Below are 245,936 nucleotides of genomic sequence, written 5' to 3'. Positions count from 1 at the left end.
AGAGTTGCTTGGGGCACCCAAAGGTTAAGTGACTTGTCTGTGGCTGCACAATTAGTATATGTCAGAGGCAGGACTTGAACCCAGGGCTTCTTGAGAGAGAGCATAGGATGGCGGAAAGTGCTGTGGTTTAGGAGTCAGAGGCCTTCGGTTCAATTCCCTTCCCTGTCACTGACTGTGTGACTTTGGGCTAGGCATTTCCTCACCTGTCAAATGAGACTGGACCAGATGACCCCTAAGGTCCTTCAGTAGCTATCAATAATAACAGCTAGAATTCATATAGTGTTTTAAGGTTTGCAAAGTACTTTACAAATATCTCATTTGATCCTCATAATAACCCCAGGAAGTAGGTGCTATTATCATCCCCATTTTACACATGAGGAAACTGAAGCAAACAGGTTAGAGTGATTTGTCCAGGGTTGCACAGCTAAATTAGTGAGACCAGATTTGAACTCAGGTCTTCCTTCTTCTAGGCCCAGGCTCCAACCACTGTGTCACCTAGCTGCCATAATCTTAAAGTTTATCCAGTCCAAGCCCTTCCTTTTACAGATGAGGAAACTGAGGCCCAAGGTCACTCAACTGCTTAGCTGCAGTGCAGCTAAAACCATGACCTAGGTCTACTTGACTCCAAACCTCAGCCCTTTCCTGTCCTGACTCCCAGATCATAGGATCATAGCTGCAGAGCTAGAAGGGCCTTCAGGCACAATCCCATCATAAGAAAACTGAGACCCTGGGAGGCTAGATGACTTGCCTACTGTCACACAAATAGTAACTGTCAAGGAGGAAATTTGAATCCAGATCCAGACCCTCTGAATCTGGATCCAGGGCTCTTTCTACTATGCTACCCTGCATAGAATGGTGGTTCCTTTATCCTACAAAACATCAAGGGATCAGATTGATTTTTTGGGGCCGGGGAAGGTGAGAGAAAGTGAGCCTGGGGAAGCAATGCTTGAGCTTTTAAATAACAAACGACAAAACACCCAAATGTCTTTTCAAGAGTGTTGTTGAGGATTGAGATAGTGCAGTATAACCAACGCTGGATTGGAGCCAGAAAAGGTTGAGTTGGTGTGAACCCTGGTTCTTTCACTGATTCTGTGTAATACCCTGGTCAAGTCACTTCCTCTCTTTGGAAAAGTTGGCTCATCTTTAAAAGGAGGGAGAGGAGGCGGTCTGGTGACTGATGTTCAAGGTCCCTTCAAGCATGGGACTTGGGATGGGGCTCTAACATCCACAAGTCTGCATTTTCTGGGGCATAGAGTCAAATGCCCTGGAACACAGCATGTATATGTTGAACAAAATAGAATTTTATACCATACTATTCTGTGATGCAAAGCTTCATTTTAAAAGTTGTTAATAATGGGTTACAAGGTAAAAGCAGAAAAATGTTCTTTTTCTGCCTGATCCTGCTATTGGGATGTGAGAGCACAAATATTGCTTTTTATCTGCCTTATGAAACAAAGGGCTGTTTCTGCAGAGACAGGCTTTGTACCTGTCCACCCCTCCTTTCCCCAACCAGGCCCCAGGATGTTAAATTCTTGATTAAATTTTAAAAAAAAGTGGTTTCCTTTTTAGTCTTTTTAAACAAATAAACACCAAACAAACCCCTCTTAGAATTATCTGAGAAACATGGCAGCTGTCCCAGGAGTAGACTTGGAACAGGCCATCTAATCTTCCATGTGGATATGAACTGAACTTCAACTGCAAACTGGAATTTTGTGTGAGAGACACACTTAGCACACCGGAACATTTTCTATGGGTGAGCAAGCCCTCTCATCACATGGCTATTGGAAATCTCTTTATGTAAATACCATTTGCCATCCATCTGTGGGGAGAACCAGAGTTACCAAAGCTTCCACTTTCAAGTCATTATTCTTGACCTGAGGAGGAGGCAGAGTGGAGAAGACAGAAGACCACTACATTTGTAGTCTGATTACCTTGACTGCTAACTCTTACTTCAGTGACCTTGGGCAAGTCTCTTCCAATTTCTGGGATTCAGTTTCTGCAGTACATCATATATTTCACTTTTGTCTCAAGGAAGTGAAAAGAGCATTGGGTTTGGAGTTAGAAGACCCATGTTCCAATCTTGGACAAGTCACTTAATTTCTCCAGGCCTCAGTTTCCTTATCTGTAATATGAGGAAGTTGGACTAGATGGCTTCTGAGGTCTCTTCTAGTTCCAGATTTTTAATCTCATCTGACTTATAAAACCCACAGCAAACTAGGAATCTATTTTGATCTTATGTGATGTATTAATGGTCTCTTTAAAGGAGGGAGGGAAATAGGAAAAAAAATTCAACAAACATCTATTAAACACGTACTGTGTGCTGAGCAAATAGGTAGATTCCTCTTTTAGTCACTTAATAGGACATCCAAGGTGCTTCATTGTATTAGATTTTTTAATGAAGATCTGTAATGTAAGACTAAGGCTGGGTGCCATGGGGAAGGGTGGCTATTATTATTGGTTGTTTCTAAGTTCTGGGGCTTGTTTGTTCTTTCCCACTAATAGAATGGAAGCTTCTTGTGGGCAGGACCTCTTTTATTTTTGGCTTTGTGTCCCCAGTGCCTAGTACAATGCTTGGCAAAGAGTAGGTGTTTAATAAATATTTGTTGAATTGAAGACACCTCAGCATCTGCCTTATTTCCAGGACCTTGTCAGTATCTCACTTATCCCTGAAAAGGAGTTTTCCCCACACCCACTTCCTCCCTATCTCCTGCTCCTCCAGATTCAAGGAAAATTACCCAGAAAAGTACAAGTCCTACCTATTGAGCATGAGAAGAATGTCTTAAACTAAACCAAGATTTCAAATATTCTGTACTAAATCATGTCTTTGACATGAAGATGGATGGATTTTCCATTCAGCAGAAAAGTCACTATAAAATCATTGGGGCTGTTGCCATGGATGATTCATGGAGAAATGGGGAGTTCATATTCTTCAGAGCCACATGTCTTCATGATGTTCATTAGAATGGGATTCCCTTAAACTTCACAATCTGGGAGGAAGGGAGAAATTTGACCTGTAGAAATAGAGGCTACATATCATTTCCCTGAGAATTTCTTGCCCCTTTCTATTACCTCTTTAAAAATAGAAAGTATGTCATCATCATCGACAATATTAATCATGATAAAGACAGCATTTGGAGCCTCCAAGACCCGGTTCTGACATCCTGATTTTGAGACTGGGTGCATCACTTAACCTCCAGTGCCCCCAGGCAACTCTGGAAGATGTGGATAGATTTCAGGGCTTCTGTACACATGGATGAGCCAAAAATTTACATATTTTTTTTCACTAACTTCTAACTAAAATGTAGCATTCCTTCAATTATGAATTTAAAAAACTCCATGATTCTGAGGAATCCCATAGGCTTTGCCTGACTTCCAAAGGAGTCCATGGCACCAAAAATGTTAAGAACCTTTGTTGTAAAGTCAACAAGTCAAGTCAAAAACAACAAGGAAAGATGCAAACACAAAGACAGTTCCTGCCCTCATTCTGCCCTTAAAGAATTTATCTGATAATAAGTAAAAGGGGAGCTGAAGATGAGGGAGATATCCACACTAGGGCATGATGGTGAAGTCCAGAGGGTCAGAAGTAGAGCCCTAAAAGGAATGACATGGCCAACTTGGACCCTTCCTCAAAATGGAGGTTCTGGAAACAATTCATCAATGGGAAAGGGGGTTGTAGGGGTAGAAGGATGTTCCAGGGTGAGATGGAAGCTAAGGAATGGTGGTGAAATCAGGATAGGGGGAGTTGTAGTTGCAGAGAGCTGACCTGCACTGGTAGAGGGAATTTCCTCATCTGGAAGTTCCTTATATCAGTAAAGTCCCAGGTCCAGCTCCTATCTCAATAATCATAGTTATGCCTTACTTTTATGTAGCACTTTAAAGTTTGCAAAGCACTGCACATTTGGTATCCGACTTGAGCCTCACAAAAAGCTTGTGAGGTGCTGGCAGCCCTGTTTTACAGAGTCTTGCCAAAATGTCAAAGGTGGAATTTGAGCTGAGGTCTTCCTGATTCTAAATACTGCTCACTCTCCACTATGCTGACTAGAGACTCCTTTTCAGAATAATGTTTGTAAATGCAAAAATAAAAATGCACAGGATTAAGAAGAAAACCGATTATAATTAAGTTGTCAAAATATTATAAGCACAAATTCAAGGACCCCAGGTTAGGAATCCTTTCTAAGGCACAGACTCAGTGAGAAATGTATCAGTGGACAAAGTCCTCATAATGGACACTCCCAACAACTGAACAAAAATGACAAATCGTTTGAGTATAAGTTTTCAAATAAAATGGAAGACAAAACCAAAAATAAAATCAACTCTACTCTCAGCTAAGACTGGGAGCAGCACCTGTTTTTCATAATTTATAGCATCTTCCACAGGTTGTGGGAGTTGATCACCTGAGTGCATCTGTTCCCAGGGGCTCCTTTGTGGTTTCCATGCCTCAGACAATCTTCTCCCAGTTTATCTTCCACTTGATTCAGGGAAACTATGAAGCCCATAGTAGCGGTTTGGGGTATCTGTCTACCCCTTGTGTTAAAAAGCAGAATCCTTTTCCTGTTTGATCTGAGCTTGTTGGGGTTTGGGGCTATATCTGGGAAGGAGTGGTTTCTGTCCAGTACCATGCGTCATCGTTGGTTTGATATGGCCCCACGGATGTTTGGGAAGTGTTTACTGTGATGGAAAGGGATATGTGATCTCTAGCTCAAGTGTTTTAAATTAAAAGCTATTCTTACATCTTCACAAGCTTTGGCTGCTTTTCTTTTCTTTCTAAATAATAATAGGCATTTCAGTTACGTAGTGGCAGCTAGGTTGGGTGATGGAAAGAGTCTGGACCTGGAGTCAGGAAGACCTGAGTTCAAATTTGGACTCAGACATTAACTGGCTGTGTGACCCTGGGTAAGTCACTTAACTTCTGCCTACCTCAGCTTCCTCAACTGTAAAATGAGAACACACAATAACATCTACCTCCCAGAGTTGTTGTGGGTATCAAATGAGACACTATTTTAAAATTGCTTTTCAAACCTTAAAGCACCATGTAAATGCTTTTCTTCTTCTCCTCCTCCTTCTCCTCTTCCTCCTTCTTCTCCTTCTTCTCCTCTTTCTTCCCTTTGTCCTCCTCTTCTTTTCCTCCTCCTCTTTCTTTGCCTCCTTCTCCCTTCCTCCCTCTTCCTCTCCTTTTCCTCCTCTGCTTTCTCTTCACCTTGGGAATGAGAAAGTTGAATGAAATGGCCTCATGTCCTTTCCAGCTCCAAATCTATGCTCCTATGTCACCATGATTAAAACAAAAGATGACAAAGAAATTTTAAAAAAAGAAAATAACAGTCCCTGCCCTCAAGGAACTTATTTTTCTATTGGGGAGGTGACTTCCAATGGCTGCTTTGGAAGTACTCTTTCTGCGGATGGCCATTTATCTTCAGGGGACCTAGTGTTGTCAGCTAAGTCCCCTTTTCTTCTACTCATAATGCAAAGTCAGCCCTTGGTAGGTGGTTACCCTTGTGACCATGAACCTATGGATCCAGAGCCATTGATGTTGATTGAGTTCCATACCAGAGGAGGAGAGCTCTTTCTCAGCGTAATCCTGCTTCTAAGGTCCTTTAGCTCTAGAGTCTGTCTCTATGAAGTTAAAAGTAGCATCAGCAGTTACTGCTGTAAGAAGTGAAGGGTCTCCAGAGGACAATGGCTTCTAAAATTATACTGTTGGGACCTGTTGACATTTCCATTGTGAGACACACTCTTCAGGTCATAGGAATGCTGCTATTAAAAATCTAGCATCAGCCTAGCAGTCACCTGAGTTAAAAAAAAATTTCATTAGAAACAACATTAAATATCATTATAAACAACTATAGTTGTTTAATAACTATTTACATTTAAATTGATTATTTTCAGTGTATAAGTTCTCATCACACTTTCTGTTTTCCCCCTCTGTCTCCATTAGAATTCTGTGTCAATCAATGAATCCATAATCAACCACTATTTACTAAACATATACTGTGTCCCAGACACTATGCTTTTTCCATTCATTATTTTCCATTTTCCTTATATAATTTTGGATTTAAAAATTAATTTAATTGTTCTGATGAACAATTTCTTGTTTTTCCTCTTCCCTCTCCCACTAAGAAAAAAAGAAAACCAAAATATTTGCAGCAAATCTTCAGAATCAAGGAAAACAAACTTCCAAACTGGTCATTTCCCCAAAATGTGTCTCATTCTGTATTTTGAGTCCATTACCTATCTCTCTATCCGAAGATGGGTAATGTGCTTCATCATCAGTCTTTTTGTTGGTCATTGCACCAATTGGTCAACAATCAATGTTATTGTTGTTGCATAGAGTTCATTAACCTTTCAAAGGTATTGTTACAAAGTTGTTATTTTGTAAACTATTCTGATTCTGTTCACTTTACTCTGCATCAGTTCTTAAGTCTTCTCAGGTTTCTCTAAAACCATTCCTTTTTCTTTTTACTTATATCTTACAGCATAGTAGTAACCCACTAATTCACATATTGTGATTTATTCAACCATTCCCCATTTGAATGACACCCCCTTAGTTTTCACTTCTTTGCCACCATGAAAGGAGCTGCCTTCAATGTTTTTATACATATAGGACCTTTTCCTTTTCCTTTGATCTTTTTGGGATCTAAGTCTAGTAGTGGTATCCTGGGTCAAAGGGTTTGCATGGTTTAGTAATTTAGGACAATAGATTTAGAGCTGATTAAAGACAATCTAACCCCACTTCATTTATAGATGAGGAAACTAACAACTAGAGAAGGAAAGTGATTTGTCCAAATGCACACAGGTAGAAAATGACAGGGGCAGAATCATTTCAGGTACTCCATCCTTCCAGTTCTTCTTTTATCATTTTACATTATTTCATAAAATTCTTTCCTGATTTTTCTGTATTTTTCCTCCTTGTTCAGTTTAATTGCTTTATAGAATTTGTCACAATTTATCTAGCAATTCTCCTCTTGTTGGATATTTAGATTGCTTCCAGGTTTTGTTTTTAATTATCATTATTATTTCAATCTTGCAATTATACATAAAGCTGTTTTGAATATCAGTGGACAGATGGCTCTTTCTTTGTTTTGGATAACATGTCCAGGGTATATTCTTTAAATTGGAATTATTGCATCAAAGATGACGATCATTTTTGTAACCTTTAAACAGTTGCCATGAATCAGGATTAAAAAGACATCCAAAAAGACATGTAGATAGCTTCAGTATTTCTCCGAGTGCTCAGGGAGGAAATGAGAAACTGATGTATGATTTCTGATCTAGAAAACTTTTTTTTGTTTACTTTTTAGGAAACTGTTAGCAAGCCAGCTGTTTCTCATGTTCAGTCATTGCTTTCTATAATGTTTCTTAATTAAGCAAATCAAGACTCCAGTCATGTATATGTGCTTTCTGAATCAATAGTTTCTGTTTCATTGGTTGCTCTGCTGCTGATCCAATATTAGACAAGTTTCATGGGAAATTAACAAGTAAAAATAGGAACCTATCTTTCCTTTCCTAACTAGACTTGGTTTTAACCAGTATTTTTGTTGTTGTTGAGTAGGAAATGTCTCATTGAGATCTGTCTACACACCTACATACATACACATATAGATATAGGTATGGGTGTGCATACATACATATCTGTTTCTTATACATATATATGTATATGTGTATATATAATGTTTATATTACACACACACACACACACACACACACACACACTCACACACACACACCAAGGCATTTATTTCAACAATTATTCTTTCCCATTGCTGTCATTATGGGTATACAAACTCATGCAGGAAAATAATAATGTTTCTATTGTGCTTTAATGTTTGCAAAAGACTATGTGGCTTGTCTCATTCAATCTTTTTTGACAATCCTATGAGATTGGAACTGCAGGGACTTATGCCCATTTTACAAGTGAGGAAAACTGAGAATCAGTGAGGTTCAGTAATTTGCCCATGTTCACAAGTTAGGAATCATCAGAAGCTATCAGAGCTTTTTCTATTGGATCCCAATGCTGTTTTCTAATGCTATCAGATTTATATTAGACCCTTTCACCTCTTCTTCTTAAGCCTGATCAATGCCTTATCTCCTCCATTCCCTAACAACTCCTAACTCCCTCCCCCTCTCCAGCAATGGGCCTGATGTTTCAAATTCCTCGTTTAACAATCGCTGCTTCTGGGAGGGAGAGCCTGAAGGAGCGATGGATTGAGCACATTGGTAACAAACTGGATGGAAAGAAGAGGAACAATTGGCTTTCAGTTCTTTTTCCCTCATCCCCTACCCCATGTAGCCTGTCACATTAATATCCTTAACATCCCACTTTTTGGGTTACTCACATGGTGAGATCCAGGCATAACTGATGTACTTAAGAAGGCCCCCACCACACTGGGTAGAACTCTTTCCCCCATGATGGATTTATGAGAGGTCATGGAGAAAAGTCTCAGAGGGTAAGTAGGCATGAATGTGTTTCAATCTGTCTTATTTGGACAGATCTTTTGTAATAACCATTGGCCACTGTCATACTGCCACTTTCCTGCTCAATAGCCTTCAGTGGTTCTCAACTGTATGCTCCTGTCATTTAAAAGTTCTTTATTTATATCACTTTCTAGGTTTGTCTCCTCCTACTGCTCTCTTTGAATTCTCTCCTCCAATCAAATTGGTCTGTTTGCTATTTCCAGAACATGCTTATTGCTCCCCAGTCTCTGTGCCGGTTCCTAAATTCTCCCTGCACTCACCAGCTTTCCCATCTCAAGTTCCACTTTCTTCACCAAGACTTCCCTGACCACCCCAGCTGAAAGGGAGCTTCCCTCACTCCTAGGGGCCCCATAGTCACTCCTCCACTGCTCACTCCTATAGGGAACATTTATTCTTTGTAATGCTGGCTTGTATGTGTGTATGTGTACTTATGCATCCATCAACACTCACATACCCATACACCCACTGCCTATACTATGTTGGCTTTTTTAGGTGTAAATGTCATCTCTCCCTTCTTCCACCCCCCCCCCCAAGTTTTAACCTTTTTAAGGGTATGGTTTCTGTTTGTGCCAAGTACAGTGCTATCTGTACACAATAGGTGCTTAATAAATCCCTATGGATTGACCTTTTCCAGTGATTCTTTCTTTTGCGTGTAGGAGCTTGCTGGCTCACCCAGATCTTGACAGAAGAATTGGCACCCAATTCACACACCAGTTATGTCTGTAGTGATCACCACTGGCCAATGGCAGTCTGACTGGCAGCCTCACAGAGCTCACTCAGCCAAAATGTTGTTATTGCCCTCAATACATAATACATAATGGGTACCCAGTGAGTACTTGTTGGATTGTTGGAGTGGATGTTGGCTGCCATGCTGGACCTCAGAACAAGTCAACACTTTCTTCAAACCAATGTGAAAACAGGAGCTCCCTGAGGACAGGCTGTTTCATTTTTGTATTTCTTTTTATCCCTGGCATCCTGCACAATATCTTGCTCATAGTATGTGCTTAATAAATATCTGTTGACTTGAAGAACAGTAATCCTTTATCATTTAGGCTTCGTTCTAAACTTTTGAAGCTCATTGCATCAAGATTAATTTTTGAAGTTTTGGAAGTGGTCATCCTGATAGGGTATAGAGCTCTGGGCTCTGGAATACCTGAATTCAAATCCAGCTTCAGACACTTACTAAGTGTGTGACCTTAGGCAAGTCACTTAAACTCTTAATTTCTATGTTCTCATTATACAGATGAGGAGGTTAGACTTGACGGCTTCTCTAAGCTCTATAGCTAACATTCTTGAGAGTATTTCTTTTGGAGGCAATCGGGATTAAGTGACTTGCCCAGGGTCACATAGCTAGTAAGTGTCTGAGGCTAGATTCAAACTCAGGGTCCTTCTGATTCCGGGGCTGGTGCCCTGTCCACTGCACCACCTAGCTGCTCCCTTCAAAGGTATTTTCAAATGGATTCTCTGACAGGATGAACTCTGTCCCCTCCCCCCTTGCCCATCTTGATTTCCCTCCTCTAGATGGCATCTGATTGAAAAAGGAATATTTAATAATTAAGTACCAGAGAATCATAAAATTGAGACTGGAAAGAACCTCAGGTGTCATGAGGTCCATCCCCTTCCTTTTAATGAAGAGGAAACTGAGGTCCAGAGAGTTGAAGGAATTCATGGAAGTTAATAAGAAGCAGAGCCAAGATTTGAATCTAGGCCCAAAGACTACAAATCCAACCCATGTACTGTGCCCAAAGTCCCTGTTTTGAACGAAGCAGTTTTACTTCTCCATCTCTTTCATGAGATCTTCAAACACCACTTGAAGCCACAGATAAAGTTTATTTGAAAACATACTTAAAAATCACACAGATATAAATACCATTTAATAATGTCGAAAAAAAGAAGAGGAAGGCATGCCTCTGATAATAGTACAAAAATACTACATTAGCATTAGTGCTTTGCAAATGAATAAATGAAACACATAGATAGAGAAACAGGTCATTTTCTTGTGAGTAATTGTGTCTTAAAGAGCAGTATTCACTTGCCACAGATCTGGGCTCATCTATCTGATCAATGTCACATGAAATGTACAGATGGAAGTTCACCGAGGATGAGGAAGGGGTTGTCTTTAACCCTCCATATTCCTTCAGTAGACTTAGAGATCCCTTAACTGGGGTCCATATTATTGTTAGAAATGGAATGTAAACATTTAGATGTCACTTTTTCTTTGCTATATGTATGGGCAGAAAACCAGAGCTCAAAGCTGGTACAGGAAATATGTTCCCAGCTTCTTGAGCATGAGGGAGAAGCAGCAGAGACAGCAGCATGTCTTTCAAAACTATATATTTGTTGATTAGTCTAGAGAGGCAATATTGATAGATATACAAAATATATTAGAAACATCTTGTTCTTTCTAAATGTGTAATAAATGTTTGTTATAGATAGTAAAAAGGTGCCTAAATTGGACAATTGGTTTTCCAGCCCCCAACCAATGTAAACAAATTCTGGTGATGGAGAATGAAGAGATTTGGGGTTCTATGGAAAAGGGAGACTAGTGGAAGGAAATCAACGACCCTTTGGATTCTTTGTGTTTTCTGGCCATTCTTAATGAGTCCTGTTTCCGTTCCCCAGTATTTGCATGCAATACAAAACTGTGAGGTTATCCATTCAGAGAACACATGAGATCTTAGTGATATGTGCTCCCTGACTTCAATTTCCAAAATGACAAGGTGGGTATGTGTATTCTTTTCTCTCTGAAGAAAGTCAAATGGAAGGAAGAAGAATTTTTTTATATTTGTGATGTAATTTTGTGTACAGATTTCTCTAGATGGTCTATTGAGACTTCGAAATTCTTGCTGAGATTTGGACGAAAAGCCAAGATGGTTGGCTTTTTCTTTCCTCCCTTGGAGAAGCTCCCTAGGAAATAGTCCTAAACCACAGACACTTTTTTCAAAACAACAATTCAATTCCACAAGCATTTATTAAACACTCTGCCAGGCACCATGCTAAGCACTGGGGATAGAAAGAGAAAAATAAAAACAGATCTTGCCCTCAAGAATCCCATATTCTGTTAGGACATAAGAACTCTTCTTATACATGTTTCTTCCCATATGATGTTACATTAAGAAGATAACAAAAGCTTTGTTTAAAGAACCAAAAGATAATTGGTTATGCACCTCCTGTTTTTTCTTAATTTTGTACCTTAATTTTCAATTAAATAGACTTTACTCCATGACAGAAAACTTTAAAAATTAAAAAAATGTTTTTAATCCTTAATTGTGAGGGGGCAACATATTTGGTACTGGGATGCTTACAAGGCTATGATCAACATTGAAATCTTTGAGTTCCCTTATACTGGGCATTACTCTTTCTGTTTAATAGCTGTTTCCTTGCCAGTGCAGGGGGCACACTTGGTGGTGCTTTGTATATATAAAACAGGTAGGAGTTAACATGATGAACAGCGTAGAGAGCCCTTGGAGAATGCCCAGTTTTTCTGGCCCCTCCTGGAATGCACTATTTTCAGACATTCTGACAAAAGGCTGGTCACCAGGGGCTCATAGATACAGTTAATAAGAGCTGACCTTTCTAGAATGTGTAAAGGTTTGCAGAGCACTCAACATACATAAACAGCCCTCTATAGCCACCAGGGCTGGGGAACAGAAGGTGGTGGGACAGCTGCTATAATCCATCTGGAAGATGTCATGGAAATGAAAAGGGCTATTTATCTTGTGATGATTTTCATCTGTGTCCCTCAAACCCCAACCTCTCTACTTGGTGAGGAATTGTATTACCCAGGATGGCCCTGAGAATGCCAGTCTAACAATACATCACCTCTCAGAAGTAGAAATGGACTTAGATATGCCAAGCCTGGAGCATTCTGGAATGTGGCCTTCAGTGAGCTTGGATATCTGATAGCATTCAAGGTCATCAGAGCTTCTGGTTCAAAGTCTGATGTTTCTAGAGGCCATTGTCAGAGGTCTATACATGTTTAAAGACCCTGTGTTCTTGAGGGCCTGACTGGCCCTAGAATCAACACAATGGGAAACCAGATGTGAGGATGACCTGTGAAGGTTAGTGTGAGTGAACCTTTGTGAGACCATCCAAAGGGTATTTTTACATGGAAAGCAAATGTGAAAGAGATGACATGGTGTTTGTACCAATGTCTCCTAATGACCTGGTTTAGGAGTGAGGAAAAAAAATGACCTAACCTAGAAGTTCATGTCATGCACGTTGTAAATTTACATTCAGTTCAGTTAAGTTACCTTGCATGCTTTGGTTAATATGCGAGTAGGTTGGTGTGCAAATACTAATGCATGCAATATTTTGGTACCTGAGGTTATATGCTTTATTGTCAAAAATCCCCTTTGTTAGAAACCATATGTCATTGTCCACCTACGAACGTTCTTTAAAAATAGAGATTATGTATATTTATTAGTTCAAAATGTTAGTTTCATTTTAGCTGGAGTATAAATACTGTGATGAAGGAAACTGGATCATAGTAAATTTAGGACAAGGAAGTGAAATTGAAAATATTTTACAGAGTTGAAATTGTGTATATATAACTGTGCATGCTTGCACACACGTGTTGTGGCTTATAAAATGAAAGGCCTTCTAAGCAAGAGGACATGAGCCCACCTAGCATTCAGAGTACCCTGTTATCCAAAAGGCTCTGGAATCATTAGGATGCATGCCAAGTAGGAGGGAAAATAACTTACACAGAATTCCATCCAGTCCCGTGGTGCTGCCCCCAAGAGGAGGGAATATGCAATTAACATGGAAGGAGAAAGATGAAATCTACTTTGACTCTTCTAAAAAAGTAATCAGTGGGAGGCTGGAGATTCTATGGACCCCATTCTAGCTGGGGCATGGCCAGTCATGATTGTAGTCCAATCTCATTGGACTCATTAGGGAGGGTATGCAAGAAAATCTATCTGGCCCCTTGGGCCACACATGACAACAATCAGTGTGGTGGGGGTTTTCCTTCCAGAGTGGAGGACAGAACCATGCAAAATCCGCTAACTTGATGCACCTTCCAGTGTAGCATGGTTCAGATGTCATCATGCCTGAAGGAAATTCAGGTATTGCCAGTGGACCTTATGAAAAGAGTCCATTAGGAGAAAAAACATTGTTCATAGTCAACTAAAGGAGGACCATGGTTGCCAAGAGTTTATCTTTCTTTCAGGTGCAACAGGAAGTGATCTGGAGAAAAAGGTGAGGTGAATGACTAGAAGAGTGGGGTCTTTATATCTCTTTATTTTTCCTTCTCCTCTTACTCCTACCCTTCCTCTTCATCCTTTTATTCCTTTTCCTATTTCTAGTCTTTCTTTCCTCTTCCTCCTTTCCTTTTACTCCTCCTCTCATTTGCCGTTCCTCTATCTATGCCTGATCTATTTGTCCTTCTTTTCCTCCTTCTTGTCTTTCTCTTGTTCACATTCTTCTTCCTCTTTCTCTTTTTCTTCTTTCTCTTATTCCTCCTCCTATCCTTTCTTCTCTTCTTCCTGTTACTATTCTTTTCTCCCTTTCCTTTTCTCATATTCTTGCTTTTCTCTTATTTCTGTTCCACTCCTATTCTTGCCTTCTTCCTCTTTTTTCTACTCCTATTTTTCCTATTTCTTTTCTTTCTCCTATTCTTACTTCTCTCTTATTCTTGCTCCTTTCCTATTCTTTATTCTCCACTTATTTCTTTTCCTAATCTTTCTACTTTTTCTCCTGTTCCTATTACTTTTTCTCCTTCATTCCTTCTTTTATCCTTGTTCTATTATTTTCTTCTTCCTCTTAGCCCTCTTGGCCCTATTCTTTGTTTTTTTCTTCCTCTTTCCTGATAAATATTATCACAATATTGGCAAATATTTTAAATTGTTAAATACTTTAAAAGAGGCAGAAACAGCTTCCACTCCAACTAGATCTAATTCATTCGATTCAGCACACATTACAAATATTCTCTGCATTTTCTCCTCAAATAACTGACAAATTCAGCACCCGTGAGCAACCACAAGGAACTATTCCACGGTCTGGTAGAAGGATACCACCAAGTAATATCCCTTAGACTAAGGTCCTCTATTATGCTTAGAAACTTAAAGAAATAATTACACAAACACAGGGTCCTCTTTTCAGGGGTCAGACAACTCCAATCTGAAGGATATTCAGGACACAAAACTTGTCTTTTCAAAAACAAAAGATATTTGAATGGCATTCTGCTACTCAACTTGGATCTCATATTAAAGACATTTCTGGTTTAAAAGAAACCTGAACATACATTTTAAAAAGACTATGCATACAGCTAAGCCCATGGGAATGTCTTACACTTAATTTTTGGTTATTCTTGAGATTCTGTAAATATTTGCCTTTGCTACATGAATTATATGGAAAAATAATTTGAACATGTGTCTCTCTCATATATCTGCATCATCATTCGGGATAGCCTAATAGGCGCAGTTCTCTAAAATCCCTGTGTTTTGTAAACATTGGGCAAATTTAGCACAATTAGCCTGGGTGTTAATACAATAGTTAAGCCACTGGTAGGAACAGATCTATCTACTACTGTAAAATGAATGGTTACGCTTACTGATGTCTAGGTTCCCTTGCAGGTCTGAGTCTACAATCTCCAAGTCTATCATCTAAATCCATAATCTCTTCCAGTTTAAAATTATCTTATCTCTGTACCAAAACATTTCAAGACCCTGAAAATTCATCACTACGTCAACTTCCACTAATTTCCACAAATGAAATAAAGCAATAGAAATCCATTCCTCATGGCATTCGTTTGTGGATATGTAGTTCTCAAAGGCTTCCAATGTAGCATGTAGCAATTATTAGGATTTCAATTTTCTCTCAAATTGAAGATTAGTATTACAAGGGGAGTAATTGTGATGGTAGGTTTAAACCATAAACTTTTGGGGGTGCTTAAATAGTCTTTCACTTAAACAACTTGCACACTGTATGGACAGCAATGCTAGATTTGAAGCCAGAGGACCCAGACCCTAGTTTTGCTACTTATGACTCATTGGACATTGGGAAAGTTACTCTATTTGTTTGGGTTACAGTTTTCCCATCTATAAAATGATGGGGACTAGCTGGTTTCTATGGTCCCTTCCAATGTTAACAATCTGTGATTCTACTGCATTATAAAAGGTCTAACTTAGTATGGAGGAAGAGCTTCCTTATAGGATAGATGGATGAACATTGGACTGTGCTAACATGGAAGGTGAGGAAACTTTTTCTGTAGGTGTTAAAAAATGTGCAAATAGATACCCATCTAGATTACATGGTGTGGTTTTCCCTGGAGCAGGCAGATGGACTAGTTTAGGACCAGGCAGTCAAGGTAACAGGTAACTATTGGTTGCTTTCTACCTTTTCTCTTTTATTTCTCTCACTCTCTGTACCTTCTTTTATTCTTTCATAATTCCACTCCTTTTCTATCTTGTCTTCCTTTTCCCCATCCATATAACACCAGCCTGCCATCATATTGCTGTGGTTCTGTGTCTGAAATTTGAAATCACAAGTCAGCTTACTTCCAGGGCATGGTGCCCTTGATGAGATGGCTGCCCTCAATATTTTGCCTTCAGAAAAATGCACGTTGATTTCTATAAAAGGGAACTCTAAGAACTTATAGGTTTCATAGATTTTTAAGCTGGTAGGGGACTTTGGGATCATGTTCTTCAGTGTGCAAGAACTGGTCAACTCTGCCCTTCCCCTCATCAGTGAAAAGAGTGATAAATTTGGAGTTAGGGAATCTGGGTTCAAATCCTAGCTTTGGTCACTTACAATCAGTGTGACCTTGGACAGGTAACTTCTCTGGGCCTTATCTTAAAATGAAGTGGTTAGATTAGATGACTTTTAAATTCTCTTCCAGCTTTATAGCTATGATCCCATGATCTGAAGCTTCATATTCACATTAGATTCTTTTTTCTTCTTCTCAGCCATCTACCCAATCTAAGGTTAGAGAAGCTTGCTGTCTGGGACTGGGGCATGCATTTCTTTTTATTTCTCTATGTTATATTTGGTGTTGGAAGACTTGGGTTTGAATTCCAATTCTGCTATTTACTACAATGCTAACCTGGGTGAATTGCTTCCTCTCAGCCTCACTTCCTTCATATGTATAATGCGGTGGTTAGACAAAATGATCCCATGAACCTCAAGCTGTGGATTTCTTGAATTGTTTTAGGTAGCTCCTTTTGGTGTGATTGGATAACCATGAGTGCATTTGACAGAACTAATAAGGAAAAAGCTACCATAGTTTTAGGGGTTTTTTGGGTGGAGTGGGTGGTGATATGAAGCCAGGGTTGGAGGAAGAGACAAAAAAAAAAAAAACTACAGGAAACATGAATATATGCTGTTCCAGAATATTTGCTCCCAAATAAAACAAAACCAAAAACTTTAATCAGTCAAGCAGTGAATTGAATGCAATAAGACTTTAGGGGAGCTGAGTACATTCTAGGATCATGGAAGCATAGTGTTTCCTAATTAAATGAAACCTCTCCACAGTAAATGAGAAATCTCAGGGACACTTAGGGCACTTGGGCAACTTGCCAAAATAAGGGCCAAGGTCAAGAAATGAACATTCCAAGGTCATCCACTGATTAGGCTGGAAAAGCCTGTGAGCTGTGCGGGCAAGTTGGCACCACAGTCCATTTCAGAATGCATGGTGGGGGCAGGGAGCAGCGCCAGCAGGGCAGAACTGAACCAACACTATTAGTTTTAGTCTAAAAAATGTATTTATCAAGGCTATGCCATTTAAAATATTAATATTAAAATGAACCATTGATACGCAGAGAAGCAGAGCAGATCAATGATGCCATTTAGATAAGATGTTATGAGAAACAGCATGGCATGATGGATAGAGAGTCAGCCTTGGAGTGAGGAAGACCTGGGTTCAAGTTCAATCTCTGATTCATACTGGCTGGGTAACTCTGGGCAGGTCTCTTAACCTCCAAGTACCTCCTAGGCAATTATCTAAGATTCCAAGATGCAGAGCATTTGCCCACCTGCATTGGTGAGAGAAGATTTCTCACCAAGGAATTCTGTACAGTGATGAAATCATAAGTCTGGACCTACACCTACCCCCCCTCCAAACTGCACCCCCAACAAACAATTGGGAGTTCAGCAACAGTGACCCACCCCCTTGATTCTCAGAGCTATGCTTCAGCCAAAGGTACTTGAAGGAATAAAGCTCTGTACATTTGGGTTGTGTAGGTTTTGAAATTATGTCAGTAAGAAAGTCTGTGTTTGAACGGATGCCTCCAGCCTGTTTTGTCTACTTTAAGAAAAACACTTTGTCAAACCCTATACCATGAGAACAGTTGTCAAAAATGACTATTTGGTCCATTGAGTGAACAACTGTGGCTATGTTCTGAAACCTTTCACTCTCAGGTTTAAAAGTGGAGAAACAACCCAAGAGCCTGGCAAGGCATAAATGATGAGATATTAAAGTGCATATGTACAGTTTTACTCCCCCTCAACCCCCACCCCCTATACCACCCTCCTGCCCCTGCCTCAGTCTGGGCTAGGAGCAGAAAAGGAAGAAAAAAAGCCTAGTACAGAAAGCTTGCTTTTGCCTGCAAAGCCAACTCTCTGAAATCAAACAGCAACTGTGAATGCTCCAAAGGAAACCGATCCCAGAGAATGCTGCCTGCCTTTCCCACCTGGCCAACCCACACAGTGTACGTGCCCTGTGGTCCAAGCTGGATTGTGTCCTGGGGAAGAGGCATTGTGGGAAATCCAGTCAGAGAACCAGTCTGTATTCCATGGCCCGAGGCAGTGCTTTCTTCTGTGTGGGTCTGATGGCCTAAAGGGATAGGGCCTTGGACAAATGTCAGCTGCCCTAAAGCTGGCATCTATGGCTTACAACACACTTTTAGTTGGTGAGAGTTGTTCCTCACCCACTGTCCATCTTCTTATTTGGTTTCATTTCTTTCTAGCCTTGCTTTGAATCCAAACTTCACACTATGTACAATGTTTTGTGCTTTTGAACTTGGACGGAAATTGGGCAGCGTTGGGAGGGGTTCCCTTGGGTTTCATGTCTGTGGTCTTTGAAACATCTGATTTCTCCTTTTGAAATTCATAATAAAATTGTTTTTGCAATTTGCATGACATTATAATTATTTTTTCCAGTGGCCTGGGAATGTGGGTGGTGGAATCACGTCTTCTTCATGGATCCAGGTTAAAAGCTCTTAGTAGAACATCCAAGTCCCCAAGGTTAGCTGCCTGAAATAGCTCGGGCTGGTCCATCATGGAGAGAGCAATCCTGAGGGCAGCCCAGATGTTGCCAGAAATGGCTGGATGGGGAACTTGTTGTTGGTTCCGACTCTTTCTTTGCAAACTCAGGGCAGTGAGGAAATTGCTGACTGCCTCCCTAAGGAAGAAGAAAAAACCAGACATTGAAAAAGGTAGCATTTCCCTAATAGATTCATTTTATGTTTTGCAGTCAAAGCTTTTGTTATTGAAGCATGAACTACCTCCCTACAGAGCAATAATTTTCTGCTACTAACATATTGTTCTTTTCCCAATGCGAGTGTAATTATGTTGCAATCAGAAATGTACCTTTGAAAGACTCTTTCCTTGCTACTTGGCATGTGGTATGTGACAGAGGGAGAGTGGTAGAAAAGATTAGGCTCCATCATTATGGATGGGACTGAGTGCTCCTCCCTCTTCATCCACTGCCACTGAAAGTGAAACAGTGTGGAATAGTGGATAGACCACTAGAGCTGGTGTCAGGAAGACCTGAGTTCAAATCTCACTTCAGATATTTATTAGCTGAGTGACCCTGAGCAATTAACTTATGCCTCATACGTAAGTGCCTCATGCCTCTATGCCTCATTTTCCTCACTTGTAAAAGTGTGATTAGAAGACTCTTAAGGTCTCCCCTGCTTTAAAGCTATGATCCCACTAGGCTACAGGGTAGGAAGTGTGACAGTTTTTCACTATTGTCTCTCTGGCACCTAGCCTTACACTAATTAGGTCACCAACAAATGTTTACAAAATTGAATTTTAAAATTTAATGCCACAAATATTTCTAGAGATGGATATGAATATGAGGTTGTCTTTCTGAGCACATGACATCAAGAATTTATACATTTTCTAAAGTCTAACTCCAAATCCCACAGTCCCCAGATCATAGAATTCGACTGTTTCATGTTATAGAAGAGATCTAGAGAGGAGACATGACTTGGCCAAAGTCATCCAAACTAGAAGCAATTCCTTATTTTTAGATCAGGCCAAGAGAACAGGAGTGACATGTCTGTGGACACATGGGAGAATTAGCAGTGAGTTGGGACTGGCAGGATGAGGGTACTTTCCTTCACAATATGATTCTTCTTTTCTTAGTACTGTGAGTCAAGAATTCCAGGATTTCACTCAGATTCAAAGAAACAGAAGAACTCTGGTGGGGAGGGAGGGACATAGAGACCAGCCAATCCATGATGCAGCACAACTTGGCTCCAACATTTTTTTCCAGCCTCATTATGTGATACTACACACTCTACAATCCAGTCAAACTGGCCTTCTCTCTGTTCCTTAAACACAAAACTCTCCATGCCTTTGCATTGATCATCTTCCATGGCTGGAATGCTTTTCTTCTTTTCCTCTGACTCTTAGACTCTACTTTTCTTCATAATTCAGTTCAAGTACCACCTTCTACATGAAGTCTTCCCTGATTCCCCAAACCCCCTGCTGCCAGTGTCCCCTCCTCACTAATGACTACATATTTTGTAACTACCTGTACAGAGATGTGTTGACTCACCTGGTAGGATGCAAGTTCTTCAAGAACAGGGGTCATTCTCTTTTGGTCTCTTTATCCCCTATCCCCATCATTTTACCTGCTTCTCATCCCTTTCCAAAGGCAGAACTCTGAGGCTTCTACTTTGACTTTTACCTATCCAAGAGGTAGAAGGGAGGGGTTGGCTCTAAGCACAATAAATGCATGCTGATTGGTTGCTGGGAGGGGGCTGAGCTCAAGGCCTTAGAGGTACAACCAAAGATCTTAGGGTGCACTAGAGTTTCACTCTTGCTTTTTAGTCTCTTCAAGGTGGGAAAAGTGGCCCAGTGCCTCATCAAGGCCTGTATCACTTCAAAAGCTATATGCTGGTATCATAGGGTATGGGCTGCTGTACCTCCATGGGAAGGGCTAATGCTAATCCATGAATCAAGGAATGCTGGAGCAATTTGCCAGAGCTATGCATATCTAAGGTCTTAGGTACATCCACTCCCTGTCTGTCATTGTAGGTGACACTTACAGTAGAAGCAACGTGTGGACTACCTTTGGACAGGAATGAGAAGCAGTAGTGGACCCACACAACAATTACTATCAAAAAAGACTTGTTGAGATGCTTATCAATGCTTAGGAAAATCCTGCTTCAGTTCAATTCATGTTTCTTAAGTGGTGATTCCCTTTGCTTCCCATGTGTCCCTAGCATGGAGTACTTCTATGTCATTTTTTTCTATGCACCAGTAAAGGGGCCATCTCCTGGCTACTTCTTAAAGAGGCCTATTCACTGAGTGGGCATTACCTCACTCTAAGTGAGCTCCTGAATAGACTTTGGCCTAAAGGGCCCAAGGTCTCCTATTGCATCCTGGGTCATCTCCAGTCATCCTGATGAATATCTGGTCACTGGATCCAGATGGCTCTGGAGGAGAAGTGAGGCTGGTGATCTAGCACAGCCCTCCCTCACTCAAAACAAAGTCAAGCGCAAGTCATGTCATCATTCCTCTGATGGCATGGTCTTCTTTGGCAACAAAGGATGAACACAGCAACACTTTGGGGGCTCTTGTATTTTAAAAAGCAGAGACAATTTCACATACTCAGAGGATCTAAATTCAAATTCTACCTCCAACTCTTAATGCATGTATAACTTTGGTCAAGTAACAACCTCCTTGAACTCTTGCTCCCTCATGTGTAAAATGGGTGGGTTGGACTAGATGGTGTCTGAGGTTTCTTCTAATTATAGCTATATGATCTTACGTGTTGGACATATTCTTTGGGGATATCTGCTTGACTAAACTTGTGGGCAGGATTTTTTCCCCTTAGAGAAGACAAAACTCTGAAAAACTCTATTTCTTAAATATATTTCCTTCATTTCCCCCATTCTCCTACTCCTCCAGGGCATCTACGTGGCATAATGGGTACAGTGTCGGGTATGGAGGCAAGCAGACTCAGCTTCCTGAGTTCAAATCTGGCCTCAGACACTTAGTAGTTGTGTGACCCTGGGCAAGTCATTTAACCCTGCTTGCCTCAGTTTCCTCATCTACAAAATGAACTGGAAAAGGAAGTGACAAACCACTCCATCTTGGCCAAGGAAACCCCAGATTCAGTCATGAAGAGATAGACATGACTATAAACTCCTCTGTGACACTAAAAATTTATTGAATAATATCTCCAGGGAGATAGAGAGAGGTCTGTAGTTACGATACTGGAAAAAAATCTGGACAAAAAGCACAAGCAGTTTTTAGAAATAAGTTTTTAAGAGCAAGCAATAATACTATAACTTCTTAGTTCTTTTTCCATTTACCAGTCTGTCTAGCAGCCCATGGTATCAACCTTTAGACTTAAATATTATCTATCTATCTATCTATCTGTCTGTCTGTCTGTCTGGTCTGTCTGTCTATCTATCTATCTGGCACTTGCTATGAAATATATAGTCTTAGAGAATTGGGTAGTTAAATGGTAAAGTGACTTGTTCAGGGTCACACAGTCAGTAGGTAGAAGTAGAATTCATATCTATGATATGAGACTACCTCTCTATTCACTACATCATGCTCTCTCTCTCTCCCTCTCTCTCTCTCTCTCTGTCATATAACCATACATACACATGTATGTTTTTGGGTCCAGATTTGCAACTTCCTTGGTAAAGAACTTGGTGTGGAAATTCAAATTCAACAGATGATAGTAGAAAACTCATATTCATCTGTAACTTATAATCATAAAGGGTTGCTAAGAGGAAACAGACAAGTAGCTTCTTTGTTGGGGCAATTGTTTTGCATCAGTTAAACCTCTTTAAGAAATCATAATCATCAAAGACAATGTCCTAGCTCTGGTCCATTACTCATTTTTCAAAGTCAACATCTTGTTTAAATGATTTGAGATGGAGTTGCTTTATTCACATGCTTTGTGTTCCTCTTATCTTCATCCATCTAATTGGTTGGGGATCTTAACCTTTGCTCTAACAAATCAATAGCCTGCCTAGATGCAAACAGATGAGTCTGAAACAATGCCCACATTTTAAGATGCTGTTCAGTCTTATTCATGTGCAGTGCTTTCCTACTATCTTCTTTAAGAAAGCATTCATGATATGTAGGGATTGTGTTTTGGAATAGCCTACAAACCTCTAGCCCCTTCCATATTGTAATCCTGAACCATATTATCTGTCAGGGGTTGCAGGGTGGGGAGTGTGTGTGTGTGTGTGTGCATGTGTGTATCAATTACAAAATATATAAAATTAGAAGTTTTTAGTCTTTAAGTAGATACTATAATCTTACACTATGTAGATGATTATCTTGGGTATCCTCTAGGCCGCTACACTGGGAGTTGTTTTGCCCCAGTTGGCAGGGAGGATGAGCATTAGATTTAGCTTTTAACATTGTTTGTTTCCATGAGTTACCTGTAAGCTCCCAGGTTAATGCAGCTAATTCCCAAATTGTATCTGGACCGGATAAAGCCAGGCTGGATTTCCAGAGCTCGAGTATAGGCTTCAACTGCTTCCTCACTGCGGTCTCCATTGGCCAATGTGGCACCAAGGCGGTTCCATAATGAATAATCCTAACAACAAAGTGAGATATTTCTAATTTTGGTATAAGTCAGAATGATGGAGGAAACCATTTTTAAATATTTTCCCCTTAGAATAACGAAGATTCATAAAAGTTTTTCTAGGACTAGTTGTCATGAACTATGATGATATGACACAATGGGATTAAGGAAAATTTTGTGAACCTGCTTCCATTTATTAGCCAGTGTCCATAATTTGACATGCAAAATCTGCATTTCACTGGGAATTTCTTTCAATTAACGTTTCCATTTTATGCATTAAAACATTCCTTTTCTCCCTCTTTTTTTTTAGGGTATAAAATATTAACAGCCAAAGTAATACCTCATAAATACTGACCATCTTAAACTGTTAAATATGTGTGTGGAAGGAGTATGGCCTGGGAAACTTTAATTACTGTAATGCAATTTCATTAATTCAATTCATCTTAATTATCTACTATGTGCTAGGAACTAGAGCTGCAAATCCATCAATAACATTTAGTAAGCACCTACTATGTGCCAGGAACTGGGATTACAAATCTATCAACCAGCATTTATTAAGCAACTATGACATGCCAGGAACTGGGGTACAAATCAGCTAAGTGGTATTTATTTAGTACCTACTATGCACCACTCACTACTCTAGGTACTGGGGATACAAAGACAAAAGTGAAACAGTCCCTGTCTTGGGGGTGGGGAAGTGGGAGATCCAATAAATGAGTTGCACTTGCCTCTGGCCGAACTGTTAAGGCAGCGTTAAATGCATCTATTGCTCGACTGAATTCTCCACTCAGGTGGAATAGCACCCCCAGGCCGGTCTGCAGGTCAGGGTCGATCATCTCTCCATTCTGGTGGGCAGCTTCCAGGTACAGCTCCTTAACTCCTTCTAGGACTGAACTGGAGGGGAGTTAAACACAAATCATAGGGGCCTTCAGAATATTCTTCCTCATCCCACACTGTCCCCAGCCAATGAGGTAATGTTTGTAAAGTGCTTGACAAACTTTAGGCCAGTATATAAACATCAGGTGCTATTATCAGTCACAAGGAAAGGTCTTCTGCCTACATCAGATCCACAAAACTGCCCAGTTTTTTTAGGAGGTGGTGATAAGCTTCACAATCCAAGAACTGAACATTTCAGTCTGCTTTTGGACAGCTCTGCTCATTAGGAAGTTTTTCTTAGCACCAAGCCTAAATTTAGCTCTTTGTACCACTCCTGGTTCTGCCCTCTAGGGTCAAGGAGATGGGTAATCACACACAAAACAATCCTTCATATACTTGAAGACAGTTATCAATATCAGACTAAATTCAGACCAAGTTTAAAAATACCCATTTCATTCAACTGATCCTCCCATGTCAGGGGCTTGGAGAGCTTTACCATGTTGGTTGCCCTCCATTAAACTCTTTTCAGTTTATCAGTGCCTTTCTTTAAATGTGATGCCCAGAACAACGAGATACTACAGTTGTAGTCTGAGCAAGGCAGGGTCAACTAAGACTATTGCTTCCTTATTCTCATTTTCTTCTGATCTTGCAAGAGAACCAGTAGAGCATTCTCCTGTCCATGACAACACCTCACTACTGATAACCAGTCCGTCTTCCTTCCAACGCATAAAATAAAACAAGAATGACATTAAAAAAATCAGAAGCTTGGGGATTTATCTCAATGTTGCGGAAACAGTAGGAAAATTGGCTTCATTAAATTCTAAATCCCCTTAACAAGTGGAATTCAGAAAGTAGTTTGTGCTGCTAAGTTTTCTTTAAAAGATTCTAGATTGTACTCAAAGAGACCACTTGCATTAGATCTCAGAATTTGACCTTCTGGAGATAAGATCAAAAAAGCAGTAGACTTCTCTCCAAGAAAATGAGTGGATGGCATGCAGAATTTAGTCAGTTAAGTTGGAATTCAATTTGTGTTTCAAGAAAATGGGGTCTAGGGCTTTCATTCACATTTGTGAATCAATTTCCTCAAACCACAAATCCACTTAGACTCCTGGGTAATTCTTCAGCATCTGCCTAGGTTAGATTACAGTGGGGGAAAAGGTCACTCTGGAGGAGTAAATGAAAATGCATAGGGGGAATTTTCATCTGTACACAGGATGGCCTTCAAAGAAAAGATATTTTTTTTGGATTTTGGACTCCAAGCAATCTTCCTTCTTTTTTTAAAGCATGATATGTAAACCCTTGCTATTGATACCCTTGAACATTACAAAATATGTGCTCATTTTCACTCAGACATTTTGTTTCACTAAGATAAAGCTCCAAAGATGACATCTTTATGATGACTTTATTTAAAACCATGAGAAGGAATTTGCAGGATTTTTAGCACCAAGTTTCCCCATTCTCCCAGCAGCATTTTGGATTTTGTGAATGATTTATCTCTAAAAAAGCTGAGGTTCCTCAGGGAGATCATTTCGGATTTTGCCACAATTTAACTCATCGTCCATGTAAAAGCTGAGGTGTTGATATTAATTATATTTTGCTTTAGACAAGCTAAAATATCAAAGATTTTGGTTTAAAATATGGTAGGCACACAGATGTCTTTTGAGATTGTTCGTTGTGAATCATGTTTTAAAAACTTTGATTCAATGCAATTTCACCCAGTTAGTATTTATTAAGTATCTGTTGTGTGTTGGGCACTGTGATAGGGGCTGGGGATACAGGGAAAATAATAAAAGTTCCTGCCCTTGAGGAGCTTATATTCTAGTGAGGATGAGCACAGCTAAGCAGAGCCCTGGATTTGGAGAGAGAAGAACCAGGTTCCAGATCTTGCTTCTGTTACTTACTAGCTATGTGACTTTAGGTAAGTCATTTACCTGTCTGCTCTTCAGGTTCCTTATATATAAAATAAGAGGATTGTACTAGAGATAGTCTCTAAGGCCCTTCCAGCTCTGCAGCTGTGACTTATCATAGTCTATGATCTGGAGGTAAATGCAAGATGATTTGAGGAGAGAGCGATCACTAACTTGGAGGTGGCACCTGAGTGGATCTTGGAAATGAAAGATCCTAAGAAATGGAGGCAGAAGTGCATGCAGGGATGGGACACAGCCTATGTAAAGACACGGTGGCAGAAGATGGACCATAGACCAGACCAGTTTGGCTGAAACATAAAGGAGAAATAATGTGAAAGGTCTGGCAAGGAAGGCTGGAGCCATATTGTTTGGAGCCTGAGACAGCAAGCTGGGGAGTTTGTATGTCATCATAGCAGCAATAGGCAGCCACTTAAGATACCCAGAACCGGGATCATGTTTAGAAAGGCTGAGTTCCAATCCAATGGTATCTTATCATTTGCTTTTTTAACTTAGAAGATGCTTTTCTGGAAGGAAACTTTACTAAAACCCATTTTGGAGCAGTCAAGTGGGAAACCTTAACTCAGCTCACATGCAACCTTCTACACGAAACCTTTCTGGCTCTCCCCTTTCCCCTAGCTCCTACTACCCCTCTTCTATCACCTTGTGACAATTTTGTATCTGCCTGTACATGGAGATCTTGTTTTACTGATAGAATGTAAGCACCTGGAGGTCAGGGATTGTTTCAGTTGGGTCATTGGAGCAGACAATTAAGAAATGTTTGTTGATTGACTGCAGGCACTTAGTAATTAGGTAAAACACTGAATAGGATACCTATCAACTGGCGACTTAGACATCCTTCGGGTTGGACCTGGAGACGCCTTTTTGTTCTTCACCAAGTATTTATATTTAGGATTTTGCTTAATCCAATTCTTCAGAGAACTGCAAGCATCTTGTTGATGACCGGTATTGGTGTAACTCACAGCCAAGGCCATTAGAGCCTTCAGGTTGTTGGGTTGTAATTCTAAGCACCTGAGAAAAGACAAAGAAAGTTATTTTATCATTTTTAACAGATAAGAGTCTAGCAATTCTTCTGATAATATACTGGCTTTGTTAACCAATCTGAATTGTACAACTAAGTTTGACAAGCCTTTGGAGGAATTGTGAGTGGGGAGCGGTATAGGAGAAAGAGCCCTGGCTCTTGAGTCAGAGGATCTGATGCTTACTGTCTGTCTGACCTTGGACAAGTCCCTTGATACCTACTTCCCTTCCAATTTTCTTCTCCAACCCCCACGTCCATCCTGAGCCTCTGTTTCCTCATTGGTAGAATGGAGAGAGAAGAGCGGACTAGCTAGCCTCTGGGATTCCCTCTAGCTCTAGAGATAAGCGAGCATAATGGCTAGGGCACTGTACTTAGAGTCAGTAAAACCTGAGTTCGAAGCCTATCTCAATTACTTGCTCCTGTATCACCCTGGGCAAGTCACTTACTTCCTTCATCTTCAGTTTCCTCATCTATAAAATGGGAATAATAATAGCACTTCCGTCATACGATCAAATGCGAGAACACATGTAAAGTGCTTTGCAAACCTTAGAGTGACATAGAAATGCTAGCTACGATGATGATAACGATGATTATATCATCCTACAAACCAGATATACTATTTACCTATATGGAAATTATGACTTTTCTTAGGTTTTTTAAAAGTACACTTAAACTATAACCTTCTTAATTCCAGGTTGGTTTGCCTCACACTAATCTTTTGTGTGTGTGTGTGTGTGTGTGTGTGTGCGTGTGCGTGTGTGTGTGTGTGCGTGTGTGTGTGGCAATCACGGTTAAGTGACTTTCCCAGGGTCACACAGCTAACCTCATGCAATCTTAAAAAAGTTTTAAAAATTGGGAGTGAGTTGGGTTGGAGCATGGCCCTTCCCCCACTGTCATACTTTAGTTTCTGTGTGAGGAAAGGAATATCACCATTCAAATTAGTACCCTGTCACACAGAATCTAAACATACATCTAACCAAATAGAAATACAAGCTTATATCTATTCCTGGACAGTTTCTGCGAGGGAGGCTGGGAAATTCCCATCATGCTAGATGACTAATTAAAGTTGGTAGGAATGTCAAGTCACTGGTGTTCCTCTTTTCTCTCTTTTTTAACCAACATTAGAATTTTATTAATTTATGGAATTCTTAGCAAGGAAACTGCTTTTCCAATGCAGATCAGCACCTGATTGGCAACTTCCATAGCCTCAGAGAGTTACCTGGCAGTAAGGGGAGGTTAACTGATTTTCCTAGGACTCCACAGACAGCAGGTGTCAGAAGAGTGACTTGAACCCTGGGCTTCCTGACTCCAAGGCCAGGTCTCTGTCCAGTTTGCTTTTTATCTATAATAGGCCCACCAATATATGGAGGACTATGTCTGATCGCTCTCTAGGACAATCCTGACCATCTGGAAGCTAGAAAGCATACAAATCATCTTCACAGGACATTTACTTCAGCCTTGGTGCTATGACCAAACAATCCATGGCTACGTAATGGCACCATGATACAAAAGTAAGAATTTTTGTTTCTGGACAAATTCTTTGTTTCTGGATATTATCAGCATCAACAGCTACAAACATTTGTTGGTTCCCAGGGTGGAGGATGGTTGTGTGCTAGGCACTGGGCAGGCAGATCATATTAAGCTAAATCATTAGCGGATTTGGGGATACATTGCTTTGGCTGTGTAGATAACTAACCTAATCGAATGCGTAGATAACCTAATTAGGGGATTCAGTCTGGGGGTTTATGATGAAAGATAAATGCATTAGGAAGAGGGCTGTAAATAGCATAAGGCAAATTTGCCATCTTACCATAAATACTGTATTTATAGATGAGATAATTATACTTCTAAATTCCTAAAAATCAGATCAGAAAAGACCAAAAGGAGCTAGCATTCAGGAAGGAATAAATAGAGTTAAGTGCAAATCATACATGCATACAGACTACAATTTCCACTACCCCTTACAATGTATATAGTATGTGTATATGAGTGACAGTATAGAATAATGAATGAATTGGCTTCAGAATCAGAAAGACCTGGGTTCATGTCCTATCTCTGACACATACTGGATATTTGACCTTGGAGGAATTCACTTGCCTTACCTGGGTCTTGTTACATGAAAGGGTTATACCAGATGACCTGCAAAGTTTCTTCTAGCTCTAAATCTATGATCCTAGGTTTTGAAGTTATAGACCAATTTCTAACCTTCACTGATCCAGGGAATCTCCACACCAGATGTTCTTTCTACCCATGAAACCACAGTCCTGGACACACACATGATTACACAGTATCGCAGGCACAGAGCTAGAAGGGACCTCAGAGGCCATCTGGTCTTAGACCTTCTTTTTACAAATGGGGAAATGGAGGCTCAGGTAGGTTAAGTAACTCATCCAAAGCCACACAGTAAGCGATCATCAGTGGTGGGATTTGAATCCAGGTTCCTGAACTCCAAAACCAGCTTTCTTCTTTAGAGATTCTGGAAGATGGGAACTGAGAGACAAGGGCACATTTTCTCTCTTGGGTCCCTTAGGCTGTCATCACACTGAACCTGTTTTGAGGGAAAGGTCTTCGTAGGGTATAGAAATGTTGCTATTTCCCACAGAGACAGGAACAGGACACTATTTTTGATCTAGCTTTTGGGTGTTAGGTGTAAGCGGTATTTCTACTCTCTAGTAAAAAAAATATAATTAAAGAACACTTGAAACAAATCGAAGAGAAACAGGAAGAATCCATTAGCGAGAGCCTGCGGTGTCCCTGGATTTACACTTAGCTTCATCTACCTCTGGAGGGCGACGATAGCAGCTTGCTCATTTTCGTTCTCTGCTTGAGTTACCCCCAGAAACTGCCAGGCCTGTGAAAACAAAACCTGACGTCAATGTGGCGTGGGGACCCAGAGGAAACCAGCCCTCCAGGGGTGTGAGTGCTGGTTCACTCTGTCCTCAGGGCTACGGGTTGCTGAGGATATTCCAGCAATAAGTGAGAGAGGTCATATCCATTTCTTTAAATTATCCTGTGGCGGAGATTCATGGAATCTTGGAGTTGGCAGGGACCCAGAAAATCAGCCAGTCTGACATTTAACCCACTGCAAGAATGCCCTCCATGTCACAGGTTCCCTAGGGACCTCAGCAGTTAAGTAGTGCTACCAGCCTAGTTTGGAGACAAAGAATGGAAACTGGGACTATTGAGTGAATTGCCCAAAGACATACATTGAGGAAGAATCTGAGGGAAGATTTGCACCCAGGACCTTTGATTTCAGAGCTAGGATGGAGGAGGTTCTGTTCAGGCAGAAGCTTCTGAGTACTTTTTCTTCTGGACCACACTGTCTAAGTGCCATCCCAGTCTCTCTTCAAACACTACTGAGTTGTGTGCCAGGAAGGAATTTACAGATGCCTTCTTTGGTTAAAGAAGGGCTAAACTCAAGGGAAGGCAGAGCCTTAGATACGCACTGGAAGATATAGATACATATTCCATTATATAACAATATAACATATCATTATAAAAATGTATATTTACATATGTGTTATATATACATACTCATACATTTCCTAAAAACACACACACACATATTTTTCTTTTTAGTCCAGACTTAGGATTTTATCAGGGCAACTAGGTGGGCACTGGACCTGGAGTCAGGAAGACATGAGTTCAAATGTGACCTCAGACACTTACTAGCTATGTCATGTGGCCCTGGGCAAGACACTTGATCTTGTTTGCCTTAGTTTTGGCATCTATAAAATGAGCTGGAGAAAAAATGGCAAATCACTCTAGTATCTTTGACAAGAAAACCCCAAATGGCATCAGGAAGATTCAGACGTGACAGAATAATTTTATCAGGGCACGGAGTTCTTAGTATGGAACTAAACTCATTAATGCATATTGGCAATTTAACCTATACACACATGTATGTATAAATGTATGTATATTTGCGTGTATATATATATGTAATATATATATACGTATATGTGGGTGTGTATGTATGTAGTCTAAGAGTGTTGCCTGGGCCACTGGGAGGTTGTGAGTTTGCCGAGCTCACACAGCTAGTAAATGTCAAAGGTTGACTTCACCTCACTGCCTCTCATACATCCTCTTGACTATAGAATCATAGAAATGAATGCAATCCCAGGGAGAGGATTTAGAGTGAGAACGGATCTTAGAGAGATTGTCAAATCTCCTTTTATGGATCATGAAACTGAAGCTCAGTGAGAGGAAATGACTTGGCCATAGTTACTCCCTGGAAGTCAAGTCAACAAGTTAATAAGCATTTATTAAGCACTTACTAAGTGCCAGCGATGCCTCAAGGAGCTTATAAGGAACAGGTCCTTTAACTCCAATATCTAGGATTCAAAAATCATCGAAGTTGGATCTCTCCCTTTTCACATGAGGTAGCCAAGGCCTAGAAATGTAAAATGACTTGCCCAAGGTCATCATATAGTATTATAGAAGCAGCCTCCTCTTCAGGCCTCCTGACTCTCATTCTGGTCATTATAACCTCCCAGAAATTCAAACTGTCTTTGCATTTCTGAAAACTTCAGTTAGGTGCTAGCAAGCGTATAGGAGAAGTACCTGAAATGAGACATTTGGGAGTCAAGGCCACTAAAGGACACAGACTCCACCAACAGTAATAGCAAAACCTTCTGAGTGACAGTAAGATTTTTTTTTTTTGCAGTGGTTTTCCTCCGTATTGGCCCAAGAACAGACTGATAAACATCTCTCCCAACAAAACCAAGGGGAAAACACTTAGATTCCCACTGACGTGTAATTACAACTTTATCTTCCTTTCCCTCACAGGTTATTTATTGTATATGCCAGATGGGCTTGAGCATTGTGAATAAAAACTGCTGAAGAGCGTTTTTTTCCTTCACCAGTCTCCCATCTAGCCTGTCTGTAATTCCCCCTTGTCCTTCCTTTATAAACAGCCTTTACATCTGCTTCCATTTTGGCTTCATGGTACAAATGCATTTGGAAAGCCTCTTAAGTTAAGATGGATGTGTGACCCTCTTCCTTTCTTTAGTGCATTGTGCAAGGCTTGGGATATGTCTATGTCACATGGCTCCCTTGAAAATTGGCTTTCTTGGGATCAGAAATTTAGAGCTAGCAGGGACCTTAGCCCCTCATTTTACAGATGGCTCGCCCAAAGTAAGTGGCAGAGATAGAGTTTGGACTTAGAGCTTCTGATCCCAGAGCCAGCTTTCTTTCCGTTGTGCCCTATTATATACCTGATGGACAGAGCATTGGGCATGAAATTGAGAAACCTCAGTTCTCTTCTGACCCTGCACTTAGGAAGGTCCCTTCATCTCTCTGACCTTCAATTTCCTTATATATAAAATGCAGGGGTTAGGCTAAGTGACCTCACCAGTTTCTTGGAAATGTAGTATAGTCTAACGAATACAGTGTTAGACGAGTCTACATTGGGCTGTATTTTTACACCAGATATTCACTGTATCACTAAATGACTTTGGGCATGTCACTTAACCCTTGTTTGCCTCAGTTTGCTCTCCTATAAAATGAGAACAATAATAGCACCTACCTCACAGGGTTCTGGTTAGGATTGAATGAGATAATGTATGTAAAGGGTTTCATAAACCTTAAAGAGCGGCAAAGAAATGCCAGATGCTATTTATCATTCCAGTTTTAAGGTCTTCAAGGGCTATCAACTTTGCATTATCTATAAGGACTTTGGCTCAGACAATAACCCCCTCTGCTCAGATACTTTAGTCCTCAATTTCATTATTTAGCTTTTTGGGGTGTGTGTATGTGAAGTCAGAATAAAGGCACAGTCACTGTCCATTAGGGATAGCAAGTGGGTATTGGAGGCTGGAAAAACAGAGGTTCAAGACCTTCCTATGACTGACTCAGTGACCTTCCATGAATCACTTTCAGTCCTTAGCGATCTAGGAAGTTTTCTAAGAAAACAAGAAGATAAATGACTAATCTGCATTTGTGGAAGGAGTTTCCATACCAGAAATCCCCCACATTAATAAAATCATAGGGCCACCCTAGTACCCTTCCCTATCAACTCCTTCACTACCAACTGGGTCCTTGGCAAAAGGCACTCCTTTGAGACCTTACCTTTGATCCCTGATGAAATGCTGCCCTTTTATAAGAATGCAGCCAATAGAATGATTTAAAGCATTTTCCATTTCCTTCAGACTTTCAATTCTACCTTCTACAAGAAGTTCTTGGTTCTTTCTGCCTCCATGGAATGGCCAGGACTGAGGGCCGTTCACTTGTGATCGCTCTTTCTTTTTAATCAATTTCAACACAACCGAACTTAGCAGCTCTTGTGCTAGCGCTTTCTGCCCCTTGCATGGCTCTCTAAATGTTTGTAGGAGTATTCTGTGCAGTTGGGTATTTCTCTTATTTATCATAGCACACTGAGAAACACCCCTGACCTTAAAGGCACAAAAAGCCACAACCCTGCGAAGCTGCAGACGCTACAGCAGGGGACCCTCTCTTGGGAGTCAGATCAGGGTCCAACCACACTTCTGTTACTTACTACCTGTGTGACCCTGAGCAAGTCACTTCTCATTAGGTCTCAGTTTCTTCATTTGCAAAATGAGGGAGTTTGTCTCAACAATGACCAAAGTCGCTTCCTACACTAGATCTATTATCCTCCATATAAAAAGTTCATCCTATAGCCTGGGAGCTGAGGCTAGTCTGCTAGGTTGGCAATTTGGATTTTTCCATCGTATTTCCTAATACAACTTTACCCTGACTTAAAAGAAATTTCTGCCTTTGTGCCTTAAAAAGCTCAATGCATCAAAGATCTTCATGACGGCAATCCACTCTTCTGAGAGTAGCACCTGCCCTTCAGCATTCTCACCCTCAGTTCCTTCTTCCCTCCTTTATTCCCTTTCTTTCCTTCCCTTTCTTCCCTTCCCTTCTTCCTCCCTCCTTCCTTCCTCTCTCCCTCCCTCCTTCCTTCTCTCCCTCCCTCCTTCCTTCTCTCCCTCCCTCCCTCCCTCCCTCCCTTCCTTCCTTCCTTCCTTCTTTCCTTCCTTCCTTCCTTCCTTCCTTCCTTCCTTCCTTCCTTCCTTCCTTCCTTCCTTCCTTCCTTCCTCTGGACCTGTAATTTCATTAGTGCAAGGAATTCTGGAGGCAGAATTTCCCTCTATCACTGAAGATCAATACCTACTTTGCAACTGATAGTCTTAGAGAGTGACCTGGGTCAGTGAAAGTTTAAGTGAATTGTCAAAGTTCACTGTGGACCAGTACATGTAAAAGATGGGACTTGAACCTTGGGCTCTTTGATTCCAATGCTAGATCTCTAGCCACTCTACAATAGCTACATTGCCTACAGCTTTTCTCTGGATAGGAGAGGAGATACCTCAGCATCCCCAGGGTCCTGAAGGATAGCTGCCTCCATGAACAGTATAGTGACAGGTAAGTCCCCTTCCTTCAGTCTTTTCAATCCTTCTTCAAAAGCTCCAGGCCAGTCTTTGAAAGGATTTTCTGTGTGAAAGTAGTACCCCTGTGACACACAGAAGAAAGAAGTAAATGATTTATTCATTCATCTAGTCTGAGAAGAGACCTTAATTCTCTGCATGACTCTTTCAATGATGCTAAACTACTCCTGAAGAAGTCTATCTTTTAAGAATTTATTTTACCCCTTTGATGATGTGTGGCTAAGAATTATGGAACATTTCACTCAGAAAACTTAAAACTACATCTGGCTAAAAGGGCAATGGAGAGAGGCATGGCAGGTGTATGTACCAGTAATGTTCTGTATGTAAAAATTACCATGAAAGGCTTCATCAAGTATATGTAAATTGGGCCAGAAAAGAAGGTGGCCTAGACACATTGCAAGAGTGAGGAGTTAACAGAGGAGCAGTCCAAGAATTGTGCTACTTATCAAATAATCAGCTAACATTTCATAAGTGCCTGCTCTGTGTCAGGAACTCTATTAGATACTGGGGTCCAGGAAATAATCAAAACACCAGAGGAGGACTTCAGAACATTGGTTAGGTCCACTGCTAAGATTCCTGAAAACATTACAGGCTTCAAAGGCACTTTAGGATGAACTGCTCATGCTAAAGATATTATGACTTCACTGCAATATCAAAATATGCTTACACTTTTTCCAGAGGATAGGTAACATGGTGGACACTTTAAAAAAATTTGGATCCAAAGTTTTTGGTTCTGTTTTTAAAACATTAACTACAGACCTAGGAATTCATGGGTGGTTTGGTTGACTGTCTGCTTTATTAATTTGTTTCCTGGGAGTTCCTATTAAGGGAATAATTTCTGAGGATTCCCCTTTGTCTTTTAATTTTTTTTTAAGGCACAGACAGAACACTTTGACAAGATCATCTCTGCGACCTACACAAGGTCAAATTGAGGAATGCAGTCCCTACGTCACTTGCCTCCCATTCCCAACCATCCCTTTTCCTAAGTAACTCTCCTTCCGGGAGCCACCAGCACACTATCTTGCAGGCAGGGCCTGCCTGACTGATGGGGCTTGGGGAATGAGGACAAAAGGACTGTGGAGCTATCTTTATTGTCTGATAAGCAAGACTGAAAAGGAACTCAGGGCTCAGAGATCAGCCAGAAGACAGGCTGGTCATACTTTGGCTGCCCTAGTGTCTGTCAGTCAAACAGAAATGAAACAAACAAGGTGAATTCTGGTGAGGGCTTTCATCATGAGTGGGAATGCTTTTTGTGGGCTTTTCCAAGAAAACAACAGTCACAACAACAACAGCATTTCCTTTAGCTCAACTTCCTATGCTGGTTTCCTGTTTAACTCTAGACTTTTCTCCAAAATAATGGTGATAGCTTAGGGCACTGACATGTGACATCTTTTTAGAAGGCTTTTCTGATCCCCATCACACTCCCTTCAATTTACGGTTTAAGGACACATATTCAGGCTGCATTTCCCACTAGAATGCCTAGCTTCTTAAAGCAAAATCTATGCTGGTTTTGTCGTGGGTGTCAGTACAAAGCCTGGTGCTTAAGATATGCTTATTGAATTGAATTGATGTGTACTATAAAGGATGAGAAACAAGGAAGTTACCTTCTCACTAGCTGAAATTGTCACTTGATTTTGGGCTTCTTGGTTCTCAGATATCCAGTTTCTTCGAGCCATTTCTTCCCATTCTGCTTGCATCTTATCCCAAAACTCTGTGTCTGACTAGGAGATAGAGAAGATAGAGACATATTTAAGGAGTTACTGGAATAGGTTGTTGATTTACCAGCAAATGTTTTTCCTTTAACCCATCCTTGTCAGGCACATCTCTTCTGAGATTGTGTGTCCCTCCATCCGCCCCTTTCACTGTGCCCTGATTGTGTCCAATTCTGTTAACATACTGCCCTTACTATTTGATCTGTGCCTTTCCCTAGAAATTGCTTCATTTTGTACTAAATTTTCTAGGTATGTGTTATTTTCCCCCTAATAGAGGCCATGCGCTCTTTTCATTTTGTTTTTGTCTTCTCAGTCTCTAGCACAGTACTTGACATGGAAGAGGTGCTTTATAAGAGTTTGTTGAGATAAAAATTGCAAACTTGTTGAACAAAGTTGAATTGTCATCCTGGAGCTGGGCAGGATGCTCCACTGAGGCTACTTGCATTGTTCCCAAGATAGAGGAGCATCCTGGTGGGTTGTTAACATGATGGCTGCTTCTATTACTATTGTTGTTATCAGTGGTAATAGTAATAATAATATTTAGCATTTACATAATGCCTTAAGCTTTTCAAAGCACTTTATGCATATCATCTCATTTTGATCATTACAATAATCCTGTGAAATTGGTATTATTGAGTTTTATGGACAAAGAAATGGAATCTCAAAGAGACTTAGGGACTTGTCCTTGGTCATACTGGTATCAGAGAAGCAGGATTCAAATCTAAGTCCTTCTGATTCTAAGTCCAACTGGATGGCTATTATATTTGACTTCTAATGTCCATTTTAATTAATAGGAAGTGATCCACTACTCAAAGGTCAAGGATTCCATGGAATCTTATTTCTGGGGAGCAAGAAAGGCAGCTGTTGAACAGTTGCTGGCCTAGAGGAGCATGGGAACAGATTTTTAGAGCTGGCAGGGGTATTAGAGACCATATAGTCCAACTCCTCCATTTTACGTGTATAGGAATTAAGACTTAATGAAAGTAAATGACCAGCATGGAGTTTCATGGCCATGAAGTGGAAAGGAAGGCCTTGAACTCAGGTAGCCTTTCAGTGGTAGAGGGAGGTCTTAGATGTTAGCTCTAGGTGGAGTTTTGGAAAGGGACCCCATACCCCAAACTGTCCCTAGATCTAATTGCCTTGATCCAAGGTCCCAAGTAACTTAGCAAAGGGAGGAAAATCAATACCAAACAATTGTTAGTTAGTACTAAAACAAAGAAAAAGAAAGGATTCCTGAATTGGTTGATAGATTGGCCCAAAGTTCCTGACAACTCTGTGATTTAAATATATGCCAGCTGCTTATCAACTGTATCCCTTTGCCACCACCAAGGCAAAGTCAGTAGGATTGTGCTTTGCTTCTGCTTCTGTCTTTCCTTCATCCCATTCTTGGGCAGCACTTTGCCTTGATACTCATTTTAATCTGATTTAATTTCTATAAAACTGTCCAGGGAAACATATGTGCTTTGCTCTAGGCCACTTGCAGGTCCTGCCCTCAGTCCCCCATTAGCCATACAACATCCTACTTTGCAGTGAGAACCTCCACTCACTGGCAGCCTGCAGGGCTAACAATCCTTTTCATGTAGAAGGAAGAATCAAAACTATTGCTAGGATACTGGCCCTTAAGGCAAACAGCATGAAAAGCTCCTTAAAATCAACTTAAAAAAACAAGTTCCGTTAAGTGTGAGGCAGGAGAAGAGAGACTGCAGAGTTAAGGCACAACGTCCTGTGGGGAAGGGAGGAGAGATTCCTGGATACCCAAGTCTTGTAGCTAGGGAGGCCACAGCTGGGAGAGGGAGCAGGAAATTGTCCAGCTGGGGCAGAATGGCTGGGCTGGGGGAGGGGCGGGTGAAGTCAACCATCTGGTACCTTTCTGTTTATTCCGATTTTAACGTAATTGTTACTGCAAATACCTTCTATATACACCCTCCCTGATATTCTCAGTGGCTGGTGCCCTCTCTGCCCTGCAGAACTTACCTGGTAGCCATTTTACACGTTTTGCATATATTTATTTAATTACTTATTTTCTCCCCATGAATAAAAGCTCCTTGAGAGCAGGGAATACTCGTTTTTTCTTTGTATTTCTGGTACTAAAAAATATAAATATGTGTGTATATATATATATAATTTACAAATGCTTAATAGACCTCAGTGCTGTCCAGGCCCCCCCAGACTTCAGCACTCTGGAACAAAACTCCCAATGCCTCCCCTTAGTTCTAATCTGGGAAGAGTTTATTGTAATAATCGAAGTTTGAATCCCAAAGGACTTACGATAAAGCATGTTCTCTGCCTCCAGAGAAAGAACTGATATTGTTTGAATACAGACTGAAGGATTTCCTTCCCTTCTTCCTTCCTTCCTTCCTTCCTTCCTTCCTTCCTTCCTTCCTTCCTTCCTTCCTTCCTTCCTTCCTTCCTTCCTTCCTTCCTTCCTTTCCTCTCTCCCTTCCTTTTTTCTTCCTTCCTTTCTTTTTCAAGTCTTCTTGTACAAAATAACTAATGTGGAAATGTTTCATAAGACTGCACATGTATAACCTATATCAGATTCCTTACTATCTCATAGAAGAGGATAAGAAGGGAGGGATAGAATTTAGAACTCAAATCTTAAAAAAAAAAACCCCACAACAAATGTTAAGAAATTATTTTAACTTGTAATTGGGGAGAAATAAAATATAAAAAATAACAGGTCTGGAGATGTTCATAGATCCCCAAGAGATCCTCAAAATAATGTATTGTCTGAGATCACTTTCCATTTACTCTGTAGCTATTTTATAGGAACCTATTGATTTGAATGCTGTTTCCTCATTAAAATGTAAGCTCCTTGAGGATAGGGACCATTTTTTTAACTGTCAATCCCCAGTGCTTGGGAGAGTTAGCGCTGTGTAAATGCCTGTTGCAGGACTGATTGAATCAAATCTAAAAAACAATGAAAAAACTCCCTTGCCTCACAGTACAGAGCTTTGATGTTATTTGGAGAACATTTAGAGTTAGTACTCTGTCTCTGAAACTTAAACTATGAAATGAGGAAAAATCAGAAAAAATAGGTAGAATTGGGCATTTTTGATACTACATTAACACCCTCCCACCCCCACATACACACACAAAGTCATAGAACCAAATGGAGCATCTTTTCTTGTCTGCTAAAATAAAAATGCACCAGAAGCTCCAAAAGTCCATCAATGGATTTTGCAATATTTACTGACTTTGAAGAGGCGGCTGCTGGTTAATTTCAAGTAGCTCACATTCTAAGATAGTTGCCTTTCAGCTGCGAGATGCTTTCTTACTTACAGCAAGTCAGACCCCTTCAGGATGGGAGCTCTCTTTGAAGGATTCATAGTCTGGTGTACATACAGGCCCAAGAGAGGACATGTTCACTTTTACATCTGCTGAAAACAAGAGCAGTTGCCTCTCCAAAGTAACCTGGAGAGCATACTGGAGGCTTACCTGAGGCAGGCTGTCAAGCTGCTCCATGAATCAGCCCCATCAGTATTTACTTTTAGCTCTTAAAGTGAGCTACCTTTCACTAATTAAAGTTCGTTGCACAGCTTTCATCTAATTACAGCTGCTTACTCTTACTGCAATCAATTTCAATCCTGTTTTGGAATCTAGACTCCATTCATGGGGGCCCAATCAGCACACACTTCTATTTTTAGTCAATTTCAGAGAAAGCTGAGCATATTTGAATATTTTTTAAAAAAAATTCCAGACATGACTGAAAGGAGTTATTTATTGATTCTTTTTGGTTGTTCTAAGAAACCTCATAGGTCTCTTTGACATTTTCTCTATAGGGGACAAATAGTTCAATTTTTTAGAAACTTATTAAGAGACAAACACTTTCATTAGTTAACTTTAAATTTGTTCCTGCTAACTGCCTCATTCTGCTCCTCCATTGACCTAAGCCATCCCCTTCCTTAGTTCAAATCTCGTCTCCTTCTTGAAACCTTTCCTTGTTCTAATAAATATTGGAACAAACAACTAAGTAACAAAAGCTTTGCATTCAGTAAGTATTTAATAAATGTGCATTGTTGGTGATGATGAATTTTATCCATCATCTGCTCATCCCAATTCCTCTTGTAATAAAACAAAAAAAATAGGAGGGCAGTAGTGGGCACAAACACGAACTGTGGAACATCTCACTACATTGTTTGAGAGCCAGTGTTTAACCAGTGCCTATTCATTGTGCCAGGGTTCTCCTTTCTGTTTTATGGTCTGTGGTCACTGGATGCCTTGGATCATTTTATCAGATCCCCAGATTAAAAGAGGGTTGAATTTAAAGATGAGAGCACAAAAATTGTATTAATCTTTGGCATGTTTTTCTGATTGTGCCTGGTTGATTTGGGTTGATTTGTCCCTCGCCAACGCAGCCATCTTTGTTGTGTTGGAAAACCACCCTTGAGAGACAGTTTGCTATGGTGGAATAAGAGCTGGGTTTGGATTCCCAAGTCACCTTGTTTATATCTTGCCTCTGATTTATTAGCTGTGTGACCCTGGAAAATTCACTGAATCTTTCTGAGTTTCAGTTCCTTAACTTGCAAAATGGAGATAATAATGTCAGCAGTACTTATCCCAGGTTTATAGTTGTGAGGATCAAAGGAAGTCATGTATATTTGCTGTACAAGCTTTTAAGAGCTATATAAGATATTATTATTATAATAATTGTTAATTGTTATTATATAGCTCCCCAAAAGTCAGGTCATATGCAAGGCAAAGCCATTTAAGGCAAACTAGTACAAGATCATAGATATGGAATTGGAAGGAACCTCCGAGTTCATCCAGCTAAACACCTTCCTTCTACAGATGAAGAAAGTGAGGCCTTGAGAAGTTAATTTACCTAAAATCATCCAGGTAGTAAATGTTATAGGTGGATTTGAATCTAGATCCTCTAATTTCAAATACAATATTCTTTTCTTTGTACCATCAGGTCCCCTCACTACCACATAGTTAGTTATTTTAATTGCCTGTGTGACTTTGGTCAAGTTACTGCAATTCTCTGGGGTTTCACCTCCTTATCTGCAAAATGAGGTCTAGAGGATCATAGCTTTGGTATTGGAAGTTTAGAGACCAATCCCCCTCATTTTACTGATGAAGACACCAGGGCCCAGAGAAGTTATATGGATTACCTAAAGGCACACAGCCATTAGTTGGGAAAGGTGGGATTCAACCCCAGATCATCTGATTCCAAATCCACTGCTTGCTTCTTTACATTGTGCTGTAAAGTCCTTTCTAGCTTTAAATCCTATGATCTAACCACTGGGAACACTTGCTATTTGTAGATAAGGTCTCTGTCTCGAAGGAGAATTTGGACTTTTTTGGGTGGTGGTTATTAAGTCTGATTAAAATACATCTAAGAAAGAACTCTTCATTCTCTTCATTTCTGCTGCTTAGTTGCATTTCCTGTTTCCTTATGTACCAGCGTATGTGTGTGTGTGTGTGTGTGTGTGTGTGTGTGTGTGTGAGAGAGAGAGAGAGAGAGAGAGAGAGAGAGAGAGAGAGAGAGAGAGAGAGAGAGAGAGAGAATGAAAAACATGATTGAAAGACACACAGAGAAAGAAATATGCCAGTAACAAAACTGGAGTGGGAGATCACATTTATATAAAAATCTCATTCTGCAGTGGTTTGGTTTCCCTAGCAGTTCTGGGAGGCTCAGGGGAAGTGGGCAAGACAAGTCAAGTTTTTGCATTTCAGCACTCAAGGATGCCCTCATGGTGTCCCTGATGCCTGGAAGAAAAAAGAATTTGAGGGGAGAAGGTACACTCTCAGATTCTAGGTTGAGGGACCAATGGGCAGCAGAGGTACTTGAGGCTGAAGGTTTCTCATGCTGCCTCCTAGCATGCCTGTATGAGCAACTGCTTATTCATGGTCTGAACTATTCCTGGCTCTTTCATCCCCAGAGATCTTGAGTAAGCCATTTAATGTGGTGATACTTTGGGTATAAGAAGGAAATACAGCTCTTTGGCTGCTTGTGTTGGCAAAAAGCTAAAGCATATTTTGAGATGGATTTGTGACACTTAATGATATCTCGCATTTACATAGGACTTTGAAGTTTGCAGAATGCTTTTTTTATTTGAGTCTCAAAATCAGTTAGTGCAGGTATTATCATTTCTAATTTACAGATGAGGAAACTGAGGCTCAGAGAGATGAAGTGACTTGACCAACGCCAGAGTCAGGAAGTGTAAGTGACAGGATTTGAACCCACTCCTTGTCTCCATATTAAGCAGTCTTTCTACTACACTACATTACCTCTCAAGTTTTTCCTTTGTACAGATGAGTTCCTGTACTACTTATTGTTGCAAACACCATTTTCAAGAGACTTTCAACTCTCTCTTTGCAATTAAGATGGATTTCCTGATTTAAGCCTGTATTCTAACTGGATCACAGTATGTGACTTTATTAGTTTCTATCAACTATTTTGCTATGCTATTTTGGAAATGGATTTGCATCTTTTTTCGTATGATACATTGATTAAGATAATTAAACCATGAGAAATCAGGAATGAGCTTGGAGATATGAAGAGTGACCTTAGCTGCCATTTAGCCCAATGTTAGTTTTTTTTTGAGCTTGGGTTTTCGTATTTTGTACCGGGAACACTCATGGGTCTGATCCGACTGCAGATGGACACAGAAGCTCTGGCTTACTTAGAGTCTGACATGGGCTAGTTTGCCCCTCCTTAGAGAGCCTGTGTGTCTTCTGCTCTTGGGGCTCACTGTATCGCTACTGAACTTAGTGTAGACAACTGATAGATTTAATTCCCTTTAGTTCAGAACTCCTGAGCTCAAGCAATCCACACTTTACTTTGCTAGTAGTAGCGAATACAGGCATGGACCATCACAGCTGGATCATACATGCTTTTAGAGAATTTTCCTGGAAATACCTTAGTTATTTTCCCTCATTCTTTAGAGGACAAAGCAGAAAATAAAATTCTCTAGAGCCATGCCTGCAGAATTCAAGTACTAAGGAAATCAAGGCACAGAGAATAAGGATGAAAGTTCTAAAAATAATTTGTCAGTATTTTACCTTTTGGAAGCATTTTCCTCTTATTCATTGATCACATTCTCTGACTCAGAAATTAAAGAATGGAAGTGGAGACATGCAAATCCATTAGGATTATAATATTCAAAGGGAGGTCAGCATGACAAACTCAACCCATCTTTAAGGCTGGGATGCCAGAGTCTATATTAGAAGATGGTAATATGCCAGCTCTTGGAGGCAGCTAGGTGGCTCAGTAGATGGACCACTGGACCAAGTCAGGAAGGCCTATGTTCATATCCAGCCTTAGATATTCTTTAGTTGTGTGACTGTGGAAAAGTCACTTGGCCTCTGTTTGCTTTAATCCACTGAAGAATGAAATGGCAAACCAGTCTAATACCATTGCCAAGAAAATCTCAATGGGGTCATGAAGAGTCAGACATGACTGAACAACAATATGCCAGCTCTCTTTTGGGTGACTCATTCTCTTTTTGACTGAGCTATCTTTGGTTAACATGCCGTGGTGTTTTAGGTGCAAAACATTAAAAAAAACACAACTAATTCCCAAACATATCCCATCTGAATGAGCCAAGAACATGTTTTAGATCTAGGATAAACACTCTGTGCTCTGTGTTCTCTGACTCCTAAAACAAAATAATACAAAATGAATTTAATAATTAGTTCTTGATCTTTATTCTGTCTTGGTCAGGCCATTTATGGAATATTGTATTTAGTTCTGGGCACCATATTTAAGGAAGGATATTGACAAGCCAGAGAGCACTGATAGGAGGGCAATCAGGATTACGAAGGGCCTGGAGTGCATGCCATATGAGGACCAACTGAAGGAACTAGGCATGATCTGACTGAAGAGAATACTTGGTAGGGGGCATGGTCTTGAAAGGCCTCTTTGGCCCCAAAGGACAGAAGTAGGAACAGTGGGTAGAAGTTTCATAGGCAGACTGTGAATCAATATCAGGAAAAAGTTCCTCATAATTAGAACAACCAAGACTGGAGCAGACTGTTCTCTGGGGTGGTGGGGCCCCCTTTATTGAGGGCAGTTAACCTCAACAAGTTTGACCACTTGTTGAGGATATTGCAGGGAGAATCTCAGTCAGGTGCAGGTAGACCTAGATAGTCCTGGTTTCTTCCAGTCCTAAGATGCTGTGATTCTGTGACTTGTTGATAATGCTAATGGGGCACCAAAAATTACCTCTCTTTTCACTTCACACCTCTCCTATGTCACTATTATGTCCTAATGTATTTTATTTGATACCATTTGTATGCTTTTTTATTTCATTGCCTCTATCATGCTGTAGGCTCCTTGAAGGCTGATAAATCTTATTCATCTTACCATCTCTGAGAACCTAGACTGGCATCTTGCACATTATTGGCACTCTATAAATGACTGTTATATCAGTCAACATATTGGTATTGTCAATGGAGAGCTAACCTTCAACTCAGGAATGCCTGGGTTCAAATCACTATGTTGACCTTGGGACAATCATTCAACTTCTCAGTGCTTCCAATAGCACTTTGAGACATTTTTTGGGTATATACTTTTCAGTCTGAATTGACCGAGTGAGTTTCCTCATTAGAAGTTCTTTAATCACAGATCCAATCCAAAAGCAATACTGAATGGAGTTTCCCCCAAATTTACTATATCATAAACTTTGAACTCAAAGGGACTTCTGAGAGACCATCTAATCCAATGCCTATACTCTAATGAGGAGATGAGAAAATTAAGGATCATAGAGCTTATGTGATTTACTTAGGTCATACAGCTAGTAAATTGTCAGAGGTGGAATTTGATCTCATATCTCCCAACTCTATTCTATCTATATTTCTCAAAGTTATAAACTTTAATCAGCATCACCGTTCCTTTTCCTAAGTCTAAATGGAACAATTGTGAGAAATTCAAAAGAAAATCCCAGCATGGTTGTAATATAGACCCTCTTGCTAAACGAATTCCTTAAATGTCCCCTCAGAGAAAGCACAGCTTGAAAATGAGTAATAAGAGCAATAATAGTAATCTTTCTGGCTCCTGCTTCTCTCCACAATCTCCAGCTTCCTTTGGGACAGAGTCACTCATATCTTTAATCAAACTGGACAGGCAGGCAGGTGGCTGGAAGGTTCATGGAAAGAATATCCAGCAACTTGTGCTCAGTGTTATGCCTGCAGATTAACAGCATTGAAGAAAGATAGAAGACTATGGAAAGAGGAATAAAGAACAGACCTAGATACAAGAATAATGAAATTGAAGATCTGAGAAGATTTGGAGACAGGGGACCAAAGAGTAATTTCTTCAAGAGAAAATCTAAGATTGTTCTCTATCCCCATCTCCCATCCTACCTCCACCTTGTTGGCAAAGTGACTGGTTGAGTGAAAGAATGAATAATGGTTCATAAAGAATGGAAGAATAAAATCTGGTGGCCCATATGGAATCAGGCTCATTTGAAAGCACTGATTGACCTTTGTGACTCTGTAAAAGACATTTTCTTATGAGCTTAGGTTTGTAGTAATATGAAATGTCTGAGTCAAATCACTGAAATGCTTCTCCTCCTCTTCCTCTTCCTCCTCCTTCCTTTTCTTTGAATTTTTTTTTTTGGATTGAGATGTTTTTAAAAATATTGAGGAACTGACAGCACTAGCACCTTGGACAGAGCATGCCATCTCAGACTGGGCTTGGGTATTGCTGATAAAGACTGGACAGCTTGTATTTTCTATCATAGAATCTTGTGTAGAGTAACAACGCTGACATTAACTGACATGTATACTTAAAAGTTTTCACAATGCTTACATAGCAGTATCAATTTGCATCTCACAACAACCCTGTCACTATAAGAATTATGAGGAAACTGAAGCTTAATTATTCAATCAAGCATTTATTAAGCATCTACTATGTGATATATATGTATATATAGATACACACACACACACACACACACACACATATATATGTGTTCATGTACAAAATACATACTGGTTAAGTAGCTTGCCCAAGTACACACAGCTAGTCTGTGACAATATAGATGCTTAACAAATGCCCATGTTTGAATTTAATTGAATGGAATAAATGGACCTTCAGAGGAAATTCTATTTCCTCCTGGGTGCTCAACCTGCATTTAGGCTAGCTATATCAGGTGATCAATGGTGTTTGGCTAGAGCTAGGTTATCTCTCACCTGGACTTGTATAATAGATTCCTAATTAGTTTCCCTGCTGCAAAGTCTTTCCCTTCTCCAATCCATCCACCACACAGTTTCAAAATTGATACTCCTAAGCCACAAGTCTGACCATGTCACTTTTTCACTCAGGATTCCCTAGTGACTCCCTCTTGTCTCTGAGATAAGATACAGATTCCTTTCTTTGGCATTTAGATCCCTTCCCAATCTGGCTGCAGCTTGTCCTTCAAGGATTATTACACATTACTCCCCATCACACACTTTAAATTCAGCCAAACTGACCTACTTGCTCTTCCCTGTATTCAATACTCCATCATGTCTGTGCCTGGAATATTCTCCCTCTTCACCTCAACCTTTTAAAATCCCTACTGACTTTTCCAGCTCAGATGAAGTACTGTCTCCTACAAAAGGCATGTCTTTATTCTCTCAGTGGTTATTACCTCCTAAAATAACTTTTTTGTATATATTTCTTTATCTGTATACATGCTCTCTTTCCAATAGAATGAAAACTCTGAATCAGGGACTGGTAAGTTTTTGCCTTTGTATCCATACTACTCAGCACAGTATCTGGCACATAGTTGATATTTAATTAAAGTTTGTGCTTAGAAGACACAAATCTGGTTTTGTTTGTGCTGACAGTGGACAATAATAACTGCTTATTCACAGATGCTTATCCACAAATGTATCAGATTTCAGGACACAAATAACATCCACCTGGAATGAACATCATGAAAGGATTTCAAAAGTACTTTTCATCAGCTGGGGTGGGGGTGGATCGCCTGAGAAGGCTTCTCATCTAGGAGTCATTTGAGTGAGAACTGCCTTGAAAGAGCTTACATTCTATTAGGACAACATGTATACAGATAAAGAAATTCATCCCAAAGGAAAGTCATATTAGGGGTTAATAACTATTGAGACAATACATGATCTCACTCTTCTTGGAATAACAAACATAATAAATTCCTTGATAAAAATCCATCATAAGAGTCAAAATCTTTTGTGAATGATGTGGAGATATATGAAGTGGTGTCAAATTCAAATACAAACATTGCCACTAAACCATATGCAAGGTTCCCCCACAGGGAGTATATCAACTTAGAAAAAATTCTTTGGGAGTGTTGCTACCTATGGATTGCATATTTAACCCTCTGGCCTAGATGATCACAAGGTTAGGTGGATTTGAAACTGGTTGAATAATCACACCCAAACTATGGTTCAAAATTCATGTCTGACATTTACTAGCTATGGGACCATGGATAAGTAATTCAGTTTACCTGTAAGAGTCTGATCCTCATCTTTAAAGTAGGAATGATAAGATCCCAAAAGTGGGCTTTGTAACATTGTTGTGAGATGAAAATATTTGTGAGTTTCTTGGCAAACTTTAAAATACTGCATATAAATTCTAGTTGCTGTTATTACTATCATCATCTTCATCATCACTATTATATCCATTTGCATAGAGGAGTGGAATACCCCAATGATCTGTCCTTGGTTCTGAAATGTTTAAAATTTTTAAAAATGACTTTGATGATGACATAGATCACTTGCTTATCAAATTTGCAGATGACATATATGGAAAGGATAATTAACATATAGATAACAAATTCAGGATCCATTTCTCCAAAAGTTAGAACATTATCTTGGATCTATTAAAATAAAATTTAATTAGAATAAATGTAAAGTTATACACTGAGATTCAAAATATCAGCTTCCAAAGTAAAAGATGGGGAAGGTATGGCTAATCAACAAATCATCTGAAGAGAATTTGGGAGGTTTAGTCACCTGAAAGTCACAAATGAATCAATAATGCAAAAATGGGAACCAAAAAAACTAATTCAGCATTAGATTACATTCATCATTTTTTTCAGTTGTGTCTGACTCTTCATGACCCCTTGGTGTCATTAACTCTGTTTGTCTCAGTTTCCTCACCTATAAAATGAGCTGGAGAAAGAAATGGTAAGCCACTTAAGTATCTTGCCAAACAGACAAAATCTAAGATTTTGGTGGGGATGAGGTGGAAATAATGGTCAGAGTAGAAAAGCTAAGGCGTAGAGTGGTCTGGGAAGTATATGATTTGTTTAAGGATATGGGTTTGTTTGGTCTGAAGAAGAGAAGACCCAGATTAATTCTCTTCAAGTATTTCAAAGGCTTTGAGGCAGAAGAGATATTAGCCTTGCTCTGTTTGGTCCCAGAGGACATTAACAGGACTGATGGGTGGAAAATGCAAAGTAATAAATTTAATTTTGAGGCCTAGAAAAATTGGCTAGTGATTAAAATTATCTAAAAGTAGAATAGCTTGACTCAGGAGGGCACTATCTTTCTTTCTTAAAGTTTTTCTTTTTACTGGTCTTCAAGGAAAGGCTGGATGACTCTGTCAGGATGTTATAGAGGGAATTTATGTTCAGGCGTGGAATACACTAGATGACTGCTGAGGTTTCTCTGATTTTGAGAGTCTGAGCCTCTGTGAAAGGGGATCTATGAACTTAAACCCTGATATGAACAGTCACATGGATTCCCAGTAGTTAGGAACCTTCATGCCTTCTATCATATTTAGCAACAGCATTGAATAGTAGAGAAAATAGAGATACATAGCTGCTTTTTTTAATGGGTCACTGTTACAAGTGTTTGCCTGGGCACAGGGTAAAGTTCAGGTTGGTGCTGAAAAACTTTTTATGTGACTATCCTGGGATCGACAATGGGGGGCTGAGAATTTTCCAGGGATGGTATGTCCTCCTGTGATCTTTTATACTCAGAGAAGCTTATCTCTAATTAGTCAGCAGGGCTCTTTGCACAGCCCATTTTTTCTGAGAATCAATGGCACAGGATGTTTTTTGTGTGGTCTGGGGAAAAGAGAGAAATAGAACTTGGGGGAAGATGAACAGCTCTTTAGGAGAATACAAATCCTACGTTCCCTTTAGCTTTATAACACTCCAAACCTATTACTCTAAGACCTGAGATTTCCAAGATGAGTATTCTCTCCACTGAAGCAGATTTCAATCCTTCTATTGTTTCACAAATGGCCTTTGTGGGTTACTGCTGCTGAAAAATTCAATACTTCCTGGCTAAGGTGAGGAGCTTTCTTGAACTTAGTGAGGCCACTCCTTAGATGACAGACATAACCAGGGCTGTGCCAATGGTTTTTTCTATCTAGGAGCCATCAGAGTCTATGTTACATTGGAATAGTCTCTGAGCATCATAGAATTACAAACTCTCTGAGTTGCAGGGTACCGTGGAAAGTGTCTAGTTCAGGGGAGGAAAACCTGCAACCTTGAGATCACATTGGCCCCCTAGGTTCTAAAGTGCGGCCCTCTGACTGAATCCAAACAGATTTGTTCTGTGAAGTTTGGATTAAAGAGCTGCACTTGAGGACCTAGAAGGCCACATGTGGCCTTGAGGCCACAGGTTCCCCACCCCTGGTCTATTCCAACCCAAACCTGTATAAGAGTCTCCTCAACAGTGTAACCAACAAGACAAGTGGTCATCCAGCCTTTTCTTGCAGACCTCCAGTTAGGGGAAACCAGCACTTTCCAAGGCAGCCCATTGCACTATTATATAGCTCTGTTAGTAAGTTTGTCCCAAAATTTACTAATAAAAAAGTTTGCCTTTTTGCTACTTCCATGCATTGTTAGTGATTCTGCCCTTTGGTGCCAAGTAGGATTAGGGGAAAGGGAATGAACCTTTGATTTCCTTGGCACAGGAAACTCTTTGGTGAGGAAACAACTTCTTCCAATGAAAACTGGCATCTTTTCTGCAACTTCTAGTCTTAAAGTACTTCTTGCAGCACTGACTTCCCCTGGACCTTACAGCCAAGATGTGTCAGGGGCAGGACTTGAACTCAGATCTTCCTGTCTTCCAGGATAGCACTATTCACTACACCATGCCAAGTAGGATGTGCCTAATCCTTTTTCTCACATGACATCTCTTTAAATATTTGAAGCCACTACATGGGTGTGCCCACACTCTTCCACTCCCCTTGCCAAGTTTTCTTTTCTTTAGGCTAAACAGTTCTGATTCCTTCATCCATGAACTCCAGGCCTTGCCCCAATTTGGTTGTCTCTTCAGGACACTCCTTAGTGGAAGAGTCTTATAATATTAACTGACAAGTAACTTTAAAAGGAGATACTTGAAAAAGAACTGACCTCAATATAAAGTTACTAATTGGCTTATTGGAAAATTCTAGCTGGATGGATAACAGCTTTATTTTAGGGCCCTATTTTCCAAGTAATAATAACTGACAATGGCTTTACAAAGACCTTTATGTATCTTATCTTAATTTGAGTCTCATAACAAATGTCCTGTGAGGGAGACAAGTACTAGCTGTATAATATTATCTTCATTTTTCAGATGAGAAAACTGAGGTTCAGAAAGTTTAAGTCACTTTCTTCAAGCCACAATGTTCATTATAATAAAGGCAAGTTTTGAATGTGGGACACCATCACTTCAAGTCCAGCACTGTATCCAGGACACCAGAGAGTATCTCTAATCCAAACTTAAGCATAACAAATGCCTCAGAAACCCCTGCAGTATCTATACTTATATGCTACTTTGAATTGGGGTAACAAAATGCTCATAGATAAGTACATGCAAAATATATGGAAAATAAATGCAAAATAATTTTTTGGGGGACCAAGTAATAATTAGGGGAATCTCGAAAGGTATTTTGTAGGAGATCTTTAGACTCTTTAACTAACTGGTTGAAGGAACTTGGGAACTGAGCCCTGGAGGGAGCAAGTATTCCCAAGATGGAGTGAGGAGAGGGCAAGGGGAGTAGCTTGTACAAGAGAATTGAGATGGAAGATAGAAAGTTGCATACAAGGAACAATAAGTAGCCTGGATTAGCTAGAATATAGAATTCTTGAGAGGAGTCATAAGTAATCTGCCTGTGAAGATAGATTAGAGCTAAATCATAAAAGGTTTTAGTTGCCAAACAAAAGAATCTGTATTTTTCCCTAGAAGTTATAGGGAACTATTAAAGTTTCTTGAGGATGGGAGTGACATAGTCAGTCCTGTATTATAGGAGCACCAATATTCTCTTGGCTGACTTAACAGTTACAATGATTGATGAAATGGAAATTTGGGTGAACACACAGCTTTGATGCATTTTGTATTATTATGAGTCTTAGCAAGAGAAAAAGTTGAAGCTGCTTTCTCTGGCATCAAAACAAAGTAGGCGGACTCAGCCACAGAGAAAAGGTTCTGAATAGAAGCCAGGAACACAGCAACCCAGAGCCTGGGGACTGTGCCTGAAGTAGAAAGGAAAAGGTGGTTATGTTACCTTGGGATTAATATTTGACTTGTTCATGCTATTTGAGCAACTAGGTAGCTTCCAAAAACACCCACAAATGTCTTTATTTAATTCTTGATAACTAAAAAATTATCTTAGGTTCTACTCTATTCCTTGATTTATTGACTTCCCCCAATGTTAATTTGGAGAGGATTGGAAAATGACTTTCTTAGCCAAAGCTTGCAGGCACTAGAAATGCCCACCCTCAAACAGCTGCATCTGCCACCTGATACCCAGAAGCAAAATAGAGAAAGGAAGAAGAGGCAAAACAAAACTTGGAAGCTGAATGCCCTGCCAAGGAAGTGGCATGGTGTCAGTTAAGTCAACAAACATTTATTAAGCACATACTAGGTACTGTGGTGGGTGAAAGTTAAAATGACTGAGGAAAATAAAGGTTTGATCTTCCAAGCAATGCATGCTAATTGCCTAATAATTCAGGACCAGACCCCTTCCTCAGTTTAGGGCTGGGTCCCAAATACAGGGGAGACAGACTTTTATACATTAAGACAATTAATCAAATAAGGCCAATTAGTTAAAAGGAAATAATATATTAGGTAATCTGATTTCTAATTTGATGAAAGATTAGGGACTTTCTAAGTTGAGAGGGGAAGAGTGAACAGGGGCAATTCTCTGAATTCAGAAAAAGAGGTGTCCCACTCTCCAAGTATCTGGAAACAAGGGAACATGGAAACAATAATTGATCAGCAAGGGGCCAGTTTTCAGATAACACATATGGGTTGACTGAGATGTACAATTGTAAGAAAACTCCTTGCATCAGTCTTTGGATCTGAAGGGTTTCTGGTCAGCATAACCTAGGTCCTTGGTTAAGGATCTCTAAGTAGCATTCAGGGATGGTCTAGCTTCCTGGCCACATACATTTTCCTTTCAATTCCTACAAATGAAAAAAGTTTTCTCACAGGACACAAGTTGGATTAGACCTATAATTGAATGAAAATTTAGCTAGCTCCAGAATGGAGTCACAAAACAGTGTCGCTGTGGTTCACTCAGTTCCCACAATGAACCACTTGCTGTCTGAATCGCCTCAGTTCCCTAAGTAATAGACACTGTTTCATCTCCCCATTAGAATTTAAGCTTCTTGATGTCAGGGACTGTTTCAGCTTTTTCCATGTGTCCCTAACACTTAGCAGAGTCAGTTAGCAATCATATATTAATGGTTTACTATATGCTTAGATGTTGGGTATGCAAAAGGCTGGCACCAAAAAAATTTCATCATTCTTATTCCTCAGTTCAAGATAACCTACACAAAGCATTGTAGAAGAATTTACACTTTTCTATATTTCTGGTTTCAATTATCTGACTACAGAGGCAAGAAGAGCTAAAAATAAAAAAAAGATCTGTGCTTGTAAGCATTCTCAGTACCCTTACATGATTAGGCACAGCTATGAAATGAATGCTATCTGATTTCTGTCAAAAACCTAGGTAACACATTAAAAAATAAATTAGTGGATGTAAAATGATAAGTTACAGATGAGTTTGATCCGCATTAATGAAGGAGGGGAGTTTCCACACAGGAAGTTCTCTTCAACTGATGAAATCATAGACCAGAGAAACAAGCAAACACAATGAATATTTTTGTTTTCATTAAGTGGGCATTTTTTGGGGTGGAATTCTTGTGGGGAATGGCAGATTGTTCACATTGAAGTATATTTTCAAAGTAGCTATAATCCAAAGGCATATTAAACATTGCATATTATCTCTCTCTCTCTCTCTCTCTCTGTGATTTTCAGGTTTGTTTACTCAGCTCTTGGGGCAGCTAAGTGGTACAGTGAATGGAGTAGTGGACTTGGAGTTGGGAAGACCTGAGTTCAAATCTAACCTTAGACACTGACTAGTTATATGACCCTGGGCAAGTCACTTAACTCTATTTGCCTCAGTTTCCTGTTTTTTGTTTATTCCTTATTTGTAAAATAAGCTAGTGTAGTGAAATGGTAAACCATTCCAGTATCTCTGCCAAGAAACCCCAAGGGGGGTCATGAAGAGTCTGAAATGACTGAACAACAATATCCAGCTCTCACTTTGCTCCAGAAATCCAGTCCTGAATCAACTTCCTACCAGCTATTTCCAATTTGATATCCTGTAAACCTCAAATTCAACATGTCTAAAACAGAATTTGTTGTCTACCCTCCAGAATCCACCTCTTTCTATCACTTTCCTATTTCTGTTGAAGGCATCACCATCCTTCCAGTTACTCTGGACTCAGGCATAAATGATCTAGGAATCATCCACAACTCTTCTCTTTTCTTTCTCTCCCATAGTCAACCAATTACCAAATATTGGAGATTCTGCTTCCCTAACAACTCTCTCTCTCTCTCTCTCTCTCTCTCTCTCTCTCTCTCTCTCTCTCTCTCTCTCTCTCTCTCTCTCTCTCTCTCTCTTCCTCTTCTTCTCCCTTCCCCTCCCCTCCTCTCCTCTTCCTTTTCTCCCTTCCTTCTTCTCTCCCCCTTCCCTCTCTCTTTTTCCCTCTCCCTCTTCTAAAGGGCAAGCACTATTCTATACATTTCTAGTGTTTTAACATAGTCAACAAGCAGCTAGGTGGCAAAGTGGTCAGAGGACTGGTCCTGGAATCAGGAAGACTCATCTTCCTGAGTTCATATTAGGTCTCAGACACTAACTAGCTGTGTGACCCTGGGCAAGTCACTTAACTCTGTTTGCCTCAGTTTCTTCATGTGTAAAATGAGCTGGAGAAGGAAATGGCAAACCACTCCATTATCTCTGCCAACAAAACCCCAAATGGCGTCAGAAAGAGTTGGGTCAACTGAACAACAACTATTATGTGTCAGATGCTGGGGATACAAAGAAACTCAGGATCTCTGCTCCCAAGGGGCTAACATTGTAATGGGGACAGAAGATGAAAATAATGATGTACATACAAGATAGATGCAGTACAAGGAGAAAGTAATCTCAGAGGTAAAGTGCCCAGCACAAAGAAATCACTCAAAAATGTTTGTTGATTGATAATAGAAAGTGCTCTGGTCCATTTAAAATGAATAAAAACCTTTCAAGATTAGTTTCCACACTTATTGAACATGAAGTTATTTTTGGAAAAGTGAGCATTGTATTTCATGTGGGTGATGTTTGAACAGCTGTTTGTGTGTCTTTCTCTCCCCATGTGTCATCTGAGTTGATATGGTCTGAGATTGTAGGCAAGAAACATTGCTGGCTAGCAAATGTACACTGTGTCCAGTAGGCTTCCATGACAACAGCCCACTTGATACCCCCCAGAGCTGTGGCAGCTGTTCTAGGATGACTTCCCTGGCAGCAGGAGAGCTTGGCTGCTTCAAGGCTCCCCCCAACCCAGGAGCCCAGAAGAAGGGAACCCTCCCTGGTATTGGCCAGAAGATAAAGCAGAAGATAATAGGAAGGTTTTGGTTATTCAATCATGTTTGCCTCTTTGTGGACCCATTTGGTTTTTTCTTGCAAAGATACTGGAGTGGTCTGCCTTTTCCCTTGCCAGCTCATTTTACAGATGAGGAAACTGAGGTAAACAGAATGAAGTGACTTGCTAAGTGTCTGAGGGCAGATTTGAACTCAGGTCTTTCTGACTCTAGGTCTAGGATTCTATCTACTATACCACCTAGCTGCCCCAAGATTTTGGGGTCAGAGTTAAATCGCAGCTCTGCTACTCACAACCTGTATGACCTTGGGCAAGTAATTTCTGTTTCTTGACCTCAGTTTCCTTATTTGTAATATGAAGAAGTTGGACCAGATAGTCTACAGTCCTTTGCAAATGTATGTCCCTTAATTGTCTATGCCTTAGCTACTTCTTTATCTTCGAGGCTTATGTCCTCCAATTAGATTGGTTTGTCTAGATTCCTGCTTCTTCTGTCTGTTGATCACTTCCAAGGCCTTCTCCAGTTTAGCTCTTTATTTTGGGTAAAGTAATTTACCCAAATTCACCCCTAATTTAGCCACTACCTGCAGGGATTTCAGTATTCTTATTTATGATTCTGCCTAACACATGGGTATTTCAGTTTATCAGTGTTTTCAGCTCCTATGGTCTTCCTCTCCCCTTTACATTAAACCTTAAGGCTGACCATTGGGCCACATTCCTCTGCCTTCAAGTTTCAAAATTCTGATATTGCTGTAGCTGAAGTAGACTCCTGTCCTATCTGGTACACCAACTCATGCTTCTTGCCTTTTTGTTCCAACATTCCTTCCTGTTCTTCTTATCTATAACCCTTGTTCTGGGTTCACATCCCTCCCACTACCCATCATCCGGAGGCTGTCCCTTGTCCTTTAATCCTTTGTCCTCTTATCTTTTCTCTGTTCACATTCATTCATTCTTTTGTTCAATCATTCCACGAATATTTATTAAGTGACTGCTGTGTGCCAGACACCTTTAGCTAGATGCTAGAGACACAAAAACAAAAATGAAAAAGTGCCTATCCTTAAGTTGCCTACACTTTATTGGTCAGAAACAAAATGAATAAGAACAAAAATAGATTCCTCCATTGTTGCTCTCTCTCCCTCTTATCCTCAGTATTTCTTGTTATTGATGCCATCTTCTCTGCTTATAAATATTCTCAAGTCTTTCCTATTTTTTTTAAAGCCCTTCCCCTAATCCTGTCACTTGCTGAAGCTACTGGGAGACATTATGGTTTAATAGATGGAGAGCTGGACCTGCAGTCTGGATAAGCCTGAGTTCAAATCCTGCCTAACATCCTTATTATCTATGGGACTATAAATGAGACAATCTGCACCTCACTTTATTTATCTGTAAAATGAGAGGGGGTAGACTTAGTGGACCTAAGGACAATCTGAGCTCTAGATCTATGGGTCCGTGATCATCCTATGTCTTTTCTCTTCCTCACTGCTGAACCTTTTGAAGGAATATGCTTCCTAGACATTTAACTAGCTATGTGACCTTGGGCTAAACTTTCTGGCTTCAGTTTCCAAATCTGTAAAATGAAGGGGTTGAACAAGGTAATTTTGAAGTTCCCTTTCAGCTTCATCTCTGTGATCATTTGAGCCTATGATTCTTTTCAGTCTAGTTTTGTTTCCCATTAATCTCCTGAAATAGTTCTCTCCTAAGTCCACATTGATATTCCATTGGACAAGTCCAAATGGTTTCCACTCAGTCCTCACCTTCTTCTGCACTATTTGACCTTGTTGACTTTTCATGCCACACTCTTATCTCTTGTCATTATCTTGACACTTGTCTCTCCTGGGTGTGGAGGCAGAATGACAGCAATTCTGGCTCTGCCACTTAATCTTTATCTGATCTTGGGCAAATCACTTCTCTTAGCCTCAGTTTCCTCATCTGTGAAATGGGGATGGGGCTAGACTTGGTTTCTAAAATCTCTTCATCCTCTTTATCTATGATCCTATGATCATCCTCTTTGCCTGACTACTTCTCCATCTCCTTCAAGTCAATAGTCAATTAACAAATATTAATTATATACTGCTTTAAGTATTTATACGTTATCTCTTTAGATGCTAATGTGATTTGATTTACTAGACCCTTACTATACACCAGTCACTATATTAAGTGATGGAGATTTTAAAAAAGAGTAAGAACAGTCCCTAACTTCAAGAAGCATTCAGCCTAATGGGGACACACCATGTAAACAATTAGGTAGATATAAGATATATACAGAGGAATGAGAACTCTGAAAGAAGAAAGGGCAGCTCAGTGGCACAGCGGATAGAGTACTGGGTTTGGAGTCAGGAAGACTTGAGTTCAAATCTGATCTCAGAGACTCCCTAGCTGTGTCACCCTGGGCAGGTCACGTAGCTTCTCTTTTCCTATAATATGCAAACAATGATAACTACTACCTCCCAGGGCTGATGTAAGGATCAGTTGAGATAGTACTGTGAAGCACTTAGCATGACATTTTGTACACGGTAAGTGCTACGTACAAGATTCTAATGATTGGAGGAATGGGAAAAAGGCCTCCAAGAAGGGATAGAATTTGCTCTGATTCTTGAAGGAGGTCAGAGAAACTAAAGGAGGTAAGGGCAAGGAACATCCAAGTGTGGGGGAAATGTGTTGAGTTAGGAGATGGGGCTTACTAGGGCTTCTCCCGCTGAAAACTATCTTGCCTCTCTCAAATTCTCTTTTTGGATTTCTCCTCTGCCCCATCCCATTCTGCCTTGTATCTGACCTATTTATCTAAGAGCTCCTTGAGGGCATAGATGATACTTTTTTCATATTTGTATCCCCAGCACCAAGCATGCATAACTTTATGAATTATTGATGTCTTCAATAACTCCACCTCTGCCAGATTCTCTAATTTGTGCTTGTTCTTTGGATTAGGAATCAACCTCCTCATTTCTAGGCCAGGCCTATCTTTCTAGGGAGGAAAGATAAGCGGAGCAGAGTTTCCTTTATGCTTTTAACCTGTTTCCTCATCTCATCTAGGTTTTAGAGATGATGTACGTGTCTAGTACTTAGAAATATGGGGCAAGAGAGGTCTTATCCCAGTCTCTTTTCTATTGTCTCTGTCAGTCTCACCCAGGATAAATGTGAACAAATGTCTATCAGCTGTGAAACTCACCCGCAGGATCACTTATTTGGAAAAAAAAATCTCTTTATTTAAAGGAAGTATTTCTCTCTCTTTTGCTCTCCCTCTCTCCTCCTTTTCCCCTCTCCCTCTCCTCCTTCCTCCCTCATTTCCTTCCTTCCCTTGAAAATCTTAAAGCAAATATTTAATTTCCTCCTTCCTCCCTCCCTCCTCCCTCTCTTCCTTCCTTCCTTCCTTCCTTCCTTCCTTCCTTCCTTCCTTCCTTCCTTCCTTCCTTCCTTCCTTCCTTCCTTCCTTCCTTCCTTCCTTCCTTCCTTCCTTCCTTCCTTCCTTCTCTCATAGAAATAGCAATCTTTATTATTGGATACAACAATGGGAAAGTATGTAGGGGCTAACTTCCTTCTCTAACTTCTGTGTCCACAAATCTTGGATTGAACGATAGTGTTAAAATCCCACAATTAAAAGGACAGTTATTAAGGGTTTTTTTGTTCTTTTGCAGCAAAGGCTTAAGATTTATTTTTAAAAAAGGATATTTAGAAGCTGAGGAACATTGCTGACTTAAGAAAATTGGAAAGGTCAAGTGCTGGTCTCAGCTCTACTGTAGTGACACTTGGATAATTAAAAAGTCATTCTCCTGGATAATTATAGTAGCCACATTTTAACTAAATATTGGGAGAAAATGACCCCAAACATGCTATATTTGCCTTCGGGCCAGTTCCCTGCAGCTGTAAAAGGGATTGGATTATAGGAAGTACCAAAAAAAAAAAAAAACCAAAACCAAACCCTCAAAACCAAACCCAACATACTACTTTCCATTAAGAATAATGAGAATCTTAAGGAATTTCAAACTGAACCCAAGTGAGATGAGACCTAGGGTGGGGTGTGCAGTTGTGTGAATGAATAGGAGACAGATCGCAGAAATGTTGTGGAGATAGAATCAAGACTTGAAAACTGATTGAATATGGGCGGGGGGTGTCAGGTGAGGAACAATGACGAGTCCAGAATAATTTATGGGTTGTGAATGTTTTTTAGGAACTCAAAAGCTTTCTTGGATGTACAAAATTTGTCTCCTCACAGGTACCTGCATGTAGGTCCCATGTATCTTTTACAGACTAAGATCTGGTTGAGTTAAGCAAACTCACTGATGCTGTGATGGGACTGAAAAAAAATTAAATGAATATTTTTCTTAAAAGGCACATTAAACAATATTGTGGTACTTCACAGTGGATAGTAAGCAGGCTAAGACATAGCTCTGACTCTGACCTCTGCCATATTTAGCTATGTGACTTGGGGCAAGTAATCTAACGTCTCTGAACCATTCTGTCAGGCTTCTAAATCACTGAAATCTAAATTGTAGATTTCCTAAACCAAGGAGTTCTGGATTCCATCCCTACCGCACCCCCAAAAAGGGAAAAACTGTGACCTAAAATCTTTTCCATATTTTAAAAAATAGTGTAGATTGTAATCTTCTTGAGGGTAGGGGATGTTTTTGTTATTCTTTGCATTCCCAGAATTTAGAATAGTACCTGGATCATAGTGCATACTTTCTAAATGCTTCTTAAATGAATAAAGCTGGAGGATCAATTCATCCCTCTTTTCTTTCCTTCCTCATTTATTTTTTGCTACTCAGTCACATAGCCTTAGAGTTGCATTGAAAATGAAAATCCTGATGACAATAGCCAAGCAGCAGACAAGTTTATAATGACAGTATAGCACCTCAAGTGAACCATTGCTATGACTAGAAGGTTTTCTTGACCATTCTGACCTAGCACAGTACCTGGCACCTAGTAGGTACTTAATAAATGCTTGTAAGTTGATTGTTCAAGAAGCTACAATGGGTTGCCATTGCTACTAGGATAAAGTACAAATTCCTCCATTTGATATTTAAAGCCTTCACAAACTGACTCTAGTCTAGCCTTTCTGGCTACTTACATATTGCTTTCCATGACAAATCCTATACTTCGGATATACCAGTCTTCATACTATTTTCTATGCATGACAGTCTGTCAAGTGCTTTCATGCCTTTGTACAAATTTCCTTCCACCCAGAACGCTTTCCATTGAGCATCTCTTTGGATCCCCCGAGTTGGCAGTACGTCCTGTAATTACTTTGTATCGACTGGTTTTGCATATATCTTATATTTACTTACTCTCATTCATGCTGTTTTTCTTTAGTAGAACATAAGTTCTTTGAGGGCTGGGATTAACTCTTTTGTTTTTATATTCCAAGAGCATAGTATCTGGCATATAAATGCTTGTCGAGTTGAATTAAATTGATTCCTTCATCCTTAATTCACTTATTTCTGACTGGTTGTGTTAAATTCATTAGAAATCAGAATCCTTAGATTTTAGTGTGTGGCCTACCACTAAATATTAATCGAGCAATAAGCATTTATTAAGCACCTACTGTATTTCAGGTATTGTTTAACTTCTCTGGGCTTCTGTTTCTTTATCTGCCAAATATTTGGATTTGATGATTTCTAAGGTCTCCTCCAGGGGCCACAGGTAGGAGGCAGAGCCAGGAGTAGTCAGTGGTTCCTCATTACTAGGTCTGAGTTTAGTTCAGTGAACCATTAATTCCCTCTCCTATACAGCTCAGAACTCATTTCTTTAGAGATGAGAAACCTTTTTGGATAATGTCAAAGTGGGAGAAATAACTGCTCCCCCAGAAAAGCTATTGATAGTCAGAGCAGCAGAAAAAAATCTTGACAAAAAGTACAGTTCAACTGCTTGGCCAACAGTTCTTTGCCATCAATACAATTCAGTGGAATTATCCAAAACACTCCTATTTCTTTGAAAATCTCAGGGATCTTACTGCAGCCAGTTTATTTATTAACTTTTAAAAGGTTGAGTGAACTGGAATAATTTTGCAGTATTTCAGTATTGCTAAAACCATTTTTAAAAAAACATCAGTGGTGAATATATCTTCTATCTGTCTTTCCTCTTCACTGGAGCCACACACATTCTAATTCAGATCCTACACAAACAGTGTGGTCCATGTCTGCACTGGCTCTGGAGACTGAGGAGTTGGAGTCAATCCTGACTCCAACCCTTCTACTTGTATGACTTTCAGTGAACTCTGTGCCTCAGTTTCCTTATCTGTAAAATGGGGTGTGTATGGGAAAGTAGAACAGATGACCCCTGAGACCTTTGTAGCTCTAACCCTAAGATGCTGGGATCCTGTGATTAGCTGCCAAATTAATATTTTTGCAGTGCAGATTTGACCACGTCATTCCTCTGCCCAATAAATTTTGATGGCTCTCTACTGCCTCTAGAATAAAATATAGTTCAGTATATAAAGCCTTTTATAAGCTGTTTCCAGTCTATCATTATATACTAAATTCACACTACTTCTCCTGAGAGATGTTTTGTTCAGCCAGACAGATCTACCTGCCATTCCCTGTAGATAACATTTTATCTTCTGTCTCCATGTTTTTACACAGGTTACTCTCCTGTACCTGGATTATCTTGTACCCCTTGTTTCCCTGTTGTATCCCTCACCTGACTCTAAATTCTCTGAAAGCAGAATTTTAGTCTTTGTTTCCTGTAGTCAGCAAATACTAGGCACTTCATATATGTTCACTGAATTCAATAGAATTGCTGAGCATTACAAATGTTCTAAGTGGCAGAGCCAGGATTTTGATCCAGGTCCTCTGCATCTACTGTCACTTCTGCTACATCATGGCTTCTTAGTACTGGAGATGGTTTTTGGCAAGAAAATATGTTCCCTGCTGGGGTACAGCTCAGGAATATAAAAACTTTTTTCTCATCATGAAAATCTTGAAAAACAGGAGTTTTGAGGAAAGTCTTAAGGAATGAAATCACTTAGCACATAGAAAAGAAAGTTGAGGGGTGTGTTGTAAACGTGAAAGAATATTTAGCAAAACAAAGATAAGCTTTTTGCTTTTTTCTCATCACAGAAACAAGGAAAAATAGTTGTAGTTTCTATAGTAAGAATTTAAGATTAGCTATAAGGAAAAAGCCAAAGCAGCCACATCGAGGTGGTAATGGTTGGAAGACATCAAAGTAACTGAGAGAGGAAAATTCCTGAATTGTGTTCCCTAGAGACTGTTAAAAATAGAACAGACATTTCAGGCCAGCCTTAGGCAAAATGGAGGTTGGTGAGGTTTGCCTTTGTCATCTCCCACCTCTTCCTTCAGTCTCCTCCTCCCTCCTTTGGGTTTCCTCAAGCCCTGTTTGGCTACCCAGGGTCCCCCTATCTGCCTTCCTAGCTGCAGTCCATGTGCCAGTCCCTTCTCTGGCCACCCCAAATCTCCCTGCTGTGCATTTCATGGACTGACCATGTTTCAGACTACAAGTTGGAATATCACAGAAGTCAATAGAGCAGTGGTGTCATACATAAATAAAAAAGTGACCTCTAAACTATATGTAGAGTCTAATGTATTGATGGTCGCCTATAGTCCCACAGCTAGTAAGTGTCAAAGTTGGCATTTGAGCAATTTAGGTGTCCCAAAATCAGTGGGAAAGGTACTGGTCATGATTATCCATAATGGTAAGGACTCACTTTTCATAGCACTATTCCAAGTTGCTGTCTTTCCCTTCTACAAAGAGCACTGACGCCCCTGCTGGCTTTGCACATAGTAGGCACTTAATAAATGCTGCATTGAATCAAAAAGGATGACTGAATGAATCCTTTCTGGTGGTTTTTAGGGCTCATGCTTTTGATCAGGGAGTATGGATATCATGCTGGGATTTCTTGGTACCAAGTTAATGTCATACTCATGGGCTTTGTGATAGGGGCAAGGGAGAGAAAGTGCTAGTTTTTGAGTGATGTAATGCTAATGAGAGTCAAAGATCTTCCCCACCCATTAATGGGCATGCCCATTAAGGGAAGCTTGATTAGGAGAGACCTACACCTTTTGTTAATTTCTATTAAGGCACTAGGTCAGAGAGTCCTGCCCCTGGCTCTAAAAAGTATATAAATACTCTGAGGTGAGGTTTTGTCTTGGGGCTTACTCTTTGGAAGTATTTATTTGGCCAGATAAGACTCTGGGTAGCTGCTAAGAAGCCCCCTGGCTTTGAAAACTCAGATGTTGGTGCTTCTCTCTCTGGTAACTATATACATATGGTGAGACAGTTGGATCTGTCTATTGATCTGTGATATATGTATTGCTTATGGTCAGACAGTTGAAAGCCACATCTGTTGATCTTTCTGAAGTTCAGTATGCTGACTTTTTTCCCTGAACTAAGTGACTGATATACGTGCTTGATTAAAGTGATTGTTGACCCCTCAAAAGTTGTTTTCCTTTTAGCAAAGCAGCTATAAGAACCTGTACAGAAGGCCCTCCTGTGTATGTTGGGGTTCTTGCTGTTACAAGTGGTCAGTATCCCCTTGAGATTCAGATACTGCCTGGTTGGCATTAGTCCTCATGCTGGTGGAGAAGCTTGCCTGGACACAGACAGCACCTTACATGGCCAGGCTTGGTAGATTATGCAGGACAAACTTCTTCCATTCTTGACCTTATTTTTTCATGGTCACAAGATCTTTAACTCTAGTAGATTTCACTGTTTCTCCCTCCTCTTCCCCAGCAAGCTAATCCTAATATTTAACATCATGTTATAGTGAAAAGAACATTGAATTTAGAGTCAGAGGACATGAATTCAGATTACAGCTTTGACACCTATGAGTTGTGTGACTTTGGGCAATTCACCTAAACTTTTCTGGGCTTCAGTTTCCTCATCTGTAAAGAAAAGTTGGACTAAGTGATTTCTATGGACCTTCCTGTTTTAAATCTATCATCCTACGGTAGTTTTACAAATCTTTTACCACATTTGGTGGCAATTGTCAGGCTTTGAGCATCCATATCACATGCTTTCAACATTGCCAAGACATTATTCTATCACCCTGGTCCTACTGGAGGGCTTCAAGCAAAACTGAATGACTTCTTGTCAGAGATACTAGAAAGAGGCTACTTTTAAAGCTGGGTTGGATTGGGTGGATACTGAGGTCTTTTCTACTTGAAGAGTCTGAGATTCTAGGATACTGCCAGCAAGTACAAATTCATATAAAGTCACTTAATATCAAACCATTCCCAAAGGTGAAATAAAAGGCATTTGACTTTTTTTATTCACTTAAATTACTCTCTATTCCTTCATCTCTTATATACTAGTGATTCTCCCTCCCATCACAATCAAATTTTATTTGGCTGAAACGGCTCAAAGTCTAGTCATGTAAGAGAAAAGGAATTTTTACCATGTTCCTCAGGGGCATGCAAACATTTTATCTCATTGTGTCTTTTCAATAATTTAAAAAGTGTTTCTTCACTGGGAGATAAATTCATTTAGATGACTTTTCAAGCCTCAGGTAATATGGATCTGAAAAGGGTTAAATTAAAATATTCATCCAGTGACTTTTTTCTTTGCCCAAAGGGTCTTTTCTAACTTTCCCGAATGGGAGAAAATTGTTCTTTTCAGGATATTAAATATGACCTGAAGATAATTTTGTGTAATACATTCAGCAGGTAACAGGCTTTCAATCCATTAATCCCTTCCTCCTACATGAAAGAGGTGAAACTTTCAAAGAAAGAAAATGTGAAACAGGCTGAGGATGGGAGAAAGAGACAATCTTCTGGGTAGGCAAGCTCCCAAGTCAGCAGTTTCTTAGTTAATCCAAGATTAAGGATCAGAGCTTCAGAGTCATCCACAGCTTCCTCTCAATCTATCTGGTGTGTCGACGGTGTTGATCACATTTAGAGTCAGATATGACAAAAATGAATTCAGGGGAAAACTAAACCTTTGTCTAGAAAGAAAATGCTTCCTTTTGTTTCTGGGTCCCTTAAACTATTGTTAGCTATTCTTTGAGTCTACATATGGTAGATCTTAGGTTTCCTAAGCAAAGACATAGGAAAGGACCTCAGTGGCAATCTAGTCCAGTCCCCTTCCTCCTTGTCATTTTACAGATGAGGAAACTGAGGCTCAGGGAGCTAGAGCGATTGGCCAAAGGGCACATTACAGCTTTTAAAAGTTTCAATTGCTTTTTAGGGACTGCATCACAACAATGTGAAAATACCTATCATCCTTACAATGCTTTTTTTTGGGGAGGGGGGCAGCATATCTACATACCTATGGACACTATTATTTTATTGTTGTTTTGGACCTGTGATTTCATCTTTGTAGGTAACTCTCTGCACAGAGACTTCCTGGAGTCACTAATTAGCTATGTGACCCTTCATGAATCACTTAATCTCTGTTTGCCTCAGTTTCCTCTACTGTAAAGTGGAGATAATAACAGTACCTATCTCATAGAGTTGTGAGATTCAATGGAGAGAATATTCATAAATGTTTAGCATAGTACCTGCCATAGTAGAAGTTATAGAAATGCTCATTTCCTGCCTTTTCCCCTCCAAAGTGAATAAACACCAGATGAAGACCAACCCCTGGGTCATAGTTTGAAAATGCTGTCCAAAATACATACATATATACCCACATACATATATACGTATTATGCACATGTACATATATAAATATATGCATGAAAATATCTATCTCTAGCTATCTTCCTAATCTGGATTTGGGATTATAGGGATATAGGAATTTAAATGCTTGATTCAACTGTGCACAAATTCTATCCCAACCCTCCCCTTCCCCCAATGTAAGTTTCTTAAGGACAAAAACAGCTTCATTTTGGTCTTCGTTTCCAGTACGCAAGACTGTGCTTGGTCCATCTCGGGAATTTAATAAGTTTAAGTAATCAATTAAGTAATCGATTATAGGTTCACTTGCTTCCCCCAGTAGATATGTCCTCCTTGAGGGCACGTACTGTGATGCCCCATTGTACATTGTACAATGTACATTGTAGATGCTTAATAAATGTTTATTGATTTCATTTTGTTGAATTTTATGATTCACAAGAAGATATGTTAGACTTGTTTTGCTTGGCCCCAAGGGCAGAAGCAGGAGAATAGGGGAAGTTGCCAAGAGGCAGATTGAGGCTCTGTCTATGTAAGTAAACATTTCCCAACAATTTTAACTTTTGGGGTATAATGGACTGTTTCTGGAAGGAGCGAGTTCCACCTCCCACACCACTGAATTCTTCAAGTCTAGAAGATGATCATTGGTTGAGGGATTAGAGGGGATTCTCTTTTTAGGTATGGCTTGAACTAGATGACCTTTGAGATCTCTTCCAACTCTTTAATTCTATGACTTGTCTTCTAAGAAAAAGATCTGGGGATTTAAACAGTACAACAAGCTCAATATATATCAACAATGTGATGAAAGCCCTAAGATGGGCTTGCAAACTGATGCTGCATTAAAAAGAGTGCTAAGTGTCTAGAACTAGGGAGTTAATGGTTCTGCTCTGGTCTGCTTTGGAACAGTATTTTTTGTTTTGGGTGCCACATTTTAGGGAGGCTCTTGACATGCAGGAATACAGGAGAGTAACCAAGATAGTGAAGAGCCTTAAGATTATATGTTATAATATACATGGAGGAAATGCGGGCACTTAGCCTAGAAAAGAGAAGATACTTATAACTGTCTTCAAGTATTTGAATGGCTTCCGTGTGAAAAAGTAATTGCACTTGTTTGGCAAAGTCTCAAAGGGAAGAATTAGGAGTAATGGGTAGATATTAAAAGAGGAAAATGTAAGCGAGGTAAGGAAAACTTTCTAAGAATTGAGTTCCCAGTCAGTATAAATATTTATTGAGCCTTTACTACATAGTCAGGCACTGTGCTAAGTAGGGAGGATACAAAGTAAGGTAAAAGAAAGTCCCCGATTGCAAGGAGCTTACGGCTTAATGGGGGTGCTGATGTACAAACCAGTTATATGCTGGAAAAACTGGAGATGATCAATGGACAGAAGGCACTGATATTAAGGGATATTTTCCTGTGAAGCTTTAGCTGGCACTCCAAAAATGGAATGGGCTGCCTCTGGATGTAATGGGCTTTCTCTCCAGGAAGGTTTTCAAGCAAAGGCTGGATGATCAAGTAGGGGCTAACCTAGATAACCCCTAAGGTCCCTTTGAAATCTGACTGTGAGATTCTTGGAGTCTTGTCTCGAGAGACACTGCCTTTGCTGCTGCCAATGTGGGTCCTGCTTATTTTCTCTTACTCTGTGATTTATTTAGTTAGTTATTTAATTTTTAAACCTGTAGCCTACAGCAAAACTGTCTCAGGGGATGAGTCCAGTAATTAAAACATTAATTAAAACACGTAAATCAAACCCAGCAGCATCCATGGAACTGGCAAGACTGTGACTCTCCCATGCCTATTATTTTGAGACTGGCTCAAGTGTACCCCTAGAGGAATGTTTCACCAGCTTGAAGCTGGGCCCTCTTCCCTTTCCTTCCTGTACTCATGGTGATCTCATCAGCTCTGATGGGTCCTATTGTCATCTCTCATCAAATAACTTCCAGATGGGAGTTCAGCCCAGTCTTTCTCCAGAGCTCCTCTCTGATAACACCAACAAACTCTTGGACGACTTGAACTAGAGGTCTCATAGCTATCACAAACTCAACATTTTCAAAACAGAATTTATCATTTTACCTCCCCTTCTTCCCAACCCTTCACTCTGCAGATCCTTCTGAGCACCATCATCCTCCCAGCCAAGCTGTCATTCTCATTTACCCCACATAGCCAATTTCATGTGAAATCTTGTCATTTCTTTCTCCACAGTCCTCAAATATGTCCCTTTTCCTTCTACTCTAATTCAAACCCTCATCTGCTCTCACCTGGACTATTGGAACAGCTTCCTCATTGGTCTTCCTGCCTCTAGTTCCTCCCCATTTCAATATATCCTCCATTCAGTCACCATAGTGATTTTCCAAAAGAAAGGTCTGTCCATGTCACTATCCTAATCAATGAACTCTAGCAGCTCTCAATGATTTCTAGCATCAAGTGTAAACTATTTTTGTTCAGTATCTTAAGCTCTTTATGACTTGGTCCTTTCCTAGCTTCCCCTTCTTTCACATTCCTCCCTTCCATGTACTACTCTGAAGTCTAGTCACACTGGCCTGCTTGCCGTTTCTCATCTCAGGGTCTTTGCACTGACTGTGCCCCATGCCTAGAATTCTCTCCCTCATCACCCTTGCCCCCTTAACCCCTACTTTCCTTAAAAACTCAGTTCAAATACTACCTTTCTCAGGAGGCCTTTCCCAGACTCCCAGTTGCCAATTATTTCTCTTCTAAGGTTACTACTTTGAATATATCATATATATATGTATACATACATATATGTATATACACACATGTGTGCTCCCTTGATCATTAGAAAGTAAATTCCTTGATAGCAGAGACTTTAAGATTTTTCTTTCCATGTAAAGTGTTTACCATAATGCCTAATACATAGTAAGTGCTTAACACGTTTGCTGATTGGTTTTTTGCTAGTCTATAGAAATTATAGCGTAGCATGTTTTAAGGGGATAGAAAAGAAATAATAGACATGTTTCCTCCATTGTTCCAAGGATATCCTCATTTAGTCATTCACCTTGCATTTGTTAAGCATCTGCTATGTGTCAGATGCTGTACTAAGGACTGAGAGGGAATATGATGCAGTAGAAAGAGTGAGGGTCATAGTTCCTGAGTTTGAGCCACATCATTGCCAGTTATAACCCATGTGCCATTGGGTAAGTCAACTGAGCTTTCTGGGTCTCAGTTGGACTAAGTGGTCAGATTCGTGGCTTCTAGGGTCTCCTCCTGCTTTAGATCTGTGACTCTCTGCTCTTCTGATGCCAAGACAAAACCAAAACTATCCCTGCCCTCAAGAAGCTTACAATCCATGCAGCTTCCATGAAGTAAGCAGATAAAGAGCTGGAATCCAAGGGTTTTCCAAAGAGATACCTATTATACAGTTTCCAATTGTTATAATTGATCAATACACATGGAACTTCTTTGCACAGGAAAATGGTAAAATCTGGTCCTAATTAATATTAGCATAGTAATAATAGCTAGCAGAGACATAGAATTTTTAGGTTTACAAAGTGCTCATGTAAATGACTTGCTTCTCACAATGAACCTGAGTGGTAGATGTCTTATTTTTGTGGATGAGAAAACTAAAACAGAGAGAATGTGACTTGCTCAAGGTCACACAGGTGGCATATCTCAGAGGTGGTCAGAAGTGGCAAAGAGGGCAAAATATAGATTTGATGAAAGGGGAGAAAACTTTTTTAGAATCAGGGCTCTCCCAAAGTGGGCAGGGCTACTTCAGGTGGATGGTTAATATAGTGCCTAAAGCTCTGACTTGGGAAGAAGAAAGATCTAGGTTTGAATCCCACCACAGACACTGGCTAGCTTTCTCCTTCCTGCAAATCAACCAGTCCAATTATTTAAAGAGCCTACTATGTGAAACGCAAAGAGAAATAGGAACCACTACTCTATACATAAGGATTTCATATATTGACAGTTTTAAAGTATAATATTATCTGTGCTTTATTATATTTTAATTTATTTTGTTAAATATATCACCCAATTGCATTTTAACCTGGTTCAAACGATGATCAGGAGTGTCACGGGTATGTTTGACACCTTTGATGTAGGGAACACAAAGACAAAAATGAAACAAAATGAAAGTCACCTAACCTTGCTGAGCCTCAGTTTTCCCAGCTATAAAATTGGGATTTATTATCCCAATAATATATGTCAAAATTTTGTGAATTCAGTGCCAAACAGAAAAGCAAGAGACTGTGGCAAAGAGAAGATATGTTGCATAATAAAGGGAATAGTCCCATACCTGTGGGACTTTCTTCCCAAGTTTGTGAAAATTTCAGAGACAACATCTGTAAAGTGCTTAGCATAGCTTTAAATCCTATGTAAAGGCCAGTTACTTTGATTCCTCCTGTCTAGAGGTCATTAAGCAAAGACCAGATGACAACTCATTGGCCATGCTGAAGAGGGATTCTATTTTTAGGCCTAGGGTGGACTAGGTGGCCCCTGAGATTCCTTCCAACTGGAAGATTCTGTTTTTTTTATGGGATTTGAACTGAGATCTTCCTGACTCCAAGACCAATACGCATTCTATTTTGACCATGCATTTGGTTGTGAAGAGTAGGTGCGCATGTTTGTGCATCATAAGTGTGCATTTGTGTTCATGCCTGTGTGCATATGTGTGTATGTGCATGCATGTGTGTGTATATGTGATTGTATGTATATGTGTACAGCTCAGTCAAGCACATTGTCCTCCATGCTGAGGAGGGGTTGTAGTCTCTGTTTTTGCTTTCTGGAGACAGCTTAGGGGGTTTCTAAGGCTATGCAGGAATTCTATGGGTCAACCATCCATCATCTCCATTTTCCTAGGAAAGGAATTTTAGTAGCTGACAGTGTATCAAGGCTACTGGTTGTGAGTAGAATGTAGGAGATGGGAGGGAAGACAGGCATCTGAAGGCCCCTTCCCTCTGTCCTCAGGGCATATAAATAAGCCCCCAGGTCTGAGGAGGAAGGTCAAGCTTGCTGTAATCATCACAAGATGAATGAACACACACAACCTTTCTGTTTCCGGAAAAAAACTATTTTCAGGGAAAATAAAACAACTAATAAAATGCTTGGGTGTTCAGCCTCAGTTCTAATCTTTTCTGGAATAATCTTGTGATGTGTCATGAGGCAAGTTTGTTTCTCTTGGGCATTTTTCTTTTTTTGTGATATCTTTAAAAATTCCCTTTATTATGCAACATATCTTCTCTTTGCCACAGTCTCTTGCTTTTCTGTTTGGCACTGAATTCACAAAATTTTGACATATATTCTTTAATACTTCATCATGAACTCACCTACCACGTTGGGTATTGAGTGTACCTTGAAAAAACAGTAGATCTTTTCTTCAAGTCTAGCTTTGGTTACAGTGCTTAAAAATTTAATTTACTTTTATTTAGAACTTAACACTAAACAGAATCAGGATTTCCATATGCAGAGGAGAGCTGAAAAAAGAGGAAGCTACAGCTCTCTCCTGTGTACATGGTGGTTTTTCTCTTTAAATATATAGTGAATGAAGAAAATAATAAATTCAACCTTACTTTGGCATTGAAAGTTGTCCTGCTTCTTTCTGGCCTTTCTTGGATATTTTTCTAAGTAACTTTCACGTGTTTTTAATCCAGACAATAAATATGAGGGACCAGGGTAATTCATAGGACTGAATAATAATGCTGATAACAGATAAAGAATGACCTTGGAGTCAGTAAGACCTGGATTTAAGCCCTCACTCTGATACACACTAGTTCTGTGAACAAGGTGCTGGTGGTTTTCCTTCATTTCAGTTATGCTGAACTCTTCGTGACCCTATTTAGGATTTTCTTGGCAAAGATACTAGAGTAGTTTGCCATTTTCTTCTCTAGCTCATTTTACAGATGAGACAATGGATGCAAGTGGGTCAAAGTGATTTACCTAGAACCACACAGCTAGGAAGCGTTGGAGGCCAGATCTGAACTCAGGAAGATGTCTGCTAGACTTCTGGCCTGGACATGATAAATGACTTGTCCAAAGTCTCATAGGTAATACATGACAGAGGTAAATTGTAAACCCCAGGCCTTTAACTCAGAATCTTTTTTTCTCCCCATATCTGGGTTGGAGAGGACAGTCTTAAAGGAAGGAAAGAATATTAATAGGTAGACATGAGGAGAGGTGGGTAGATGCTATTCCAGGCACAGGGGATGGTTTACAAGTAGATGAAATCAGAGGATGGTAAGAATTTGGCCCAGAAGGGACCTAAGATGCTCAAACCCTCATTTTTACACATGAGAAATTAAAAATCTGGAATCAATTGCCAAAGGCTACACAGAGAGTTAAACAACAGAGCTGAGATTGGAACCCGGGTCTGATGACTCCAAACAGGCCTATCTCTTTTTATTCTGTCTCTGACATTAGTAGCATGACAGGAACAAGTCACTTATCTGACCTCAGTTTCCTCATATCTTAAATGGGGTTACAAATATTTGGAGAGCCTTCCTTATAGAGCAGTTGAGAGAATCATGAGATAATGTATGTAAAGTGTTTTGTTAACTTTAAAATGCTATAAAATGCCTACTGCTGCTGCTGCTGCTACTACTACTACTACTACTACTACTACTATTACTACTACTACTACTGCTACCACTACCACTACTACTACTACTACTACTACTGCTACCACTACTACTACTACTACTACTACTGCTACTACTGCTACCACTACTACTACTACTACTACTATTACTACTACTACTACTACTACTACTACTGCTACCACTACTACTACTACTACTACAAACTGGAGAGGGTAAGATGCCATTAGAGAATAGTGAACAAGCTAGCTTGGTTGGTGTGCAGGGTGTGGAAATCAGTGAATGACAATGTGTGAAAACTATGAAATAAGGCTGGAGAGGCAAGCTGTGGAAGGCCTTGTATGCCAGGCTAAGGAGTATAGACAATGGGGACCCACTGAAGGTTGTTGAGTCCAAGAGTGATTTGGTCAAGTGGTGAATCAAAAAGTTTGCTTTAGTAGCGATGTGAAAGCAATGTGGTCAAAGGGAAAGACAAGAGGCAGGCAGATGGAAGAGGTTGTTTGGATAGTCAAGTGAAAGGGGATGAGTATCTGAACTGGGATAGTAGCTCCTTTGTCTTAAATCTAAACTCCTTTGCTTAGTTCTTCATTCAAGGTCTTCATCCAACTCACTCTTCCCCAGTATGACACAGGGGATAGGGCATTGGAGTATGAGTTGGGGGGATGTGGATTCTAATTCTGCTTTTGACACTATCTATCATCTCTGGCTAGTCACCTAACTTATCTGGGCCTCAGTTTCCTCGGATATAAAACCCTTGGAAGGGTTTGGTCTTGATGTCTGTCCTCCAAGGTCCTTTTTAGTTCAAAATCTTCAATTCTTTGATTTACAAACTTTTAAAAGTCTCACTTCTGGCACATACTAATCCTGGGAAAGTCACTTCTTCCCTGGACCTCAGAAAAAGGAGGTAAAAATCTGTAAAATGATAGGGTTGGACCTGATGGCTCCTGAGGTTTAGATCAGAGCTTTAGATCTCTCTTTTCTGCTCTCCCTATGCCTCCACCAACAACTTTCTTTACCCCTCAAAGCAGTCTTTCTGTTCCAACCAAGCCAATTTGCTTCCGATGGAATCCAACATCCCCCATGACCAATTCTACCCTTCATGCCTTTGCATGGTGCCTAGCCAAGGGATTCCTGCATTGAATGGAAGGCTGGATAAGGGGGTTTCTCAGGTCCCTTCCCACCCTCGCATCTTATGTTCTTTGAGTCTGTGCTGTGATATTTTGTTGGTGACTGTCCTTTTGTGAATGTTTTGTCATCTTGACTATGAGCATTACAAAAGCTAGTCAAAGGCTGCATCTTCTTTTTTGTATGCTGCCTGACATAATGTTCTGAACACAGCAGGAGGTCAATCCTCATTAGTTAACCCCAGGGTCTGGCAAATCTATATAAGTGAAACTGAAGATCGTTGCTGCTGGCTCAGGAAATGTGAACAGTCAGATGATGGGGACTTGGCTGGTCTCATCCACTCACAAGAGTACTAAATCCAATTGCAATTTAAAAAAAAAGAAAAAGAAACCAGGATTTAAAAAAAGAAAATTGGATGGACTGAACTTTAATAAGATGAATTAGTGCACTCGTTGGGCTTCCTAGGACTGATTGGACACTGTGATGGAGCTATCACTCGGAATGGAAAGAATACAAGAAGGGCTAAATGGCAGACGGTGATTTGATTATGCCTTGAGAGCTCTGTTACAGAGAGAATGAATAGCGGCCATTATTTTGTTCAACCACTGATGGCGAGATAGCCCTTGAAATGAACTACATTCCCAGGAGAATTATGGCATTCAAGATCTTAGATCAATAATGAAAGAGAACTTCTCACTAGTTCATGCTTTGCTGAAGCATGCATGCTCCAGACTCATAAACCAGCCCAGCTCAGGTACTAGTGAGTATCCTTCTGGGTTTGAACCAAATGGAACAGTTTTTTCCCCATTTGACCATATTCCATTTTCAAGTAGATTTTTCATGCTTGATCACTCACATGAATCAATTAATGATGTCACATAAGTAGCTTTGCATACTTCTAGGAAGTACCTGGAGAAGTTAGTCTGGTGCAAAGCATCCCATCTGTCGATCAACCAACCATCAGGTATTTATTACAGATCTGCCATATGCTATATGGCTGGCCCTCTGCTAGGTACTGTGGATGGAAAGACAAATGTGAACTCGTTCTTACCCACAAGGGACTTACATTCTATACTAATGAGTCCATTGAGGGTTTTAAGGGAAAAATATTTCCTCTTTTGTCCCATTATCTCCTCTCTGAATTCATGTAGTGAGTAACTGCTAACAAATATATACTTACCACAATGCAGAAATTATGGAGGAAAAAACCTAAGTTTTGCCATTGTGCTCAAATATAAGTTCAGGCCTCAGGGAAAATCTGAACCCTCATTAGGATTCTAATGAGGTTTCTTCTGGGAAAAATTATGTCAGAGAATTAATTCATTTACGTATTACAATCCTGTACCTTCCTCTTGGACCATAAAAGTTAAAGAAAAGATAGATTCATAATCCCATACTTCCTTCAATGTCATGAAAATTGTACTAACTTAAAGAGAATCTAGTCTCATACAGCCCTTAAGGAAATCAACTTTATGAAACAAACTCTTTAGGTTAAACTAGTCAGGTGACAGATTAAACTACACCTAGAAGATTCAGAAATAGGCTAACTAAGGAGGATATAGATGTCGACAAGGAATCAGAAACAATGAGATTCTTCCTCTGGCTTCTTATCTAAGAAATTCTTAATGTTTGTAAGTAAATTTTCACATCCCATGAGACAGGTTTTGGCCAGGTTAGGTTAATATTAACCAAAAGATTCAGAAGAAATAAAAAGAAATAAAAAACTCCCACACCCAGGATATCACTGGGTTCTTAAGCATGATGACGTACAAGCTTTGAAGTAGAAGTGCAGAGATTACATGATTCAATGTTGTTTGCTCCTATTGGCTCAGGAGTCCCAGTTATTTATTGTGAAGTAGCAGCCTAGCATGGTGGATAAGGCACCTCAAATCTGGAAGACCAGGGTTCAATTTCTTCCTCAAACACTTCCTAGCGCTACGACTCTGCTTAAGTCACTTACCCTCTCTCTACCTCAATTTCCTTATCTATAAATGAAGAAGGAAGAGTACTTGATGGTTTTTAAAGGGATTTCCACCCTAAATATATGTTTCTGTGATTAGTTTTCTTGGTTTCTAGGTCTGGGATGTAACAGGATACCCAAAAGAAAGGCCAGATTTTCTAATATACAAAGTCTTAAGGGGTTGCTATGGAAGTGATAGGCATGTCCTTCTCTGTTAGTCCTACTAGGACCAGGATCTCCCCACAGTGTCCTTCTCCAAAGCTGGTCTAGGAACTAAGGAATTCCAGAGTTCAGAGGATCATGGATCTATCTAGAAGGTCTCTCAGAGGATGTGCAACACACCTGATCCAGAATCTAGCTCTATTAAATACCTAACAAGCAGTTATCCAGCATTTGCTTAGACTCTTCTAGTGAGGAGAACTTACTTTTCCTTGAGGCACCTTGTTCCATTTTCCAATAGCTCAAATTGTTAAAAGGTTTATTTTGTCTTACATAAAACTTAAATTTGCTTCTTTGCAAATTCCACCCACTGTTCTCAGCTCTGCCTTCTGGGGCCAAGCAGATCTTGTGGTGACCTGCTTGATACCTGAAGGACAAGACCATAGACTCTACATCTAGTCTCATTCCTATTATAGTTTTGTCATTTCAGTCACGTGTGATTCTTCATGACCCCCTTTGGAGGTTTTCTTGGCAAAGATACTGGAGTGGCTTTCCATTTCCTTCTCTAACTCATTTTATAGGTGAGGAAACTGAGATAGAGTTAGGTGACTTGCTCAGGGTCACACAGCTGGTAAGTGTCAGAGGCCAGATTTGAACTCGAGAGGATGAGTTTTCCTGATTCCAAGCACAGTGCTCTATCTACCATATCATCTAACTGCCCCATTCCCAAGGTGTCCTAAATACACAACAGAATAAAGATGAAAAGCTGTGATTGTTGTCTGTAGTTATAACGACGGGTTACATAGCAAGGGAGAGTGAGAGAGATAACCTATGGATAGCCTGTACCCTACAGTGGTTTCCATACAATGTCAAGAGAATAGGAGGTAGGTCCCCTAGCATATTGAGTGACCCCCTGTTGAAGATTTACATCACGGGATCTTCATGTCTTTGGCGTCAGAGACCCCAGTCTGGTGAAGCCTAGAGATCCATTCTCAAAGAAGGATTTTTAAACAATTGAAGGAAATGCTAAGCTTCAGTTAGAGATTAGTGCAAATAAAGACATGATTTTTTTCTCCATCCAAGTTGACAGACCACATGAAATCTATCGATAGTCACCAGGCTAAGATGCTCTGAATTTACAGGAAGATATAGATTAATGAATAAGAACTGTATAGTATGAAAACGTATGGGTGAGTTGTTGCTGGCACCATTGGAGACAGTACCCACATTAATAAGTTCCTAGAGCCATTGATGGGTACTATATATATATAGCCTAAAGGGTTTTGGGTTTGAGCTTTTGTCTTAGAAAAAGCCTAGAACAGAAAATTGTACTTGTTAGAAAACTTACCTCCACTGCTGCTTTTGCCCTTTCAAATTCCTCTTCTAACGAGTGGTTTCTAGAGAGTAATGCACTTCCCCAGCGATGTTCTTTGGTCAGGCGAGCCTAAAATAAACCCAAAACAATGACGTTGTGATCAAATGAGTCACAGCTGTCCCCGTTTCACTCCATTTGGCCTCCTGCAAGAGGCACCTGCAAGAGACCTTATGTTTATTACTTATTTATTTATATAATATAATAATAAATAATATATATAATAATAATATAATATATTATTACATATTTATTACAGGAATATTTCTCAAGATGACCACCCTTCCATGGGACATAGAGAACTGCCCACAGGCCAGGGTAGATCTGATAACAGAGCTAGTACCATGGAAGATCAAAGGCTCAGCCAAGCAGGAAGTCGGATGTCCATGTCTCTCCCCAGTCTCTCGTGCACTCATGGCTCCACATCATGTCATGCTATTTGCAAACCATGCTGCTTCTACCATGGCATCCTCTTTAGCCCCTCCCACTAGCGTTGCCCAGATTCTGCCCTGGATGTCTCTGATAGATGAGCTCTTGCCTTATCTTGCCTTCTTGTCACTCCCAAGCCCTCTCCCTTCCCTTGGACCTCACAGCTACCCTCCATTATTAGTTTCCCTTTAGGTATTGTCTTTTCCAATTAGAATGTAAACTCTCTGAGAAGATCTCTTGGAATTTGTATTGGCATCTCCAGCACTTAGGATAGTACCTGGCAAATAGTAAAGGTTTAATAAATTCTTTGTACTCCCTCCTTCTCCTCCTCCCCTTTCTTCCTGGATGGCTTCCTTCCCCTGGATTCCTTACTCTCTGCATCCTAGTCCAGCCCATCACAGCAGGGTAGACTCTGAACCATCCCCTGCTTCCTCCAAGCAACAATAATCTAATGGGCTTCATCTCATTCCCTTAGAGCCCAGTCTTTGCTAAAGAACAGAGGCTAACAGGCCATACCTAGATAGATGCATTAATCCCTGCTGATGTATCACTTTTTAAAATTAAATGCTAATTTTTCAATTACAAAGCATTCATTTTTTTTCTTTCTCTCACCCCACTACCCTAGCAGGGGGAAACAGAAAGAAAAGCTAAATCTTTGTAGTAAACATGCATAATCAAGCAAAACAAATTCCCACATTGGCCATGTCCAAAAATGTGTGACTCTTTCTGTGGATTGAGTCCATTATCTTTCTGTCAGGAGGTGGACAGCATGCTTTATTATTGGTTCAAAGTGAAATGATTAGAATCTGGGGAACATTTTATACTCCAGTGTGTTAATTTTTACAGGTTACATAACACCTTCACTTAGTTACATGCACACATCTCCAGAAGGCTCTGAAAGAGTGTCTACAATCATGTGAATTTTGGAGACAGTTGTATACTCTGAGTCAGATGAGAATTCATTTAGACTAAACTTTACAAATTGGAATTCCTTCTTCAATATTCTGAGCATGGGAATTAGAGAGAGAAATAGGATCTTATAATGTGTCAGCTAGGGTAACTAGGTGGTGTATTGCATAGAGCACCAGTCCTTCAGTGAGGAAGACTTATCTTAGTGAGTTCAAATATCAGTCCTCAGGCACTTACTACCTGTGTGACCCTGGTAAACTCATTTTACTGTTTGCCTCAGTTTCCTCATCTATAACAGGAGCTGGAGAAGAAAATGGCAAACCCCTTTAGTATCTTTGCCAAGAAAAACCCCAATTGGGATCATGAAGAGTCAGATGTGAGTGACTGAAACGAGTGAACAACAAAAATGATTTATCAGGGAGGACCCCTCTCCCAGGTAATTGGTCCAATTGAAGCAGTGGCTAGTCCTGACAAGCTGTCCTGGAGCATTTTCTAAAGGCTGCCTTAGTACAATAAAAGGCCAAGTCATGTACTAACATTTCTGTTCTTATGCACCTTTTCAGCAGTGAGAGATAATCAGCCTTTCGCCAGGCGCACGTCTAACAAGACTCTTTTACTGGGTCTGGCTCCCAGGTCATCAATGTTTCAAGACCAGTCTGGATTATAGATTGCATAAGGGAAAGGTCACGGTTTAGCAAGACGAAGATGTCTCCTAGGATGCTGGGGGTTGCAATTTATGTTTTCCTTTTGACTTGAAACTGTAAATGTGACTAGAATCTTAATCTGATTGCAGAATTCTTATTGAAGAAGTACGCTTTATATTACTTTGAGAAGTAGAAAGTCCTTAGCCATACTTTCTGAGAGGGTGTTTGCTGACCCCATCCTCCTGTTGCTTTGTTGTCTTCTCCCAAAATATCTGCCTTGTATTTACATCATGCATGTCTGCTTACGTATGTGCTGTTTCCTCCAAAGAAAATAAACTTCTTGAAGGCAGGGACTGTTTGACTGTTATCACTGTGTTTTGGTACCTGGCAGTTAATTGACTGATTTAATTGCATTCATCAATTGCCTTTGGAAAGTAGATCCTTTGTCAGTTACATCTCCACTGTTCAGCCAAGCAAAGAAAAGGCAAAAACAGTTCCTGGTCTCAAGGGAGTTACAGGGAGACAGAGTATACAGGTTGGATGAGTTTATGGGTTGGCTTCTGAGCTTCAAACCTGCTGTGGAGTTCTGTGATTCTGTGAAAACAGGAAGCATCTAGCTAACATTTTCTATTTAAAAGAAAGGAAGCCCAGTGTAGTAGCTAAAATGTTGGACTTAGAACTGAGAAGACCTGAATTCAAATCTTACCTCAGATATTTATTGGGTATGTAACTCTGAGACAAGTCACTTTACTGCTTCTGTCAGTCTCAGTTTCCTCATCTGTAGAATGTGGAGGCTGGACTGGCTGATCTGTAAGGTTGTTTCTGACTCTGAAACTATGATCCTATGAATTCTCCTTTCGGTCAAAATATAGTAAATAATGTTCAATGTGTAGCTGAATGCTGAACGCAAATGCAGGCAATTTCAAGCCGGCCTCAGCACTCAAAGAAAGGCTTCTGAAACTGTTCAGCAACTCAGCAGGGTGAGTGCAGAAATGCTGGTTCAGGAGTGAGAAGGGAATGGGGCTTAGTACACATGGGGAAAAGAAAGCTGTTCTACTCTTAACCAATATGCTCTTTAAACAAGCTTAATTACATCAGGCCCGGAAAGTGTTTGTGAAATTGGAAACAGTGATAGAGGTAATGGGATGTTTGGGTTATTATGGCTTAGTCTAGAAATTCCAAATTAGGCTATGCCTTGACTTGCATACCTAGATATGTTGCACGGAAAACAGCAAAAACAACTGTTCCAATTGTAAGTTTTGGTCCTGACATCTGGCAATTGTAGCTGCCAACATAGCTGAGTACATACAAGCAAATTAATAAATGAATAAACACAACCATAAACTCATAGACTATAGAGCTGAAAAGGGTCTTTGAGATCATTTAGCCCCTCATTTTGCAGATAAAGAAACTGAGATTCAAGGAGGGGGTAGTGACTTGCCCAAGGTCACATAGGTGGTATAAAACAGAGCAGGGATGTGAACTCAGGTCCTCTAAGGTCAAATCCATCATTTTCCTACTGATACTCCCTGGTAAAAGGCAAACAAAATTTCCTTGATTGGATTATGCTAATTGAATGTGAAGGTATTAAATCTCCAAAGGAATAAGGGCAGAATTTCCCTCCCTCCTGGATGTTAACAACATTGAATAATCAACACTGGGAGAAGGTTCTTTCAAACTCTGGGATTCTGTAACGTTGAAGGAGTTGGAAAGTGAAGGACTATTTAAAGTAGAGAATTTAGGAATGAATTATGCGCTCCTTAGTTCTATTTTTAAAATTCAATTTTATCCTAAGGAGAAAAAAAAATCTTACATTTATTTGTAACTTATTTCTAGAATAACGCTAACATTGATGACATTAGATTCACTCTCATTCCTTGAATGTATATGGAGGATTTAACAAACTTTGAAGTCCTATATAAATGTCAGCTGTTATCATTTCTGTTTTTATTACTGCTACTAATTTTATGAACTGGGAGATGATTGAGGACAAACAGCCAGGGTTTTATGATTACTGGATAATAGAGTCAGATACGAAAAGGACCTTAGAGGCCATTGTGTCAAACCTCCTTGTCTTATAGGTGAGAAAACTGAGACAGAGAAGTTAAGTGACTTGCCCACGGTCCCACGGCTGGTATCTGATGTAAGAATTAAACTCCCATTTTCCTGATTCTAAGGCCAGCACTCTTTCCACTACTTCATGCTGCCTTTAGTCTTGTAGCTTCTCCATTATTATGTTTTCTTTTGTCCCTACCCAGGACTCATGTCCTGGAAACATCCAGTTTTTCCTTATTTCTAGTTCTCTTCTGGGGGCATTCAGTTCCCTTATGAGTATCAAGCTAATGCAATGGAATATAAAAGAAATTTTTATACAGAGCAGAGAAGACAGAAAAGACTTGTGCTCAAAGTGAAAGACAGTCAAGAAAACTTTGCCTTTTGGTGAGTCTTGCCATGATTCACAACTCTAAAGTATCCTTGAGAAAATATTGGTCCTAAGATAGGCATTTGTGACTGGGAGCAGTTCAGATCTGTTGAAAATGCTATACAATCTCCCAAATTTGATCACTTTGGTTCTGACTTCCTATTACCTTTGTATTCAGCTCACTGTCCAACAACAGTGCCTAGCCAAGATGCAAACACTGATAGACTTATTTCACAATGGGCTACCCATCCAGCTGGATGTCATAATCCGAGCAACATGCATTTTCCATCACTTCCTGTGGGATATCATACATAGGTCAATCTCTTTTGAATAAATATGGATCAGAATGAAGAAGCCCTGAAGAGTCAAGGGGCTTGATGAAAGAAGGACAATGAGCAGCTACAGGGAATCCCTCTTCTGCATGAACTTTGCAGAAGATATATATCCTCCTTGACGCTGGGGGACACCAGTGGGGAGCACAGTTCCTGTTTTGTGCATTTCTAGACCATCATTCTCAAGATTGTTGAATAAAATTACCTCTTTGGTATTACCTATCAAGGGCTCTTGTGTAGACCTTGTAGGATTAGATTTCAAGGCTAATTCTCATTCTATAGAGAAGAATGTTTTTGAGAATTGCTGAACAATAACTACAGTGTGCTTTTGTATTCTCAACATCTTCCAGTCAATTGCGGGGCAGTCAAGATGTGTTCTGTTGCAGAAAATCACCTGGTGATGCCTGCCTGAACCTGTCTTATATTTTCACCAGGAATTCCCTCAATCCATTCATAATCATTTTCATGAAGATTGTATAGAAATAAAGCTGACGCACAGATCAGTAGTAGCTACTGACTCCTCTTTCACATTTTGTTTTCTGGCAATAGAACAGACTTTGATCTTTTCCATAGCTTTGCAAACTTCTGTTCTTTGCAATGCCTTGAAAATATCCTCAAGAGCCTTTCAAATTGTGTCACCCTCAGAACGGCTTTTTTATGTATGTATTTCATAAGGTTCAGGTACTCCTATCTCTAGACAACAGGCTGATTGCAGGGTCATAATTGTGATAGGGATATTATGCCAGGATGATAAACTTCAAGAGTACTGACAGCATCCATACTTCTCTAGCAGACAAAAACAACTAGGCTTAGCACTTAGTCAATCAGTCAACCAGCAAGCATTTATTAAGTACTTACTATGTGCCAAGTACTGTGCCAAGCACTACTGTGCTATAATGATGAGCTTAAAGATCTTAGAAAAGCATGGAGAGACTTGCCCAAAGTGATGAAAAATGAAGTAGACAGAACCAAGAGAACGTCATATACAGTAACAGCAATATTGTCTTAGGAATAACTTTGAGCAAATAAGTTATTTTGAGTATTATTAATACATTAAAAATAAAAGCCATGTGAAGAAAGATGTTATCTGCATCTAGAGAAAGAACTGATAAATAGAAGTATGTATAGAATAATTTTACATATATATCTATTTTTGTCTAATGGTAGACATTTCTAGGATGGGAGGGAGGGGAAACAGGAAAAAAAGAAATTGACATGATAACTTTGTTGTATATTTGTGGGGGATAACAAGTTGTACATGGTAAATTTGCAGTTTCATGAGCAATCATCTTTTTTATTGTGGTGCTACAGAAATGCTTGGTTTGTTTCATGAACTGAAAATAAAACAAATTTTGAAAAAAAGAAGTAACAAAAAACTTCCAAAGCAACAAAATGAAACAAAACAGAATCTGCCCTCAAGGAACCTAATGGCAGAGAAAACATGTATGTAAATATAGGCTACTTACAAGATAAATGCAGAGTAGATGGAAGGTAACCTTAGAGTAGATAATACTAACAACTGAGAAGGGGGCAGTAGTACACAAGAAAGGCCTCCTATGGGAAAGTGTGCTTGACTTTAGTCTGAAGAAAGCTAGTGATGCTAAGAGTCAGATATTGGGGGTGAGGAGAGAGCTTCCAGAGAAGTAGGCCAGGACAAAGAAACACAGACAGGAGATGGATGGGGTATCACCTTTAAGGACCAGCAAACCAGCCAGTATGGCTGGATCACAGTGTGTGAAGTAGAGGAGAATGTTAGAAGACTGAAAAGGATGGAAGAGTCCAGACATTTAATGTGAAATATTAAATGCCAAATTGTCCTATATTTCATCCTTTGAGTAAGAGGAAGCCATCGGGATTTATTGATTAAGGGGGTGACATGGGCAGGCTTACCCTTTGATTGCTGAGTGGGGGGTGGATTGGTGTAATAATATATAGTATCTACTATATGCCTTCTAATGCCTACTGTGTTAAGTACTTTACAATTTCGATCCTCAAAATAATCCTGGATTTGGGTGCTATTATCACCCTCATTTTACAGGTGAGGAAACTGAAATAATCAGAAGTGACTTGCACGGTCACACAACTAGTACACGTCTGAAGCTGGATTTGAACTCAGGTCTTTCCTAACATCAGGCCTGGGGTTCTAACTACTGTGCCACCCAGCTGTCTCAAGAGAGAACAATTAGAAAGCCATTTCAATAGTCTAGGCAAGAGGGGCTAACAGTCTAACCTAATGTGACAGCTGTATGAGTGGAGAAAAAAGAATATATATGAGAGGTGTTGTAGCAGAAGAGGTGACAAGATTTGGCAATTGATCAGACCATAAGAAGTGAACAAGTCAGGGATGACACAGATTTTGAAACTAAATGATTGGAAGGATAGTGGTACTTTCAACAGTAATAAGTTCAGAAGAGTAGAGAATTAGAGGGAGTATAATGGGTTCTATATTGAATAAGTTGAATCTTAGATGCTTACAGGACATCTAGTTAAAAATATCCAATAGGCACTCGGTGATATGGACTGATGCTAATGCCATATAAATCTATCTGGCAATCATCTGCATAGAGATGAACCTTAGGGGAAAACCACAGTTAGTAGGAATGACATGGATGAAGATCCAGCAAAAAAAGACTAAGAAAATGGAGTGGAGGGAGGTGTTTTCTCATATTTTTGGGGGGAATCAAGTTTTGTCATTTCACAACATTCATTTTTGATTTGTGATTGCTGTTCTATTAACAATGTGTATACTGTTCTCTTGGCTCTGCTAGCTTCACTCTGCATCATTTCATGTAGATCTTTCCTTCTTCATATTTGTCATATTTGTTGTTTCATATAGTACAATAATATTCCATTACATTCATGTGGCACAATTTGCTTAGCCATTCCCCAAGTGATGGGCATCTGCTTTGACTTCAGTTCTTTACTAATACACAAAGTGCTGCTATAAATATTTTGGTGTATGTGGGGACTTTATTCTTATTAAAAACCTCTTTGGGGTATATGCTTGGCAGTGGACTCTTTGGGTCAAAGGGTATTAGACATTTTCATCACTTTATTTGCACACATCAAATTGCTTTCCAAAATGGCTATACTAATTCATAGCTCCACTGACCATATGGATGGAAGTTTCCCTTCTAATGCCAATCCTGGCAAGCATAATGATCCTTAACACAAAGATGGTGGGGACCATGCTAATGAGGAATAATAGTTTATCTATGGGGGGAAAAGCCTTCTGTTACAAATTGAGACCATAGAGTTTCTGGAGTTTAAAAGGTTGTTAAAAGGATGAACACATTCTCCTCCCCTTTTTGTGTCACTCATTTATTTGGGAAAAAAGAAGTCTGCATTTATTTCTTAATTACGTAATTTGTTCTTATTTTTGATTACTGATGGAAATAGGATTATATTAAAATAGAGAACTGCTGGAGAAAAGGTAGTGAAATCAGTAGCTGGGATCTCAATTGCAGAAAATAAGAGACCAAAGAGGAAGTGTGCCCGCATGTGTTCAGGTGGTACTTAGACTCCCATGAGCATTTCTAACTGGTAAATGGTATTCCCAGCCCCCAATATGGGAAATGAAATAACTGAGCCTGGATGTGGCTGCTCACTCAAAGTGCTATTTTTATATCTTTAATTCCCATTTCCTCTTTAATTTCATATAGAAATTCCATAAAATGTTTTCCTGATTTTTTCCATCATCTCAGAGAGATGGATAATTTACATGACTGGTAATTTACATACAGGATACTGGGATAGATCACTGGACTGTATCAGGAATCAGTAAGACGCATCTTCTTGAGTTCAAATCCAGTCTCAGACGCTCACTAGTTTTGTGACCCTGGGCAAGTCACTGAACCCTGTTTTTCTCAGTTTTCTCATCTGCCAAGTGAACTGGAGAACGAAATGGCAAACCACTCCAGTATCTTTACTGAAAAAAACTCAAATAGGGTCATGAAGAATTGGACATGACTGAAAAAAACTGAATAATAATGCTTCAAATTACTCTCAATAATCACAGCTCCTACTTCTATAGTGTTTTAAGACTTACTAAATGCTTTCCTCACAATTTTACGTATTATAGACGAAGCAAACACATTAAATGACTCATCCACAGTCACATAATCGAACTTGTGTATTTGACTCAAAGCTGAGGACCTTTTTCAAGGGTTGTGCTGGAGTCAGCTCAAACCGGCTCAGGAGAACCAATTGTTAGGTTTTTGGTGGGAACATTTACACCTCAGAAAGGGGCAAATGCTACAAATCACAGCTTGATTTCTTGTTTTGCTAATCTTCTAGACTTAAGAAAGTGATGGTGAAAATGTCAACACAGATTAAATTTAAAACTATGCTATGCCTTTTGGAGTTCCTGTCGTTAAACATTTTTATGCTCCCAGCTTTCTACCATAACACACTACCTCTCTAAATATGTTATGACTGAATATAAGAATAGGGACTGAAACTATGATTTCATTGGAATAGGGTACTCTCCAGTGATGAAATTCCCTCTTCTGATGCCTTAGAGTGTAGATTGGAGATTTCAGCAGGTAAGTGACTTGCCCAGGGTCATAAACCAATTACATTGGAGAAGGGGACAGAAATCATTTCTGCCTAACGCTAAGGTCATCTCTGTATTCATTATACCTCTCACTCTTACATTTGTTAGACTTGGATAACAATATCTGTCCAAAATGGAATGGGTGGCCTTGAGAGATGAAAGCTTTTTCCTCCTTGGAGATCTTTAGGCAGGGGCTGGATGACCATTGACTGGGCATATTTTAGTGGGGATCCTTTTCACATATGGTTTGAAAAAGATGGTCATTGAGAAGTCTTTCTACTCTTAAATTCTATGGTTCTGTGAGGTAATAATCTTGTATCAGCTGTTTGTTACATACATAACGATGGAGAAGTCACTTAATCTCTTAATTCTCAATTACCATTTCCCCAACTGCAAGATATGAGGGTTGGACTAAATGATCCCTAAAACCTTTTCCTACTCTAAATCCATGACTCTACAAGCTATTGGAAGGACTCTGTCGTGTGCTTTCAATGTAGAAAATGAAGAAACTATATTTGAACCCATTTAAAGCATATATTGGATTTTTAATCCAAAATTTTATGATTAATTCAAATCACATTTGCAGTGGGACTATCTGAGGGTGACTTTTCCTTGGAACTGTTGCCTGAACCCTGGGAGAAGGGAGGAACTTGCCATCCTGTATCATCTTGTTTCTATGAACAGCTAGCATGGTAGCAACCAATCTGCTGTGAGACCATGGAGGGAGATCTGGACCAGAGCCTATGGACACTATGGCCTGAAAGAGTCCAGGAAAGGGGCAATGATCCCCACAGAAAGACAAAAAGTGGTGAACAGGCTTAAGAGAGACAAGAAGAAGAGTTAGGCATCAAGCTGATGGGACTAACTTTCCCAAGATGGGATTCTGAATTAGAACAAATCCTTTGAAAAGAGGTGAGGAAAAATCTTGAAGAAGGAAATGTCATCTTGTCCCCCTTTTTATTCTTATCTTAAATAAACCTGTTGCTCGGGAAATATTTGTGAACCATATTGCTTGAAGGAAGTTGCACAGGAGCAGGATCCTTACAAGACAAGAGTAGACATGTCAGATATTTCTGAGGACTGATGCCCAGAGAGGGGAACTGGAACTTTACTGACTTACTGCTATGTCCTATGTCAACTTAGAGTTGAGATCTTGAGCCATGGATAACTACACATTTCCTTGGCTTGAGCAAATTTGATAAGTAAGTATACAAACCAAAAAACAAATCAGTAAATTGGCAAGTGAATATAAAAAAAGACTCCTAATACTATGAAAGTGTATTGCCAGGGCCTGAGCCTCTATTATCTTCCCATTATCTCCTCTACTTCCTCACCCGTTGCCTCGCTTCTCCCCACCCCACTTGAGCACTGTTCTCCTTCCTTCTATTTATTGTCTTTCCCTCATTAGAACCTAAGTTCCTTGAAAGCAGAACTGTCTTGATTTCTTGATTTGGTCCCCAGAGCGGAGCACAGCACCTAGAACATAGTAAGTACTTAAGGAAAGCTAGAGTTAGAGCTTGCCCCCTTTTGCTTTCTCTTTTCATGTACATATCTACTCTCTGTCTCTGTCTCTGTTTCTTTCTCTGTCTCTCTATGTCTCTCTCTGTCTCTGTGTTTCTTGCTCTCTCTGCGTGTCTCTCTGTCTGAATCTGTCTCTCTGTTTCTGTCTGTCTCTGTGTGTGTGTGTGTGTCTGTCTGTCTCTCTCTCTCTCTCCCTCTCTCCCTTCTCTCTTTTCCAGATTAGAATGGGCTGCCTTGGAAGGTAGTGGATCCTCTCCTAATGAAGGCTTGAATAACTACTTGTGAGGAATGGTGGCCTCTGAAGTAATTTGCAATATAGAATTTAATTCATTTATCCATTCAACAAATATTTATCAGATGCCAAGCACTGTGTTGGGGTTAAAAAGACAAAAAAACTGAAACAGGCTCTGCCCTCTGTGAGCATATGTTCACTATTTTGCTGTTGTCATTGTTCAGTCATGTCTGACTCTATGGCCCCATTTGGGGGTTTCTTGGCAGAGATACTAAAGCAATTTGCCATTTTCTTCTCCAGCTCATTTTACAGATGAGGACCTAAGGTAAACGGGGTCAAGTGACTTGCCTACAATCACAAGGCTAGGAAGTGTCTGAGGCCAGATTTGAACTCACTAACTTGAGTCTTCCTGACTGCAGGTCCTGTGCTCTATTCACTGCACCACCTAGCTACCCTATTCGTGTTCACTTAAGCAGTAAAGGATTTCCTTACGGCTTTAGTATGCATTTTGGCTTACAGAAATATGCCTTGTGTAACCAGAGGGATACCTGTACCAGGTAGAATGGAGATGGGGGTAAGCAACATTGAGGCAGCCAGCAGGAGAATCAGTGGTGTATTAGTAAGGCAAGGGAATGTTGTGTTTCTATGGTAACTGATGACCCCAGCTAATCCTCCTCCCCCAGAAGGAAGCATATACTGTCCTGCCTCCCACCAATCCTCCTCTGCTACTCAAACAAACATTTTGTTGCTGCATTAAATTGTCCCAAGGATCCAGGTTTATGTAATGGGCAACACCTACTTCTGCAGAGTGCAAATCTCCAAGGTACCTATGAAGAAACATCCTGATTTGGCTTTAGGAAAAGTTGTCATTTCAAAGGAGGATATATTTAGAAAGTGCACATGGGAAGAAAAGATGTTTTTCATGGTACATTCATTATGCATAAAAATTATATGCCTTAGAATCTTAAATAAAGAATCTATATTCATGGTTCCAGGCAAGGGCTTGGAATGCCAACCTAGGATTTTCCTATTGGGGAGCCTGGGGTAGGGTAATTAGCAGAATGTAAGCCCCTTGAGGATAGGGTCAGTATTTTTGCCATTCTTTGTATCCCTACTGTTTAGCACAGTGCCTGGCATATGGTAAATTCTTATTGACTGACTACCTGGTAATGCAACACATTTCTAATGACTTGTACCAACTCTTGCCATTACCCTCTCCTCCTGGGTCTCTAGCAGTGTGGTTTAGTGAGAAGAGAAAGGGTGGTATGGAGAAAGAGGGCTTGCTTGGGGGTCAGCTGACCTGAGGTCAACTCCTATTTCTACCAGTTGCTAACCCTTTGGCTTTGGACAAACCATTTATCTTCTCTGTGCCTCGATTTCCTCATCTGTAAAATCAAAGGGCTGCAGAAGGTGACCTTTGAGGTCCCTTGCAGCCCTAAATCTATCACTTTATGACCTTGGGCAAATTGCTCCATCTCTGGACTTTGACTTTCTCTGTTGTAAAATGAAAAAATTGGATTAGAGTTGGCTTTCCTTGTTTATTCCAGCTCTAAATGATGAACCTATAGTAATAATTGCAGGCATTTTCCTAAAATAACATTTTAAGGATGCAAAGCACTTTATGTTAGCTTTTATTATCTATGATCTGGAGTTAGAGGAGTTGGGTTCGAATCCTAGTTTTATGATTCAGTTATTCTTTGAGTGAACTGAAGGAAATCACATAGGAGGGTAAATAGAGCAATGGGCCTCGAGCCAGGAAATTTTGACTTCAAATGTTATTGCCAATGTTTATTAGCTGTGTGACTTTGGGAAAAATCACTTAAACCTCTAAGCCTCCATTTTCCCATCTGTAAAATGAGGATAATAACAGCATCTCCCTTTCAAGTTGTTGATTCAAGTGGGAAAAAGGAAATTCAGTGCTTTGAAACAGCATGATAGCATGGTAGGTTTTCCTTTTCCCACAGTTTTGATTTCTTTTAAGTTTCTATATTTCTAGAGCTTTCTTTCACATAGTTTGGAAGTGATGAGGGTTTAGCATGGTGACATCTATAACAATGCTGTTTGAAAGTTTTTGTGGCTCAGTACTCTGAGAGATTGTGGGTGACAGGTTTGTCTGTAATGGTGCTCCAATCCCAGCCCAGTTTGCTTGTCAACAATGCTATTTTAGGATCTACATTTATAGTATGGGGATTTGCCATATAGATTCAAATTCTGCCTCTTACTTATACTGACTGTGTGACCTTGTACAAGTCACTTAACCTTAAGGTTTCCAAGCAATGTTCTAAGGTTCTTATGTTTCAGAAGAGTTACTTATTTGAGGGAGAGTTGTTTTTGTTTTTTTCTGGGAGTTTCCTACTCAGATGAAATCCCAGGTCTGGACCAAAAAAACAAAATAGAAACAAAACAAAAACAACCCCAAACCAAAACCAAAACCATTTCCATTATTATATAGTCCTAGTGTAAGGGATTTGAATCAATTAGAGGAGGTGGATAAGAAAGGAATCAGAATAGGAGAGAAAACTAAGAAATAACGTTTCGTGCAGTTAAGTGGTGCAGCAGATAGAGCACCAGCCATTGAGTCAAGTTCCGATACACTCTCACATACTTGACGCTAGCTGTTTGATCCTGGGTGCCCACTTAACCCAGATTGCCTCTCACACACAAAAGAGATCATGTATTTTAGGATAGTGACAATGAAATTTTAGAAATCTCCCTGAGAAAAAAGATTATATACTATAAAAATCACATACAAATAAATTCCTTTGTGCTTGTCTCGTAGGCATGTAATGCTCTCCCTCATCACTTCTGTCTTAGAATCCCAGGTTTTTTTTTTTTTTTTAGCTCAATCATTACCTTCTGCAGGAATCGTTTTCTGTCCCACAGCCGGAGAAGACATTGCTCTCCATTGCCCAATCCCCCTCGCTCCAAGGTTACTTTGTATCTGTTTTCTAATTATGCACACATTGGTTTCCCTGTTAGAATGGAACCTCCTTGAAGGCAGGAGAAGCTCCATTTTTATCTTTGTATCTCTAGCACCTGGCAGAGTGCTTGGCACATAGTAGGTGCTTAATAAAAGGCTTGTTGAAGATTTCATTTCAGTGAGGTACATCAAGCACATTCTAGGAGATATTGAAATGGATTTCTGGTTCTTGTTCTGGTGAAAACCAGAACCGTATACAGGAAAGACACACTTTACGACCCTCAGGTGTGCCATGCTGGGGTTTTGTCTGGTCTTCTTTCACATGACAGATCCTTGGTGACTCACAAAGATCTTTGACTGGTTCCTAGTTCTGTTGACTTGATCTCAGTCAATCTCTTTCTTGGATAGGCATATTTTCTTTCACTCCCTTCTTTCTCTAACTTTTGATTAGGAAAATCTTCCACCCTTTCCATTTCATTTGTAAGCCAAAAAAGGACCATAAATTGTGGCTGATTCACATAAGGCAGAGGCCAGTGAGTCATTTTTTGAAAAATCAAAAATGAGGAAAGCAATAAATTTTCAAGTGAAATGAGACAAAATATAGAAACAGTTCCCTCAAAATCTAAAACTCTGGACAGATCCTTAGTCCCCTTTTGAATCTCCCCAAAACAGTTCTTTTCCTTAAGCACCATTATTCAAGAGACCATTCTTCTATGGTAAGATGCATTATGAATCCCAAACAATTGACTTAAAAGTGAACTATTGAAATCCAGCTGGCTAGCTTCCAATTTGAGAACACTTTCTCATATCTTAGAGGCAGTGTTCAATTCAGTTCTCACCTTTGGTATACAGTAAGCTCTCTGTGCTCTTTTCTATGTCCATAAGACTTTTCTAAGTCTTTTCTAACACTATAAATTGCTGAGTGGGAATTGATCTGAAGATTCCCTTTACCAAAGAAATCCCAGGCCATGTTCAAACTCACAGGGACTAGATGATATCAAAGGCTTCCTGGGGGAAGAAGCATTTAAAATAGATTCTAGAGCACTGATAGAATTCAGCAAGTGGGGTGGGGGTGGAATGGGGAGAAACACCCCAAATATTTCATTCATTGGGCCTATGCCAGTTCTATCTATCATCATTCGAGAAAAATAGAATAAATGAATAAGTATAATTTAAATTTAATACCATTTTCATCCAGGGAGGCAGTCTTTAGCCTATGGATGACTTTGTGTTCACCCCCAAAATATGATTCATTATTAGGGGAATAAATGACAATTCTTCTTTGAGCAGATCTGTAAAATAAGCTATCAATAGATTTTGTGAAACTTGCTCAGAGAGAAAAAAAAGTGGACTGAGAAACTTATTATTTGTGATTTTTTTTACAGTCCAGATGGTCATATTTAGTTATTTAACTATCTCACAAATATATGATGGATATCTCATATATAGGGGCATTAGGTGGTACAGAGCCTAGAGTCAGGGCGAGTCATCTTCCTAAATTCAAATCTGATCTCAGACACTTACTAGCTGGGTGACTCTGGACAAGTCACTTAACTGTGTGCCTCAGTTTCCTCATCTGTAAAATGAGCTGGAGAAGGAAATGGCAAATTACTCCAGTATCTTTACCAAGAAACTCGATAGGGTCGTGACTTTTGGACATGGCTGAAATGATTGAACAGTAATAGCAGCAGCCTCATACATGACATGTGTCTCATATATGAGATATGTATCATTTATTTTATGAGAGAGTTAGATATATGTTTCATATACATATGAGCCATATATAAAAGATACATATCATGAATATATCTATCTTTTAAGAGATAGATAGGTAGATAGGTAATCTGTCTATGTAAAGGAGAGATATATTTTTATATTTTTATATCTCTAGTACTGTTTGCTATAGATCTATGGAACAATGATTTGGTTCAAAAAAAATTAAAATTAAAAAGCATTCAAGAAAGAAGGAAAGAAGGAACAAGGGAAGGAAGGAAGGGAAAAAAATTAGTATTTTACGTGCTAGGCTTTGTGTTGGTACTTTACCAAGATCTCATTTGATCCTCACAACAGCTCTGGGTGGGAGATACTTTTATTGTCCCCATTTTACAGTTGAGAAAAGTGAGGCATAAAGAGGTTAAATGACTTGCCCAGTGACTTCTCATAGATATTAAGTGTCCGAGGCTGTGTAACCTAACTATCCCAAAACACCTTTATGAAATGGCTGTTATGTTATATTCACTGCACTAGCCTTTGGGGACGTAAACAAAAAAGAAATAGTGAGTGCCTTCAAGGACCTTACATTCTACACCTCAGTAAGTGCTTAGCAAATGACTGAATGGTAAGGTGAAGTGACCAGCCCAGATCCATCATCTGTCTTCAGACTACCTTTAGTATCAAAGGTGTAGTAATGGTCCAATCACTGCTGAAATGCTGAACCAACTTTTCTTTCCTACTTTCTTTTCACTCCTGCCTGCCAGTTAATGAGCACACTTGTGCCAGAGTCAGAATCTGAATGAACACGCCAAATGCAATTTCCTCTTTCTTGTGTTTTGTTACATAAATAGTGGGAATGTTAGAGTAGAACAGATTCTGTATCGCTAAATCACGGAACAGTAAATGGTGGAACAAGGGGAAAAAGTGTGAGGTACACAGTGAATTTCATTAGCACGTTGTTCAGCTAAATATAAAGTCAGTTATTTAAGGTACAGAGAATGGGAAGACTGAGAACCCAATGGAACACAATATACAGGATGCATTTCAAACCTTGTCAATATCATCCAGATAGACTTCATTAACTACCTCCTATTTAAAAACAGCACATTTAAAAAAGTTGAACAAGGATCATGGTTGTAAGAGAGGGAAAATTGGTTTTGTTACCTGTGCTGGAGGCACTAAGTCTAAATCTGGAGCTGACTCAGAATTGAGGGCACTTTTCCCACTAGTCAATTCTGGCTGAGATCTACTCTCCGAAGACCTACAAAGGAAGAGTTTAATCAATGTATGTAGCTTGAGAAACATAAAATACAGCTCTCCCACAGATGACCGTCCAAGAATCCTAGTTAATTTGGCTTAAATGCTATTTGCTGGTTAATAGAGTCCTCAATGATATTTTGATGAAGAAGATAGTTATCCATCCTGTCCAGTTGGCTCTGTTTAGTATTTAAGTGACTGCAACATGAATTACTGCTCTCTTGGATCTATCCAGGGTTCTGTCCAGTTGCATGCAGAAAATAAACAACAGCCCTAACAATGTCTATACAGAAGCTATGCTGGCTTATTAAACAAATATTGCTTTTCTTAGGACAATTCTCACCCAGTGTCACAAGTGTTATTTTATCCCTTTACAATACTGAAATGTCATTCTAAGTGGAGATGCATAGGAGTGACTGGAGACAGGGACATTTTGTGCTTTGAAAAGATTGAAAATGTTGCTGGTTTACAGTCCTCAATAATGTATCATCATGCTCACCCACTGAATAGTCCTAATATGTAAATTAATATAAATGAGGATGGTCAGTGAAGCCAGAGAATGTAATTCAAAAAGAAAAACCATCAATATCTGAACAATCACAGACCAGCTACCAGAGGCAGAACTGTCTGGGCACATCTGGCCAATTTAGTCGAATTTGCAGTCATTTGCCTAAGAAATGAACATGGCACCAAATATCCGGATGGACCCCTTTTCTGATTTTTTTTGTCATGATCTAGTATTGTATAACCAGGTGTTTGCTATTGCCTCACACATGGTGGGCCATTACCAAATATTTGTTTGTGGAACAGAATGCCTTAAATTCTGGTATTACCATAAAAGTTCTTTTGATCCAGTTCTGGATGAGGTTGACTTCTTCTCTGCCATGGCATGGACCTTGCTGTTTCTGTCTCCATGAAACTTAACTTCATCCCATTTATCCAGTTGTGTTTGAATATCTGTTGGGGGAAAAAGAAAATTTAAATAATTGAACTGAGAAAAAAAGTAATAAATTGTCTCCTTTCTCTTTCCCCTCCCAAATGCATGAGAGTTCCAGCAGTATAATGGTTAACAGCAGCTAACACTTCTAGAGTGTATTAAGATTTATAAAATACTTTATCTCTATACATTAATGAGTAGAACATGAGGCTTGAAATAAGGAAAACCTGGGTTCAAATCTTGCCTAGGTCACCGTCTCTGTGATGTTGGGCAACCCATTCAACCTCTCTGAGCTTCAGTTTCTTTGTAAAATGGGGTCTTAAATAGTAAGAACTTCATAACAATGAGGGTCAAATGAGGTCATTTTCAACAATTGCTTAGTAAAACTTAAAGGAAAGAAGTCAGCTATTATAGGAATGAAGGATTAAACTCTATTTTTTAAATAGTCTAATATAAATAAATACCATTATTTAGTATTTATAATATAATCCAAATTAAATAATATGATAATAACAGCAGACCTTTATAGCTACTAGACAGACACTAGTCCCTTTCATTAAGGGATTATTTTCAAACTACTGCATCCCCGCCAAGGGACATTCATTCCCAAATGATAATAGTCTTACTACCTACATTTTTTTCTAACACAGTCGTGTACTGTGTTATACTGTGATGTGCTGGGAAACTACTTACTTGACCAGGTAGCTGGGTGAGCATAGCAGTGACCTACAAAACTGAAGTGACTCTCTTGACCTTGCAGAGAAAGACCAAGACAGATCTTTCCACTACACCCTTTCCCCTTCCATGAATCAGAGTATACCCATTAGCCTACTCCTGATATATGATTTTGACACAGTGCTCTGAGTTCTCAAATTCACGTGACATAAGTAGACACTGCAAAGAAAGGGATGGAAACAGCATGATAGCTGCCTTCAAGTATTTGAAAGCAGTCCTCCAGTTGAAGAGAAATTAGTATTCTTTTGGTTGGTCCCAAAATTCATGCCTAGGAGCAAAGCAAGTAAATTTCAGAATGGCACTTTTAGGCTTGATGTAAGGATGATTATCCTAAAAGCTAAAACCATCCCAAAATACAATACGACAGAGGTGATTTAGAGCATTTTTTCATATGATTATAGATATCTTTAATTTCTTCCTCTGAAAATTGCCTGTTCATATCCTTTGACCATTTATCAATTGGGGAATGACTTGTATTGTTGTACATTTGACTCAGTTTTCCCATAGATCATTTATTAATGCTGTTTCCTATCTCTCCTTTCTCCTCTACCAATCCAGACAATCCCTCTATTTCATGGAGTGACTGTCATGTTTTTTTTTTCCTCCTATTTATAGAACATTTTTGAGCTGGGGAATATGGAGGCAAAAAGCCTTTACCTACTCCTTACAACCAACTTCAGAATTCTCCTGTTGCAGCACATAACTTGAGGGATGTGTAGCCTGCCATGGCCAGTGAAAGCCAAAAAACATCAATGCTGCTGCTTTAGAGAAAGGGGGAAGACAGAAAGGGCTGTGCTCAGCAGCAGATGCAACTGCTCACGAGGAAAGTTCTGGGGTGGTATCTCATTTCTGACACTTCCTAGCACTGTGGCCTTTTCTTTTTCTAAGCCTTGGTCTCCCCATCTGTAAAATGGTTTGTCAATTCATTCATCTGGCATTTATTAAATAGCCACTATGTGCCAAACATTGTAGTAGGCACTAGGGACACAAAACAAGGAACTGGTGACCTTTTATTAAGTGCCTACCATGTGCCAGGATCTGTGCTGGGCACTGGATATACAAAGACAAAAAGAAGACAGTATCAATCATAAAAATGGGAAAAGGACAGACATGTACAAAAATATTTATAGCAGCTCTTTTTGTGGTGGCCAAGGACTGGAAATAGAGGGGATGCCCATCAATTGGGGAATGACTGAACAAGTTGTGGTATACGAATGTAACGGAATACTATTGTGCTATAAGAAATGACAAACAGGCGAACTTCAGAAAAATCTGGAAAGACTTATACAAACTGATGCTGAGTGAAGTGAGCAGAGCCAGGAGAATACTATACACAGTAACAGCCACAGTGTGTGAGGACTGTTTTTTGACAGACTTAGCCCTTCACAGCAATGCAAGGACCTAAAACATTTCCAAAGGACTCATGATGCAAAATGCCATCCATATCCAGAGAAAGAACTATAGAGTTGGAATGCAGAATGAGGTGACTATTTTCTCATTTGTTATGTTTTGTTTTTCTCATGGTTCCTCCCATTCATTTTAATTCTTCTGTGCAACATGATTAATATGAAAACATGTTTAATAGGAATGCATGTGTAGAACCCATATAAGATTGCATGCTGTCTTAGACAGGGAGTGGGGATGGAGGGGGAGAAAATTTGGAACTTATGAAAGTGATTGTTGAAAACTGAAAACAAATAAATTACTAAATTTGGAAAAAAAGAAAGAAGACAGTGTCTACCATCAAGGAGCTTATCATTTATGGGAGAGAGGGGATTAGATGACCATTAATATCCCTTTCAGCTTTCAATGGATGATGTAATGATTCTCTGAAGTGAGAATGGTGCATTGGAAAGAATACTACATTTGGAGTCAAAAGGCCTGGAATCAAATCTGCCTCTGCCTCTTACTTCTTGTGCAACCTTAACTTCTCTGGCTCTCATATTTCCCACCTGGAAAAGGAGAGGGTGGGAGTAGATGACCTCTGAGGTCTCTTCTAGATCAAAATCTATGATATGATGATTGGAATCTTGGTGTCCTAGTCTGCAAAATGAGGGATCTAGATCTCCAAAGTCCCTCCCAGCTTTAAAGCTATGAGTCTATAAAATAAGAGTCCTATGGTGGAAAGAGTGCTTGATTTGAAATGAAAGGATCTGTATTCAAATCCCAGTGCTGTCACATATTTATCCTAGGTGACCTTAACCTCTCTTTAATTCAGTTTCCTCCTCTCTAAAATGAGAGGTTTAGATGGGATGATCTCTAAGGTCCCTTACAGCTTTAAATCTATAAGCCTTGTGTGGTAGAAAGAAGACTGGATTAAGTCTCAGCTCTGTCATATACTTATCCTACGTGACCTTAACTTCTCTTAGTTTCAGTTTCCTCATCTGTAAAATGAAGGGGTTCACTAGATGACATCAGAGGTCCCTTTGGGCTCCTAATCCTCTGATCTGAGATTCTGGCTTCTCCTCTGTTCACCTGTAAAACCTGCCTCCCAGGGTTATGGTGGGTTCAAGTGAGATACTGAGCATGGAGACCTTCAAGTACCCTAATTGTCAGTGATTACTACTGAGTGGGATCTTCATTTATAACTCAACCTAACTCAGGTGGTCTTTTGAATCTCTCTGTGAAGTTGCCAGTCACTAACATATCTCTCCCAACCTATGTCATAAAGGATGAGTGAAACGAGCTCAGTTGCACACAGCTGGCTCGCTCTACTTACCTTGGCTCATGTTTTTATATTATTTATGTAGCTTCTCCCTTGTTGCATTGGCACTCATGTAATGTTAAGCCATGTGAGGCACATATGGCTGGGGAGCTGTTATCCTCCTTAGCACTGACTTGGAGGGCCCATCTGCAGGGTGCACCGCTCTGGGGGCCGTGCGAATCAAGTGAAGCAAACATGGTCTGTTTAGCAGTACGGCTGATTATGGTGGCAGCCAAATCTACAGCTATAGACCCAGCTGCTTCTGTAGCACATGAATGTGATTAACCTTACCTAAATCTAACGATGATGTCTCTGGGATTCTCAGAGGTTGGCCTCTCTGCTCAGCATCGGTGCTGATAAGGTCAGAACCATCAGCCTTCTTCTTGTGACTTGAGGCCTTTGGTGTAGTCTCTAGCTTCTTTGTTTTGTTTTGGGTTTGTGACACAGGATCACTCAAGTCCAAGAGATCTAAACCTGTTGATAATACTGTCAGAGACATTAAATTAGATGTCAGAGACATTATAATTAGTTAAACCAATTTATTGTTATTAGAACATACTTATTGCTACTAAGTCCCCTTTATTGCTATTAAAACCACTTCGGTATTTTCTTTTTCACAAAGGTTTCTGTTGGCTAAGTATTATTGATTTTGAATGTATAATATATATATACATATACATATTAGAACCCACCCAATTAAAAAACCTTATATTTAATGATTTAATATAAATTTATAAGGATTGAATCTCTCTGACCAGATAGATACCAAATACGAATGAAGTCAATAACCTCTGAGTCTATGAAATGCATTGTATGATGGAAAGAAGACTGAATTCAAATCTCAGCTCTGTCATATACTTATCCTTTGTGACCTTAATCTCTCTTGGTCTCAGTTTCCTCATCTGTAAAATAGAGTTTAGATTTACACTCTAAGGTCCCTTAGAGCATTAAATCTATGAGCCTATGAAGTGAGTTGTACAGTGGAAAGAGGACTGGATTCATTTAATTCTTGTCTGACACTAACTGGTTATGTGACTGGGCAACGTACCTACCTCTGAGTGCCCCAGCAACTCTTCAAGATGAAACTGAAGAGCAGTGATTGGTCTACAATGGTGAAGGGAGTTTCTACATTTGAAGTTCCTCACACTGATGAAATCATAAGTATAGTCCAAAAGACTCTCTGCTCCCAACTCCATCCCTCCAACCCAAAAGATTTAGGACTCATATACATGAGTCATCTGAGAAATATTCTAGTGTTTGGTATGACAGAAAGCAATGAAAACACAAAGCCAGATGTGACCTTACCATTTCTAAACTTCCAAAAGAAATGAAAAAGTAATAAACTCCGACCTGAGTTATAGGCACTTTTCACCCTTATTATCATCATGCTGTTCTTTTAGAGAACTATTTTTGGATGCAGTTTTCTTATCTCTCACTGAGGGCTATGTTCTTAAAGGGATAGGGTAAAGATTTAGTTATAGGAGTCTCATAGAATTTAATTATCTAAGAATAATTTCCTCTTCCATTCTTCACCTAAGAATTGTACATAATACAATACTGAGCTTGCATGCAAGTCATTTAGCATCATAGAATCCAATTAAAAGTTGGAAGGGACCTTTGAGGTCGTAGTCTTATTTCCTACTCAGTTTAAGAATTCTCTCTACAACCAGGAGGCAGTTTCAAATAGGGGAAAGATCTCAGAAAGTGGTGTCAGGAAAGGCAGGGTCCAAATCCTCTGCTTTATTACTAACTACCTGTGTGACTGTGAACAAATCACTTTCCACATCTGGTTCTCAATTTCATATTATAAAAAATGAAGGAGTTGGGTCAGATGGCTTTGGAGGGCTTGTCCAACTTTATAGTCACATGGAGCTCATTATTGTCCCTCACGGACAGAGACATAATTGTATGATCTTAGTCTCTCTTATATCAGTTTCCTTATTTGTATAAAGAGGGGTTTGGACTTTGAAGCCTCTTAGATCTATTCCGGGTCCACGATCCTATAATTCTTGAAAGTCACTCAGCATTCTCAACAGTAGTTTGTACTCAGTAGTTATTTCATATATGACTTTAAAAATTAAATTGCATTGCTGCAGCAGGTAGCCCATGATATTTCTGACAACTCCAATTGTTAGAAAGCTTTTTGTATTTTCTAGTGCCAATAAATGTTTGACTAGTTTCCTTTCAGTAAAATTTCTTAATGGTTTTCTCGGACCAAGACCATTTTAGATTTTTGAAAAATAGTGGTTACCAGGGAAGGTGCCACAGGACTCAGGAAAGATAGGGTGTCTTCAAGCATTTAGAAAGGAGACCAGTGATTCCCAACAGTCAGGATTAAGGTATCAAGAAGAGTTTTTGGCAGATTATTCTCGTTTCCTTTTTTTTTTTTGGATAGAGTTACTACACTGGAAGATGGAAGAAATACCATCTTCTAAGGGTGTTGGATTTTTGTCAGCCCATCCACATTACACTTAACCTTGGGATTAATGGTACACATATATGAGAAAGCTTCTAAGGTTATAAGTACCAGACATATTGAACTCATGACATTGTATGAACAAGTCCATCATGTATAAATGTTAACTCAAGATTTTAATGATCCTGATTGGACCCAGTTCATATCACAGCTAGTTCCATTGTCGTTAGGGTTGGTCACTACATTTTGGGGAATGTTTGGATAAACTCTAAAGCATTCAGAGGAGGGTGATCAGAAAGGTGAGGGTACTGGAGACCATGCCACGAGAGGACTGATGGAAGAAATTGGAAATATTTAACCTGAAGAAAAGAAGGCTCAGGCAGGTTACAAAACTCATGTCTAAGTCTCTTGGAGAAGGGATAAGACTTGTTCCATTTGTTCCTTGGGGTCGTAGCTAGGAACAGTGACAGAAGTTTCAGAAGGGAAGACACAGGCTGGTAGTAAGGATAATTGGTCAGTTAACTAGCATTTATTAAGACCTACCAGGTCTTAATTTTTAATTTTCAGTATTTTAATTTTAATTTTTAATATTTATTGATACCTGCCCGGCACTGTGTTAAACGCTAAGGATACAAAGAAAGGCAAAAAACATCCTCTGCTCTCAAGGAGCTTACAATCTACTGGGAAAGAAAACATGTAAGCAACTATGTACAAAGACACTGTCTACAGTATGAATTGGGGGTAGTCTCAGAGGGAAGTCACTAAGATTAAGGAGGACTGGGCAAAGTTTCTTGTAGAAGGTAGGACTTTCACTGAGACTTAATGGAAGCCAGGGAAATTGGAGGAGAAGCTGAGGTGGGGAGGCATTTTAGAAACAGAGAACAACCTGTGAAAATGCTCATTGTCTGAAGATAGAGAGCTTAGAATTGAATAGGATAGGATAGGTTAGGGTAGCAGCGATTTATCTTGTTTGAGACACAACATTTCTAGAGGAGATGGTTTAAAAAAAGTTTACTGTGTAACCTTGTGAGATGAGCAGTAAGGAAATACTTGAGAAGCAGAGGAAGAAAGAACTGGCTTTCAAAATTAGATTGGATACTATTATGTGTGTAAATATATATAAATATATATATAATACACACATATATTATCCAGCATATATGCATATATCCAATGTATATACATATATACAAATATGCATGTCACATATATATTTATATATGACCTATACATACTTGCACACATATACACATGTACCTGTACATGTGTATAAGATGTATATTTTGCTGTTAAGTTGTTTTTCAGTTGTGTGTGACACTCCATGACCTGATTTAGGATTTTCTTGGCAAAGATACTTGAATGTTTTGGCATTTCCTTCTCCAGTTCATTTTACAGAAAAGGAAATTGAGGCAAACAGGGTTAAGTGACTTGTCCGGGTCACACAGCTAGTAAGTATCTGAGGCCATGTTTGAACTCATGAAGATGAGTTTACCTGATTCCAAGGCCAGTGGTCTATCCATTGTACCATCATACATACATACATACATACATACATACACACACACACACACACACACACACAAACAAATTTCATGCTATTTAGAATCAATGAAAATTCCAGAAGGATTGTGATGACACCCAACATACTGGTAGGGTTTCTAGGTCTAAGGAGGGGGACATTGTGGTACAGTGGAAAGACCACTATTTCTGGAGTCAGAGGACCTGGATTCAAATCTTACTTATGATGTTACTAGCTGTCTGACCTTGGGCAAGTCGTTTATAGTGGGAATTCTTTTCGTGTATAGGTTGGACTAGAAGGTACTGAAGTGTCTTATAACTCTCAGATTCTATGATTCTTTAATGGCCCTGGGCCTCACTTTCCTCCATTTGTAAAATAAAGAGATTGAACTCCATAATATCTGAGGTCTCTTTTTGTTTCAGATCTTTGGTAAGTGGGAGAAACCACACAGTTCACATGGACTTACAGTGTCTCATTTTGGATCAAAGGCCACAGAACACCAAAGTAGAATGTTTTTTTCTTTCTAATTTCAAAACAGCTGGGAATTAGTCACTTACCCCTGGCATCCTTTAGTGGCAAATTATATTGAAATACTCTGCTTGAGCACAGAAAGTACATGTGTCATGGAATGATAATTTGGGAATATTAAATTAATTTCATAGCTCAGTTCCCACCATTCAGGCAGGTTAAAAGAGTAAAAAAAAGGGAGAAGGGGGGAAGAAAATGAGAACTGTGTCTATCCAAAAAAGGAATTTATAAAACAAATCCTTTCTTCCCCTCACCAGCACATCGAACTCTCCCTGCAGTGCCAGTTCTTACCCCCTTTCCCCTTTGTTGTCTTCAAAGCAAAAGGGAAACCCAAAACCTCACAGTCCAAAGAGCTTGTTTGTTACCATGCTGATGAAAAGGGAGGGAAAGCTCGGTGATTAAGGAGAGATCTGAAGTAGACCAGTTCCCCAATAATTCTGATTTCTAAAGCATGGCAGGCTAGACTCAGTCTCTCTCTCCCTTCCTCTCTCTGTCTGTCTGTCTGTCTCTCTGTCTGTCTGTCTGTCTCTCTGTCTCTGTCTCTCTCTGTCTCTGCCTCTCTGTCTCTCTCTCTGTCTCTGTCTCTGCCTCTCTGTCTCTCTCTCTGTCTCTGTCTGTCTCAGTCTCTGTCTCTCTGTCTCTGTCTCCGTCTCCCTCTCTCTCTCTCTGTCTCTCTGTCTCTGTCTCTCTCTGTCTCTCTGTCTCTCTGTCTCTGTCTCTCTCTGTCTCTCTGTCTCTGTCTCTGTCTCTGTCTCTGTCTCTCTCTGTCTCTCTCTGTCTCTCTCTGTCTCTCTCTGTCTCTGTCTCTGTCTCTCTCTGTCTCTCTGTCTCTGTCTCTGTCTCTCTTTCTCTCTCTCTCTCTCTCTCTCTCTCTCTCTCTCTCTCTCTCTCTCTCTCTCTCTCTCTCTCTCTCTCTCTCTCTCTCTCTCTCTCTCTGTCTCTCTCTCTCAGCAGGAGAAATGGTGCTCTTTCTTTCCTGTGGGTAGCTCCCTTTGGTTACTCCTTAAACTATGAGCCTGGCTACTCCATAGGTACGTCAAAGACTGTCAGAGAAGATGGTTGTTTTTCTTAATCTGATTTCTAAGGTGCTCACTGGTCTAGTTTTGCTCTCTATCAGGGACCCAAAAACTGTGATTTGATATTCTTTTATTACATTTATCATAAATCATTAAAAAGCATGTAAGTGCTTGCTGTGTACTGGAAGTGTGGTAAACACTGGGGATTCAAAGAAAAATAGAAATCACTTCAACTCTTCAGGGAGGGAAAAACAACCCACCTGATTGTGTCAGAACTCTTAAGCATTTTCTTAATCCTTTCTCTTTAGGCATATAATTGAGACTGTGGGTCACAGGATTGTTTTAGGGTGAGAAGGAACTTCAGACGCCATGGAGTCCATCTCTCTCATTTTACAGATGAGGAAACTGAGGCACAGAGTTGACTTATTCCAGGTCATTAAGCAAGTGTCTAAGGTGAGACTTGAATCCAGAAATTCCTACTCCAAGTCTCTGCCTTGTTCACTACCTCATGTTGCCTCAGTTTCTCCTTGGCATCAAAATCCGCATTTACATTTAAATGAACATAAATGTGTGTTTGTATTTCATGGACATAGAGATAGCTATGCAGTATTGGTAAAGAAAGGACGCTTAGAAAATTCCTTAAATGCCATATGCACGTGTGTGTGTGTGTGCATCTATAGGTAGAAAGATAGATATAGATATAGAATGATAGTTTGCTCAGTTGGATGAATTTAAGCTTAAGCACAGTCACCAGTAGAATATAATCTTCCTTAGGGCAGGCGCTGTTTTTTCCTCCTTTTGGGTCTAGCGCAGTGCCTAGAATACGTTTAATTAATACCTTTTGAACTGAATTGAACTGAACTGAATTCAGTGTTTTTGGACAACGGTAGTAGACTTGTTGAATGAAACATTTTTTTCTGTCTTCCCTCCCCTCCCTACTGTTAGTGCCTTCTGAGACCACCTCCCATTTACATGTATATATCACTACACTTATATTGACATACACATATGTACAAATGTCCAATTTACTTTTGTATGTATAGGCATTTGAATATCAATTTCACCTACTTGACTGTGAGCTCTTTGAGGACAAGGGACCATGTTATCACCTTTTTTTGCATCCTTAGGACTTAATGCAATGTCTGGTATATCTTTGCTATTTAGTCGTTGAAATTTTGTCTGAAACTTTGTGTTCTCATTTAGGGTTGTCTTGGACAAAGATACTGGAGTGGTTTGCCATTTCTTTTTCCACCTAATTTTACAGATGAGGAAACTGAGGCAAACAGGGTAAAGTGACTTGCTTGGGGTCACACAGCTAGTAAGTGTCTGAGGCTGAATTTGAACTCAGGAAGATGAGTCTTTCTGCCTCCAAGGCTGGTGCTCTATTTAATTATTTTGTAGTTATTCTCTTTAATTATTCTCTATGTAGTTAGTACTCATTAGAGCCCCTATTCAAATGTAAGTTTGCAGCGAGTAAGGATGGTTTCATTCTTAGTACTTGTACCCCCAGAAGCCAGCACAGTGCCTGGCACAGAGCAGACATTTAACAACTGCTTATTAATTTGTATTTTTATAACATTGCTTAAGGATCATAAGAAGTTTCAACGAGGCAGCCCAGTGGTATAGTGGATAGAGGGCTGGTCCTGGAGTCAAGAAGACTTGAGATCATATCCTGCCTCAGCCTTTGTACTAGCTGTGTGACCCTGGGCAAGTTACTTACCTTCCTTCATCCTCAGTTTTCTCATCTGTAAAATGGGGATAATAATAGCACCTACTTCTCAGAGATTTTGTAAGGATTAAATGAGACAGCACATGTAAAGTGCTTTGTAAACCTTAAAGCATTCTACAAAAGCAACAGACCTCATTAATACTTCCAGATTAAATTAATTCAAGACCTCATCCTAGAGATGAACTATGAATACCTTTGGCCTTCTCACATCTGACTGATGGACAATAGTTAGATCAGAAGAAATTACCAATATTTCTGATATCTCTGAAAATAAAGTCAAGTGGATGAGTGCTTTAATATTTTTTTAGTATTTTCATTTTATTTTTTAGTTAAGCAATTATTTTCACTTTCTCCTATACTCGTTCATCAATTGAAAAGAAAAACAAAACCTTCTAAAGCATGCATATTTCAGGCCTGGGGGATGGCTTGTACAAATGCACAGAGATGGGAAATGGGACATAATGGTTCTCTTCTGAAACCCCTTCCAGCTGTCCAGGTCCATGACTGCACAGCACAGCCTGGTTAGATAACTGTTCAGAAAAGAAGTGTGCAGTGTTTTTAAGAAGCTGATTTGATTAGGAGGCAGGACCTTATTTATTTGCATGACTTATTCCTCTTTTCTAGATAAGTTACAGCTTCGTCCTTTTTTGGTTTCCTAGCTGTGGGACAAACTTCTCACTGACACTAAGATCCATGGTACTCCGTGGGCATGGTGCCATAGCTCCCTTTTTAGTCAAGGCTCTACCTTCCATGTTAAACCTTGGCCTATTCCTTTACTGTGCTTAATTGACTCAAGTCTTGTTTCCAAAAAAACTTCAATGACTTGATAATGCAGAAAAATCTTTCGTTGCATTTAAAAATGAAATCCCCACCTCCAATTTTTCTGGTGATCATATGTCCAAGAGAGCTGTAATGTTAATGCAAGGTTAATGGTGTGTGTAGGGGGGGAGAGTTAAAGATCTTCCCCCCTATTAATAGTCCTTGATGCCTTTTGTTAATTTTTACTGAGGCACTGGGTTGGAGGGTCCTGCCCTCTGACTCTGATCAATGTATAAATACTCTGAGGTGAGGTTTCACTTTGCGGCTTACTCATTGGAAGTGTTTGTTTGTCCAGACAAGACTCTGGGCAGCTGCTAAGGAGCCCCCTGGCTTTGAAAACCCAGATTTTGGTGCTTCTTTCTCTGGTAACTATGTATGTATGGTCAGACGGTTATCTGTCTGTTGACCTGTGATGTATGTATTGCTTATACTCAGACAGCTGGAAGCCTTGTCTGCTGGTCTTTATTTCTCTGTTTATATTTTCTCTGAAGTTCAGGGTGCTGACTTTCCCCCCTGAACTAGGTGAATGATATATGTGCTTGATTAAAGTAGATTGTTGTCACCTCAAAAGTTGCTTTCTTTTTAGAAAAGTGGATCTAAGAACCTGTACAGCAGGCCCTCCCATGTATGTGGGGATCCTTGTTGTTATAAGAGCTCATCTGTAAAATGAACTGGAGAAAGATATCACAAACCACTGCAGTATCTTACCCAAGAAAACTCCAAAATGAGGTCGCAAAGAGTTGGACAGAACTCAAACAATTCAATAACAACAACAAAAAGTTATATACGAGGTAGTTTGAGACAGAGGGCACTAGCCATCGAGGGGATCAAGAAAATCCTCATGTAGAAGATAGAATTTGAGCTGGCATTTTCAAAGAAAGGAAAGACAGTATGAGGCTCTATCAAGGGCTTGTAATGTTCTGAGAATGTCTGTAGGGGTGTTCTCAGTCTATTGAGCTGAAAGAACCTCACAGGCAAGGTATCCCAATATTAGCTTGAGATTTCCTGTGTCCCAAGGTGTGGCCACTAAAAATGACCACAGTGAAATAAAAGAATTTACACAGCTCTGGTTTGATCTTATAGTCATATGAAGGGTGAAAACTTTAATACTAGATATTTTCCCAATAATAAACTTGACTTCAATTTCATTTGGTCAATTGAATTAGCTCACTCCTGATTGACATGCAATTTACCCTCATTGTTGAGATAAAGAAAAGGCCAAGATGAATTGGGAATGGTGTGGAAAACATCATTCAATACTTAGTATTTCTTCCAAGCAGAAAATAACTACCTTTTCTTTTTTAACAAGATGGAGATTAGTAAAGGAGTCATCATTTTGGTTTATCCTTGTAATTTGTGAGTGCCTCATATTGTTTTTAATGTTGCTATTCTCCAAAACTATATTAATCAGTGTTAGTTTGGGGGGTTTTTTTGGACTCTCGAGAAATTAATTTGTCTTGAGAGGTTATAGCTGAAGTAAAACATTTGCCTTCCAAATTGCAAACACGAGGCTTTTTACCGTGAAGAGCCCATAAATAAGATGTATTCAAGAGGTGAAACTGAGAACCCTAAAGACAAAAGTCCCCAAACACTCTCATTTAAATAGATCCCTGAGAAGTGCATTCCCTGTATGTGTTTTCCGTATTCTTGACTGGGCCCAAGAAATGACACATTTTCTTTGTTTTATCAAACTCTTTTGCATTTCTCTGTTATTTTTTGAAGAGATTATCTAGAAAAATAGAAAGACCCCTTTCTCAAAGGTTGTCACATTAAACTTTTCAAGGGTATCCTTCCAGAGTAACTTGGACAGAGATGTAACTAGAGTGGGGTGACTGGAGCTTAAGCTATCAGTGCTAAATTTTGAGGGTACCAAGGGCTCTTATATTCCATCACCAAAAAACAACAAAACCCACCACCAAAATATGTTTTTTTTCTTTTTGGTCTAGGTTTATTTCATTGCTGTAGAGAAAGTCTAGCACAATAGATTGGCAACTACCCTTTAACTGATGAAATCCTAGAGGATATCCTGAGCCACAGAGAAATTAAGTGACTGGTCTATGGTCACACAGTCATTACGTTTCAGAGGCATAACTTGAATGCAGGGCTCTGAGACCAGCTCTCTATCCATTAAGCCATACATACGTCTCAACATCTAATTTTCAAGAAGTGTTGGTTGAAATAGGAAGCTACCAGACAGTCCACTTACAGTTCCTGGGTACCTACTTCAAGGGAATTCTTCTCTGGCCTAGCCCTGTTCTATTCCATCTTCACCTAGCCTGGTTTCTGCTCATGGGCATGAGGGTACTGTTTTGACTTGAGAAGTCAATTTGAAGACACTTGCCTTGGGTTGTATGTAGATGTCCCCTCCCCATTCCCCAGTGTTCTTTCCAGGTTCAAAAATCGCTAGTTATAGCTCTGGACTTCTCTGCAATGTCAGCAGGGCTTGGGACAAGTGAAAGGTTCTAAGATCAAGACCTGAGAAGCACCTGCCCTCTGAAGAACTTTCTGCGTTAGGGCCTTAGAGAAGTCATACTTTTCTTACTGAAATGTAATAAGCAATTTAGGTGGTTGGTACAAGCTTAATAAATAAACCCAGTGTAAGAAGCATGAAATATATCTTCAAATAATTTTTTTAAATGATAAAGTCAGTTGAGGTGGAAAGAAAGGGGTACAAAGCCCCATAGGAGAGGGGACTGAACCTCACTTGGGGAACTGACGCAGCAGAGGAAAAGCATGATATCTGATGGTTATCTATTCTAATGAGGGCCATCTAGGTAGAACATCAGATAGAATGGGCCTGGAGCTGGAAAAACCAGAGTTAAAATTTGCCTTCAGTCACTTATTAGTCGTGTGATCCTGGGCACATCACTTCACTTCAGTTTCCTCTACTGTCAAAATGGAGATGATTATAGTACCTCCTTCCAGGGTTGTGGTGAGGATCAAAGATCATGGTATTTGTAAAGCATTAGCACAAGGCCTGGCATATGGTAGGCCCTTAATAAATACTTATTTTTTTTTCCCAATCCCTCCCTCCTGAGTTTGGTTATTTTTCTGCTACTAGAGCAATGTAAATGCTCTCCTTGCCCCTTAAATTTTAATGTCATAGAACAAAGTCTAGGTCACTGTACCTTCATTTTGATTCTGCCAAGTGTATGTAGTTAGTATAAGTGAACTCAGATGTTTGGGTTATATGCCATGATAAAAGCAAGGCATGTCACTTTTGGAATTTCTCAGGGTGGATGTGAAAGACGAAAAGAAAATTCTGGCTCCTTCTCACACCTCACCTGCAGTTCAGAAACAAAAAAGTCTGACCCCACCACATGGTCTACAACCTTTTTTTGTATTGTGGCCGAGGACAGACATGCTGCCCTTTTCCTCGGTTGATAAAACTGAGGACTAGACTTCATTGGTGTAGGGAACTTCCACATGAGGATATCCTCCCTACCAAAGCAGGTTGGCCCTTTCTTTGCAATGTAGTCTTAGAGGATTTCTTGGAACTCTTGGCCAGGGAAGCCCAGCCAGTATGTGTCAGGGTAGGCGATGAACCAGGTCTTCCTGGTTCTGAGGCAAGCTGTCTACCCATCATGCTGCACTGCACTATGCTACATTACCTCTCCTCTTCACTGACGGCTTCAAAAAGAGAAAAATATCTGATTTGAGAAGATGAGATAAGTGGTGAGGAAATATTAAATTGCTTTGAAAAGGAAGATATTAGAAATGAGTTTTGTCTTTCTAGTGTAATTTTCTCCTGGTATATTTTTTTGGCTTTCAGTTTCTGGAATTCATTGTCAGAGTTTTCTCTTACAGGGCAGATTTTTCAGGATACTAAGAAGCTTAATAAAAGTGCACAGTTAGCCAGAAAGCATGGGCCTCTAGGCTTAAAGGAAACTGCATGGAAGTGATTTATGGGATGCATGCATGAATCTGCCTTTTCAGTTAGTAACTCTATATCCTGTACAACCAAAATCACATTGTGTTCTTACTCAAAACATTTTTCTTATTCTTTCTCAAGAATGTCCCTCTGGTTTTATGAATTTTTCTTCTCTCTTTGATAAAGCATGTAAGCAAATTTTATCTACTGCTAATGAAGTTATAAGGATGTAATTATCACTTACATTAAAATCAAATTTATTAATTTCTGGTGGATTTGTCAAAGTTTGTGTTGTGGTGTGTGTGTGTGTGTGTGTGTGCGTGCATGCATGACAAGTACCATATTTATGCATAGGAGATTAAATAAGCTTTATATCATTACATCAAACCTCATTTCAATTATCTTAAAGGAACCACCCACGTTATTGTATTTTATGAGAATTTTTTCCCTATAAAACATGACTGGAGACAAATATGCCATGATATTGGCCTGAATGATCTTTTTGACATGGAGAGATCTTTTAAATGCTCTCTAGTGCATCCTTCCCTTACCCCTCCTATCCCATCTTGTGATTTCATCAGAAAAGGAACTCATAGTTTGGAAACTCCTTCTACTGATTTATAGCATTTTTGTCCAAAATGCATTGTCTTAAAGAGTTTCTGGGGGCGCTGAGAAGTCCAATGACTTGACCAGGGTTACACAGCTAGTCTGTGTCTGAAGAAGGACTTTGAAACTAGGTCTTCCTTTCTTCAAGACCAGCAAACTCTATCTACGTCGCACTGCTTCTCACCCAGTATGAGATATAGACAAGATATAGACATGGACATATGAAGAGAAAGAAATTTCTCAGCTACATTGACTCTTTTCATTCCATTAAATTGGTCTGGGTACATAAACTACAATTTGTTGCACCATAAAAACTGCTTTGCGGGTTTATATCTAACAGCACATATGGTATTATAAAGCTTTGTTCTCTTGGAAAGAATCCTCTCCCTTTTTGGAAGCAAATATGTAAGCACACCATGGAAAGAAAATCTGAATTTCATGACTACCCAAATTAATTCTATTTGAGATCTAATGAGATCAAGAAAATGAATTACCTGCTGTATTTGATGTAACTGGCCTGGCAATGGCTTCCGCTTTGGTTTCACAGAGAAAGTCATCGATAGAAGGGCTTAGGAGGGGTCTGCTTTCTTGCTGCTCATTCACCAGCTGAGAACAAATGAAAAGAGGTATCAGAAAGCTTGATTTAGCAGCAGAACCAGACCAATGACGATGCAGCCTTGCAACAAAATGAGAATAGCAAACCTACCAAAACAATCAACTAAAGAAACAAAAAATGAACCTTCCAACATTATCAAGGCTCTCCCTGACATTCTCCCCCACCAATGGCAGTTTTCTTTAATTGAAAAGGTTTTAATTTAAGCTTTCTCCCCATTCTGGAAGGACCTTTGAATCATTTTTTATTGTCAAAATGCCATTGCGACTCTTGTTCAGCCTCGATTATTAATAGGCAATCCTTGATTTCTCACAGGCAAACCAAGAAAATAACTGACACCAAGAGTCGTAAGAATGACTTCGGTTTCACAGCGTATGTCTTCTAGTGAGGATGGCTCCATCATAATGTATACTTGGGTTCCTGTGTACTCAATAAGGCATCCTAGCACACACATATGTACTTACATGTGCATATACTGCCTCTTAGTTATCTATAGGAACACCCTAAGTTCCTTTGGTGTTGTCTTGTATTGAATGAAAACACCACCTTATCATGCTATTGAAAAGGGTGCCAATTGCACAGGTGCTTTGTGTAATAGTCCTGTCCTTAAAAAGCTGAAGTGCCTGTGATTTGTCAATCATACTTCCTCTTGCTTTTCATTGTAATGGCAAAGATCCTGCTCTTAGTTTCTCATTGGTTTATAACTGGTAGGAGGCTCCTAATAGCTTGTAAACAGTTTGTGTCTAAGCTCTTGGGGGGAGCAGCAACTTTCATTTTGGTCTCTCTATCTGCATTACCTAGCACAGTGCCTGGTATACAGCAGGCACTTAGTAAATGTTTGCTGAATTTAACTGAGCACCTTAGCTTGAAGCTGCTCCATGTAACTCTTCACCTAGCCCTTGCCTGGTCATCTTTGGTTAATGATCTGGAAGGAAACATGGAAGTTTACAAGGGAAGTCACTAAAGGAACCCTTGAGAGACCCACTTGGAAATGGAAATCTTGTGTGATTTGATGACTCACTCTATGATTACTCTTTTTTTGCAAGATTGGATTATTTTTAGTTTTTTTTGTTGACTTCTTCAGATGGATCATGTGTTTCTAGTTTGTTCCTGGGACGAGGGGGGACCATAGACTGAGAAATAACAGATACTTCACATATATTTAGAAAGCTAAAGTAGAAACATATGTTTTAACTTCTAAAGCTCTCAACAGAAGTGATTTCTCAAGTCCCGGAATGCTGCCTTGTTTTGGGTGGTTCCATTTTTTTGCTTCTCGGGCAGAATGACCTGGGTGTGGCAATAGAACTGAATGCTGCTGAGAGCTATGGTTCCTTAATGAATTATGGATATTTTTCTAAATAAGTAAAAGGGGAGTATTTAATGCTTAGAGTATGTGAGATCTGTTAGGGCAGGGATTGTTCAATTTCTGTCTTTGTATCTTTACAATCTGGCATAGAGCTTGGCACATAGTAGGTGCTTTTTAAAATGGATTAAATTATTGGTTGGTTGAATGGTTACTTGGGTATTGTCCACATCAGAGGCTCACTTAATTTGATTCATCGGTACCATGAGACTCTAAATCTCTCATGAATCTCAGTGGGATCAATGGGATTCACAGTCTTCAATATGTTCCCATAAACTGAAAAGGGAATAAGTTATAGCATTCCTAGGGTCCTCATTGCCAGGCCTTTGCCTCTCAGTGAAGCAAGTTTGAATATTTTGGGACTATATACTCATGTTTTAGAAAAATACTAGTTGAATTTAGTAGAGTATGGGCTAGCCTGAGTTTCTGAGTGCCTTATGCTCACATAAAAGGTACCATTAGTAGCCAGAAGTAGAATTGAAATGTCCCATATTATTTTTTTTCCCAGAAAATACAAAATTGTTCCTTTCCCTCTTCTAGGCTTCTGATATGTTGTGCTCCCTGAGAGGCAGTGTGGTATAGTGGAAATACTGTTGCTAGGAATTAGAGAGTTCAAATCCTTTCTCTGCCACTGCTACCTGGGAGACCTTGGGCAAGTTGGTCAATCTCATCTGTAAAACCTTGAGACTGATCTCTGTGTTCTCTAATAAGGTTCCTTCAAGCGATAAAGCTTTCATCTAGGATCCAACACATGCCATGACCATTGCTCAAGCTTTTGAAGTCTAATGATGTTTTTCTGTACTTGCCAGCTATCGATCCCTGACAATTCCAAATGAATATAGACTCTGATGGAGTTATCTCCTTTGAGATTGTCCACTTCATGGTCACCAGGGCATGGCATGCTTCTCACTGCATGGTGGGAGCCACATTTTATGTCATGAAAGGTCGATGGCTACCTATGTGTGCTTTAAAGTCTATTTAGCTAGAAAACTTTAAGAGCTGAAGGAGGGCTCCACTATTATGGCACTACATTGTGCTTGCGAAGGTGAATGAATAGCAGTTACCAAAGGGAGTATCTTAAAGGCAGGGACCTTTGCCCTCCTATCTCCAACTTTGACTTCTGTATTCCCAGCACCTGGCTTTAAGACTCAGCTTGAATCTCCCCTTCTGCAGAAGACCTTTCCTAATCTTCTCAACTGGCAACATCAGTTAACCTTTCTAATGACCTCATCTATATGCTTTATATGGGACAGCTAGGTCCTCTTAGAGCATGAAGGACAATAAACAACTACGGGGCAGCCAGGTGGTTTAAGAGGCTTGGAGTCAGGAAGACCTGGGTTCAAATCTGGTCTTAGACATTTACTAGCTGTGTGATCCTGGGAAAGTCCCTTAATCCTGTCTACCTCAGTTTACCTCATCTGCAAAATGATCTGGAGAATGCAATGGCAAACCACTCCAGTATCTTTGACAAGAAAACCTCAAATGGTGTCACAAAGAGTTAAAAATGACTGAACAATATATGTTCTTTATATATTTATTGTCTTCATCAGAATATATGTGCCTTGAGGGCAATGCTGTTTATTTTGGCCTTTCTTTGTATTCCTAGTGCCCAGTACAATACCTGGCACATAACAAGCACTTTACAATGCTTGATGACTAATGGACTTAGTGAAATTTCTGGCACCTAGCAGACATTTAATGAGTGCTACATAGCTGACTGATTTTAGCACGTCTATTATATCATCCAGATCCATCCCACACCCATTGGCTGCTATGCACTCACTAATAAGAGGAAGATAATATTTTTAACCCAAGCTGTTATTTGAAGAGTTGGACATCTATGTCAGGAGCAAGTCTAGGATCATATTCGATAACTGTGGGAAACTATTTTTCTTTATTACTATAAGTTAGTTGAAAGAAGAGTAAAAGTTAATAACCAAAGAAGGCCAGTCCCATTGGCTATAACTTCAGGACATCTCAATACGGTAAGAGTATTAGGTGAGTATAATTTGCATCACCTTGGCAGGCTTTAGAATTTTTTCATAGTAAATTTAGACTAAAACTGTTCTGCAAAAAAAATATAACTAGACATTTATTGCTTCCAGAGCAAGAGCTCTTTGTGTTGCCTGTATTGGTAAATATAAGGAATTGGTCTAAACTAACTATATCTTAAGAAACCAGTTCCCAGGATGTCAGATTTCTTTAACTTTTGCTCAAATATAAGTTATATAGAGCTTATTTTAAGAGTAGTCTTGACAGGAAAATGATATTACTATATAAGGGAAAAAATCTGAAAGTAAAAGAAAAAAAGGTAGTAGAATAGTTTATTTACATAAAAATGTCATATATGAAAAAATAAGGAAATGGGATAGTTTATCTACAGAAAGCCTGCCCATAGTAGACAATGGATGAGGCCTGGTGAATTGGATAGACTACTCTTGAAATCAGAGTCTAAACCTGGGTTTAAGTATTACTTCTGAAATGCACTGCCTATATGGCCCTGTGCAAATCATTTAACCTATCAGTCAACTCTGGACTGTATGTGGCAGAGAAGGTGTCAACCTGCTTTCCTAGGAAGAATTTTTTTTTCCTGGGAATAAAGAAAAACTTCTGGGAGTTCCTTATGAAACCACAGGTCTGGTTCAAAAAGTAAAAGGAAGTGGGATGGTTTATTTACATAAAAACCTTATGTGGAAGCAATAAGGAAGTGGGATGGTCTGTCGACATAGGAACCGCATTTGGGAAGCAGTAAAGCTATTTTCCTACATAAAAATTTCATATAGGAAACATAAGGCAGTAGGATGGTTTAGCTACACAAAAATCTCATAGGAAGTAGCCCTCATAGGAAACTAAGGAAGTGGGTAGGTTTCTTGGCAGGCTTAATGCTTGTAGGCAAATCTGCTGAAAATTACCAGAAGGATTTCAGCCTCTCTCCATCTCATTCAAGCAAGTACTTCTTGTATTTTTTTCTTAAATAGAAAGATTGCTTAGCAGCCTCTGAATGTCTTGGTGGTTGAGGGAAACAGAGGACCAGGAAGTACAGAATTAAGAAATGGGCTTTTTAATGTGAACAGTGCTAATTCCAATACCTTTCATCTTGATGTTATTTATAGGAAAAGAAAGGTTTTGATTAGGTAGCATTTATTTGATTGTTTTAATATCATTCTCTCCCCCCACACTGGGGGACCTCATCTCCTAACATACAGTTGACGGTCTGGTTGCTCTAAGCCCACCACCACCTAGCTTCCTCCCCTGAATTCCTCAGGCTGACTTTGCTCAACATCCTTCTAAGCATTTTCTGCATTTTTCTGCTTTCTTGGTCAGTATTTTATCTATTTTTTTCTCATTGGAATCCAGTTTGGTTCAGAAAAAGCTTTATGGGATGAGCAGGGTTTCTGAAGCAGGGTGCAGAGTATAGGAGGGAGGTAGAAGAAAGCCAGAAATGAGACCTGGAAAAGGAATTGAGGGTAATCAAGAGCAGAGATGGAGGGCAGATGATGCTTGCATTGGTTAGAAGGGAGGGAAGATGAGGGATGTTGTGACTAGATTTGGAGCCAGGAAGATATGAGTAACCATTCTGTTCAGATACTTCCTAGATACATGAACTTGTCCTCACTGAGTCTCAGTTTAGACCTGATGGTCTCTAGGGTTCTTTCCAGCTATGAGCTGAGGAGTCTATGACTTCCTGGGTCCAGAGTAGGTGGGAAGGTTTAATACATTACTGGAGTAGTATAGGACAGTGCTAATGAGGGTCTGAACTTGGACTGTGACACTGTGGTCTATATGTTTGTACTACTGAAAGACTGCTAAATGTGGTCTCAGAAGAACTGGGTTCAAATCCTGCCTTCTCTGTGCCTCACCTTCCTCTTCTGTAAATGAAAGTGTTGCATCAGATGACCTCCAGGTTGGACTAGATGACTTTCCAAATCTACATCAAGGATTCCATGCTAAATTCTACCTCCCTGAGCTGGATTTCAGGTTTGTTCACCTTTGGACAATTGAAAGCATTCCTGGTCTCTGCTGTACCCACCTCCAAGCCAATAGTTTTGTTGCAAGGGATGGAGCCTCTGTGTCACTTCCCTCCCTCATCTAAATGTCCTTCTCTGCTTTCAAAAAAGAAAAAAAGGGACACAGAACATCAGGAGGCATTTTAAAACACGAAGGGAGTGAGGCTTCAAGTTTTGGGGTTTTTTGCTTATGTACATATTTAATGTTATGAGTTTACAATTTATCCAATGTTTACATTTTAACTTGAGGATAAAGGAGAGCCTGGATGCTTTAGAATGGATCCCGAATCAAAATGCATTTTAAATAATAATCTAAGAGCCTCCAAAGATAATGACATGTTCTCATGAACGATGGATAATCATTTAAATTTCAGACTGAAGGACCAGATGAATGTTTGATTTAAAATGGAATATTTCATTTCTAAATAGGTTAGAGGAAAATATATTCATCTGCTTCCATCGAATTGAAAATAAAACTGAGTTAAAAAACAACAGCACTAAAAACAGACTGGAAAACAAGGTGTCAAGACATTTCCCCCTTTTCTGTCAATGCTGATTTTTTAAAAATCCAGTTAAACAACTTTTTTTTTTTTACCATGCATGTGAAACAATTAAACATTCTGAAGGTTTTCTTAATTAGTTTCTACATGAATGGAAAGTGCTCAGATCTGTTTTTAACACAGCGTAGGAGTTTGTGTTTGGAAACTCCCCATATGCCTTTTTTTGTTTTTTTCTTTCCCTTAACGTTGTTGATTCAATGCAGGTGTTGCATTCATCAATTAGACTCCTGCTTGGAGTTCTGCTCCTGAGTTACCTGCCTTGGACCAGATGAGCTTTGTTCTCATTTAGAAAAGCATCTCAAACTAAATCACGTGTCAACACACTTCTAAGAGGCTGAATCAGTAGGATAAATAGACCAGGAAAGCTATCAAAAGATTCATAGGATTGTATTCCCAGCCTAACAGAGTTTTGAAGGGACCTCAGCCCACATCTAGTTTCAGGCCTTACTTTGATGACTTGAAAGGCGATGCAGTACCTCCTCCTTTGGGTTTCTTGACCTTAGCTTAAAGGGGAGCTAATTCCCTGAATGGTTTTGAATGACTCCCCTTGGTTCTCTGGATTTGGGGAGGGCCTGTCAGGCTGTAAGTGTAATTAGTAGAGGCAGGCACATAGGAAGTATTAACACATGCTTGTTGACTGAGGTCAGTTCTTTTGAGACCACATTAAGTATTCTCTGAGCAGTTATGGCACCAGTATACAGCAAGGCCATGGGGAAGTCTGTAGGGTCCCAGAATCTTTTCAGCATGGAGGAAAATGAATTAACATATGAAATATCCTATACCTTCACTGCAAATGTGAAATAGGGAGAAGTTTTAGAACTGAGATTTAGTTAATATAGGGAACTCTCAGGTGAGGAAACTCTCTCTACCAATACAATATAATATCTTATAGTGTTAGAAAGTTGCACAGACCTAGCGTACTGAGAAATTAAGTGACTTGTTAGGGTGGCATAGCTAGTATGTGTCTGAGGCCTTCTCAAGCCTTCCCAGCTCGTGAGCAGACTCCCGACCTGATAGAATCCACACGGCCCCTATATGTACCAACAATGACCAAAAATACTTCCTTATCAGTAGATATGACTTGTGAATGAGAATTTTATATATCAGATATTGTAGGAATTCTAATATATTTTAATTTACTCTAACAAATGTAGGAGAATGTAGTTCAGACAAATAAGTAGCATTGATGATAGGAGCAGAAACAGGGCCCTAATTAATGTACTGCCATATTGGGACTCCATGGTAATGGGAGAGGGAAGTGTGAGCAGTAGCTGGTGTGTGATCAGGAAACTTCTCTCTATTCCTCTGCTTTTACTACAATGAGGCATCTGTGGAAGACAGACATACATATGTGTATGTGTGTGTGTGTGTGTGTGTTGTGTGTGTGTGTGTGTATGTGTGTGTGCGGATTATAGTCCGGGGGAAAGGGGTGGAATTCAAAGGGATAAGGAAGTGAGTAGATAGCTGGTATATGGTGAAAGGTGATAGATGTGATAGATGCCAAGACTTGTCTTGGTGTGGAAAGGGTTTGAGTTAGGTGATCAAGTCAGTGGTTATGGGGAAATATCATTAATTGACATGAGAGGAGTTAAGTGAGTGCTAGAAAAGAGAAAGAAGGTCTTAGAGGCATGGTAATAGTTGGCCTTTTCCTAGTCATTCTCCAACTCACTAGCCTACAGTGGCTCCCTATTACCTCCAGGATCATATATAACATACTGTTTGGTTTTTAGAGCCCTTCATAACCTAACCCTTTCCTACCTTTCCATCCATCTTATACTTTATTCCTCTCTGAGTTCTCTCTGATCCAGTGACCTTGTTTTTCCTTTTATATTATCACCCATTCCCCAACTCTCTCCCTTTTCCTGTGTTGTCCTCCATGCCTGGAATATTCTTGCTCCTTGTCCCCTACTCTCCCCCTACATTCTTTCCTGCTATCATACTTAATGAAAAGTTCACTTATTAAAACTTGACAAACTTTTTATTTTTCTTCCTTCAAATACTTCATCCAAATATAAAGGGTCATGGACTTAGAGCTGAAAGCAATCTTGGTAGTCATTTAGACCGATCCCTTCATCTTACAGGTAAGGGAAATGAGGTTCAGAGAAGCTGCCAAAAATCATAGAATATTAAATGACAGGGCTGGGATTTGTCCTCTACCTCTTAGTTCCAAACACTTTCCACTATACCATGTTGTCTCTCATTTGTGCAATAACACTATGGCAATTCCTTCTTGACCTCTGTACCACATGGCCCCATCTATGTTTCCCTGTGATTTTTGGAATGTGTCAGTTCAGGATCCTCTGAACCCGGGCTGGTGTGTTGTGCTCGAGTCCTTAGTCTATGCACTCATAAAGTATGAATAGGTAATAATATCAATCATATAACTCTCTTGGACATTCAGAAATGATTGAGTTCAGATCCCACATTCAACACTATCTTTTCTTTGTCCATTAGACTAGAGACAAACTCATGGACTGAAGCTGGGGATGGGAATAAGGCTAAAAGGTAAGGTATGGGCTCCAGGCAACATACCATAGAAACACAGCTTGGTAGCACTGGTACTCTAAAGCTTTGTGGTTATAATTGGGTCTGAGGAATGATCACTGAGCAAATGAAGGGTTGTATGTTACATCAACTTAATTCTGAGTAGATCTGGGTGATTTTCCAAGAAACTCAACTGTGTCGGCAAGCAAGCTAGTTAGTTTCCAATCTACTATTAACTCATAACATGAAACATCAGCTGCCTTCCCCACCCCCCCGACCAGCTCATGGATAGAGATGATTCTACAAAATGGCGTCATGGACCATTCACCACATTCTCATGAATAAAACCCCTCACTGATGGGGCTTGTACACTAGTACATTCATACACGTAGGCTAAGAGAGTCAAAGATGATATGGGACATAGACTGGATGCTATGGTCACCATGGAAAGTACTCACTTTTCCAGAGCATCCTGCTTCTTTTTTTATTTTTGGTTGGTGCACACCACTGGTACTTAGCAGGGAAGAGTCCACGTGGGAGTATCAAGTAATAAAAGTGTGCATTCAACTGAGAAGTAACTGAATAACAGCTGTCACTGAATCAATTTGCTTAAAAAAAACACCTAGCACAACAGGTGCCAAAAATGTTTATGAATACGTGCTCTCGTGTTGCCGATTCATAAACGAGACAGCATGCAACAAGCATAGGATGCATGAAAGGAAGCAATCAAGAACTCTCATGCAGTAATGCTTTAACTGATTGTCAAAAACACATAGCAATGGTAGACATTAAAGGAAGAAATTGACATATACTTTTTCCTGAATACAAGAACAGGGCAACAATTGCTTTGGACAAAACATTTTGTCAAAATCGTGAGAAGACTAGTCCCTTTGGAAATTTAGAAAGGATGACTGGAAATCATATAATTGTTTGAGAAAAATCCTTGTTCAGGCAAAAGAGAAAGGGAGTTCAGTTGACCAGTGCATGTCCTGAAACATGACATATGGTGACCAGATACGTTGCCATAGAATAGAACTAGCAACAATCTGCTGGATCAGATATGCTGAGCTACGTGGGTCATGGACATCTGAGGACCCCCTCCCCCGCCCAATGTATCTTTCCATCCCTAACACTCATGTGGCAGTCTCATGAGCAGCTGGGGATGAAACTGGTTAGATATTTTGGCTGAGATGATTATACAAAGGTCATATAGACACAGAATAACTCTGCCAAGCATCTAACGGATGCAAAATGGAAAGTGGGTGGAATAACTAGAATCTGGAAAAGTTGATAAATACCAAGTAACTGCATCAACATATTCTGTGCGTCACTGAAATGAGGCTTCTCTATTTTGTAGGTTACATACACGCACACACGCGCGCGCGCACACACACATACATCTAACAGCTCTGAAAATATAAAATTCAGCCAAAGCTCCTTGGCTCTTTTTAACAGACGTTTTCCTCACCCAATTTAGATGTAACATGTCATTATAATTTTCATTACTTACAACATAACGTTGAGGATAAAACAAAACCACATATGTTTTTAGCAGCTGGAAAAAAGATTTTCTGATGGAGTAAAGTGAGTTGCTAAAACATAGCTTTGGGCATAAATGTCTTCTCTAAGGGTCTTCATGGAGCATATTGACTCTAAACATGCCTTAAGTGAACTAAATGACTGTATTGACCAGATTTGGAAAAATGAAATGTGGAACATAATATCAGAAGCTACATTACACATTCAGTGCAAATAAAATTTTAATTTCATTTTAGAAATAAAAACTGGTACGGTAGCACCCCAAACTGAGGGTGGATAACTTTGTATGTCCTTTTTTGTTAGAGGTGGTAGGGGGAATCTAGATCTGTGATTTCATTAGTGCAGGAAACTCCCCATGTGAAAACTTACTCCAAGGAGGCAGATTGGCACCCGCGTCTCTAATTTGGATCAAAGAATCATATACTCATAGATTTAGAGTTGGATGGGACCTTAGGGGTCATTTAGTCCAACCCCCTCATTTTACAGATGAGGAAACTGAGGTTTCCTATAAAGGGAGTTTGATAACTTGCTCAAGACCACACAAGCAGTAAGTGGCATACCTTGGATTTGAAACTAGGTTCTCTGATTCCAAACCCAATGTTCTTCCTACTTTATTGCAGAATCTTAGAGAGTTATCTGGAAGTATGGAGAATTTAATGACTTGCCTTTGGTCACACAGCTCATATATGTCAGAGGCAAGACTTGAACTCAGGTCTCACTGACTTCAAGGCTAGTCCTCTATGCACAAGTCTGTGCCATCTCTTATATATACATATATGTATTAATTTTGCAGGGTGATTCAAAAGCCCGGCTGCCTCCCACACATTATGAGAGAGCCCCTGCACATATGCCCAAATTTGCTTCTTATAATTAAGTTCTACCAAATGCAAAAAATGGCCCCCTTGTGCTTACAGGCTAAACAGTGATTAGGATATCAAGGTCACCACATAGGCAAAAGTTTGCACAAGTAATTTCTGGCAAGTGGTCTTTTGGATCACCCTTCAAAGTTAGTTATCCATAACAATATGTGTATACATATGTTTGCAATGCACATATTCACAACATGGATATATTTAACATTTAAGAAAATCAGTTTAGAAAATCTACTGGCAAACTGACATATGTCTATGGGCTCTATGTCAAATAACTTTGTAAATTGGAATTCGCATTTCTTTTTATTTAAAAGTATTATTAAATGAATGGTTATCCATTTCTCAAACATTCTTTTGAATAGTCCTTCATAATGAAGCAACATTGGTTGTATTTGTATGTATACATATATTTTTTAAAAAAAACAGCTAAGATTGAGTAATGAAAATTAATATCCACAATTAAGTACTAAATTGTCTTTTCTTTCCCTCCCCCAATTTTCCATCTTATATTTGTTTCAGTGAAAACTGTCTCTATTTTTTTGATTGGTTCAAAAGAGTGAATGTTTCTCCACTAGTTAAAAACCAGTCTTTGATCAATTAACATATGTCAGCTTCCTACTGGAACCCTATTGGTCTGCCCACCTGTGATGTCATAGTAAGGAGGGGCTTTTCTTCAGCAGACTCCTCCCTCGGTATCTCCTTCATCACCATGGCAACAGCCTTATCGGCTGCCCTAGAGCTTTTCCCCTATAACAGCGAAACCAACAAGGACTTGGGTCAGGAGGAAAGGTGAACTTGTTATTTGTTACAAGAAATTCTAACTGGTTAAAGAACAATCCACAACACAAATGAAGAGAAGAATGGTAGAAGGAAGTCTTGAGGCTCTTGGCTGAGAACAAAATGCACAAAAATACTGGAAAGGAGATTTGTGAACATCTAGTTAGTGTTTACAACTTTACCATGGACAATATATATGTTATATTTAATCTTAACATCGTGTTTTGTATTTGTCATTTCTTTTAAATGCAATTTTCATGGCATAAACAATAATTTAGAAATCCCTCACTTATGTCACATCTTTCCTGGTAGAATACAAGCTCTTTGAGGGTTGGGGTTATTTCTGTCATTGTATACCCATTGCCTAGGATAGTGCTGGAAACACTGCAGGTTCTCAATAAAGACCTGATTGAATGATAATGGTACATCCAATTTGAGGTAAAGAATAGGACTGAACTGCTCCAGAAGGTACATGTCCAAGGGACCGTGATGGGGATGGCAAACAGTAATTCACTTTGGGTAGAAAATGCATGGTAGTTTTATAATACTCTTATTTGCCCAGCTTGTTGTGGGGTGGTTGTTTTATAATACTCTTATTTGCCCAGCTTGTTGTGGGGTGGTAGTTTTATAATACTCTTATTTGCCCAGCTTGTTGTGGGGTGGCAGTCTGACCAGGGTTCTCTTTCTTGATTATCAAGATGTCTGAGACCAAGAAATTAGAAGTGAGTTATAAAGATGCCATTCTTGAGGAATGTAGTAAGTTCACACATGAGCCAAAGAATGGTAAATGGTGAATTAGCAACTACTCTCCCCAAAGACAATACGTGTAGACTAAGGTATTATAATTCTAGAGAGTGACAGGATGGCAGGACTTCACATCTTCCCCAATACTCCACCACTGAATTTGAAAAGTTGAAGTTTCTCATCATTAAATGCAATGGGAAACTTAAAAAAAACCCTCCATCTGTTCAAAACTCAATCTGCTAAGAATTTAGATACCTCCCAGGTGATGTGAAAATTAAGTGATCTTTCAAATCTTTGATCAAAAAAAAAATAAACTTTACCTTTTAAAGTATGATTTTTCAATGCTTATTTTCTCATCACCTTATCTAAATAAGGGTTTTTCTGGGGAAGGGAATTTGGACCCTAAGAATGCATCTAATGGTTTGCCTTGGCAATGTACTGAAAATGCGGGAATGGGGTTCACAGGGATACTGCAGTATCCTGTACATCGTGGATTGATGATCATGATGGAATTTGGTAGCCAATATCTGAAAAGGGCAATACTTGCTAGGGTCAGCTTTGATCTGGAAGGCCAAGATTATTTTGTCAAACACAAAACAACAAAGGGAGACAGAATTGTAGGAATCCTTCTACTAAGTTACACAAATGGCTTCCAAAGTGTATCTGATTAAACAAGATCTCCATTTAGAAGTCAACTTCCCCCCCCTTTTTTAAAGAAGCTGCTATCTAATTTTCTCACCCTTTTCCTTCATAAAATGTAAAAGCTAGTAATTTATTTCTGAGAACAATAATACAGTCTCTTCTCTGTGAGATTAAATTTTAGAATGTGTAAAATTGCCTGAAATGCTAGAGATTTTTCTTTAAGAATCTAGAATTCTTAAAGGGAAATGTCCCTTGGTTTCCAGAATCTGAGAATGGGATTTCAGAAATTTCCCCAACCTTCTCAATGGCAGCCATCTTCACAGGCATTCAGATTGCAATGTCACATAGTTCTTGACCTAGATAAGGCTAAACATCCGAGTGCATTATCATACAGGAGTTCTAGGTTGGAACAGTATTAAAGCTTCGTATAGGACTGTACATAACTCCATGTTTTGTGAAAAGATTTCTATGATCACTACTAAAACCATATTACATTTCATCACTGATGTGAAAATTAATCTGCTGACACATTCACCCTAAAAGCATATAGAACTATTAGAGGTCAAAGACATCTACATGCTAAATACTTGACATGATACCATCTTTGTAGCTTATATTCCCAAAGAGCATAATCCACCCATGAAGATTTCTTTTCATGCTCCCAGAAGTTTTGGACAATAGAAGCATGCTCGAGTCTGAATTCCTTTTTCTATCCAAAGAAATAAGACCTACTATAACCAGTGTAATTAAAATAAATCAAATCAAATAAAAAAAGAACTCAGGAGTTTCATTTCTTGGGCTAAGAGAACATAATGTCAATTGGTCAGCATTTCAAAGATTCTAAGTCTAACTTTCAGAATATATTGCTTATTTGAAATGCTACCAATTCATAAACTTTTTTTAATTAAAAAAATATGTGCAACTAGAGTAGCTGGGATTAGCAACTGACATGCTATTTTACTAAGGAAAAGAAATAAATAAAAATTAGTCCTTTCATGCTGAACTCTAGAACAAAGCAGTGATCAGCGAGAAAGGATGTATCAGAAACACATGCGGTGCTGTTTATTTCTTGCACAGTAGAAAAAACCCACCAAGGCCAGAGTCAGGTCACTTTTTTGAAGACAGTGCCATTTTTTCTTCAAGGTTACACCTACTACCTGGAAAGAGTCATGACACCCACGTTAGAGTTTATGGTGAACTTTCCCCCCCTCTAATAAGCACTTTGGCATCTGAACGGACCCCAACTCTCATTGCGCTGAGAAGTGTGGCTACAGTCAGAGGACAGAATTGTAAACGCTGCAAAAATGACATCCTGTGGTTCCAGCTAGAGCTCCCTTCTCCCATCAGCCACTACCAATTCCAATGGGCTTTACTTGGATGTCAACTGAAGACTCCCTCCCACCCCTAACCCCAGGGCCTGCCACTTCCACTCGGTATCGTCAAAATCAAGCGGTGCTCTTCCTGAATCTCCCCATCATCCCTAACAACAGTGACTCTAGCCCTCAGAGCCTAGCTGATGATGGCTTAAGGGATTCCTGAGACAGCACAATTGGCCTGTCAGCAATTCTGTTGGGATGTCAGGAACCTGGCCAGTTTTTTTCTTTAAAAATCAATGAGATATGGCTTCAGACTTGGGAGGAACACGTGCATGCCATGACAATGCAGATTTCAAACTCATTTTTCTGAATATAACCACACTTAGAGGTCAGTAATGGTTAATGCTCTATTGTTGGTATTAGCACTGTGGTAACAATATATACTAAATATACTTTCATGCATGTAAGTGAATTTAGATTTTCTAAGTCCCATTTCTTTCTACACAGTTTTTCACAAGGGGGAACAGGAAGACATGAGAAGTTAATCATCACGTCGTGATACTCTCTGGATACTATTCCAGGCTGTTGTTTCATCATTTATCATTTGAGAAGATTTCAACTCACAGTTGAATTCAAGGAATCCTTTTGGATATTTGGACAATGACATCAACAACAAAATGGGGAAGTTCCATTTTATTCCTTTGGGTTTGTGACTAACGAGTCTTTGATTTTTATAGGAGCTCATGCTTTTCCTGAAGACCACATTTCAGGTTTATGAGATACTTATGAGGGCAAGTGGATTTATGGATAATTTGCACATATCCAGAGAGCAAATAAATTATGCAAGGCAAGAACTCCGATAATAAACACTAAGCCTTAGAACAGCTCCTTCCCATCAACTTATGGTTATAATGGCAAATATTAATATGATGTAACTTGTACATAATAAGACATGAAGACCTAGCAAGAAAACTCTTTCCCCATCTCTTCTTGTCCTGACCTCTATGTAGAATCTGAGCCCCAAGAACATAACCTTGCATCCTCTCAAGAACTGAGGTCAAAGCAAGTTGATTGGTATCTCCTAATGGTGACCCTTTTGGCCTTCCAGGTCAGAATTATTTGACATAGCTATGTATCCAGGGATCACTGTTGGCCAAAAGCTAACACCCAGGGGCAATTTGGTGGTTTGTGGACTTGGAGTCAGAAGGCCTGACGGGTTCCAATCCTACACTTTGCAGCTGTTGTGACCCTGGACTTAACCTCTCAGCATCAGTTTCTTCATCTGTAAATGGGGATAATAGCACATACTGTAGAGGGTTGTTATAAGAATCAAATGAAAAAATATATATAAAATGCCTTTCAAGCCTTTAAGTATTATATAATTGCTAATAATAATGATCGTAAGAAAAGCCACACACAGTATTGATACGCAAGGCCAAAATACCAGTCACTTAGCCTTGTGAGAATGCCCATGGGTCTGCCCTCCGTAAATGTTCTAGCCGTCTATGTGACAGCTTTGATATTGGGGCAGGAAACTTTTTTCAGAACATCAGAACAGATTGGTTCAATGGAATTGAAAAGCTTTTGAAAAGTGCTTTCTTTGTCCAATCCGGTCCTGTCAATAAGCAAATACCACCTACAGCCATATAGACTGGGACATAGCATACAGTCCTTTTCTCTCTGTCATGGAAAAAAATGCTCTAGTATTCCCAACCAGCAAGGTATCTCAGATCATTAGACTTGAAAGAGACCATGGCACCACCTAGTTCAAGTCATACCAATTCATGGTCAAATAAGAACCCCCTCAGGATTCAGCTAGCAGAAAAGTCAGTTAGCCTTTGCTTGAAAATAGTAAAAAAACAAAACAAAACCCCAAACCTTTTATTTTACAGATGACGAAACTGAGGCTCAGAGAAGTTAAATAACTTGCTCATAGTCACATTGTCAGTAAGTCAGAGATGGGATTTGGACCCAAGTTTTCCTGATTCCAAACCTAGCACTTTATTTACTATGTTGTACTACCTTTCCTTAAGCTTAATACTTTTTCCCGGAATACTTTTTAAAAATTCCATAAGATGAACATTTAATGCATTAGAATTCTTCCTAAAAACTACACAAATAAAGATCTCCCAAGGGCCACATGGAATTAGAAAACGAGCAGGCAGATTTAGAGGGAATTTGCACAAACTGGATAGAATAATCATAGAACCAAGGAATTGGAAGGGGACTGAGGCCATTTAATCTAAATGGTAGCTGAACAAGACTCCTCTCTCCAACTTCTGTGACAAATTGTCCCACAGCCTTTGCTTAAAGATCCCCAGGGACAAAAAAGACAGAGAAGATGGGAAGCAAAGATGCTCACTTTGAATACAAGTCACCTTAGCCAGGCAAGTCGCATGGCCCCGGTTTCCTTGTACATAAAACAATGGGATTGAGCTATACAGCTTCAAATGACCCTTTCAGCCTTACGTATTGGATCCCCAAGAAAGCTTATGACTTCCCAAGGTTCCCAAGGACTCAGAAGAATCTTTTCTTACATTATGCCTAAATCTGACTTTTAATTCTTAGGCAATTTCTCAATTACAGATTTTATTATTACTTCCATGATGACTTCCATTTCTTAATTTTATGTCTATTATAATTTAGCCATGCCCTCCCAATTTAACATATCTATGTATATGTGCACATGTGTATATATATATGTATACACAAATCTATGAAATCATAGGTCTAGTCTCTGTCTGTCTCATTCTCTGTGTCTCTGTTTCTCCATCTCATCTCTTCTCTCTCTCCCCCTTCCTCCCTTCCTTTCCTTCTCCATATACATAAATGCATGTATGTAGAGGCATGTGTCTGTATTGTCATGGAGAGGGAAGTAGAATTATGTTATGTGGTAAAGGAGGGGACATATGAAATCTTTATCCAACAAGTCATTAATGACTTTAGGAGCAGAGATTGGAGAATCTTTCAATACACAGCACCTAGACATTACAAAGGAAAAACACCATTAGTATTACTCATGTATGCATACATATGTATATATTCATGTGTATACTAAGAATGTCCATGTACTTTATGAAAGGCAGCTTCAGGTCATTAATAGAGGAGGTCCTGAAGAGTTGGTTCTTTCACATACTGGCTTTGTGATCATCAGTCAGTCAGTGGGTCAATCAATTGATCAATCACCGTTTATTAAGTGCTAGATCCTGTGCTGAGTGCTGGGCCATGGCAGATCTTTTTACCCCTTAGCGCCTCAGGGGACCATAGAAGTTTCTTCTTTGCATGAGTGGAGAAAGTTTCCACTTTGGGTGTTACCCACCCCTGTGAACTCACAGGTCCAGACAATGGAGAAAAAAGCATATTAAGGCAATGGAAAGGGGACTGGCTTTGGAATCAGAGAGGTGGGTTCAGATTCTACTTCTACTGCTTATTACCTATGTGACGGTGGATAAGTCATTTTGTCTCTTTAACCTCAGTTTCCTCACTTGTACAATGGAGGATGAATGGTATCTGCAGGCCTGCTCAGTACTAGATCTCTGAATTATGTATCTACATATACACATAGGCTAATAACATTTGGGGCTAGAAGGGATTTTAAGGAACTTTTATTAACCACCCCTCTCCTTTTTAAGATAAGGAAACTGTAGTCATGTAAGTTTTAGTGACTAGCTGAAGGTCATCTATTTAGTAAGTAATAGAATTGTCTTGATCCTCTGACTCTAAATCCAATATACTTTCCATATTGCCTCTTCAATGTATTTTCATTTTTAAAAAAATTCAGTTTTTTTGACCGTATCTGTATTTTTAGGCCTTGACCAAGAGAGAAGGGAGAAGAGTCCTTTGTTTCAGATATTGAGGGAATCGTACTTGTGGCCTGCACTAAATGAGATACAGCAAGGCTGATCTCTGTTGAGACTTACATTCCTTTGTAGGCAGAGATTGGATCATCTTTTTTTACCTGGGAGAGTAAATGTCAGAAGGAGTTGTGCCCTCTTCAAATTGTACCAATCCACTAAAATGTCACGATTTTAAGTGCTTTACAAGATCTATCGGAAGCAGGAATTCACTCACTTTCATTTTGGGTTCTCTCCCTAGAATAATGTGTCCTTGGTGCATTGGAGCACAGAGACTTATCTTTAGACTGAGTTATTCTTGTTATCTATGAGTAACTTCAGGAATCAGTGCTGTGGTTTTTTTCCCCAAAAGAAAGTTTATAAAGCATCCCTTGAGGCTGTATACCAGAGCTATAACCAGGATGGGGACAACTATGGGCTCTGCCACAGGGGCAGAAATTCAGAGAGCATTCCCTGGCAACACTTTGAGGACTTGTGCATCTTAGAAATGGTAGAGTTAGCAACTAGTTAGAAACAATAATGAGGAGCATGAGATCATAAGTTTAGAGCCGGAAGGGGTCTCAGAGGCCCTCTACTCAAAGCCCCTCATTTTATGGATAATAGAGTTGTGGTTTCATGCTGTGTTGTGGTGGAACCATCTCAAAGAATTCAGAGTCAGACCACCTCTAATCCGAGTGTAGGCCTTTATTGAGATTGGCGCCTCTCATGAAATGGGCTAAATTCCAAGAGAAACCAGCAGCTTCAGAGAAAACAAGCTTGATTTTTATAGTGTAATGATGCTGATTACATAACAGAAATGATAAATATTAAAAAGGCAGGAGGGATTTGTTAAGGGATTAGGTAATGAGGAGTGGTTCCTTCTATGGTTTGGTGATCAACATCCTGGTTGTGTTGCTTTCTGATTGGCTAGCTATTGTGGTCCTGTCTGATCTATCCACAGATATAAGGCATCACCCTTTGACTCTGAAGTCAGTGCTCTTAGAATAGGGAGCTTCAGGAGGTTTCTCCTCCTCCCTCTCCATATATCTGAGTTCTCTATTCCCATTGGGGCACCCAAAGGCATTTTGAGGACCAAGCCTGTCAGTTACTTGGGGGTTTTCTCCTATAGATTTAGAGCTAAAAGGGAGCTTAGAGACCATTTTATAGATGAGTAAGCTGAGGCACAGAAGGTTAAATGTCTTGCCCAGGGTCACATAACTAGTAAATGTTTGTAGGTGGGCTTCAAACTCTGCTGTATCCACTTTTTTCCACCAACTGCCTTCTTCAGGGAGCTTATTTCACATGGTATGACTTGGACTCAAAAATCACTAGTTGTAATATTGCAAAAATCATAAATATAAGGGTAGACCTACTTCATGCCAATGTTCTTAGCATATAAAATCAATTAACAAATATTATTTAATATGCCTTATGTGTAAGGTGCTGTCCCAGCCTGGAGGTGCTGAGCTAAACAGCTCATACTCATAATGATACCTATGCAACTTTTTTTTTTGAAGAGCCAAACCTCTTACTTCTGAATGCCCTGATGAAATCTACATATTTGATTACAAGAAGGTTGTATGGCCAATTTTTTTTGTCTTCTTATATGGGATCTGCCACTCATAATGAATTTACAAGTTGAGGTGTCTAGGTGGCATAGTAGAAAGAGTGTGGAATTGGAGTTAGTATGACCTGAGTTCAAATCCTGCCTCAGACACTTAATAGCTAAGTGACCCTGGGCAAGTCACTTAATCTCTCTCAGCCTCAGTTTCCTCATCTGTAAAATATGACAACAATTGTACCTATCTCATAGGCCAAGTACATAATGCCACTATGATCTCATTGTTTTGGGACAATTTAAGAGGCCAATTTGGATTAGTAAAGAGGTTCAATTATAAAATTTTTTTTCAGAAGTGAAGTTTTCAGAACCATCAGCTACAAAGAGAAACATTAACCAAGAGCCAACAAGCTGCTGTCAAGTGGAGGCAGGGTACTGCCTTCATAAGCTGATGGGCTCCTTTGCTACTCTCATATTCTAGGTTAGCAATTAAATGTTGTTTGTTCTTTCTGGGAGGGTAAATACTTCCCTCCACCTGAATACGCAATCTTATTTGCTCCATTTGCTTAGTAAGCCTTTCCTCATAAACTGCTAAAGTCTAAGTATCAGTTCATTCACCTTAACTTCCGAATTATTAGTGGGGTCTGAATTAAACAAAATTTTACTGGAATATTGACTATCATTGATAATGTTCTAAAAGAATTTAGCTCCTGGCTACCTAAGTGAGAAGCTCTTTCATTGTGTAACTTGGAAAATTCAATTCAACTCAATTCAAACAGTGTTTATTACACATTCTAGACATAATGGCAGTACAATAGAAAGAATAAGGAATATAGAACCAGAAGCACTCAATTCAAATCCTGATTCAGACAGTTAGTAGCTGTGTGACCTTGGGCAAGTCACTTCACTAATGTGTTTCAGTAAAATAGAGAGATTGGACCAGGTGATCTCAATGATCCCTTTTATTTCTAAATTTGTATTCCAAGCTAGGTAATGGGGATATATGAACAAAAACAAAACAGCCCCTGCTTTCCCACAGTATAGATGAGACTGTTGTGTAAATGGATTAAAAAAACAGGGTACATCATTCTATATTCTCTAGGGCAGCCGCAACAAGCTCAAATGGAAATGGGGCCATTAATCTGTACATACAGATCTCTTCAGGCTGCATGTTGACTTAGTTTTAAAATGTAATATAATCTATGTTTTATTGTATTTTTATTTATCTTGTTAAATATTTCCCAGTGATATTTTATTCTGGTTCTCACTAAATAACACTTTGTGTTGGACACCTGCTCTTGAGTGCCTAGAAAAGCCCCCACACATGAAGGAGTTTAGAAAACATTCAGTGAAAAAAAACCACATTTAGTAAATAGAAATGTGATGTCTGTAGCCTCTACTATTGGGTAGGAAAAAGAACATTCAAGCATCATAGGGTTTGCATTTCAAGATGCTGTTCGGGGGACTTGTGCTGGTTGTGTGTGGAATGATTAGATCTGCTCATTAAAGAGAAGTTGGGATTTTCGATTCTTTGTCTAACATCTCAGAGGATTAAAAGCTGGCCTATCTTGTAACAAAACGAAAAAAGAGAAGTTTAGGAACACTTAAATATTCTAAAGGTCAGGGCTTTCTTCCCACTTTCCCAATTTTTCGACTAGCACTTATTTCTTAGTTTGGAAACTTATTCAGGGGTGTGGAAAAATGCTAGGAAAAATATGGTCACTGTCCAATTTGTGCAAACTCCTGATATACTAGTAGTTGGTATGAGATGACTGAAGGTCAGGGAAACTTTCCCAGACACCTAGAAAGCTGGAAATGTGCCTTTCTTATGGGGCAGATGCCACTTTAGCTAGATGGAAATTAGGGGAGATTTGCTTCTCCTTGGAGGCTGGTACAGTGGTCTTGTGATCTGGGTCCTTGAGGTGAAAGTATGACCATAGTAGTCAGGGCTGGCAGTAGAGTTGCTATTCCAGGGTTTGAGGGATTTTTTTCAGGGGATGGAGGATTCTGGCTTTTCCATTGCCACCCTGTTCTCTTTCGTGATAAAATGGAAAGATCAATGGCATGGATTCAAATCTCACCTCTACAACTTATTACCTAGGTGACTTGGGGCAATTCATTCATCCTGGGCTTTAGTTTCCTCCTCTTTAAAATGAGGATCTCAGACTAGATCATCTCTGAACTGCTCAGGTCTCAATCTATGAACTTAAGTCATGTTACTTCTCTGGGTCTCAATGTCCCCATCTATAAAATGAGGATTATGGTACCTAATATTATTTACTTCACAGGATTGTTAGGAGGCTATGAGATAAGATATGCAAAGCATTTTGCAAACCTCAAAGTTATATTTGTCTATCTATCTATTATCTACCTGTCTATCCACCTGTCTATTCATTCATCCATTCATCCATCCATCCATCTGTCTATCCATCTGCCCATCTGTCTATCTATCCATATATATGTAATATATATATTTCAGCTGTTATTATTATTATTATTAACCTGACTCTTGAAACTGTTTCAGTTCCCACAAACAGGTTGATATTTGCCAACCTGCTGCCCATAATTCTGGACCAAAGTCTTTTTCCTTCCCTGCTAGTCATGACTGTTCTCTGGGCTGTCCTCTACAGATAGCATCTAACTCAAGTCTAGGAGGCAGAAATGATTCAGTTTCACTGGGATGAGAGTAATTGTCCCCAAAATGACCAATCCACTCAACCAAGGTTCTCTGGTCTTTTGTTCAAATACTCCCTAATTCAGCTCTTTCCACAAAGAGTTCAGTCAATGTTGTGGCTAGAACTTTTCCAAATCATGACTTTATTCTGTCATCTTAACTCTTGCCCTAGTTCTGCTCTAGATGATCAGTCCTTGTTAAGAAAATCTCTGCCAGATCTTGACTAATTTTCTTCCTAGAAGCTTGTCAAGTAAGAAAAGTGAGCTGTACTCAACAGCAAGTTTACTTAGTCTCATATTTCAGAGTCTTCAATTAGTTTTAAATGTATGGGCTAGAAAAACGACTTACAGCTATTTGAGATCAACCAATTTCTCTGTCATGCCTACTTCTGTCTTGTTCCAAAGCAGGATGTTTGAGGTGCAGGAGTTCACTGTTCTCTGGCTGTCTGAAATTGCTGGGTTTATGCCCAGCAATTGTGATTATACTTTCAGTGGATTTCAAATAATTCAAACCTTCATCACCTTCTGTTAGACTACTGTCACCGTCTTTCTGTGACAGTCTTTCTGTAGTCTTTCTGCTAACTAGTCTAACTAGCCTTTCTGCTTCAAGTCTCTTTCCCCTCCCATCTATTCTCCACCCAGCCGTCAAAGTGATCTTCCTAAAGCATAGTTCTGACCATGTCATTTCCCTGTTCAAGAAGATTCCATGGTTCCCTACTGCTTCTAGAATAAAATGCTAACTACTCTGCTTAGCATTTAAAGGTCTTCACAATCTGACTCCAAGCTACCTTTCCAGGCCTTTACATGTTCCTGTTCTTCATGCACCATTCAGTCTATCCAAACTGATCTATGTGCTATTCCCTATAGATGATATTCTATTTCCTACCTCTCTGCTTTTGTACCAGCTGTGTCCCCTTTACCTGAAATACTCATCTTTTCCAGTTTTGCCTATGAGAAATTGTAGCTCCCTTCAAGACTAAGTCTAAGGGTTACTTTCTACAAGAAGACTTTGCTGATTCTCTCTCCCCTCCCCATTATGCACTTTGTATTTATTCATTTGTGTACATATTATTTCCTCGTGGTGGAACAGAAGCTCCTATAAGGGAGGAACTGTTTTGTTTTCATGTGTGTCTCCCCACTATCTAACATACTACCTGGAAGTAAATGCTTATTGAATGAAGCAAATGCCACAGCAGACTTAAAATGAGTTATATCCCATGCACTGCCCAAGGATTTAGTGTACCTCTTGCTTACATGCGTACATACACACTTACATATGTTATATATATATATACACAATGTCTACGTATACACACATATATAATGAGAATGTTTGTGTATATTCTGCCATGTTAGTCCATTTTGAGGAGGGCATGACATTGCCGTCTATCATATTTACCTCCTCTCATAAAGATGATCTGCTCTTTGCTTATAAAGGAAGAAAAGTGCCCGTAGAAATCATTCATAAGTGGCACCTAACATATATGTAGCCCTCTCTCGCTCCCCATATGTATTCATATAGATACATACTTAATACATATATACGTCACTAATTGTAGCAAACCTCTTTCTGTCACTTTGTTTCTATTGCAGAAACATTTATGATATGCGTGTGCATGTATTGTGGAGTGGAACCAGTACCAGATTTGGCTCCAGGGGCCCTGGGTTCCCATCCTGCCTGCGGTCTTTTACTCTCAGCATAATCTTGTGTAAGCCACCTCAGTTTTCTGATTCTTGGTTTCCTCATCTGTAATATGAGGGGGCTGGGTTGATGTTTTCTGGGGTCCCACCCAAAGATACTTTAAAGGCAGCAGTGAATTTACAGAGCTTAATGGATGAGTGTATGTATACAAAGGGAGGACTAACTTAGGAAATAGTTCTAATCCTGTGCTTTTTCAGGCATAAATTTTTTAAAAAAGGTTTAAAATGGAAAGTTTTGAAGTTTAAGAAACTTCGTGGGAAAAAATTTTAAAACATAAAAAGTTGTAATGTTCTTTATAAAGTTCTTTCCCTATAACATCTCCTTTGAACTTCAAAACAAGCCTCCGAGGTAAGTATTAGAGGTATCATTAGTCCCATTTTGCAGAGGAGGAAACTGAGACTGAAAAAGATTAAGTAATTTGCCCAGAGAGTAACTCTCTGAAGCAAGATTCACACTAATGTCTTCCTGAAACCAAGTCTCCCGCTCTAAAGACTAGTCTACCCAGGTACACTCTTCTTGCTACTTCAGAAATTTGTTTGCTGGGTTGTCTGATAAATCCTAAATGTATTCATGACACATTCCCAACTCTGAAGTCCTGTAGACAACCTCAAAGATCATTTACTTATTATATATAATCAGTCATTGAATTCACTTCCTAAGGACTGACCAGGACTGATTATCAATTTAACACTGCCAATATGTCCACAATGCATATTCTAGGTGATGATCAATCGTCAGAGAAATGGCTATGGTAATATAGATGGTAAAGTGTAAGAGAAATTCTCTTGACCTTCACATAAACTAGTTTTCTGTTAATCTCTCCAATTTCTCTTGGAACCGTCAGGGTATATTAGAAGAGATTAAATTTGCATTCCAAAGAGATTATGCTTGAATTCATTTCAACCTGCTAAATAATTCAATGGATCCTTTTCAATCCAAAGCTGAAGACAAGCACATGGTATGAAGATTCTATTATTCTTACAACTGTAAACTCCTAAATGGATTCAAGTTCTAGATACATTTTAGGAATCAACAGAACCTAAGAATCTCAGTGTTGAAAAGGACCTTCAAAACCATCAAGTTCAACTCATTCTTGAACAAGAATCCTTTCTACAATTCATCTGACAAATGGCTCTTTAGCCTTTGCTTGGAGACTTCTAGTGAGAAAGAACTAACGCTTTCTCTGGGCAGCCACTCTATGTTTGGAGAGCTATAACTGGTACATTTTTCCTCATACGAAGCTCAACTCTATCCATCTGCAACATCTATCCACTACTCCTAGTTTTGTACCCTGGGGTCAGACAGAACATGATAGCCCTTCAAGATACTGGAAGGCAGGACAGTCATTGTTCCTGCCCCCACCCACGAGTCTTCAGATTTGTGTACTAAGACTTGCTGCCTGATTTTATTTGGACCTCAATGATTTCCTTTAAGTCTCTGACATCTGAGCCTGTGCATATTTCTGTGCTAATGAAAGTTAAAGTTGCATAGAACAAAATATTCTCCTTTTCTGGACTTGTTTTTTATCCATTGCAAATAGGGGAAAAGAACCTTGATCAAAAACATATTTTTAAAAATCTTGTTTCTGCAAGAAACTTAATTTATTCTGATTCTTAGCTTTTATATGAGAGCCAGGATCCTTCATCTTCCCTGAATATGTGAAAACTATTAATCTCCATTACATGGAAATAGATATTCTTTTTTCTGCTACAGAACTCATAAAATAATTCTCTCAGTAGCCTGGAATAGATACATTTTTCTGTGAAGGGCAATGAGCTTGTTAAGCATTCTTTCCTCATTAAAAACTGACTACTTTTTTATTTTGACACATTGGCACTTGGATAGCCTGTGTGTGAGCTCTTTGATAGTGGCAGTCTTTCCAAAGAAGTGAAGCACAATCCAGTCATGCCTGCCTATCCTGAGAGACTATGGTCCACATGCTCCCCTAAATCCACATTGCAGGGCCTGTCCAAGGGGCTGAGCATCAACTGTCTCATTGTCTTGAAATTGTATGGGTTCCAATAGAACACCACTCTTCATTGGCTATCCCTTGCTCTTGTCACATGACTAACTCACTTTGTCTTCCCCTGGTCTCCTTCATGTCATTTCTTTGCACAATTTGGTTGCTAATGTGGGTGCTGTTTGCTCACCCCCCCACCATGGGCCTCTCCATTGTCCTTTGGGTGACCTTCAATTTTAATCCTTAAGAGGTTTTTATAATCCATGACTTGTAGCAGCACATGGTATTATCTGAATGACATCCATGTCGAAAAGATAGGCCTTTGTTTCAAGGAAAAGCATGGGGATCATTAAAAGCACTGCACAATTCTCTAATTCATCCTGCTCTCCTATTTCTGTTCAGTTCTGAGCCTTAAAAATTGCTAATGAGCAGCATGAGTCCAAAATATATGCACTGAAGGAACTTCCCATCTAACTGCATTTCATAGCCTGGACAAGAGGTATTCTTAATCCGCTTAGTTTTTCCTGTGTGGATAGTGAGATTTTTTTGATAGATTCTTTTGAGTGGTCACTGCTTTGCAGTGGAGGCTTTGCAATGTTCTGGGGCTTGATGAAATTAATACAATGTCATTTGCAAAAAGGAGCATCTCTGGCTAATTTCCTTAGAGAAGATTTCACTGGAAGTGGAAAAGCATTTTTGGTTTTGTACCTGGAATTGTTATTATTTCATTATAGTAATTTCTACTAACCATAAAATTGTCAGTAGAAGAGTGGCTAACAGATTTGTGGGAAAGCAAACCAGGGTTCTTGAGTTATAATCCTAGTTAGGTGAATGCTTTTATTTTGATCTATTATTACTGTTTCCATCATGCATGTTCCTTCTATTGACTTTCAGTCTGAATTGTGTGGCCATGTTTTCTCATTCAAATCATTATATATTGTTAGCATTTTCTTTCCTCCATACTGAGCGATGAAATTGGATATTTTAGAATTCCAGGATGTTTTCTAAATAATCTATTGCTTTCTAGGTGACATTTATAAGGAAGGACAAGGAAGCATCTGTAGAGGCAAGGAGGACAGAAGATGTTTCACCTGTAAATCTAAACAGATAGAAACGTGAATATCTGCGCTTTTCTATGGAGCAAATACTTTTTGACTAAATTAATTAATTATTATGTCCCTGCTATGTGCCAGGTACTGAATAAAGTGCTGGGGATAGAACGCCACTATCAGTCATCTTGGTGTCATCCAATCCAATTCAACAAAGATTTATTCTGTTGTTCAGCTGTTTCAGTTGTGTCCAACTCTTTGTGGCTCCATTTGGGGTTTTGTTGGCAAAGATACTGGGGTGATTTGTCATTTCCTTCTCCAGTGACTTGACTAGGGTCATGCAGCTAATAACTGTCTGAGGTCTTATTTGAATTCGTCTTCCTGACTCCAGGCTCAGTTCTCTATCCGCCATGACACTCTTATTAAGTTCCTACTATGTATAAGGCACTGGACTAACTGTGAGGAAACAGAACTGCAATACTTGCTGACTTTAAGCCACATAGGCTTAACATATGACACGATATAACATTTGATCCTCACAACAACCTCTGTGAGGCAGGGACTGTTATCATCCCCATTTTACAGATGTGAAAACTGAGACTGGGGAAAATTAAGTGACTAGTCCAGAATTGCACTGCTAATAAGTATTCAAAGAGCAACTGGAACTCAGGTTTTCCTGACTCCAAGGCCAGCAATCTTTCCACTATACCAACTTGCTCCCTAGACAAAATAAGCTAGCTCCTTACCCTAAGGTGCTTACATTCTATTAGAAGGTATAATATATAAACAGATCAATATAATATGTAATATAGAGCATAAAATAACATAATATATTAATATTATGATATAATTACATTGTGATCCTACTACTGTCACCACCACCACCACTACTACTATCACTACAACCACAACAAAATATGACATTATAATATAATAATGCAATATATAATAATAAATATATAAGCATATAAATAGGGCAATGATAATTTGAGGAGAGAGAGATCATTAATGGCTGGGGGAAAGGGTGAAGAAGGCCTTTCCCTAAGAGATCATTCCTGAGCCTTGAAGGAAGCCAAGGATACTAAGGTGGAGGTAAGGAGAGGAAGTAGGGGAGGGAAAAAAGATAAAAAGACCTAGGACTGAGACTTGGGGAACACCCAAGTTGGTTCTGAGTTACCATACCCGACAGTTTCTTTTAATGACAAATTAATAATAACATTAGCTAACATTTCTATAAGGTTTAGGACATTTTATCACACTGGATCCTCAAAGCAACGCTCTGATCAATGGTTCCCGTTTTATAAATGAAGAAACTGAGACTGGCTAAATGACTTGTCCAGGGTCACACAGCTAGTAGTCATTTGAGATAGGATTTGAACTCAGCTTGTCATGACTTCAAGTCCAGTGCTCTATTTACTATGCCACCTAGCTGCCTCCAAGTTGCTTGTTAGAAAACAACAACAAAACTCACCTTATTTAAAAACAATTACTTGGAGCAGCTAGGTGGCACAGTGGGTAGAGTACCAGCCCTAGAATCAGGAGGACCTGAGTTCAAATCCAGCCTCAGACACTTACTAGCTGTGTGACCCTGAGCAAGTCACTTAACTCCAAATGTCTCAACACCTACCCCTTCAAAAAATCCCACAATCACTTATTCAACCATAAAGGTGAGGTACAGAAGTTTGAAGGGTATCAACTCCTTTGTTGAAGTGTTCAAGTCCAGGACAGAAAGGCATCATTCACCAAAAATGGAAACATTGGAGCTTCAGTTGGTTTGATAAGTTATATAACATAAGTCCCTTCTAGACATACTAAATCTATGATGGGGGGCAACGGGGACGGAGACTGAGTTTAATTAAACAAGTTTTGAGGAAGAAGCTAGGAAATAAACCTAACTGTGCAGCTAACATCATCACAAGCTTAGAAATGAATGATGACGAACTTTACCTGATTTTCAAATAATGATCCTTAAGTACCTACAAGATAGCTAGGTGGTTCAGCAGATAGAACATGGGAACTGGAGTCAGAAAGACCTGTGGTGAAATCCTGCTTCAAGCACTTATTAGCTGTATGACTTCAGGCAAATAAATTTCACTCAGTGTGTCAGTTTTCCCTTCTGTAAATGAGGAGAATAATAGCACCTGCCTCTCAAGGTTGTGAGGATCAGATGTTTACATATACAAAGCACTTTGTAAACCTTAAGGACATATATAAATACTAACCGCTGCTGCTGCTTCTACAATGACTACTGCTACCACTGCTACTACTATCACCGCCACCACTGCTACTACTATTACCACTACTACTACTATTACCACCACTACCACCACCACTACTACTACCACTACTACTATCACCATCACTGCGACTACTACCACTACAACTCCCACCACCATCACCATCACCACCATCATCACTACTACCACTACTACTACCAAACCACTACCACCATTACTACTACCACTACCACCAACACCACCATCAACATTACTACGTACACATCAGTGTGCCAGGCAGTTAAAATACAAATACAAATAAAGCAGTATTTGCCCTTAAGGACCTTACCTTTTAATGGGTGAAACAACATGCACAATGCAAGTAACTACACCATAACTACATACAAAATAATGGGGAAGGGGCATTCCAAAATTTTGGTCAGAGATTACAAAAGGCTTCTCAAATGATCATTTTGGCCAAGCTTCAAAGAGAAGGAGGAATTCTAAGAGGCAGAATGACAGGTGAGTGCCTTGTAAGTATGGAAAGGCATGAGATGGAAGAAGCAAGACAGTCAGTTTGACTGGATCGAAGAGCATGAAGAACGGGAGAAAGCATAATGAGCCTGGAAACATTGGTTGGAGACAGGTTGGCTTTAGCTTTTAAAGCCCAACAAAGGAATTTGTATTTGATCCTAAAATGCAGGAAATTTGTTTCATGTTTTCCGTGGGAGGAAGTCAATAGGTTTTCTGCCAGAGGAAAGAAAGAAAGCGTTTTCTGCATTGGGAAGAAGCAATTTCCTGAATAAGGGAAAATGTTGGTAGCAAGAGCAGGATGTTTATAGAGTCTACCTCCTCTTTGAAGTTTCTAAAATTAGAATGCTGCTTCACCTGTTCCATAAAACAACGGATAGAACAATTCTATACTCTTAGAAACAATGCTAAATTTTTCTGACCCATAATGTCCCTGACCCCTTCCTTTACCCTTGGAATCATTCATACCCTGATCGCTCCATCTGACTTTCAAGAGTTCTGTCAACATAATTGAAACCCCAGAGTCTTCTGTCTTCTTAAAAATAAAAACAACCAACTAGTATTATTAGCTTGTAAATTTAGACCTGGAAGGGACCTCAGAGATCAATCCCTTTGGTTTTACATATAAGGAAAATGAGATTTGGAGAATTTAAATGATTTCATAAGAATAAATTTAGATCTGGAAGGAATCTTAGAGACCATAAAGTTCAACAGCTTCATTTTTTACAGATGAGGAAACCGAGACACAGTGAAGTTAAGTGGCTTGGCCAGAGCCACTAAGCTAGTAAGTATTTGAGGTCTGATTTGAACCCATAGCTTCCTGATTTCAAGCCCAGAATTCTATCCCCTGTGGAGGAAGGGAAGAGAATAAGATTTTACATAGAACCTATTATGTACCAGGCACTGTGCTAGTGCTTCTTTTTTTTTTTTTTACAAGTATTATTTAATTTGATTCTCACAATAATCCTAAAAGGTAGGTACCATTACTATCCCCATTTTACAGTTAAGGGAACTGAGGCAAACAGAGGTTAAGTAATTTTCCCAGTGTCACACAGCTAGTAAGTAACTGAGATCAGGTTTGAGCTTAGGTCTTCTTGATCCCAGGCCCAAGGCTCTAACTAGTCTGCCACTAGCCACCTCTATGATTTATAGCACAATATACACACATATGAACATGTGTCTACGTTTAAGGGTGATTTGAAAAGAAGCAGGGGGTCCTAAGGGACATCTTTACTCAGATGCCCCTCAGGACCTTCCAACTCATTGTTTGGAGCTTCCAAGTCATCATCCATGCTACTAACGTAGACAACCACAAAGCACCAATGAATTCTTAAACTGTGTTTTAGCCTTCCTTGCTGCTAGGCAGATGCTTGGCAGGAGTGAACATTAAATAAGTTAGTTACTGACATAAGGCATCTTTCAAACAACCAATCAATTAAGCAATAGACACTCATTAAGGAGACTTGTATAAATAAAGGTCTGTGTAAGATACACACAGAGTAGATGAATCCTAGAGGAAAAAGCACCAACAGTTGGGGGATGGGCAGGGGTTGACTAGGAAACTTTCTTGAAGAAGGTAGAATTTGGCTAAGTCTTGAAGAAAGCCAAGGATTCTAAGAGGCTGAGGTAAGGAGAGAGAATTCTAGGCATGGGGAATAGCCTAGTGCAAAGGTGTGGAGATGGGAGATGGAGAATTATGTGTGAGCAAACACTAGGTCAACATAGCTAATGGGTCATTTTAAAGTTTCACCTCTCTATGTCTTACCTTTCTAAGTAGACTGGCAACTTCTCAAGGAGCAAGACCATGCCCTTTGCTTCTTGTAACTACCATCTTTGCCTAATACAGTGATGGGCATCCTGTAGGACCCCATTTCTGTGAATGCCAAGTTTGTTGGCAGCTGCTCTTCTGAGCACCATATCATTTCCCTTCATCTTAGGGGATAAGGGTGATTGGTCCTTCATCTACCTGGCCAGGTAATTCTCTCTCCATGATGGAACTTAGAATGGATGACATTTACTGTTGTCACTTTGTGACTTTCAGAGTTGAGAGCTTCATCACCCAAAAAGGCTAATGATGTCTTCAAATGTGCTTTACCTGAAAAGTAGGGAATGCTGCTACCTTTGTTAGAGGCTCAGGTTTGGGAAGTGGGCTGAAAAATGAAACAATAGCTGCAGTAACTGATCTCAATTTCCCTTATGTCTGTTGTAGCTTTGATCATTGATCCCAGTTCCGATTGTAGCTGATGATGGATGAGTACAAGGAGGACCTCTGAGTCATGAACTGGTACTAGGAAATACAGACCTATGGAAAATGGGCACCACATCTTGTCAATTCCACTTGTCACCGCAGTTCCCTTCTCTCTACTTACCTAGCAGTCTCCTTAATAAGACTGTCATCACTTCTCACCTGGAATATTGCAAGTCTTCTCAATAGTCTTTCTGCTTCTAGTTTTTCCCTCTTAATTCCAACCTCTGTACAGCCACAGTTGTCAAAATAGTTTGACCATGTCACTCTCCTGCTCACAAAGCACCAATAGCTCCCTATGACCTACAAAGTTCCTAAAAGCCCTTCAAAGTCTGAGCAGAGTCTCCCTTTCCAGGTTATTTCCCATTACTCATCTTCACAATCTGTACTGTAGACCTTGAGCAGCAGAATGGAACAAGATTTTCTATAGCAATTCTAGATAGCTGGAATTGGAGTCAGAAAAGCCTAGGTTCAAATTCTATTTCTGATACTTTACTAGCTCTGTGATTCTCTGCAAATAACTTGACCTCTCCAAACCTCAGTTGCTTCATTTGTAAAATGGGAGTGAGGATGCTAGGTATACCTGCCTCACAAGGCAGGAAAGTTGATTTTCTCAACTCAGTGTATGTCTTTACATTTATACCCATTGCATTTTGTCTTATTGGGTTTATCCCAATGTGCTAGCTTATTAAGATCTTTGGGAATACATACTCAGTCATCTACTGTGTGTCTCACACCTTAAGCAGGCCCAAATATATCATTCTAGTGGAAATATGTGTTCCTGAAAAAGCATGCTGGATCCTGTAGAGTCCACTTCTGAGGCTGAAAAGGCAAATTCTGAGCTACATTATTTCAGTCTTCTCTCATTTGGCCTCCTCTCTCTCTTCTTTGAAAGCCCAGGACTTCTCTTTCAATGTTGAAACCCACTCTGTATCACAACTCAAAGAGATGTGTGGACGAAGAGCCAAAGAGGTGACCTGATCAGCTGCTGTTATCATGGTGGCTGAGGGCAGTGGCTCAAATTCTGTGTCACTTAGAATACTGGGAGAACATCACTGCTAATTCATCTGGATACAGACACTGTTTCAAAGAGGCTTTCTGACATCCATTCCTATTTATATTCATGCCCATCCCTCACCACACCAACACCTACACCTTCTGGCAGAAAACATGGGCACAGCTGGATTTGATTCACAGGATGCATTCAGTTGTTGCCTCATTAAAAGGAGATTTCCTTCCAGAAGTATGTTTTCTTTACATCCTCACTCTATACCAATCAACAGAAAGAAGATGCCCCAGAAGAGAGAATGCAATAGGGATTTTGGTGAAAGGATCATCACTGGACTGAGAGTCTACTGCCAGCTGTCACTAACTGCCTGTATCACCTTGGATAAATCACTGGGTCTCAGTTTTCTCACCTGTGAAATGGGAGGGTTGTATTCTATGATCCCTAGGGTCACTTGCAACCCTAATGTTGAATGATCCTAGTTTCTATTTCTGAAGTTACTCATGGGTGACTCTTGCCATTTTTATTTTAAAAGGTACAATCACTAGCAGATTTTAAACCCCATTTCCCTTTCCCTTCCATTCATTTAAGGGGCCCTTTGTCTCTGTTTCTGTCTCTTTCTGTCTTTGCCTCTCTTTTTATATCTCTGTTCTGGTTCATCTCTCTTTCTCTCTGTTTCTGTTGCTATCCATCTGTACTTGTCCCTGTTTCTTGGTCTGTCTCTGCCTCTCAATCTCTTTGTCTCCTTTCTATCTATCTTTTGTCTGTCTCCAACTCTCTGTCTCTGTCTTCTCTCCCTCTGTCTCTGTCCCCCTTCCTCTTCACCTCTTTTCTCCCTTCTTTCCCTTCAGTCTTTCTGCAGAGTGGAAAAAAAGAAAACAAGGAGGAGTCTTTGCTAACATGCTTAGCTTTGGCAGCTCTATGCCTCATCTCCTTTCACATGGTGCTTGATAAATAAGGCATGTCAAGAAGTATTCATCTGCCAGCAATCTCCTCCTAACAACACTGGACCAATTACTAAGCCTCTAGGCTTTGTGCAGGCTAAGATGATCAACCCCATTCCTAGGGATGAAGCATCATGTAGTTAATTGGGAAATGATGTCAGTGTACCATGCTGTGTGTAGTGAGGAGACTTCACTGACATCTTCCTCTGGTGTCCCATCATGATGTGGTGATTTTACTAGGTTTTTGAAGAATGTGTGGCAATGCGTAGGATCTGGCTAGTTGTCCCCAGCAGGAATGGCCTCAAATGTGGGCCAGTGATTGACTTTCCATCTGTCTGGGGTCTGAGGACCAGCTTGGCTGAGAAGAACAAAGGCTCATTTCCAGGCTGACTGAAAGGGGATGAGTTTTCAGCTATAGCAGCTCATAATGATCATTTACTAAGGCACAGAGATTGCAATCTGTCACAGTGGAGGGAATACTACCACTGCTGAAGTGAGAAGTCCTAAAAGTACTGAAGATAATATTCATAATACACCTTGCAAACCTTACAGCACTATGTGCTAACCAGTATTAGTAGTATTATTAAGAAGTATCTTAAGTTTCTGAGTTTGTCGGTATTGTAAAAAGACACAGTTAACTCACTTATCTATGCCAATAAAAGGTCACAGGTAGCTAGGTGGTGCAATAGATAGAGTGCTGGACCTCGTGTTCAAGTAAAGCTTTAGACGCTGCCTAGTTGTGTGATCATGGAAAAGTCATTCAGCCTCTGCCTGTCTCAGTTTCCTTATCTGTAAAATAGGAATCATAATAGACTCTCTGTCCCAGGCTTATTATAAGGATAAAATGAGATATTTGTAAAGGGCTTGGCAAATCTTAAAGTACTATACAAATGCTAGTTATTAATATTTATTATTAATAACAATAACTTTGGCAAGTAGAGTTGAGTCCACCTTCCTGCTCTGAATAAAAGGGAAACCTACATTAAAGGTAAAGTCTTAGCTTTGGTCCACAAAAGTGACTGGAATGATCTCTTGTACACAAGGGACAAAGTGGCTGTGCAACATTGTGTATCAAGACTGTTGTGTATGTGGGGCAGAGGTGACTATGCAAAACTGTGCAGCAAGTGGTTCATTCGTAGGCCAAGGCAGTGATCCTCTATGCCTTTTTTCCTGGGGAAACTTTCTTTTAAGTTGCTGATGTTTACCAAAATTTTCTTCATTTTTATATTTTTATCCTCAGGGAATAGCTTGATAAATAAGTTTCTGTCCTTCCCTTCTTCCCTCTTTCTCTCCTTTCTTTCTTTTTTCCTTCCCTCTTCTCCTTCCTTCCTTCCTCCCCATTTGGTAAGTACCGATGGATTTTCAGTGCCCACTGGAAAAAAACAAAACTCAGAATGGTGTAAGTCTTGATATTAATGTAGATGTTAGAATTGGAAAGGAATTTAAAGGCTCCCTAGACTAACCCCTCAATTTTATGTGTGAAGAAACTGAGGCTCCCTAAAGTAAAGTGACATTCCAAAGCATACAGCCTTAAGTAGCAGAATCAGGGTTTGAACACAGCTTCTCTGTCTCCAAATTCATTGTCCTTTTCACTACAACTGATGTTTTCTTGTTTCCAGGGCTTTACTCACTATCCCTCAGTATATGAAAGAGAACAAGCATTTATTAAGTGCCCATTATGTCTCAGACACTGCTAAACCCTTCACAAATATTATCTCATCTGATCATCACAACAACCCTGGGAGGTAAGTGCTATAATGATCTCCATTTTAAAAGTGAGGAAACTGAGGCAGACAGAAGTTAAGTGACTTTCCTAGGATCACACAGCTAGTAAGTATCTGGTGTTAGATTGGAACTCAAATCTTCCAGATTTTAGGTTTGGTGTTCTATCCCCTGTGCTGCCCACCTACAGGTTGATAGAACAGAAAGAATATATTGGACTAAGGAGCAGCAAACTCAGGGTCTGGTCTAAATTCTGCTGTCAACTCATTTGGACTCAGTTTCCTCAACTGTAAAATTTCAGGGGTTGAGCTAGATGCCTTCTGAGGACCTTTACAGTTCTCCCATGACATTGTTATGGTCATGTAATTTCTTATGGACAAGGAGCATGTTTAGCTTTGCAATAAATATTATCCAAATGGATATGCCAATAGGTGTTGAAAGAAAGAAAGAAACAAAGGCTACGTGAGAAGAGGCTAAGGACTTCTGGGGTCCACAAGGGGTGTTAATATTGAGAGAAGATTCCTTCAAAGCTCAGCTCAAGTGCTGCCACCTACAGGACACTTGTCCTAATTTCTCCAACTGCTAGACACCTCCCAAATGACTCGATTTCATTTCTATTTTGTATTTACTGATATTGATGCTCAGTAGAATTGAAAAACTCCATGAGGGCAGGAAGTATCTTATATTCTATTTTTGGATGGCCAATGCCTAGCACAGAGCCTGGCATGAATTTAGGTGCTTAACAAATTTTTGATGATTGATAGATAACAAGCCTTGAGGGGAGGGTGTACAGATTGAAAAGTGTGTAATGTTAGAAATGGGATAGGATTAATTGGACCTCAAGCTCCTATAGGCACACAGAGGAGTTTTCAGCGTGAAACGTACTGCAAAAGGCAAGAGACAGCAACATGTTCTAATTATCTTTCTTGCCTTTTCACAAGCATAATATCTGCCTGGCATGCTTCCAGTACACTAATTATTTTGGCTGGTTGGATCACCTGAGCTTGCCTTCACACTGGGTGGGGGTAGGGGTGTCCTGGGTTCTCAGAGAAAAACTATTGCCAAGTTCCTAGGAGTAGTACTGTTTTGGGGGAATACATTCCCGCTACTTATCACTAGAGCTCATGTATCCCCACTAGTATACTTCCATTTACACAAACACATCCAGTTTCAACGATGAAACATTAGATCTTAAACATAAACATTTAGTTACCAATAAGGTGAAAGTGATAATAATACCACAGATATTTGATGTAAAATAAATTTAGGAACAACCAATTGATACATAAACCTGGGTCACACTCTCCCACCAGTGCTCTCACTATCAGTGAAAAGAGTGGGAACACAGTTACAAAAAACTGGCAAGGAGGCATCTGAATTAGGAAAACCTACGTACTTACGGTAACTCACAATCCACCTTTGCTGTCTTCTTTCTGTTTTAGAAATGGTACACGAAATTTATTTAACAAATGGAGCTTTTGCGTTAAACAGACTCTGACTATTGAGTTAATTCACATAGTGTCTGATTGGCATCTCACTTGGTATGATGCCTTAGCTAACATATTGGATCTTCAGGGTGGCTTCTCTGATTCTTTGCTTCCAAGCTGTTTCTCTACTCAGCTGGAATTACTCTTAGATAGCAACTATAGTGTCTATCACTACCCATTTCTGCCTTAACTAATGCCTCCAGCTCAAGTCTTATTATGGTCTTTTAGGAAAACGCAATGACCTTTTATCATGAAGTTTGCCAAAGTCTCTCTCTCTTTTTGCTCTATCAAAGGCTATTTCTTCTTCTTCTTCTTTACCATGTCTCAGCAATACCAAGTGACGATGCAGAGAAATATCTTTTGTCTTATTTTCTCAGCAGAAAATCACAGCAGGGAACACAGTACTTCTCTCTACTTTTCTTATTCTCAGCAGTAAGTCTTAGTAGAAAGCACATTATGTTCTCTATTCCTTCTTCCTACCATCAGTAGGTGACAAAGTAGCAGTACTCCAGGCTCAGCAGCCAACTGATCTTGCAGGCAACAAGTGACAATATAAAGAGAAAGTTATGCTTTCTCTTTAGCAGAATTCTGAAATCTATTCTTGTACTTCTCATTTTTCTGGGATTGAACTCTGGGTCCTTTTTGCAAATGACCTCATTTTAGCTTATGGTTAGTAGCCAGATCTCTATGACCAAATAAATTACATTTGTCCCTCAATCATAGAACAGTTCTGGTGTCCACATTTCTCCAATTATTAACATAAATTTTCACCAGTCTTTCATGTATAAATCTATAAAGTATTCTTCATTCCCTTCAGCACTCTACAACTTGTCACATTCAAATGAACCAATGCTTTCTCAGAACTCTGAGTCACTTTTAACTTCAGAAACTGCTACTTTTAGAAATCTGAGAAGACCTATGCCCCAGAGAAGTGAACTGTTGGTGTAGACTCACCTCAGCAACTTCTTTTCTCATGAGCAAACCTATGCCATAGGCAAGTAAGTGAACTGTTAAGTCTTATTCTCTTACAAAATAAGGAAGCTTAATTTTAAAGGCCATTCAGATAAACAGAATATACTGATTGACTGTTAACTACATCTTTTCAAAAAGAACTTGGCTTTAAGCTCCCTGTAAGGAAAATTTTCAGCTGGGGGAATAAGTGGAATAGAGAAAAGGATGATGGGCAGCTACATGTGCATGGTTACAGGGGCAAATACAAGAAATATGTGAAATCCTTGCAATAAGGGAAAAAGTTGAATTGGGCTAGTCTTTCCCATAGTGGAGGCAAAAAAAGCTTTGTCAAATGCTCATAACACAAAGTGTCTAAGCTATTCTGTGATCTGGGGCTGTGACTTTGGGGATGGGACTGGCATTAACAGGGGCCTCAATCAATTAGGAACGAATTTAAACAAATTGTAGAGTTTACAAAGGGTTTTATATGCACATATCATCTCATTGGAGTCTTTCAACAGTCCCAGGAGGTAGCTACTACAGGTCTGATTATCTCCATTTTACAGATGAGGAAACAGTCTTGGAGAGGTACTTAGCATCACTTAGCCTGTGAATGTCAGAGGTAACATATAAAGGAATGTTTTCCTTTCCTCAAGTCCTATATTCTATCCCTTACGCCTGGTTCTTTCTCTGGTTAAACAGGGGCCCTTTCGCTGCTACTCCCAAATTCCACCTCCTATCTCCGTTGTATGTACTGTCTTCCATGCCTGGAATCCACTTCCTGATTTCCTTTGCCTCTTGGAACCCCTAGTTCACTTCCAAGATCAGTTCTAAAGCAACCTTTGGTACAAGGCTTTTTCCTGATCTCCTCCCAGTTTTCATAGTCTCATCTCCCGCATTACTTTTTAATTTACTTTGCAAATATTTGTATTTACTTCTGTACACACACACACACACACACACACACACACACACACACACACACAATTTCTCTCTTCGTCAAATATAAACTCATTGAGGGAAGGGTCTCTTTTGTTTCTATCAGTGTAACTGTCTTCAGTGCCTAGCTCTGCAATTTACAGTCTTAAAGTGTACAGCCTGGGACGATAGTAGGTTAAGAGCCTGGACAGCCTGTACGTATCAGAGGCAGGACTTGAACCCAGGTCTTACTAACCTGGAAACCTCTCCACCCATTAAGTCCTGCTGCTTCTACCATGAGCATGACACAGAAAAGGTACTTAATAAATGCTTATTGAATGAATGAAAGAAATAAGAAAACAATGGGTCAGGGGCAAGTTAGGTAGAATAGTTGAGATATTTACAAAATGCAAAAAAGTGAATCAATAAATCACAAAGTACATAGATGAAGAAAAAAGAAGTCCAGAAAGGGACACAGAGCACTTTTGTTACTACCTTATTAAATTTAATACATACTTTTATACATACGAAATACATGGAACATAAATTTACAGTTTCATATCCAACTTTTTTATTCTTTGAAAATTGAAATATTTGTGTTTGTTGGTGATTGAGCTCATAATAAGATAGAGGAAAAAAGATTAATATGTGCACATATATGTATATGTATAATACAGATGTACATATATGTATATATATACACACATGTATATGTACACACATCCATGTGTATGTCCACATATACTATGAGATGACTTTTAAAAATCACATGAGTCCATGGGTCCATTTGGAATTTTGGAATTTCTATCTGTTTTGTGGCTTAAATGATAAGTCTCTTGAACAGAATTAGTGCCAGTACAAATCCTCTCTATCTTATCACCTTCTACCTCCTCTTCCTAAGTGACCTGGTTACTAGTTCCTTCATTTTTAGACCAATGGCCTCACATGATGTTTTAAGAAACCTCAGTAATTCCCTTTAGCTTCACTTAGAAGAAATACCAGAAGGGTAGTGGACTCAGTTTTACCATTGAAAGATTTAAAAAAACTAGAAAAAAATCATGGTAGAAAGCCCAGAACTTCTCAAAGTGCAGTACTGATCATTAATAGTAAGCTTGTAGTAAGCAAATAGTAAGCAAAAAGGGTGAGAAGATTCAGGAATAAAGTATCCTCATTTAATTATGGCTACTCATGTACATCTTCCTTAGTCCAACCAGCCAATAATTTGCCAGCCCTCTTCTTGTTCCCTAATATGAATAACTGAGATTACCATCAGTTTACTGCTCTGCTAACAGATTCAGAAAAGAAGCTTTTCATGGCAATAAGGCTTATCCAGTCAAGACTTGATAATCTGCTGATGAAGATGAGCAACTGTGAGGATAATTCAAACCGAAGATGTTAGAGCATTTATGTTCAGCTTTATAGCAGATCCAAGTTTTAAAATAAGATTTATCCAATTATATTTCACTCATTCTAGTGGTAAAAATCAGTTTCATTGAGTATGTATCATCACCTGACCAGAGGGGGAGAATGATGGCTGAAAAAGGAAGCCATGCTGGGATGAAAAGTATGATATTGGATACTTCACGATGTAGAAAATCTGTAAAGGATAACTGGGAGTAGGTTGAGCTTGTTACATTCTAATGGTACAATCAGTTTTCTTTTCTTAAGTATGCATCATCAGTTGACCACAGGGAGAAAAGAGGAATCCATGCTGAGATGAAAAGTGTGCTATTGGATACTTCATGATGTGGAAAATCTGTATGTGGATAATTGGAGTTTGTTAGACTTGTTACATTATTGACTATGGAACTGTTAAGGGTAGAATTACTTCGCATTTCAGGTTCTCAATGAATTAATCAACAAGCTTTTATAGAGCATCTTCTACGTGCCAGGGTGTTCTACTGTGTAACTACGTGTTCTGGGTACTTGGGGTACAAAGACGAAAAGTGAAATAGTTCCTGTCTGCAAGATGCTTATATTCTATTGGGGGTGGGGGAACTATATACACATTTATGATATGATATAAAACTCGTTACAAGATAATTTTGAAAAAAAGGTCACTAGAAAAGTGACCAGGAAAAGTCTCCTATAGAAAGTGCTGCTTGAGTTGAATCTGACTTAGGTAGACAAGGGTTTCTCAAAGAAAGAGGCAAGGAGTGAGAGTGTTTCAATTTCTAATTCCAACTAAGATGTCATCATCTCTTGACTGGAGTGTTCTAATGCTTTCCCAAATGGTTCCCCCTCCAATCTATGTTCCACCTTGCTGCCAAAATAAACTTCCTGAAACCTAGCTTTAGCTTTGTCATTCCCCTTCTCCTATGACCTTTCCATCCAAGAAAATCTCTCTTTCTCTATGTCCTTCTTACCCTGGAATATCCTTCCACCCCACTGACCCCTTCTCCCACTGATGAATCCTTCCTTTTAGAAACAACTCCAGGCCAGCCATTCTTCACTCTTCTCTGGCTCTACTTTTGATTCCCTGACTATGCCCTCCTGTGGGTACTTTAGTGCCCTCTGGCACCCCTCTCCCTAATATTCAACTCCCTTTTCTGCGTTGTCTTCTTTCATTAGAATGAAAATAGAAAAAAAATGCCCTTGCTTGAGGGCAAAGTTTATCTTTATTTTTGCTTTTGTCTGTATCCCCATCACTTAGCACAGCGCTGGCCTAGAAGCACTTAATAAATATTTCTTGATTGGCACTCAAAAACATTCAATGGCTCCCTTTTGTTGCCAGGAAATCTACAAACTCATCTTTCTGGCATTTAAAGCTTTCCACAGTCTGACTCCAACCTAACATTCCAGCAAATTCATATCTCTCTCTTTCATGAACTCTGTGTTCCAGCCAGGCTGGATTCTGAGTTGTTTCTCCAATTTTCCATTTCATCTTTCACAACAGTGTATTCCTGTAGACCATCCCTTTGGATGATTTTCCACTCTCCTCTTCTCTTCCTTTAAGAATCCTCCTCCACCTTCATATCTCAGCTCAAGTACCACCTTCTTTGTGTAGCTTTTCTTGACTTCTTTCCTTCATTTATCTTGTATTTTCTCTCATTTTTACTTATGTATTTCCTTTTAGAAGAACATAAACAGCTGGAGGGCAGAGGTTGTTTTGTCATTGTTTCTACATTTCCACCATCAAGCACAGTTCCTAGTACACAGTAGGGACTTCATGAATGTTGTGGAATGAAATTGAATTCAGCATTTATAAGGTCATAATTTTTTAGTAGTAGAAATCCCAGATCTTATGAGTAGAGAGAGAGTCAGACACAACCTTAAGGGTATAACAAAAAAGGCCTGGAGAGATAGCAATCTCACTGACCCCTAACTTGATGAACTCCAGTGGAAGAATCTAGCCTTCAGTGTTGATGGTCTAGTGAAACACTAGGCCACAAATTCTGACCTGCTTTTTTCTTCTTTTACAAGTGCATTTTCATGGTGTCTTAAAAATTGTATTGTATTCTATTTAGTATGACTTGAGAAGGACATTAATAAAGTGGACAGTGTTGAGAGGAAGACAACGAAGATGGTGAGGGGGTTTCAGTCCATGTCATTTGAGAACTGGTTAAGGGAAGACCTGCAGAGGTGGTGGTGTTTGATAAGAAACTGTATTCAAGTATTTTAGGGATTACACTTACTCTGTTTGCCTCAGAGCACAGAGCCAGGAACAATGGGTAGAAACTGCCAAGAGGAAAACTTAGATTTAGCGTCTGGAGAAAATTCCTAACAACTAGAGATATCCCAAAGTTGAATGAACTGCCCCAAGAGGTAGCAGGTTCTCTATCATTAGAGGGATAGGCAGATGTTGGATGACCACTTGTCCAGGATATTATGTTGGGGATTCCTTCTGGGTATGGATTGAGTTAGTGTAGCTAAGTGGCATGGTAAATAGAATGCTGGACCTGTAGGCAGGGAGGCCTGGGGTCGAATATGGCTTCAGATACTTACTAGTTGTGTGTCCCTGGGCAAGTCACATAATCCTATTTGCCTCAGTTTCCTCATCTGTAAAATGAGGTGGAAAAGGAAAAGACAAACCATTCCAGTATCTCTGTCAAGAAAACCCCAAATAGGGTCATGACTAAAACAGCTGAATAACAACAAAATGAATTAAGCCAGATGGGCTCTGATGGCCCCTTCCTTCTCACTCTGAAATTTTGTGATTCTAATTATAATTAGTCAAGGGGGAGAGAGAAATGTTATCTCTTGGGTAATTGTTCATTTTGGAAGGAGCACATGCTTGAATTATGAAAGTAGGAAGAGTAGGAAAGTATGTGCTTATTTTAAGCAAGGCTTTGGATTTCCTAGTGGCAACTGCAGATGGGTGCACATCCATGGAAGGACTTCTGGACAGTGAGGATTATAAAACACTTAATGAGGCTAAAATTAATTTGAATTATTTACAGTCTGCCAGGAGTCAGCATCAAGGCTAATACTGTTTGATATGGAAGGAACACTCCATCCCATTCTTTCCACATCAGGATGTGGATAAGTATCGGCAAATCAGGTGGCCAAAGCTGCTTGTCTCTTGCCATCTCATTTTTAAGGTATTTGTGAGAATTATTTATAATGATCAGGATCCAGCTAAGAGATAGGCCCCTTTTGCAGGCATTTAATTTGAAGATAATACAGCTCAGCAAAGATTAAAGAGAACGATTGTCTATATACTTTGTTTGGCATTTAGATTATTTTCATTTGCTTCCTCTAAGAGCAACCCGACAGGAATGTGTATCTTTCTTTTTTTTCTAAATATGTCCTGGTTAGGACATAATAAATTCCTTGAGTTGAATACACTTTGAATGGTTAATAAGGAAAAGTCCTGGCACACTGAGTTCCTTTCCCATCCATGGAAATATCCATTCAATTTAGTTCAACAAGGACTTAGTAAGTGCCTAATATGTATGAGGCCCTGGTTTCCAGGTCTTTGCTGTACAATGTTGCTACTGGAGTGTAGGTCTGACCATGTCAGCCCCCTTACTCAGTAAACTCCAGTGGCTCCCTATTACCTCTTGAATCAGATGGAAAACGTTCTGCCTGGCATTTCATGACCTTTAAAACCTAGCTTCTTCATATATTTTCAGCCTTCCTACACTTTACACCGCCTCCACTCTACGCTATGATTCAGCCTTCTTCCTTTTCCTCCTATACAACTCTTACTTTTCCAACTCAGAGCCTTTTCAGCAGTCATTCTCCTAGAATGCTCTTTCTCCTCACCTCTGCCTTTTAGCCCTTCTGCATTCCTCCAAGACACATCTTCAAAGGCATTTTCTGAAGCAGGTCTTTCCCAGTCCCCCCACTTACTAGTCTTTTCTCTTCTCAGATTACCTTCCATCTACTCTGAATCTGTCTTGTATCTACTTAATTATTTACATGTTCTATCTCTCATTATTGAGGACAGGAATAGATTTTGCCTTTCTTATTACAGTATTTAGACCAATGCCCCACACATAGTAAATATATTTATTTTACACATTCAAATATTTATATAAATATTATAAATAATGATATATATTATAAATAATATTTAATATATCTTAAACAAACATTTAAATATATTTACTATGTAAATATATTTAATAAATGCTTGTTTACTGACTAACTATTCTGGTGCTAGCCCACTGTGCTCCTTTTGGAATCTTTATGTTTCTCTGATGAATGATGCAAAGCACCAGAAAGCTTCAAACATCTCTCGTTATAGTTTCACATTTCACATTCAGTTGGATTCTGATTTCTAATTGTAAAATGGAAAGTCAATTCAAATGACTGTTACATTGTCCATTAAAAGAAGAAAATTGATTGATCACATCATTGACTGCAACAGATGTTTGATCACTTATTTTCAAGGATGATGGCTTGCTTGGAACCATCTACGTGTCCTGGCTAGTTTCCTCATCATTCTATGACACACTGTTTATAGTTAAGAAGTCCTTCACGGCCAATAACAGCTGATGAGGTATTTTCTCAACGAAGTTACTGTGTGGCCACTAGCTCCTCATGTATAAGAGAAATTTATCAGTTTCATAGATGTTGCTCATTCTTTTATTTCTAGCAATCGTGTCTGGACAAAATGCCAGGAGACATCATGAAATGTTGAATTTCCTTTTTTTGGAAACAGACTTTTAAAATCAATAAAAATGTCTGTTTTTCGAAAGTGAGCTTTATAAAGTAACAACTTAAATTGGAAGACGAGCTAAAACTGAGGTAGCATTTGGACTGAGGTCTCTTCAAATATGGATCTAAGTTAAATGGAGTTTCAGAAATTCTAGAGAACTTTGAGGGTTGAATTTTCTTCCTATCACTTCTAAAAGTATAAATTTGAAACTGTCCACCTATAACCTGGTATATAGAGACCAAAATGAAGTGGAGGGAAATTATTTAAAGGAACAGGTTCAGTGTGAATCAGAAAAGAACATTTTAAAACTAAACCGTGGTCAGGGATCCCAAAGCTCTGACTTTATAAAGACTTTTCAGTCTTGGGCAATTCTTAGAAATCATCCTCTTAGGCTAGGTTTATCCTGACCCAGGATTCCCCTGAAAATCTTGGAATATAGGTCACATTGAGGTCTCTGCAGGCATGAATAAAAGGACCTTGAACTCTCATGCAAGAACTCATATCATTGTATATTTAAGATGTTGAGCAGCCTTTATTTCACTGCACAAAAATACATCCAAACAATATAAAGCACTCATAGAAGCTCATAAATGTACAAGATACTGTGCCTTCCTACTTTGATAAGTACCATTCTTCCTGCCTGGACCTAGAGTTCTTTACATTTATTGTGTCTTTCTGTGGTTTGGACTTCCCAGAAGGGAAACAGATTTGGATTTACTAACTTGCCCATGTGTGGAGCCTTCTAGCTCCTCTAGGGACGCGTAAAGCCTTCTTGACTTTTTGCCCTAAAGGTTGGGATTCCCCTGAAGGGAATTTGGCACTAAGGGCTCCCGAGAGGCAACCCCTTCCTATTGGACTTTCACTATAATTTCTGAGTAGAGAAGGGATAAATTAGCTCCTTTTGTTGTGGCTCAGTCCCTTATTGCTTCTCTGGCTCCACAGGCCACCACTTTCTTGTTTTTCTCCAGAAGCCTGGGTCTAAAAGTTGGTCAATCCTTGCTTCTGGTTGCTATCTCTAGTACTGAGGGTCATGTGGTTCCTTCCTCTCCCAGGGTTGCCCTTCCTAGAAATTCTGACACTTCTTTTATACCATTTGTGCTATCGTTAGAGCTATTGCACGTAGTGGGGAGACTGTGTCAATGAATAGACTTTCTAGGCCTCAATTCACTCCTTAAAGAAGTAAATCTTTTCTCTAAATATGTTCTCATCTCTCTGGATCCCCTGCAGTAGAGCTGTCTGATTCCTTCTATAAGCCTAGTCCAGTGGGGAGTACTTCAGATCTACAAATGCTAGAGCTCAAAAAACCAGAGATGGTCCCACTCTCCAAGGAAGCATAATCAGTCACGTACAAAGGCCTCATGTTTTAATTTTATTAAGTTTACCAGATTCTCCTAGTCACCCTTTACACAAGCAGCGTAAACCCAATGCAAATATCCTAATCTTCAGAGTCCAGAGTAATACCGTGAACTTTAATTGACATATTTGCTTACTGGATAATTTACATTTATATATTATTCCCTATCTCTTGAGGTAACCTGACAAAGCAGGAGCTGCGTGGTAAAATCAACGCAAGCACTTGGGAGAGGAGAGTGGAAAGCATCTGCATACTGAGCTTCTGTGTCCATCCTCCCACGAGCCCTGTGCTGGCCTGGATGTTGAACCGAGAGAGCTCCACAAATCCCACAGTGATGATGATGATGATGACTAGCTAAGGTTTCCAAAGAACTTAACATCCCTGACCTCAACTGGTGCTCACAGCAACCCAGGGAGGGAAAACAAAGTCCAGGGAAGTTAGTAACTAGCTTAAGGTCGCAGAGGTACTAAGTGACAATATTCAGAACAAGACGCATATTTTTGGACATGGCCAATACCGAAAGTTGTTTTCCTTGACGATGCTTATTGGTTACAAGGGTTTTGTTTTTATACATTTTTTTTTGATGAGAGAAAAATAAATGCTTCTTCATAGAAAAGAAATAATTTAAAAAGTAGAAAAAACATATGAGGAGCTTCTGCCATAAGTCATAAGCCTATTGCAGGAGGAAGATTTTGTGGGTTGAAAAAACTTATAAATTTGTAAGTTGCTCATAGTCTCTGGATTGTCGTGTGTGTGTGCGTGCACACTTCTGTATTATTATCAAGTTGTAAAATTTTTTCCAAGTTTTTGATGTCTTCCCTTCTTTTAGTATTTGAATATTTAAGCCTTAGCCCAAGTCGTTTTTTTGGGGTGTGGGAGGAGTAGACTTGTGATTTCATTAGTATAGGAACTCCTGATTAGTATAGGAACTCTCTGCAGTGCACAGTTTTAGGAAGTCACCTGGGGACTGAGAAGTTAAGATTCTTGTCCATATTTTCACAGCCAGTATGTGCCAGAGGTCTGAATCTGAACTCAGTTCTTGCAGATTCTGAGACAGCCTCTCTTTAAATACCTCTCTTAGGAGGTGTTTAATCTACTAATTCCTCTGACATTAATGAACAACACCCAAACCCTTCAAACATTTGTGGCCCTTGAGCTCATTTAGATGCCTGCCAGTGTAATTAGTTCCAAATGATCAATCCAGTCTAGAGATGATATTTTAATAGATCAGAAGAAGGTTAAGCTTAAAAAAATACATTCATTGATCAAGTCTTATAGGAAGAGGGCCCTCTCTACCCAGGCATGACATACAAAGACTCACGGAAAAAGGGCAAAATGTGGTGTGTTGCAAAAGGCATGATCTGTGAGTATGACAAAGTGGCATCCACATTGTTCTTGGGGGCAGAGTATGAGTATATGACCCAAAGGGGCCTAACTGAACTGAAGATGCCCATTTGAGTCTGGGATGAGGCCCTGTGCGACCTCTCTGAATGTATGCTAAGTGACACTGCCTATATTTCAAAAAGTGACCTGCAGGCTATGACAACTCCTCTCCTGAAGATGGACTGCCTTCATGAACAGAAACTGCTGTCTCCAGCAGGTTGCTAGGCCCAGGGCCTGCCTGTCTTAAACTATTAAGCCTCAGTCCCCAACTGTCTCTGCAGTTCAGAGCACAGTTACCTGCAGCTTTAGAGGTTAAGTCATGAGGAAGCAAACTGTCAAATATATTTTTCTTCCAAAGAATCAGAAAACCTGGTCTTGGAAGAGACAGCCTACTTTAGCGCACTAAGCAGAGTCAAGACTTTTTCATCCTTGCCTCAGTCCAGTATCATGCGGCTGTAAACAGTGAGAAATTCTTTCAACTCCTGGCTGTCTCAAATTTCTCATTCCCCAAATGGGGTTTTCTCTATGAACCTACCTGTCAGGGGTTCTGAAACAATGTATTGGTGCCTGGAAAAGACTTTCTGAAATTAGGTATTAACATGGAAATCTATAATTTATCTCCAGCTGAGAAGCATGGCTTTTTATACAAAAATGACTTAGGGGAATTCTGGGGAAAATAAACAGGGTCATACAGCACTGTGATAAGGCTGACAAATAGAAAACCAAATGTCATTCTGGCTTATATTGGTAGAAGTCTGGATTCTCCCTTCCTCATAGAGGTAGCAGACTATGGGGAGGTAACACTGCATGTGCCATCAGACTGAGGGGATGTGGTAGTTGGTTTTGTTATTTTCCCATCTTTCTTTTAAAACATTAAAAAAAATCAAACAGTTCCCATTTTTGAAGAGCTTACTTTACAAGAATATCAATCCTGGTTCTCCTCCTAGCTCTCTAACTGTTCCTTCTTTGCCTCTCCTATTTAACCTTTTAATGCAAGGGTTCCACGGGCAGCTAGGAGATAGACCTGGAGTCAAGAAAACTGGAGTTTAAATCCAGCCTCAGACACTTACTAGTCATGTGACCAAGGGCAAGTCACTTAAATTCTGTCTAAAGGTTTAAAAGTTTTACTTTCCTAAACTTCTAAATGGAGACTAAATAGCACCTACCCACCATGGTTTTGGTGAGGATTATATGAGATAATATTTGCTTAGCACAGAGTCTTCCTGGAACAAAGTAGGTGCTTAATAAATGCTTGGCTCTTTCCTTCCTTCCCCAAGGGTGTATCCTTAGCTCACTTCCACTTTCTCTCTAAAGCTCTATCCTTCTATATTTCATCCATTCCAATGGCTTCAACTATCGTTCTTTTTGTGCGTAGGCTAGATTGGATGGCCACTTCGAACTCGCATGGGCTGTGATTAATCAACTAATAAGCATTTATATAGAGCTTACCATATGTCAGGCACTGTTAGATGCTGGAGATACAAAGACAAAACAAAACAGTTCCTACCTTTAAGAAATTTACCATCATTTTATATGTGTGTAGACACATATCTGCACAACATGAAAAATAAAGATGAGGTAGATTCAGGGGAGTTTGAGGTAGGAAAAGGGAGACCTAGAACTTTTATATGGAGGACTGCCAGATCTTAAGCCTTGACCTCTCTTCTGAGCTCTAGACTCACATCTCAACCAACCTAAAGGACATTTTCATTAGCTTTTTGTTTTTTGGCTGCCACTTCACCCTGCTGACTCATATTGAATGAGTAGTTCATTAAAGCTCTCAGATTATTTCCACAGATACTGTTGTCTGATGATCTAATGGGAAGTTGACTTTTTGAATCTAAGTTGCACTTTACATTTGCACCTATTTAATTTCTTCCTCTTATATTTGGACAATGATCTTACATTTTTCAATCTTTCTCCATCAGCCCTCCAACATATCTGGTATGCCTCCAAATTCAGTAACATCTGCAAATTTGATAAGCTCCTCTGTAGATTTGTCTAAGTCACTGATACAAACATTGAACAGCACAGGACAGAGGAGACATCCCTTGGGTATTCCACTGCAATGGCATTCCCATGCAAGATATACTGACCTGCTAATGATTTCTTTTGGGTCTAAGTCAAAGAAATATCTTTGAATCCATCTTACTCCAATATAATCTAGCCCTCATCTATCTATCTTGTCCACAAGGATAACATGAAAGGTTCTGTCACATATTTGACAGAATTTAATATACATTCTGCAGGATTTTACTGATTCAGCAGTCTAATAACCCAAACAACAGTGGTTAATGTGGCCAGATTCTTGATGGAGCTATGTTGACTCCCTGTGATCTCTGCTTCCTTTTCTAGATGTTTACTAACCAACCCTCTAACAACACAATCTAGACTTTTGCCAGGAATAGAAGTGAAAGCCACAGGCCTAGTTTGTAGACCCTGCTTGTTTTTTAAACCCAGGACAAATTGTCCCATCATGAATCCTCTCACATCTTTCCCATTTTGCATAATCTTTCAGTTATCACTGATAGCAGATCAGTAATCATACCGGCCAGTTCTCTTAGTATCCTAGGAAGTATTTCATTGGGGCTTAGTGACTGAAATTAACTTCCGTGCTAGAAGGTAAGCTCCTTCATGGCAAAGACTATTTCATTTATGTCTTTGTATCCCAGGCCTTAACCTGGAACATAGTAGGTACCAAAAATGTGTATTGATTGGTGCATCATCATCATCTTGTAGAAAGGCAAATTTCTGCTTGCTACAAGGACAGATTTCCCAATAATTAGACTTATCCCAAAGTGGAAAGTTGAGCAGTTGTGAGTTCTCTCATCCTAGTCGTTCAGTGACATTTGAATTTATTGGGAACACTGTGGTGAAGATCTTTATTTAGGCTTGGACTGGAGGAGATGGCCTTAGAGGTTCCTTTCAACTCTTGGATCCTCTTATTCTGCGATTGACTAGAAGCAGTGTGGTACAGTGGGTATGGAGTCAGAGGACCTGGGTTCCAATTTTACTTCTGATGATTAGCATGAGTGTGACCATGGATAAGTCACTTTATCTTTGTAGGTTTTAGTTGCCTTAACTATAAAATCAGGGTTTTTGAATCAGTAGTCTCTAAAGTCCTTTCCAGTTCTCAATCTATCATCTTATGTGTGACCTGGTAAAGTGATTTAATTTCCTCATCTGTAAAATGAAAGTATAGCTGTTGTAACTATCTCAAAGAGTTTTGAGGACCAAGTGATGTCATGCAAATTTAGTTTATTGAGGTGAGTAGGTGGTGCAGTGGATGGAGTGCTGGACAGGGAGTCTGAAAGTTCAAATTCTGCCTTAGCCGTTTGTTAGCTGTGTGTCTTTGAGCAAGTCATTTAACTTCTTTAAGCCTCAGTTTCCTCATCAACCTGAGATAATAATGGGGATATTATTGGAGATAACAATAGCACCTACTCCACTGGGGCATTGTGGGAATCAAATGAGATAATACCTGTAAAGTGCTTTGCAAACCTTAAAGTGACATATAATTGCTAACTATTATTGTTAATGGTAATAAACAGTAAGGTGCTACTCATATGTCAGCTATGATCCTTATTTTTATTACTAGCATTTGTTGAGTGTTCACAGTGGGCACAACCATGAAGCAGACCCCAAGATCATTCATTCCATCTCCCATTCTAGATATTTTCATCCCACCTCCCAGAATGCATTTAGTCATACCAGGATTTATTCTTTGTGTGAATGAATTGCTAATTGGCTGCATAATGAATCACTCCTAGTTTCTTATTTCCCAAAATGAATTGTCTAATGAATCAGATGAACAACGATGCAAAGATGAAAACTGGCTTTTAATTCATTTATTCAAAGGATTTAAATATGCGACAATTAGCTGGCAATGCATTATCATGAAGACGACAGAAATTCTTGCTCAATTAGTCAAAAACTTTTCCCATCATCCAGACGGGGAAACTTAATTTCCGTATTTTGGGTGCAAGTTTTCTGGGAAGTTTTATATGGACTGAATTTTGAGTACAATATTGCTTCTGGAATATGGAAAATCCCAATGAGGAAATCTAGGGAGGGCATGCCAAGCATTTGACATCTGGGGCCCCAGAACCCAGCACTGTCAATCCCCTTGAAATAAAAAAAAACAACACAGGGCATGCATTCTTATATGGGCAAGTCAGAGCTATGATTCTTAATGAGGACACAATAGGGCAAGCTCAGGATTCTAAACAAAATACTCAATTGTTCTGAGTCTCCACCTGCCTTTCCTTTTTGCAAACATGGAATCATAGAGCTAGAGCTGAAAGAAGCTTCAGAGGTCATATCATTTTATCTCTTCACTTTACAGATGAGGAAACTGAGGTCCAAAAGGGAAGTGACTTAGGATCAAACTTCTAGATCTTTAATCTAGAGAGATCAATTTATAGATAAGGAAACTGAAGTCCAGGAAGATAAATTTCCTTTCCCAAAGCCACATAGGCAGTCAGCATTAGAGACAGGGATCTAAATAGAGTTCCTCTGTCCCCAGAATACTCTCCCCTATGCTAAAGATTCCCTCATCTAAGTAAGAAACAATTAAGGTCAAACAAAGTATTGTGTTTTAAAACTCCATTGAGGTCTTTATCATGGCATAGTGGTGAGCTTGGCAGTTCCTACCAGCCTGGAGAGACTTTGAGCAGAGACCCAATCATGGGCCAGAGACCCATAGACTCTTGAGGACCTGTCTGGCTGAATAAGAGAGGTTAATGACCATATAGCTGCCTACAAGCTAATGGATCTTCCCTCCCATCCCCAGTAATTCTAACTCATGAAGACTGTGGAGGCAAGGAGAGAAGATAAAACTTACTACCTCTGTGACTTTGGGAAAGCCATTAAATCTGTTTAAGTCCCAGTTTTCTCACCTTAAAAATGATGAGGTTGGAACTAATGGTTTCTGAGGTCCCTTCTAGCAATAGATCTATGACTTAATGATCCTAGGATCCTAATACATCCTCCATTCAGCTGTCAAAGTGATTTTCCCAGAGCACAGATCTTACTATGTCACCCTCGCCTCAATTCCCCCTCCTAAAACCCTCAGAAAAACAAAACCCAAACTCAATAAATTCCAATATATCCTTATTCCCTTTAGGATCAATATAAAATGCTCTTTCTGACATTCAGAACTCTTTACAACCTGGCCCCTTCAGAGCTTTTTAGTCTTCCTACACTTCTTCTCTGTGTATTTTATGATCTAGCAACACTGGTCTTCCCACCACACTCTAGTTTCACTGCCTGTTCCCCAAATGTAGAATTCTTCCCTCTGGTTCCTGGCTTTCTGGGCTCCCTTCAAAACTCAGGCCAAAAATCCATCTTCTTCAGGATACTTTTTCCAACTCTCCTATTCCTAGTACCATCCCTCTATAATTACCTTCCATTTACTATGCATGTATACACTCATATATTTGTATATATTTATGTATTATGAGTATATAGTTGTTTTCACATTGTCTCCCCATTATAATGTGAACTTCTCAAAGGCAGGGACCATCTTTGGATCCCCAGTGCTTAGCATGGTGCTTGGTATATGGTAAGTGCTTAAAAAAATGCTTATTGACTTACTGACTATGGCATTTCAAATCGTAAACATTACAGCATCTTTCCTGACATCAAGCCAAAGTCTACCTCTCTAGAGTTTGCATACATTTACTACTTGTTCTGCCCTTGAGAGCCAAGCTTACAAAGTCTAATACCTCTCTTATTTTATTTTCAAATATTTGAAGAAATGATGATGCCCCCACTAAGCTTTCTCTTCCTCAAGTTAACTACATTTAGTTCCTTCACCTGATCCTTATATGATGCAATCTCTTGTTCTCTCACCATCCTGATTATCCTCTTTTCAGTGAGCTCCAATTTGTCAATATCCTTCGTATAATGTGGTGTTTAGAAGGGCATCTAGTGCTTTCTATGTTGTCAGTCCAATGGGGAATGGCAGCTGAAACATCACATCCTTCATTTTGGATATTATTCCTCCCTTAATGCTGTTTAAGATCATGTTAGCATTTTTGGCTGCCATGTCACACTCCTGACTCATTGTAAGATTCCAGTTTACTCAAATCCCTGGACCTTTTGTATTCATTGGATTATAAAGTCATTCTTTTTCTATCCTGTATTTATTAGATTATTTCAAACTTGCATAAAAACTACTGTACTTATTACTATCTGTGGATCTTCACTTTATCATCTAGAGAGGGACTTATGACTCCTACCTTCATGTAGTACGTCCATTTGATAAACATGCCATCAATGACTGCACCAAAGTAATTGATAAAAATGTTGTAGACCCCAATAAGGACAAAGCCTGGGACATTCTACAAGAGACGTCTTTTAAAGCTGAAATTAACCCAATGACCACTTGCATGCTCTTTGGGTCTAAGGACGAACCTTGAGATTTTGTGGAAGTGGTAGAATGGGGAGAGTGCTTGAGCAAGTTGTAGTCTCAGTAAGGCATTAAGAATATAGGCTTTTATTGTGAAGAGGTTAGCATTTGGCAGTTGAAGAATTAAAATTTTCCTGCTTGGTCTCTAGAGGGCAGAATAAGTAATTATTGGAGGAAGTCGCAAGGAGACAAATTTAGGTCTGACATAAATGAAAAACTTCTTAGCAATTCCAAAAGTAGATATCCCAAACTTGGCTGTCTTGGAAAGGAGGGAATTCTACCCTCCCTAGAATTCTATCCTCCTTAAATCTGCTAAACTGTAGAGGAGAAACATGCATTTTTCAAAAATACATGGTATTCAATTCAATGGAACAAGCATTTATTGAGCATCTACCATGTGCCAGGTACTGTTAGGCACTGTGGATGCAAAGATAAAATAAAATAGCCCTTGCTGTCTCGCAGTTTACATTTTATTGTGTTAGGCTATATGGCTTCTGAGTGGGCTTTCAATTCTGAGCTTCTGTGATTCTGTAAACTATGTCTCCATGATTAAGTCAATACTAAAGGAGGAAGAATAACTCATCTCTCTCATCCATGGAGAATGTGGTATCAGTTATCATCTTAACATAACTGGTCAGGGAATGAGAGACTCTGCAATTGAGCTATATAAAACGAATGGCAAAAAAAGGAGAAAATCAAAGGCGAAGTCATAATGCACGTTATTGGCACTGCAAGACAACTTCACCAACAGTGAGTATTATCGAGTAGTACTTAATTGCAAGGGGCTACACAATACATGCAGACAGGCAGATCCCCAGCCTGGATGATTTTCTAGTCTAATGAAGGATCTAGCAAACTAATGGACAGTGCCAACAAGGCAAATCATTTAATTGAGGCTTTGAGAACAGGGGATGATGTCATTATCTCTCTGTCTCTGTCTCTGTCTCTTTCTCCTTGACTCCCTCCCTCCCTTCTTCTCCTTTCTAAATATATTAAGATTCATTTTATATATATATATGTACATATATATATTCATCTATTAGGGGAAGGACTGAAAGTCCTAAACATTAAACCAAAATTATTGAATATAATAATTTAATTCCTAAAAAAACAAGAGGGTAAAGAGAAAGATGTGGCTACACTGGGAGTGGGTGGAGAGACATGAACTAGTAATGTCTCTTAAAAACTAAATAGTGAGGAACTGATATCCCCTTTAATTAGGGTGATTTAGCAATTCTATTGCCAAGGCTAATATTTTCTTTCAAATAAGATGAAACTCCATTATTAAAGACATTTGTCCTCAGAAATAAATGAAAAGGTGTTTGAATTTCCATAGTCATGCATTTCCCACCAGGGAACCAAGCTTAGTCAACACTTTGCAAGTTTTCTATTGTCTGTAATCAAAACTTGGGCTCTTAAGCCATCAAATGATTATTATTCACAACAAAAGTATATAAACAGAACCCTGATTCACAGATGTGCTCATTTTTTCTTTTTCTTTTTGCTCTGGGACATGAGCTTGTGGTGGGTGTTTAGCCATACAATGTGTGTTCATACTTATCAACACCAGTGTTCCTCTTCGCAGTCTACTAGTTCAAAAGTCAGCCAAGTGGAAGATTACAGGCATTAAGCAGAAGTTAGAGATATATACTCAGAGTCACAAGAGAAGAAATAGAAAGAAAAAAAGGAATTCAGCAAAAGAAAAATACAACGAGCAGTGTTGAGCAGAGGAAATGATGGTTTAGGAATGCTTTCCTGCTGTCAGGGATGAATTCAATTCTATAGAAATAGACGTAATAGTATACATTTAGAAATCATATAGATAAATGAGCCAGGCTATGCTTCCAATTCTTTCCTCTGAAACTGGGCCATCGAGGCCCAAACCAAACAAACAAGACTTGGTCTCCCTTATCCTTCCTCTGGGAGCACAGGAATAGTCAATGACTTGGTGCCAATGGCTAATTAATCTCTTAATGTTGCCTGTTACAATGCATTTCTACTGCAGTTCTACAAACTCACAACTCAAAAGTATTTCATAGGTTTTTGCTGACCTCAGATTTATTTATTTGAAATTCAGATTGTCCTATATACATATTCATTTTGTAGAGACTTTAACAATAACGTAATTAATGTTCACACAGATAGGAAGCAGACCCTGTAATCTGCTACTCCGATCTAATTCTATTGTGTCTCTTCCATTTAGATTAAATTACTTGGCTCTATTTGTAGCTCTGGTTTGGAGAGGTGTTATTTGAGTTAGAACTCTAGAGGATGGAAGAGAGAGAGGGGAAAGAAAAAAGAAGGAAAAGGAAGAAAGAAAGAAGGAAGGAAGGAATTAAGAAAAGGAAGGAAGGAAAAAAGTCAATAGAAGAGAGGGGAAGGAAAAATATTGGAAGGAGAAAGAGAAAAAGGGAAGAGAAAAGAAAGTAAACATAGATAAGGAAAGAAAGAAACAAGTCAAATCAAGTCAACAAACATGTAAGTTCATGCTAACTGCAAAACACTGGAAGTCCCACTGGAAGGAATACAAAGAAAAAAAGAAAATGAATCTCTCAAGGAGTTTATAGTCTCAGTGACTGGAAGAATGGAGGTGCTTTGGGGTAAAACAGGGAAGTTTTGCAGTGGTTCAAGTTTATGAGGGAAGTGGCTGTGAGAACTGTTTTGGACCTACTCCATTTAAGATACTCATGGGATTTGCAGATGGAGCTGTCCAATGATCATCTGGTAACCTTCCATTGTAAACAAAAAGGGAGACAAAGAAAAAGAGAGAAAGAAAGAACAAAGAATAAAATGAGGGCAAGAGTAAAGAAAGATTAAGAGAAGCAAAGAACGAGAGGAAAAAAGATAAAAAGAAAAAGAAAGGAAATTTGGTGTTTTTCAAGTTTGTAATTCATTGAGAGAATATCTTCAGAAAAATGACTAGTATCACCACTAGATGTAGTTTATAAAAGAAAACACAAGATTATTGATTTAGAGTTGGAAGAGCCCTTAAATGCACTGAATAAAACCTCTCCACTTGATAGAGGACATATGAAGGTCTAGAGAAAAGTACTTTGTTCAAAGTTACAGAAGTACTAAGTGGCAGATTGTGATTTGAACCCAGGGTCCTCTGACCCTTAATCCAATACTTTTTCCATTGTATTATGCATGCTGTTCATTCTTAAGGGGTAGTAAAGTGGTGCAGTGGATAGAGTGCTGGGCCTGGAGTCAGGAAGATTCATTTTCATGAGCTCAAATCTATCCTCAGACACGTACTAGCTGTGTGACCCTAGGCAAGTCAGTTCCACATCTATGAAATGAGCTGGAGAAGGAAATGGCAAATCACTCCAGTATCTCTGCCAAGAAAACCCTAAATGGGGTCGTGAAGAATGAGACAAACTGTAAATTATGAACAACAAACTCATTCTTAAGTCATCCTCTTCAGTTCTTACTCTACACACAATTTCTCTTGGTAATCTCTACTCCTGTGGCTTCCAATATCACCATTTTGAGGGTGACTCAAATTTTTACAGTCAGCCTCATCCCTCTACTGTCCTCCTGTCTTCATATCATTCAACTGCTGCTGAACCTCTCTATCTCAACCTCTCAGTCTCAACATATATAAAACTAAATTCATCATTTTCCCTTCTGAATTGAATCCCTCCTCTAAGGATCCCCTTTTCTGAAGGTGGCATTCTTATTTTTCTGTTCACCTAGGTTAAAAACCTAAGAATTATTCTCAACCCTTCTCTCAAATCTCCTCATGAAATTAGTTGCCAAGACTAGTTGCTTTCTACTAGAACAATAGCTCTCATTTTTCTCCTTTTTGTTTTCATTGGTTCAGCACTTAGCTCGGATCTCTCACTTGGACTGTTGAAATATTCTGTTAACTTATCTCCCTCTTGGTAGTCACTCTGCTCTCCAATCTATTTCATTTCAGCAAGAAAGAGCACAGGTACTAAAGACAGAGAACCATTTAACTACTTTATCTAGGGCAAGTCATATGACCTTCCTGGGGTCTCAGTTTCCCCACATATAAAATGAAAGGGTTGGATGAGATGACCTCTGAGGTTCCTTCTGGCTCTAGATCCAAGATCCTTTCCTCAAGTCTATATACTTCCTTGTGCCTTCTGGAATGCCTGCCCCATAATTTAAAGACTTCATTTCATCTTAAATCTCTTCTTTCCTCATTCTTTGTATCTTTTGACACTCACTGAGAACTGATTTCCTTCTTATGACTCTGCTTTCCTTATTATCTTTCCAGGGCTGGTGACAATTTTCTTTTGTATTGTTCCACTCATTGGTTGTGGTGGAAAGTTGGATTCTCTTTGTTCCCTATTGATACTTCTGGACTCTCCCTTCACTATCACTACTCTTTTCCCTTGGGCTTCCCAATATTTCAATTTATCAGCTATCCAGAGCCAGATTGCCTCATCTGTCAACTCTACATTATCATCTCTTTCTGAGTCTCTTGCCTCTTTGTCTAGTGCTGCAGACTACCAATCCAGAGCTGGAAGGCATCTCAGAAGCTATCCTGTCCAACCTTCTCATGTTACCGATGAGGTAACTGAGGCTCAGAAATTTAAAGTGAATTGTTATAAGAGAAAGGACCTGAACCCAAGTCTGATACCTTGGAACTCAGGTTAATACTATTTGGTTGTTAGCCTGGCTTTGCAAAGGTATCTTTTATTTCATGAAATTACATTAAATTGTAATTAAAGCTACAGTTTACCACAACTGGATGTTAACCTGAAGTCATACTTGAGATGTGGCCCAACTAGGTGTACCATATAGCCCTCAGGCATAGTTCAATCTTTAAATTACTAGTTTTTTCATTAACTTCATCAGAGTTGACCAGTGACTAATGTAGGACCTAAAAGAGTGCACATTTATATGAAAGAAGCTATTTAAACTACTTCTAGGCTGCTTTTCCATTAATGATAAAAAAATTAGCGAACATTTATATAGCATTTTAAGGTTTGTGAATCACTTCACTGTCTTGTTTGATAGTTGTGACAGCCCTATGAGGCAAGTACTGTTGTTATATTGTCTTATAGATGAAGATACTGAGGTTGGGAGAATTTAAATGACACACACAGGCAATAAGTCTCTGAGCCTGGATTCAATGACAGGTGCTTCAGACACCAAGTCCAACAATGAATCCACTGGACCACGCTGATGGATCTATGATCTTTGCAGTATGGTTCTCTCTTAATCAACGATATAACCTATTTAGTTGTATTAATGCTTCTAGATACTTGTCCACATTTTCCCACAGATTCTCCATAGAAAAATTACCCAACATACAAGAGGCTTAGTGCCTTCTAATATTTTGTATAAACTTGGCTTTTTCATTCCTTTTCTGACAATACATATAGACTCGTCAATATAGAGTTAGAAGAGACTTCAGAAGACACCTCTCCCCATGCTCCCTTATATTACAGTTAAGGAGAGATATCCAGAGAATTTAATTGGCTTTTCTGTAATCATACAGCTAGTAGTAAGTTTTGGATTTAAACTCTGATCTTCAGGCGACAAGTAGAGCTGTTTCTGAGTTTTACCCACTTTAAAAATAATAACCGAAATTTATTGAGTGCTTAAAAGTTTGCAGGGTGATTTAAAAAATATGTAAGGACATGCTTCTTAGAGATTTTAGTAAGTTTGCAGGTCATAAAGGGCAAGGACAGATACACTGTGAGGCTCTGAGTACCTGCCAGATAATGGATTTGCCTCCAGGATATGGGTTGCCTCTGTACCTTGTTTCTGAGTGTTTAGCAGAGTTCCTGATACATAGTAGGTATTCAATAGGAGAATCATATAGTTAAAACACTGAGGACCTCCAAATCCTGAGTTATTTGGTGAATATTGGGCAAATGACCACATGACTGCAGAGATGAATATTTGGGAAATGTATTGTATAATTGCCATAAGTTGGAGTGAGATCTTTCACAGAGGGAGCCCCAGATTCATTTGGTATGAAACCAACGTATGATCACCAAACCGTTAAAAGGTATAGTTTGTTTCACTAACTCTATTTTTTATTTCAAACTTCTTAAAAACTTAAAAAGATATTTTTAAAAATCCAGTGTTTCTAAATGCTTCCTTGATTCTTCAAAGTCTTAGAACAGATGGTGAGAAATAAGTTATACATATCATTTGGCTCCTGAATCTCCTACTTTCTATCTTCAAGGTCATGTTTTCTTCTTTCAAGCTTATCCTGAATAGAGCTACGATTTCAGCTGTACAAACACAAGCCCAAAAAGTCAGCTTCCAATGGAGGGAAACAAAGATCTGTCCCTGAAAATGAAGTTTTGGGCCATTTAGAGTTGAGATGATCTTGGTGAAATGAGACATTTTGTTTCTCCAGTGTGATTTATCTTCAAGCCAATTAAGAATCAAAATCATCCTTTGGTGAATATACAATGGGAAAGAGGATAAGGCAATCTTTATTTTCATGGGCTCCTCATGTCTCCATGTTACCCAATGCAATGGCCTTTCTCATTAGTCAACCGTTGTCCATTTCTGGCAATCATGACCTGCCAGGATGGGAACTGAGACAAGTCAGTAGGTGAAATGAGTCTTTATTTTCAATATAAAGGAAACTCCTTCCCATTGCAGAATTCCTCACATATGCTAGTCAACAAGAAAAAAAAACTACATTAATAGAGGAATTCTGCAGTGATAGTAAGCTCATTAGACTAAGAAGGTAGAAGACCAGGGTTCAAAACAAAATACTTTATTACTTTTTGGCCATGTGTTCTTGGGCAATTAATTTCATTTCACTTCACTTCAATCCAATCCAGTCTAGCTCAGGAAAGTCTGGTCTACTTCAGTTCAATTCAGCTCAACTCCATTAGATTCCATTCCATTCTTTTCTATTCAGTTCCAAGGGGCAATGTAACCATGGTGGAAAGAAGCCTACATTTAGTCAGAGGCCTAGATTCCAGTTGGAACACCGCCATTTAATTCACCTCTCTCAATCCTGTTTTTTCATGCATAAAATGAAGAAAGTTAGTCTATATCCCTATGAAGTCCTTTCTATCTCTAAATCCGTGATCCAATGAACCTACAAATCTAATCTAATTTAAAACACTTATTAAATGACAACATACACAAGGCACAGACAGGGCCAGGCACTGAGAATACAAAGAGGTAAAGAATCCATCCCTGACTTCAAGGAGATTACATTCTACTGAAAGAATGCTATATTTATACATGTAATATTTAAACCCTTCCTTTCTCTGAGCCTCCATTTCCCCATCTTTAAAATGAGGATGATAACCTCCTACTTACAGCGTTGGGAAACCAGATGTTTTGGGGATGGGCTTGTGGTGGACATTCCAAAGAGCAGGTATTTGGGTGGGCCTGCACCCTGGCCCCAGTCCAGTAGATCAGTGGGTCTCACTGATCACCCCGTTAGTGATATAAAGATATTTGAGGGAAGTAATAAATTGATATCATGAATAATGATCTGGCCTTTGTGTCCAGGGGCCCTGAGTTCAAGCTCTGCCTATGACATGCACTATCCTTGTGACTCTGGGCAAATCCTTTAACCTCTCAGTGGCCCAGACAGACACCTCCCCAAGAACAGGAAATACACATCAGGTGTTGCTCTGCATTGGTAAAGATAGTTTCCTCTTTGGAAGCTTCCTTTACTAATTAAATAATAATAAAAATAGTTAACATTTATGTAGAGTCTACTACGTGGCAGGCACTGTGCATGTAACAATAGTAAGTTTTAAAATTTTTATCTCACTTGATTCACACAACAACCCTGGGAGGTAGGTACTATTGTCATCCTCATTGTATAGATGAGGAAACTGAGGCAAACACGGTTAAGTGATTTACCTAGTGTCACACAGCTAGTCAAGTGTCTGAAGTCAGATTTGAACTCAGATCTTCTTAACTCCAGGACTGTACCACTATCTGCTCATAAATTACAAGTCTGGACTCTACCTCCAAAATCCCCCACTCCAAATCTCCAATTCTTTTTAATGGTAAAGCTCTCTGTCTCTCCACATAGATACATACACACATTCATATACACTAGGCACACATGTATACCTACCCATGTACATGCACATGTACATGTGTGCATATCTGCGTTATTTATACATCAGTCATTATTTTTACTTCTTCATTTTTTGAGCCTGGGTTTCCCTCTCTCTTCCAAGCTGGAAGGCCAGCAGTCACTCACAGATGCAATTCCCAATTCTAATCATCAGGAAAGTTTTAATTTGCTCTATTTTTCTGGCCTAGATCAGTGGATCCCTCCTTAGAGAGCTTATTGCCCCTTATTGGTGCCAGACTCAGTGAGGCTGCCCAAACAGCCTTAGCTCCAGTACAGCTCAAATCTCCCAGCCTTAGCCTTCCCAGCAGCAGCGCCAAGCTGTCCAGCACTCATTTCACTATTACTATAATATAGTAGCAGTAATCATGTAAATACAATTCAGTTCTCTTGATGGATGAAGCTATACTCAACTAGAGTGTCAGGACAATCCAAAGAGAAGGGATGGAATCTTTCTCCCTCACCTCTACTGTCTTGGTACAAGACAGGGCGAATGTTGGTGACTTTTTCTGTGGTCTTGACCCTCTGACAGCAGTTTAGAGAAACCTATGGACCCATTATGAGAACAATGTTTTTAAATACATAAAATAAAATACATAGGGTTTCAAAAGAAACCATTTTATTGAAATAGTTGTCAAAATATTTTTAAAAATAAGTTCACATCCCCCTGAACTCTGCAGACCCCATGGGGGTCAGTAAACCTTAGATTAAAAGCCTTTGTGTTAAGGGAAACTTTCTGGGAAATCTCACGTCTCATCTCTTTGGTTATACCCAATCTGTGTGCACCCAGATTATATGTGCACGCCACATAGACACAGCCAACATGATCTATTTTAATTTGAATAAAATGGATGGCAAGTGATTCTGAGTTCTGAGACAGTCTCCAGCCAGCCTCTGTTTGTGAACTCACTGGGTAAGGCTTCTTCACACAGAAAATCATCATTCCTCCTAGGAGAAGGGCTTGGACTTCCAGGAGAGTAGGAAAGATTTTTGTAGAGGCCTGGTCATGGATAGGGCATGAAATTCACTTCCAAACTGGAGAGAGCCTTCTTAATGCCATCTTATGTTATTAGAGCTCTCTATTTCCCAGGCTCTTGACTCAAACTAATTGGGTCTCTTGACATTACTGAGAGACGGGTTCTGTGACTCTTCAGCTAAAGGCTCATTATAAATTCTTCAAGCCCTTTGCAGAAGGCGCAGGTGTTAAGATAACTCCCCTGGGAATCTCCTTCCTACCTCTGGAGGGTCAAATGCCTTGCTTTTCCTGCTCTATGAAATTTCAAGGCTCCCAGAGAGAATGTGATTGATATGGAATGCTTGGGGGCAGAGAAGAACATTTTTGTTGTTTTTTAACAGGAAGTTAAATTTTACCACAGAAATGCTATTTCTCCAAAGAATTGTATGTCGCTAATACAAATGAACTAGTCAATCTTCCTTAGTTTCTTCAAGACTTAACTTAGGCTTCACTTTTTTGTGGGAAGCTTTTTTACTTGCTGAGTAGCTACTGTTTTCTAGGTCTCCAATTATGTGATAGTCACACCTTCTATTCCCCAGTTGAGTTTCAGTAGACAGGACCTGTTGGCTTTCTCCTTCCCTCCCCAATCCCAGCCACTAGCCCAGTGCCCCACACATAGTAGGCAGCAAATAATTGCATATTGACTTGAACATCCTTCCCCCAAGTACTGAATATTTCAAAATGGTGACATTTCTTTAGCCTTTCATTGAGATAGACTGAGATTTTGATCTTACAGTATTTATGTAAGTCCAGTTTCTGCTTATTTCTTTAGTATTCCCCATTATATATGTCTTTTGAAGTATTTACAGCAATATCAGATTATTAGAGACTAAAAATTTTGCATTCAGTTACCATCAGGAAAATATAAAACATTTGTTTGGATGCACTATGCCTTCACAGGAATTCTCTTTCAAGTTTTTGTGAGGCTTTAGAATAACTTGGATGTAATGAATGGGGCTCTTGAACCCTAAAGTCTCATTATTAATCAATCAGCAAGCATTTATGAAGCACCTACTAAGAGTGAGATACTATGCTGGGTGCTAGAGATTCAGATACAAAGAATGAAACAATCTGTTGAGCATGGGATCTTGGGTTCAAATTCTGTCTCAGATACCTAGTAGCTGTGTGACCTTGGGCATGCCATTGAACCTTAACCTATCCTCAGATTGAAATGATTAAATTTGGTGGCTTCTAAGGGTCCTTTAGTACTAAATCTAAATCCATGACCCCTAGTCCCAGGGAGTTGACTTCTTATGAAGAAACTTCCATTCTGCCCTTAACACTTCTAGGTCTTAGCTCCAAAATCACTTTCTTCAGGTTTCTACTTGCCTCTGCTTCCTTTAGCTTGTGGGTGTTCTCACAATTCCTGCTCTCCTCAAGGAAAGGCTGCAGGGGTTTCATTTGCTCCCCCTTCCCTGAAAACCAACTTCCTGGCTGATTTAATGGGGATTTATTCTGAAGCACTAAAAAGAATAAATGTAATTATGGGGGTGAGGGAGGGAAAGGGAAGAGATAAAACAACAGATGAAAAGCTTAATCATTTCACACTTTCCCTACATTTTTAGAGTGAATTCTCATCCTCAGCTCAAGCGGGAGGACATCTATGTAGCATCCTTAGCTCCCTTCTGCCCAAACTTCCTGCCAGATTCTTAGCTCTAGGTGAGGAGGCTGGGACTGCCCTGCTCCTCCCTCTGGCATTTACTTCCCCAATCTTCAAAATGGAATATGGGGGTGTGAAGCTGGCCAAATCCTTCCTCTTACTCCAGCTTACCCTGACCTGTTGCCAAGGCCTGGGGAAGGTCCTCCTACTCCCATCACCCCAAACTCCTGGGAAGAGAGGACTCTTGCCTTTCATTCCAGAGCTATCTTAATCCAGGCTGCCAGACTTTGGTGCCTCCTCTACCTTTATCTGGAAGTCTAAACCCTCTGTTCATTGAAAACTTTCTCTCTCTGCCCCCTTTCTTTTCCTCTATCTCTGTCTCTGTGTGTGTATGTATGTGTGTGTGTGTGTGTGTGTGTGTGTGTCTATGTTTCTCATTTTCTGTCTCCCTTATCAGACTCAAGATACAAGTGGGCCAGTCTTGGGTCTCTCTCTTCCAGGGGTGAGTTACAAAGGCTTGTTTTCTACTATAATTTCAAATAAAAATTCAGAGACATACCACAGCATCATGGCCATGGCTTTGCAGGGCCATTTTACCATAGGTAAAATAATAAATCACAATACGATATTTTATGAAGCCTTTCCCTAGAAAACCCAACATATTGTGAATCTCAATCAGAGCACATAGCCTGCCAGGGTATGGCTCTGACCTTCTTTACAGCAATCTGATATGAAGGCAGAATGTTGTTAACACTGTTATATCCATCCTCTCATGGAAGAAAGAAAGGAAGGAAGGAAGGAAAGGAGGGAGGAAGGAAAGAAGGAAATAAACATTTATTGAATGACTACTATATGCCAAGCACTATGCTAAGCACTTTACAAATATGCTAGTAGGACTTACCTCAACTAAAATCTTTCTCTCATAATATCATGGATAATAGGATCTCTGGGTTCTCAAAGACTACGGCAAGATATTGAAAGCTCAAGATCATCCTAGTCAACCCAGAAAGACTCTGAGTGTGCATTTTCCAATGGCAATGTATCACACGATTGTCATCTAAGGACCAACCTAGCTAAGTCTGGAAGGGTTCATCACCACACTGGCCATAGGTAGTGATTATTTTGGCAAAAGCAACTTTCAAAGACCATTCACCAGGGAGTAGAGGAGTAACAATCTATACTGGTGAAGGGACTACCCACATCAATGAAAATAGGTTCTTGAAACATTGAAAAAGTATTGGAATTTGAGACCAGTCACAAGGAAGCTTTGAAACTTCCTTCTCCCTTATCCTTTAAGTTACTAAGTCTTATTAATTCTATCTGTATAATATTTATTCTCTATGTCTCTTTCTTTCAACTCCCATGACCATCACCCTAGTTCAAGACCTCATCACCTCTCACCTGGATTATTAGAATAGTCTCCTGATTAATCTCCTTGTTTCAAGTGTCTCCCTTATTTACGCCACCCTCCACTGTTAAATCAATATCATGAAATCAATATCATGAAACCAACATCAAGATGAAGATCTGGCAGAAGGAATAAATGAATTAAAAAGCAATTATTAAGCACCTTTTATTAGGTACCTCCATTATCAGCTCAAACACCTCCAAAGACTTCTATTACTTCTAAGATAAAATAAATATAAAGAAACATATGGCAAATAAAATAAAACACCGTGGTCCAGAATTTAAGGCCCTCCACAATCTTACTAGACCCGATTGTTCCAGGCTTATTTCATATTATTTCTCATGACACTCTCCATTCTAGTCAAATGTGTGCGTTGGCTATTCCCTGGACCTGACACATCATCTTTCACAGGTAACCTCTCCATTTCTGTAATGCTTTCTCTTTTTACCTCCCCCACTGGGAACTCTGGATTTTTTCAAAGCTCAGCTTGGAAGGTACTTCTTACCCAAGATCTCCCCTGATTCCTCTCAGCTATTAATATTCTTTCGCTTTTGAAATTATTTTGCTCTGCATATTTGTTTTTCCCTCCCTACTTAATTTTTGTCATTGTATCACTAATCATGGTACTGAGTCCATAGTATGCTCTTACTTGTTGATTAATTAATGACATTGACTTACAGCCTACACACGTCAGAAGCATCGTTCACAATTCAGAGGTGCATTCAGTGCCCTCAGTGCATTCAGAACACAGTAAACTTTTCTCCATCATGATCTTCTCCCCAAAAGCAAGCTTTATCCTTGTATATTTGCTAACTTATATTGCAAAGACAAAGGAGAATGAAAAAACAGAGCCCACAAGGATCTGACACATGGTCTCTGATTATAAAATTCCAGCAAAAAGACCCAGTGATGCCTGAGAGGGAGATAGCATGGTTGCTCTGGTTAACTTCTTCTGCATTAGCAGCTAACAGTCCAGGGGGAAGGATCCGAGATGTCATGGTGGAAGTGTGCATGACCAAGAGCCCCAAGGAGGTAGCAGTGGCAGAGATCTGATGGGAAGCCTAGAGAGGCATCAGCTCTTTGACAGTCTTTCTAGAGGGGGATGACAAAAAGCTAGAGGTCTGTCAGGTCTTTTTGATAAACTTGCCTGACAGAAGAGTTCTGAAGGGACTTTAGCCTGCATAAAGAGGTCACTTCTTGGGGTTGGCTGGCTACCTAGCTGACATTTCTCCAGGCTGAACAACATCCTCTTACTGCATACAGTTAGGCTGTCTTGCTAATCAACAAAGGCTCAAACCATGGACCCATTGGATTTTGACCAGAAATAGCATTTTTCTACATGTGGGGGCAAGGAAAGAGTTCTAACTGAGTAGATAGAGTTTTACTTTGTGTGAATGGCACATAACTTGTGAGGGACGACTGCAAAACACAATTAACAAGTAAGTTCCTCTACTGACAGGGAAATGCTTCTATTATCACTTTATACCTTTTTGGATAACCACAACAACACAAAAAGCTTTGGGAGATACAGGGGAGCAGATTTTATCTTCAATATGAGGAAGAAAGAAATCTAAATTGGAATAAGATTGCTCAGGAGGTGGTGAAGTTCCCATCACTGAAGGTATTGAAGTGGAGTCCCTTTAACATGGAGGCCTTCATCTGTGTCCCCTTTCACATGATGGCCCTCATCTGTGTCCCCTTTCACGTGGTGGCCCTCATCTCCCCTTTCATGTGGTGGCCCTCATCTGTGTCCCCTTTCATGTGGTGACCCTCATCTGTGTCCCCTTTCACGTGATGGCCCTCATCTGTGTCCCCTTTCATGTGGTGGTCCTCATCTGTGTATATGAGCCACATTCTTTTGGGAGGATGGGGGAAAAGAATAAATAGAACACATTTCTCTTTTTAATTGAGCCCTTTGGGCTTATTTTGTCTTTTGTGCATCGCTATAATTAAAATATATTTCTTCTCTGCAAACAATACTTTTCGGACTTAAACTACCTTATGTTTCAGCATAGGCAATAAAAATAATATTGGGTATTCATCATTTACTGAGTAGTGCTTTATATATATTCTCTTCCTGGATCCTCAGAATGATGCTATCATATTATTCATAATTTATATATTTATATTTATAATGATTTATAATCATTTTCATTTTTCAGGTGAGGAAAATGAGGCAGGAAGAGGCTAAAGCGCTCTCTAGTACATGTTTCCAGCTGGATTTGAACCCAGGCCTTCCTGACCCCAAGGTCAGCACTCAAAGATATGAGAGCCTAACAGTCCTCAAGATAAACTTATATCTATCCAGTTCTGTGTAAGTATAACTTCTTAGTAGAAACTGCCTGTGAGAAAATTAACTTGGTTCAGGGTCCATTTTAATCTTAGTGTCAGCATTTGAACATTTGGTCTCTACTTTTTTCCCACCATTACTCTAGTTTGTTGAATGGAAGGCATGCTTGTAGAAGTATTGAAAGGGTTAAGGTGCATCTTCATACTATCACAGAGCTGGGAGGTACCTCAGAGTTCATCTGGGACAACCAGAACAAGCATCCCTTCTACATCACCCCCAAAAAGTAGGCATCTAGTCTTTGCTAGAAGACTAGGGGGAACTTACCACCATAGGTAGTCCATTCTGCTTTGGGATACCTCTCATCCTTAGGAAATTTTCATTATTCTAAATCTCAATCTGCCTCTATCCAATGACTACTCATTGCTACCAGTTAGCAGAATTTTAGAGTTGGAGGGGGCCTCAGTAGCTGACTGGTCCAACTTGTAACCAAAAAGGAATCATCTATGATTTCCTAATGAGTAGTCATCTAGCCTCTTCTTACAGACCTCTAGTGAGGGAGGACTCATTACCTCCAGAAGAATTTCGTTATACTTTGGAACAGGGATAAGAAGCTCACTCTACTCCTTTATATACCTGCTATTTTCCCTCAAGAGAATATAAATTCCTTGAGGTCATTGAGGCTTAGAGATGGGGAACTTCGTCATTTCCTAGTCCACTTATTGCAGAGAAGGGGAGAAGGCCCTGGACAGAATGAAATTAACCTCTTCCATCATTTCAATAACCATTTATGAAATCTTTTCTGTGAATAGAACACTGGACTAGGCTCTGAGGGATGTTCATTGTTTACATCACCTGGGTTTACCTTTGCAGAACTCATAGTTTAAAAAATATGAAAGATACAAGAAAGGTGATTTGGTTATATGGATATGAGATCCTCTTCTAAGGCAGTATGGGATAGTGAATTTAATATTGGACTGGGAGTCAGGAAGACCTGAATTCAAATTCTGCCTCAGATACTCACTAGTATGACAAGTCACTTAACTTTTCCAAGACCCCCAGAAATAAAATGAGAATACCACCATAATGCCTGCCTCATAGGGTTGCTATGAAAATCATCTGTATTAAAGTACTTTGCAAAATTTGAAGTGGTATATCAATTCAAGCAATAATTAAGACAACAGTCATTTTTATTTTATGATTACTACTAATGAGTAGTCATCCAGCCTCTTCTTACAGACCCCCAGTGAGGGGAACTTATTACCTCCACGAGAGGTTCATTCAACTTCAGGACAGAGATAAGAGGTTCACTCCACTAATCTGCACACATGCTATTTTCCCTCAAGAAAATATAAGCTCCTTGAGACCACTGAGTCTTAGAAATGGAGTCACCATCAGAGAATTTCAGAATTTAATGTGATTTCAGTGGTCACCGAATTCAACTTGGATAAGCATCCCATTAACAGCATACCTCATTAATTCAACTAGCCTCTGTTGACCTTCCAAAGTAGCCACAATATAGGAATTGCTTGACACATTTTTCCTCACATGGACCTCAAATCTCTCACTCCAAAGTTTCTACCCATTGCACCACATTTTGCCCTGTTGTGCCATGCCCTGATTAATTCAGCCCATGAGTATAATAAGTTTTTTCTGGTGGCTACATCATCCTGCTCACTCATACTGAAATTGCAACCCACTCCAACTCAGATCTTTTTCACTCAAATTACTATTTAACCATATCCCTCCCAACCCACCTTATCTTCATGTCAACAATTCTCTGTCATAAACAGAACCACTAAATTGTCCAAAACATTAAATATGCTGCACGTTAATTTGCTGTAAATACCCTCTCTTGCATTTTCATACTTGTCCTTTCTACTATTTATTGGTGCTTCTATCTTCAATATTTCGCTTTGCTCTCCTGGCCAGTCCTGCTCTGGAATCTCTTATATTTCTGTGGACAATCTAGATAACTGTTACCCCCAAATCATGAGAAATTTTAGTCTTAGGAGAAGGTGCACATTTTAATGGAATAAATCTTGGAGTTGAAACTAGAGTACCTACATTTGAATCCTTTTTTGGACTTCAATGCAAAACATTTCCCCTCTCTGTACTTCCTCATCTGTACAAGAAAAGGATTGAACTAGATGATCTCTAAAGTTACTTCCAGATTTTAGGCAACCCTTGTCTTTTAACATGCCCCACAAACTCTTCCCCCACCCCTGAAGCTGCGTATGGTTTATGTTAGTTTCCCATAATCCCATCCCCTTGTACGAGGGCATTCAGAGGCTATGTGGCTAGTTCACCTTCTCTGCACATCTTTTTGTTTAATCATCATTATTATATCCTAAGGAGATGAGACTACTACTCCCATTTTGCCAGTTAAGCCAACAAATTTAAATGGTTACAAGGCAGGGTCCATAGCAAGGCTAACCAGTCAAGTCAACAAGCATTTATTGAGCACCTACTACATGCCAGGCACTGTAAAAGTTCAGGGAATACAAAGAAAGGTAAAAACCAGTCCCTGTCCTTAAAGAGTTTACAACATACTAGGGGAGGATTAAAACGCTAATGCTAATCATGGATTTATAGTCTGAATAATTTTGTCTTTAAATATCAGCTCTGCTCAGGGGAAAGCTGGAATCAAATGAAATTTCATTTCCTTTACAAATTCATTTAATTTAAAAATATGCAGATGTGTTTCCTTGGCACTTAAACTAATTTTCAAAAAATAATCTTTCCTGGAATTTCAAAGGGGTGTCTAAACACATCACTAAATCACAGAATTTCACAGAAATGGAAGAAACCTGAGCAGTTATCCAGTCACACCCAGACTATAAAGAGTCCCCATTCCAACACACCTGATAAGTGGACACTCCGCCTTTCCTTGAGGATTGCAAGTGAGGGGTGCTATCACCTCCTCAAGTAGCTCGTCTCACTCGGGTATGGCTCTCATCATTAGGAAGCTTCTCCTGATTGCCAGCCTAAGTTTGAGTCCTTTTAATTTCCATCCACTATCTTTTGATCTACCATTTGGGGCCAAGCACAACACACCTAATTCCGGTTCCACACAACAGTCTTCCAAATTCCTGAAAACAGTGCTATGGTCCCCTTGAGTCTCTCCTCCCCACTAAACATCTCTTGGTACTTTATTTGTTCCTCATAAGGCAGGTAATTGAGAGATTTCATCTTTCTAGTGGGTCTCCTCTGAATCCTCTCTAGTTTTATCGATGTATTACTTACTGCAAGAATCCAGAACTGGGCATGACACTCTAGATGTGACTTGACCAGGAAAGGGTTACTTACAGTGGAACCTCCAGCTCCTTTTCTAGACCTTTCACCACAACCCAAGATCACATTGGTTTTTTGGCTGCCCATTTATACTGTTGATTAATATTGAGTTTGTAGCCCATTACAAAATCTAGATCCTTTTGAGACACTGATGCCTGACAATTCATCTCTCATCTTCTCCTTATGAGGCTGATTCTTTGAGCCCAAGTATAAATATTTAAATTTGTTCCTATTAAATTTCATCTCATAAGCTTCAGCCTGATGCCATAGCCTGCCAAGGTCTTTTTGGCTCCTGAGTGTCATCCAGTGTGCTAGCCATCCCTCCCATCTTTGTGTCAGCTGATAATTTGACAGAAATGCTCATTATGCCTTCATCTAAGCCTTTGATAAATGTGTTGCACAGCAAAATTTTAGCCTACTTTTGAAGCCTGGTATTTGTGCCACATCTGAAACCAGGTGACTTTATGTCTTATTTCAATAGATCATAATTTCATCACTGGTACGATCCCAACTACTTTGTACCTTCCCTTCCTATCCTCTGGGATTCTCTTCCATGTCTCGTGGGATATTGACCCATGAACAGGAGGTCTTTCTCTGATTCTTTTCAAATATCCATGATGTCAGTACCAGTGTTGGGCTACCTGTCTGTTATCCCTCATTCTCAAACGCTAGTGCTATTTTCATGACATACTATTACCTCAGTTTCCTTATCAGTAAAAGAGAGGGGTTGACCAAGAGGATTTCTGAGATCCTTTCCATATCTGACCCCATGATCTGCTGATGGAGCCCATTCCTCCCCATGACTAGCAGACTCTGAGTCCACCATTTTGGTGGCTTGTAGCTGCCACATCTACCTATTTTTTCAAGAAGTTTGCTGCCTATATCTGCCAGCTTCCCATTCCCCACTCACCCTGACATGCCTGTCCTCTTATAAGATTAACCCTTCAGAAAACTGAGCTAACATTGTCTAGAGGAAGTCTCACATGGCTCCCAACATTCACTGAAGTGAGAAATGGATGCTTTGTGTAGTAAAGCATGAAGTCAAATCAGTTTTCATGGTCATTTTTCTAATTTCCAAGAGGTCTTATCCCCTTCTCCAGAAGAATGAAAGCTCCTTAATGACAGGGAATGTTACTGTTTTCATTTTCCCCAACACCTAGCACAGAGCCTCCAACAAAATGGACTTTTCCAATGCTTATTGGCTTGGCTCTTCAGGAGAGATCTCCTGGTATAGTCCATAAAATGTTGGACTTGGGGGTCAAAAAGAGTCAGGTGTAAATATTATTAGCTGTGTAATTCTGTGTATATCACCTACTCTCTCTTGGTCCTCAGTTCCTCACCTGTAAAATGTGGGGGTTAGACTTGGGGATCTCTAAGGTCTCTGATAGCTCTAAGCCTGAGATCTTACGAATATCAATTTGACCCGTAGGAAATAAAAAGAATCTGCCTATGGAAATGTCAGCATTGAAGTGGACTATGTTAGATAATTAATAATCAGCAAATTAAAATGATAGACTCAGTTCTGAACACAGCCTGCACAAGTATGAATCACTTTATGTTACCAGGTTTTCCAATAACTAAAATATCTGAAAAATCAGGGTATGAGTCTGTCTAATATGAGAATTTTTTGAAAAAATTCTTAGATTTTCCTTGTACTACAATGTACCAGGTATAGATTTATGACAGTATCTCCTAAGTCAACTTGCTGTCAACTGCTCTGAGCAGCCTTTCATTTACAATGCTTGTTTTGTCCTGGACTAGCCTGTCACATTGCTCCCAAATGCATTTCAGCCACTGATATGAGACTATTCCATGCTTCAGATCCCTCTCATATCATTCACAAAAGACCAATATATCATCCTTTCTTTTGACACCCTAAGAGATTAAGGACTGAAAGCAAGGGTTAAGGGAAGGAACTACTTCTAACCTTATACCATTAAAGAAGGAAAACTAGCTCTACTCTTGGTTGTGCAGTTAATGGCAATCAGCCAGATGTTCACAGATTATACAAATGAGATTGCTTTGTTAGGGAAAGCTGTGATGAATAATTGTCCCATAAAAGCAGATCACCCAGCACAAAGCAGAGATGGTGGTACTCTCTCCCTTCATCCCCCCCAGACAAGTCTCTTATTCAAATTTCGGGAATGAGATAATTTGGCCAAAGGAGAAGAGAGGGCAAACAATTGGGATGAGTGATTATGAGGGATTGTTTGTTCCTTTAGATCATCTGATAGGAAGAGGAGGTGGCATTTTCTTCTCTGATAACTATCCCTCTCAACCCCCCACCTCAGCAATGGTGGAGAGAACTCCTAGAATTGAGAAAAGTTTTCTTTTTTGGTAAGAAAAGCAATGACCCATAAAAAAGGGACTGCAGGCTTTACAGTCCTGTGATTCTGTCAGACTTTTCTGTACAGTGTCAGGATACAGCATGAACTAACATCATGTCCCCACTCCTCCTCCAAAGCAGGATTTGTGTATTGTATGGAACAGGGAAGGCATATATTGCACCGCAAGCTCACCTCAGTGCCTGGCACACAGTAAGTGCTCAATAAATGCTTGTTGACAATGTTGATCTTGTTGACAAAATTGGGAAAAGAAACAAAAACACAGATGTGGAACTGAGAGAATGCAGGAAAATGAGAGCTAGCAGACCTGGGTTTAAAAATTGACTCTGTTTCTCCAGATTTAATATATTTTATTCCCCCTCCCCTTATGTGTTGAAACAATTTTTTAATATCTGTAGCTTTTTTTTAAGTTTTGAGTCCTAAATTTTGTCCCCACTTCCTCTCTTCCCTCCTGTCCCTCCCCTCTCCCTTTCCTGAGATAGTAAGCAATCAGATATAGGTTATGGATATGCAATCATGTAAAACTTTTCCATCAGTCATTCACTCTGTTTTTTACTATTTGATCTTATGCAAGTAACATTTCTGGATCTCAGTTTTCTCATCAATAAAAATGAAAGTATTGGTTTAGATAATCTCTATGCTTTTTTTCCATCTCTGGAATGCTGTGACTTAATATCTTTGATCTCCAGTTTTCTCATCTATAAAATGGGTATAATGAAACTCACTTTACCTACTTCACAACTTTGTTGTGAAGAAAAGTGCTTTATAGACTATAAAATGCTATAAAAATGTGAGATATCCATCTTTAGACCTTTTGGTGTAATAGCAGAAAATTGAGAAGAAGCAGATGGTCTCTAATCTCTTTCACTGTGATGATCAAAACCTGAAAATTATTGATGTTCTAATTTGAGCCCATCATTTTTATTTGCTTCCTTTTGGATGTACAAGGCAGCTGAAATCAATACAAAAAATTTCCAAAGACACAGTATTTTTTTTCAAAGAACTGATGCAGAGAAACTTTGTGCCCGTCCCTCAGGAGGGAGTTTCTGTACTGTAGGGTCCTTTAAAAGTAATTGGATGGTAGGCACTTTCAAGCAGATAGGGAAGGCAATTGGATGCTGAATTCCAGACCAGTTATATGGTTATAATGAGCAAACTCACTCCTCTGTGTCCAGCAAAGGGTGCCAAAATCCATAGCTGAAATTCACCATGTATAAATTCCATCATATTTGGGGGGGGGTGTTGTTGCAATATTTGTCATATGTTTTTCCAAAAAATTTGGAAGCTTATCATGATAACCTCAAAAAAAAATCCATGACAGAAAAAAGAGAGAGAAAGGGGGAAGGGGAGGGAGGGAGACAGAGGGAGGAATGAGAAAGAAAGCAATGGAAAAGAAAAGAAAGGAAAGGAAAGTGAGGGATGAAAGGGAAAGAAGTAAAGAGGAAAAAGAAAAGGAAGGAAAGACAAAGGAGAAAAGCAGAAGAGAAAGATTGAAGAAAGAAATGAAGGAAAGCAAGAAAGAATGAAGAAAATAAAGAAATAAAAGAAGAAGGAGAAAGAAATGAAACAAAAGAGAAAGGCCTTATTTTAAAATGTACACTCTAATGTAGATATTCTAGTGACGAGTGTGAGGATAAAATTGGATTTGATAAATGGCATGAAAGATCTTATTTTAAAGAATAATTTACATAAAAGTCTTCTTAAACCAATATTAAATCTCACTAAGAAATTCCCATCCTATATTCATCTTCCAAATGAAAGAAATTATGTTTTGGAATTACTATTCTTGACTATTATTTTCACATAGTTCATCATTTTTACATTCAGCATGTCAATACATGTCATTTTATTTTGGATTTTTTTCCCATTTTGTGTTAGGCATAAAGCACATTTCTATATTTATTTTGGTATCCCATTAAAGGACCCCACCACCACCAATCACCTAGAAAATGATTTTTATCTTAACTATTTTCTTTAATCATTGTCTTCAACTATTCCTTTATATCTCAATCAATGAGCGCAAAATGTCAGAAACCTTTCTTGGGTATTTCCAATATTCACTGTGTCAGCTCATGCTTTCTCCCCTAGAGATGACTCTGGTTTTACTGAATCTCGTGTTAAAAAATCAGCTGTAGAGATGAGGAAGGCAAGTGTACAGTGTATAAGCCATGCTTATTCCATATGCTTTACTTCCTGATCAACTAGTCCGGGAGAACAGGAGGACACTTACAACAGTCTAGAGGAGGGAGAGATCACTTGGAGGTCCCTTGTGAAAAATATCTTCCTCCTACATTCCACCAATTCCTTAAAGTTAATTATCCCTCCCCTATACTCTCAAAGGCTTCCATAGGTGTGCTTGTAAAGGGATAGTAATGACCCTTCTGAAAAAAAAAGCATGCAGACATTTTTATTCGTAATCTGCATTACTGACACTTTCTTAAGTCTAGACAATCAAATCAAGTTCTAACTTGTAGCACTTTCCTTTTTCTGAGGTGTAAATGTTCCTATTAAAAACATAACAATCAGCTTTCACTGGCTGGAGCTGGTTGCAGCACACTCTTGTTTAAGTCTATCATGTCTAGCATTGCCTCTTTTCTTTCTCTTATCCTTTTTTTCTTCCTTTTTTCTCTGTTTCTTTCTTCCCCCTTTTACTTTTTCCTCTTTACTTCTTTCTCTCTTTCATCCTTCTTTCACTGATTATTCACATCTTAATCTCCACTGCCATAGACAACCCCTTAGCTGAGCTTAGCCTCTGGGAATAGGAATTCTGGTGAGAGAGATGAGAAGGACAGAGAGGTAGAAAGAATGAGAAATAAGAAAACCACAGAAGAATCATTCACACTCTTATTATCAACTTAACTTTCCTCCTCTTGATTCTTCCTTCCTCTCCCTCCATCTCACTAGGCAGGGGAATGTGTGACAGCCACTCGATATCTCTTAGACAGTGAAAGATCTCCATGGAAGTGGGTTAGACATGATAGGAATCAGAAAACTTAGGACAAGACCCCAGCTTTATTAGTTACTAATTCTGTGACTTTGGGTAAGTTATTTCACCTCTGTAAAACTTGTTTCCTTCATATGTAAAATGAGGCAATTCCATCTGCAATTCTTGCCTGATAGAGTTGTTGCAAAGATTCAGTTTGAAAGTGCTTTGCAGACCATAAACTATCACACTGGTCAATCAATCAACAAACATTTTAAAATGCCTATTATGTGCCAGGTACTGTCTTAGGTACTAGAGATAACAATAATAAAATGAGGTGTATGCAGGAGAAATAGCAAATAATTAAAAGAGGGGAGATGCTAGAATTAAGTGGAATTGGGAAAGGCTTCCTGTAGAAGTTGGATTTTAGCTGGGCTTGAAAGTAGCCAAGGAGGTCAGTAGTTGGAGTGGGAAAGGGATAGCATTACAGGTATGGGGGCCAGCTGGAGAAAATGTTAGGAGCTCAAAGATGGAGTGTCTTATAGGTGGAACAGTCTGAAGGCCAGAGTTATTGAATAGAAGAATAGAATAAGGTGTAACAGGACTGGAAAGGTAGGAGGGGCTAGGTTATGAAGGCTTTGAACACCAAACATAGCATTCTGCATTTGATTCTAGAGGTAATAGGAGTAGGAATAGCCACTGGAGTTTATTGAGTAGGGGAGTGACATGGTTGGACCTGTGCTTTTGGAAAATCCCTTTGGCGGCTGAAAGGGGGATGACTTGGAGTGGGGAGAGCCTTGGAACAGGTAGATACACCAGCAGGCATGGAGAATACGCCTGTTATTTCACTGGTAAAGGAAAATCCCTGCTTGTATCAAAGTTCGTTGCTTTCTTTGCAACTATAATCTAATGTAAGAGTTGCTACAGGGGAGGATCTAGGGACCCATGGGAATCCTGAGAGAGTCTAGAGAGAAAAAAATTATTTTCATAATAATGCTAAAACATTTAAATTTTGGATATGGTAAATATGGACACAATTCACATAAATAAAAGCTCTTTGAGGGGAGGGTCTTTGATAATTTTTAAGAGTGTAAAGGGATCCTGGGACCAAAAAGTCTGAGATCTACTAGAGCACTGAGAGGTAAGTTGCTTACATTGTCATTTTGATGGTAAGTTTTGGGAGTTCTGAGCTGCATTTTCATTGTTCTAGGGAACTCCTGGTGGAGAAATACCCTCTACTAATTCAGGCTGGCACCTTCTTTGTGACATAAAGAGTTGCCAAGGGAACTTAGAGGTTCATGGGCTTTTCTAGGGGCATGAAGATGGTTTGTGTGAGAGCACGAATTTGAATCCAGGTCTTTTAGCCTGTGAGACATGCCTTCTATCCCCTAGATCTCAGTAATTCTCAATTATGGTGATAAGGAGAAGGATCATGAAGATGATGCCTGAAATTTACATAACATTTCAGAGGTATTTAGGAGTAGGGATTGTTTCATTCTTTGTCTTTGCATTCCAGAGGCATGGCATCATGCCCATTACTTAGGAAGTGCTTAATAAATGCCTACTGATTGATTCAAAGTACTTTCATGTGGATTATTTCACTTAATCCCCACAACAGTCCTGTAAACTAGTCATTATAGCTATCATCATTCCCATTTTACTTAAAGAGAAAACTAAAGCTTGCAATTCCAATCCAGCCTCAATCATTTACTAACTGTGTGACTCTGACCAAGTCACTTAATCCTGCTTGCCTCAGTTTCCTTATCTGTAAAATGACCTGGAGAAGGAAATGGTAAACCACTCCAGTATCTTTGCCAAGAAATCCCCAAATTGTGTTGGATACGACTGAAAAGACTCAACAACAACAAAGGTTTGAAGAGATTGGGTGATTGGCTGAAGGGCACCTGGCTAGTGAGTGAGACACTCACCAAAAGGTGCATGGGTATTCTGACTTCTAGTCCAGGGCTCATGTAATTATATCTCACCATCTTTGCATGCTTCCAGAAAACAGTCATGTTCTTGAAGTTTCCTTATCTGACACCGTTAGCCCTGGAAGCTGGATGACCTCTTGATTGTGTCTAAAAAATATTCCAGTAGCAAATGTCAGTTTAATACTGGTGTTTCTCTACTTTTCTAGAATGAAGCCTTCCTTTTAGAATCAACCCCAGCAAAGTTTAAGGCATGACAATGTCAAAAGACGCATTCGCCCAACCGCATTTTCTCTAGAGAAATAAAATCTGAAATGTGTTCTCTGTGCAGCATTGGGGTTGTTTGTTCTAATTTGTTAGGAACACAGAGTTTGCCTGTCTATCCAGGCACAAATAGGAAACATTTAGGAGCAAAGAAACAGAGTGGACACTTGGATATACCAGTCATTTTTTTTTTCAGCTAACCCAATATAAAGCTGTTTCTTTTCTCATACAAAATCATAACTGAGAAATACACACACACACACACAAATCAGGGTTGATGAGACCCTTGGTTTATTGTTTTGCTCATTTCAGATACAGGGACCCATCCTGAAAAGCCTTACTCTCCCTTAGGGAGAGGACTGCAGAAGTTTTTTTCCCCCAATCAATCTCTGCTCAAGAAGACACTGATTAGGCAGACATAGGAAGATACAGGGGCCATCACCTAGTGAGATTAAGTTCCCCCCAAGTAACGTGCCTAAAGTAGAACAGAGAAGAATCTCTGACTCATGGGATCTCAGAGACAGAAAGGACCCCAGTGGTCATTTGGTCCAAACTCTAGCTGAATGTGGCACTGGAGGTTAGGAAGACCCAAGTTCAGATCCTGCCTCTGACACTTACTGTTACCCCAAGCAAGTCACCAAACCCTCTTTGATCTCTAAGATGAGAGGATTGTGCTAGACAGCCTTTCAGGTGCTCTCCAGCTTCAAATATATGATCATAGGAATAAGAGTGGTGGATGAAGCATGGGATTTGGAGCTAGATGATCTGGGTTCAAGTCTTGCCTGTGTCCTTTACTATTTGACCTTAAGCAAGTCAATATCTCTCACATATAGTTTTCTCATGTAAAATAACGAGGGGTAGGACTCTAAGATTCCCTCCAACTCAAATTTTTTACAGTATATTACATGGATCATTATCCAGCCTTTGATTGAAGACCTCCATTGCGGAGAAAATCACCCCCTCCCAAGGTGGCCCATTCTAGTTTTGGATAGATACAATGGCCAGGAAGTTTATTTTGACACTGGACCTTAAACTGCCTCTGTAATTTTCCTTGACTGTTCTTCAGCCCCATCTCTGCTGCTCATGCATAAGCCCACAATATGTACCATTCAGGAATCTATCAGGAGAGAGCTATGTCAGAATTTGGTTCTCATCTTTCATGTAGTAACTTTACATCAGAGGCAAAGAGAAAATGAGACAGAGAGAGAAAGAACAGGATCTGGGCTGCAGTTTCTAGGTAATCCAACATTTAGAAAGAAAGGAAGAGAGAGAAAGAAAGAAAAGAAAAAAAAAAAGCAAAAGCAAATCAAAACCCTGGCTAGACATTACTAATTAAAATACAATAATACTCTCCATATTATCATCATCTCTTTTAGTACACATGAAGTCAAGACAGAAGTCAATTGTATAGGAAAAAAAAGAGGGAGGAAGAGAAGGAAATGGAGGTGGAGAAGGAGAGGGAAGAAAATGAAGAGAAGGAGGAGATCTCTTGTGTCTTTTCACATTAGAAAAGTGCTGGGAATGTAAAGTGTGTATACACACATACAGACACACAATACATATATACATATCTATCTGCCTATCTACTATCTTAACTGTTAACTGAATCAATCTATTTCCCTTATTTTTCTCTTTTTAAGTTGGTTTCTATCCCTTCATCTAGTCATATCCTCCAAATGACAAAGTGGAAATCAGAAATGAGGCAGTGATAGACGGCATAAATAATCAATTGTGACGTTTCAGCATACACATCAATGGCGGCTTCTATACTTTTCCATTCTCAGTTGACCATTCCTACAGTTTGACTCCTCAGTACCTGGTTCTAGCTTCTTGTTCAAACCAAGTCACTTTTGCTAGTGCTGACAAAAGTATCCCAAATACCAACAGTATGTACATGATAGATTTTCAGTTTCATGTGCAATTTTTTTTTATTATGCTATGTTAGGAAAATGCTTGTTTTATCCTATAAATTAAAAATAAAAAAAAAATTTAAAAAGACAACCCATAGCCATCCAGAGCTTACAGCAGATGATAAATCCAATCCTTTTGAAAATGCTTATTGCCCTGTTTGACATATTTGCTCCAGGGCAGAAGCCACTGCTAACTTTCTGATTTATTTGTGCTGTTCATAGTTTGTATGTATCGTAAAATAAGGTAAATGGAATGTGTCCAGTTTAATGGAAATACTTTCATTTAAATGGAAGGACCTACTATGTGCCAGGAGGTACTGTGGTAAGTTCTGGGGATGCAAATATAATGAATGAAATAATCTCTGCTCTCAGGGACACACATACATACAGATAAAAGTATATGTATACACACACACATATATATATGTATATCTACACCTACATATATACATTTATACTATATATATGTATACATACACAATTTAATATTGGGAAGGTCACTAATAGCTAGGGAGATGAACACATCTGAGCAAACCAGAAAGAAAAGATTGTGTAAGGTGGGAGTGAGGAGGGTTGTGACACATTAAGAGAGAAAGTATGTAGTTATCATTCACTCAATTTCATCCTGTCCTTTGTCTACAATAAAGTGTGCAAGGCATTGTGCACCCAGACCAAATATACCATCCACTGTTTCAGTGTCATCTATATGTAAAATAGATGTTTCAGAATTTCACACATGAAATGGTTGAATAGAGTGATTATTGGATTAGGCACAAGAGACTCAGATTTTCTAATTATTCCTGGCTCTGCCAATTTTTGTGCTGATGAGTCAGTTTCTTCATCCATAAAATGAGGGAATTGGATAGATAAGCTCAGTTCTCTTCTAACTTTTACATTCTACTGTCTGAGTGTTTGGGAGTAGGTTGGCGTATATATCTATATCTAGATAGAGATAGATAGATGATAGATAGATAGATAGATAGATAGATAGATAGATAGATAGATAGATAGATGGATAGATAGATAGATAGATAGATGCCTTTTCAGGTCTGTTTTCGGATGTGTATGAAGATGCCCAATGGGAGGATGACAGATACAAATTTTACAAAAGGCATCTCCTTGCCTTCTTTGTCATGCACCACTTCTCACATAAAGAATGCACAGTCATTCTCTTCCTAATAGTGTTCTGTTAGGAACATCACTTTTCCTCTGAACATGCACACTGTGTCATGTCATAAAAAGAATTCAATCCAATTCAGCACAATATAGAGTATATTTTGAAAATCTAGTGTTCTTCATATTACCTTGCTTGGTACATAGTAAGTGCCTAGCAAATGCTTTTTCGTTCATTTGTCCATTCGTTCACTCACTTATTATCACACAGACAGAGAGACACACACAGTTATTTCCTGCCTGTATTTCTCACTCATGAAAAACTCACTTGAAACCTGGTCAATCAGGTAAAAACACATTCAGCTCCCCCTCGCCTCCCTTATTTCTGTCAGAGAACCATCATCTTTTCAGTGCCCCAAATTTATAGCCTCAGTGTCATTCTCAGCTCCTCTCTGGCTCCCATTCAGATCATCTATCCAAATCCAATGTTGCCACATTTTGAAATTCACATCTTACATTTGTCCCCTTCCTTCTTGCAACTCACACAATCACCACCCTAGGTCAAACTCCTCACCACTCACTTGGTCTCCTTGCCTGAAGCCTCTCTTTATCTTAATCTATCCTTCGTGATGGGCCAAAGGATATTCCTAAAATACAGTATCTCTTCATAATTCTTCTGTACAATTCTCTTGGTCAAGAAGTTTCACTGGCTTTTTATGGCTTCTAAAAAGAATACAAAATCCTCAGGCTGGCATTTTAATTTTCATTCAGCCTGGCTCCCATCTACCTTTTCAGATTTATATTATTCACCTGTGGTTCCCTACATTGCTTCCTTGTGCTCTGTCCAAATGAGTCTTCTAACTACTCTCCAAAGTCAAGACTCTATCTCCCATCTCTGTACATAGCAGCATTGGTTGCCTCCCCCTGTTCCCCACTCTATGATTGAACTGCATTCCCCCATGACCTCCATATCTGACACTCTCTAGCCTCCTCTAAGGCTCAGGCCAGCTGCCACCTCCTACTTTTCCTGATCCCTAGTCATTAATGCTCTCCCAATAACTTTATATATTTTATTTATTTATCCATGTACATTTTGTATCCTCCAAACAGACAGTAAGATTCTTGAGGGCAAAAACTCTTTCATCTTTGTGTTTCTTGCACCTAGTACAGTACCTGGCACATAGCAGGTGCTTAATAACATATACTAGGAGCTTAATAACATTGAACTGAACTGTATTTAAGCTTTAAATTGTGATAGCTATAAATCAAAATACTGCCCACTGAATGGGACTGATTTGTTCAGTATGGACTTTGCTTTCCTTCTTCTAAATGTGCTCATCTCCATGGAGCCCAGGGCCCTCAAATGCTCTGACTTCCCTGGTACAGAAGAAACTAAGACCTAAAACAAAATGGCTGTCATGAGGAAAAAATAAACATTGCATCCCTAATCAAGATTGATATGGGAAATTACTCTTGTTCTATTTACCCTAGCAAGCCAAAAGACAATATTTAAAGTTGATTTGTTTGATGTCAGGCCATCTTAGCGCAACTTTGGATTCTTTATGATTTTAATTCAACACCTTCCCCTTTGATTCATGGCCTCTGTTTGCAGTTTTAAAAACTGCTCAGGTTGCAGTGTGAACATTTGACCGTGGTTCCAACGAAAAACATTTGTTTTCATGAGGCTGGCTATCTATTATGCTGTTCCTGACACCGTAGTCCACTGGTTCTCATGGAAAGTGTGCTCAGGAATATTTCATGGGCATTTGTGTGATATTGGAACAAGACAATCTCACCACAAGTAGACTGAAGGCTTGCTGTCATGAAGCCAGTCTGACACATTTTTTAAAAAATTTTTCCACCCAGTAATAACACAGAATCAAGGATCAGTTCATGTACTATTTCCTATAGGAAGGCCAATTATAGACTGCTTCCATCCTTCTGAAGTTCTACATCTATCTACCTACCTACCTATCTACCTACCTATCTATCTATCTACCTATCTATCTATCTATCTATCTATCTATCTATCTATCTATCTATCTATCTATCTATCTATCTATCTACCTACTTACCTATCTATCTATCTATCTATCTATCTATCTATCTATCTATCTATCTATCTATCTATCTATTACCTATCTATGTATCTCTTTGTCTATCTATCTATCTACACACACACACATCTCCCTGTTTATACGCATCTGTCTCCTCCCCTCTAGAATGGAAACTCCTTGAAGGTAGGGACTTTTAATTTTTGTCTTTATATGCCCAATGCTTAACATGGTACCTTGTATATAGTAGGTGCTTAATAAATGCTTGTTGAGTTGATGGAAAGTTATGCCCTTTTTGTCTGGGCCAAGGCTTTCAGGGGAGCAAAATCCATGGAAGGTTTCTTGGCTGCAACTTCTGTTACTGCTTTGCTCAAGCAGCAAATCTGAGTGTCTTCGAGGAAATAAGGGCCATGCCAATGCAGGCTCCTGCTCTGACAGCTTGCACATTTTTGTGCAGGGAGAGCTTTGGAATGACTCTTTAGATAATGAAAGCAGGGGACTTGGGCCAGCCTCAATTTCCAATTGTTTTATTTGATGTCTCTGGGTTTTCTATGGGTATGATTTATGGGAGTGGTCACTGGAGGCTCATACTCCACCAGGCTGTTCCCACTTGAATATGGGACTACAGACCGAATGCTGATGTTTGTGAAAACACGACAAGCGGGTGTTTGGTTTGCATTTTATGGCATATAAATTTAATGAAGCAAATATATCATTTGCAAAAACGCAATGCATATTTCTGCCACTTATCTTTGGATCTTTCTCATTTCTTGTCTTTCAGTCTCTTTTCTCTCTGTTTCCTTTCTTTTCCCACCACTCCTCCCTTACATGCCTTCCCCACTCACATTTTCTTCACATACTCTGAATTTAGTTTGCATGTATCTAGATATTTACATATCAGCTCTCTCTTCAGAATGTATGCTTCTTGGAATAAGGGGACTGTCTTTAGGGGGATTTCTTTCTTTATATTTTGAGATTTTGGCACAGTGCGTAGCACACAGTAAGTGCTTAATAAATGTTTGTTGCCTGACTCACAGATGCATATACCTTAAGAGGGTGATTTTTCCCTCGTCAACATATAGGAGAGGCATAGTTTTATATACTTTTGATGTACATATCTCTATATGCATATAAATATATGCATATATGGCAGAGGGTGAATCTTGGAGTAAGGAAGACCTAAATTTAAGTTCTTCTTCTGATAAAACTCACTATGTGACTTTGGACAAGCACTAACTTCTCCCAGGCTACTCTCTGGGATTATATGCTACTGATGGGTTGACAGTCTGCATTGGGGAAGGGATTTTTCATATTCAAGGGAAGTTCCCTACATGGATGAAGTCACAGGCCAAGCCTTTAAATACACACAAGCACACAAATACTGATCAGTGAATTCCCAAATATTTACCCCAGTGTATCAACTTTGTCTTTGCTTCATCTAGAAGGTTTTCTTACAACTTCAGGGTGAGACTAATATCCCAGATGTGGAAAAGATAAGTCTCATGCTAATGGTGATATGAAAGGCAAACCATGTACATCATTACTAAGGTTTTAAACATGTCCAAAACATGAAAGTCTGAGCAAAGAAAGTGTCCAGCTGCCACCTACCAAGCATGAACCCAACAGTACAGAGAGAAAACCCTAAATGACAGGACCATGCATCAATCTGATTACACCCCTTGAGGACCAGGTGAAGGAAGTGACATAGGTGTGAGATTCTGAAGAAGCAAAAACATAGACTCCTCTCCTCTTTAGCCCCTCTTTCAATAAGAGAGCATGTGAGTTTTGCTACAGAAGAAAGCTTCTGGGAAGGGCACCCTTGGGAAAAGAAATAACCCTATTTCTTCATTTCTGGAATCTTCACAGTATCTCTCTAGACTTTGTACCATGGTGTTTAGTTAAATCAAGTCTTTAAGAAAGGAGAGCTTCAGAGTCCTCAGATGCTAAAGAAAATCAAGAGTAATTAAGAACTCACCTTCTAGATGATTGCAGGGGGAAAAAAAATTAAAGAAAGACATATTTTGATTGTGTTATTTTTTATACACAAGTAATTATCCTTCCCTTACCCCACCACAACCTTCCCAACAGCCTCTGACACAAATATATGGAACATCTAATACATTTGTAGCAAGCTTTTTTTTTAACCAAGGGGAGAGTTCCGAGGACTAATCTATTAATCAGGGCCCCCAGTTCCCACCAGTACCAATGGGAGGAGGAAAGTACATGCCTCTAAGTCATTGTTCAAATATAATTAAAATAATAGTTAATAGGCCAGTCTAGTATTCAAGCTCTAGCATCACTTGCCTCATTAATTAAAATGACAATTTGGCTCTAGGTGACAGAAACACAAGACCAAATGAATATATTTCCCCCCTGCTACACTCAGAAGCCATTCTGTTGGGGGAGAAGGGAAGGAAGGTCCAGTAGAACTTGTTGTTGTGTTTGTCCTTCGTTTTTGAAGAGGCTTGAACTGAGTATGGAGAAGAAGACAGGGAACAAAATGATTGCTTAGATGACTCTGAGATACTTTTATAAGATAAGGTTAGCTGACAAGCCTGTGACAAGATGGCCACATACCTCATAGTTCCTCCTATGGTGCAATGGGTAGAGGGCTGGATTTGAGGGCTGGAGTTAGAGGACCGGGGTTTGAATTCCAACTCTGTCATGGACTCAACTTGGGCAAGTTTTTTTTTTTTTAGTTCCCTAGACCCCATCTGTTTCCTCATCTGTAAAATTATTAAATTGGACTCGATTCTGACTCTGCTTATAATCCCATGCCCTGATCAGTCTTTTCAGGAAAACCAACTTAGTTTATTCAATAGTTTGGTTGGCAACAATGGTGCCATTGGGATCTAGTCAACGTCACCTGTTCTCCCATTCCTTTCAACTATGGTTATTTAAAGTTTCTAGAAATCAAAGGGAGGTCATCTAGTTCAAATCCCTTAACTTAAAGATGAGTAAACAGAGAGACTGAGTCCTGCTCAAAGTCAAATGGATAGTAAATGGCAGAACCAGAATTCAAACGCAGATCTTCCAATTCTAGATTTGCCCTCTTACCATACTCCCCCACAACACAGTGGCTCATTTTATATTGGTCCCATCAAGCACAGTGAATTAAGACATCTTGGTCTCCTTCTCTCAAGTGTGCCTCCTCTGGTTTGAGTGTTCTCTGTGTTGACCCTGAGCCATGAGACCTCTTTTAGGTCCATCAGACCATTTCTCTCTCTTCATTTAAGCTGGCACCAATTCTAGCTTATGGGCCTCCTTCCCATCAAAAGCGTTTGCTGCTTGCCCTTTCTCCAGTTTCCTTAACAGAGATGTCAGAAGCTGGGCTAGTGCCGATTCCCACAGTCCTGTGCTGGACACCTCTCATTACTTAGCATGTCATTGTTTATGGGCCATTAGCCAGTTTTCATTTCACCTTATGTGCTCGTATAAAATCAGAGTTAGAGGCTTTTTAAATAATGAGAAGCCTAAAAAGCTTTCCAAGAGCCTCTAATTTACCTTTAAATTCATGGTGTTATCAAGCAGTTTTACCATTTTCTCCAAGAAAGTTCATGAAAGCAATTTTTTTAAAGTAATCATCTTAGTTGTTCACTTTTTTTTATTTTTAAAATCAGCTATAATATTTGACAAGACCTTTAATGGGCAGATGTTGTCATTAATTTTTTTCAGTCTTCTCTGCCTAAGTTAGTTCTCTATATGTGATCCCAAGCAACATACCGGAATGAAAATCAAGAGACTTGGGTTCCAATCTGACATTTACTAGGTATATGACCCTGGGGTCCTCTCTAAACCTCAGTTTCATGATCTTGAAAATAATCATCCCATGAATGGAGCCTTGTGTGTGGTGCATATAAATCTGGCCTCAGAGGCAAGAGTAGATGGTTAAGTGTCACCTCTGAAACATCCTGGCTTAATCTCTCAGTGCCTCCAGGTAAATCTCTAAAGGGGGAGCATGTGCTCCCAGTGTTACTGGTGGGAATTGATTAATACAATAATCCTTTTTCTCCCTTTTCATGTACCATACTAAAGATGTATTAAGGCAGAGCAGGTGGCAATCTATATTGGTAGAGGGAGTTTTCTTACTAGGAGTTCCCTATGCCAAAGAAGTCACTGGTCTGGTCTAAAAAAGAAGAGAAAAGAAAAGGGGAGAGGAGAGGAGAAGATAAGAAAGGAATGATACTGCCCTGCCTATTTCAAAAGGTTGTTATGAGAATCAAGCAAGAAAAGTTATGAGAGTACAATGTATTATCATAGGATTGTAGTTGCATAGATTTAGAGCTGGAAAGGACTTTAGAAACAATCTAATCCTCTAGAAAGTATTTTATATCAATGGAAGACTTCCTTTTACATTCTCTTCTAATTCATTCCACAGTCATCATTCATGTTTAGGCTCAGTTCATTGGCTGACTCTTCAAAATTTCTCTTATCTTGTTTTGCCTGTTCTGCAACATATTCATCCACAAACCATTTTGTAGGTGGTCCTTGACTCAGGCAACCCGTCAAAGATGGTCTCAGAACCCATCTTGCTAGGAAGGTCATAGATAGAAGAGAAAGCCCATAAGGACCAAGGCGAATGAACTCTAACACATATACACAGACAAATGCACAGACACAGACACAGACAGACACACACACCTCATAGGACGTCAGGTGCTATCAGGTATGTCAACATTCAGGAATATTGAACAAGCAATAGGAAATCAAAGGAAGCATCCACTTACCTGGTTTTGATCAACAATTATTTCGATGTCTTCATCACTGCTTAGCTTTCCATATCCTTTTTCTTTACTTTTCTTGTGAAAGAATAATTTTAAAAAGCATTTCAGTAGCTCGGTAATTTTGAAGCATCATTGATCTCTAGTCTCTTTCCATTAATAACTGGTCTAACTCTCAGTTAATATTCAATGGTAAAAAATGAATCCCTTTATTTCCCCTATGGCTAGTCATAATTCATTAAACATTCTGTAGCTCTTACATGTACATAAGCAAAGGTCCTCTAGTCTCGCTAAGCTGTTGGTTGCTTAATAACTCAGTTTTCATTTTTGTTGACTTCTCTGCTATCCGCCCTCCCCTCTTTGTACCCTCCAACCAAACTTTAGCTCCCTTCTCTAGGGAACTTGTTAATTTCATGGTTCCTGGTCAGTTTGAGTATTATCTAGGGAGACTTGAGCCATTACTAGTAGAAGAGATTCTTAATGATTTTTAGGTCATGGACCCACCTGGCAGGCTGGTGTAGCCTATGGACCCCTTCTCAGAATGTTTTTAAATGCATCAAATAAAGTACATATAATTACAAAGAAAAACAATCATATTGAAATATAGCTATATTATTAAGGTATATTATTATTATCTAGTTAAATATATGATATCAAGATTTATTATTATTATTATAAATATTAAGAAAACAAGTTTCCAGACCCCAGATTCCAGACCCTGCCTTAGAAGATCATAGTGGGCACACGTGGTCTTTGCACTTCTTTTTCAGTCTTGTAATTGTGTAAATAGGTGTTTAAGACTGAGGTGATTAAATGTTTGGCTCTCACACATTTCCTGAATCAGGGGAAAATGTTCATGCCCATATGACAAAATTAAAGTTGTTCTCTCTTTGTACATAGACCAGATGAGAATTACCATTGGGGAAACCCTCTGAGATAATAGTCACAAGATGGAACAAGAAACATTTTTAAACATTAAGGACATTGTTTAAAAGGAGAAACAAACAGATGATTGGCTAGATTGTACAGCCTTCCCACTAGCCTGACTATACTCAAGCCCCTCTTCTACCCTGATCACCACACCCCCAATCACTTCCACCAACGTACACATTCTTGTGAGGCTTTAGTTTGGAAATGGAGAGTAAAGATCATTTTGCTTCTGTCATAGTTGTGAAAACGAAGCCTGACTTCTTGCCTATTTGAACCCCACCTGAACCCCAGCTCAAGCTCTGTTGTTTCCGTGTAATTTGGGTCAGAAAATCCAAGATAAAAATACCTGTGGCCCATGCCTGTCATACTAGATGATCCCTAAAGTCATGAAAAAAATGACTAAATAGACACCCATACCCCAAGTTTATTTTTTCAAATGACATTGGCTTTTGTGAGTTGTCAATAAAAATTAAGAAACTTTAAAAACCCCCAACTTTTCTGTACTCTCAGCTGGTGTAAATTAGAATATACCTGTCCTTAAAGGGTACTGGTGTCATTTGAAAAGTCATAAATCTTTGAGAAACTAGTGGAGATAATATTTGTCCATATGCCAAGTCCTTGACCACTCAAATAACATTTCTACCCCAACTTTGCACAGCCCCCTGTTACCACCCCCCCCTTACATAATGAATGAGACAGCAGTAGTGCCTTCTCTAGCAAAGGGAGTCCTGAGTCCAAGTATACGGACGTAGACCTAAAACCTGTGCTTCCATTCGTTTATCCATGAATTTAGAATGGAATGGAATAGATGGTCATGGTGTTTCTCTGATTTTTTTTTTTTATCTCATTTGAGGTTAAATTTCAGGCTGGATGGAAATCAAAAAGAGCTTGGCTGACTTCCATCATCCTGCTTCTTCCTACCCATTCCAGTTCCCATCACTTTACACTTTGACCTTCTCAGTCTAACTGGGTGTTGGGAGGTAAATCACTCAGGCCATCTAAAGGAACGATTGTTTCAGAGAACCTCTTGGATTATTTGTATGTATACCTACCAAGTAGCTGACTTGTAGGGCCAGTTTTCTGGACAATAGGGCATTAAAGAGAGATGGGACATGAGTCCTTCCACTCATGTCACTCTTAGACATCCCAGAATTCCTTGCACCAACTGAACTGTGGCTTCATTGCCAGGGTTTGGCACAATAGGACCCTGAATCTGGCACAGCGATGACATTTAGAACATGCATCAAGGACTGGAGCATCCCTGAAGCAGTCTCCAGCCTGGGCAAGTTGTCATTGTCTCTCCCCCTTCCTCCCTCTTCCCTCTAGCCCTCTCCCTCTCCTTCCCCTTTCCTCTTTCTCTCCTGTTCCTAGCTCATATGTCAAGATGGGGCAGGCCATTAGCACAAAGAGGAATCGAAAACTTGATGGCTTCCTTTCCAAATTCTCCTTCTAGGGCATTTCTGTCCCCAGCTGAAGCTTCTTTTGAAGCTCATCTATTATTTACTCTTTGTTTCCTTTCCCACTCAATCCACTCTTCCATTACACTCTGTGCCCCCTGGAATAAAGCCCTTCCCATTAGCAAAGCTTTTCACTTCTATCAACATTTTCTCAGCTCTTTGGAGTTGAGAGTTCTGGGTTATTATGAACACAATTAGAGAAGAACCTTTCCTAATCTCCCAAACTCCATTTCTGATTGACATCTCTGCCAGGTCTCTCTCTTTCTCTGTCTGTCTGTGTCTCATCTCCTCTCCTCTCCTCACTCCATCTCTTTTCTTCCTTTTTTTTCACTGTCTCTTTCTGTTTGATTCGACTCTCTCTTTGTAACTCTCTCCCTGTCTTTCTGCTGCTTTCTCTGTCTCATCTCCCTTCCTCACTCTCACCCCTCTTTCTCTCTGCTTTCTTTCATCTCATTCTTTTTTCCTTCTTCACTTCCTCCTTCCCTCCCTCCCTCCTTCCTTCCTTCCTTCCTTCCTTCCTTCCTTCCTTCCTTCCTTCCTTCCTTCCTTCCTTCCTTCCTTCTTTCTCTCTTGCTCCCTCTCTCTGTCTCTGTTTTTCCTTTTTGTCTCTCCTTCTGCCTCTCTCCCTCTTCCTCCCTCTTCCCTCTAGTCCTCTCCCTCTCCTTCCCCCTTCCTCTTTCTCTCTTGTTCCTTGCTCATAGCCTACTTTCCCCTGTAATTGTGGTCTCTGATTCAAGCCGAACTCTATGGCATCTGGTTACTCAAAGTGAACAAGCATTAGTTCGCATCCCGAAGTGCTAAAAGACAATCTTCCTGAGCCCTGCCTTCTTAAGCCCCTGTTCAATAGCCAGCAGCAAGCCCCTCCTGCACATGGATCTTGAGCCCTGAATCTCCCACACTGGCTCCCCCAATCAAGCCCATTTCTGCAGTCGCCCCTCCAGCCCAGGGAGCTAAACACTGCTCTGCACTCTTGGGCATTCTCTCACTTACTGTTTATTCTAGTGCAGCAATAATCCTCTTTCAAGCACTTAGCTTCGCACTTGGACAGCTGGATCGCCAACCCAGACACTTCTTCAACTGGACTAGCTTTCCCCAGCTGGGAACCCTTGTCTTCTAGCTAAGTTCTTCTAATGTTTACCAAAAAGAAAAAAGAAAGAAAAAGAACCCTTCCTTAACACCATTCAAACCCCTAACTTCCACAACCCTGTGTGGGTTTTGGGAGCTGAAGGGCTAAGCAAGAGGGAGAAAGAAAAGTAATCTCAGCCCTTGTCCAACCCTGAGAGGCAGGGCTTCAGTGGGAGGAGAAGAAACTTCCTGTGCTCCTCCCTCCTCCTCTCACTGAAGAAAACAAGTCAGTAGCTGGCAGTATCATTTAAGGCCTTGAGTCCATACTTCTCCACACTTCTCACCTTAGTATTTTTGGCAACAGAGACAGAAACCAGGTTCCATGCTCAGTGGAAAAAAGGATTTGTTCTAAAAATCAAAGGATCTGGCTTGGAAACCCAACTCCACCTTTTTCACCCCTGTATAACCCTGAGTAAATCCTTTCACCACTCTGGGCCTCAGTGTCCTCATCTGTAAAAGTTGAGGCTTGCACTAGCTCGAAATCTGAACTACAGGAAAGTGAGGCATATGAGGTATAGGGCATAAGGGGAAAACAGGACATCTCTCTAAACTCCCCCAACATACCTCTAACCCTGAGACTTATCCCCATTTCATTTTAAGAACAGTCACTTTTAAAAACTTATTTCTTTTGTTTTTCAGGAGGAACTGGGTGAAAGAGACCCTCACACCTGCTTTACCTGCTCACCATCCTAGGACTAGCTTCATAGACTCTCTGAGTGAAATATAATGGGTTAAAGTTTGAACATAATTTAATCTGTTTCTTCTAGAAAAGTCCATAGTTACCTTCTTAGGAACTATGAACCTGGTAAATACATAGAATCTTAGATCCAGGGCATATGGATAACTTTCAAAGTCATGTAGACTGAAACATTTCCTCCCCATTTTTTTAAAACTGATGTTGAAACCGAGGCCCAGGGAGTTAGGATGACATGTCCAAAACAACATAGGTTGTAAGTGGCAAAGGTGAGATTTGAACTCAGGACCTCCAACTACACACCCAGATCACTTTCCATTGTACCACTCTATGTCCTATCCTGTTTTGCTTCTTGTAGCTGCACACTACTTCTCTACCTCTTGGGCCATCACCAAAAAAGAAGAAAATGTCCCAAACTAATAAGGATCATATTTTATACATGCCAGTAGAGTAAACTTTAAAACAGGAAGATTCCTTTGGAGGAAAATGGAAAATCATGGAAGCTTAGCCAGAATACATTACACAGGAAAACTTTATAAGCAAGAACTTGAGAAGATTTCACAGTATATAGTCTGGTCTATTTGAGTATAAATTAGAGGAGGAACACTTTTTTCTACAGAGCAAAAATAATTAAAAAAATTTATTGTGTTTTCAGGTGAAATCTACACCATACAGCCATTTTGAATGGCTATTTTTACATATGAAGTAGCTGTCTCATCATAACTCTGAATCAGTGAGCAGAATCAAAGAATGAGAATGGATCTCAGAGGTCACTTAGCCAGCTATATTACTGAAAATCCCCATTACATTATACAACCTTTGTTTCAAGACCTCCAGGGAGGGAGGATCCCATTTCCTTTTTGGACTGCTCTAAAAGTTAGGAAATTTTTCTTTCCATTAAGCCTAAATTTGACTCTTTGATACTTCCCTCTAGTTCTGCTTTCTGGGGAGTAAGGAGAAGAGTTCAGTCTTCAACTCCCCAGTTGGGTCTTCCAACTCCCCATTCAGTTCCTTTTTGATCAATACTAAACTGTCTCTCAATAGTAAGATTCTGTAAAAATGAGGAAGGATTGTACATTATAGATTAACCTCATGAGAATCTCTGTTTTAGTAGAAAGAATGATAAATGCTGACTTTTTAGATTTTGCTTTTTGATGCATACAAAGTCCTTTACAGTCAACATTTTGTTTGAGCCTCACAACAGCCCTTTGAGTTACACAATATAGTTCATGAATTATTATACCCTTTTCATAGATGGAAACACTGAGGTTGGGGTATCAACAAATCATTTACAGATTATTAACAAGGTTATAAGATAGGGAAGATCATGGTATAGTACTGTAGATAACATTAGGAAGACTTAGGTTAGAGTTTTGTTATATTTGTCCATGGGACCCTGAGCAAGTCACTTAAATTCCCATTCCCAAGTCCATAAATTACAAAGGAGAAGCTAATATGCATTGGTGGAGGGAGTTAATGTGCTGCGAATGAATGAAATCAGTCCTGGATGAAAAGTAAAATAAAATAATTCTTGTCGAAATATACTCTCTAATCAGTCTTATCGATTTAATCCTTCAGTAATAAGTAGATATAGTCCAAATTGATTAAATAGCTGCATTGACTGGAGCAGGAATCAGATTATGTCTTCTGACATATATGCACATATATATATATATACATATATATATATGATAAATTGTCTAAAATATGAGAGTATATAATCTAGTCTTAGGAGGAAAGATGCAGTCAGTGAACCAGAGTGTGATTGTGCTGCTTTACTAGCTAGATGACCTTGAGCAGGTCTTCTCCTTCCTGGACCTTGTTTTTCCCAGCTGTAAAATGGATGTTAAACTAGGTGACTTCTGGGGTCCCTTCTGGCTCTGATCTATGATCCCATAAGCCCATGACCTCTCTGAGATTCAGTGGTGCCTCTATAAAATGAGAGGTTGGACTAGATCAAGGTTCTTATTAATTTTTTGTATGTCAGACACGTATGGCAGTCTGGTGAAGTCTGTGGGTCTTCTATTAATAATGTTTTTGAATGTATAAAATAAAGTACATAGGATTATATTAGAAAAGAGTTTTGTATGTATATATATATTATATATGCATGTGTGTCTATATACATATACCTATCTATCTATATATGTATGTGTGTATATGTATATGCATACTGATATAAATATATGTATGTGTATATATATATATGTACATGTATATCTGTGTGTGTGTGTGTATGTTTACAGGCTATAGATTAAGAACTTCTGAAATAGGTGGTCCATAAGATTCATTTGCAATTGGCAGTCCTGTGGATCTTTGTGCCAATTAAAACTATAAAACTGAGTAGTAGTAATAAAGTGCTTTATTTCCTTACAAGAACCTTTTGGGGCAGATAGTGGACTTCTTACTATTCCCATTTTACTGATGAGAAAAGTGAGGCCCAGAGAGGCTGTGGAGCTTTTTCACTATGACATAGCCAGTAAGTGTCTGAGGAAGGATTTGATCCTATCTCTTGATTCCAAGTTGTCACTCCAACCACCACTACTTCTTCATAGAGCAAGCCAATTTACTTGGATTGATTGATTCTGCCTGTCCTCCTGGAAAAGAATTCATGAGTTTAGACACTCAGTTTTTCTACCTGGTCAGTTACTTAACCAAAGCGGAACCCTCCAAAGAAATGTCACAAGAAATCTTTGTCTCCAAGCATCTTTTCATATTTGGCTTTAGTTAGAAAAAGCTGAAAAATCCCTTTGCCCAGAAGGGGGAGAGTACGTGTGGCACATGATGCAGAGTCAGAAGGGGAGACCAACTTCTTCATAAATTGGACATTGGCTGAAATAATGATAAAATAAAGTCATATTCTATAACATTTGAAGGTCTTCAAAGTGATTAACCTCATCACTGGGTAGTGCAAGTATTATAAACCTTTTTTATAGCCAAGGAAACTGAGTTTCAAAGAAAGGAAAGGATTTGTTTGGGTCACATAGCAAGTTGGGGAGGATGGAAGAAAAATCACAGTCTTGGTCAAGATTGACTTTAGTCATGAATAGAAAATCAAGGAGCATGGATCAGGCACTAGTGGACATGACTTTCTTGAGCTGCTTACTCTGAGCAAAAACGACTTGGGTGGTGGTGGGCGAAGTAAGGAGTAGGGCTCTGCCCTACCTAAAACCTGTTAGGAAAATGCTTTAGTAATTAGTTTCTCTACTCCAAAAAATGATTTCACCTTTTGAAATTAATCTATACCAAATAAGTCATAGGGAAATTAAAAATGTTGAAATGAAATATAATGATAAGTAACATTTCTACATATGCAAAACCTTTAAACGTGTGATCTCATTTGATCTTTGCAGCAGCCCTGAAAGGTAGGTGCTTTTATGTAATTATTATTCCTATTTTACTGATTAATAGATTGAGTCTCAGAAAGGTTGACACCAAAAGTCACATAGCCTATTAGTAACTGAGAAAGGATTCAAAACCAAGGCTTCCTGATATAGAAATTTAATTTTCTTCTTATCTTATTGCCTAGTAGGAAGCATAGGAAGCATAGCATTGTGGGTTAGTGAAGCCAGCTCATGACCTTTAAAATAAGCACTTTTCTCTTGATTTTTTTCTTATTACTGCTAAACCAATCAGCACTTCAGCATTGGCTCCAGACTTTCTGTGAGTCTAAAGAATCAGGGCATCACTACAACCTGAGAGAGTAATATTCCTAGGGGAAGAGGGAAAGAGGCAAAGGAGAAAATAAGGAAGAATAAATCTAAGTTCAACCGAGTTATCACTTATCTTTTAGATGACTGGCCCTGGGAATACAAAGACAGACACTACTAAGCTTCTGCTCTCAAGAAGTTTATGAGAGGGTTGGAGGGAACTATATCCTGAAATAGCTCTGACAGGAAGATATAAGGCACATAGGAATAAAATAGCAAAGGAGAGGATTAATTAAGGACTTGGAGAAATTTGTGAGGAAGAACACAATTTTAGCTGAGAAAGAGCTTTGCCAACGTATCCTGGGGCAGAATAATTTGAGAACTTCTTACTCCTCTTCTGAGAACACATTCTTCCAATAATCCAACTTCTGCCTTGGGAGGTAGTGAGTTCCCCCTCATTGTGTGGCTTTAAGCAGAGCTAGATGACTTGGTTGGGTAATTTGTAGAAAGGTACAAGTTAGACCAGATGGCCCTTTAGGTCCATTCCTACTCTGATATTCTGTGATTTTTGTAAACAATCAACAAGAACTTGTTAATTGCTTACTATGAGTCAGGCACTGTACTAAGCATAGGAGATATAAAGAAAAAGCAAAAACAGTCCCTACTGTTTTTGAAAACCTTATAATCAAATGGAAGACAGCCTATATAAATCAGTTGGATTTTCCCTCACCCAGTGGACTTATTTCAGGAATTTCCCTTTGCTGTTTATAGGAAAGCAGACATCAGGGGTGGGGGGCAAGGAAGGTCACACCTGCAACTGCCCGTTGGTACAGGAGCCAATAATATAATTCCTCTGGAGTAGCTATTTTTTTCCCTGAAAGAATTTCAAAACTGTATCAAAATCAAACTGTGAGAATGTGAAGATAAGACAAAACTAGCTACAGGAGGCATTTCTCTCCATCTTGAATTTGGGGATAGATAATCCACCAATATGTTGTCACTGAAAGTCACTAGGGATGAAAGGAAAATGAGAGAAGGCATGTGTAGACAACAAATGGCAGGGTTTCTTTAATTGCTTTAGAAAGCTCCTCTGAAGCCATCCTGCTATGTCCAGGCAGTCAAATACTCAACTAACACCTTCTGTAGGAGGTCTTTCCTGATCCTCAGCTACTAGGGACTTCTCTAGAATTGTCTTCCATATAGTCAACAAGTATTTATTAACCATTCACAGGAGGTCCCCAATTGTATTAGGCACTGGTTGTAGTTATGAAAACCAGATGACATGGTCCTGTTTCTTGAGTAGACAGTCCAATAGGAGAAATAGGACAAAGAGAAGTGAAATTTCAGGGGAACAACTACTATCCAAATATACTGACCTAAGTGTTGCTCCTTACACATTCCTCTCAATTTCCCATCTCCCTGCCTTTGCACTGGCTAGAATACTCTGCCCCCTCACCTCCACCTCTTAGATTCCATGGCTTCTTTCAAAACTTGGCTCAACTGGTACCTTGTGCAAGAGGCTTTTCCCATCCCCCATCAGAGACTGGTGCCTTTTTTTTCTAAGGTTAACTTGCATCTACTTTGTACATATCTCCTTTATAGCTATTTATTTTAAGTTGTTTTACCTATTAGATTATAAGTGCCTTGAAGGCAGGGGATACTTTGCTTTTTCATTGCATCCCCAGTGTTTCGCACAGTGTCTGGCACACATGTACTTAATGAATATTTGTTGGTAGATCGACTGAAATAGGTCCTTGGTTTCTGCTTCTATGTGGGACTTCCTTCCAAAGTTATGCATCAGCCCACTCATACTGACCCATCTGTGCCCATCTTTCCTTCTAGTTGAATCACATTCCACCTTACCTCCCCCCAACCCTGATATTCTCACTTGGCATTGTTTAGGAATACTAAAACCATCCTTCTAATCCTGTCCAGTATGGCCAAAAAAACCAAAATCAAAAACACAAAACAAAACACATGACTCCGAGTAAAGACATCTCAGTAGACTGAAATCCCTGAGGCCAGGGCTTATTTTTATTTTTCTGCTTGTATCCCCAGTGTCTAGAACACAGCTTGCTAAACGAAGAAATGATTGCTGACTATTGGTTCATATTTAAAGACTCAACTAAAGTTGCTGAGCTGGAAAAAACAACAACAACATAAGAATGAACTGTTTGGGAAGTTTCTTTTAAAATGCTATTTTCCATTTTCAAAATGTCACCGAATCTCTGTCACTAATCTTCATTTGCTTACTTAGTTTGTGTCTATACTCACTCCGTTACATACATTGACTCTTTTGAACCTATTTCTCATTGGATGATAGGAATGAGAACTGGAAAAGATCTAAGACAAGACTTCAAAGGCTCACAGATTTAGTGTTGGAAGTGCCTACAGAGGGAGGCAGTGAGCCATTGAAAAAGGAACATTGGTTTGGGTGTCAAAGGATATGGGTTCAAAAACCATCTCCACTGCCTTCTCTCTGTGTGACCTTCATCAAGTATAAAAGGGATGGGAAAGATTGGACTCAATGACCTCCGATGCCCCTCTAGCTCTAAATCAATGATTCTACTACCTGTATTACATTGGTCAACTCACTTCCCTTCTCTGGATCTTGGTTTTATCATTTTAAAGTAAAGGGTTTCCAGTTCTACATCTAAAAATTTTGCCAAACTCTCTCATTTTAAGATGGGGAAATGAGTCAAGAGAGGAAGACTTGACTGAGGTCACAAAAGTGATAAGTAGTTGAGCTAGGCTTTCTTAAAATTGTGCCTCATGTGTAGGATGTAGCAAGCAGTTTCTATATACTCAGATAATAAAAATATGTTGTACTTTCCCTCAATTAAAACAAATACAAAAAGGTTGTTTTTTTAAAGTATTTAAATTAAGCCAAACAAGTTTAGGATTTCTTCCCCTAAAGCAAATTTATTTTGCCTTTAGTGACTTTCTTTCAGCCAAGATTGTTCCCAGAATTTTCTCTGAGTCAATAAAGCTACATCATTCAGATTCCAGGAAGGGATCTCTGATCAAAGTGCTGAGTTTTTTTTAAGTTCCTTAATCAAAGGAGAGAGATCAAGTAACATAGTATTTGAGACAAATCCATGGAGCAACTTGAGTCAGATTTCTCTCACCCCATGTTCTCTGGGATGTCCTTTGATGATTGTTTACTGCATGCAAGAAGAGAAGAGAGTGCCTGGACTCTCTTTGGTGACTCAAGAATATAAACCTTCAATGCATGGAAGTGAAGAGGCAAGATGTATTTGGATGTTTTGAGGTGTAAGAAGCTGGAGAGTCACAATCCCAGAATCCTAGAGTTGGTAGTGGACTCAGAGCCCATATACTCCAAATTCTGTGGAACCAGGAGAACGTTGTATACGGTAACAGCAATATTTTTCTAAGAAAGACTTCAAGCAAATAAATCATTTTGACTATTATAAATATCCAAATTAGTTATAAAGGACATATGACCAGGAATCTTCCATAAAGCATCCCCAATAGTATGCTGTGGGCAAGCAATCCCAGGAAGTTCATAGGTTCTTGGTTGCATCAGTAGAAGTCGAGAACAAGTGAGGCAATGGTCTGGTTGTAGTCTGAGCAAGAATATATATATATATTAAAACTCACTTTACAGAATGGGAAACATGTCTAGAAAGGTTAAATGGTCATCCAAGTCCTCCAAATCTTCCCCCTGTACCCTATTGTGCAATTTATATTTTGAAAATAATTCTGAATTCAGTTTGCATTAATTACTATTAAGTATCTACTCTGTACAAAAGGTTCTAAACTTTATATTTTTCTTTATTAAGTTTCTTTGAGCCAAGAAAACTTTAGTTCAAATCCTTCCTAAGGTACAACTAGTTGGGACAAGACCCTTAACCCCTCTCAGACTCAGTTTCCACATCTATAAAATGGGGATAATGACAGCCCATCATGGCCACCCCAGGATTGTTGAGAGAATCAAAGGAAATCTTTGTAAACCTTGAGGCTATATTAATGTGGCTAATGACATTGGTGTAAGCTTTCCCCCATCTTCCTAGGCTGTTGAACCATTTTTGAGTCCAAGTCCCATCAAGGGCACTTTAGCTGTCCCTCCCAGCTTTTCCTCCTCTGCAAATTTCAATAAAGATATTGTGGTGAACAGAGTGAAGACCAGTGAGCTGTGACATTCCACTAGCAATAATCACAATAGTTAGCATTTCTACAGAGCTTACTATGTGTCAGACACTATGATAAGCACTTTATAATTATCTCACTTGATTCGCACAACAACCCTGGGAGGTAGGTGCTATTACTATCCCCATTTTATAATTAGGGAAATTGAGGCCTGTAAAGGATAAGTGACTTGCCTAGCATCACTTGCCTAGTAAGTGGCTAAGACTGAACTTGAACACAGGTCTTGTTGACTCAAAGCCCAGTGCTCTCTACTCACTGTGCCACTTAGCTGCCTCTTGACAATACCTATAAGAGGAAATCACCAGGAAACAGAGATTAGAACCAGCCATTTTCTATTTTCCTCCTTTAAAAAAGCCTTTTTTGTTGGGGTACTAAACCGTTGACTTCACTGGTATAGGGAACTTCCAAAGAGGAACTTCCCTCTACTAATGTAGATCACCATCTATTCTGCATTTACAACTCTGGAATTGCATTGAGAGGCTGAGTGATTAGGTCAGGCCTAATTACACAGCCACTATGTGGTACAAGCAGGACTTAAATTTAGGCCTCCCTGCTTCCTAGGACAGCTTTCTATCCACTGAGACCTGCTACCTCTCTTGTTTTTATATGGCAGTTATTTCTGTATATACCTGCCCCTCTCTCTCAGTACTGTTCTCCACCCAACTGAATCCTACCTTGTAACAAAGAAAATAGTCTAAGCAAAGACAATGAATACGGTGTGGTCATGTCTGACAGTACAGGCAACATTTTGGGCCTCCCTCCCACTCTTCCACCTCTCTGGTGAAGGAAGGGAGATGTGTTTCATTCTATTGCTCTTGGTCAATGGGAACATAACTGGTCTGTGTCTTTCAATACAGAGCCAACTCTTTCTCTGTGGTAATTTGAAACCAAGAAGCACATCAAGGAAAAGTTGCTATATCATATCTGTGTATGAAAGTTTGGGGTCTGGTCTTTCAAGTATAAAAGGATCTGTCTCCTATTGAGTATATTTTCCACGGGTTTCCTAAAAGTTTAACTTTAAGAACAACAAAATCACAGGGTATACAGTATGTTTGGCTGATGGGAACAACCCATTTAGAAAAGACAATAAATATCAAAAAGTTGGAAGTATTTGGAGTTATGTGATTGTGTCTGGTGTCTTTTCAGGGGCAGATGAAGAGCTGAGTGACTTTTAATTCTAGGTTTCTAACCTGACTATTGTTAAGCTAAGCAAGACCTTAGGGAACACAAATTTTGTGAAGGAAGGACATAGTGAGGGTTTCCTCTAAGGACTTCTGCTCTCCAAATTTTAAAAGACCAACCCATCTTCCCTCTCAAAGTTTATCTTCTTGAAACAAAATGAAGGCAAAAAGTGAGAGGGATTACCATTGGATCTCCCATGCAATAGAATAATGTGTAAATAACTTTATTACCTTGAATGTGTTCTCAATTTCAATCAATCAAAAATTTTTATAAAGTGCCTGCTATGTGCTAGCCAGTGTCCTAGCCAGTGGAGACACAAACAGAAAAATGAAGCTGTCCCTGCCCGCAGGGTTCTGACTTTCTGTTTTGTGATTCTTCCCTTTTCCATACCTTCCCAACAAAGATCTATGTGTAACCATGACAACGCAGCAAGTAAATAAGTAGTGCCTCCTGGAGCCTCAGATTATTACATTCAGCATCTCCATCTGAGTCCTTATCCCAGTGTTTTGTGCAAACTTGGTGATGGTTGCACTGGCTAAGCACCATATCCAGAATATGGTGGTAAGAATCAAAAGCAGGTCTTTGGGTACCGGCCAGATCATTGCTGGGATGCAGAACTTTTAGCAACACCGAAAGACACTGACTTTGGCCATGTATGGGCTTATTCACTAGGTATGCATCAGACAGATGGCACGTTATGCCATCTGTGAGAAAACAACAATAATAACCACTTATATAGTGTTTAAAGGTTTTCAAAGTTCACTACATATACTGTATGATTTGATTTGCACAGCAGCTAGCTGATGTAAATTCTATCATGATCCCTATTTTACAGATGAGGAAACTGAGTCTAACTTGACTAGGTTCATGCAACCAGCACATGTGCGAGACTGTATTTGAACTTAGGTTTTCCTAATTCCATGTCCAGTGCTCCATATGCCAGCATAACAAGCTATTTTTGATTATGGTTTTTATTGCTGTCTTATTATCATCATTATTTTATGTTATTTTATGTTTTGCAAAGCCATATCCATATAGAATACCACTTGATCCTTGCAATATCCCTACTGATAGGTGCTCTCCATATCATCAGCTCCAACTTATAAATGAGGAAAGAAAGGTTCTGAAAAGAGAAATAAATTGCTCAGGGTCATAAGCCCATTAATGTCCAATGCAGGTTTGAAGTCTAAGTCTTCTTGACTCCAAGTAAATCACTTTCTATCCACTACTTACCAGTATATACATCATATATATATATATATATATATATATATATACATATATATATACATATATATACATATATATGTGTGTGTGTATATATATATATATATATATATATAAAACTTTAAAGTTTTTCTTGCAACAGTTCTGTAGTAATCATAGCAACTTACATTCCTATATAGGATGCTGACATTTGTGAAACAGTTTAGGTACATCATCTCATTTTAAAAAATGGGTGCTGTATAGCACCCATTTTGCAGATGAGAAAATTGAGGCTTAGAGAGATTTAATAAGTTACCTATGGTCACTTGGGTAATTTGTGCTGGAACTGGGATGACAATGTGTATGAAGCATTTTGACATGGAGACTCCTAGTCTTCTCCCCGTACAAGCTACTGTTGTAGAAGTATGACCTCATTTTATAAAGAGGGTCAATTAAATTCCCCAAGCTGAAAAAAAAACACTCCCCAAAAATACATCTGAAAAGGCAAAAACACAATGGCTTCTAACAAAAGGGGAAAATTGATTGGGGAGATTTTAATCAATGAGCTTTTTTGCTAAGAACCACTCCAACATGAAAATTCGATGGTCTGTGCTTCTAATTTCCAGGGGCTATGAATTGTCTATTCATGGCAAGAAGACAAGAGTTCACAAGAGAATCCCCTGGATGTCTGCCAATTTCAGACACCCAGGTATCCAGGCAGATTCTGTTTATGTAGGGACTCAGTCACTTTGAGAAATGGGCTGTTTTTCTTCTATTATACCAACACTCATCTATTACGAAGCATCTCTCTCCTCTCTCCACACAGAGGTACCTAGCCCATCATAAAGGGCATGTGCTGGAACCTGGAAAAATATAACAGGTATTAAGTTGCCTCTGACACTGAGGAAATAATAAATTTATCCTCAGAGAAAATAAACAATCAAGATGCAGGAGGCCACACACATTGAAAGAGCATTGAACTTGCAATCAAGAGACAACAGTTCAAGGCTCAGCTTTGCTGCTTATTTATTGGGTGACATTTGGTACAACACTTAACTATCAGTGTCCTCTGGAACTAAGATAATTAATTGTAAAATGGCTGCTGTGATGGAAGAAATTTCTATAGGATGAGTTTACTGATGAAAACATAAGTCTGGTGACTCCCTCTCCTCATTACCTTTCCTCTTCCCAAAGGATCATGGGATCCAAAATTTAGAACTAGATGGAACTTTAGAGGACAAATCCCTCATTTTAAAGGGAGGAAAATGACGCTGAAAGAGGGGAAGTGACTCTCAAGGTCACAAGATTGGGTCATAGAGGGGCTAGGATTTGAACCATTAATATCTACACAGAGCTTTGAGGTTTGCTAAATGGTTTTCCTACATTTAGTTCATTTTGTTTTCACAAAATCTGATGAAGTCATGGCATGTTATCTATCTATCTCTAATAGATGAGAAATATGAGGGCTATAAGTAACTTGTTCGAGGTCACACAGGTGTTAACATGTCAGAGGTAGGATTCAGGTTGAGATCTTCCTAACTCCAAGTCTAGAACTTCACCAAAATTAAACAATTCATTAAAAATAATTTCAATAACCTCTTTTGACTCACTTAAAATAATTGTTTCTTTTTCTGATTTTTTTTTTTTGGTCTTTCTGTTTTGACCATATAAATAAGATAAAACACAAGTTGAAATATATCACTGGCAATATCTCAAGTGCAAAAAGTGTTTATTTCAATCATTTGTATAATTACTTTCTTTTTTCAAAACTAGGTAATAGAAAATATAATCTTTATCACACACATTGCAATATTTTTAGATGCAATTTCCTTAAAGAATCACTTAGCCCATGGCCTCAGATATGTCACTTACAAGGGCCTTCCCCCAATAAATTACTCATGTATATTTTATATTTAACTTTCTGTGGACATCACTCTTTCCATCCCCTTCCTTCTGTGTCTCCAGGCATGTAAGCTCTTTGAGGGAAGGGATTGTTCTCTTTCTCTCTTTGCATTCCCTAGTACATAGCACATAATACATACTTTTAATAAATGCATAAGAGATGGCTCAGTGGATAGGGCACGAGGTCTGAAGTTGGGAAGACTCATCTTCCTGAGTGCAAATCTGTCCTTAGACACTTACTAGCCGTGTGAGCCTAGGCAATTCACTTAATCCTATTTGCCTCAGTTTCCTCATCTGTAAAATGATCTGGAGAAGAAAATGGCAAACCACTCTAGTGTCTTTGCCAAGAAAATCCCAAATGGGGTCACAAGGAGTCAGACGCTGCTGAAAATTGACTGAAAACAATAATAATAAGTTGACCGAAAGGGACTGATGTCTTAGGTTCAAAGCACTACCTCTGATGCTTGCAGCCTATATGGCCTTAGGAAAGTGTCCCATAACCTTTCTGGTCCTCGATCTCCTTATCTTTAAAATGAATGGTTTAGACTAGATATCCTCCGAGGCCCCTTCCAGCTATAGAACTATGATTCTATAATTCTCAAAATTAAAGCAAATTGAATTAGGAGAAGTAGCAAGCTCACTGAAAGAGGAGCACGGTCAGTCAGAAGAGGCCTCTGGACAGCTCATCTCATCTATTTGTTTTCAGCAGGATCCTCTACATTCTTCTGGCAGATTATAATGCTCTTTAGTTTAAAAAATACAACCCCCAAAATACAACAAACACAAAAACTCAACCCAGTCTCATTTCTAATACCAACTGCTGCTATTTATTTGGGTTTCTCCTTTGGGGGAAATATTTCTCTAGTTTGCACAAGTTTATTAATGATTTTTGGTTAATTTCTGTGTGTGGTCCCCAAGAGTGAATTTCAGTACTTAAGGGAGTTAGCCAGCTCTTTGTCTTGTAAAACCACATTATGCATGCAGAAAGGCATTGTTTGCCTGGGGTATTAATCAGAGATGACAAGAGGATGAGCTCAGAGAGTAATCCTTATAGTATCAGCACCGAGGGATCTCCATGGACTGAATTGTTTCTGTGTCCGCTCTCATTTTGTACTTTCATTATGTGATATCCCAGAGTTGTCCCACACAACTTGTGTAGATCTTATCTTTAGGAAGAACTTCCTTTAGTGACGCATGACCACCTCTGTCACAGGCTGACAAGAAGGGCAATTGAAAAAAACACAAAACAAGTTTATTAGTAGTTCTTTCCCTTCATGGAGAATGGAGTCCTTCAAATGGACTCCATACACAGCTTAGAGTTGTGCTTATTTTATGGAGTTTTGTATAGATTAAATTTTTTGGTTGATATCTTGTTTTTACATCCCTTCACTGTCAAATGTATCCATCCCTTCTTCATCTCCTCCAGTGAACCATCCCTGGTAATATAGTAAAGAGGAAAGGGGAAGGCATTTCTGTAAAACTAAACAATAGTCTGAGTCTGATAATATATGTGAGATTCCATACCCATAGTCCCCGCCCCCTCTATAAAGAAGAGTGGGAGGGTTTGTTTGCATTTTTGAAAGTTAAAATGAATCATGGCATTGAGGAGAGGGAGAGAAAATGAGAGAGAGACAGAGAGAGAGACAGAGAGACAAAGAGAGAGACAGAGAGAGACAGAGAGACAGAGAGAGAAGAAAAGGGAAGAGAAGGAAGAGAAGAGGAGAGGAGAGGAGAGGAGACAGAAAGAGAGGGACAAAGAGAGGAAGTGACAGTAAGAGAGAGAGGGGGGAGAGAAAGGGGAGAGAGGGGGAGAGAGAGAGAGAGAGAGAGAGAGAGAGAGAGAGAGAGAGAGAGAGAGAGAGAGAGAGAGTCAGTCCTTGGAAGAGCCTTGGAAGAGACTCAGCTCTAGAGACTAGAGGGAGTTTCCCCTTGAGTGAGCTCCAGGACCTTCTCTCTTTCAAGAGCTCTTTCATTCTGTATTGTCTGGTACAGGGGTGGGGAACCTTTAGCTTCAAAGCCACATGTGGCGCTATAGGTCCTCAAATGTGGCCCTTTGAGTGAATCCAAACTTCATAGAACAAATCCACTTAATTAAAGGATTTGTTCTCTATAAAATTTGGACTCAATCAAAAGGCTGCACCCAAGGACCTAGAAGGCCACGTGTTCCCTACTCCTGGGTATATATTATCCCGTGTACATCTTTCTCCTCTGATTTCTGTTTTGGTATGATATGAATAAATGTGTTTCTTTGCTATTTACTATGTATGTTCATTGTGAAACAGAAATGAGCCACACCTTGGGTGTAAAGCTTGAGGCCTTCCTTCCCTCTAGAAATCCCTCTCCTCTACCCTTGACTCTACCTATATTTATAGAGTGCTTTGCAAACCTTAAAGTTCCACATAAGTGTCATCATGATCATCATCATCCTCACCATCTTTACCTTCTTAGCATTTATATAGTTTCATTGGAACACAGATTTAGAACAATAGGATAATAGTCCCAGGGCTGGAAGAAACCTCAGAAGTCTTCTAGTTTCAACCTCTGATTTTCTAGATGAGGGAACTGAATCTGCATGTTAACTGACTAGCCAATGGTCACTCAAAAACTGAATGTCAGAGATAGGATTTGAACCCAAAGGGATATTTTAAGCTTATTTAGTTCAACTCCTTTAATTTATAGATGAGAAAATTGAGGCCCAGAGAAACCCAATTAGCCCATGGTCATGTAGATAATCAGTGGTAAAGTTAGGATTATGAACCCAGGTTCCATTGCCTTAAAGCTCATACTCTTTCTCCTAGGCTACACTGTCTTTCATCACTTCACTCTGAGTTGTAAGCCTGCAGAATGCCATCTCAAAATACTTGATAGAGGCAGGAAAGGAACTAAGATTTTATCTCACTTTTTAAACACACTGAGTCTGACCACAAAATGGCCAAATATATTCGTGTGAACCTAACTCCTCTCAGCTTTTTGTCTCACAACAGAAAAGGCCAAACCTGAGATCTGAGACCAGTGAAAAAAACTCCTGCTGCCTCCAACCTTGTCTGGTCTTGGTCCCCAGTCCATTGGTGCCAGCTGCCTGCAACGGTTTGCAGCCATAGGGAGTGTCCTCTGTAGATGGCCATTCTCCATGTATCACAGAAAGGAACAATTTTCTATTGGTTTTTTATACTACCCTTCTTTGTTAAGCTTCTAAAAAGAACCAGTAAGAAATCCTTAATCTATTACAGATAAGTTACACACGATAGAGAAAAACCCTTCAAAAAAGAAGGGAAGGAAAGTATTTTTGAATACTTTTATAAATCTTTTAGTATTTCATTTTGTTTTTCTTGAAGTTCGTTGGGTGTATGTGTGTATAGACCCTAAATCAAGTCAAGAGGGATTTACTAAGCACCTACTTATAAAGTGCCAGCCACTATACTCAGTATGGCAAAGGCAAAACATAGTCCCTATCCTCAAGGTGTTCCCAGTCAGATGGGTAAGACATTTCAAATATATTCTGCTTCCAAATATATCCCTCTCCCATCTCCTTCCCAGTGAGCAGCTATTTACTGGTAAGACGCATCCAGAGTAGCTAGAAAGCAATCTGAAAGGGGACTCTGCATGAGTAGAAGTAGGTGGGTGGTGGTGGTGGTGGTGGTGCGGACCCAGTCCTTGACTTCTAGGGACATACAATAAATGGGGAAGACCACATGCAAAATATTAGGTTAAAAAGGTATATAGACAGAGTAGCTGGAAGGTAATTTGAAAGGGGAGGGCACTAGTATCTGGGGGACTAGGAAAGACCTTCTGAAGCAGGTGGTGTTTGAACTGTCTTGAAGAATGTCAAAGGAACTATGAAATAGAAGTGAGTGGGTAGAGTATTCCAGGCATGGGAACAACCAGTACTAAGGCCCCATATAGAGAGATATTGAATTAGGCATGTTCCCTTCCTCCCATCATAAGCAAAGGGACTGTTGCTGCTGTAGAGAATATAGGAAACTTTCCTATATGTGGAAGCCTCTGCAGCTACAAGATCACAACATGAAGAAAAATGGGAAGGTGGAAATAAATAGCCTGGAGCCCCTTCAGGTCCTCTCTTCCCAGTGCCTTGGCCCAAGCTCCTCTTGGTTCCATTCATTAAAACGTACAACCATTGGCATTGATAGAAGCCCAAAGCATTGTAGTCAGCCTGGGAATCAAGAGAAGGAAGAGTCCACTGTAACTCAATCCAAGCATTTCTGAAGCACCTACTATGCATCATTCAATGTGCAAAGCACTGAGGATGCCAAGACAATAGGACATGAGGTTTATTACAGCCTCTTTGGGCCAGTAATGCCCCTATCTAAAATGAGCTTGCTCTTCTACTGTTCATAATTTAATTCAATTAATTAAAAGAGCATTTATATGATGGACCTGGTTGGAATTAGGCTACAAAGGTAGAAATGAAAAGTCCCTGACTTCTAGGGTCATACATTATTTGGGATGGGAGGAAAGACATGTACATAGAAAATAAAATGCAGAACATGAATTAATTTCTGGGGGCAGGCTGTTAGTTACTGGCAATGCTAAGAAAGTTCATTGTACCTTCTAGGCCATAAGATGATATACCCCAAATGAACCAATTAGCCTTCTGACAAGAATAATTTCTATCAGTAATGATATCACAGTGTACTAGAGTTTAATGACTTCTGAACATGTGATATTTTCTCATTTCTGGTCACTTCCTTTTTCTAGGCTTAAGTTTTCTCTTCTGTAAACGAAGTGAGGAGGCGGAGCCAAGATGGCGGAGTGAAAGCAACGACTCACCTAAGCTCCTGGAAAAACTCCTTTGGATATCTCTGGGGGGAGAGTCTGACCAGACTTTGGAGGTGTAGAATCCAGTGGGAGACGGACTTTGACAGATTCGGAGCCCAGGCTGGACTGGAAGGTCCACGGGAGGGATCTGTTCCGCGGGGGTAAGACCCCGGCGCACAGCGCAGCGCGGTCGGCGCGGCAGGGCGGAGGCGACCCGAGGGGCCCGAGAGTGGCGGGCGAGACCAGCGGAGCAGGAGATAAGCCAGGCCGAGCCAACGATATCAGCGCAACAGCCTTTGAAATCTTCAGCCTAAAGACGGGACTTCAGTGGGTCACTACTTGAACATCCAGGAGCTGGGATGCCGGAGTGATCAGTAAGTGCTCTCCCCTCCCCCCCGATGACCGTGAGGGAACCATAAAATTCTTCCCCAGATTAATCCTGGATCAGTGGGAACAGCAGAAGGGGGCGGGTGGTCTCATAACACCAGAGGCTGGAAAAGTGGCAAAGGGGGATTCTTCCCACCGTGGTGGAGGCTATCTGGAGGGACAGACGACCCAGGGCAGAGAAAATTCACACTGAGACCCAAGCAAGCCTCAGCCCGGGAGACGAGCCCCAGGAGGGGCAGGAACACGCATTAGCCTCTAGGCGTGCCCCAGCCCTCCAGGGGAAAGGGAAGACAACAGGGAAGCTGGGATCACCATCCCCGGACCTTGCCTTTGGCTCAGGCCAGCTGAGGAGATATCCTGAGACCAGACCACACCTCCCACACACCTATCAAGCTAACCCCAGGGTTGATCTGGGAAACAACAACAACAACAACAACAACAACAACAACAAAAAGCCTGCTTTTAGCCTAGACAAACATCAACTCAACTTAAAAGATCTGTATCTTCTGACTGAAAGAACCAAAAGCTACAACACTCAGCCAACATCATGAATCGGAAAAAGCAGACGAAAAGTGAAAAAACCATAGAATCTTTCTATGGGGATAAGGACCAAAACACAAACACCAAAGAGGTCAGAGCTGAGACTGTACTTCCATCTGAAACCTCAGATGGGACTATGAATTTCTCGCAAGCACAACTAGATTACCTGGAACGTCTGAAGAAGGATATAAAAGAAAAACTGGCCAATGATTTTAAAACTATAAAAAAAGAATTCACTGATGAGAACATCAATCTGAAAAAGAAAATTGAAGAAATGGAAAAGGAAGTTCAAAAATTAACTGGAGAGAATAATTCCCTAAAAGGAAGAGTTAATCAAACGGAAAAGGAAACTCAAAACCTAATAGGGAAAATTGATCAGATGGAAAAGGAAACCCAAAACCTAACTGGGAAAATTGGTCGAATGGAAAAAGAAGTACAAAAATTAAATGGAGAAAATAGCTCCTTAAAGGGAAAAATTGGCCAGATGGAAAAGGAGATGCGAAAGCTAACTGAAGAAAACAATATGATCAAGATTAGAATTGGGCAAGTAGAAACTAATGACTCAATGAGGCAACAAGAATCAGTCAAACAAAATCTAAAGAATGAAAAGATAGAAGAAAATCTAAAATATTTAATTGGAAAAACAACTGACCTGGAAAATAGATCCAGGAGAGAAAATCTAAGAATTATTGGCCTGCCAGAAACCCATGATGAAGAAAAGAGTCTGGACAATATCTTCCAGGAAATCATCAAGGAAAACTGCCCAGAAGTACTAGACTCAGAGGGCAAAATAGTCATCGAAAGAATCCACCGTTCCCCACCGGAAAGGGATCCCAAACTCAAAACCCCAAGAAATATAGTTGCCAAATTCCAGAGCTATCAAGTGAAGGAGAAAATACTACAAGCAGCCAGAAAGAAACAATTTAAATATCAAGGTCACACAGTCAGGATCACACAGGACCTTGCAGCTTCTACATTAAAAGATCGAAAGAATTGGAACCCAATATTCCGTAAGGCAAAGGAGTTGGGACTCCAACCAAGGATCAACTACCCAGCAAAGTTCAGCATAACATTTCAGGCAAGGAGAAAGTCATTCAACGAAATAAGGGATTTCCAGAGCTTCCTGACCAAAACACCAGAACTCAATAGACAATTTGATCTTCAAATGCAGGTCTCCAGAGAATCATAAAAAGGTAAACAGAGGGGAAAAAACAAAAACAAAACTTGCAACTCAATTAGGGCAATCTGTTTACCTCCCTATAAGGGAAGATGATACCTGTTAATCTTGAGAACTGTGCAGCTATTATGATAAAAGGGATATATGTAGAGGGAACGGGCATAAAGTAAATGATGTCATGTCAAAAATATGATTTAAGTATGAGAAGGGAATGTAATAGGAGGTGTGGAAAGGGGGAAGCAGAAAATGGCAAATTATATCACAGGAAGAAGTACAAAACTATAGTAGAGGGAAGGAGGGGAGGGAGATGAGCATTGTTTGAGAGGTACTCTCATCTGATTTGTTCAAAGGAGGGAACAATAATCTTAAGCAGATAATCCTAACTAGCTCTATAGGTAGTAGGAGGGGAAGGGGGAAGAAAGGGGAGGGTGGCTAAAAGGGAGGAAAGAAGCAATAAGAGTAAAGGGGACTAAAAGGGAGGGGGGCTAAAAGAAGGAGGGGAAGGCTGCAGGAGGAGGGGGAGAAAAGTGAATACTATTGAGGAGGGGAAGGGAGACGGGAGAGTTAAAAGCACAAATGGTGGGAAAGAGGGTGGAGGGAAATACACAGATTGTAATCATAACTGTGAATGTGAATGGAATGAACTCTCCCATAAAACGGAGACAGATAGCAGAATGGATTAAAAGCCATAATCCAACAATATGCTGCTTACAAGAAACACATTTGAAACGGGGGGATACACATAGGATAAAGGTCAAAAGATGGAGCAGAATATATTGTGCCTCAGCTCATGTAAGAAAGGCAGGAGTAGCAATCCTAATCTCAGACAAAGCAAAAGCAGAAATAGATCTAATCAAAAGGGATAAGGATGGAAACTATATCCTACTAAAAGGCACCATAGACAATGAAGCAATATCATTACTAAACATGTATGCTCCAAGTGGTATAGCATCCAGATTCTTAGAGGAGAGGTCGGGGGAGTTGAAGGAAGAAATTGATAGCAAAACTATACTAGTGGGGGACCTCAACCTCCCCCTCTCTGAACTAGATAAATCCAACCTCAAAATAAACAAGAAAGAGGTTAAGGAGGTAAATAAAACTCTGGATAAAGTAGATATGATAGATCTTTGGAGAAAATTAAATGGGAATAGAAAGGAATATACCTTTTTCTCAGTGGTACATGGAACATTTACAAAAATTGACCATGTACTAGGACATAAAAATCTCACAATCCAGTGCAGAAAGGTAGAGATAATCAATGCATCCTTTTCAGATCATAATGCATTAAAAATTACATGTAATAAAAGGCCATGGAAAGAGAAACCAAAAATCAATTGGAAACTAAATAATCTAATTCTAAAGAAGGATTGGGTTAAAGAAGAAATCATAGAAACAATCAACAACTTCATTCAAGAGAATGACAATAGTGAGACAACATACCAAAACTTATGGGACACTGCAAAAGCAGTTATTAGGGGAAGTTTTATATCTCTGAATGCTTACATAAATAAAATAGAGAAAGAGGAGATCAATGACTTAGGCTTGCAGTTGAAAAAGCTAGAAAAAGAACAAATTGAAAATCCCCAAGTAAATACCAAATTAGAAATACTGAAAACCAAAGGAGAGATTAATAAAATTGAAATAAAGAAAACTATTGAATTAATAAATAAAACCAATAGTTGGTTTTATGAAAAAACTAATAAAATTGATAAACCTTTGGTTAATCTGATCAAAAAAAAGAAAGAAGAAAACCAAATTACTAACATTAAAAATGAAAGGGGTGAACTTACCTCCAATGAGGAGGAAATTAAAACAATAATTAGAAACTACTTTGCCCAACTTTATGCCTACAAATTCGACAATCTAAATGAGATGGATGAATATTTTAAAAAATACAAATTGCCCAGATTAACAGAAGAGGAAGTTGAATACTTAAACAACCCCATCTCAGAAAAAGAAATTGAACAAGCCATCAATGAACTCCCTAGGAAAAAATCTCCAGGGCCAGATGGATTCACAAGTGAATTCTATCAAACATTTAAAGAACAGTTAATTCCAATACTACATACACTATTCTTGAAAATTGGGGAAGAAGGAGTCCTCCCAAATTCTTTCTATGATACAAATATGGTTTTGATACCCAAACCAGGAAGAGACAAAACAGAGAAAGAAAATTATAGATCAATTTCCCTAATGAATATAGATGCAAAAATTTTAAATAAGATTTTAGCACAACGAATACAGCATCTTATCACGAGATTAATACATTATGATCAGGTAGGATTCATACCAGGACTACAGGGCTGGTTCAATATTAGGAAAACTATTAGCATTATCGATCACATCAACAACAAAGCTAACAAAAACCACATGATTATCTCAATAGATGCAGAAAAAGCTTTTGACAAAATACAACATCCATTCCTACTAAAAACATTGGAGAACGTAGGAATAAAGGGAACTTTCCATAAAATAATAAGCAGTATCTATCTAAAACCTTCAGCAAGCATTATATGCAATGGGGATAAGCTAGATGCATTCCCAGTAAGATCAGGGGTGAAACAAGGTTGTCCATTATCACCACTATTATTCAATATGGTACTAGAAATGTTAGCTGTAGCAATTAGACAAGATAAAGATATTCAAGGAATTAAAATAGCCAAAGAAGAAACTAAGTTATCACTCTTTGCAGATGATATGATGATTTACCTAGAGAATCCCAGAGATTCAAGTAAAAAATTACTTGAATTAATAAACAACTTTGGCAAAGTTGCAGGGTACAAAATAAACCCACACAAATCTTCTGCATTCCTATATATTAGCAACAAAGTTCAACAGCAAGAGATAGAAAGAGAAATCCCATTTAAAGTTAGGGTAGACAGTATAAAATACTTAGGAGTCTACCTGCCAAAACAAACCCAGGGACTATATGAACACAATTACAAGACACTTTTTGCACAAATAAAGTCAGATTTAAGTAAGTGGAAAAACATTAGTTGCTCATGGGTAGGCCGTGCTAATATAATAAAAATGACAATTCTACCCAAATTAATATACTTATTTAGTGCCATACCAATTAAACTATCAGACAATTACTTTCTAGAGCTGGATAAAATAATATCAAAATTCATTTGGAAAAACAAAAGGTCCAGAATATCAAAGGGACTAATGAAAAGAAATGCCTGGGAAGGTGGCCTAGCGCTACCAGACCTTAAACTGTACTATAAAGCAGCAATTATCAAAACCACTTGGTATTGGCTAAGAAACAGAGAGGTAGACAAGTGGAATAGACTTGGCACTCAAGATGCAGTAGGCAAGGAATATAGCAACCTTCTGTTTGATAAACCCAAGGACCCCAGCTTCTGGGATAAGAACTCATTGTTTGATAAAAATTGCTGGGAAAACTGGATAACAGTGTGGCGGAAATTAGGCATAGACCCATACCTGACACCGTACACAAGAATAAAGTCCAAATGGGTACATGATTTAGGTATAAAGATTGATACCATGAATAAACTGGAGAAGCAAGGAATAGTGTATTTATCAGATCTATGGAGAAGGGAAGAATTCTTTACTAAAGGAGAGATAGAATGCATTATGAAATGCAAAATGGATAACTTTGATTACATTAAACTGAGAAGTTTTTGCACAACCAAACCCAATGCAACCAAAATCCGGAGGGATGTAGTAAATTGGGAAAAAATTTTTACAGCTAAGCTCGGGGATAAAGGCCTCATTTCTAGAATATATAGAGAACTGACCCAAATGTATAATCATACAAGTCATTCCCCAATTGATAAATGGTCAAAGGATATGAACAGGCAATTTTCAGAGGAAGAAATTAAAGCTATCTATAATCATATGAAAAAATGCTCTAAATCACTATTGGTTAGAGAGATGCAAATCAAAACAACTCTGAGGTACCACATCACACCTATAAGATTGGCAAACATGACAGAACAAGAAAATGATAAATGCTGGAGAGGATGTGGGAGAGTTGGAACACTAATTCATTGTTGGTGGAGCTGTGAGCGCATCCAACCATTCTGGAGAGCAATTTGGAACTATGCCCAAAGGGCTACAAAAATGTGCATACCCTTTGACCCAGCAATATCGCTACTAGGACTATATCCCCAAGAGATCATAAAAATGGGAAAGGGTCCCACATGTACAAAAATATTTATAGCAGCACTCTATGTAGTTGCCCAAAACTGGAAGTCAGGGGGATGTCCATCAATTGGGGAATGGCTGAATAAATTATGGTATATGAATGTAATGGAGTACTATTGTGCCATAAGAAATGATGAACAAGAAGACTTCAGAGAGGCCTGGAAGGACTTATATGACCTGATGCTGAGTGAAAGGAGCAGAACCAGGAGAACTTTATGCACAGCAACAACCACAGTGTGTGAGAGTTTTTTCTGGTAGACTTAGATTTTTGTAATAACACAAGAACTTCTGAAAAAAAAAAAAAATCCCAATGGTGGACCTCAAGGCAAAATGCCTTCCATACTCAGAGAGAGAAATATGGAAGTCACTCACATAATGTAGCAGATCATGTTTGTGTATGTTTATCTGTTTGTGTATCATGTTCTGATTTGTTATACGGATTCTTTCATTTATCTTAGTCTGACTACATAGCATGACTATAGTGAAAATATACTCAATAGGAAAGTATATGTAGAATCTATACAGAATTGTATGCAGTCGTGGGGAGGGAGGGAGGTAGTGGGGGGTGGGTGGGGAGGGATAAAATCGCAATTGTATGGCAGTGATTGTTAAACATTAAAAAAATAAAAAATTAAAAAAATTAAAAAAAAAAATAAAAATAAAAAAAATAAACGGAGTGAGCTGGACTCAGTGACTTCAAAGCCTTCTTTCAGCTTTAAATCTAAGTTACTCTGATACTATTGGGCTGTGGACCCCTGGGAAGTCATGGTGTCCCTGCCAAGGGCCCATAAATCTGTTATGTTCTCCAACTACTGCCATTTTTCAAATGTCTGTATATTCTGCTGTGATAAATGAAATACATACTCATTTTAAAAGCATTACTAAATTGCCATTTGCATTTTGTTAGCATCCATTTTTCCAATCAACCGTTACTAATAGTATAACTGCCATTATTAAAATGAAGGAGTTGGATCAGCTATCCTCTGAGGTCCCTTCCAAGTCTCCCTCTGTAGCTTCAGGTTCCTGTGAAACAGTTTGAAATCAGGGACTAAAAAGGAATGATCATATTCCTAAAGGTTACAATTTCTGGTAGGGGAAGGAGTACTGAACATGCAGTCAAAGAAGCCATGTGTTTGCTCTTTGGCCTCAGATGAGTCATTCAAGTTTTCTGAGCCTCAGTTTTTTCAGGGCATGGAGATGGATTAGAATTTGAAGAATTGTCTAGCCCTTTCAATGATCCCAAGCTGATTGCTACTGCAAAAATCCATCTTTTTCATGTCAATCAGTCTGTAAAGAATCACTGAGCTAAGTCCTGGGAAGGGCAAAAGACCACTTCTGCTCTCAATTCATCATCAAGAAGGATGACTTGAGAAAAGGCCATTGGATTTGTCAATTAAGAGGCCATGTTATGTCCTCTATTAGCGTATGATCTAATTCAGGAGATAGCATGAAAGTAATCACTAGCCAGTGAGTTCATCAGTCAATCAGCAGTCAGTAAGCATTTATTAAACATCACAGCTGCAAGTCGTGAGCCACTATGATCTTGGAAGAATTACATTAAAGAGGAATTGTAGAGGCTTCCCATAGAGGGTAGAATTTTAGCTTGGACTTGAAGGAGGCCAGGGAAGCCAGGAGGCAGAGAGGAGGAGGCGGAGAATTCCAGGAATGGGGGACAGATAGTGAAAATTCAGTCAGGAGATGAGGTATCTTGTGTGAGGAGCAGCAAGGTCAGGTGTATTGGACTATAGCTTGTGGTGGACAGTAAGTTATAAGAAGCATAGAAAAGTAGGGGGGAGCCAGGTTATCAAAGATTTTGAAAGCCAAACTGAGGATTTTATATTTCATTCTGGAAGTGATAGGGAGCCACTGGAGTTAACTGACATGGTCAGACGTACTTTTAAGAAGACTAATTAGACAGCAGAGTGGAGGTCAGACTGGAGTGGGGAGAAACTTGAGGCAGGGAGATGAATCATCAGGCTATTACAATAATGAAGGCCTGTATCAGGGTGGTAGGAGTGCCCAAAGAGAGAAGGTGCTGTGTAGGAGATATGTTATGAAGGTAAAATTGACAGGACTTGGCAACAGATTGGATATTGGAGGTGAAAGAGAATGAGATGACATGGACAATGGCATCTAAGTTGTGAGCCTGGGTGACCAGGAAGATTGTGGTGCCCTCAACAGTAAGAGGGAAGTTAGGAAGATGAAAGGATTTTGGGGAAAAGATAATGAGTTTAGATTTGGACATGTTGAGTGTTATCTACCTACAGACACCCAGTCTGATATATCTAAAATCTAGGAGAGAGGTTGGGGCTGGATGCGTAGATTGCAGAATCACCAGCACAGAGATGATAATTGAATCCATGGAGTGGATGAGATCAATAGTATAGGGGGACAAGAGAAGATAGCTCAATACAGAACTCTGGGAAAAGCCCATTGTTAGTGGGTTGGTTGTTGAACTTCGTCTTCAAAGTGGACTGAAATGACATCACCATTGTAAAGTGCAGTTACATTGTGTCCAACTGTGGCTGGTCAGTCCAGTACAAACTCGGAGTGCTCTACCATAGATTGGGCACAGATAGTCCATGTGAATATTTGGGGTAGATATCCCAAATTTGCACACCCAGTGTTTACTTGGTCCTGTCTCAATTCTGCTTTGCTCATAGAGCACAGCACTCTTTCTGATATGCACACACCATGCTGAGCGATCCTGTGCCAGTGTCTCCCATGCCCCACAGTCAAATCCAAAGTTCTTGAGAGAGACTTTGAGAGTGTCCTTGTATGGCTTCTTCTGACCACCATGTGATTGGCTGCCCCATGTGAGTTCTCCATAAAATAGTCTTTTTGGCAAGTGTACATTTTTCATTCGAACAACATGGATGGGCTGGCCATGTTAGAGGGTAGGGCCAGGATGAAGAGCCAGCAAAGGAGACTAAGAAAGAGTAGTGAGACAGATAGGAGAAGAATCAAGATAGAGTAGCATCATGAAAGCCTAGAGCAAAGAACGAATCAAGAAGAGGGTCACTGACAGTGTCAAAGGCCGAAGAGAGGTCCAGAAAGATGAGGATGGAGAAAAGGTCATTGGGTTAGGCAATTAAGAGATCACTGGTAACTTTGGAGATAGTAGTTTTGGTTGAATGAAGAGGTTGGAAACCAGACTTCCAAGGGTTACGAAGAGAATGAAAGGAGAGAAAGTGCTGATATTGATTACAGATAGCTTTTTCAAGTTTATACACAAAAGGAAGGAGAGAGATAGGATGATTGCTAATGAGAATGGATGAAATAAGGGATTTTTGAGGATGGGAGGGACATGGGCATTGATTATAGATGGTCTTCTCAAGAAATTTAATCACAAAAGGCTCTATATTGATAGCAGCAAGAGGGATGGGATAGTTTCTTGATGAAAATAGGGGAGGGAGGGTGTCATGGGCTGCAACAAAAACTAGAGTAAAGCTCTCATACCTGTTGGGTGGATCATCCATGGGGGAATCACACAGAATGAGAAGACCCAAGCAGTCTGCCCTGATAATGGAATATCCATATTGAGGAGATCAGGAATCACAATGTCATCAACTAATACTCATGATCATAATTAATAATAACAGCAATGCCTCACTTTTACAGAACACTTTAAATTTTGCAAAGTTCCTTTTGGACATTCTGTATATAGTACCTGGCACATAGTAAACACTTAAGAAGTTCTTCTTGATTGGTTGATCTCATTTTATCCTTCTCCAAACCCAGTGAGATAGGCATCATATCATCCCCATCCTGAGGCTCAAGGAGGTCAAGAGTCTTCTCAAGGTCACATAGCTACTGAGCAACATTATTTCATACCTAACTCTTCATGGAATGAACACCCAGAAGAGTTAGCTGGAGTATCTATTATTAAATTTGGACATAGATATGCTCTAGGAGCAGATCAGCTCCTCTCCAAGGTTGGTTGCATGGTTTAAAGCAGAACTTCCTGGTGGTATTTAGGATGATAGTGACTGTGGAGATGGTGATTAGGATGATGATAATGATGATGGAGATGGTGGTTGTCATAGTGATGGGGGAATGGTGGGATTATGGTGGTGGGGATAGTGGGGATTAGTATGGTGCTGATGGAGAGAGTGATTTGGAAATCAGTGGCAGAGGTGGAAATTAGGGTGGTGATTGTTATGGGGATACTGAAAACAATAGACAGTGTCTATGTAAATACTGGTGCATTCACATTTATTTATTGGGAAATATCATTGGTTGTGTTGATTTTTTTTTTACTTGGAATTGCGTTTGTAATCTTTTTAAAATTTCAGAAACATTGTAGTAGAGGGGGAGAGAGAGGAAAGGGGAGAGAGAGGAATGGAGAAGAGAGAGAGGTGGAGACAGAGGGAGAGAGATAGGAAGAGAGAAAGGGAGAAAGAAAGGGAGAAAGAGAGGGAGAAAGAGAGGAGAGAGAGAGAGAGAGAGAGAGAGAGAGAGAGAGAGAGAGAGAGAGAGAGAGAGAGAGAGAGAGAGGGAAGAAATAGTATAGGAAAGAAAGACCCTCATGACACAACCACTATCAAATGTTAAGTAGCTTGGAGAGATGATTATTAAACATTGTGTTATGGCATTTTCAATTTGGAGGAGCATGAGTTACTCTCTCTAACGTCATAATGTATGTTCCCTAAGACTCTGTCTATAACACTGCATCATGCCCCAAAACTCAATAAATTCAAACAACAGACTATAAACTCTTTGAGAATGCAAACTTTTTTAAAAAAAATTGTATTTCTAATACCTAGCAAAAGGTCTTGCATATAATATGTGTTTAATGAATGTTTCCTAAATTTATTAAATACATCAAATATGGAGCAGTGGAAAGGCCATTATATTTAAAATTAGAGAACATGGTTCAGATTCCAATTTTCCACTAACTAGTGGTGCGTGTCCTTGGACAAAATCTTTTAATATCTCTGGGCCTCAACTCCCAGTAATATAAGAAAGTTGGATTAGTTGACTCCTGTCAAACTCTAAATCTAAGAGCTTGTGAGTGTGTATATATATATATATGTATATATATGTTAATATATATATGTTAATACATAAATATATTTCTATTTATATCAGACCCGTGACAGAATTATTCCCTCACCCCCATTTTTCACTGAGATCAGTCACTAAGCGATCTTTCTAACAAGAGGGCTATGTGCCAATCATCATTGAAGGCTCAGAAATGCCAATTTCAAATGGAAACATTGAAAACTGTGAAATGGGTTTAAAAATAGAATGTGGTGAGAAGTATTTCTTGCTGTGACAATTTTCAGAAGGCAGTGCTAAGATAAACACTGGCCCAGCTTTATTTTAAGAAGAACACATCCAATGGAATAGCCAGTGTCAACTGCAACATCAGAATGCTTCCTCGTCAGTTGGTTTTCCAGTGACTTTGAAAGCAAAAAGCCTCAAGGGCTCTATTTTGGTTGAAAAGAAGAAAGGAAGAGCCCCCACCAAACTAGACAGAACCAAACCAGGCCCTGCTGTTAAATAACTGGAGCAGAAAATCAACAGGGAGCCTTGACTTAAATCTTTGGAAGAAAATTTAGCCTTTTGCTAAATCCTCTTTTAGCACAAATCAGATTTTTTTTAGTTTGTTTCAAGAGATGGCACAAAATATTAAAGATTCAGTAAAAAAAAGATGAATGCACACATCACTGCTAAAGAATTGCATGAGAAATGCTTTATATGTGTGATATGGCTAGAAACTGAATAAGAGTCTTGGTTTTGCTAAGTTATTTTATCAGCTAGTGAACAAGCAGTTACTAACATGATGTGCCAGGCACTAACTGGTTGAGTGGTCTTGGGTATGTCATTTCTCTCTCTGAGCCTCAACTTTTCTGATAGACAATTGAGAGGTTTCTAGCTCTGTTATTCTACAAGTGGGGACAATCAAATGGTTCTAGACCACATGCTTCCATTTTTACCTACAGATAAGGAAACTGAGGCTCAGAGAGGTTAAATGAGTTGCCCAGATATTTCCAGACTCAATGGCAGTGTCAGGGTTTGAATGTAGGATCCTTGCTTCCAAATCCAGCTTTTCTTTCCATGGTGTCATGGATACTTCTGCTGTAATTCCTGTACTACCTACCTCCCAGACTTGTGAAGTTTGAATGAGACAACATGCCTAAATACTTTGTAATCCTTAAAATATCATAGAAATGTCAGCCAGTATTATTCTAAGAACTCACGTTATTAACTAATGAAAAATCACATTAGGGACGTGAAATAATTTTTTTAAAAAGGTATTAGCAGATGAATTAGTTTACAGTTCTGTTGTGAAAGATAATAGCTTGTTAGCTAAAGTAATTTCCTGTGCTTAGTTGTATGTTAAACAACTGAGCCTCATGGGCCCTGATTTGAGAAGGTCAAACAACTTGAGAAAGTGTTCTATAAATCACTCCAGATGACAGGTAGAAATGATTATAATAATACAGGGAATTTTAGTTCAGATGCAACAAGTGGCAACTTCTGTCTGCCTCAGTTTCTTTATCTGCAAAATGGAGAAAACAGGAGCACTTATGTTTCAGTGTTGTGATACAGATCAAATTAGAACATATTTGTAAATTGCTTTGCAAAACACATACAAATGTTGGCTCTGATTGTTACAGAGCTGAGAAGAAGAGACTGTTAGATTGTGAACTCCTTATGGGAGGGAATTGGCTTTTGCCTCTTTCTGTATCCCCGGCACTTAGTTTCTGGCCCATGAGTAGGGTTAATAAACGTTTATTGACTATTTTTATATAGTGTTTTGCAAATAAAGAGCACTACTCTTACATCCATTACCTCATTTGAGCCTCAGGACATCCCTGGGAGTTAGGTATTACGATACCCAGTTTACAAATGAGGAATCTATGTCTGAGATAGGTGACTCACTCAAGGGGACACTTATTGGATGTAAGACCTTTGGCAACTCAACAGTGGACAAGATGATCTCTAAGACTCCTTCCCAACTGTAGACCTAACCCACTGTTTATTTTGCCATTATGCCTCAATGAAAGTGTAGGCACATCTCAGGAGTATATTTGTCAACAGGTTTTCAATTCAATTTAGCAAACATCTACTAAGCACCTACTGTGTGAAGGGTTCTAAGCTAGACCTGAAGAAACAAAGATGAAAACAAAACAGCTCCTTCCTTCAATGCACTTATATTTTAATTTTGGGGGTATGTATGTTGTATTACATAATATCACCTTCTTGTCCATGTATGGGACAATCATGGGGAATCATGTCACCAGTACTTATTAGAGGAGGGGCTTGAACCTAGATCTTTCTGTCTCTGAGTTAAGTTCTTTATATTCCACTGTCTCTTTTAAAATTTTAAATGATGATGATTAATAATAGATATATTATAACTTCTCTGAGTTTCTTTTATAACTTGGGGGGGTGGGGAAACTGATGGGTTCTAAGGACACTTTCAGCTCTGAATCTATGATCCTACATACATCTATTGACTATCTACTCTATGTGAGTCAGTTGGCCATTGAACCTGGGTCTCTGTTCCAGTTTCCTACACTGTAATGGGGACAGGAAGAACATCTCTGTATCACTCTGTCTAGTTCACAAAACCCTTCTTTGTATTTCAGACCTTAGGAGATAAGCAAGGCAGGTCTTATCTACATTTTACAGATAATGAAACTGAGGCTCAAAGGGGAAGTGGCTAGTCTGCAAGTCTCTTGACTCCTGAGCTAGGACTCATTCCACTCTCCCACATAATTTCTCTCTAATAGCAAGTTTAAGTGGAGAAGAGGAGTGGCAGGGGGTAGGGGAAGAAGAATCTTTTGCTTGTTTTCTCTTTCATTAGATTGTGATCTCCCTGAGGGCAGGGTTGTCTTTTGCCTCATTTCATATCCCTAGCACTTAGCATAGTGTAGGCACTTAATCAATACTCATTGATTGATGGCCTTCATACACCAGTACTTCAAGAATCTGTGATGTTATCTGTACCAATTTTACTCCTTCATGCCCTCTCTATGAGACTAGTCTTCTTGAGTTGCTGTGTCTTAAAAGTCCATCCCTCAAGGTTGGGGGGGGTGAGGCAGAGCCAAGATGGTGGAGTAGAAGGACAAACTTTCTCTAGCTCTCCCCCCATAGCCCATACAATACCTGTAAAAATGACTCTAAACAAATTCTAGAGCAGCATAAGCCACAAAATGACAGAGAGAAAGAGAATTCCAGCCCAAGACAGCCTGGAAAGCTGACAGGAAAGGTCTATTGCACCAGGCTCAGAGCAGAGCACAGATTGGCCTTAGCTGTGGGGCAAGGCAGGGACAGGACTGGAGCAGGCTTCAAGGCATGGAATCATGAGTAGTAGCGGCTGTTCCCAGATTTCTCAACCCACAAACACCAAAGATAGCTTCAAAGTTCAGTGAGAAAGGACTTTCACCTCGGTGAGAGAAGGGTGTGAGTCTCTCCCCAGCCCCAGCCCCAGGGTGGTGGCAGTCACTGCAGCAGTTTCCACTTTTAGTTCCCTTGGCCTAAAGATCCTGGGGGAATAGAGCTGCTGCTCTGGATCTCAGCCCTGAGTGGAGGTCCTGGGGTAAGAACAGCACTGGTGCTGGTGTGGTGGAGGTGGTAGCTGTGGAGAGGGAACCCTACTCACAGATCCTGGGCAGAAAAGAGTGCTTGTGGTTGCTCACAGACCAGAGTGCAGGCCAGGAGAGGAGTAAATTCCTCTCTCTTGATTGTGCCACCTTGAAGGAATTGAGAACTTACAGGTCCCTAGAGTATACCCTCCACTTGACAAAGGACTCAAAAGTCAAGTAACTGGCTGAGAAAATGCCCCAAAAGGGGGAAAAATAAGATTATAAAAGGTTACTTTCTTGGTGAAAAGGTATTTTCTTCCATCCTTTCAGACTAGGAAGAACAAAGCACACAATCATAGAAAGACATCAAAGTCAAGGCTTCTACATCCAAAATCTCCAAAAAAAATTGTAATGGTTTCAGGCCATGGAAGAGCTCAAAAAGGATTTTGAAAATCAAATAAGAGAGGTAGAAGAAAAATTAGGAAGACAAATGAGAGTGATACAAGAAAATCATGAAAAGTGAGTCAACAGCTTGCTAAAGGAGATTCAAAAAATGCTGAAGAAAATAACATCTTTAAAAATAGATTAACCCACATGGCAAAAGAGGTCCAAAAAGTCAATAAGGAGAATAATGCTTTAAAAAGCAAAATTGGTCAAATGGAAAAGGAGGTTCAAAAGTTCACTGAAGAAAATAGTTATTTAAAAATTAGAATGGAGCAAATAGAAGCTAATAACTTTATGAGAAACCAAGAAATTACAGAACAAAACCAAAAGAATGAAAAAATAGAAGACAATGTGAAATATCTCATTGGAAAAACAACTGACCTGGAAAACAGATTCAGAAAAGATAATTTAAAAATTATTAGTCTACCTGAAAACCATGATCAAAAAAAGAGCTTAGACATCATCTTTCAAGAAATTATCAAGGAAAACTGCCCTGATATTCTAGAACCAGAGGGCAAAATAGAAATGGAAAGAATTCACCAATCACCTCCTGAAAGAGAGCCCAAAAGGAAAATGCCTAGGAATATTGCAGCCAAATTCCAGAGTTCCCAGGTCAAGGAGAAAATATTACAAGCAGACAGAAAGAAACAATTCAAGTATTTAATCAGGATAACACAGGATTTAGTAGCTTCTACATTTAGGGATTGAAGGGATTGAAATATGATATTCCAGAGGTCAAATGAACTAGGATTAAAACCAAGAATCATCTACCCAGCAAAACTGAATATAATACTTCAGGGGGAAAATGGAATTTCAATGAAATAGAGAACTTTCAAGCATTCTTGTTGAAAAGACCAGAGCTGAATAGAAAATTTGACTTCCAAATACAAGAATTAAGAGAAACATGAAAAGGTAAACAGAAAAGAGAAGCCTTAAGGAACTCATTAAAGTTAAACTATTTACATTCTTACATGGAAAGATGTTATTTGTAACTCATGAGACCTTTCTCAGTACTACGGTATTAGAGGAAATATATATATATGTACATATATATGCAGGTGTGTATAGGTATGTATATATGTGTACATTATATATGTGTAGGTATGTATATGTACATGGGTATATGTGTGTATGTATGTATATGTGTGTGTATATATATATATATATATATAGAGAGAGAGAGAGAGACAGAGACAGAGACAGAGACAAAGAGAGAGAGAGAGAGAGGGAGGGAGAGAGAGAGAATCGAGGATTAGGGCTAGGGTTAGGGAGAATACCTAAAAAAATAAAATTTACTTTTGAATGGAATGTACTAGGAGTAAGAGAAAGGGAGGGGTAGAATGTAGCAAATCATCTCACATGAAAGAGGGAAGAAAGAGCTTTTACAGTGGAGGGGAAGAAGGGGGAGATGAAAAGAAATAATTGAGTCTTACTCTGATGGAATTTGGCTTAAGGAGGGAATAACACATACTCAGTTGGATATAGAAATCTATTTTATCCTGCAGCAAGGCAAGGGGGAAGGAGATTGGAGAGGGAAGATAATAGAAGGGACAGCAAATTGGGGAAAGGGATAATCAGAAGCTAGCACTATTGCGGGAGGACAGGTCAAGGGAGAGAATGAAATAAATGAAGGGCAGGATAGGACAGAGGGAAATGTGGTTACTCTTTTACAAAGTAATTATTATGGAAATGTTTTACATTGTTACACATGTATGACCTATATTGAATTGCTTGTTTTCTCAGTGAAAGTGGGTGGGGAGGGAGGGAGAGAATATTGAACTCAAAGTTATAAGAATAAATGCTAAAAATTACTTTAGCATGCACCTGGAAATTAAGCTATACAGGCAATGAAGTATAGAAATCTATTTTGCCCTACAGGAAAGTAGAGGGGAAGGGGGATGGAAGAAAGGTGGGTAATAGATAGGAGGACAGACTAGAGGAAGGGATAGATGAGGTGCATTCTGTCCTGGGACGGGGGGTGGGGAGAGATGGGGAGAAAATTTTGAATTCAAATTCTTGTGGAAGAGTATGTTAAGAACTGAAAAATAAATTATATATTGAAAAAAAAGTCCATCTCTCTTTGGCCAAGCTAATCATGAAGCCCTTCAAACTTTGATCATCTGGCCCAGATGTGGACCTTTTGGTTCATTGCCAAGCTCATAAATGAAATCCTTTTGGCCTGGCAGGATCTTTTAGAGTTTGCCCTCTGCTGGCCAAACCTTTGAGAACCCAGAGTCTCCTGCAAGGCAGTAGAAATAATGTTTGATTTGGAATCAGAGGAACTGGATTCAAATCCTGACTTTGTCACTCACAAAATGTGTGACTTTGAGCGCATCACATTCCTTCTCCAGTCTTCAGTTTCCTTAACTATAAGTCTGGGGGGAATGACCAGCCGAGCTCAAATGTTCTGCCTCTCAGTTTATGGTTCCATGATTCTTTGAGGCCCTTCAGCAGGCTTTGGGGAGAAGAATGCATTGTGGAGGGTGGATTGAGTTCAACTACTGTTCAGGGAAGTGGCATGCCCACTCTGGCTGGTATCTCACATCATTAGCCTCAACCTCTTTTCCTTCAGTACCTGCTTAGTAATTGATTCAGAAGGCTTGCTAGTTTACTTAACAACAGATCAACCAACAAACAAGCAGAAAAGTCTAAATATCTCTTCCTTATGGCAGCCTTCCAAATACTTGAAGATAGCAATTATGTCTACTAAGTCTTCTCTCCTCCAGGTTAAGCATTTCCTTTTCCTTAATTCTATAAATGTGGACAATCAAATAGAATGCAGACTTAGGGCTAGAAGGGACCTTAAAGGCCATCCAGTCTAAACCCCTCAGCATTTTACAGCTAAGGAAACTGAGCCTCAAAGAGGTTACATGGAGATATTTGTTGACTGAGTGGCAGAATCAGGATCTGAACCTTTGTCCTCTGTCTTCCAAATCCAGGGCTCTTTTCATTGTACCCCTAGTACCTCACCAATAATCCCTATACACTCTACTTGCCAGGCTTGTTGTAATGCTCAAATGAGATGGTAAAAGTATGAAGTACTCTGTAATCTGTAAAGTGTTATATAAATTTGAGCTGTTATTATTCTGGGATTTTAATTGATTAGCTTATTAGGAGCTGAAAAAATCAATATCAAGGCCCTTTACCATTCTGGCCGTCCTCTGGATATTCTCCAAATTTTAATGTCCTTCCTAAAATGTGGCATCCAAAATGGAACACAATTCTCTAGCTGTGGTCTGACCAGGCAGAGGACAGAGGGACTATATAACCTTCTGGGTTCTGTACTCTATGCCTCTCCTAATTCAGTCTAAGATCAAACCTGACTGGGTTTTTTTGGGGGAGGGTGTCCATATCTAATTCTTAACTCATGCTGACCATTAAAACTGACCCTCTAATTTTAGGTGAACTTTGATCATTCCCCAGGAAAGGACAGGTTCTTACTACATGTCCTGGCCATGTGGATGAATTTCCTGATCTCTGTTAAGCAATTTAAACTGCTTGGTCTCCATTTTCTAATCTGTAAAATGAAGGAATAGGCTTCTGAAGATCCTTCTAGACTTAATTCCTGAGAGTCCTGCTGCATAGATTTTCCCTAAGCTCTGTTTTAGAGGAACTTAGACTCTAATGAGCCCTGGGTTTCTTAATAACCACTGAATTTTATAGAATCTCTGAGTTATGAGAGTCCTCCAAGGTCATCTATCTAGTTTTGTCTGTCTCTGATCAAGAATCTTCTTCAAAGTATCTGCTACTACAAATAGTTATTCAATCTTTGCTTGATGACCTCTAGAAATGGAAGTACCACTGCTTCCCAAGGCAGTGCATTATACTTTTGGATAATTCTGTTAGGATACATAAAGCAAAGATCTGATGACAACTTCCACATCGTACTCCTAGGTATGCCCTATTAGGCCAAGGAAAGCAAGTCTAGTCCCTTTTTCATGTGTCTTGAAGATAGATTTCACCTACCCCAAGTCTTCCCTTGTCTTTATTAACTATCTCCAGGTCTATAGTAGATCTTTGCATGGGATGATCTTGCCATTCTTTGCTATCCTGATTGCCTACTTTTAGACACAATTTAACTTATCATTGTCCTTCCTAAAAATATGACTTCTGGAACTACACCTGATAGTCTAGCTGTGATCTGACCAGGGTAGAGTCTATTGGAGCTATGATCTCCTGTATATTATGATTCCTTAAGTTTCATTGCATCGGTTTTTGAGGCTACCATATTCTTTTACTGACCATTCCAGCTTGCTAAATGAGTCAACAATAACCAAAAAAACCACCCAGATGTTTTTTTGATTGGAGATTTTTAGTCACATTCAGCTCATTTCTAGCTTACAAAGTTGATTTTTTTAACCTGAGTGTAAGACTTAACATTTATCTCCGTTGAATTTTAAACAAAAATCCTTGACAGTAGGAGTTGTTTCATTCTCTGTGCTTGCATCCCTGAATACCAGGTTTATTGATTGATTACATTTGGCCCATTGGTCAAGCCTATTAAGATCAAATTAAGTACTTTCACCCCAATGTGCTTCCCATTCTTCCACTTTGCCTTTTTATCGATCTTGTTAGATTGCTATGATTAATATGGCCTTAGTGAATTGGACAAGCCAAGTGAACTAGATGGGATAATCTAGATCTTTCTCTTTTGTGTTATTACTGAGGGGAAAGTGTAGCCTAACGTATAAAGTGCTTGCCTTAGAGAAAGGAAGACATGGTTTCAAATTCTGCCCCTGATACTTACTCTATGGGATCATCACTAAATCAATATGCTTTTGTGGGTTCTAACTTCCACATCTATAAATTGGGGTGACACCTACCTTACAGGGTTAGGCCAAATGAAATAATGAATGTAAAACATGCTGCAAACCTTGATGTGTTAACAGCTATTATTACTGTTATTTATTCACATGTACAGATGGGTTTAGACAACAGAGAAGGTAGTGGTGATTTGGCAGTGATTGGTTTAAGTTAATCTCATCTTTATAGATGGCATTCCAGATTTCATTCTGGCACATGAACCATTTGAATGGAATATCTCTTATTGATCTTTGGGTAATTGCTGAATATCCCATTCCTTTTGTGCTGTGTAGTTTCTGCTTGGATTTATCTGCTTGTTGCAGATAAATTGAAACATGATGCTTACTATATTTATTTCTGCTTCCTTTGAATTTTTTTTTTTTGATGTATGAGCTTTTTCATTTGAGGAAACAATTGATACTGCAAACACAATAAGGCTTCCTCTCTTTTTTTTAAGTTAACTGCTTGGCACAAAATTAAAAGAGCATTCATCAGCAGTCCTGGATGAAGCCATGTGGAACTTCGAATTTTGTTCTTAAAAAAAAGATAGTGTAAAGAAGGAGAAACATCCCCTTGAGGGTGAAGGTGGCAGAGAGGTAGCCTTGATTTTATGAAGTGCTTTATAAGAGCATTTTATTGGGCCTCAGAATCAAAATACATATTGTTAGCAAGAGGTCTCTTGCTTGAATACTTCAGAAAAGGCCTTTGCAGACTGAATGAGCAAAACATTTTAGTTTTCTGTCTGCTCAAGAGGCCTCTCCCAAAGAACTCTAAGACCTTGGTGAGGCAAGGAATGTGTTAGTCAAGGCATCTGCGGTTCTTGGTTCAGGGACTAAATATCCTGTGAAGTATCTAATAGCAAAAAAAAAAAGTCTTAGGTGTGGGGTGGCCCTGCCTCACTACTAAATGTGTTCAAAGCCCAGCTCTGGCTGGTCACACAGCCTGTGTGACCTGGGATAAAGTGTTCCCACTTCTCTGGAACTTAGTTTCCTCCTTTGTAAAATGAGGGAGCTGGACTTGACAGCTGTTTCCTGATTTAAACCTGAGTCTATGATCATGGATTCACAGCTCTCAAAATACCTATTTGGGAATGTAGTAATAGTTTGGATTTTTTAAATCTAATTTTAAAAACATTTTTATCTGAAATTCTGAGTTCCAAATTCTATTTTTCCTTCTCTTCCTTCCCCCCTCCCTGAGATGGTAAGCAATTACACATGCTTGCATGCATATGTAATATATGACATTATATGACATATAACACTGAATATATAGCAATAAACGTGCAATTCTGCAAAACATTTCCATATTAGTCATTTTGTACAAGAAGACTCAAATAACATAAAATAAAATAAAATAAAATAAAGAAAGTGACAAATAGCATGCTTCAGTCTGTATTCAATCAATAACATTTCTTTCTCCGGAGGCAGATCCTACGCTTCATTATTAGTCCTTTGATAATGACAGATCATTGTATTGCCGAGAATAGCTAAGTCTTTCACAATTCTTCATTGAACAATATTGTTGTTATCATGTGCAACATTCTCCTGGATCTGTTCACTTTACTATACATCCATTCATATAAGTTTTTCCAGGGTTTTCTGAAATCATCCTGCTTGTCACTTCTTATAGCACAATAATATTCCATTACAATCATATACTACAGTTTATTTAGTCATTCCCCAATGGATGGGCATCCCTTCAATTTCCAATTCTTAGCCACTACGGAAAAGAACTGTCACAAATATTTTTGTACAAATAGGTCCTTTCCTCCCTTTTTGGATGTGTTTGGGAACAGCCTGGATTTTTAAAGATCCATTCCTGGAGGGAGAGCTGAAGCAGGTGAATTATGATCCTGAAATAGATAAGTGCCAAGGAACAGGTATCCTCTCTAAGCTCTATTGGTTGTTGGGTTTCTCCATCTACTTAACTCAGCCAATCATAAGAAGTGAGACTTCAGTCCACTATGGAACAAATTCAGTTCAATTTGGCAACTATTTATTTGTTAAGCACTAGTTATATGCCGACCACTGTGGTATGTACTGGGAACAAAACTAAACAGTCCCTGCCCTCAAGGAGCTAGAAATAATGTGTGTATGCATATATAATATAGATGCATATATGAATACATATTTTCTAATACATAATATTTTGTTTTCTCCCAAATACGTTAAAACATTTTTTTTAACATTTTTTTTAAGTTTTGAGTTTCAGATCTATCCTCCTTGCAATCTGATATAGGTTTGTATATCTTTTCACTCTCTCTCTCTCTCTCTCTCTCTCTCTCTCTCTCTCTCTCTCTCTCTCTCTCACACACACACACACACACACACACAGACACACAGACACACACACACACACAAGAGGGGCTGCTAGGTGGCACAGTAGGTAGAGCCCTGGGTTTGGAATCAGTAAGATTCATCTTCCTGAGTTCAAATCTGGCCACAGACACTAGCTATGCTACCCATGACAAGTCACTGTTTGCCTCACTTCCTCATCTGTAAAATGAGCTGGAGAAGGAAATATCAAAGTACTCCAGCACCTCTGCCAAGAAAATGAAGTCATGAAGAGTCAGCCATGAAAGAAACAACTGAACAACAATTGTTTCATCTGTGAAACAATGTGTGTACATACATACCTCCCAAATTAATACAAAATAAAATAAATACAAGATAATTTCTAAAATATATGCAATATAGGTAACTTCTTGGACAGAGACAGGAGTGAGGGTGCAGGTTTGAGGACAAGGAGAGCCCTAACAGTTGAGGATCATCAATTGATAAATTGTCAAAGGATATGAACAGGTAGTTTTCTGAGGAAGAAACTAAAGCTATGTATAGTCATATAAAAAAATCCTCTAAATCACTGTTGATTGGAGAGAAGCAAATCAAAACAACTCTGAGGTATGACATCACACCTATCAGATTGGCAAACATGACAAAACAGGAAGATGGTAATGTTGGAGAAGATGTGGGAGAGTTGGAACACTAATTCATTGTTGGTGGAGCTGTGAGCGCATCCAACCATTCTGGAGAGCAATTTGGAACTATGCCCAAAGGGCTACAAAAATGTGCATACCCTTTGACCCAGCAACACTGCTTTTAGGGCTGGATACCAAAAAGATCATAAAATGAGAAAAAATTTCCAAGAACTGGAAATCAAAAGGATGCCCATCAATTGGTGAATGGCTGAACAAGTTGTAGCATATGAATGTAATGGAATACTGTTATGCTATAAGAAATGATGAACAAGAAGATTTCAGAGAGGCCTGGAAGGACTTATATGAACCGATGCTGAGTGAAATGAGCAGAACCAGGAGAACTTTGTACACAGTAACAACCACAGAGTGTGAGGAATTTTTCTGGTAGACTTAGCCCTTCACAACAATGCAAGGACCTAAAAAATTCCCAATGTACTCAAGGCAAAATGCCATCCACATCCAGAGAAAGAACTATTGAATTGGATAGCGAATGAATCAGAATATTTTCTCTTGTGTTATATTTTGTTTTGGTTTGTTATTTTCTCATGATTTCTCCTATTCATTTTAATTCTTCTATGCAACATGACTAACATGAAAATGTGTTTAATAAGAATGTATGTATAGAACCCATATAATACTGCACATCATCTCAGAGAAGGAGGTTGGAGGGAAAGGGAGAAAATCTAAGACTTATGGAAGTGATTGTAGAAAGCTGAAAAAAATTAATAATAAAAAAGAAAAAAAATCTTGAGGGTAGTTAAGAAAATTCTCTTGTAGAGAGAGGCTCACCATGGTTTAGCAAAAAGAGCACCAACTCAGGGATCAATGGAACGAGTTTCAAATATGGTCTCTGCTGTTGACTTCCTACATGACCTTGGGCTGTAGTTCCCTCATCTATGAAACTAGGGGGTTGTATTCTTCAGTCTCTGAAGTCCTATCCACTGCTAAGTCATATAATCCTATGATTTATGGAGCACTTTAAGATTTGTGAAGCTCTCTACATATTAATTTTGTTTGGTCATCACAAAAATTCTGTGAATATTGTCCCCACTTTACAGATAAGAAAACTGAGGTGGGTAAGCATGCTTACATAGCTAGTAAGTGTCTGGGGCAGCATTCAAAGGTCTTCTTGACCCCAATTCCCCACTCTTTCCACTGTAGCTCCTGACAACTCCCAAACAAATAGGTTAAATGCTTAGCCTGTGATCAGAGAGCTTAGGGCTTTCAAAGGGAGAGGCATAGGTCACAGGGGATAGAATACTGTGAATGAGGATTGTCTAATAGACCAATATGACTAATATGGAGTGGGTGAGGGGGAATAATGGGCAATCAGCCCATTTTTCTGGAACGTATACTGGAAAGATAGTTTGGAATGAAATTGTGAAGGACTTTCAACAACAAATGGCTCTTTATTTGAGTTTCGGCTTAGAGACTCCAGGGAGAAAAGTTTTAAGACCAGAGACCAATTTAGCTGTA

General features: G+C 39.3%; 1 protein-coding gene across 3 annotated transcripts; it reads right to left on the bottom strand.

Annotated features, from left to right (window-relative positions):
* Positions 1-10,279: 10,279 nt before the first annotated feature.
* PEX5L (peroxisomal biogenesis factor 5 like) lies at positions 10,280-203,942 on the bottom strand. 3 transcript variants are annotated; one of them, XM_072618406.1, is made up of 16 exons: positions 203,708-203,942; positions 202,313-202,473; positions 200,337-200,408; positions 122,535-122,639; positions 110,949-111,060; positions 98,242-98,436; positions 94,408-94,531; positions 93,482-93,578; positions 76,617-76,712; positions 36,030-36,146; positions 34,347-34,490; positions 29,800-29,870; positions 26,812-27,009; positions 23,926-24,091; positions 23,052-23,209; positions 10,280-18,811 (listed from the first exon to the last, which is right to left on the bottom strand). In XM_072618406.1, the coding sequence occupies exons 2-16, from the start codon at positions 202,403-202,405 to the stop codon at positions 18,607-18,609; spliced, it is 1,953 nt and encodes a 650-aa protein (XP_072474507.1). In that variant the 5' UTR covers positions 202,406-202,473; positions 203,708-203,942; the 3' UTR covers positions 10,280-18,606. The 3 variants fall into 3 exon arrangements, with proteins under 3 accessions (XP_072474507.1, XP_072474508.1, XP_072474509.1); XM_072618407.1 differs by lacking the exon at positions 122,535-122,639; XM_072618408.1 differs by lacking the exon at positions 202,313-202,473.
* Between the last annotated feature and the right edge of the window lie 41,994 nt (positions 203,943-245,936).

The sequence above is a fragment of the Notamacropus eugenii genome, chromosome 6 (genome assembly GCF_028372415.1).
Source record: "Notamacropus eugenii isolate mMacEug1 chromosome 6, mMacEug1.pri_v2, whole genome shotgun sequence".
NCBI classification, from domain to species: domain Eukaryota; kingdom Metazoa; phylum Chordata; class Mammalia; order Diprotodontia; family Macropodidae; genus Notamacropus; species Notamacropus eugenii.
The sequence above is the reverse complement of the archived record's forward strand: the minus strand, read 5'-3'. Positions and strand labels throughout refer to the sequence as shown.

Bases quoted from the DNA above. Each gene is read 5' to 3' on its own strand.
- PEX5L (XM_072618406.1), bottom strand. From the start codon at position 202,405: ATGTCTAAGAGTGACATGAGTGGAAGGACTCATGTCCCATCTCTCTTT. The intron at 34,491-36,029 runs GTAACTTCCTTG...TGTGTGTCACAG, and splicing joins CAATTTCAGCTAGTGAGAAG to GGGTACTACTTTCACACAGA. The intron at 24,092-26,811 runs GTATCCTATTCA...ACTCCCCTCCAG, and splicing joins TCTAAGTCGCCAGTTGATAG to TTCAGTCCTAGAAGGAGTTA.